This window comes from Lepidochelys olivacea (assembly GCF_965140295.1).
Source record: "Lepidochelys olivacea isolate rLepOli2 genome assembly, chromosome: 21".
Lineage (NCBI taxonomy): Eukaryota > Metazoa > Chordata > Testudines > Cheloniidae > Lepidochelys > Lepidochelys olivacea.
This window is the reverse complement of record NC_140431.1, coordinates 7988646-8272233: the sequence shown is the minus strand read 5'-3', so window position 1 is coordinate 8272233 and position 283588 is coordinate 7988646. Positions and strand designations below refer to the sequence as shown.

The following is a 283588-nucleotide window of genomic DNA, read 5'->3' as shown; positions in this document are numbered from 1 at the left end:
ATCAATAGCCTGGCAATGAGGGCCATGTAAGTAGCTAAGATAGAAAAGAGTCTCCCTGAACCTTCTTAAAGCCATGCTGTGAGATCTGCCAGAGGAACGGAGAAGGGCCACTAGCAAAGTAGAGAAAATAGAATAGAACCAGCTGGAGATCCAAGCATCTATGCTGCATTCGGGATTCCTGGAGCTGGGAGTGCTGTGAGCTGTGGTACAGAGAGTTCTTTTGGGGCTGGGGTTTTTTTATGCTTGCCAGGGAATAAAAACTTCCTGATTAAGTCCTGGCTTTCCCTCGTAAATCCTGGCGTGACAGTGTGGGAGGTGACTGGGCTGCCTGAGACTCAGGCAGGATTCCAGAGAAGGGTGCAGAAAGACAGCCCTTTAGGAGAGGACAGACAAGGAACTGCCAAGGATAAAATGAAGGCACTGCCGGGAAGAGGCTGTGCATCACACTGCCGTGGGGAATAGCCTGGCTCTGTTTCTTTGCAGGCTGAAGTGTCTATCGCAGGTGAGAAGGGAGTGGCTGGGAGCTTTTTACAGCTCCTAGCAATGTGCCCTCTGCAGATGCTGGCTGAGGTCTGCAGACTTACGTCTTAGCTACCCTGCAAGCAACTTCCCTCCGCCCCAAGAACTGTGGCTCTCTTGCAGGGTCCCCCGGAGCAAGGCATTCTGGGTGATGCTCCCTCGAGGCATTGCAACTCGCCTCCCCCGCTGCTCCGGCAGAGCTCAGGTTTGCCGAGCTTCAGGGCAGGTGCAGAACTCAGGCTCCTGCCTGAGACAGGAGCCCACGGAGAGAAGTGGGAGTTTCTTTGGCCAAGGAGAGTAGTGCAGTCCCCAGTCCTCTCTCTGACTGCTGAATTCAGGTCAGACTTAAGGAGACCCTGTGAGGTGACACCAGATAGCACAGACTGTTAGTCCAGGCAATGGAGAGACCAACGAGGGTCTGTTTTGTGACCAGCAACATCAATAAAAGAATCCCCTTTATACTTGTGACAACCCAGTCCTGTCTCTTCTCTACCACAAGGGAAATTACATGGAGGCTGGAGAGATCCTTAGAGCTCAAAGCGCTTTCCAAAGAACATCAGTACCATTATCCCCATTTTACAGCTAAGGAAATGGAGGCACCGAGTGGAGACATGGCTTGCTCAAGGGGAGCCAGCAGATCAGTGGTAGAGCTGTGATGAAAACCCAGACCTCCAGACTCCCACCACTAGACCATGCTGGTCAAAACCAGGACCTAAAACTCAGGTCTCCACAATCAGTCCCACACCCTGTCCACTGCACCACACTCCCCCCTATGGAATGGCTAAACTAAAGCAATTACTCCCAGGCATCCAGCAGCCATGGGACACTAGCCGATTAGATGTCCCAGGAACCATGGATAAGAGCATCAGTCCTAGCAAATCGTCTCCATTTCCTGGCCAACAGGGAATACTCTGGCCAAGTATCTCACATCTCTAAAGCCAACAGGGCACTTGGATCAATAGGGGATCCATTCCCTCCTTCCCCATGGGACAAATGCTGCTGTCCTTTACACAGCCGTAAATCTGCCGCAGCTCTAGTGATGCATGCAGAAGCTCCGTGGGCTCCATGCATGCCCTAGTCCCGTTCCTATTACTGGAAAGTTATACGCACTCACTGTCTGCAATTAATCATTTTGTTTTAATTGCAGCTTCTCTAGCTGGCAGAGTCTCATCAACATTTGATGCCTTTTGGCTGCTTCTTCCAGGTATGTTCCAGGACTGTTTGATTACAAAGAACTGAGCGGGAGGAGCGTTCCAGACACAAGCGCAGAGATTCAGGGGGTGGTGCACTCAGACGGCACTCAAGCCCATGCAGCAGCCATGCTAATCCAGCACCTCTAAAGGAGAACAACAATAGGATAATCCACCCTTTTCCCCAATGGCTCTTGTCCCAAAGGATTTCAGCAGCCATGGACCAAATCCTGGGAGATACCGAGTGCCTGCCTCCCATCCATAGTTCGGTTGGTTTCAGCAAAGGTTGCTGGTACTTAGCAAATGCTCAGCACTGCTGAGGATTTAGTTCTATGCAGACACAGGAATCGCTTCACCCCCTGCTGAAAGACGGGCAGAGCTGGGATGAAATGCGTTAGCTGTTTAAGATCACACAGCGGCATTGTGTTGTACAGTGGGAATGAAATGCCCAGGGCCATTTAAGTGGACAGTTAATAATCACCTGAGTTGGAATTGCCCCAGGACACTGGGGCTGATGCTGCTGGTTTTCCAAACAATGCAATGTTTGTGCATGAACTTTTAACTGAACATAAATGCCCAGGACTAGCTCCTCAGCCGGTGTAAATCAGCATCAATTCCTAGATGTCAGTGGAGCTACACTGATTTACACCAGCTGAGGACCACCAGCTGCGCCTCCAACATTGAATGCCAAAAGGTTTCCTTTATTAGCTGCTCAGTGTTGTCACTTCATGGCCAACCAAGTGTATCTTTCACAGGGCCCAGTTTTCAAACTCAGATTCCTAAAATGACACAACTAAACCAGCATTTAGGCCCCTAAATTCATCGTTTCGGGGGCTAATTATACCAAAGGGGGAGATGTTCAAAGGTATAAATAACAGTTAGGTACCTAACTCCCATTGGCTTTCAAAGGGCATGTTGAATGTACATCTAAGCTAAGTGCAACATGCGTGTAACTGCCATTGTGCCTTTGCCAAAATCTCATCCCTCGTTTGGGAAAATGGAATGGGCAAGGTGTTCCATCATCTCTGCCTGGCCAGCAGAAGGACCCCCTTTCTCACTGGCTTAATCCATTTACAAATACGCGGCCACAATCCTGCCACGGCCACACACCCAGAGCACAGACTCCACAGTGCCCTGTCCCCAGAAATGCTCTCCCAGGACCAAAGAGTAATGAGCGAGATTGCGTAGGAGAGTCCCTTGGGATCTTGCAGTTTTGCGGAGCTGACAGACAGATCCCCTGACTCCCAACAGACCACAGGGTAATGAATTTAGGAAGGGGTTTCTAGTTCCCTATCTACTAATGAAATTCAGGTGTGCTGGCCTTTCTTGGAGTGAGTCGAGCCAAGTACCTGCGATTGTCTGCACAGAGAACGTAACCTTCGGGAGCAGAGTTTTCTGTGCTCCTTACCAAGCTAAATAGAAATAGTTCTGCTCTGTGAAGCTGGAAATTGGCTGCAGATATCGTCATCCAGCCATTTGGTCTGAAGAATAGACTCTTCCTTCACTCATTAGCTATGGGCAACAATGCAAGGGGATGGGGGGGGGGGTGACACTGAGATAGGTGCAGAGCTCTACTAGTGCATGTCTGCAGAGGGGCTGCTTGGTAAAGAGACCCTGCTTCAGGTAATATCAGAGGGTACAACTACATGGCAGTTAAACACCCATGGCTGGCTCATGTCAGCTGACTTGGGTTCGCAGGCAGGGTGGGGGAGGATCTCCGAGCCCAGGCTCCAGCCTGACTCCGCAATTTTACAGCCCCACAGCCTGAACCCAAATCAGCCGATATGGGACAGCCGCAGGTGCTTAATTGCAATGTAGATCTATCCTGAGTTACATAATGGCCTGTCCCAATCATCCCAGAGAGCCGAACAAACTATAGAGGGAATCACTTCACCCGCGATGCAAATGCAACCACCTCTGGGGCGGAACGCGGCAGCAATTCACCAGGGCAAAAGGCCATCAACAACAGCATTGGCTGGGAAGCACAGAATATTCCATCAAAGGAGGAATGTAATGGGAGTAGCTCCAAGGTATGGCAGGTCAAGACTGGGGGTGTTCTGGCTGAGTAAGGTGGAGAGTCAGACCGATGTCTGCAGCACCACATCACTGGTCTCTTCCCTCATCCTTTCTTCTGTCCCCCTGTGCCTCAGTTCTTTTCCTCCTCTCCTCTCTCTCCGCTTCCCAACTCTTTACAAAGAGCAATAATGTGAGAAGAGGTGTCCTGCTTCTTTAAATCTGTAGCAAGATGACAGGCCAGGATGGGGACCGGAGAGGGTTGGAAGCCCAAGTTTCTACACTGTAGCAGAGAGAGACAGTTGCTTTAAAGGCCTGCCTCCCTTATAGTAAAAAATGTCCTTGTTCAGTGTTAGAGGAAATCATCTCCTTCTGCAGTTCTTCCCCATCAGGGCCTAACAATCAGCACAACTGCATTTGTTAACTGAGCCAGACGAAACACAGCCTCCGCTGAGTCCATAATTCAGACACTGCCTTTAAAGGAAAGCTGCTTTGATGAGCGTGGGTCATTCCCATGCAGCCGCCAGAGCTATCTGCCCAGGATGACTCACAAGCAGCGAGCTGCCGGGCAGGCCCTTTGTTTGCTGCAGCAGTAACCATTATCAGAAAGCAGAAGTCAGTTTCTTCCCCATCTGCCCCGGCCCCAGCTCAGATTTTCCAGTGCCCCGTATTTGTGCAAGCCAAACTTCCCAACTGCAGAGTTAGCGGAAACTTCCCTAATCCCCATTCCCTTGTACAGGTTCTCTCTCTCTTTCTCTTTTTTAAATGGCTGCCTTCTCAGCATCACCTCTTCAACACTGATTGCTCTCTGGGGGTCAGATTCCTCCCTGGTGTTATGCTGTTCATTCCGGTGGGGCTACACCTTGGATCAGTTTGGCCTGGGATGCTCTTCTCTGCTTCCCCAAACAAACCCGTAGGCTAGGACCCTCACACTGTGCTATTATGTATTGTTTGTATAGCAGCAGCACTTAGGAGCCGCAGTCATGAACCAGGGCCCCATTGTGCAAGGTGCTGTACAAAATACAGAACAAAACGAGTGTCCAATCCTCTTCTCACAATAGCCCCAGAGAAAACCTAAACTAAACAGAATACCGAGGACCGGGCTTAAAACCAAGGCTGTAGGAGGCTTTTTTGTCTGGTTTTGAAACCAGGCAAACACGAGTGAGCAAATCACTTCCCCTCTCTGAGATGGTTTCTCCTCCCACCATTTGTCTCTCTTGGCTATTTAGACTGCAAGCTCTTTGGGACAGGGATCATCTCTTACTATGTGTCTGTGCAGCCCCCAAGGTGAAGGCTGGGGCTGCTTGGTGCTACAATCCTATAAAGAAACCATAAATTAAAGTTTGACTCAGAGGTGATCTGGTGCATGTTCCACTGAGGAGAGACTATGAAGAAAGGAGCAGAGAGGGAAAACTATATTGGGCGACAAAGCACTGCAAGCCTGATTCACTGATTTCCACTGCTGTAAATCAGGAGTGAGTCCACTGTAGCCAATGTGGTACACTGGGGTAAAAATGGTGTAAGTGAGAGCAGGATCAGTCCCCATCTATATCATGGATATGGGTCCCTAAAGGCTGAACTCCCTTGCAAATCCGGTGGCTGGATTGGAGCTTTGGTTCAGGTATACCAACATGCACAGGGCACTCAGTGTTGCCGGTGTAGTTTTGGTGGGGTCCCTTCTGTTCCCTAATGCAGATGACAGGTTGCCCATTAGCTAGGAGTTCTATACTTTGACTCAAATCAAGCTTTCGGGTGGGAGAAATCTAAGCAACCAGAGTAAAAGGTTCCTGAATTCAAACGAGGTTTGGAAGCCTATAAAACCGCCTGGAGAAACTCACAGACTCTGGAGCTCCAGGATGCTTGTGAATTCTTATTTAAACCCAAGCAAAGCATCTCATCAAGTCACGTCACACAGAGAGCAGCTCATGCCTCCTCAATGAAACTTCACAGAATTATTTTTTGACAGCCACATGGCAATCAGCCCGTTTAACCAAGCAAACCTCCTTCTGCCCCTCATGGTCAGTCCTACTGAAACAACTGTGGTCTCATCTCTACAGATGTGAATCACTGTCATGCTAATCCTGACTCCTGCTATTTACCAGTTCATCATTAAATTAGTTACTCAATGATACATTAAAAAGACTATAATCCCCAGCACATATTCAACAGGAGACTACAACAGCAACTAATCGCTCATTATCGCTACTCATCTGTTCCCAATTACCAATACTCTTTACTCTGGTAATGAATTGCAGGAATTATTCATTAGTGATCAGAAACTGGAGATTATCTATTAAAAAAAAATCAGGCTAGCCATTGGCTAATTGATTAATAATGCATTAGTCGGTTGCAAAAATGATGGTTGATCTTACATCACCGGAATGGGGAAAGGCCTAGCTCTTTTAATGGCAATGAGGTCTAATGGTCAGAGCAGAAACCTGAGGCTTTCTGGGTTCTATCCCTTGTTCTAACTTATTATGTGGCCTTGGGCATGTCACTGACCACCTGATTTTTAGAGCTGTTGAGTACCCATAATTAATTATTATTATACTATTATTTGTACTGCAATAGCACCTAAGCACTCGAGCCATGGCCCAGGGCCCCACCATGCTAGGCACCGTACACACATGGAACAAAAAGATGACCCCGCCCCAAAAGACACTATAATCTAAGGGCTTGCCTACTTGGCAATTGACCAAAATAGCTCTCATTCTGCTATGAGAATGTCCGTGCTGGTGCTTCCACCAAAATAACTATTCCTGAATAATTATTCAGGAACAGTTATTTCAGTAAATTTCCAAGTGTCGAGAAGCCCTTAGCCGAAAGTGAATCTGGACAGACACACAGGGGAGCACAAGGAAACAATTCATGACACCCATTTATATCAGTCTGAAAAAAATCAGACAACAGGTCTCTTCATGCCTCAGTTTCCCCGCTTGTCAAAGACGTACTCCCCCACCTCCCAGGGCATCATAGGGACCTGCGTTTCCAAAGCACTTGAAGAGCCTTGGGCTGAAGTTGCCATTGTAAGCGTAAAGTGCTATTATTAGCATAGAAGGAAGTGAAAACCTTTGTGTGACTGCGCACTTGATTTTTCCTCTCAATAAACACAGTGTGAAGATGAATGAACCCCCAGGAAATAACCTGACTGCCGGTAGAAAGCCTGCGGCAATTCCAACATGCCACTCAAGCAGTGGGCTTAGCTGGGTTAAGGCCGTGCAAGAACTCTGGTGGCTTGTGTGGGACAGGAGGCTGAGGGGCGTTTGCTTACAGGTGCTGAGCCTGTCTCTTGGCAGGGGTCACTGGCACACAATCAGCACCTTGCTCGGAACTGCTGGTGAGACTTGCATCGCTTGGACCCACAAAAACAAACAAAAAACAACAAACAAGCAGGAGATTCAGAACAAGAGCTAAAGATGCAGGTGGCCACTGCGGGGTTAATTCATTTCCATGACTCAAGTTGGGCATCAAATTTATACGGCGTGTTTACAGCTCAGGCATGACTGGACAGAGAGAGGTGCTTGCTTCTAGGGTCTGTTTATTGTCTGATGTTAGTACAGGGGGGATGAGGCACAAAAGACGCCTGCCTGTCTCCGACATATGCACTGGGTTACAAGAGCAATACTCCACGTGCCTCTTGTCACTGACCGGTTGTGCTGTCACTCCTGGACTCAGCACATGTCTGACACTGAAGAACCAAGCAGAGCATGCAAAATGGGGACCTCCGCAGGGCTGCAGCTCCGCTTCTGAGCTGGACAACTTGGTCCCGATTAAGCTCTGGCATTGGATTTGTTCAGAGCCTGGGCCCACAGGTGTCCGCCCCTCGCTCTGCTTCTCTGCTTGCCCTTCCTAGAGTGTCCTCGGAGGCAGGCCGAGCTCCGGTCATTCTTGGCACTGTAATTCTTCACCCTTCGAGGCAGCCTGGCGGCAAAGGAACCAGGGACGTCTCCAAGCCTTCATGTTTTTATGGCATAATCCTGACTTTGTGGATTCTGGCCCACGCCATGGAAGAGGATGAGGCTAGTAACACCATGTTCGATAACCACGGGCATCACAGCTCGCCTCCAACACGTTCAGCCACCCAGTTACACAACTACCTCAGCTCAGCACATCCAAGGAGCGGCGCAACCTTGTTTCACCCACATCGGCACGCTCTCACCCTACCCCGCTGCCCGGCTGTGTGTGAGTGCATTCTGGGAAAACAAGGTCAGCTCTCCCCTCCTGCCTCAGCATGTGAGGCCAAAGGTTGAAGACTGTGGGTATTTTTAATGCTGATGGGTATAAGATTTAACTTTTGATTTACTGTGGGGAAGGGGGCTGTGGTTTTCAGACTATCTTCCATACACGTCTCCAGCTGGGCAGGCCCCAAAAACAAAGTTTAATTTTTAAAATAGGTCACATTTTGGACCTATCCATGCTGATTTGTATCCTTACATCTGACATATCCGGCAATTCCCACAATTAAGTCAAACCCATAATGTCATTTAAAATGGAGATTATTTTGGGTGCATGTACAAATGGATCCTGGGCCACCACATATCAACCAGCATCGAACAGAGCCTGGCTTGTTCAGAGACTCCAGCTTGCTCTGGGTTGCCTGCTACCAACTGACCCCAAACTCCTGTATAACAAATGAATCCAGTGTGTCTCGTAGAGAAGTGATTAACTAGTGAGGTATCCGAAGGTAGATCTTTGGCTCAGTAGTCACGGACAGTAGCCGGGAACCAGCTGGAGCTATAGCACAAGTCATTTAGACCTGCAGAGGAGGTGACTCACCACAGGAACTTCTCCTCATGGGTAGGTGGGGTTGCACCCCCTGCTGATGATTGCTCTGGCCCCATGGTGGTCTGCCTCTTCTCCTGTCTTGGCTGCTGCCTCCCTGGACTTCTTCCTCTCAGCAGGTCTTTTTCAGGTCTTCTCCCCACAACCTCTCTAGGTTCACCCTTCTCTCAGGGCCAGGACCCTCCGAGCTCGCCCTGGGAGTCCTGCTTCAGAATCCCAAATTAGAATGTAAACCCGCTTCTGCCCTCCTCAGGCATCCCTCTCTGTTCCTTAGCTGAATGCCTCCCACCTCCTCCTCTCCTTCTGGAAGTCCACATCCTGCCCGTCTATCAGGGCTCATCAATGGAGCCTGCCTCCCCAAGGTGGCTGTTCCGAATCTCTCCTGCCGCCCCCTCTCCGCCCCCCGCTTCTCTGCTCAGGAGAGAAACCCTTGGCCAACTGTTCCCTCTGGGCTTCCTCCTGGACCCACCTATTCTTTCCACTTGCTAATGCCAAGTGAGGGGCTTCAGAGTCCTTCCATCTACTCCCTGCAGCATCCTTCTAACTCCCTTTATAGTCACCACCAGCTCCCTCCCTAGCTGGGCTTCATCTTTAATTAAGTCTGTCTCAGACTCCAGGTGCAGCCAGGTAACATAAGTGTCCTCTCAGGCCCACCTTAACCCTTTCATTGCCTGTGCAGGATACCCACCAGGACAGATACGGCGATTTCATCCTTGAAAAACCTTATTGAATTAAGTTTCAGAATCTTTAGAGTCCATTGTATTAGAATGCAAAATTCATGTATTATTGTGGGATTGCACGTAACTTCTCTAGAGGGGAGACATGGCCAGTGTAAACCTTGGGAAGTGTTATGAGTGTCAAAAGACTCTGTTGAACAATGGGCTGGCCAAGAATGAACTTTTGGGTCAAACAGAGTTAAGTGGGACTCTCTAGGGGGAAGTGAATGCAAATTCACCCCCCTCCAGTTATGCCAAAACCCAGCTATTTGCTGTTACACCTGGGAAAGGACCATTGACCATTGTTCCCAGGCTCTGAAGAGGCCCAAGCTGTATAAAGGAAAGGTTAACTATCGATTGGTGGTGTGCTTGTATTGAGCTGAGGCTGTTACAAAATTGCAACCAGAGAAAAACCACTTGGTGGGGTTTGACGGACTGTCTCACACAATCACCCCTGCTGGAGTTGTGGGGTCCGGGGGGGTGGGGGCTGATCTCTGGTAAATTTATTGCCATGTGTGGTTTTCTTATTGATTGTAATATGCTTTATCTGTAATACTTTCCCCTTAAGCATAAATGTGCTTGCTTAAAAAGAGTTGTGGGGTAACTCATAACTGCTACAATTCTGCTATTTATAGCCTCTGAAGAGAAAGCAAAGAACAAGCGCTGGACTTTTAGGCAATCTGGCTGCCTGGCAATATCAGAGCGTAGGCAGGGAATGGCACAGCCTGGAAAAATCCCAGTCCATTCGGAGAGAGACGTCAGTCTCTGCCCAAGAGAGGTGATGGCTGAGGAGCCTGGAGCCTAGAGTGGGTGCCTTCAAGGGACCACAGAGTGGGAATACAGGTGTGGTTTCCCTGAACTGTGACACACATCCCATGCACACTGAGCTATCTTCTCTCCAGAAGCAATTCTTTCTTGCCCCAAAATAATCTCTTCATCATCTAGGTGATCCCTCTAGATCAGAGTTGAGGCCGATCAGGGGGTGGCTTCGGGAAAGCTTACATTGCTGTTGTAATAATATGTACTTACAGTATAATACCTGCCATCTGTCTCTGAATGCTGTGTAGAATTCCAGACAGGGTGTAATCCCTGGTAAACAAGGGTGACAAAGCTGGAATTCAAGGCTGTGTGGCGGAAGTCTGTGCTGTAGTCATAGCTTTAATTCTTTAATAAATACCTCCTGTTTAAGACCAGCTGTGATTTGGTATATCATGGCGGCCATTGCCCATGCTGCATCCGTTCTGTGGATAAATAGGTTTCGCTTTCAGCGATTCTCAATCCAGCATTCCGCATGAGAACTAAGAACCTCAAACAAAAAAACCTTAACAAAAGCCCCGAATTCTTTTTCAAGATTTGTCTGCGTGTAAGGAGCTCGTTTATTCTCTTCCTTGGTTTGGCCCACGTTCAGTTTTACAGCCTGGAAGAGACTAACTCATGTTTCATGAGATGACCAACATTTTTAAACTCTAAGGATGGTGGGCAGGTTACTGAATGAGACAGCCCAGGGGTCTGATACGGTGTGGCATTGCCTACATCGTATGACTGCTGACGCCAGCAGCTCACAGAAGCTGATGAGATCATTTGAGACAAGGAACCAAGGTTTCTATTTATTTCTTCTTTTACGGTGTGCGTTTTTTGCTGGCAGTCTCTCTTCATGTGAGGAACAAGCACTGAAATGTCAAAGAGTTTACAGGCCCAAATGCTGCAGTTCTCCACTCCCCCAGAATAACATCGATTTTTTTTTCTCCAGCCTGTATGTCTATATGCAGCATTGGATGTCCCAACAGCAGCCAGCCAGGAACAACGAGGCACAACTTCCTATGCTGCATGGTGCTGCCAGAAAGGCAGCAGAAATTAAACATCTGATGGGCTTAGTAAGAAGCCTCCCCTTGTTCCTGTAGGAGAGCTAATTACCACCTCAGAGTTGTTTAGACCAGAGCACAGAACAGTGTGGAACTTATAGCTCAGAACAGCCTGCTCTTGGTTCTTTGGTGTGAATTTAACACGACTGGAAAGTACCAGCCTGACCATCTTGGAGACAGAAATCTTCTCATGCCTTAAAATAAGCACCATTTTTATAACCAACCCTACTCGGGCTGCTAGCAGAATTTGAATCCATAGACCTTTATTGCTGCATGAATAAGTCTCAAACACCTGATCTAAAGGAGTAAGTCTATTAGCAGGAAGCAATAACAGACTTCTCAACCTCTTTGATGGACCAGCCACTATAGAGGGACAAAGAGGCACTCTCCTCTAGCGTTGGTTACACAAACTTCCCTCCATCAGCATGCGTTCTACAACTATAGCTAGCGGGAAAATTTTCATCCAGAGATTTCCAGCAGAAAATGCCTGTATGGCATGTTTAGAGTTCAAAGTTTGGATTTTTTCATTTCAAAATTTACTTTATTTTATATTAGAGTAGAAAAAGCCAGAAAGAATCAACATCCCAGTGATTAACCCAAAACCCTTTTTAAAGAAATGTTGTTTCACACAGACACAAAAATGGAAATTTTGGCGTTTTGTCCCAATTTGGGATGATTGATTATTATTGTTGTTACTTCTGAAATCGCTAAATTTGTCACAGGACAGAAAATAAATTTGTTGACCTGCTCTCTCTGCAATTGTCCGGGAGGGACCACTTAAACAGGGAGCAGTGGAAGGGGAGTGAATAAAGAATTCAGCTTCCCAATTCCACTTAGTCCATGGCTTCTCTGCTAAGGCAGCCAGTTATGATGTGGACGTGTCTCTCTTGTGAATTGGGCTGAGCCCCAACAAACTCATTTCACAAACAGCCAGATTTTCTGTCTACCCAAGCAAGGTTTTTTCTCCAGCATTATAACAGCCAAACACTTCTCGGTCACTGTGAGCCTGCTAGGATGGATCTGAGCAGGTTATCTAGAGGCAAAAGGGCTCCAAGATAGGCCACCCCCAACTTGCTGAGCCAGCCAATTCCCCTCAGGCACATTGAATTTTCTTCATCTGATACTGCAGCTGATGACTCATGGGGAAAGGCAGCACCCTGGAGAAGATTCCAAATGTCACTTAAACAAGGAAGCAATATTTCCTTCACACACATACCCAAGACAGACATCTAGATAAATGGATGAACAGAGAGTAAAATGGATAAATAGATACTGAGGAGCAAGTGATGAATAATGAGGACAGCCAAGCACATGACAGATAGAACTAGACTGACAGAGTGATGGATGCAGAGGGACAGAGCAACAAGCATATGGCCAGACGGACAGCTGCATGGTCAGCAAGATGGATGGGTAAATGCAAAGGTGAGGTCAATAATTGAAAGGGACAAGTGGGTGATGGACAGACAGGCTTACGGCTGGATATAGAAATGGACAGACGGCCGAGCACAGGCGCTCACTCTTAACAGGAAGTGGCGAGCAATCCACAACTTGTCAAAAGCAGGAAGCGTCCAGCTTGTGCCGGGGGAAGGTTCGTCTGCTTGGCCTCGGGCGGGGGATGTGAACAGAATCTTTTTCCCCTGGAGGTGCCGACTCTAGGAATCCTGCTGTCAAGGAAGGTGGCACTGGATGGAGCAGGGGGATAGAGAATGGCATCTCTAGCCACTAGGCGGCTGTTTGGAGCTAGCTCACAGCGGTAGCGAGGAAAGGGCAGCCAGTGTGAAATGAATTCGATGGGCCATCGAGCAGTTCCCAGCAAGAAGGGGGTTTCCGCGTTGTGTATCACAAGAACTCCCTTGTTAGCAGATACGGTAGAGAAGTCAAAGATTAAACAGGTCACGGAGACTGAACAAGCCTATCGCTCACAAGGGAGGCAGAGAGGAAGGATGGCCTTATGGTTAAGGCACTGGACTGGGACTCCTAAGGGCTAGTCCTGGTTCTGCCAACGACCAGCTGTGTGACCTTGGGCAGATCAGTGCCACTCAGGTCCCCTCTCCATAATCCCTTTCTCCCCCTCCTGGTCTGTCTAGTCTATTAGACAGTAAGTGCTTTGGGACCGTCTCTTACCGTACATATGTACAGTGCCTAGCACAATGGAGCTGGGTTAGGGCCTCTAGATGCTACTATAATCAGTAGAATCAGAACAAGATCGGTAGCGTGTCCAGACCAGTGCGGCGGAACCTTCCCCACTGCTCATCTGGTGGATATGAGGAGCCCTTTCCACTCTGCTGAGCTGTCAGTCGTCACCTTTCACCAGCTCTGAATTTACATGAAAAAAAAAAAAGCAAACAATTTGTTTTCCCAAGAGTCAGAGAGGAGAGGAGAAGCTGAGCTTTCCCCACAACTCACAGGCCAAAGGCCACCCTAGAAACAGAGATGAGGTTGGCTAGGGCAGGGTTTGGACGTCCCTGAAGCCAGGTGTTTGGGTCCAGAGCTTTGGTGCAAGGCCTTTTCTAACGCTGGCCGAACTAACCCCTAGCTGTGTGCTCTCTATGATATGATCATTTACTGACCCAGCACCTGGTGCCTTTTGCTTCTTAGCTCCATGACACCTCAGAGCCTTATTTGCTTTGGCATATTTAACCTAGTGCCACGAACACCCACAATGCTACATCAATAACTGCCCTACCAAGTGTCTCTGTCACACACACGGCCCAATCCCATTATCACTTCTGTATGAGAGAGCGGCCTTGAACATGTCTCCAGGTAACAGCTCAGAGCCAGCGAGCGACATGACATCAGGGGTACGTGAGCTGCTGCCTTTCCCCAGGCAGGAATTCTCTTTACAGTGACATAGGCATCCCCTTTCGTCAGCGAGAAGAGATCCCTGCACGCAAAAATCTCCCTTTGCCCTGGCCCTGCAGGTAGGTAGGTGGGCAGGTGGGCCACCGGTCGGCTGGCCTCCCACTACTCCTCGCACGTCCTTCCTGTGCTCTTTTCTACTCTTGCAGTTAATGGCTAATTAGCTCCTTAGCTTTCCTAAGCCCAGGCTGATCTACTAATTAGTCACTGCTTCCTTCTACCAGCCCTCTTTGGGGGGAACTGCTTGGATTTACAGTGACCAGGGTGCTGGTTCTGTTGCTGGTTCTCAGCACTCCATTCCAGGGCAGGGGCTTTGCTGTTCTGCCCAAAGGACAACAAGTCTGAAGCAGCAGGATGCACCAGCTGGTGGCTGCTGAGTCCGGGGGTGCCATCTGCATGTCTCTAGAGATCCAGCTGGATTTGGGGAGGTCAGGTTCCTGCATGTGGGCATGTGACCATGCTGGGGAACGTTCTTGGATATCTGAAGGTGGGAATCTGGCTGGTCAGTAGTGAGAAATCTGGGTTCCAAGGTAGAATGAAGCAAACGGCCCCTGGGAATTGCTTTCCTAGCAAATGTGGGATGGGTGAGGCTTGGGAGCCACCCACTGCAGCTCCTAGCAGATGAATCTGTGAAGCACCTTCCGAATGCTAAGTATCATAATTTCCACCACCAAAATGCAGCCACCTCTGAGGCAGAACTTGGCATCTGATTTACAGCACCCAGCAATGCCACAGGGCAATTTAGGACTAGAACGGAAAGGGAATACCATATCCAACAGGAGAGGAGTCCTCGTGTGCACACATACGCCGGCTGCTGGACAGGACTGCCTTTCCTTTCCAGTCCAGTTCCACAAACGGCTTTAGCATCATAGTGCCAGTTGCTCTGACTCGGTAACTCGCAAGGAGAGGGCTGCCTTCCACCTGTCCTCTCCTCCATCAGATTTTTTTAATCCCCCTTCCCCCATTATTTATTGAAGCTCGGCTTTGTGTTTTCATTACAGGGTTCCCAGTTACCGTAGCTGCCTTCCCCCATGGCCAAGGGACTGGGGGCGGAGGGCAGGGGTTGTGTGACGCAGGAGCCATGCTCAGACAGCCAAAACGCCAAGCCAATACATGACCAGCTCCATCAATGCAGCCGGCAGAGCTGGCTCAGGCTGCGTGCTTTAGAGACAGGGGAGACATGACTCTTCTCCAGGACTGTAGCCCTAGCCAACGGGGGAGGCCGCAATCCAATCTCTGCTGCTGGATGGGAAGGGCTCATGGCACCATCCCCTTCTCCGCATGGCAGGTCTGGTGGCCTGGATTGTGATGCTTCAGAGCAGGCCACGGGAAGTGGGGGGGAAACAATGGGCAACCCCCCTGAGTCGGTGCGTAAAACAGTTGGTGTAGTTGCACGGGTGCCACATAATCCCATCTCTAGGGCCTTTGATGTTAGCATGTTAATGACTCAACCCTCACAACTCCCTGTCCTTCACAGAACGAGAAACGGACACACAGAGGTGAAGTGACTTGCCCAAGGTCACCCAGCAGGCCAGTGGCAGAGCCGGGAACAGCGCCCGGGTCTCCTGAGTCCCAGCCCCCTGCTCTAATCACTAGAGAACTCTGCTTCCTCTGGCAGGGTAGGCAAGTCGCCTGATCTGAGGAGCTTTCTTCAGAGAGTGCAACATAGCAACGCTCCGTCCCTAAGGAAACCAGCCAACCTCTATCCAGCTGCAATGGGGCCGATATGTTATTTTTACATTTACATTTGTGTGCCAGCTAGTTTGGGTTCTCCTGGAAGCAAGGAGCTGAGAGCCGTGGACGGAGGCAGGTGTAATGGCAGGCTCTGCTCACGTGCTCCTGCCCCGACCTGTGGCAGACCTGCAGCCAGCCCTCCAGCGCCCGGGCTCTCCTACGAAAGCAAATTTCCTTCTAACCTAAGCCGGCTCCTCAGGCTGGTGTGATATTAACCTGAGGTGCCAGCTACCGTAGGTGACTTTTAATTAAGCTTTGGTACTTCGGAGCATTAACAGCAGCCTGTCTGGCCAGGCTAGGGCTGGGCTAAAGAGCAGCCTCAGGGTCATATGCATCTCTTTAATTGTGTGCCCTGCAAGTGCCTTTTTGCCCTGTAGCTGCACAGGGAGGACCATGCGAACTGTTGAATTAATAGTCTGTTATCAATGAACTTGCAGAACTGCACGGAGTCTCTTTATCTTGCCTTACCATTGCACCTGCCATGCAGGGGGAAAGCCATAGGTTAACACTGGAGTGTCAACTCAAGGGTCCCTCCCTGCCGGTAGGTGAAATGTTCAAACTCCAGAACTGCAGCAAGGAAAATATAGCCATCAGGGGTGTATCGTAGCGAGAGCAGATGGGGCCAACTTTTCAGAAGAGTTCAGCATGGGAGGTGATTGGCCGGGTTTCCTCTCCACGCTGTGACTGCGGGGCAGCGCTGCAGCCAATCGCGCACACGGTGGCAGAGTGCCCGACTCGACATCTGGAGGGAGGTTTGCAATGCCTGGCCTCCCTGGATACAGAGGTTATCCTCCAGTTACGAAAACTGGACGCTGAGCTCTGATGTCTGCGTATGAGAAGCAGCAGCGTGTAGGGTACTACTGGCTCTTTTGAGAAGCTCCGATTCTGGGTTTTAAGCAGCCAAAAATCCAGGCCTGAGCTCTTTGGAAAATATATCCATGAGCAAATTTTAAGAACAGGTTAAACAAACACCTGTCAGGAAATGTCTAAGTATAATTAATCCTGCTTCAGTCTGAGGGGACTGGACAAGATGACCTCTTGAGATCCATTCCAGTCCTACATTTCTGTGATTTCTAATTGACATCTTCAAAGCACTTTGCAAGCATTAACTAATCCTGCTGGATGACAGGGCAGAATCATCAATTCATCATCCCTCTTTTACAGATGGAGCAGTTGGTTCTCACAGTTTCTCGTGAGATCTGGAGCCCCGGCTTCTGGAGTCCTGTGATTTTCTGCAAATCGCAGCTTGCATTTTGCTTTTAAAGTAAGTTTCTAGCCCCCACCGTTGTGGAGTAAAGCTGGAAAATTTGAGCCTGAAGGGTTCCAAAACCAACAGGCAAGTAGAAAGAAGAGGAAATATAGTCTAAGTTTTCATGATGTTTAAGTCAGTCTCGTGATTTCTGAGGGTCTGAATTTTGAACGCTCAGCGTTGGCAGTGTTGGAGAGAAGAAGTGACTTGTTCAAGGTCAGCCAGCGAATTGGAGCTAGGATTAAAACTCGGGATCCCTGCCTCCTATTCCTGCCTTGAGCCCACTAGGATCTGTTGCCTCTCTAAGCATTTATATGCTCTTGCAAAGTTCCCAATGCACCTGACTTAGCTGGCATCTTTGGGGAGGAACAGGATGCTGCATTTGCCCGCAGTATTTGTTTTCTCCTTGAACCAATACATTCTGCCTCCTCTGTGTGATGGAAATGTGTAGTGAGCTCTCCCTCAACAGCCAGGGACTTCCTCCCTCCCGCTTATCTCCAGATTCCTGTGCAGGGCTTGGATTGTTCCAAAGAGCCTTGGCCCCAGAGACTCAATCCAGGTTTTACCCTGAGCCTGGTGCATGCTCAAAAAGGTCTTTGGACCAGAGTTTGGGCAGCGCAGTGCTGTGGGCCACTGTGGTCAACAGAGCTCAGAGGCACCCACCTTGATCTCAGTAACTAGGCACTCAGCATCCACCCCATCTAACTAATCCAAGGTCCCTGGCACCGGCCAGATCCTGACCGTAATCAACACATCTGCCACGCTTACTCTGAACATGCATTTCCATAAGGGGAGAAGAATCTGCAGGCATGATTGGTCCTGCTTTGAGCAGGGGGTTGGACTAGATGACTTCCTGAGGTCCCTTCCAACCCTGATATTCTATGATTCTCTGATTCTATGAAGTCCTGCAGTCCACAACTAACTCCTAACCCAACAGCTGGCTCTGTGTCCCGTGCGCCAGCTCATTTCCGGCCCAGCTCATTAGCAACGCGGAGCCCATGCCAGGGAAAGGACAGCCGCCCGGCCCAAGTCACCCGTGGTGCCTGAAAGAGTTAAGCCCTGGGCAGAAAGTGAAGTGTGAAAGACCTAGTGATCAATCTGCCTCATGTTTCTGCGTGAGAGTGATTGCTGGGAGCTGGGCCAGTCAGATGTCAGAACCCAGATGGGTTGTAATTGCCTGCAGACACCTCTCCATCCTCCCCCCATACAAGCAGGACAGTCATCAAACATCTAACTGTAAAACCAGTTTCTTCCTTTCCTCCTTCCCTTCCTCCTTCCCTCCTCTCTCTCTTTTGCTTTATTCTTCTCTCTCGAACTCTCTCTTCCCTTCTTTCCTTTTTTCTCTTTGCCTCCCTCTCCCCTTCTCTCTCCCCTTCCATCGGGAAAGCCTGGCACATGGGTTATTTCTTAGCAGCAGCCTGATCTGTTTGCTGGGCACCGGGGAGTATGGTTGAGAACTCCAGGGCATTGTCCCAAAGGCTGCCTGTTTTCCTACCGAGCACTGCAGATGCTGCAAAGGGGTTTCAGAGCCATCGCGACTGGGGACAGTTCTGAAAATCACACACAATAACTGGCCCCTTGTTCTCCCCCAGTGACTGACCGTGGCATCTGGAGCACTTGCCAGGCTGGTTATGCATGAGCTGGGACATGACGCTCGACCCCCAAGCCGGCTGTGAAACATCTCATCAGATGAGCCTCCCCAGCCCAGATCCCTTTGATGCAGAAATGGGCTCAATCTGGCAGACTGCAGTGACATGTTGAACGCTGCAGTTTGCAGGCCCATGGGCTGAGGATAATGAGGAGCGGCTTGAACAGCCTGATTTGGTCGGCTCAGGGAGGGATCTGATTAAAAGTGCTTTTATGAGCAAGGGGAGATGTGAAGGAATCCCCCTCCCAGTGTGGAGTAGGGGGAGGCTGGGGGTAAGGAGTCCAGAGACAGCCCCGCTCCCGGTGTGGGGCAGAGGATACTGCTACCAACCTTCCAAAGCCTTGGTCCTGATCTTCAAAGCCATCAGTGAGTTAGGACCCAGCTACATCAGTGGTTGTGTCTCCATTTGCAGCGTGCCAAGACAGCTGTGATGAGCAGGACACAAAGGTGAGGACACAGCTCACAAGAGCTGGACAGAAAGTGTTCCCAAGTGGGGGAATTTGGATGTGGAACAAGGTCCTATAGGAAACCAGACCGATCCAGAGACTGGCCACCTTCAGGATGTACTGCAAAACTCTCCACCATGACCAGAATGATTGCTAGATAGATGACGTCTATCCCAAATGCAGTCACCTGGACCAGGGAAGATAAATGAACAGAAAACTCCATGAAGTCCATGAGATCCCGTTTCCCTGGTAAGCACTTAGCTGTTGCAGTGATGGGTGCTACAGGAGACCGACAGACAGACCAGAATGTAATGGATTTGGAGCTGCTCTGAAATAATTTAGGAATACCGTAGGCTGGCCCCGATGACTGAGGTGATTTCTGTCTGACAATATTGGTTTAGCTCGACAGGCATCTGACTGGTAAAACAGGCAGGATACAAAAGAATGGCTCTTGGCAAACACTTAAGAGTTAAGGGACAATCCCAGAACTATTAGAGTCTGCCTCCTCTCCAGCCAACCTCCAAAACTGGCTCCCACCGGGCTAGGAGAAGGCCCACAAATATCGAAGGGCAAAAGAACTCTGGCAGGATAAAAACGGGACCCTATCTCGAGAGAGAGGCAGTAATTATTCAGGTTTCAGAGTGGTAGCCATGTTAGTCTGTATCAGCAAAAACAATGAGGAGTCCTTGTGGCACCTTAGAGACTAGCAAATTTATTTGGGCATAAGCTTTCGTGGGCTAGAGCCCACTTCATCAGATGCATCTGATGAAGTGGGCTCTAGCCCACGAAAGCTTATGCCCAGATAAATTTGTTAGTCTCTAAGATGCCACAAGTAATTGTTCAGGGGAACCAGACACACCCAGCATCCTGCTGGGATCTCTGAAGAATTGACCTGCCTACATCCCCATCACAGGATGGTAGGGCTTCAGATGAGGTTGACATGCATGGCAACTGTTTGTTGTTTTAAAACTCTTTTACTCTAAAAGCTTTGTTCCTGCTGCTAAAATAAACAATGCTTTGGTCTTGAAGAGGCTGTCTGATCATTGTATCCTGCTGCATTCAATGCTGCAAGGGAAGAACTGCGGGTACCTGAACTCTGCTGGACCTGCAAGATAAGAATGGTGGATACACAAAGTACTGTAGCCCAGGGGCAGGGCTGGCCTATGAGCAGGAGAACGGCAGAATTCTGTGCTAGGACAGGAAAGGTGCAAGGCTTGACACCTACAGGCATGCCCTCAGAGGAACCGAAATGGGACTGAGGAGCAGCTAGCTCTGTAACTGAGACACATATCACATTCGGAATGGGGAAGGCAGTGCCAAGCCTGCTTGCCCCGAGCAGTTTCCAAAGCTGAGCTGAGCGGCAATCCAAGGTCTCCCGTTTCCTAAACAGAACAGAGCATCTGTTCTTCCTTGTCCCCTAACTTCCTCATCCCAGAGTCTGATTCACCTGTGGGTGTCCTGTTTCTTCCAGTTTTAATTCCTTAATTAATCAGAAAGATGAGCAGGTTGGTTGCAGCCCTCTGTGAGTGGAACGCAAAGTGGCCATTATAAAAAATATCAATTTATGAGAATGGTAATTAGAGACGGAAAAATTCTGGGAGAGGGGGAGAAGAGAAAAGTTACTCATAACTGAAGAGAGACTGGTTTCAGAGTAGCAGCCGTGTTAGTCTGTAATCGCAAAAAGAAAAGGAGGACTTATGGCACCTTAGAGACTAACCAATTTATCTGAGCATAAGCTACAGCTCACTTCATCGGATGCATTCAGCTATCGCTCACAAAAGTTTATGCTCAAATAAATTTGTTAGTCTCTAAGGTGCCACAAGTCCTCCTGTTCTTTTTGAAGAGAGACTGTCAACATATAGGTTTGGTTAAATAAATAAGGGATGGAGATTGCCAAATCTAGCGTGAAAAGAAATGTTTTTCCATTTCAATTAAAACAAATTAAAATGAAAGTTTAAACACTGCTCTGTAGTATTGAAGACCCAAACACAACAATGAATGAGAATCAGGAAGTGAAACGGATTAGAAGCAGCTACAAAAGGATTAATCAAACAGCAGGAATGATGCAAAATATGTCTGATTACAAAACTTTGGTTTTATTCAGTTATAGCATTATTACGAATAACAGTAAGGGCATTTTTTTTCTTTGGTGCTAGATTGTCAGGCCAGAAGGGAGCACTGTGAGCATCTAGTCTGACCTCCTGATCTTTCGGTGACAGCACTGGATTGGGACATCCCAGATCTGCCACAGACTCCCTATGTGACCTTAGGCAAATCACTTCATCCCTCCCTGCCTCAGTTTCCCATCTGTAAAACAGAGACAAAAATCCTTCCTTTCTCTCACCCATTACCCATCTCACCTGTTTAGATTGCAAGCTCTCTGGGGCAGGGACTGCCATGGTGTGCGCATTTACACTGTGTTAGTATTCTCACAATGTTATGGTGACTCTCACAATAGTTTGCATTTTTTTCTTAAAACCCCAGCTCGGAGACATACGTGATTTGGGTGAGACTTTCAGCTGTCATTTAATAAAAACAAAATTTCTAGCCTTCATGTTTGTGGAGAAAAAGCTTGAACACATGAACCAAAATTGCACCATAAAGGCTCAGAAACCAGACAAATAAACAGAACAAAAAAATATTATTGATTTATAGAAACATCCAGTTGTTACAGGGTCCCTCCCCAGAGAGAGCCCCAGATGCACAGAAGCAGCTCACCAGCTGGCACCCCACTGCAGGGTGCAGGGTTGCTGGGCCTTCTTCTTTGTCATCTCTGGTCCTGCAATGGCCTGTCTCTGTCTGGGTTTTCCCTGGGCTAGCCCTCTAGTAGGGTGGCTTAAAAATTCAAGCCCCTTCTGGGTTATTCAAGTCCAGCTGTAACTGGTCTGGTCCCAAAGCTGGCTTCTTCTAGCTGACATCTTCCAAGTCCCTTTGCCTGACTCCCCTTGGGCCAGCAGCAAAGTCCTTCCAAATCAAACAGACTGTGCAGAATTGCACTCTTCTTTCACAGAATAGCTGGTCCCGGTGCTTCTCCTTGGGTCCCTCAATAGAATTCAAAACTACTAACAAAGTTAAACATTACCAGGGCATCTTCCACCCATCTCTGGGCTTGAGCGTCACTCCTCTTTGGGCAACTCTTCAGCTCACTGTTCCTCTTCCAGAGCACCAACCCCAGGACAGCTTCCCTGGAGCCTGGCCCTTTGCTCCAGGGGCCCACCACACTCCACTCCTGTGGCCTGGCCATCCAGCCACAGCCCCGCTTGACTGCTCCGGTCCACTGCTGGCCCCTGCATGCTGGGCTTCCTCCCATTTTAAGTCGTACACCCAGCAGAGGTGTGGCAGGGATGACTCTACTCACAGGGCCTCTAGCAGCTTGTTGTCTCCACTAAACTTCCCCCACTGGTCTTTATAGGGGCCAGCTATCTCTCAGAAGGCCTGGCAAGATGAGGGCTAATAAGCTGCAGATGGGCTGGACCACACACCCCATAAAGGGGCCAGGCCCGCCTGCGACAGGACCAAGCCTGCATGCCAAACCTTTTGACGTTCATCCATTGTTTTCTAAAAATCCTCAAACAAGCATGATGAGTTAAGCTACAGATCTCCAGAGACACCCTAACTCCCAGATAGCTCAAACCTCTGGGAGCTGAAGTGACCGCAAAACTGTGTTGTTCTACAAAGTACATTGGCTCTGTCTTGGACCTATTGGCTTTGTAAAATCCATATGCTTATTAGAATTCCCCTACCTTTTGGAAGTAAGTTTGAAGCCCCACCAACACCTACTACCTGAGTGTGAAACCAGCAGCTGTTAGGAAACAGTTATTTATTTGAACCTCTTCAAACAAACTCGACTTTCTCTCTCAATAATAGTGTTGCCCCTTTGGCCTGAGGTAGCTAATATTCGAAGAGTTGTTTCCAGTAGGAGGAGAAATCAATTATATGAGTCAGGTGTATTCTTGGTGTAATCGTGTTTATGCACCGGGAATGCTCACTAAGTCCTGTTTCCCTGAAAAGAGCAGAAACAAACAAGCAACAGGCAGTTTCCTGGCTCAGAAATCCCCAGGTATTCCGCTCCAAGGAGCTCCGTACCCAAGAACGTCTGTCTCTGCTTCCTCTTGGGGTTGCGCTCACAGCGGTGTCTCCTGGCTTTCTGCCCCCAATGTACGCAGGCTGCAAACCAATATTGTAGGCCTGTGTTTGCAACCAAGGAAACCACTCAGTTCTCACAGCTTAGCTCTGACCGGCCTTGCTGCCTATTACCTTGGGTGATCACCACCAATGTTGGCAGCCATTTTGGCCTGATAAAAGGGCTTCTGTTTATCCTGAAAGAGAAAGCTTGACAAACCCATTGGCTTGAACAGATCTGTGTGATTGTCTTTGGCTCCAAGATTCCTCCGAGGGAAACCCGTAGCTCCTTCCAGCACTGCATGTTAAAGGATGCATTCCAAGGGGATTATCTACGCCCTATCCTCTTTTGCTCTGGCTAAGCAGAGGGAAGGGAGAAAAGTTCCTCTGGATGAGAGCACAGAGCATTAGCTCCAGAGTCCACCAAGCTAGTCCCACTGCAATACACTTATGTATCTATCAGTGGGGACGCCCATGTGAAAAAATGCTTTGAATATCCCTCTGCTTTCCCATCCTGCCATGGAGACAAGCTCCTTACATAAGCCTTGGTAAGTAGGAGGGCCTTTTACGTCTCTTTCTCCCATCCGTCCCTGTGGTGGTGGAGTTACAGATCTCCAAGCCATGCTGGACCACTGCTTGCAAGCTGAGGACAAAAGCGATCAAAGTGCATCCAGGTTGCCTCTCGCGGCTGCGGCTGGCTGGGTCCTGCATCTCATTTCCATGAAGGGCGCCAGGGCTGGAACGGAAGGACCCGGCGGTGAAACAGTCCGAACTTCAGTTGACCGTGCCATGCAGGACAGCCAATTTCAAACAGCAGGCAGCGTGCAGCGGTCACCGTCTCAGTCCATTTACACTTGACGAGGCTTCGAATCGATGAGATCACGAGGACTGGGAGTGGCTTTGAACCAGACACCGAAGGTGTGACCAGTTCAGCGGTGGGACAGACAGAGTAAGCTGGTTGGTTGGGGCACGTCATCCCCCATAATCCATTTTAGCTCTGGGGAGCCTTTGAAAATGAATAAGCAAATATGAATCCCCGCTTGCTAGAGAGAGCCTTTCGTGCCTTCTCCATTGCCTCAGCGCTGCGGAGGCAGGAGATGTGAAATTAATTCCATGGCTCCAGAGGCCTCAAGCATCTGTACCAGTTCTTCCCTTTCTCGGTTAGAAACTTCTCCTCCATCGATCCTTCAGTGTATGGTGCGTAGGGAAACGAATGCTGGGTAGTGGCGGCCTGTTCTCCCTTCATTTGGGATTCCCTTTGATCCTCCCCATCCCAGCTCTGAACGTGCTCCGTCTGCTGGAACCCTGGTGCCAATCAGGTGAGCTGCCGTTAGGGAAGATTCCCACCCCCACCCCCCAAGGCGAGGGGTGACTTAATTCAAGAACCGTGAAAGTTATTCCTAAGCAGAGTTCCTTCTCCCCCCATGCAGCTAGCATCCCCCCTTCAGCTCTCCCTGGCTTCCTTTCCTTCTGTCTTCCAGACTTTTAAATTATTACTTTAACTAGCATAAATTTTTGATGAACAAGCTATTAAATATTTGTGGCTGTTGCATGTGCTTTCAATTATTCAGTGTGAATATGCAAGCAAGGCATACGCAGCCTCCGACCCAGCGCCTTGGATGGCAGCGGTAGCTCCTGAGGGCTCTACCCTGGTCGTGGGAGAAGGATGACTTGGCAGCTGTGTGGCCTTGGTGATCAAGGCATGATGACCTAGGAGGCCGGGTAACTCCTGTCCCTACACACACACACACACACACAGAGCCTTAGCAGTCCCCTCACAATGACCGCACTGAATCCTGCTCTTCACACAATCCCACCATACACACAAGCTTGCTGTAACGTACCATATCCATGACCCTTTGCTCCGCCTTCCCCCGCGTACACCCCCACCAGCTATTACAGGCTTCTTGCACAGGATCCCACTATACAACCAATCACACTATACACACACCCTGCCAGGGAGGCACACACATCAGGTACACCCCACCGTTCCAACACAGCTCAGGCCTACACGGACAAAGATGTCTACCACACCCAATACTGATCTTCCCCACATTAAGAAACACCCCTTCACACTCAACTCTGTCATTCCTTACTTGATCCCGCCTCATCAACTTACCATCACCCCACAAAAACCACAACCCCTCTCCTTTTCACACCTGCAAATGCACCCAGCCCTCCCACTCGTCTGCAATAAACACTCGCCCGTATGCACAAAGACACATCCCGGCACAGAAAGAGGCACTAAATCACCCTCACAGCCACATTCCCCCACCGGATGAATACAAAACCACCATCGTACCCAAACTGTGCGTACCGCTGCCCTGTGTGCACACCCTCCGTTTGATTTCCCTGCCCCTGCCAGCACATGGCAGACGGTCCTGGCCCCGGTCAGCATGCCCAGGTGCTGGTGCTTTCCACAGCAATGTGCAGACGCTGGGAGGTTCGCCTCTCCCTCTCCCGGCTCATTTCTGTCTCACTCAAGCTTTCATTTGGAAAGAGATGCTCTCAGGGGCTGAGGTTTCAATACCGCCAGCAGCACCCCACAGGTGCCCGTGTGTTTTTAAATCATGCCTGGGGGGACTCCGGTAAGCGACAATCGCAGAGGTTTGAAAGGGCAGTGCCTAGCTGACTCCTTTGGTATGTTCGTAACGTCCGGCCCACGCATAGCGAGATGAAGCCAGACTAGAAATAAAGCACAAAGGATAATTAACTACTGGAGCGAACCTCCCTAAGGCAGTGGTGGGCTCTCCATCACTTGACGTCTTCAATTCAAGACCTGCTGTCTTTCCGAGTCACCGTAAGAGAAGTTACGGGCTTGATGCAGGAACTGCAGTGCTGTGGGTCTGTGTTCTTCTGGCCTCTATTAAGCAGGAGGTTGGACTAGATGATCATAATGGTCCCTTTTTAGCCTCAAAATCTATCAAGCTATGAATCACTGTCTGAATTTTTTTCCTCTGAAATCAATGCTATGTTTTCCTAAAATAAACGATTCAATGAATTTTCATAGTTCATTACTCATGAGCCAGCCAACAATAACAAGCTAGTCCATACAACCCCGGGGCATGCTAGAGACTCCTGCTGCCCCCGCTTATTCTGCCCCCTTGGTTGGTAAGTCACAGGCTCTTACATTGACTAACTTACAGTGATAAGACCACTGATACCACCCTTTGAATTTGGCCCTCACAGAGTTTTGATTCCCCCTCTAGCAGCAGTTTTAAGTACAGTGCTTCTTTGTATTGGAAATTGCGGTCCAAGGGTACGACCTACAACCCTTAACAGGAAGCTGGGCATGCCTGTGTTTAGAGAGTGAGGATGCCTGTGGAACTCATTGCCACAGGATATCAACAAGGCTAAGAACTTTCAGGATCCAAATATGAGGCTTGTTTCATGGGAGAGTGTAGCGGGTCCCAAGCAAGGCACAGTTTCCAAGGATTGAAGGAGTCATTCTAACTACTCCAATTGCTTTGGGGGACACGGGACTAAACAGAATCCCTGACTAATGCCTCACCACCACCCCATTGATCCCTGCTGTTCCCTGATGGGCTTTCAATGCCAATCACTGCTCTGATGCTGCAGGGCTTTTAAAGGCACTCGAGCACTTAGCACTGCTTGGACCTGCCTCCCCTAAGGGTTCGCGACTGGATCACGGTGCGGGAATTGGATACAGGGAAGCTGAACTGAGCCGTCCTTGCCTGGAGCAGGGAGCCATAGGGATAGCCCCTGCTCCACCTGACTCTCCTCCAGTCCTTTAACAATCCCCCTTCGGTTTGGGGCCTGGTATTGACTGATGACAGCAATTTGTCATTCAGTTGTGCAAGGTAATAAGGCAGATGGTGAGGAGGGAAGAAAACCGCTAATGAAGCCATAGCCGCCTCCAGCCCGGAGAGGGTGTGGATAGAAAAAGACGTTTCTTGCAGCCACACGGGGATCTTCGCAGATGGCAGCCAAGGGGGAGCTCTCTCATCATGCTCCGTTGTGATGGCTCTCAGAACGAGGTAGGACGTTTCAAGGACTCCGCTTGCCTGTCTCTGCAGCTTCATTATCTCTGCTGCTGCCATAATTGCTCAGCGGCGGATTGTAAGCTGGAGCCCGGGACCCGTCTCCGCTCTTGGATTGGAGGTTTGCAGATGTGGCCGCTGAGCATGGTGGAGCAACTGCATGGAGCCTGCAGATGGGGACAGGCTGCCTGTGAGTGCGCTCAGGTGATTGTCCGGCTCTGCGCATCCTCAGGCCTGCCTCTGTGGTCCCGGGCTGTATCCCTGCTCTCCCGCTCCCGTTGCACAGCACCTGGTGAGATCACCCACCCACACGGGAGGTCGGAAAGGCCCCATCCTGAGAGATTTGAGCTAAGGAGCCATTTGGGGAGGAGCAGGAAGCCACGGAGAACTCACATACCAGTGTCCTGGGGGATGGGTCTGGTCGTTCTGTGTGGGTATAAGCAGAGGGCCTGACATCAGGGCCGGGGCTCGCCCCTCTTGCTTCCCGGAATCAGAGCATGGTTCGCTCACCCTCCTGTTATTAGATCAGGGACTCTCTTTCTCAGAATCGATGCTTAATGCCTGATCTTTCCATTGGCTTCAATGGACTTTGCTTTGGGCCCTTTGGGCCCCGTCGGTAGCCGGGGGCTGGTGAAGTGTGTCCCCTAGGTTGAATCTGACCATGGAGTTGCATAGCACAGTCCCTGGCAGCTCTAAGAGCAGTGTGAGAGCCTCTACCAGCCTGTGTAGCAGTAAGACACTAAGGGCTACGATTTCCAAGGGCTGCTGCCCCGCCAAACAAACAGTGCGTGCAACTGCAAGCCCTGGCCCCTCCGGCTCCCAGACTGGCATCTGGCCGGGAGCGCACAGCAGAGAAAGGGATGCTGTCCCTTTTCCCTTAGCATCCCCCTCTCCCCCCTTCTCATATTCCTCAGTGCAGGTATTTCTCAGCCTACGTGCAGCTCTGGCAGCCACTGAATGCTAGGTGTCTCCAGCACCAGGAAGAGCCTGGTGTGTCATTACCAGCAGGTGTGGTTACAGCAACCCACTCCCCACACCAGAGAGGCTATTGAAACTAGCTAAAGCAATGCAAGGCTATAGCAAGCCGGGGAGGAAAGAGGGAGCCCCCCAAGCGATAAGCCCAGAGTTCTGTTTTTATTTGCTCTTGTTTTAATAGCAAAGCTGTGTGTTTATCCAGCAATAGCAGGGGTTAACAGCTGGTATTTGCTCTGCTTGTTAGCTTCAGTGAATTTCATTGTGCACAATGTAAATAACTGGGTTGCTATCCTCCCGGCAGGCCCAAACTCTCCCTTAGCGGGATCTCACCCTTCTCCACCAGCTGCCAGCCAAGCTGAATGGAGCGGGTTTGGCGCTTGCCGTCAGCTCCCATGAAAAGCGTGAACTGGGTCAGGAGGTTGATTCTTTAATGACACGGCCTGGCATTTGCTAGCAGCTTGAGATAATAATACTGAGCACTGACCCCATCCAAAGTGCTCTCCAGACATAATTCATAAATTCTCATCCAGAGATGGGTGCAGGTACCCTCCTGGGATGGACCAGGAAGGAAGCCATGTGACAGGGAAATGAAGAGACTGGCATGGGGCTATAGGAACTAACAGGGACCTCAGGAGTTTCTAGACTGCAAGCCACTGCATTGTAAACCTCAGTGTTATCCACACCACAGGTCTTCACAGAGGCAAGGAGGAGCCTGAGGAGGGAACAGGGAGTGTGATCCAGAGGCTAAGGCTTTGGGTGGGATGCTGATGGCAAAAGCTTCTGTTCCTGGATCTGCTGTCACGTTGCCTGCTCCATGACTCAGTTTCCCCTCTGTACAGTGGTGCCAGTGATGCCGCCGCACCCTTAAAAAGTGCTTCAAGATGGCTAGTAAGAGCAAAGCATGATTAACATGAAGGAGCTTGTGTCTCTCTTGCAACTTCTGGTTGGCCTGACCCCACTGACATAAAAGCAGCACAAAACCACTGTGAAGACACAGCAAAGAGCCTTTAGACCCTTAAAATCTCAGCGGAAAGTGAATGTAGGAATCAGAATGGCTAATAATTAAGCGTATCTTCTGAGAAATGAGTCTGTTCTGCCAGTCATTAGAAACCTCGCCAGCCGTCATTTTCCTTGTGCTGCGATGACCATTATTCGTCTGAACCCCTGCGCTAGGGATTGCAGACAAAACCAGCAACAAATAAAGAGGTTTTCAGGGCACACAATGACAATATTGGGTGTGGGCTTGGAGCCCCAGCGCTCCCACCTCATCACGTCTGGCTTCTTCCTTCCCTGCCACTCTCCCCCCGCCTCCACATCCCCATAGTAACCATGCCTTCCCCATCCTCACTTCTTGGAAAAATAAAATGAAAATTCCCCAGCAAGCTGGTAAATGAGAATGACATTGCATGCACAGCACCAAAGCACTGTACAGGCAACAGGCTGTTCAGCTTCTCAGCCGCAGTGTGATGCAGCTTTCTCTGGGGTGGGAAGATGGCAGCCAGCACATCACACAGTAGCAGACAGAGAGCAGATTTTGGCCTGGACACTACATCTACACTTAAGAAAAATGCTCTGGGGTAATATCACACAGAGACACCTAAATACCTCATATATGTAAGCGCCTGAGCATAGAGAGCCGGCACAAGGCAGTATTGTCTACTGGTTAGAACAGTGTGGCCTGGAATCAGGACTCCTGGGTTCTATTCCCACCCCTGGGAGGAGAGTGGGGCCCAGTGGGTTACAGCAGCAGGGAATAGGAGTTAGAATTTCCTCAGCTCTATCCCTGTTCCAGGAGGAGAGGAAAGAAGAACCCCTGCAGTGATGGGTTAATGCACCAGCAAGAGAGAGATTTTTATGACTGATTATTTACAGTACAGCTGTACTGTGACATCACCCAGGGGACAATCTGGACCAATGAACAGCTGTGTCCCCCTTAGTTCTCCAACCTGGAGTGCCTTTAATACTGCTTTGCTGGGAGAGCCACCACTCCTGGTTTGCTCATACTCAGCCTCCAACATGTAAATTCCTCCCAGTTATACCGGATGAGTGCTACGGCCAGCCACCCTTGAATTACACAGCAGAGCAAAACCAGCAAATTCCCAGTCCCAGATTTCCTCCCCAGAAGAGTACATCTTGTACTACCCAGCTCTCTCCTGGAACACACAAGCTCATATAAGTCCGTCGTTTCATTAATGGAAAACGATATGCAACAAACTCTGTTGTCCCAAATGGAGCTTCCCAAACGCTTCAGCCCAAACACACTAGTCTAGATAAAACAATTAAAACAAGTTCGTTAACTACAGAAGGATAGTTTTTAAGTGACTACAATTAATGAGGCATAAAAGTCAGAATTGGTTACAAGTAAATAAAATGCAACTAATGCCTAACTTAACAAGCTAAGTGATTTCAAAGCAAAGGTCTCTCTCACCAGATGTTCTCGCAGTCCTACTGGCTGACTTCTTTCAGCCAGGATCCCTCCCCCAGCCCAAAGCTGTTTCCTTTGTTCTCCAGGTGTCATCAACACTATGGGTAGTAAGAAAAGGAGGAATACTTTAGGAGGAAAAGGAGGAATACTATCTCTTCTTACAGTCCTTTCTCTTCTTTGAGAATCATCTCCAGCTAAGGTTCAGAAAGTCTATGTGGATGGGAGCCCCCAGCTGTTTCTTTTGTCAAGATGTAGATTTTTGGCCACATCCTCTTTCCTGCCCAAGAATGACCACTTAACCAAGTGATGGTCCATTTGTTGACATCTGGCTGAGGTGCCGGATAACCTTTTGTCTCTGGAGAACTAGTTTCCAACTCTTCCCCAGACTCAGAACATGTCTTTAGTCATATCATACATTAGCATCCGATAACTTTACATACAATGTTGCCACCCATATTTTACCAGGACAATAATGATCAGTAAAGTATGAGGTTTCAAAAAGCACCTCACAGGGCATACTTTATATGACATTTATCATAGTCTTGTAAAAGGAGTGAACATAGGGCTAACAGGCTGTCACAAGTATCTAGACATCCCAACTGAGATCAGGGTCTGAGTGTGCTAGGCGCTGCACAGACATATCATGATAGGGAGTGCCTGCCCAAAGAAGCTTGCAATCGACAGATATGTCTGCACTGTAGTCAGGAGGTGTGACTGCAGCACGTATAGACAGAACTAGCTTTGATCTTTGCTGTGCTGAGGGACCCAGGCAGGCAGGGCTCCCCCATGCCACAGCTTGTTACTCAAGCTAGTTCACATATGTCTACACACACTGCCATCACACCTCCTGGTTGTAATGTAGACATACCCGAGTAGACAAGGCTGATAGAGGACATAGCAGGGTAGTGACTTGCCCAAGGTCATACAGGAGGTAAGTGGCAGAGCTAGGACTAGGACCCACATCCAGGCTCGTGCCCTAACCATTGGGCCACTCTGCTTACATCCCAGAACACATCTATCAGCACCGACTCCCATAGCAGCAGTTGGAAAGACTCTGCTCACGTGTGAGATTGCTCCACACAGGACGGGAGAGGTGGGTGGATGAGAAGCCACTTTGGCCGTTGTGTGTGTGAAAAGTAATGTGTTTTCTGCATTTGCATGATTAAGATCCCCATTTCTGCCCCTTTCCCCCACAATCACACTCATTTATGCAAATCTTCCCATTACTTCTCAGACATAAAACATTTATGATTCCCGACATTAGGGCTTTTTTTTTAATGTCTTCCACTCCGGCTCCCTCAGCTCTGCCAAGGCGTGCCACACGAGGAACCGTTTCATTTTAATATAACCAGTGAGCAGAGAGGCTATGAGGAATAATTTAGATTTTGCTCAGAGAATGTAATGCTTTTTTAATTGCAGTCAACTGTAGCTTCTTAGCAATGTATTATTGATAGGTATTATTCAAATAAAAGTCACTTTATTTTCCGTGTGTACAGGACTGGGACATTAATATTGTTCATCAGGCTCTGCCTCTCGCTTTATTTCTCTCTTCCTTCCCATTCTCTTTGCAAGGGTTTTCTCATTCCCCCTTTCTTCTTGTTCTTTCTCATTCAGTCTTCCCTACTTCTCCCTCTCACTTGTTTCCCAGTTGGGTTTTCTCTATCTCTCCAGTTTATGTAGCAAGCTTTCTTTTCTTTTCTTACATCTTTTTCTCCCATATCCTTCCCTCGCCTTATTTTTCCCCTCTTTCTCCCTGCCTTTCTGTTTCTCTCTTCCTATCTGCTGCCTCTTTTCCTGGCCAGTTCTCTCCCTCCCGTGTATTGCACATGAGGTGACACCTTGCAGGTAGATTCCAGGAGAACCTTACTGCCCTGCTGCAAGATAAACTGGGTCAAAATTGAGGCCCTGAGTCTCAGCACAAAAAGCAGGCTCGATTCATGCGGCCAGCTAACTTCAGGTCTATGCCAGGAGTACTTTACCAGTATAGCAATACCACTATACGATAGCAGCAAAGCACTCCTGGTGTGGATGCAGCTCATACCAGCAACAAACTTTTGCCCATGTAGCTTATTCCAGCCCTCTCCCACCTCAGTGAAAGAAGCCGTATCGGTAAAAGTGACTTTTGAACTGTATCGAGTCTAGAGGCTCTGGTGGTCAGAGATCACAGCTCTGGTGGTCAGAGATCACACACCTTTACCTCCCTGACCATCAGAGCTAGGTCAGCAAATGCCTCTCGTGTGGATGCCAGAGGGCGTCAGACAGTGATCTGTGCAAGGAAAGGGGAGATCAGGACTAACTCTCTGATGCTGTGGCTCGGGGGGAAGGCTTATATTTCTCAATGTTTCTTCATGCTGGACACTGATGGATCTCACTAAAGGCATGCTGTGGGCCATGTTCTCAGCAGGTGGGAATTAGTCTAACTCCACCAGCTGAGAATCTGGTTCTGTGTCTCTAAGACAAAATCTCGGGAATGTCAGTGGCTCCGCTCAACACTTCTGTGTAATGAGCGGAGAGGAATATTGCACCACCAGAAACACCGGGAAGCGACTGGCAGGGCCCACCCATCTCCTGCTTGGCTGACGGCTTCCTCTCGCCTTGCCCTCTCTCACTCCCTTCCCCAGGACACCTGGTGGCTTTGGCACTTGTATGGTTCAATCCTTTTTCATCTCACCCTCCCTGGGCTCCAAACACAACGGAGTGACTCGTAGCAGAGATGATGTGGGTCCATTACGCCGGGTGTTCTGCCATTGGCCAGTCAGCTGAGCCAGCTGCCCACACGGGGGAGCATATTCTTAGGGAGGAGGTCCTGATCCCCCTTCACTTCCCCCAGTTTCCATCGGCTGGAGGCAGCAGTACCAGCAAAGTACTAGAGACATCTTTAAATTATACTGTCCAGGGGTCTCAGAGCAGCCTGGGAGCCTTAATCAAGGCTTCGGATAGCCCCCAGCGCTTTGGTTAATAGTAACCCCCTAAAGTCGGCCTTCCTGCGGCAAGGCTGAAGAGGTGAGCACCTGCACTTGTTAATGATGCCTTTGGGATGTCATGCTAACCCAGCAGGGTACAGTGAAAGCCGGTGCCAACAGGATGGTTCTAACTTCTACCAGACCCACCGCTCTGTGCAGGGGTGATCGGTGACGGCAGATGTGCAGGGGATGGAATTGGCTGCTGTTGGTGCTGTGCTTTGATCACAGCTTTGGGTTGTGCGCCGGATAAGGTTTTCCCTGGCTGAGCTGCCAGGAAGAGATCCAGGACAGAGGAGATCCTTTGATGCTGCTTTTCTAGTGCTCCTGAAGACAACTTGTCCCTATTGTTTTTCCTCTGGCCATTCCTGACCCTGCTGTGATTAATGGATCTAAACACATGGTATGAACATTGGGGACTTCCTAGCATGCATTCCACTCTGCTTCTGACCTCAGCAGCAACCTCTCTCTCCAATTTGACTGCTTTCTCCTGTCTCCGGCTGATCTGGGAAGCAGTGGTGGTCGTGGCAAAGGGGAGGAGAGAAAGGAGAATGCAGCGGTTAATCTCCCTTGAAGGACATAAGATTAACCATACCAGCTGGGGCCAGTGACCTGTCAAGTCACCTGCTCTGATGGGCTTTTTTGGCCTGGGTATTTGCGTATAAAGCACGGTTGTGGAAAATGCAATACATTTCCAGACATGGCAGTGCAGGGATTCCCTAACTTATTAGCAGCAGGCTTACAGATCTGGATGAGGGAGTTTTAGGCACCAGCTTCTCTCTCATTTTCCTTATCTAAATGTAGTATCTTTCCAGCGACTAATATATGCTGGCTAGCATATAAATGTATACCATATTAATAATAGGTATTATCCACACCACAGATACCTGTTCGTATGCATTAAGTACCAATAACATTAAGCACAAATAGTGTAACAGTGATATAGCTTAAACTGGCCTACCCTATAATCCTGTTCACTTATGCTAAGTATCCCATAACTCCTTGCATTTGCTGAAGTAAGGATTTGGCAGAAGCGGATAAGAAACTTGTCAAAATCAAGATACAGTCATTCTATATCTTAGTACAAGCTGGCACAGAGCTGGGTTATATTTCCAGCGCCTATACTGACAGCTGGCTGTATGACCTTGGACCAGTCTCTTCCCCTCTCTGAGTTTCTCCTCTCACTCTCTGTCTACATTGTCCATGACATTTTTAAATTCACTGGGGCAGGAGTAGTCCCTTGCTAGGTGTGTGCACAGCACCCAGCACAATGGGACCCTGATCTCAGCTGGGTCCTGTAGATGCTACTGTCATACAAAGATTGATAACGAGCTCTTCCATCCTCTAGCCTCTTGCTCGGGCTGTATATGAAACACCCTAGAATTAAAAGAGAGGATGTGAAGGGACAATGCTCATTTGAGGTACAATGAAAGTCTTCCCACTGACTCATGGGAGGTGGAGTGTGCATTCTGACCGTGTCCATTAACACGGCGCCAGTCATGAAAAAGTCAACATTCTACTTACATCATCACCTTGGGATTTCAAGATACCAGAGCATTTTCCTGTACTTGGAACAGGAGACCATGGAAGACGTATCTCAGGTGTTCTTCTGCAGCAGCTGTTGGTAAATGTAGACATTGTAGGGATAGAGACTAATATATATAGGGTTTGATCCTGCGCTGGACAAAGCTAATGGCAGAATTGAAGGGTAGGATTCCACCCGTTCTCCATTATCCAGTCCCAATGGGGAAAAAAAAATACCATATCTCAGTTTTTATAAAAGTCTAATAAAGAACCGCTCGGTTTCGTGAATGGTTTTGACTCATCGTTACTTTCATAAAGCAAAAATTTGCCCAAATCCCTCTTGTACCTTATTGCCAGTTGTCCCCATAATAAAAGTAATTGCGTAATTAGAAATTAACAGGGCTTTTACAGTAATTGATAGCAGTGACAGTCTAGCAGATTAGTGCTTGACAGAGTAGTAGTGGGATGTTCTGTGATTCCTTTTGTGGGCTCAGAAGTGCTGTTGATTCACTAGCAGAGTTGCTTCTCTTGAAAGTTTCTGCTTGTGTTGCACTGAGTGAGAGAAAGAGAGGAGATCATGGAAGGCAAGCTAGTGAGTCAGTCTAAATAGATTAGGGAAACAAAAGGTGGGAGGGGTGATAACAGAGGCACAGAGAGGGGAAATGACTTGGGCACCCTGAGACACTTCCCCCTTTAAGGAGGTGATGCGAGCGTGCTGATGCTCCACCAGCATCCGAGTCACTTTCTGCAGTTGCGAAGCAGAGGCGAGTGATAATCTTTCTTTTCTGCCAACCTTCATTTGTGTAGACTGTAAGCGCGTTGGGGCAGCAACTACCTCTCACTAGGTGCACATACAGCACCTTGCACCTGATCTCAGCTGGGGCCTCTAGGGGCTTCTGAGGTACAAACAATAACCAAGAGCCAAAAGGCCCATCCAAATGCAACAATGAAGAAAGCATTGGAAATGTGTGACAAGGTGTATTATGCGGGCAGGTGAGACAGAAAGTGCAAATATAACAATAATACCAACTCACTCTTATACCCCACTTTTCATTATACCCATTTTACAGATGGGGAAACTGAGGCATGGAAAGGTGAAGTAATTTACCCCTGGTCACCCAGCAAAGCTGGGACTAGATCCCGCATCTCCTGAGTTCCAGTCCAGTGCTCTAGCCAGTAGACCACATTGCCTTATCCCACCAGAAACACTAGATGAGGGAGGACAGGTTTACGAAGTCCTGATCCCACCATTACCCTTGCTAGATTCAGATCAAGCCTCTGAGCCCTGCATGGCTTCATCAGTCACCCAGGAACATCTTCTCAGGGCTAGTCTACATGAGAAGTGCTGCAGTGGGGCAGCTGACAGATGCAGCTTTGTTGCTGTAGCGTGCCTGGCGAAGATGCTCTGGCGACAGGAGAGAGCTCTTCCGTCAGCATAATAAAACCTCTTCCGCGAGCAACAGTAGCCATGTCAGCGGGAGAAGCTCTCCACTGACGTAGCGCTGCCCACACCGGGGCTTAGGTCGGTGTAACTTACATCGCTCAGGGAGGTGGCTTTTCCACACCCCCGAGCAGGGCTGTAACCAGGGCGGGGCGAGTGGGGTGGCTGCCCAGGGTGCAAAGCCATCAAGGTGGCAAAATGAGGGGGAGAAATGAAGGGGGGAAAAGGCAGGGGGCGCAAATCTGCTTGCTCACCCCGGGCGCTAACATGCCCTAGTTACAGCTCTGCTCCGAGCAACATAGGTTATACCGACATAACCTGTAGTGTAGACAAGCCCTCAGAGAAGCCCTTCTTTCCGACGGCTGCATGGGCGTTACGATCGCAGGTGTTCTTTACTCCTTTCCCACATGGAAAGAGCTTGTAGAGGCTGGCAGACTCTTCCATAAACCCCCAGCATATTAAACAATCCCTCTTGCCACGCCAGCGTGTTCAAACATTTATGCATCTGCAGGCACATAACACGGAATTGCTCACACCCTCTCGCCTATATTTTGCCCAGACCGGAGAGAGATTTTACAGCCGCCCGGCGCTGTCTTAGGTTTAAGAGTAAGTCATTGTTTCCATTATAAACCCTGAGAGTCAATTCTGCTCTCTAGTGCAACGCTGGATTAACTCCGTTGTAGCCACTCTGGATTCACCTTGGTGTAGACGAGATCAGAATCTGGCCCTGGGTTTTGATGGGTTTATAACCTGGCTGTAGGGTGACCAGAGGTCCCATTTTTATAGCAACAGTCCCATTTTGGGGGACTTTTTCTTATATAGGCACCTACTATCCCCCACCCTCTGTCCCGTTTTTTCACAGTTGCTATCTGGTCACCCTACCTGGATAATTTAATTCACTTCGGGATAAAACTCTGCTTACAAGTTCCCAGCCTGGGAGACACTGAGAAAAACATCATTACAAACTTCCTTATTCTTTTTAAAGGTGGCATCACCAGCGAAACCCAAGGTTTTACAGATCAGCCCAAAGTTCTTTTCTACTTTGAACAAGTGTTTTTTTTTTGTTGCCTGTCTCTTTTTGTCTTGTCTTTTAGCTGGGAAGCTGTTCAGGGCAGGGAACGAGTTGTATTTTGCATTTACAGCCCCTAGCGCAGTGGGGTGCCGTTGGGGTCTTCAGGTGCTACCAGGTACAAATAATACAAAGAATCATCCCTGTTGCCTCAAAACTCCAAGGTATAGGCCAACAAACTTCTCACTAACGGGGCTTAGGAAAAATCTTTCCCAATGGGCAGGTTTTCCAGTCGTTGCCTACTGCGGCAGTTTTTGTGCCCGAAGCAGCCGGCGCTGGCCACTGGCAGAGACGGGATACCAGGCTGGGTGGATCCTGTTGTGATCCAGTCTGGCAATCCCTATGTTCCATATTCAGGTCAGGTTCCAGTGGGAGCTTTTCGTGGCTGGCACCAGCAATGTGCTGAACTAGGCAGTGTGGTAGGGGCATGGGTCCCAGGATATCAGAGGGACAAGGTGGGGGAGGTGATATATTTTATTGGACCAGCTTCTGTTGGTGAGAGAGACGAGCTTTTGAGCCGCACAGAGCTCTTCTGCAGGTCTCTCTAATGTTCCGAACTGTCCCTTTATAGGGAAGTTTCAGGCATCTCCTCCCCTGCCCCCCCGCCCCAACCCTTTCCTGATACTTTCTGATGAACTGCACCTGAGCTCAAAGCATCTGCAGCGACGTGGCAAACAAATCACGACCTTGCCCATTGCGTTCTGTTCCTCTGGGTGCCTGTCGGGCCTGATTCTCCCCGCACACTGGGCAGAGTTGCAGATGGTGCAAAGCAGGTGGGAAATACGGCCCTCCCCGTGCCCTGGTATAAACGACTGCACCTTATCCAGGGTGCAGGAGAATCAGGCCTCTCATCTTCCCATCCTGAGGCTGCTCTCCAAAGTAGTGCACGCGGCCAGAACCATAGCTCAGTCTCTGCTGAACAAAAGAGAACAAATTAAATATCCAGCCGCCATCCAAGAGAAGGAGGCCAAAGGTGCAGGCACAACGTGATGGAGCCGCTCCACCTAGATCCCCAAATCCCCATAATGGTCCCACCGCCACAGTCTTTGTTTCAGAAAGTGCCCGGGCCGACCTCCATTTCTCCAGCTCAGGACTGGCCTCAAGTGGGCCAAGTGGCTGCTTTGGGGATCCTTGCTAACTCACAGCTTGCTGCCCCCTTTCCAGCAGCAGGACCGCCGGAGAAACTCACAAGCCCCCCTGCCAGTAGCGGGACTGTAGGAGGCAACAAATCACGGGACCCACCATCAGTGGGAGCTGTGGGTGCTCTGTCCTTCTAGGCATCTATTGTCCGCCCATCACGGGGTGTCCTCTCCTTCCTGAAGCTGTGTGACTATGGGGATGTCTACACTGCAGCTGGGACCGTGCTTCCCAGCCGGCGCAGGTACACAGACACACGCTAACTCTGCTTGAACTTGCGTGTCAAAAAAAAGCAGCTGAGCTGCAGTGGGCAGGGGGCCGGCTCAGGCTAGCCACCTGAGTGTGTTTCCCGGGGGCTGGGCGCAGTTGTACTTGGGCACGCTGCCACGGCCGCGCTCCTGTTTTCAGTGCTCTGGCTCTGCTCCAACCAGAGCGCGTCTGTCTGCCTGTGCTGGGAAGCCCACACCCAGCAGCAGTGTCAGCATACCCTGGAAGGGAAGCTCAGAGGGGCCTGAACTGCAGTCGAGACAAGCCTGAAGCCAATGCAGTGCCTGGGCTGGAGGGCCTGCCCCATGGCGGCTGCACCCTTTCTTGGGGTTTTGGGGATTGGAGTGCAGCAGGCAGGGGTGACACAAGCTTTCCAGAGCACCCAAGGGGTGGAGCCTTTGCCCCTTGCGAGGGGACAGGGTAGCCCCAGGCAAGAGAACGGAAAGGAACAATGTGATACACTTGATGGAATGGGATGCTTGGCTACCTTTGATCATGCAAGCCCCTGGCTATCATTAGCTCACCCACAATGCGCCCTGAGAGGTCAGAAATGTTCTTTTCCTCCCAAGAGGAAACTGAGGCATGGAGCCAAAATAACTCGCTACAAGGTAAATGAGAGTGACTGCTGGGATCACTTGGGAGCTCAGGAATTCCCGGCTCCCAGGCCTGTGCTCAGACCACTCCCCTCTCTTGTATTTGGTGCCTGCTGTATGTCCCTGGCGGGTTATTGTCACTCACAAGGGGGTCGCATTAGGGCCTTAGTGTGTGAAGAGCTCCAAGTGGGGGAACCGTGATGTTTTTACCCGCTCTGGGCCAGCAACTGGAGAGGGGAAGATTGGGCCAGCCCATAAATTGCTGAGTCGGCGCATGGCCCCACGACTTTACTCCTCCCTAAAGCTCTCTTTGGAGTGTATGGCCAATAATAGTAGAAAAGAAAAGACCCGCTTGGGTCCAGTGGGGCTTGGCAGCTCCCTGGCAGCTGGCACTGAGTCACCAGGATTCATTCCTTGCCCCCGGGCTAGCGTGAGCAGAGGCTGCAGGTGCAGCTGGGAAATTTCTGCCTCAGAATCACTGCTGGGCTGGGAAATAGACTAGTCCCTTTCTACCTTCCCTGTGCATATGTGCAGCCTCATGAATTCCTCAGGAGACAGAGCAGCCTCTCTCTCCCCAGGCCTTGGCTTAGGAAACCGGCCACTTTAATAAGCAACATGGCTCTGGTATCTCCGTGGGGCAGGGCAGGCCTGGATTTTCCCAGCTGACTCTGTGTGGATCACAAGACGCCCCACCTAAGACACCGACTTCCTTATTGGAAAACTTGAATTTCTTGCTGGTGTGAAACACCCAGAAGAAGGGCCCGATCCTGCAGTCACAGCTGTGCTGGCTGAGCCATGCACCCATGAGTGCATGGGCCTGCCCATCCTGCTGCGGGAGGGGGGCCTTCTCGTCGTGGAGAGTCATGCCCGCTACAGAAGAGAGACCGTGGGCAGCAGCGGTGTAAGCAACTCCCCTGTTCCAGCCCCGCCACTCCGCCAGTTTTTTGCAGGCTCCTGTCCCCATCCGGGGGAAGGTTAGGCGGGATCCCTTAGCTGTATCATCTCCCACTGATCAGCCGCATCATGGAGATCCCCATTATTAACACCCCCCGTGGCACTGAATGGAAAATGGACCTCCCGTGCCACACCCCATCCCTAACGCTGGGACTGGCTGTCCTCTGACAAATGGAACTTAGGGGCTGTTGCAATCTCTGAGGTCACATGGGGTTGCATCACATGTTGTGCCCCTTACATTCTGCTCTGCTATGGGGAGTATTTATTTAGAGGGATCACAAGATAGTGAGAGTGGGTGGCTTTGTGACCTGTTACATAAAGCTGGCTGGGCAGCGAGACACAGCTCGCAGTATGTGGCTTCAGCCTGCATTGTGCTCCGGGGCGGGGCGGAGAAGGAAGCGGGAGGGTACTCACTGCTAGGGCTCTTTAGGGATTCAGCACATGTTCCCTTCCTTTGCCAGCCAGATCTACTTGCTGCAGAAGGAAAGGAGCAGAGCCAGAGTGCCATTTCCTCTCCATGCCTTTTTGGGTGGCTAGTAGCACCGTATGTAACTTGCAACTGTGCAGGCTCTGGGCCTCAGTTAAAACTAAGGCCCCTCGATGCCACTCGGGCAATGTAAAAGGATCTAAAAGTGGGAGCAAAGATCCCCTGAAAATCCTCCCAGGCCATCTCCTTAGGGGTGAATCAGGGACATATCTAGAGTGCCCTGCACTGTGGCTTTTCTCTGCTTCAGAGGACTCATCAGACTAGCCACCAGAGGCCGGGGCAGCGGAGGGAGAGGGAGGGTTATGATGCCTAATTAGTCCATTGGTAACGTTTGCAGAGCCAGAACCTTGAAACATCTGGAGTCATTTGATTGTGTTCAAAACATTACAGTGGAGCTAGTCCAGGTTTACGCTGGTGCAGCTGAAAGTAGAGTCTGGCCCTAGCTTTGCAAACAAATAATAAATAATAATATTAAGAGAGAGAATGGAAGTGAAATAATATATTTTATTGGACCAACTTCTATTGGTGGAAAAGACAAGCTTTTTCTTCCAAGACCACCAAATCACACAGGGACAGGATGACTGCCTCTATAAGCACCTAACCATAATGTGTATGGAAAAAAGTTGTGTGATCATGGGGGACTTCAGTGGATGCTGGAGGTCTCATCTGGCCAGGACTAAAACATCCTTGGAATTTCTAAACATTATAGGTGACAACTTTCTAATTGGAAAAGGATTGCAGCCAACAGGGGAATTCTATACTAGACCTTACCCGTAACAGATAAAGAGGATCTGATCATGGAACTAAAAGTGAATGGTAGCTTAGGACTTGATCCCATTCATAATGGGCAAGCAGAACAAAGTCCAAAGCAATCATATCTACATATGCTGCTTTAATAGGGGCAATTTCACAAAGACAAAAACAATTATGAGTCAAATCAGCTGGGAAGAACAATTTAATCAGAAAAATACAACTGATAATTGGGAATCAATTAAGAACACCTTAATAGATGCCCAAAAAAGTGAAGGCAGCTATAAATACAACATGCAAGTTTTAAAAGAGCTGGCTGAAGCATTTGCTGGACCATTCACACTGATTTTCAATAAGTCCTGGAGCACTGGGGAAGTTCCAGAAGACTGTAGTAAAGCTATTGTTGTGCCAATTTTTTAAAAAAGGGTAAATGGGATAACAAGGTTAATTATAGGCCTGTCAGCCTGACATCAATCCAGAGCAAGATAATGGAGCAGGTGATAAAGGACTCAATTAATAAAGAATTAAAGAATTCAGTAATGTAATGAATGCAAATCATCATAGATTTGTGGAAAATAGATCCTGTCAAACTAACTTGATTTGTCTGGTAATATTACAAGTTTGATTGATAAGGTAATGGAGTTGCAGTAGTATACTTAGACTACTTAGACTTCTGTAAAGCATTTGATTTGGTACCTCACAACATTTTGATTAAAAAAACTAGAACAACATAAAATTAACATGACACATGTTAAATGGATTAAAAACTGGCTAACTGATAGGTCTCAAAATGTAATTGTAAATGGGGAATTGTCATCGAGCAGGTGTGTTTCCAGTGGGATCCAGCAGGGATCGGTTCTTGGCCCTACAATAGTTAACATTTGTATCAATGATCAGGAAGAAAACATAAAATCATCACTGATAAAATTTGCAGATGGCACAAAAATAGGGGGCGTGGTAAATGATGAAGAGGACAGGTCACCGATTCAGAGCGATCTGGATCATTTGGTAAACTGGGAACATGCAAACAACATGCCTAAATGCAAACATATACATCTAAGAACAAAGCATATAGTATCCTATTCTGGGAAGCAGTAAGATTTGAAGGGCATGGTGGGTAATCAGCTGAACAGGAGCTCCCAATGTGATCCTGTGGCCAAAAGAGCTAATATGATGATGGGATGTGTAGACAGGGGAATCTCAAGTAGAAGTAGAGAAGTTATTTTACCTCTATATTAGGCACTGGTGTGACTGCTGCTGGAAGACTGTGTCTTGTTCTGGTGCGCACAATTCAAGAAGGATGCTGATAAATTGAAGAGGGTTCAGACAGGTCCTGAGAATGATGAAAGGATTAGAAAACCTGCCTTATAGTGAAAGACTCAAAGAGCTCAATCTCTTTAGCTTACCAAAGAGAAGGTTAAGAGGCAACTTGATTAGTCTAAAAGTATCTACATGGGGAACAAATATTTAACAATGGGCTCTTCAATCTAGCACAGAAAAGTACAACTTGATCCAATTGCTGGAAATTGAAGCTAGACAAATTCAGAGTGGAAATAAGGCATACATTTTTGACAGTGAGGGTAATTAACCATTGGAACAATTTACCAAGGATCATGGTGGATTTTCCATCACTGACCATTTTTAATCAAGATGGGATGTTTTTCAAAAGAGCTGCTCTACGAATTATTTTGGGGAAGTTCTGTGGGCTGATATACAGGAGGTAAGACTAGATGATCACAATGGTTGCTTCTGGCCTTGGAATCGATGAACGCTCACATGAAGCGATCAGGTGTGTAAGTGTTTGCAGGATCTGTCGTTTAGATGGTAAGCTATAGTAAGCAGAGACTGTTCTCTTGCTATGTGTGCTTATAGTGGTTAGCACAAGAGGGCCCTGATCTTGGCGGGAGCTCCTAGGTGCTATGGTAATCCAAATAATTAATAATAATAAAATTGAAATACAAAGAGAGATATGCAAACGTACTTTCAAGTCCTCTGTTGAGCACATCGTAACCTTTTCTTTTAAAAACATACACCCACAACTGCGAGCTGAAGTGATGTGTGAAGTGAAGTGATTTATCTGTGAAACACCTACATGGGGAGAGAAGCCATGCAATGGGCTTACGGTTGCTGGAGCAAGGTAAATAGTGAGTCATAATGCACTGGAATAGTAATACAAATCACAAGGAACAGAGGGGAGAGAGCCAGGAAGGATGGTCCGTTGGTTAAGGTGCTAGCCTGAGACCTGGGTTCAACTCCCTCCTCTGCCACTGATTTCTGCATGACCTTGGGCATGTCACTCTGTCTTTCTGTGCATCAGTTAATAATAGCACTGCCCTGCCTCACAGAGGTGTTGTGAGGATAAATAGAGATAGTGGACATGCTCAGATACTATAGCTAGGTAGATATATGGTGGGAGGAGACCAGAAAGTCATTGACTATTTAGAGGATGGGAGCAGCCAGTTTAGCCCAATCCCACAACTGACTATACAATCTGTCTTTGCTGGATCTGGGCTGTGAGAGAGGAAGAGTTTCATGACTCCCAATAAGTCACTGAAAAAGTAGATCCAATGCTAGATTCAAACATTTCTAACCATGCACCTTTAATTAGAGAAGCCATGGGTATGTGGAGACTTTCCCTATATAAAAGGACCATATATGAGGTAGACTTAAAGCTCTGCATTTAGGCCCTGATCCTGTAAACAATTCTGCTTGTGAGTAATCTTACCCATGCATGACAGTAACGTACTGCAGCTACTTATATCTGTAAAGTTACCCACATAACTTATACCCACCAGCATAAATATTTGCAGGATCAAGGACTTATGTTCTGTAAAACAAAGTGTTATAAAACCTAAGGGCTTGTATACACATGGAGGTTGCACTGGCTGAACTTTCATTGGTTTACAGGAACAGGTTAAACCAAACCAGGTTTAAACCAGTTTGAGTGTCCACACACAATAGTTGCACCAATTTAACTAAATAAGAACATAAGAATGCCTGGTCCATCTAGCCCAGTATCCTGGTTTCTGACTGTGGCCAGTGCCAGATGCTTCAGAGGGAATGAACAGAACAGGACAATTATTGAGCAATCTATCCCCTGGTTATCCAGTCCCAGCATATGGCAATGAGAGCTTTAGGGACATGGGGTTGCATCCCCTGACCATCTTGGATAACAGTCCTATCCTCCAGGAACTTAACTAATTCCTTTTTGAACCCAGGTTTCAGAGTAACAGCCGTGTTAGTCTGTATTCGCAAAAAGAAAAGGAGTACTTGTGGCACCTTAGAGACTAACCAATTTATTTGAGCATGAGCTTTCGTGAGCTACAGCTCACTTCCATCGGTAACTTCACTCCGATGAAGTGAGCTGTAGCTCACGAAAGCTCATGCTCAAATAAATTGGTTAGTCTCTAAGGTGCCACAAGTCCTCCTTTTCTTTTTTTGAACCCAGTTATACTTTTGGCCTTCACATCCCCTGGCAACAAGTTGCACAGGTTTTGCAAATAAGTACTTCCTTATGTTTGTGATGGGGTATCTGCCCCACACTGGCAGAGAAGGGGTTAAAAGCAGCCTAGGGAGGCTGTGCAGGGAGCAGCCAATCAGGGCCCAGCAGGCCCATATAAAAAGAGTTGCAGGGGCAGGTGCTTAGTTGCTGCAGGGAGTCCAAGGGAGAGGACAGGGTTCCTAGATGGCTGTAGTAGGGTAGTACCTCAGCTAGGGCAGCTGCTAGCGGGGACTGTGGGAGCTAGAGAGACCTGCTGGAATGTGCAGGCTTGAGGCCCTGAGAAGAGGGCAAAGAAGGTGCTGGGGCTGCAGAGAAGTGGCCCATGAAATTGAATCAGCAGTGGTGAGAACTTAAGGAGAGGTAGCAGGAAGCTGCCAGCTATAGGATCTGTGGACTGGGACCCACAGTTGTGGGTGGGTCTATTGCCCCCCCTGGGGAAGTGGCTGGACTACTGAGATGCTAAACCTCCCTTGGAAGGTGGCAGTACAGAATGTGACATGGCTGGGGGGCTGCATCACAAAGAGGATGCCATTGCCTTGGAGTGATGTGGGTCCAGGAGCAGATATGACAGTGGGTGAAGTACCGTTGGGAGAGGGTACACTGACCTGTGGAGCTAATCCCCAAGATTGCCAGCAGGAGGAGCCTGTGTGGTGAGTGAAGCCCCACCATACCTTCCAGTGTTTTTAATCTCTCCTCCTATGGAAGCTGTTCCATACCCCTAATAGCTTTTGTTGTCCTCTGTACCTTTTCTAATTATCCTTTCTGAGATGGGACAACTAGAATTGCGTACAGTAGTCAAGATATGGGCATACCATGGATTTATAGAGCGGCATTATATTTTATGTCTTATTGATCCCTTTCCTAATGGATCCTAACACTCTGGTTGCTTTTTTGACTGCTGCTGCACATTTAGTGGATGTTTTCAGAGAACAATCCTGGGCGACTCCAATGTCTGTCTTGAGTGGTAATCACTGATTTAGAACCTATCATTTTGTATGTTTAGTTGGAATTGTTTTCCAGTGTACATTATTTTGCTCTTACCAACATTACATTTAATCTGTTTTGTCACTCTTTTGTAAGATCCCTTTAGAAGTCTTGAATAATTTTGTATCCTCTCCAAACTTTGCTACCTTATTGTATGCTCCCTTTTCCAGATTAATTATGAAAGTGGAACAGCACTGGTCCTGGTACAGATCTATGGGGGGATCCTGCTATTACCCCTCTCCATTGTGAAAACTGACTATTCCTATTGTTTCTTATCTTTTAACTAATTACTTCTCTATGAGGAGCTTTCCTCTTATCCCATGACTGCTTAATTAGCTTAAGTACTATTGGTGTGGAATCTTGTTAAAGACTTTCTGAAAGTCCAAGTGCACTGTATCCACCGGATCATACTTGTCCACATGCTGCTTGACACACTCAAAGAATGGTAATAGATTGGTGAGGCATAACTTCCCTTTACAAAAGCCATGTTGACTCTTCCCCCAACATATTGTGTTCATCTGTCTGATTCTGTTCTGGACACTAGTTTCAACCAATTTGCCTAGTACTGAAGTTAGACTTTCCAGCCTGTAACTTCCAGGATTGCTTCTGGAGCCTTGGCATTACATCAGCTATTCTCTGGTATGAATTTATTATTTTGTGTGGAGCAGGCTTAAGATCAACAGAATCAGCTCCATAATTAGTTCTTGCTTTACAAGAAAGCAGGAGGATTTGGTATAAAAATTTTGGACTGACTTGTCTCCTCCTGCTTGCAACTCAAATTTTTGGCCAGGGCATGAAATCTCAAGTGTGAAACTGACTAGAAAAAAGTGAAACTGATCAGCCTACTTCTCACTGTCCAACCTGAGTGAAAACACACAAGCCAAAGCATCGCCAGTAATGAAAACTCTGCGCGCACCCCATCTCATATCTTGCGATGACCTCTACACAGGCAAAGCTCTCCTGCACTAACGTCACGGCAGGATCGGGACCCCAGATTCTTAGTTTCTTCCGGTGATCTCCCCACCGCTTTCATGCTCAGAAGCCCACCTGGATCTATGGAAGGGGGGCGGGGGGAACTCTCGGAGAAGGGGGAGCTGCCTTTTGCCACTTCCCCCTTAAAAAAGCAAAGCCGAGAGCCAGCAGCAGCGGGGCTGGGACTGTTGCATATGAAGCCACCTTAAGAGACTTCCTCCTCCTCCTCTCTGGGATGGGGTGAGGCTGGCTGGGCTAGGCAGTGGCGTTGCCATGACAAGCGTTTTCTTAAGCTAGCGCCGCTCGTGTAGGACTCGCTCCATTTGCAAAGGGCTGGCTCTGAAAACGGGGAGAAGGGAGGGAGAAGAGGCAAAAACAAACCCAAGCGCCCCCCCATCTGCTGATCAGCTTCAGTGCAGAGATCGGTGGGGGGTTGTTGGTTTTTCCTTGCAGACCTGCAGCGTGAAAGGACAGTGGTCTCTCTCCACCCTCCAAACTTTGGGAAGAGCAAAATCCAGCGAAGTGGAGGGGGGTGGAAAAGGAGGGGCAGGGGGGTGGAAAAGCGAATCCAGGCGCTTGGGATTTTTTTAACCCCTTCCCGTCCATGGAAATCCAGGGGGGTTTCCCTGCCAGCGGAAAACGGGATTACTGGAGGCGGAGGGAAAGCAGCCGCAGTCTATGAATTGATTCCGCCGTGCGAAAGCCATTGATCGCATGGCGCTTCCCCCGCCCGCAGCCTGAAGCGCCGGAGCAGCTGGGCGGGTTGTAAGCTCGGGCTGGAGGAACCTCGCCTCCCGAGCCAGGAGCGCGGTAAGTGGTTTGTCCTGTTGGGCTGGTGGCCTTTCGCCTCCCGCTTCCCCCGTGCATGGAGCTGCTGCTCCACGCGGGGTCAGGGGCTGGGATTTCTCCCGGGGGGGGGGGGGGGGCGGCTGCCTGGCTTCCTCTCTGGCCGAGGAACAGGCAGCGAATGGAAACCTGTTGCAAACCTGTATTCCGTGCCCCTCTCTCTCCCTGCTCCGGTGCTACTTGTCCGCAGAGCGAAAGGAGGCAGAAGAGAGGAGATCACCCGGGCCGGGGGGGGGACGACACAGGGAGGTGGTGAGGGCTGGAAACAGAGGGGGGCTGGAAAGCAGAGGGGTGGGCGTGTGCCCCCCCCTCTCTCTCTCTCAAATCGCTGGTTGCAGCAACACGAACAAGCTCTTTGGGGGGTGGGGGGGGGGTATTTTCTTTCTCCACGGAAATCCAAGCCGGTGACTCGCCCTGGCCATGCTGGCAAAAAAACAGCCCCTGGGAGCCCTTGGGAGTTTGCAAGCTATAATTAGCTGTGGAAAATTCAGGGAGTTCCCTTAAGTGGAGCTGGGTCAAAAACCGAGAGAAATGCACTGTTGTCTGGGGGGGAGGGGATGTTTCCTAGGAGAAAATACCCGTGGGGGGGGGGCGGCGGGGAAGGAATATTTGTAAAATGGAAATAAGTTTGGTGCTTGTATGTGTTTAATCAGGCGAGGAGCGTGACCGTGCTGCTTTCTGGCTGGGTTGGCTGACTTTGATCAGAGGCAGGGTTGCTGGAACAATTTGTATACTGTGTGTGTGGGGGGTGGCCCCGAGAGCCATTGAACCAAACTCTAAACCCTGGATATGATGGAAACCGCAAACCACTTCAAGCCGGGGGTGTGGTAGCACCTAGGATCAGGGGAACTTGCTTTTTTTTTTTTGCGGGGGGGAAGCAGAAGCCTATTCCTCACCCTTGTCTTCTAGGCTTATTGTTTCTTGTCCCAATTTTCTCTCCCTCTCCTTTGGTCCTGATGGCTTGGTTTTTTTTGACAGGTTGGGTGGGTGTGGGGGGGGACTTTTTCCCCTGGCTCCCTGGACTCAGATTTGATCGTCTGATGCAGCAGTGTTTTCTTGTGCATTTTTCCACCCTCAATGTTTCTCTACCTTTCCCTCCTTCCACCCGGCAGGGAGGTGGGTAGTGGTGCTGAATTCCTCTGCGAAGGAATCCATGCCAGTGTGGAAGATTTCTCAAAGGAGAACTGGGTAGTGGAAGAGTGGTGCCCACTATCAAGCCTGGCACCGGTTGTTTCACTGTCTAAGCAATCGGTTATTCCAGTGTGTAATTCTGCATATCTGCATGTGGGTGCCTGTCTGGCTGTAGCAGACTGCAAGTTCTCTGGGGCAGGGACTGTCTCTGGCTGTGGGCACTGGAAGTCTGAGCCTGGCTGGGGTCTCTGGGCACTATGGTCATATAAATAAGGGGTGGGGGTGTGTCCAGCATGCTAGACTCTAATACAGTGACCTGCTGCTTTATTGCTCTGGCATTCGGGTCTGTCACCCCTACCGTTGAGCCTGGCTTCATTTGAAAAGGGGAAGCTCATTTCCCCAGTCCTGCCTCTCCTAACCCCCACCCACTGGGAGGGCTGCCAGGTCTGCAGATGCAGAGGGTTGAGGGAAAGGCCAACTAATTGGGTGGGGCGCAGGGGGATGGGGTCAAACATTTTGCTCCCCTAAGGGAGCCACCAGTGTCTAGTCTATAGGGGGATTTGCCACGGGAGCAACAGGACACAGTGGTCTGGCTGGGATGCTGGGCTAGGAACATGTGCTCCCAGGGCGCTCTGGCTGCTAGGGAGGGTGTCAGCAGGTTCTGCCACTGCAGAGTTCATTCATCAGGGAGATGGCTGGGGGCACTGTGTGGGGGTGGGGGGGCTGCTTTCCCTCCCTGCTCACACATGATCCCTGCATGGCGCAGCCTGGCCTGCTGTGGTGCAGCGGGTGGGGTGGGGATGCTTTTAAGGAACAAACAGATCAGGGGAGGGGGGCCCAGCCAGGAGTGAGCAGGTTGCCCCACCTCTTCGCAAGAGAGGGGGTGCAATGAACAACAGGCATGAGGAGGCCAGGATGGAATGGGTGGAGGGAGAGGCTGCTGCCTTCAGCCCCCCAAAGCCAAAGAAGAATTGCATACTGTGGGGCACAGAGGAGGGGCATAATGGGCCAGCTCAGACCACCTAACTGGCCCAGCCTGATTTCCAACAGGTGCCAAGATCTGGCTTAGCTCTCCCTTCAGAGGGTTGGGGTGCTGTTTCTTTGCTCCTCTCGGATCTCCAGTGGGGGGCTGTGGGCAGGGTTCCATCCCAGGGGGACACCAGCAATCACTAAGGGGTGGGAGTGTGGGGCCCATGCTGGTAGCAGAGCTAAATTATTCTAGTGGGGGTGAGATACAGACAGATGTGGCTTCAAGGGGCACACCCCTCCTTTATTCCACTCAATGGAGAGGATCCCACCCTTGCAGCAGGGCACTCCAGGATCCCTGGGCTGGCTGGGTTCAAGCCCTGCAGTCTGACCCCACTGATCCATTGTGCTGGAGTGGGTGGATACCTACAGCAGATGGGCATGGAATTGAAGGAGCCTCCCCCTGGCCTGCACCCACAGGCAATCCTGATTGACTTCCCACCAACCTCGTGGCAGGTGGCTAGGAAGAAAACTCTAGCGGGGGAGACTCCTGTCTGTTACTACACCTCTCCTTGGGAGAGCTGCAGTCGTAAACCTCTCTGGCAGCTGCTGCTTGGTGTCTGGGTGGGTCTCCCTGACCTCGTTAGCCTGCTTTCGGGGTCACAGGGAGCATCACCCTCTGGATTCCCCCACGTCCCCTTGTTGCTCAGGAGGGGTCACCCATACGTCTTGTCTGGTGTGCTGGGGTGGCCGGCTGTATGCAGCTGCAGGATAGGATAAGTGCATTAGACTGGCATGGGATGGGCAGTGTGCATCTTTCCCCTCTGGAGTGCTAGGCCTGAGCAATCCAGCTTCAGGTGCCAGTGAGAAGAGGTTCTCACAATCTGGGCTGGGTGACGTTGACCCATGTGGAATAGAACCATCGGCGCTGTTGCTGGTCTCTGCTGGGGAAGGGTCAAAATAGCTGTGGGGTGCGGGCTGCAGGTTGGGATTGAGGCGCAGTGTCTGGCAGGGCTGTGTGGGAGTCCAGGACTGAAAGAGTGGGGGGAGTGCAGCATCAGGTGTGCTGCAGGGCAGCAAGCACTGAGGTGCCCTGGTAGGGCTGCGTGAGCACTCGGCTCCGGAACAGGCAGGGATGTCAAGTGTATTGGGAGAACAAAGCTGGAGCAGCACAGGGTAGAAATGCAGGCGGGTGGGTGGACGAGCCAGTCCTGGACTAGCAGGATGTTTCAGGGTGGGATTGTGGTGCTTTGGCAGCGCTTCATGGGGGCAGTTTGCGCCGTGCCATGCCTGGCGATATCGTTCCCTCCCTCCTGTCTATTCCCATCCATCAGATCAAATCAAAATAAAAAATAAGCAAATAAAGCAGAAGGAGAAGCTGGATTGCAGCCCACACGGCCGGCAGACAAATGACTGGGAATAAGTGCTCTTCCGGCTCTTATCTCTCTCCCCTCTCTGCTCCCAGCACCCTTTTTGCTGCTTGGTTCTGTGCTCTGTAGCTTTGGAGCATTCTTCTGTCACATTGAGCATCTGGTTTGAATCTGCATGCTTTGTGGAGTGATGCTGCTTGTTACACAGCTGGGAGGAATGTGCTGTCGGAGGGAGGGCCCCCCTGTGCTCAGTTCACAGGCTCACTAACCTGCCCCAACCCTCTTTCACTTGAGGGTGATGCTGAGGGTCTCCCTGCAGCTCAAAGGATTAGAGGGAGCTTCTGTGGGGGAGGCTGAAATCTGGGTGGCCCCTTCCTGCTTGGCAGAGACCAATTCAGGCCAGAATTGAAAGTAAAGGGGAAGGGCATGGGAGCTGGTCCAACAGGTTATTGTCCTGGTATCTCTGGGGCCCTGGGTTTGTATGGGGCTTGGATCACAAACAACATAGTTTGGTAAAGTTGATGGGATTTTTGTCTGCAATGCAACACACCACATTAGAGTACACCATGATGGTCAAGAGTCTGACGGAGGCATCCTTGTGGGTGAGTGGGGCTATGGGCTGGCAGTGAGGTGGATCACCAGAGCTTGGGACTGGAATAGTAGGGAGCTCTCAGTCAGAATTGAGGGGTGTGGGGAGCCTGGGGTTGGAACAGCAGTGGGGGAGGTCTAGGTCAGGCTCGAGATGCATCGACAGAGTATTGGGGGGGAGCCCAGGGCTGGAATGCAAATGGGGTGGAGGGTCAGGGTGGAGGCCCCTCAGCACAGGCAGGAGGACCAGGGCAGGAGTGGGGTGTTGGCAGAGGTGTCTGTGTTTGGAGCCAGGCAGAGCACAGGCAGCCTGCAAATCAGTGCCCTCAATCCTTCACTTCTCTGAGCACTGAAATGCGCCTGAATATTGACTAACGAGAGAGGCCGACAGCCCCGCAGCCCTCACATTCCAGTCGGAAGCAGTGGCACAACTCCCTTTCAGGGCCAGCGGCCGGTGAGGTGCTGCCGTGACCTCTGACTTGGCTGCTGGGTGACTCCCCCCAGGGAGTTGCAAGGTAAGATCCAGGAAAGGGATGATTTGGGTGTGGGAGGTGGCGGGGTCAGGACTGCACCATCTCTGGGCCTTGGCTTGGGAGGTGTGCGGTGATGGTGGGTTCCTTTCCTGGTCTGCTGCTGGCTTGTTGGAGGCCGTGCGTAGGGAATCCTCTCAGCTCCTGTAGAGAGTCCAACAACCCCAGAGCCTTTCCTGGGCCTCTGTTCAAAACGGAGTTCTTCATAGGGCACCTGTCCCAGGGTTTATGGGTGTTGGTTTGTGGCAGGTAGAAGAACCCTCCACTTGAGGGAAAACCAAGTGGAGGGAACAGCCCAGCTGTGCCGGTGCTGGCCTGAAAAGTGCCCAGTCTGTGTCTAGCAAGGAGGGGGCTTTTGCTGTCTCTGGACATGCTCTTGGCATGACTGTCCAGAACTGAGCAGGGAAATGCTGTGCCAGACTGCTGCACTCTGGGTGGAGTGGTGAGAGGCAGCAGACTGAGCACTTTGGAGATCAGGCCTCTGCATCCATGGAGCAGTGGCAGGGTGAGTGTCCCCTGGGCTCTGAGCTGGAGGCCCTGCCCCACTCCCCAGGGCAGTTCCACGTCCAGTCTGATCCAGGCAGTGATGCCCCTGCTGAGGCTGCAGTGTGATGTGGGCACCAGTCTGGCTAGATCTGCACTAATACCCCTGCTGGGAGCACTCCTGGGGGAAGGTGTGGGGATTGGAGGATGGCTTTGATGGCAGCAGGAAGGGACGAGGGTTACTTGGTGATGCCGAGAGCCAGCCAGACCTTCCCTTCCCATTCCATACTGAACATGGGTCCTTCTAAGTGGGAATTCCCTGCCCTCTATTAGCCTGTAAATCCATGGGTCTTGCTGCAGATCTGCCTGTTGTCAGCATGCCCAGGGACTTGTCTGTCCCAGGCAATCTAAAGGTCCCACCAGGGCTGCTATTGTAGCAGCATTGGGAGTCCTAGTGCAGACAGTTCGCGGGCACCCATTGGGTCCTCGAGACCCGCATCAAGCGGGTGACTGAAGCTCCAGGGCCTGTTCTACACTAGCCCTCCTGCTGACAAAGGCAGCGGGAGATTTGAGTGGAGAAAGGACTCCTGTAGCCGCAGCAGAGGCGAGCGAAGCCAGTGTGCAGGAGAAGGCAGGGAGGGGCTGCGCTATTGTCCTCTCGCTAGGAAGAAACTGGGTGGCACATCTGCTGTGACTAGAGCTCGCTCCTACTCTTCCTCCCCAGGAGTGCAGTTCCCAGAGGCCCTAGGCTGCCTGCACTAGATGAGCCTTCTCCATGTTTTGTGTTGGCCTAGCCCCATGCACAGGAGCAACTGTAGGCATCCTCATGGCTCTGGTCTAGTGACCAGATAGCAAATGCAAAAAATCTGGATGGGGTGGGGAGTAATAGGCACCTATATAAGAGCCCCAAATATCAGGACTGTCACCCTACTCTGTGCCTACCTTGTCCTCCCACCCACCTCTACCTGTTTTGGATAGCTTGACCCAGGGGGGCAGGGACTGTTGTCTGTCCCTTGTCTATAAAACACCTAGCCCCTTGGGGGCCTGATTCCAAAAGTGATACTCTTGTAGTGTGACTAACTCTGCCATCCAAGCCATGTGGGAGCAGCTGGCCAATGCACCCGCTACCATAACTGTGTACTCGTGTGTATGCACTACCATAACTGTGTACTCGCGTGGCCCCACCTGTGATGGCAGCAATGTGGTGGTGACAGTAATGGGGAAATGTAGCCTGGACTAGGCCTGTTTGGTTTCTCTAGTGTCTGCTTTTTCCTACTCCTCCCCCTGCTCACCTCACATCTGAATGAAGGGGGTGCTGTACATCTCTCTGGGGACCTGGGATGGGGACATCTTTGGAGAGGACATATGGGCTGGCTGCATCTAATCCTGCTGCCTCCTAGGTAGGGCCTTGCTGCACTCAGCAATATCCTCAACTCGGCCATCAGGGTAGCAGCACTGGTCTTGTGGGGGGCCTAAAGCACTGACCGAGATGTGCAGGGGTTTCCACTGATTGGACTAGTCAGAAATTGTTACTCAAGACCCCCTGAATGCCATCATCTGCACTAAGGGTCAGTACTGTTGCATGGACACCAGTTATTGGCTCAGGTCTATCCCTGAGCATAGACAAGACCTGTATCTGCTTGAGTAGGAGGCAGGTTTGGGGGAGCAAAGCTTCTTTGACCCCATTTTCCTTCTGCTCCACTGGGCTCCATAAGGCTCTTTCTCTTTGGGCCTGTCAACTGCAAAATAAGATTTGTACTGGGGCCTCCCAGACACCATGAGGTTTCTGGTTAACCTTGCCAATGTGAGCCTAACAGTGTTTCTCATCCGTGCTCCAGCCCCAGGCTCTCCATAGCTGGGATGCTATTAGGGGAGATGATTACATCCCATTTATTGAGCTGGATCTTGACAGCACTGGGGAGCTTCTGTTTTGTAACAGCGTCCCCTAGCAGGCTTGCCCAGTGATGACCTTCCACTCCCTGTTGCTCCATTTTGTGTGATTTCCTGTGCACCCATCTGTCCATGTTTTCTCTTCCTTCTATTCTCATGTCTCTTATACACAGCCCTGGGAAGGGCCAACCGAGACTGCAGTATGTCTGGACAAATGCTGCTCCTCCTAGCCGGGGAAGGCTGCCCTCCACTCTTCCATGTACCTATATAGCTCTAGGAATGTTAGTTGCTGAGGGTAGGTTCAGATAAAGGAAGCTGGGGCTAAATCTCCTTGCAGGTTGCGGAGGAGAACCAATACAGTGGCCCAACTTCACTGTTTCTCCGCCCTGGGTGGATCTAGGGGCTCTGGCTGAACTTGTTACATGCTGCATCAACAAAGCTGTTGAGGTTGTTTCTATGTTCTGGCACAAGAAGGCACGCGAGAGGGAGCAGGGTGGTGAGGGATTGGTACCTGCTTGGTGAGTTCCCCTGCTAAGGATTCTAAGGTAACTCCAAGTAATAGAACAGATTCCCAGGGCTAACCTCCCTGACCGGAAACTGCCATTTAAATACAATGAATGCACCCTCCTTTGGGAATTCCTGGGCCGGGGGAAGAATTTCCTTCCCCATAGACCTCGCCTCAGCCTGATTATAATACAGGAGTGCCTTGAGGCTCAATGGAGATTGCACAGCACCCAGTGCAATGGGCCCCAAACACATAAGGAAGATTAGTTTCTGGCCCAATGAAGATACGGTAGGTCAGGCTTCAATATGGGCTAGCTGCCTGAGTAATTGGCTTGTCCAGGATCCTGGACTGGCTTGTGCAGCCTACTCTGCTGCAGCTTTACTGCTCTTGTGCTACTAGATCAAAGCCGCTCGGGTAGGTCTACACCTGCTGCCATCACACTTCCAACTGCAGTGTAGACATGCCCAAGGTGGCTCAGGGAATCTGCCAGAGCTGGGAACTGAACCCAGTTCACTTCAGTCCCAGTCCAGTGCCTTGGGCACAAAACAGCCTTCCTCACCTCTGTTTTCTCTCCTTGCCGTTCGTGCTCCTGTACTTCCTAGCAGGGTATGCCACTGATGTTGTTGGTACCATACCTGAAGTGCTGAGATGCTCCTTCACAGAAGCTGTCCTTAATAGACCTAATGGATTCTGTCCCCTTGGAGGAGGTGGTGGTGTCTGATAGTTACACAGCATATCATTCTGAAGGTCCTGAATAGAGCTGGTCCAAAAACCAGAACAATTCCTGAAATTTCAAAGCTGCTTCAATTTGCAGGGCTCAAAGGGAACCATTCCCATGCCCAGATTTTCTTTAAATGTCTTTTTTTTAATCCAGTTTAGTTTCAATGCTTTCTAGATTGTGCATGGGAGGAGCTGGGGATGGCATGAGAAAGAAAGGGTGTAGACTGCACATGGTGGGGAAGAGGAGGTTCAAAGTGCACATGCTAGGGACCTGTGGGATGGGAGAAAGGGGTTCAGATGGCAGCTGGGGAGGGCAGGAATGTAGGGGATGGGAAAGAGGGGTACTTAGGCCAAGGATGGGGAGATCACTGAGTGGGTAACACTGTCTCCCAGCAGGAATGGGGCTGTCCTGTTGTGCTGGAGGTGGAGGGGGTCAATCAGAGAACATCTGAAGATGGCACATGGTGGTCCCAGGACGCTCTTAGCCTGCCCAAACACCCTTGGCCAGTCGCAGGCTATCTGCAGCAGCCTCTAGTGTTTACCCAGGTGGGGTGCTTGGATCAGGATGCAGCGTCCCAGTTGCAGGTCCTGTCTCCGTGTTCTCCCTCCGTTCCAACTGGCTGCAGCAGCTCTGTTCCCTGGCATCCCTTGCCAGAGCTTTCTGAGGCTGAACTCCTAAAACATCTGACATTGATGCTGTTTTAATTAGTTGCTTTTGGCTTTAATGTGTGGGGATAACCATTTCCATAGACTTATAAACCTGCCCCTCTATTTGTTTTTCTTTAATCAAGGCTTTTTTGCAGTGGGCAAAGGCTTGATGCACAATACATCAGCCGTTTGCTCTGTGTGGTATGACACTCACCCCTGGACAATGGCAGATTAAATACTGATGGTGATAATACTTTGCCTTCTGCAGCACCCTCTGTCTGAGAATTACATGTCTCTTCATAGGCAAGAATGAGTTAAGCCTCAGCCTTGTGCATAGGGAGTCAGTGCTCTGTTATACAAATGGGGAAACTGAGTGACAGAGCAGGGAAGTGACTTGCCCAGAGTCTCACAGCAGGTCAGTGGCAGAGCTGGGAAGAGAACCCAGGTCTCAGTACATCCTAATACCATCCTCCTGGCCAATTCTTCAGTCCTGCGCTAAGGAGTGAATGGAAAGGAGGTGTAGCAGTGGTCTTTGATGTGACTTTTCACCCCCTGTGCCTCAGTTTCCCCACCTGTAAGATAAGGAGGCTGCTGCTCCACCTCCATGCAGGTGGGATTGGGTTGCAGGGGTGGGTTGATAGTATTTGTAATGGACTTTGCAGATGGAAATGCTAAGGAGTGTTTATTCCATACACTAATGAATGTCAAAACTAATCATCTACCTGCTGATCCCTGGAATCCACTCCTGACCCACCCATAACTCAAGTGTCTTGCATGTGGATGAGATGCAAGCCTGGGGCCATGATAAGACTGCAGAGGTCAGATCAGGGCTTGCAGGCAATTCTGGCAGCTGCTCTGGGAGCCCTTCACCAGCTGAAGGGGTCCTAGGGCTGAGTGGGGACTCCCTTTGGGCCCTTTCTGTCTATCCTTTGATAGCAGCTGGCTGTGGGGAGTGGGCAGGGCTCCTCAGCCTGTGTGGAGAGCACAACACTGGGACTCTGGACACATGGCTCTTCTGCTGACTTTGGGTGAGTTGCTTCCTCCCTCTCTTTCCCTCACACCTTTGCCAGTCTGGTCTGTTTAGATTGTAAGCTATTTGGGGCAGGGATTGTCTCCTGCTATGTATATGCACAGTGCCAAGCACAGTGTGGCCCTGTTCTCTGCATAGGTGCTATTGTAAATCAAATCAAGCACCTTGTTTCCAGAATGAAAGCAAATCCAGTTACTCCAAGAACAAATCCCAGCTGACATCAGGAGAGGGTGGATGGCTTAGCACCTTCCTGTAATCAAATTACCTTACCATGTGGAAGATCCATTTAGAGAAGTTGAACTCCACCCCAAACTGGAATAATCACTAACTTGGCTACTTTGAGATGCTTTGGAAGCAGTGGGTTATTCCACCTGCACTTAAGCACAGTGCCTGGATAGGCCTGTCTGTACCAAATAGCCCAGGCTTGAAGGCAACTGTGCAGGCATCCTATCAACATCCCCTTCCTACCCCTGAAACTCACTGCTGTGATGGGTGCAAGTGGCTATAAGTTTTGTCCTCCCCATGTTGGTGCGTCAGCTGGGAGCCTGAGCAGGAACAGCTGTCAAAGCTCCTTACCATTTCTGAATTCTTAATTTGGGAGATGATTTCATGTTTCCCTGCGTCTCCTGCTTGGAGCACATGCTCAGAAGCGTGGAGTGTGGGTGGGTTTTTCAGGGAGATTGAGCTACACCTTCCAAGGGGCTATGCTGATTTACACCAGCTGAAATCAAGCTGAGGATTTGGTCCACTGACCCCATTCTGTGCTGATAGGGCAGGGGACCTCTGAGTGGTGAATGTCTATGGCAGGGATGAGTCTGTTCGTTCTTGGCAATCGGGATCTTTGGGGTATGTCTACACAGCTGACAGCACTTTAACGGGGCTGTGTAGTCATGGCTCCAGCACTGGGGGAGAGTTCTCCCAGCTCTAATAAAACCACCTCTGTGCGGGGAATAGCTCCCAGCCCTGGTGCACTGTCTACACAGCTGCTTTACAGCACTGAAATGTGCAGGGCTTGGGGGTGTTTTTTCACACCCCTGAGCAGAGAAAGTTTCAGTGCTGTAAAGTGGCCGTGTAGAAAAGGCCTTAGAAATGCAGGGCTGGAAGGGACCTTGAGAGGTCCTCTAGTCCAGCCCCCTGCGCTGAGACAAGACCAAGTAAACCTGGACGTCCCGGGCGTGTTTGTCCAGCCTGTTACTAAAATATCAAATGATGGGGATTCTACATCCTCCCTTGGAAGCTTATTCCACAGCTTGATTATCTCTATAGTAAGAATTTTTCATAATATCTAACCTAAATCTCTTGCTGCAGATTAAGCTCATTACTACTTGTCCTACCTTCAGCAGATATGGAGAACTGATCCCTGGGCTCTTTATTACAGCCCTTGAGACTAACTATGCCCAGTTGTCTAAACCTTTTCTCGCATAAAACCTGACCTAAACCCTTTGTCCATCTTTCCTGAAGTGTGACACCCAGAACTGGAGCCAGTATTCCAGCAGGCAAATAACACCCAACTGCATCTACAGCCAGCGTGGGACAGTGCTTCTCGAACTCCTCTTTGTAACTCTGCTCAGGCCTGTTCTGCCAGGGCTGTTCAAGGCTTTTGCAATTGTTTACTACAGCAGCTCCACTGGGCTGAACATTGTACAGGTACACAGGGGAATGTCTGCCTGGAAGAGCTTATGATCAGAACAGAAAAGACAGACCAGGTCAGAGGAAGGAAGGATTTTTACAGACAAGATCTAAACTTAAGTGAATTCCCAAGTTCGTCCAGGAAGCTTATGGCAGTGCTAGGAATCAAACCCAGATCTTGAGTCCCAGGCCAGTGCCTTAAACACAAGACCAGCCTTCACCCCTCTCAGAATGGGGGTCCTCTGCTTTCTCTGGGGAGTGGTGCATTTAGTCCCCAGGGCTGCCAATAATGTGTAGTGGAAGAATCTGAGTGGGACTAGAGATGCTGCTCCATACAGACTGGTTCCTAGGCCCACTCTGTGCCCTTGAGTTGGGGAAAATGGTAATAGGGAGCAGCATTTCTTAAACCTCCTTCCTTGTCCAGGAACAGAACAGAGATCTGCTCACTAGTGCTTTGATTCCCAAGTCTGAGAAGAAGCCTACAGGCCCTTGGAATGATGAGACTTTGTATCTGTTATGAGAGCCCCAGCCCTGGAGCTGAATGTGGGGGGTCTGGTAGAGAATCTGAAAAGGCAGGGAGGGGCTGGAGGAGGTGGGAACCCCAGTGTGTTGGGAAGGAAATCCAGGGTCCCTTGCCATCTCCTAGGCATTTGGGTCTGAACTAAAGTGTGTGTGCTTGCGGCTTAAAGGCCCAGCAGTGACTCCTGAGTGACCTTTGCTCTTTCTTTGAGCACAACTTGAATCTAGCGATCAGATTTTCAGGTCTGTCTCAGATTTCAGTCATAAGGTGCCTGACTTTGCAGAACAAGATTTCCTGGGAGACATGTTAAGGACCCCACTGTAACTGAGGCTTTACTGTCCCTGTGTCCCATGGGTATAAATGACAGGCCCCTTTCCTCTGCCTCTTCCCAATCACCCCCATGCTTCTCCGCACTGACTGCTATCTGTCCCATTAACCCCAGTTGTATCCATGTTCCCCACTCACCTGTCTCATTTGCCGATGCAGCTTGCTGACATCAAATGCAGAAATCTCAGTTTTGAGCTCTGGCAAACTTTTCACTCTTCCCCACAACACCTGTTTCCTCTTCTACCATCTCATCACTGCAAGAGACTTAAAATTGTTTAGTGTTTAACTATCCTGCCCCTTGTGTGTGCAGTGCACCTCAGCCTGTGCTGGTCTCTCATCCCTCCCCGGCACTAACTACTGAAAGCAATCCTTGGATTGACTTAACATTTAGCTGTTGTGGGCAAATCCAGGGCCTGCCAAGAAGATGCCATTAAACTTGGGTCAAGAAAAGTTACTCGCCTAGTGCCTGATCCCCCTCTTGTGCATGCTAGTGTAAATCAGCAGTAACTCCACTGTAGCCAATGGAACAAAACCACTGCAAGGGAGAGAAGAGATGGCCCCTGCTGTGTGCTTTCTTGCTGTCCTTTGCATTTAGCTTCCTGTAGAGAAGAACCAGAACCCCAGACCTGAAGTTTCTGATCTCCACTGTCTGACCACTTATGCTGGACTCCCCCCTGCTTAGACTCACTCCATCTTAACCACATAGCCACTGGGGTAACTAGTCAGAGTCCCAAATTGTAATTAACACCTCTCTTGTGGCCAGTAAGATCTCCAGGGCAGGGACTCTTGTTTTTCACACTGGAAAGGATGATGGGTGTTCATGGGCACTGTATAACTTTGGGTTGTAAGCTCCTCAGGGCAGGCTCTTGTACATGCTCCTTGCAAACCCCTGGCACTAGATATGGCAGTTTAATGTAGGATCTGCTCTTAAAATGTCTCTGCACTAGTCTAATCATCTCCATGATGCCAAATGCAATTTGCTCATAAGTTTAAAAAAAAAGCCTTGTTTGTCTTTCCGAATTGCCAGCCCTGCAAACTCACCCTGGGATCTGAGCATCAAGCTGGGTTCTTTTGTGCCTCATGGGCTCATAACCAGTAATTTTGCTAGTGGAACTTAGTTAATAATTCTCTGATTCCATGATAATCTTTGAATTCCATAGCCTATACAGCTATGACTCAGATTAGAATTGAGCTTGCACGCCTGCAGTTTTTTTAACCCTAGCACCTAGGAACTTCAGATCTGGATCAGAACCCATTATGCTAGGCACTACAAACCTGCAACAAGAAGACAGTCCCTGCCCCAGAGAGCTTGCAACTGAAGAGTAAGACATGACAGATATGGACAGATGGGGGTGTATTGGCCAGCATGGACTCAGTGCTCTACTGTTCTAATGGCTCTCAAGTTGTTAGAGGCACATTGGCAAAGGGGGATTTTTAAGGAGGCATCTGAAGAACAGTGAAGTAGTTTTGTGGATGTGAAGCGTTCCTCCCAGGTGTGAGGGGCAGCGTGAGCATGAAAGCTTGTTTGCAAACATAAGTGGGTAACTGCAGCTGGCATCATGGGCTGGTGGGAGTGGACATTTTGATAGTGAATGAGATGATGGGTAGGGTGGCAATAGTCCATGAAGGGCCTTGAAAGAGAAGCCCAGTTGCTTCTGTGGGATGAGCTAGAGAAGGGTAGCCAGTAGGGGGAAGCACAGCTGTTGGCTCTGCAGTGCAACAGGAATTAAAAGAATATTCATGCCACTAAAAAATGTCTTATAAGGCACTGAACTGGGATTTGGGAAACCTTGCTTCAACTCCTGCCTCTGCCACAGATTCCATGTATGGCCTTGGGCAAATCTCTTCCTCTCTATCTGTAAAATAGTGCTAATACAACTCTGTACCTCACAGGGTTGCTGTTCAGATAAACTGATATTTGTTCATACTGTACAGGGCCATAGAAGACCTTTAGAGTGCTGAGCAAGAAAAGACCTGTACAGTAAGAAAATATCTTTCTTAACATTTTTTCCATGACCACATAGTCATGTGACAGCCAAATGCTACAGACACTTTCCAAGAACTCTATAAAAATGGGGTCTCCTTTTAAACGAGCAAGCAAGGGCCAGCTTTTCAGAGACGTACATTTTGAGACACATGCTGTTTTTATTGCCTGTGTGCTTTTGAAACTTTGAACCTACAAATATAACTTGGCCAGATCTCCCTTCATAAGGGCTTTAGCCAAAGCGGTGACGCTGGCAGAAGTGATGAGGTGAAACGGAGCTCACTCAGGTTAGCGCCACAATTAGCCTGTGAAGAGGCGCATAACTCTGTGCCCACTCTTCTGAGGGGCTGGAATAACCATATCTGAAAAGCTGGTAGAATGGCTCCTGTAATCAGACCAGGTTTTGGGTCATGCCTTGGAAAATGTACACTTTGGAAGGGACGACTGATGTTTAAGTGCCCAGCTAGAGACTCCCTGAGAGGTTATTTTCAGGGTGAAGGGGTTAGTGCTTTCAGAAAAATCAAATTTCCTTTTAAATGTCTCCACTTGGGTATCCATTTTGGGTGCCTCCATTTTTGGACAATTCAGGCTGTACAAATCGATACATAACCCTTAGTGCATGTGTCTATATACGTGAGCATACACATGCATATTCTGATGGGTACCACATCTCCTGGTGAAGGAGAGGGCAAAATTTAAAGGAGGCATGTCAATGTTAGAAAACAGTGGGATCTGTTGGGACTGAAGAAGTTAGCCGAGAACATACTTAGAGGAGGAGTTGACAGTCACAGGCTTCTATACTCATGTGGAACTTTACTTACCCAGACATCTGCTGGGTGACAAATGCAGTTAAACATGGCTCATGGGTTGGGGATTCTTATGCCTGCCTCACCCCGCCACCAACCCAATTAACAGCATTGTTCGAGGGCAGAGGATGGAATGAGCCTTGGTGACTGGACTTTCTCCTTGCCCCTAGGACTGGTCCCTTCAAGTCAGGGCTGAGTCATGCTGGCCAGCTGTAGGGTGGAGGGGAAAAGTTAGCCCTGTCACTGTTCATGGTGGATCTGCTGCTCTGTGGGGAACCAAAGGTCTTCAGTCCCCGGGGGTCTCAGTACAGCACCTTCCACCAGTCCCCAAAGCTGCTCCAAAAACCTCCTTGAAAGGGAGTTGAATCTTTGTGGAAAGTGCCCTGGAGGATGCTATTTTGGGGGGATGTGAGCTTGCCAGCATGCCTTGAAACTGGCATGGACTATCAGTGGCATCTGGAGGGTAAGTCAGCCTCTGGCCTTCCCTTGGAAGAGCATGACTAATACTTAGTCTTGCCGTGAGTGCAGGGGACTGGACTAGATGACCTCTCGAGGTCCCTTCCAGTCCTACGATGCTATGGTGGTGATAGTGTCCCACTGGGCAGTGTTATGGGGGTTCAATGCCCACAACTGGTGCCAGATTTTTCTAAGAGCATGGCATCCAACATGCGGAGATCTCCTGATGATCTGCGCCTGTCTGGCTTGCCTGAGGAATCTGTGGCAAAGCCAGGAATTGAGCCATCGCTGCCCTGGGCCTTCACCACAAGACCCCACCCTTCCTCCTAGATTCAATGTGTGCTCAGCAGCTGCATCCTTCTGCTAGCACCCCTCCCCCAGCCCCACCAAGCCCGCCACTTTATGTGCTGGAGGGTGAATTCCTGTAGCGACTCAATGGGCTGCTTTAATTTTTGCAAAATCTGTGCTATCGGTGCTGTCTCACCAGCCACCTGATGAACCTCATTTCATTCCCTTCTTTCCCTCTTCTCGCCTTTATTTATCCTTGCCTCTTCTCTTCTCCCTGCTCTCCATCTGAGCCAGCCATCTGCAGTCAGTTGCACTGTCTGCTCCAGGCACGGGCATGCATCTCCAAGTGCCAGCTCCCCTGAGCACCAGCTCCCGGATCCTGTTGCTTGTTTATCTGGCCTTACATGGCACAGTATATGGTTCATATTTAGCAACAGTGGTTCCAGAAAAGAGACTGGGCGGAGGCAGGGGGAATCTCTCCACCTCCTTTCCTTCTGCCACTCTTCCTCTGCAGTACCTGCCTGTGTCGGCCAGGCAGCTGGCTGGGAAATCCTGCCGTCACTGCAGCGTCCTGCAGGCAAACGTGTAATGCATTAAGTCCCTGCAAGACGCTACAGATTACGCTAACTTTTTGCAGCACAAGGCAGTTTGTGCTGCAGTGCTCCACAGTAATCTGGACTGCAATGCATGGGCTCTCTGCAGTGCTGTCTCACCTTGGGGCAGATTGTGCAGTTGTCCCAGAAGTCTGGGCTGGAGGAAAGCTGGGGTATTGTCCTGTCTGTAGCACTCAAATGTATTGTCCCTCCTAAAGATAAAAGGAAACTGAAGGTCAGATTTCCCCTCTCTCCAAACACCGCTTCCTTCTTTCTCTCCCAGACAAACAAAGACAGAGCAGCTGTTTGCACAAGATAGTGAGAAGTCTGCTTTTATGGGGCATGTTGCAATACAGGGGTAGTTGGGTGTCCTTGGTGACTGCCTCCAGATCACCCCCTATTACTCCATCTGCTGCGGTGGGAACCCCGGTACAGTTCCTTCAGTGTCTGTTTTAAACCCTACCGCAGATCCATCCCTGGTGAGGCCTAATGATCTGGGAATGATGAACTCACCCAGGCTTTTCAGTTAGATGAAGTGAGCTGTAGCTCACGAAAGCTCATGCTCAAATAAATTGGTTAGTCTCTAAGGTGCCACAAGTACTCCTTTTCTTCTTGCGAATACAGACTAACACGGCTGTTACTCTGAAACCTGGCTTACAATGGTTTCTCCAGAAATCAGAGTTGGAGGGAGGAGAATTCACCCATCCATTATGTCAGAAATTACCTCTTATGTTGCATTCAGCTCTTCAGGTTATGCAAGGCTCAAGAGGCTGCTGGGTTCCCTCCCAATGGCCTTTTAAACTGGAGAGCTGGCATCTTTCTGGCATTAACATGCATTTCTTAAAGTGCATGGGATCTAGGACCTCTGTAACTATGCCCCTGGCTGACTTAACCTTTTGGATCTAAAAGCGTCCACCTCTACTGCTAGAGGTAAAGGACCTGGTCCCTTAGGCTGGCCCACGGTAACTAGACTCGTTTCCATGTTGGAGACGCACATGAGGACCTTTTAACCCAGCACTTGCAGCCTGGCTGTGTCAGTGTGAAACATTCATGTGCACGTGGGCTTCTAATTATGTTATGGAAATCTTACTATAGCCCTGGTCTTCTCAGGGTTGTAGCACGGCTCCCTTCACATCCATGACAACATGGCTTGGTCTGGTCTGTCCATGGAAAACCAAATCACACTGCTGACCCATCACACAAGCAACACTCCACTGACTTCTTTGGGACCATGTGTAGAACCAGGCTCCATATGGGCCTCATTGTAACAGGCTTGGTGAACTCCTGGACTGGAAGTCAGTGCCCTAGTGGCTGCAATTGCAGATTGCACCTGACTTGCAGAAGTAATTTAGGCTGAGACATGGGTCAGTGTGGGGAAGGTTTGAGTTCCCTGTTTAGAAGAGGACAAGGAAGGTGGCCAGACCTCTGCTGGAGTCACCGAGTGACTCAGCAAGCAAAGATCTGCCATTAATGCTAAGAATGGAAGTCAATGGGCAAGACTCTGCTGCTGGTCACATGGTGTAAGCTATTCTTCCAAACGCTCGCTGCAGTATTTGAGCATTTTCTGCCCTGTCTCCTTGCTCCCACTTGCTTCGCTCTGCCAAACCTCACTGCAGTTTCAAAACTGCTCTGAGGTCCTGCTTGTGCAGTGTGCGTGTTCTTTGAATTCTCCCCCTGGATTGGAGCCAAAGGGTAGTGTAAAGCAGTGACACAGAAGGGATTTGCAAAGGAGCATGCTACAGCTGGCTGTTCCAGTTTAGTGTGGGATGACACTGAAAAACCAAAGAAATAGAGGAGCTGTAGCATCAAAGGCGTGGGTGCCAGGTTACTCTCACCATCCCTGCTTTGCAGGGGTTGTCAGCGGTGGCAATCCTGCCAGGAGGGGGTGCAAGCCCCCGTTAGCTCCAGAAATCCTGCCCAAGCAGAACTCAATTAGCAATTAAATGGGGTTGTGCTAATGAGGAAGACCTCTCTCCCTAGTCCCCCTCACCCCCTCATAGTTAAGTGGAAGTGGAGAAAAATGGTCAGGTTTCAGAGCCAGGTGTGAGTAGGAATGTAGTCTGGGGCCTTGCTGTTAAGCCAGTAACACTGGCCACTTAGCATATTCAGTAAAGATCTTTCCTACAACTGCCTGCCTACCAAGTTGCTTATTGCTAATGATGCCCCCTGACGCTCAAATTGCTGCAGTAATCGCCTGCCCTATCCTGTCTAAAGCTGCCACTATCCCCAGATTAGCATTGGGGATTAGATTCTTTATAAAGGTTTGCAAAAGGCAGAAACCATTGCAAAGCTTCCCTTAAATGGTTAAAATGCCAAGGGGTCCAACCTGTGCACAGTTAAAATGTCCAGCAGTCATCCTGCATAACAGCAGTGCTGCACAGAGCTCTCAAGAGCACGTTCGCAGGGACACCATAGCTGTCTCTCCTCTTCCTCTGGCTTTTTTGCATTTTTTCCTCCCTATCACCTCCCCACACCAAGATTCCAAGCAGAGGCACTTTATTTTTTGGTATTGTGTTTGCACCTAGGAGCCACAGGTGTGAACCAAGACCCCGCTGCGCTAGGTGCTGTACAAACACTGAACAAACAGTCCCTGCTCCAAAAATCTTACCCTTGAAACATGAGAGGCGGCAGGTGGATACAGACAGGTCGGGGAGCACAAGGAAACAATGAGACCGCATTGCTCCACATTGGCCAGTCGTGGTCTCAGTACACCAGCAGCCTAAGTGTCAAGTGTTGTGGGTTTTTTGCAGGCCTCACTGTTCTGCTGAATGGATTTTGGGCCAATAGCCAACCGATTGGGACTGGTAGACGGGTTACTTATAACATCGGATTAGCTGGCTGTACTATCTCCCCAATAAGAGAACCGCTCAGGTGGCTCATTGCTTTTGATTCAAGGGCAGACAGATTGGGGAGGTCTAGCTTGCATCTGCCCTGAGCTGTGACGGAGGGCCCCAAACCCTGCTAATGACAGGAGGGTGCTGTGACTGATGCCCTCCAGACTGACTCTAGGATCTGCCCTGTCTGCAGCTTTTCCATCTTAAATGAAATGACCAAGCCTCAAGATATGTAACCCAACTCAGTCCAGCCTGCCCCTAAACGGCTGCTGAACAAAATCCCTTCCCGACAGTGGGACTGTGCAAAATCCATCTGGTTACTTATGTTCCCTCTGTCTACACCACCAAGCTCTTTTGGGTGGGGCATACATACAGGGCCTCTAGTTGCCACTGTCCCATCAGTGATGTGGTGATCAGTGCTGAGCTGTGGTGGTGGGGGAATTCAGAGGCCCTTCACTAAAAGGGGAAGCTGGAGATCGAAGAGGTGGAGTCACTGTACCAGGGCAGTCAACCCATCTGCTAAATGGAAGGGCATGAGATGGCTGATTGTGGCTCATGACTTCAGGTTGGTGCTTGGGAAAGGGGTGTTGGATTTTTTTTACTTCTATTTTGTCTTCATGCAGCCGGGAACCTGTGAGGCATTTCCCAAGACAAGAGCAAGAAACCATGCGATGGGGTTTGGGACGCTGCTGCAGTAAGTGGGAGGAGAATTATAGGTCAGAACCAAGCCTGCTGTAGGCACAAAACTGTGACTTCAGAGGCATGTTGAAAGTATAATTGGGGGGAGGGGGGAAGAGAAAGGAAATGCAAGTAGGCATTTAAATGTCAGTCTGTTCTCTGCTACCCTGCTTCAGTGGGAGTGGCCCCGGATTTATTCTGGGATAACTGAATCCAGCCCAGGGTATGGAAAGGGAACAGGAAAAATCCAAAAGCCTGGATGCACTGAAAGCGGAGACCGAGGCTGGACGGGACGACTTTAGCTCAGGCTTCCAAAAGCCTCAAGGTGGCCGTTCCATCCCAAGTGCAGGGTAAACCAGAGCCCACCACAGGGGTGGAACTCAAAACATGCAGGGAGCTTCCTTGGAGCCGGGGTGAGCTGCAGCAGCACCAGTCGCTCTACGTGTCGGCCTGGTCTTGGCTCAGGGAAAAGGGGGCTCTTAAATGTCCTAGCACTTAAAGCATGCTAGTGTTTAAAAACTGCATGCGAAGCGTGGGTAGGCAAGTCCTAATCTCTTCAGCAACGCGTGAGCTGGTTGCAGGGTTACGCTAGGAGGCCTGTGGTTGACATGGGGAATGAGCATTAATGGTCAACTGGCAGCATGTCTTACACCCATCCCCACTTCACCTGCCTGCCCCTGCTCTACGCAGGCTGTTGCACTCAGTGCTCTAGAAGTGACTACTGATATTTCTTTTATAAACCAGTGCACACGCCATTGTGGACACTAGTTGAAACCTGGCTCACGTGGGCTCAGCTGTGCTGGGAAACTTGCAGGCACAAGCCGAACAGCTATAAATAGTTTGCCACCGAGCAGGGCTTCTCCCCGGCTCTAAACTACACGCTGCCCTGTCCAATCTCTTTCCAGAGGTTTATTTGCTTAATAGAAGCAAGTCAACACACAGAAAAACAATCTTTTTTTTTAACTGTCCTCGCGTCCAGGCTCCAGCCCCATCTCTGACCAGCTCTGCCCCCTCTGGGACAGTAGCCTCAGGGCTATCTCCCTGGGTACCTAGCCCAAGCATGGGCGCTGCTACTCTCCACTGTGGCTTTCCCTCCCCGGGCACAGGCTGTCCCAAGCCATCACCTTCACTCCCTTCCACCTCCCATTTGCTGCCCTCTGGCAGCCCTGTGTAGGCCTAGGTGTGGCCCAGCCTCCGTGAACTGGCTGGCTTGGACATGGCTGTTCTGAACCTGGGGGGCTGGGCCGAGGCCACCCTGCCTCAAATGTGGCCACCAGGGGGTTTTCCCTGCAGCCACCACCACTTCCTGGGTGGGGATGTGGGGCGGGTGCAAAGCATCGGCCTCTCTCACTTCCTCCCTGTTGCTCCTGGATGCACGTCTCTGGAGACTGGTGGGGCACAACGCTGAAGGAGTAAGGTGAGCCCTCCCCCGGTGAGGGGGGACGGGCCTAGTGGGGCTCAGATTTCAGCCCCGGGTGGCTGTGCAGCGGGGACTTAAGGAGCCTGGCTGCAGACTAGGGCTCCAGGCATGGGGCTTCAGACTCCAACCCTTGGCTCCGAGCTCTGGCTCTGGCCATGTGTTGCCTGACCCGCAATCCCACTGGTGGCCACTGGCGAGGGATTAGAGCCCACCACCACGTGGCCAGGGGTTGGGAGTGCACGCCGACCCTGAGCTCCAGCAGCTGCTGGCCCTGGGTGTACATCTCCAGCACTGGCCTTGGGCTTTGGCAGGCGCGGGCTCTGGCCATGCAGCAGCAGGCAGACCCCAAGCGCCAGCCCCAAGCCCTGGCAGCAGCCAACCCCCAACGGTGTGCTCCAACCCCCCCCACCCTGGCCATTGACCTTGGGCAGCTGCTCCTGGGTGTTGATCTTGGGTTCTGGCAGGTGCTGGCCATGGGCACCGATCCCCAGCCCTGGTCATGCAGCAGCTGGGTCTGGCGGGTGCTGGCCCAGGACGTGGGCTCCAGGCTTGATCTCCAGCGCTGACCCTGGGTGCCCACTCCGGGCGTTGATCCCCTGGGCCTGGGCTCACCATCCCAGGGCACCAATGCCCAAGGCACCAGCCCACGCTTCTGACCGCACTGGCAGGGCCCTCCATCCATCACCCCAGCCTCTGCTCCCTCATCCCCCCCACCCCTCTATCCAGGTCTTAACTTGCCAGGACTTGCTGTGAAAAGTGATATTAACAAATCTTTTTCTCAGCAGTAGTTTTATTGTCTCTGCAAAAAACCCTACATTTACAGTGACCTGGATGTGGGCACATGCATATTTATACAATCAAGAGTTGGTGGCCGCACTCTGAGGCCACCAAATGTTTGTTGAGAACCCCTCACCTGGTCTATGCATGGGGACCAGCTATCCTGTGACAGTTAAAAGCTGATATAAGCGCATCCACACACAGATTTGCATTGGTTATAAAAGTGGTTTCAGTTAAACCAGTGCAACTTGGTAGGGGTGTGGGGGAGAGGCCTGTGAACCACATGTGACAGATGTTTGTCACATGGCTTAGCATACAGCTCTGGTCACTAGAGAACCTGAACAAGGACTTGCATGGAGCAGGACAGAAGGTTCCCTGGTTCTGCTTCCCCAGTGGCTGAAATCCTAGTCTAGACAAGGCCTTAGAGCAATGGCTCCTCTCTCTGGCTCCATCTCTCCCAGCTAAGCAGACCTGTTGCTGTGGTGGGATTGCAGTTGGCACAATGCAAGGCACTGAGATGACCTGTGACTCCTGGCTGGAGTGTCACTCCCTTGAGCTCAGTTCCACTGTACATTTGAAACCGATCCAGCTATTTAGGCAGCATTGGGCTGGCCGGTCATTCTTCAGCTACAGGCTGTGCTCGTTGAGGGGTTGGCTGGCTGGCTGGCTGATGGGCTTGCTCAGGACCCTGGGAATGTCTCCTTGTTTTACTACAATAGAAACAGTGCGGGGGTGTGTGTGTGTGTGAATGGTCCCCTGCTGTGTTGCACTAGCTTGAACAATTGGCTCCAATCAGCCCTGTTCTCCCCCCACTGCTCCCTTGGCCCACGTGACCCTGTTCTCATTTATTGGTGCCCTGATCGACTGTGCAAAGCCACCACTGCGCTGGGTCTGATCTCCTGATATCGCAGGTGCTGCTCTGCAAGGGTTGAATTTGGTGCCTGGTGTGCAGGCTTTCTTCGGTCTTACAAATATTGCCTTTTGGTCTTCTGTGTGTCTCCCTCCCTTTAATTGGACTTCTTACTGCATGGAACAGTTTGCAGTTATATATGGAAAACGGCCTACACTTCCCCAGGAGCAGGGCTTGCCAGGAAGCGAAGCTGGGCTAGCAGCAAGCTTGCTCTCCCTGGGAGAGCATGTGGTTTTCTTTCCCCTATCACAGCTACACTCTGCGGTCTTTGTATTTAACCATTTAGGGGGGCTCAGAGGAAGAGAGTGGGTGGAGATTGCGCATCTCTGCCAAAATACTTCAGGGAAGGAGGCAAAGTTCTAGTTTGAGTCCCATTTAAGGGAAGTTCCTACCCCAAGTAGATCACTGCTAAAGATAGGCTTGGAGCCACAAACACTTGAACTGGATTTTGATTACCTCCATTTTGTTGGGGGGGGTGACTGCATCTGAAGCTCTGGATGGCATGGTGAGATTTGGCTTTCAAGAATCCCCATGTTGGGGAATTTCTGATCTGGGGTGTTGATTTGTGCCCATTTCAACTAAGAGCTGGCACAGGGAGCTGTCCCTAGTCCTACATGGATGGCCCCATTCCTAGTTTGCCCACAATGGGGGATATCTGTAGGCTGCACCCTAACTCTCTCCCTGCCAGGACTACGGCCATGTCTCTTGGCTCCATTGCCCTAAGTTCCTGTTGACTTGCCAGAGCAAGACTGCTGGTAAGGAGATGCTATGCTGCGCTTGCTACCCAGAAGCTACTGCCTTCTTCTGTAGGGGAGCCTGGCAGTCCAGGGATGGGAGAGTCTGACCGGCCAAGCAGCGTTGCAGCCAGGAGAGGGACGTGTTCTTAATTCAACAGGAAGCAATGGTTCAGCACAGGGCTGGGGAGTCCAGACTCCCAAGTTCAATTCCCAGCGGTAGGAGGGAGTGGATTCTAGTGGTGGGTGGATGGAGAACAGTCAAGACTCCTGGCTTCTGTTTCTGCCACTGATTCACCATGTGACCTTGGACAAGCCCCTCCCCCTCTGCCTCAGTTTCCCCTTCTGAAGCGCAGATGATGATACTGAGTGGTACAGGCAGTCGGTCAGTAAAGTATGCTGCATCTGTGGAAGGGAGCAGTATTACCACAGCGACTAGCTTGCCCCAGGGAGATGCTTTCCAGTGTGTCAGCCATGCGCCCCCTCTTTGGAGGTGCAGCCAGACAGAGGACATGATGGGGGGGGGGACATAACAGAGTGAAAAGCTGTGGGTGGGGGGACTCAGCCCCCTCTCTTCCAGTGGTTGTATTGGTAGCTAAATAGCCAGTTTAGACATGGGAGCTGGTGCGTGCCATTGGGCAGACAGGGCCTCTGGGAAGAGCTCCATTGGCCTGTTCTCATCCAGCAATGCCCAAGAGATGCTACCATGCACATGCTGCCCGTCGCACATATTTGAGGCCCATAGCGTACAGCAGCCACCCTGCTAACTCCCAGAGCCTGACCTGCTGGCCCCCTCCTGATCCCAGCCCTGGAAGCTGCTTGCAGCTATGCTAGGAGGAAGTGACCGGGCCTATTTTAAGCTCCCTGGGGACCTTCAGGATAGGAATTCCCTGGGCCAGTGTAACTCATGCTGCCAAAAATAACCTAGCTGTGGCCATGTGTGCTGGCTGGTAATAGACACATCTCTCTCGCAGTGTCATGTCTCTATCCTTCTGTTAGGTCTCTTTTGCTCTCCTTCATGATCTCCGTGTCTGTCCCTTCTCCACTGGTCAGATTCAAGTGTCTCCATGCTGAGATCCCTCCTCTCCCAGCTGCCGAACGTGAAGTCAGGCCCCTCACAGAATGCCAGCCGTCGGTGGGGCTCCCAGCCCTTCCCTCTTCCAGTGAGAGGTGGGGGAAGGCTTATGCCTGGCTTCTGGCACAGAGAGGCAGCCTATTTGGATAGGGCGTAAGACTGAGGAGCCCCTGAGGTTAGGGTTGCCAACCCTTCAAGATTGTCCTGGCGTCAACAGAAATTAAAGATTAACCTTCAAAGAGTCTCATGCTGAAACCTCCAGACCAAAAGTGGTGACCCTACCCTCAGTTGTGTGTTGTCCTGCTGTGTGACCCTCAGGCAAGTGGCCTCTCTTGCTCCTTGCCTCGGTTTCCCCATTTTTTTTAAATGAAGGAACCATCGCAGCTTTGTGTGGACGTTGCAGGAAGGAGTTTGTTAGTGCCAGTAAACTTGCTCTGCATGTGGGGACGCCTTGAGGGCTGTTCCAAACCCAGCGTGTTTGCTCTTCCCCCTGCTGGGGCTTGCGTTTCCAAGTATGTGAGACGCTGTCTGAGTTCAGTATATCCCCAACATCTGTAGGGAAATCTGTCACTGGTTTGAGGGCTATCCTAAAGGCTTGGTGCTGACTGGCTCTGTGCAGTGGAAACAGGGAAGCAGCCAGGGCTGCAAGTGGGTATGGCAGAGCCTGTGTGTGTGAGGCAAGTGTAGGGGGTGCTGAGATGCAGGCATATGGCACTGAATGGCTGGGCATGATGCCAGCAGCTCCAGCTCTCACAATGAACTCTGCATGGGAGGGAGGGGGGCAGGGTGGAGCTGGATTCTTGAGCTTGGGTGCAGTGCTCTGAAGAGCAAAGCTCCTTCACAAGCACTCTGGTTCCCTGCCAGGGTGTGGCACATGGAGGGGGAGTGAATGCTGCAAGGCCTTGCTTGTGCATGCTGCCTCTTCCTCCCCTTGCCCCCAAAAAAATGCAACTGCCTTCTGAAGCTGCTGCATCTGCAGGCTGGGCCCCAGTAGAGACGGGGTTGGAGTGGGCCAAGAAGGCAAAAATGGCCAGAGTTGTGCTCAGCAGCAAGGCGCTGTTGTGACAGTGGTGGGGGCAGGAAGGAAGTGCAGAATGAGGCTGCTGCAGCTCTGTGGATGGAGACTTGAATGCGTGTGTGGGTGGGGTGGAGGGAGATTTGGGTATTTCATGAGCCTGGATCCTTAGCAGGTCTGCATGGGGAAGCTCTTGAACAGCCTGATGCTTGGAAGGAGCCTGGTTGCAGGCAGGGGGAGGGCAGTGGCATGGATGAGTTGATGTCTCCTGCAGCTCTGGGGAGGTACCAGGAATTGCTCTGCCTGCTTGGCCAAAGAAGCAGGGCTGAGCTTGGACACACCTCCCCATGCAGGGCTGGGGCATGCCAGAGAGACCTGCTCAGCACAGGTACAGAGCCATGCTTGGGGGGCTTGAGGCAGACTGTATGTGTGGCTCCTGACACTGGGACAGTGTTTGGGGAGAGGCTGTGGGTCAGGACTGAGGCACATCAGGAGAAGCAGGGAGTCCCAGGACTGGAATAGCAGAGGGTGCCATGGGTCAGGATTGAGATGCATGGGTAGTGCTGAGCATACAGAGCTGCCGGTTTGGCAGGCTACATTTCTGACCGCTAACTTCATATCGGCATGTCCCTTGTGACCTTTAGCTGCCTGGAGAAGTGCTAGCCTGGCCCAGCCAAACCTGCTGCAGGGATCAGGATGTGGGAGGCGGGGAGAGAGGGCTCTTAACTCCAAGCTGAGGAGACAGGAGTTTGTCTCCTGCCTGTCACTTCTCGCATGTATTTTTAATGCTGGCCTCACTCACGTCCTCTCCAAGTTGCTGGCTGACCTCACATCACAGAGAACTCTGTACAACAAGCTTCAAAGGGGGCAAGGGCTTCCTCTGGAAAACTCCCAGACTCTGCATCAGCCTGCCAGTGCCATTGCCGTGCTGTGCAAGCCAGGCAGAAACGCTGCTGGGAGCAGCCCATCTGCCTGGCTGGGGGAACTCCCAGCTCCCAGAACCTCCTGCAGTCTGCTGGGAGGGGAATCCTGCTGGGAGGAGGCGAGGAGCTTGGGAGCCTTTGTAGTTGGACAGGATTCAGTCTTCCCTCTCTCACTGTCAGATGAGAAATGCCCTGGGGACCTCTCTGCATGGCCCAAGCACAGGGCTGAGAGCCAGCAACTTAATAGTACTCTGCTCTTTTTCTAATACCTTCCATCTAAGGGTCTGCAAGCCCTGCACAAATCCCCATGAATTAAGCCTCCCTGGAAGGTAGGCAATGAACTGCACTGTGCAGATGGGGAAACTGAGGCACAGACAGGCCCAATTTGGGACACCTGAAGTCTGGAGCTGCTTTTTTCTTTTCCCAAGGGGAGCCAAGCAACTGTCATTCCATCTGAAGTCAATGGGAGCTGTACCTCTGAACAGCAGAGCCCACGTATTTCCTAAAAACCAGCAGCCTCCACAATAGGAATTTGTGACTTGCCCGTCGCTGCAGAGCCGGGGATAGAACCCAGGAGCCCTGGGCCTTAACTGCAAGGCCAGGTCTTTCCTCTTGCAGTGTAATTTCCGCTCTGCTGCTCAGACTGGGAGGCCTTGTTCTAGTCGTTCAAAGGGATGATAAATGTAGTTTATCTACTACTGATCCCTGGCACGTAGGGGGCGTAGTTAAGCTGAAGTAAGCGCTGGTGTAGACACCACTAGGTCAGTGGAAGAAGTCTTCTCTTGACCTAGCTACTGCTTCTCAAGGGGGTGGATTTACCACAGCGAAAGGGGGAAAAACTTCTGTTGCTGTACCTGCAGCATGGCATCTGTGCCACTCCGCTATTTGTGGAGGCATATCTGTAGGAATTGGACACAGGCTAAGCTGCATGTTCGTGTTGTGCTTCTCCCCTCTTGGACAGTGGGAGCCTGCTTCCCTCTTTGGCTCTCATGCACTAGCATGGTCTGATTGGGTGGTGAATGCTGCAGTTCACAATGGGGTTTTTGCAAGGCTGCCGGGATAAGGCTTTCTGCTTGGCGGTGGGTCTTCTTGCCTGGCTGGGCACCACCTAGTGTGTGGTGGGGAAAGAGACAACTTCGCTGCTTGGGTTTTGTTGGCTCTATCTGATCAGTGGAAGTCAAGCTCACCTGAGCCCTCCCCCACAAGCAGCTTTCAGCCTCCTGGGTTCCTTCTTTCTTCCCCTTCCCTTCATCACCAGCTTCTACATTTGCTACCCTTGGATCATGATCCTGTGCCCATGCATTAAGGGGTGGATTTGATATCCCAGGGCATCAGTGGGATTTGAACCTGGGTCCTTCAGGGTTGGCACCATTCTATTTCACCACTTTCGAAATGGGCTCCAACTGTTCTGTGGACCCAGCATGTACCACGCTCCTGCTGCTTCTCCACTCACCTTTGACACAACCGTCTCCTAGGCCTGCCCCAGACATGTCCCTATGTCCAAGGCTGCAGCATAGGGCCTGTTAAGGGGCTGTCCCAGGAGGGATCATGTTGGTGAAGGGTGAGCCTGCACCTAGATCTGAATACGCTGCAACTTGATGGGGGTAGTGGAATCTGAACATAGCCCCTTGGCTCATTTCCAGTGTTAATATTGGTGGCTGCTCCGTGACACTGGCCATCGATGTAACCACTCCCAGCCCAGAGGCATTGATGGTCACCAATGCCCTGTGAAATGGTGAGGGAAGATGGCTTCCTGGAGTAGGTGGGGGAGGATTATATGGACTGTTGGCCTGCTTGGCTTTTGACTTCAGGTTGTACCTAAGCAAATGCCCTGATGTGTCAGCTGTTTCTTTTCCCTTCACAGTGCAGAACTGTGGCATTCCATGATGGCGCTTCGCAAACAGAGGGGACAAACGTGTGTCAATCAGACATGCTGTGTTAGGGGCAGAGGTTGGTCAGCGGAGGCAAAAGTGACATCCTGTAGTGGCAAATGCCAGTCACTTGGACTTCTTGTGCAAGAGTCCATCCCCTTTGCGCTAGTCTCTTGGGTTTTCCTCACTATCTCATTCAAGAGGCTAATGTCGTTTGTCACAAGTTGTATGATGGTGGCACCTTGGGGCCCCGAGCAACACAAGATCCTCGCCAGTCAGCTGTGTGCAAACAGAGTCCTTGCCCCAAAGAGCTTACAATGCAAATAGATGTGTGTGTGTGTGGGGGGAAACTGAGGCACAGAAGGGGAAAGCGAGTTGCACAGCAAACCCGTGGAAACAGAATCCTGGTTTTGAGTCCGTCAGTTGGTTACCCACTAGCCCAGTGTTGCTCAACCTTGTTTGATATTAGGAGCCAGCTTTCTGCTTTCCTAAACTGTGACAGGTCTCGAAGACTGGCAACGGTCCACAGACCAGTCACTGACAGGCGCTGCACTAGGCCTTGCTGCCTCCCCAAAGCAGCAGACCTGAACCGAACCTATCGAACTCTTTGGGGGAGTTAGGGTAAAACGGAGCCTGGATCCCAACCGTCCCAGGTGTTGGGCTTTGCAAAGTCAACCCTGCACTCAGCCTCCCCTGCACATTCCTAGGGCTCTCCCCTAACCCCCTTTCCAGCTCCAGCGCTACCTTGTAAAGCACAAGAGTTGTGAGGGGAACTTGGGTGATTTACTGCAGGCGCCAGGAGAGAAATACCAAGGCCTTAGATGGAAACGTTTCTCTTGACAGCTCCTCTGGAGATTTCCCCTCCTCAGAGATTTTTCTGCCTCCTGGGTGGTGCGGCTTCCACAAGGAAAGCCCCTGAGGCTGGGGGTACTGGCAGTCTGACTGCTTCCCGCATTCCTGAGTCATGAGTGAGGATTCTTCCAAGTGGTTCTGCTTCTCGGCTGCCCTGTGGCTTCTGCCCATGTATGAGCCTCGCCAGGGCTCGGGCAGCAGGGTTAGTCAGAGGATGAAGTAGCTTAGATGAACAGGTTTAGCACTGCAATTGAGAAACCAGTTTTTCAGATAGCTGTTGGCAAGATTGTTTGAAATGGGGGGCGGCGGCATTTGAGGCACACTTCACACCAATCCTAGACACCAATCCTAGACGTTCAATCCACCAACCTCTTCACTCTAGAAGGGAAGAAGGTGCTTGCTTTCTTTGTTAGCTAACCTGTGGTCAGAGCCTAGTGAGGTCAAGGCAGCTCTAGCTGTCACAGGTTTGAGCAGGTCAAGGTAAATGTTACAAGGAAGCCTGTGTTCACCTCAAACTACACAGCTGCCTTGTTTTTGGCTAGGGTTTCACCGCATGTTAGTTATGTGTTAGCTAATGTGAGTAAGAGCACCTTTTCTCCCTAGTGCGGACACTCCCAAAGCCTGACTCTTGTGGCTCTCCCTACCCGTGAGTCTCACAACGGTGCTCTAAATACCATTAATGGCAGAAAAGTCTTCCAGTGCTCTCTTTAAATGTATCATGCAGGTTTTTAAGCTTGACTGGCAGCTCCTGGAATGGACTCAGAAATCTTCTGCTGTAGAAAATAGGAACTCCCAGGTGGCTGGCATTTCCTGCATTGCTGGAGGGTGCCTCTGGGCAGAAGTTTCCCACCTTCGCTGCCTGGCAAGACTGGATTTCAAGGGCTCCCTATACTGAGGGGTTCTGTTTTACCTTCCCATTATTTTGAGCTCTTCTCCTGAGTTCAAGAGCCTCAGTAACTGCCCTGAATTTGAGCCTTCAGCACTTCTGTGGTGACCTCCTGAGCACACTTGATATGTCTGGGCAGGCTTTTGTTTGGCTGCTGATTGTCCCGCTGCTTTGTTCCAATGTCCTCATCCCAGGGCCAGGTTCCTAGTCCATCTGCTTAATTCTCAGAAGGGGTTTTTACTTCTGCAGGAAGTCAACACTGGGCAGCTGGAGGGCAGAGGGGAGCTCATCACAGCCTCCAGTGCTCAGCCCGGGTGAGGACTGAGGTGCATTTGCTGGGCTGAGTGCCGGGGATGGTACAGCACCGGTCTCTAGCCTAGGCTCTGCTGCTGCCGAACAGCAGTGCAGGGATGGAGTAACAGGGTCCGGCCAGAGGAAGTACAGCGAGTTTTCATGCAGCTCTCACAATGAGTCTTACTGACCCATAATGGCCCTGTTCGGGGGTCCTTACACAGTTCTGCCAATACCACCATGTCCAGATCCACGGAAGTCCCTGCTATTCCAGTCTTGAGTCCCCTTACCTCTCCCCTGATGTGTGCAGTTCTGTCCATGCACTTCAGTCCTCACTTACAGCACTCAATGCTAATCCAGACAAGCTGTTACCCATAGTCCTGGTGCTCTCCTACATGCCTCCCCCACACAGTTGGGCCCAATGCTCCTCCATCCTAGCCTGCAGCCCCCCTGCTTCTCTTGCTTGCTGAGCCCTGGCTTCCTCTGGCAGAGTGCCACATGTGTCAAACTCTGCAATGGCTTTCCTCTAGGGCAAGTTTTTTTTCAGTGGGGATTAGGCAGACACACTCAGAGTTGTCACTTGAGCGCTACAGAGGGCACTGGACAGCTGGTGTCAAATGCCACAGTTTCACAGATGTGGGAGTGGAAGGCAGTTTTGCAGATCTGGACAGTCCAAAGGTAGCCTGAGATAAGTGGCCTCTAGGAAAATCTGAGACTGGCAAATCCCACCCTCCGAAATGAACCTGGGAGCAGCTTGGAAACTGCCCTCAAAGGAGGGCCAGGCTAGCAGATGTGGCTGGAGAGGCATGGAGGACAAGGGGCTTGGTGATGAACCAGGACAGGTACTGGAGTTGTGGGATGAGGTGGTGGGTTTATCTGCGGCTTAGTCCCTGCGCAGACTAGGGAGGGAGGCCAGGAAATGGGCGCCGCTCATTCCGCAGCGGGTCAGACTCTCCGACCCACCTGGCTGAACAAGTATGTGATGCTGGCACGCTCATGCCTGGGCAGCTGACCCCCTGACTGGCATGCAGACGGGCATGGCCATGTGCACCAACACACAGATGCAACTGACACAATGGATGCATAGATGCTGATGTGTACACACACAGCTGATGTTCACAAGCACCACACACATACACAGGGAAGGCTCTGACACACGATTCTCTTTCCCACCTCCAAGGGGCAGGAGAACTGTGAAGGGGGGGGGGGGGGGGACAGCTGGCTGGCGGTGGCAGATAAAGCTTGGGCAGAGCAGGGTGTGGCTGATCCCAGTTTTGCACCATTTGGAAGGTAGAGAGCAAGCACGCTTTCTGCACTGTTCCCAATAACTGCGTTCTCTTCACGTGCTTGCTCCTGAGTCCCAGCTCATCAGAGTGGGGGCTGGCTGGCAGCAAGGGGTGCCGGCGTCCGTGCGATGTGGGAGCTGGGGAATGCTAAGGAAATCGGTTTCCTAGTTGCTTTTGTTCCACTTTCCCAGGGCTCCGCTTCTTGTGGCAGGTGACGATGCGATGCCGTGTGTGAAGGGGACAAAGAGCAGATGCTATGTTTCCATTCAGGAAACGTCAGAAGCACGGAGGCCTGCACAGACACCAGCCCAGCTCGCAGCACCCTTTGCAGCTAACGCTGATAAGCTAACCAAGGGAAGGCACTTGGTGGGAGTCTAGAGTCTAGTGGCTAGAGCCAGGGCCTGGAGATTGTGTTCCTGCCCTGAGCACTGGAGCAAGTTGCCTTGCTACTCTGTGCCTCTATTTCTCTTTCTATAAAATAGGGCTGATGCTGACCTGCCTTTGGAGATCCCTGGTTACCTGGTGCTATGTAAATGGTGTTAAATTAATTGGCAGGGGGTGCACGGGAGCTGTTTTACCCCATTACAGTCTAAATGGCCAAGTGGCTTTAGGATAGCAGACGGGCTCACCATTCCAGAAGGATAGGAGCTGGGATGCTGGTCCCAAAATGGTCAATGCAAATAGGAGCTGGATTGGGGAGGCTCTTGCCCAGCCAGGGTATGAGGGGGAGCTCAGCAGGGAAAGGAGGTGCTGTTCTCTCCTGACTCCCCCTTATTTTAACCCTCCCATTTCCTATTCTCCTGGGATAGGAGCCTGTTCCCCTCAGAACCAGTGATGTGCATAGCTGCTGCCCTCCCCCGCCCCCACAGCGGGCACAGGGTGCTTTCCCAGGAAAGCCAGCAAAGCCAAGCCTGTCCTATGGGGGTGGGGGAGAGGTTCCCCACGAACTCACAGCTGTGTTGCACTGGGGCGATTTGCTTTCCTGGCAGCAGTGTTGGTTGAGGCACCTGTGACAGGGGATTGCCAAGTTCCTCCACGTCTTCCCCAGTGTCTGAGATGCTGCCACAAATGGGCTGCTCTGAAGCAGGGCTGCGGGGGAGGAAACACTCCAAGGGATGTCTGGCAGAGGGAGATGCCAGCTCTGGCGATGAGGGGTTGATGGGCTATTGGGGGGGGGGGGGGCTAAGCCAGCATGTGCTTGGGAAGAGGGGGCTCCCCCTCCTGCATCTCCATTTCCTGCTTCTTCCTGCTCTCTGCCACCTCCCCCTCTCCATCCCCTCTCAGTTTGGGGTTGCTGGTCTCCATCCCCAGTGCCAGGATCCCAAGTCTCTCTGCTGCCTGTGCCCTTTAGGTGTTGTTGTCGGCAGGTGCTGGCAGTGGGTGACTTTTTGCTGCGTTCTCTATGGGCTTCATTGAATGGCTTAGTCCCAAGCCAGGTGTCCCCTTCTTGGTTGGTTGTGAGCAAGGGTGAGGGAGAGATCCTGCCCCCAGCATTTGTAGACCGCTCCCTTCCTCACACCCCCATCTCCGCCACATACCCGAGCCAATCCAACCCACTTCTTAGCAACCCCAGTGCCCTGGGAGCCAGGCTCCGGATCAGCCCTCCCCTCCTTCCGCTAAATCTGTGGTTTGTAACCATGAGTCACCTTCTCTGCTCCTCTCATTAGTGACTCTGGATGGGTTATAAATAACCTGCTGAGCCTTCTTGGCCAGGCCCTGAAAGCTGTTGGCATTGCTGGCCCACCCTGGAGAGGTTAACCTCACCTTCCCCCTTCCCCCCCCCCCCCAACACACACGCAGGCTGGACCCATGTCGGGCTGCAGCCAGTTGGCGTGTCTCAGAGGCTGGGGTGTTTCTAGGAGTTTACAGTGTGTGTGCCCCACCATCCGGGCACTCAAATGTGAGGGGGAAGGAAGGGTGGGTGTGTTGCCATGTTTGGCTCCTCCCACACCCTCAAAATAAGATTTTTACAGTCTAGATGAACTAGGGGTGCTGATGCAAAGCAGGGATGGATCTGGCGTGTTACTCTCTTGCCACCTCCTTCCCCAAGTCTTGGCCAAGTTTGTGCTCTTCATCTGCTTATCTAACTCCCTGCTCGGTGTCTGGGGACTAAGCCTGGGGTGTGGTGGCTGAGGGGCAATGGGTCAGCTCTTGCCTGTATAGACTTCAGCTTATCTACGCCCTCTGGTGTCAAATTGCCCACTGTCTGCAGGACCAGACAGACTGAGGAATGTTGGGAGAGGAAGGCTGGTTTGGGGCTTAAGACACTGGCCTGCGTTCAGTTCCCAGCCCTGCCCAGACTCCCTGGGTGACCTTGGGCAAGTCGCTCTGTGCCTCAGTTTCCCCATGTGTACAATGGGGAGAATAGCCCAGCCCTGCCTCATGGGTGGAGGGAGAATACTTGGAAAGGTGAGTGATTTTGGGCCTAAACTGGAGTTTCCCTGTCCCCACTCCGTTGGTTAGAAGCAGGTCTCATTCTCCTCTCCTGCAATAACCCAAAACAGGCCCATCATTCCCCTGCCGCCTTCCCGGAAGGAGATGAGTGGGGCTTCTTCATCGCAGCCTGGGGTGGGAAGGCAGCTTGGCCACTTTTGAGTGGCTTATCCCTTTTGGCCAACTTTTTTCTTTTTATACATTAAAAAAAAAAAACAACCTCCATTATTCTGCCAAGATAAATTTCTTTCCAAAACTCTAATCTCCCCTACGCTGTTTTATAAACTAATTGAATCTGTCAGCACTCCGCTGGCCTCTTCACTGTCTGGGGAGTGGTCGGTGTGTATGTGAATTAGGGGACCAGCCCCATTTATTGTGTGACTCACTAAATGCAGGAGCAGCCAGCAGGGTTGCCTGCCATTGTAGGGAAGAGAGCACCGTGAGTGGAGGGAATGCAGTTTTGTCTCACTGCTAGCAGTGGTTCCCAGAGGCAGCTGGACTGCGTTGGAGCACAGATTTATGCAGGAAAATCTTGGCAGTATATAGGCCCAATTCCCTCTTATGCCAGGGCTCCTTTATGCCATCCTGGCAGCATAAAGGGGCCTTAAAGTGGGTGGAAATGCCCCCTTGTGCAGACCACCTCCCTGGCTGGTGAGAGCTTGCCCTGGCTCTGCTCCAAGCCATGATGTAGGAGGTGTTTTGGGGTATGGCCAGAGTTCTCTGCTTCCCCAGGCCCATAGGGGTCCATGAGAAACTGTATAAGTTAAAGCAGCCCTGAGGCTGCTCTGCTGTAGCACAGGGCCCCAAAATACAGGAAGTCCCACTTCAGCCTTGCCTCAGGCGCAATAGCAGAGGAGCTGGGAATCCAGCCCTGTGCTCTTACGTCTACGCCCGTCCGAACATGAAGTCAGAGCTGCTGCACCCACGTGGTGTGCTCTGATCTACAAATAACCCCCAGAGGTAGCACTTAGCACATCTGCTTTTCCTCTGTGGCATCACAAAGCCACTTTTGCTTTTTTGGGCGCTTTTTTGGTATTTATTCCTCTTCCTTTGCCGAATCACTTCTGCGGAGGTGAGTCAGCCCTGCAGCCGCACGCTCAGCCCCAGCCTGGTGGTGAGTGCTAATTAGAGGAGGTGTGAGTAGAACTTGTGCTGTATGAAGCAGCCCTGATTTCCCCCCCCCCGGGGTTCATTTACCCAGGGTGCTTTTGGGCACCAGATTGGGTTTGTTCTCTAAATTGACGGTGGCTTTTTTTTTTGGTCTTGTGCCCATCTGGGAGCATCTTTCCCTGCTTTGGATCGATCTTGCTCCTTCCTCCTCCTCCTTGGGGTCCTTCATTCTTGGCTCAGCCTGGCTGTGGGCCTGTAGCTATGTTAAGAGCTGGGCTTTTAAAGAAAATTTTTTTTTTTTTTTGAAAAAAATCTTAACCCCCAAACTGGGACACTTTTTTCCGTTTGGCATAAATAGTCTCCCTGTGACAAAGCTTTACATTGAGTTTGCCATAGCAACCTACAGCAAAGCCAGTGTTTATAACACCCTGTCACCAGGGCTGGAGAAAACAAGCAGCTGCTGCCGTAGCAGGCTGGGGTGACACTCTCCAGTAAAATGGGGAGGGCATCCACCACAAGGAGCTTCTGGTGCTGGAGCGGAGTTCCTCTGCAGGGCCCTGACATCAGGGCTATTGTGGGCTCCTGCAGCAATCCAGCTGTGGGCATGTGGAAACATGCCAGGCAGCTGCCTCGCTGCATGGAAGGGATGGGGCCAAATGCCACATGGGCCTGCTCTTTCTCTCTGACTCTGTTCCTTTAACTTCCTCTAGGAGTAAGGAGCATGGTTTCGTAGAAGGACTCGGGAGCCAGCCTGTTACTCCCAGGAGAAACTTGGGGAAGGTTGAAATTGGGCTCTGAAGGCAGCAGCCTGATTCGTTTTAAATGAGGCACGATCCTTCCTTGCTTCACCGGCCATTCTGTCCTCGAAGCAGCGAGCTCAGTCCTGGTCTCCCAGTAGCCCAACAAATGGGAGAAACTCCATTTGACACCAGGATTGGGCCCGTTCTTCCACTGTTGGATCCTGAATCACCGCTGTGATATCTGCCTGCAGACAGGTGGGGAAATACCCAGAGGGACTCCGCATCTGAGCTGAGGAGATGCTCTTTAACCTTGGAACCCAGAGTGGGGGAGGCCAGGGAGTGGAGGCTAGGGGAGAGGGGCAGATAGGGATGGAACTTCGAATTCCTATCCTCCTCCCCATTTGGGGAGTGAACAATGGAGATGACTGGGCAGTGAGCCTGTATGCTGCCTGCTACACCCCCCATGTCCAATGCTGAAACCAATCAACTGTGCTTGATCTCTAGACCCAGGATCTCTGCCTGGCTGGGTCTGCTTTAATTGCCTTGGTCTCTGGGAAAGATCATCCCTATCTATATAATCCGTCTAGAGCAGTGGTTCCCGAACTTTAGTGAAAGGGGTTGGCGAGCTGTTAAATTGTGAAATCTCATGAACCCCCTCCTGAAAATGAATGTTTCCAGGGATTTGAGCAGGGCTCCTGCTGCTGGACCCCGTTGATCGCCCTGGTCAACTGAGCTCCACTGAGCTCGGGCTGCAGGTCCCGCTGACCCCCGGGGCTCAGGCTGTCTGCCCTGCGCAGAGCTCTGGGGTTCGGGCGGCCGGCTCCCCGGCTGATTTAGGTGGGGGTAGGGCTCGGGCTGCCAGCCCCAACTGCCCTGCCCTGCTCTCCCTGGGGCTCAGGCTGTCTGCCCTGCAACTGGGTCCCACCTGCCTCCAATGCCCGGGGTCCTCTGGCTGCCATGAGTGAAATTTTTCTGACGAACCCCCTGTAACGTTCTGCGAACCCCACTTTGAGAACCACTGGTCTAGAGGCTTACGCTGCACTCAAGGCTGTAGCAGCTTCTGCTAGTTGCTGGGAACAGGGCACCTTCCTAGCATGGAGAGCCGGGATGATCAAGGCAATGTAACTTGGGGGAGAGAAGGGAAAAGCAAAGCCAAGGTAAGGGAGACCCTCTCCCAGCTTCCACTGGCTGTGGGTATGTTTGCACTGAGCCCTGCAGGCTGATCCCAGACCTTGTTGTCTCCATCCTGACACACAAGTTGTGGGCATCTTTCTCCTTAGTCGTGAAAGGGCAGTAGCTAGAGTGGTCAGAGCACAACAGCTTGTGCCTGACTCCTCCTCCTCCAACACTCCCCCCCCCCCCCCCCGAGCACCTTGCTACTGCAAGAGCAAAGGGAAACTGCCAACTCCAGGAGATGGCTGAGGGAATTACTAGGCCAGAGCTGGAATCCGTTTTGGACTTACAAGTACCTCTGAGGATCCCAGGTAAGCCATGTTGGCTGAAGCATTGGCTGTGACCAAGGGAGCCCTCTCCCCAAGTGACACTCTGCGGGAGATACAGGGAAATGCTGGCCCGGACCATTGTCTCTGGAGACGATGCTGCGTACAACCCTTTCCAAAGACCCCAGGGGAGGACAGAGTTGGGCTGGGATCTGCAGACCTGCAGCCCAGGACAGGGAGCCAACAACCTTTTTTTTTGTTTTTTGTTTGTTTTTTTTTAGACCTTCCTTTTCAAAAGGAGCCCGTGGCTTTTGGATGCCTCCATATATTTTTTTTTTAGGTGCCCACCTTTGGACCTCTCCAGCCTGAGCAGTTGTTGCTTCAGTCCAGCCCCAGGCCAATCATCCAGCCAGTGCAGGCCACTGATCTCTGCCATCCCAGATCTAGGAGTTAGGACCTTCTCCCCACCAACAGGGGACATAGGTCTGCAAGAGGAGTGAAGCCCCTAGTAGCGGCATGAGGAGCTACCCAAAGTCTCTGAGTTGTGGAGCGAGGCAAATACAACAGCGTACTGTGACTGCAGGCCCCAGAGAGCCCTGTCTAGAGGGAAGGGGGAAAATGCCCCCCTTGGCAGGTACTTACTGGATGTTAAGGCTGGGCCTGACTGTGTTAGAGAGGATAACCTCTCTGGCCGTCCCACAGCAGTCTCTCACCCTCCCCTGCTCCTGCCCAGGGGTAGCTTCCCTTTTTCTCGCATGGGGAATGCCCTGTGTTCCTAGGGGGAGGTCTGGGCCCCAGATCCCGCTGGCCATTCTGTGTCAGTCCCTGCACCCTGGAGTGGAGAGATGGCACTTAGGTGCCATCAGCTGCACCTCTGCCCGCTTGCCTTTTGGTTTTCCACCCCTGGGAGGGGTGCCCTGTCTCCCTAATGCCAGTAAGTGTCTTCTCCGTCTGCCATGGTGGAGGTGTAATGCAGCCGTTTATTATTCCGGGCAGGTTTGTCTGCAGCACTGCATCAGCTCCATCATTCCTCATCAGCTGCTCCCTCCTCCTGCTCCTGCCAGCTTCTCTCTCTGTTCCACCCTCCCTCCCTCCCTCTTTCCTTTCTCACTTGGCTAGCACCCATTGACTGTGAAGGGGGATGGGATGGGAGTGGTTGGGGTGCGGCTGGGGGCAGGAGTCTGCTGGGAAGGGGGTTTAGGGGGGATGGAGAGGGGGCTGTGTGTATATTTGGGGGGTACATGACAATGATTTTAGGGAGACCCAGTCCCCCCCGGATCCTGTTCCCCCCCAACCTAGGTGTAGAAAGGAAGGACCCTACTGGGCCACTCCTGTCAGCATCCTCTCTCTCCTGCCCCTCCTTTATTTTTTCCCCTCATTTGAAAGGATCCTTTTTGGTTTTAAATCTCCATCTCCCCCTTTTTTGATGCCCTCTGCAGACGGCCATATAAAACCCAGCCGTGCCAGCCCTGCGTTACATCCACTGGGTGCCTGCCCAGCCAGCACCCACCCTTCCCCTGCTTACCTGGCCTGTAAATGTTTCCGCTCTTCTCCCCTGTCCCTGCCCCTACACTTGCAGAATGTGGCTGGGCTGGGGTGTGATCCAGTGCGGAGATGGGTTCAAAGGCTGTTGTGTTCCTGCTCCAGCAAAGGGTATCAAAGCCAGTGTAATGCAGAGGTGTTTTAGCATAGGCCCCCTGGGGCTTATTCCCTAGTCTCCTCTTGACATAGAGGAAGCCTTTGCTTGCCATACCCCTCTGCTGCAGGATGTCTCCTCCAACCCTCTCTCCTTTCCTAGCCCCAGCCCAGGGCACTTAGCCCTGGAGACCTGGATTTAAAGCTTGCTTATGATGTGGGTGAATTCAAGGGAGTTGTTTACGTTCACTTGCCAGGATGACCGTTGCTCTGTGGCTCATCACAAGGCAGCACCGTTGGCTGTTTCTGCTCAGCAGATGCCCCAGGACCGGAATAGCAGGGAATTGGGGCCAAGAGGCACTGGCATGGCTGGACATGGTGGTGCAGGGGGATGACACACAAGAATGCAATAGCAGAGGGGAGCAGCAGGTTGGGAGTGAGGTGTGCTAGCAGAACTGTATGGATGAAGCCCAGGGCAGGAATAGCAGCAAGGAGGGGATTGCTGGTCATGGAGGCATGCTGGTGGAGCTGATGCAGAGGGCTGAGATGGATCCCTTTTCCCTAGAGCTCTCCACATGTGGCTATTGCAAAGTGGAGACTGTATTTATCAGAATCCAGACTCTGGGTCTGACCCAACCGCCAGAGCTGAATCCTAGGCTTGTCCTGTCCAGCTCAGAGGCCCACTGGTTGAAGAACCGCCTCTTGATGGATCCACCCCTAATCCTATATGAATCAGGGGACAAATGTGCTAGGAGCCATCTGATACCAATTAAGAAGACTCACCTGTTGGGGACTTTCTCCACTTCCTTTGGCCTATTGAGGGGTCAGTTGGGGAACAATCCCTGCCCCTCTGGTCCCACCCCCTGCTTCACATGACCAGTACTAGGTGGAAGGATGCAGCATTGTCCTAGCATCTCTGCACTTGGCTGCCAGCAGCTGAGTGTTTGGGCTGCTTGGAGCCTTCTTCTGGTCTTCCCCACTGCCTTTCTCTGCCTTACTCCCCCTTCAGAGGAAGGGACCCAGGGAAAGAACAGCTTCCCCCTTGGTGCCTAGAGGCTCTGGAAACTAATTAGAGAGTTAGGAAAAAGAAAAGGAGGACTTGTGGCACCTTAGAGACTAACCAATTTATTTGAGCATAAGCTTCTGTGAGTTACAGCCCGCTTCATCGGATGCATTCAGTGGAGGAGTTAGGGACAGTCAGCTGAATAATGTCATTAGATGCTTGTTAGAGTGCTGGCTGCTGGGGCTTTCCTCCTTCTCTCCCTGGCCTTGGTGGGGCCGGAAGGAGATTCCAGAGGATCACCCTGTCCCGTGGGGTTCTTTCTGTCCCTGGCAGGGCCTCTGGGACCATTTGTCTGGCTCCAAAGAGCACCCTGAGCACATCCGTTCAGTAGTTTCCAGCTATAATATTTAACGCCCAGGAGGGGACTGGCTGGACTGGGCCTTTGACATGTAAATTGCCTGGAATGACGTGGCTAGGTGGGTGTCACCTTAATGTATCCCCTGATTTGCAGTCTGCATGGTTGGGGCAAACCTACTGTGGTGGTCCAAAGTCCGCCCCCCCCCCCAATTAGGGTGACCCTGGTGTTTGTAAGAGTGTCAGTGGGGTCAGTGTGAAGCTGTAGACCTCATGGGTCAAAGTGTGGCCAGGCTGAGCTTGCACCCGGACTCCCAGGTGAGGGGATAGCCGTCTTTAAAGGAGACTGAAAGCTGCTTTTGATCCATCCCAGCTACACCTGGATGCATGGTGGGAGCGTATTTCCTGGACATGCCCCAGGTCTGTCTGTCCCAGCTAAGCCCAGGGCCCCAGTGTTGCAGGCACGGGACATACACCTGATCCTGCCCTGGAGAGCTTGCAGTCAAAGTAGAGCTGACAAAAAAGATGGGGAAACATGACTTGCCCAAGGTTACCCAGCAGGTCCGTGGCAGAGCCAGGTCTCCCAACTCCCAGTTCGGTGCCCTACCCTCTAGGACCACAGTTCCACTCCAATGGGCAGCAGTGCAGACTAGAGCTGTCTGAGTGTACGCAGACTTTCCTCCCCTGGGAATCTGTTATTTTTTGGTTCTTCTCTCCCCCGCCCCTCTCCACCTTGCAACCTGCCAAGAGGGATCCCTGGTGCTCCAGTTCTGAGGAGGAGAGGAATCTGGGGAGATAATGATAGGAGCCCTGCAGGCTCCTCCAGGGGTAATTATGGAGTCTGCAATTCCAGGATTAATTAGCTGCCTTTCTCTTAACCTCTTAGCTCTTTTCAGAAGATGTTATTTGTTATGAAAGGGGAAAAAATAGGAACCATAATCCCCTCCCCCATCCTCCAACACGCTATTAATCAGCAGGGGTCTGTTTAATTGGATCTGCCATCTTGTACCTCCTCCCGCAGGGAGCTTTAACGCCCTTAAATGATAGATGAGTAACGGCTCCACTAGAGAGGCTCCTGGGTGGGGTGGGGGAGGGCAAAGCAAGTAGATGGATGGACAGATGTGCTTTCTTCTATAGCACCAAGCCATGACCTAGAGTTGCCCCCCAGTCCCATACCAATGACCTACCGCAGGGCTTCCTTAAGGGATTTCTTGTTTTAAGGCTGGGAAGACACAGACTCTCTCTATCCCTGAGGTGGGCCTACTTCTTTAAGGGGAACCCTGAAAATTAATAATGGCCTATTTAGAGTTCCTTCCCTAAACAAGGAGTTTGTTGGTCATCCATGTGTGTCCAGGGCTCAGCACGGTGGGAGTGTGGTTCCTGATTCATATTAGCACCTAGAGGCCCCAGGCAGGGATCAGAGCCCTGTTCTGGGCATGGTTCAGGCAGGGATCACAAAGACCATCCCTGCCTCAAAGAATTTACAATCAAAAGCCTAGATTCTGCAAGCTGTTCTGCTTGACTGGATCCCCAGGGGCGCCGAGATCCACCTGCATGGGACAACTTGTGGGGTTGGGACCTTGGCTTATTAAAAGATTCAAAAGGAGGATGAACAAACAGACAGGGGGAGTTGTGGTAGCAGTGAAAGGAGCAGGGGTTTCCTGGAAAACAGGGGCTACAGCTCCCCACTTTCCTCATGTGCTGCTTGGGTCTGCTCTGGGTGTCTTGCTCTCCCTGGGTGGATGTGACAGTAACTTGGCTGGCTGGCTTCCCTTTCTATCTCCATTCCTGGTTCTCATGCACTAACATGATGCTGTGTTCCCAGGATTACCCTATTTTCACAAAGGCATCTCTTGAGGACACTTCTGCGCCTGTCATACCTGACATCTGTAGCAACTCTTAAAATTCCCTTCAGAGGCTAAATTTGGGGACACACAGACAGCATCTGTCAGGTTCTCTCTGCCCCAAGTGAGAAGAAAGATATGGAGAGAAACGGTCTCCCTCCAGCCCTATTGCATGCTGACTCCATATCTTTAGCCACCAGCATGGAGTCTTCTCTTATCCTGTCTCCTTATCTCTAATCTCCACAGCTCAGTCTGTTCCTGCCTTCCCTGCAAGTAGCTGAATTATGCTGGGGGATGGGTGGAGTCATAATACCCTAATCCCTGGCCTAGCGGGATGGTTTTTCTGAGAACGCAGCTTGGATCATGCGCATCTTTGCCTCTGCAGTTTGGTTCTGCGGGATCTCTGCTGTCCTATTGCTTATGGAAGGAGCTGGAGCATCAGAGGGACTGAGATTTTTCCATGTTGCATTCAGGGAGAAGGGAAGGGGATGGGGTGAAGGCTTCCTAGCAGCATACCCTGCCCTAGTCCCTCCTTCCCAATTTGCTCCTCTACGTTCTTGTGCTTCTGGTGACCCCTTAGGTAGAGTGTTTATCTAATTGTGTTGCATTCGTGCCCAAAGGCCCCATATAAACACGTAGGAAGAGCTTCTTTCTCTGCCCATCAGAGTTTAGTCTAAGAAACAGGGTGCTTCAAGGACTGTGGTAGCTAGGCTGCTGTGAACTTCCTGGTCTCCCCAGTCCCTCTTCAGGGCAGATGCAACCCTGAAGAAATCCCAAACTGCAGCATAGCTGCAACACCCCCAGTTGAGAGAAGCCCGCTTTGTGCATGCATTTTCAGGATCAGTGGCCTTGAGCAGACTGCAGTCGTGGACTGTTGGTGGAGAAAGCCCTCTCTAGCAATCTGGGGAGGGGGACATCCTCAAGCGTTCAATCCCCCGACTCCTTCCTTGCCAGCTGCTTCCGCTTTTGGAGAGGGCAGGGAAAGCATGGGGGCCCAAAATGTCTGGAATCCAACTGGGGTATGAAGTTCCATCCCAGCATTTCCCTACAACTGTCACAGGTGCCGAGGGGGACTCCCCTCTCCTCCTGGAGGAGGAGGAGAAGAAACTGACGTGGATTTCTCTGCCCATCTGGAATGGACTCTTGAATCCTCCCCAGTTTTAATATTTCAGGTTCTCTCCCTTCCTGCTTCAGGGAACCCACTGAGACTTGCTCTGGAATTCTCCCTTCCATGCAGGATATAGCTGGTGCTGATTCTAACTCAGCTGTGTCTGTCTGCACGTGGGGCTTCATTGCTGAATAAGTCATAGTATTTCTCTCCTCCTCATTGCCCCATTCTAAGTAATGGTAATAGCTAGTAATCATTGTACAGATGGGGAAACTCGGGCAAAGAAGCTAAAGGGATGTAGTATAAAAATCTCTGTATTTAAATGTTTGAGGGGTTTTACCCATGTTAACTGACAATCCACTCATGACTTAAACAAAAGGCCTTTTAAGCTCCAATTTATTTGTCCACATTTATGTTTGTTTACTTCTTTAGCTTTGTCTCTTCCAGACAGAGAAGAAATCAGTGGAGTCACTTTCACATTTTATATATAGTCAGTTTCAGAGCCAGATTCTCAGGGCGTCCCTGGCACGACAGAGGGGTGTGTAAGAGACAGCTGTTTTCCAGTGGAAGTCTTTGTTTTTAAAACAAATAAATGGAAATATTTCTCTTCCTCTCTGCTTTGGGCCAGACCGCTGTGGATGGAGCAGAGAGTCACCTGGGTCCTCTTCATGACTCAACTGGAAAGTCGTTTATCCGGGGGGCCCTCAGTCTTCCCTGCTGCGTAGTTAGACCAGTGATGCTGATGCACTTTGAAGTGCTTTGAGATTGAGATGAAGGACCAGATCCTCAGCTACCGTTTAGCAGCATAGTTTTGTTGAGGTCAGCAGAGCTTAGACTGTCTTGTTCTGTATTTGTACAGCACCTAGCGCCACGGGGTCCTGGGCCGTGACAGGCTCCTACACCTCACAGTAATGCAAATAATAGACCCATTTCTGCTAGCTAACCGTCCTGCTTGAAAAGGACTACGAGTGCTAAGCATTCTTGCTGTGAAGCAGCCTTTTCTTACACCATCTAGTTGTCCAGCTGGGCATGTCCCTTTAAGATCCTGCCCTAAAACAGGGTAGAGGTGGGATTAGAACTTGGGGGTTCCTGGCTCCAGTGCTCCATTCCTAGACCTTACTGCCTCCCAGTATTTCTTGTATAGGTGCAGCCCTAGCACTGTGGCTTTCGGTCCCCCGTTCCATGGCACGTGCATCTCGGGCCTCTTGTTAATGACGGTATTTTTGTTTTAAATCTGTCTTGCAGCTCCCGTTGCCGCTGGTATCCAGGGAACCCTCCTCCTTCTCCAAGAGAGACACTGGTTGTTGCTAAGGTCGCTTCCACGGTAACATGCACATCCTGTTTACACCTTTATCTGGAGAAGTTGGGCTCAGCTAGTCACGCTGCTTCACCTGGGAAGCTGTAGAAGGAAGCACCTGCTTCCCCTTCCCCACCTCCAGCACGTCCGCAGGGATTCTCTTCTCTGTCGAGGCTCCACCATCCAGTCCTCTACGGGACTGTGGAGCTAAGGTGGCTGCTGAGAGCTGCCAAGGACCGTCTGTCCCCCCTGCGGGACTGTCAAGGGAGGGAGGTGAACAAATAGGAGCCAGCGTTTTTCCACACACGTCTGTTGCGACTCCCGCTGTTTTGGCAACATGACGAACAACGCTGCCGACCACCATCCTGGGAATTCGGTCGCTGAGGGCAGCCATGAAGGGGATTTCGGCTGCTCCCTGGTCGACCTGCGGACCCTCATGGAGCTTCGGAGCAGTGAGGCCGTTGCAAGGATAAATGACACATACGGGGGTGTGCAGAACATCTGCAAGAGGCTGAAGACGTCGCCGGTGGAAGGTAAGGGGCTGGCCTGGCCCAGGCAGGTTAGCAGAGAGGGACTGAAACAGGAGCTGTTTCTCCCAAGCTCCCATGTGCTCTGGAGGATCTGAGGGGAACCGTTCCTGATCTTGCCTGTTGATCAGTGGTGGGTTAGAATTTGCCATCTTGTTAGGCCTAAACCTGCAAATTGGAGGCCGCAGGCCTACGTTCCCCATTCAGTTGCGTGGCTCAGTAGTTGTGAGGGTCCATCAGATTACGGTAAGTATTCAAGTGGCCCAATCCGAGATAGGGGCCCCGTTGTGTTGTGTGCTGGCCATACACCAAGTGAGAGACAGTCCCTACCCAAAGAGTTTACAGTCGAACTAGACAAAACAGCCCAAGGAAGGAGTAATATCCCCATTTTGCAGCTGGAGGGGGCTGAGGCACAGAGATCAAATGACTGACTTGAGGGGGCGCCCAGGTCTCAAGAGTCCCAGCCTTAACCACAAGGCTATCCATTCACATTCTCCCTGCAGCCTCCAGCTCCCTTCTCTTTGCCAGGCCCCCAGAGTGGGATGCAGACTCCAAACTGAGGGAACAGGCGAAGAGTTGAGTAGTTTAGGAAGCGTGAAAAGCTGTGGGATTCCTTTCCGCGGCTGGCCTGGTGCCCATGAGCTTTGCTCCAGCGTTTCTGCCATTAAATAATTGATAGCGCTAACAGCAGGATAGTGCTGGGGCAGCGTGGGCTGGTGGTGAAGGAGAGTTTAAAGGTAGATTAGGAACTCAGCAGCCACGTCCAGCTGCCATCCAGACACCTGTGACTCCAGCTGGGCTTGTCATATGTCCTTGCAAAGCTCTCATGCTAGTGTCCTGAACAACTGTGTATGTAACCAGCTGTTCCCCAGAGGCAGACACTTACAGGGGATGCTTCTAATATGGACTCACCAATTCTCTGGGCTCCTAAAAGGGTCTCATAAGGTCTACGTGTAAAACCAAGTAACCCTTGGGTGGGGATGCTCCCCCCTGGCAGCCATGCTAATCAGGTTTCTGCCTGAGCCCCTCCAGAGGACTTCCCAATAGAAATGTGGTCCTTGCCGTGTTAGAAAGTAATCCTGGGGGGCTGATGATGATTCTAGTCAGCCTCCCAGGCCAGGGTTACGTTCCCTGGAGTGTTGCACTCCATAATTTTTTATTTCCCTAGCCCCCAAACTCTTTTTGAGGACCCTCCAATCTAGGCTCTTGAGAGGCAGGATAGCATCAATGCATGCTGGGTAGCTAGTGGTCCTAGCAGAGAAAAGGAAGGAAAAGACAAGGAAAGCGATTTTTTTTAACACCAGTGAAGTGTGTTGGACAAGGATTCCTAGGAGGGGAGCTGATGTTAAGGTGGCAGGGACTAGGCTGGCTAATAGGCTTGGCCATTGCCTATGGAAGGCAGAGGGGATCTGCGTGGATGGCAGCTGCATTAGCAAGGCCAAGACTCCGAAATCAAGTGTTTTCTTGCTTCACTTTGAGAACTTATTGTTCGTAGCTCTTTCGCATTGTGATGTAAGTGCTGGATTAGCATATTTCACAGCCGTGCCTGGGAATGGGAAGGTGTGCTTGGGGAGAAGGGAAGACCACACAAGATCTAATCATGGGGGCAGAGATGGGGACATCCTGTTTGGAAATACCAAATTCAGATCACAAAGGAATGTGTTTCCCACGCCAAGCAGAGAGTGCACATGCATGGAGGGGTGGGGAGTTACACCCCAGATGCTGCTCTGTGCTCTTATTTCTGTTTGCAGAGAAGAGAGCTGAAAGGCAGCTGTCCTAATTCCCTCAGTCTTTTTGTCTGACTCTCTCCCTTGTTTCCAGACCTGCATATTCCTCCATCCCACACAGCCCCAGCATTGCTCTCACTTGGGTTTATTTCCGCCCAGCGCCGAGGTTACTGCAAACACTGAAGGCTGGAGCGCTGCATCCCGCCGTCTTTCCGAGTTCCCTGCTTTTTCCTGTCATCCTCCCACGTGTCCCCTTTTTCTGTTGTCTCACTTCTGGATCTTGACAGGTTGAGAAATTTTTTTCGTCGTCATTGCCTGTGACAAAACACTGACGTGATCGATGGCCCTGATGCAAGAGGCATGTCCTCGGGGCTGGGAAAGACACCATAGCCAGCAGCATGGTAGACTGTAATGATGCCATTCCCCTCAGGCCCGGGGCTTTCGCTCTGCATCCCAGTAAATCTCATGTGTGATTCCATGAGAGAGCCTGTGCACAGGTTGATTCATCCAGATAATGTCACCACAGTGACTGGCTAGGGAAACAACCAGCGGGTCAGAGAGCCTGCAGGCCCAGGGTAAATAGCCCAGCGTGATGTATTTAGTAGATGGCAATGCTATCTGCACAGAGACGTATAACCCTGGCGGAGGGAATGGACTCCCCTCACTGGCAGCTCAGTGAAGCCAGCATTTTCAAGAGTTGCTGCTGATTTGGGGGAACCTCAGTACTTGAGAGCACAGCCCTGAGACATTGATTCAGGAGGTGCTGAGCACCCACAGTGCCAGTTGAAGTTCATGGGAGCTGCAGGTGCTCAACACCTGTGAAAATCCAGCCCGAGGAGTGTCCTCTTGGCTCCTGAATGTAGGCTGAGATGGATTTCTGATTGGTCCTCCAGCATGGCTGAGGATCAGTGTCCATCTGTCTCTTAAAGTAAGTCCCTACCCCAAAAAGCTCTCTTCTGGGTTTGTACAGCACCTGGCACCATGGAGTCTGGTTCGTGACTAGGGTCTTAGGTGCTACTGCAGTATAAACCATTTTAATAATGGGGGAGCACGGAGTGTTTTGTTTTTTTTAAATCTCAGCTTATGGAGTGTCCTACTCCTCCCCCAAAGTTACTGGGGCTACTGCCTAGATCTAGCAGTTCCTCTTCACAAGCCCCAGTCACAACAGGCCCCATCGTGCTAACTCCTGCACAAACTGAGCGGAAGTTGGTCTGTAACTCAGTTGTCCTGGCCCCTGGTGGTTTGTATAAAATGGGTTCCTCTGACAGTCCATGTTCAGCCCTGTTCTGTGGAGTCCTGTGCCCCATGCCAGTGAAAGTCCCAGATTAGAGTTTGAGGGGGAGGCTTGAACTTGCTTCCCAGGAGCCAAGACCCTTTGCGCATTGGTCAAGTTCAGTTCCGTGCTCTGCAGCTGGTCCGTTTTGTCATGGGCTGAGCCAAAGCTTTGGTTCTAAACAGCCCACCCTTGAACCTTCTGCGGGAGTTTGGACTCCCACACAGCTTGGGCCCATCTCTAGTATCAGCCGGACGCAGGGATGAGGCCAGGTTCGACTGCAGTTAGACATGCTGGCCATTTCTGGACCAAATCTTCTCTGAACCTTTCTTCCGCCCATTGGTTTTTCATCTCTTGCGGCAGCCCCTGTGCTTCTGACTTTTGCTGGGATCAGAAGGGTGGAATGACTGAGAGTCTGTTCTTGGATCCTTCCAGTCCACAGGAAATCTGGCCTGGGAGCAGTGGATCAGGAATGAGCTGCAACCACAAGAGTGGGGGGTGGTCTCTCGACCAGAGAGCCGCAGCTCAGGATGGAGGTGCAGCGACAGAGCTGTTTGGATGCCCTAGGATTAACACGGAAACATCCTCTTAAGTTGAGAGGAAGTTACAGAATCTATTTTGCCGATACAACTTGTCCTCTGGGACTTCTGCCTTGACATATAAAATATAGGAGCCCTCTGCGGGCAACTTCTAGTACTGCTGAATTCCAGCTTGGCTCCCTGGGAATGTACACGTCCAGGGAGTCTCCCTCCCTGCATTGCAACAGAAGGCGCTTTTGGGCGGGGACAATGTCCCTGTGTGCTAAATCTTGTCCACAAATTGTTAGTGGCAGAGGCCGTGTTTGCATTTCAAGGCATCTACAGCTAAGTCCAGTCTCCCTAAACTTCAAATCTTGGGGTTCAGTAAGAGGCTGTTTACTAGTGACACTCTCCTAGGGCATCTAGATTGCCTGGGTCAATACAAGGTGCTTTATCCAGCACTAGAGTCCAGCTCCTGTCCCCACTCTATGAACCCCATCTCAGGGGGACAGCCGAGTGTTGAGGGTTCGTCACACACAGCCTACGCTGCTCTCTATTGGAATAGTTGCATTTTGAATCTTGAGCTTCATGACTCAGAATGACCCCTTCCCAAGAGCTCGCTGCTAGGTTTGTGTATCCCAAAGCATTGCCGTAGGGCCTTCGGCAGCCCCTTCCGTTACTGCTTGGGTCAGGCAGATATTTAGAAGCGCCCTGATGGGGACTCTGTGGTTGGGAGCTAGAGAACCAGAGGGTCTGTCTACCCAGCAGCCTCCATGAAAGATCTCCTGTACAGTCATTACAGCCCTTCTCTGCCACAAGGGACACTGGTGGGGAAAGCACTTTGTTCTGCGCTGTGGAGCATAGTTTGGCTGTGTCTGTGCCGTGTGGGGGCCCTTCCCATCCAGGCTTGTGGACCCCCCCAACCTCCTGCTAAGTCATCTCTGCAAACTGGCCTCTCTGTGTTTAAGCCAATCAGGGCTCTGGCCAGCTCACTCGTGGTGGGACTGGAGTCAACCACCCGGTGACTGTCAGAGGATGTAGAGGAGATGGCGCATTGGTGCCAGGAGGGGATGGTAAGGAGGTGCCTGCCGTCAGGTGATGAATGACCCTACGGCGAGGAGAGGATTCCTCCTGAGCTCCTAGTTGCTTTGGTCCTCTGCCCCTTTGAGTGTTACCTCGTAGGCATGTAGACCACTGTCCCTCTGTTCCTCAGCTGGCCAACTGCTGTGGAATTAACCCTCTGCTCTGTGAGTTTGGAGCCCAAGGCTGGTTTGTGGTGGTGAGGGAGGTGGGGTGGGAAAGGGAGCTGTACACAGCAGCTGTTGCCCTAAGCAAAGGCTTGTTCTGTGAATCAGTTTGACGGGAGTCTCTCTCTCATTTTTCTATCTCGCCTGGGGGATGAAAGTGTCAGCAAATACAGCCTTGGCTGTCTCGCTGGCAATAACCACACCAGAGTCCCCTTTTCCTCCTCTGGCCCACTCTCTCCCTCCTCCAGCCTGCAGAGCTAGCATGGAGAGCCCAGCCCGTAACTGGGGATCCCTGGGCCCGAGGTTGGCTTAGCCAGCCAGTGACCTTGTCCCAGCTTCCCTAGAAGAGGCAAATCTTCCTGCTGGCAATACAAAATAAAATAACCCAATGGGGCATGAGGAATAGCAGAGGCAAGCCATGAGACCCTTCCGGTGCCCAAGGACTGCAGTGGCAAGAGCACCGGGAGGGGTAAAGAGCCAGGGCTGGGCACCTGACCTGTTTTTCTGTGTGTATGCACGAACTAACCTGGAGAAGGAGACCCACATTCAGCCAGGAGAAGAGTGGCAATGGGATGCTGCATTCTGGGGGAGAGAGATTGCTGTTCAGGTTCCCCTCCCCGATAGGCTCAGTGCCCTTTTACTCCTGCCAGAGGCCATGTCTACACTAGAGTCCTTTACTGGTATAGGTACACCGCTATGCTATGTACACCGGCAAAGCACTCCTGATGTGCAGGCAGCTATCCCAGCGTAGCTGCTCTTTGTTTGTGTAGCAACCGCCCCTGTGAACAAAACAAGATACCCTGGTGAAAGCGCGGCTTTGCCAATCTAGCTGCATCTAGGCTAAGGGCTTCTGCCAGCACTGCTTTGCCAGTCGGGGGTCACACGTCTTCACACCACTGGCCAAGAGATCTATGCTGACTAGAGTCCATTGGCCTCTAACCCATTCCCCTGTCACACCCAACACCTATCAATGATTGGCTGCCCCTTGTCCTTGCCTTCCTCCCTGACTGTGAGAGGATGGCCACAGTTGATTTGATGCACAAAGTGGCAGGTGGGTTATTTTGGAACCTCTTCTCTTCCCTCTCTGTAGCTCCTCCCCCCCCCATTAACCCTTTCTTTCCTTTACTTCCTACTTTAACTGGCAAACATCCCGGGGATTGCAATGGCTTATAAATCTTTCACTTTTTTAATATATAGTGTTGTCGTGTCTAGAGGTCCCAGCTGAGATCAGGGCCTTGTTGTGCTTGGTGCTGTATGTACAGGGTAAGCAATTTGAAAATCAAAGGCAGTTGGATGCCTTACCCTTTTAGGGGCTTTTGAAAAATCAAACCCGAACAGATGTTCCCAAGGTCGCATGTGGCATCTGCAATAGTGCACGGAGCTGAATTCTGATCTTCTAAATCCCTGGCCAGTGCCTTAATCCCGAGACTAGCCTCCCTCCTCCACATCCCGGAGTCTTGCACAATTCCATCAATGGCACCATAATAAGCTTGGGAGCTCTCAGAGGGCTGCACCCCTGGAATGTCAGAGGGGGCTGTGGAAATCTCGGCTGGTTTGGCTAATTTCAGGACAGCAGGCAACCCTGTCACCGGCTCATCATGACACAGATGCTCCCACTTTCCTGTGGGTCCCCAACTCCAGTCACTCTGAAGCTCTGCTTTCCCCCAGGACTGTGGTGAATTGGCTCCCTTAGGAAGGTGAAAGGGTGTGACCGTGTTTTCCCCCCCCCACCCAACCCCCCCGACAGCTGGCAGGAGGACTAGCGGAATGAGGTTAGAGGGTGACCATGAAGAAAAGAACATTGAAAGTTGGGGAGAAGGAACAGGGCAGAGCAAGAGGGTGGGGATGGTTTGGGAGGAGACGGGCGGCTGGTGTGTATGTGTGAGCAGCAAGTTCCCTGCCAGACCAGGGGCTAAGCAGTTAAGGTGAATGTGGGGGAGTCTGCACTGACCGGCTTCTGGGCCGGCACCGCCCGTGTCGGTCACCTGCTGTGGCCCAAAGGGGGCTGCTCGAGGGTAGAGGGAGAGCAGATCCGCTGGCTTGGGCATAACTGGGGAGACAAACCTGATCCACGGTCCCTGTTTGTGCTAGAAGTTGAGGGGAACAGTTGTGGAGACTCTGGGGCAGGGGGCTCTCTGCCTCTGGCATGCAGCTGGGTCTGGGGAGGGGGCAGCAGACCTGGGCTGTGAGAGCAGACCTGGGCTTGCGCTCTCGCTCCCCCTGTGGCAGAGTGAGTGTCTGTGTTGAGGGGCAGGCAGCTTGCCCAGGTGGGGCAGCTGCAGGGCTGAGTTGTGGGGTGCGCTCTGTGGTGGAGCAGAATCTAGGGGGTGGGGGCCCAGACTGGGAGGCCATGTGCCTGGCATTCCTCCCTTCTCCCCCGTGCTGGGGAGCGTGCACTCATCCTCCCCTCCCAGTCCCTGGGCCATGACACCGCGTGAGTCAAACCACCGCATTATTTTCCATCCGGTCCAGAGACTTCGGGTGGGGCTCGTTCCCAGGCAGGCTTGTAGGGACACCCGGGCTGACTTCATCTGGCCAGCTTTCCTCTCCCTTCGGACTGTGCGGTGCCAGCCAACCTGTGATGGGACGGAGGAGGGCGCTCCCTCATCTGCTCTCCCCTCTCCACACCTCCAGCCCCCTGCCTCTGCTCCCTCCCTGGCCCCCCTGATCTCCTGCGGGTGGCTGCAGCTGGGTAGAAGGGGAGGATTTTGTTCTCCTCGGGGCTCAGCTGGCTGAAGGAGGGGAAAACCCCCTCAAACGACAGGGAAGTCAGCCTCTAGCTAGAGGGTCTGTCTGGGTTTCCAGGCTGGCCCAGCCCTGACCCACATGTGGAGGGGAGATGATCCAAGTGTCTACAGTTCAGAGCACAACTCTGAGTCTGACCTCCCCGCCTGGTGCATCTCGGGAGTTGGCAGGAACCTGGCTGGGGCACCCTTAAGGTGGAAAATGCAGGGCTCTGACCTTTTTAAGGTGGAGCTGGTGGGGAGGCGGGCAGTTATGGATAAATTTCATTTAAGTCCACCCTGACATAATGTTGGTTAAAGGGGCTGGGTTGACAGCCCCAAGGAGACAACTCTTCTGTGTCGCAACAGGGCGGAGATGGCTTTGTGGTGAAGGCTCAAGGGTTAACATGCCTCCCCCCCCTTTTTTTTCCCAGATGTGGAGACTGGGGCTTGAGGGCTGGGCTCAATGCCTAGTTATGCCCCAGACTTTTCTGTGTGACCTTGGGCAAGTCACATCCCCTCTCTGGGCCACAGTTCCACATCTGGAAAAGGCAGCGAGTGTGTGGGGGGGATTAACCCTTTCCTGCCTCACTGCCCAGCTGAGGGCACACGTGCTGCCGTGACGGGGGCCACGTGAACACCGTGATGTATAAGCAGTGGTCTTGACCATGGGCGTTTAGGGCAGCCTCAGGGATCTGACAGTTTCTCGTTAACCCTCCCTCCGCCCCCTTACTGTCAAAAAATCCACATGGCAAAGTGGGCGAGAGGAGGCGGTTTTGTTTTGATGGACCCGTGTAAGACTGATGGAAGCAGCAGCTGGATGCTCGAGGTCTGTCTCCAAGCCCATGTCTTCCCTACAGCATCAGCCCAGCAAACATCTCCCTGCAGATGGGGCTGAATCTACAGATCTAGCCCTGGCATGAATGGACGCCCCCATTACTCTCCCTATCTGTGCAGCTGTCTGCACGGACTCTCCTCCCCTTGGCTTCCCTCCCATGTCACAGCCCTATTCTGGAGCCCGGGGGCAGGGCCTGCAGGTGGAAGGGTTGGGGCGGGCCCCACAAACCCCTAATCTGCCTCTGCCAGCTTTCCATTGGAAAGATCTTAGTAGAGCTGGAAAAACCCTCGGACGTCCTGGAAGAACTGGGTACAGCTGATTTTGCAAGGCTGGGGAAATCCGGAGTGATGCCTTGGACTCAGTCACCTTGCCTGGGCACAGGACAAAGCACAGATCTGGTTGTCTGAGGCTTTGTGGGTGGTACCTGCTGCCCACATGCTAGGCAGAGAGTGCTCTGGCAGCCGCTGCCTTCCCTGTGAGCTGGAGAGAGATACTGAAGCAGGCAGCTCTGATTTCACACCTGTTATAAATGCCAGAGTCACAGCTAATTTGATGCAACATGTAAACAAGCCAGTGAGCACCAGCTGGCATTCATTGGCACGTGAGGGGTTTGCTAGGTGGTGGCTGTGTTGGAAAGGTGGCGAGAATCAAGAGCTCTCGCTACCTTTGGTTTGCTGATCAGAGCTAGTGTCCCTTGTTTCCTGTGTGTGGGGTACCTGGTCCAGCTGAATGTCTGAGGGTACGTCTACACTTGAAAGACAAACCCAAGGTACTGAGTCTCCAAGCCCAGGTCAGGTGATAGCCATGGAGACATTAGGGCCCAGGCTGTGAAACTCTCCCCCTCGCTAGGTTACAGAGCCCAGGCTCCAGCCCAATCCTGAATGTCTACGCTGATGTCTTTAGCACTGCAGCCCAGTCCCCGCGACCCTATCAATGGCCCCGAGCTCTGACACTCAGCACTGCTGGTGTTTCTCCACAGTGTAGACATACTTGTGGGGACACCCCAGCTCACTTGGTGTCAAACCTGCAACTCACTCAGTTTGCCTCATTCTCTCCCGTCCCTTTGCTGACCAGTCACACCTTCCCTAGCAGGCTGATTTAGGCTGGTGGGGGAACCCCAACAAGGAACTAGAGTAAAGCCACCCACTGTTCTCATGACCCACTCCACCCAGTGTTGGGGGTAACTGAGAGCGCAGGGGGGACTCCCAGGTTTCTGTCTTGCTGCATCATTCAAGGGAACTCAACCACCTGGCCCCAGCTGGGCTCGCTTGTCCCTGAGGGCACCTCTGGCATTTGTAACCTCAATGCAAATCGGTGCAGGTGGGGGAAGCTTGCCAGGATCTCCACTGGAGCCTAATCTCTCCAGGGTCTGGGCGCCCTCTGCTGTTTTCTGCTGTAGAGGCCCAGCCAGAAAAGCGCATGCATGGGAGAAACCGAGAATAAGAAGCCGTGCGGTCTAGTGGATGGGACATTAGGAGACCTGGGTGATTTTGGGCAAGGCACTTCCCTGCTCAGCGCCTCAGTTTCCCCTCCCACCATCTGTCTGTCTGTTTTATCTGTGTAGGTTGTGAGCTCTCTGGGACAGGGTCTGTCTGTACAGCCCCTGAAACAATGGGGCCCTGATCTCAGCTCTGCTGTGATCTAAATAACGCTGAAGGGAGTACTGGAGAAGGAAGGTACCCAGGGATGTCCAAGGATGATGTGTCAGCTGTTGGGATGGGGGTGGCAGGGTGACTTTCTTCTCCTCACCTCTCCTTCTTGCCTTCCTCTCCAGGCTTGTCTGGGAACCCAGCGGATCTGGAGAAGCGGAGGCAGGTTTTTGGCCAGAACTTCATCCCGCCCAAAAAGGCCAAGACCTTCCTGCAGTTAGTCTGGGAGGCGCTTCAGGACGTCACACTGATCATCTTGGAAATCGCAGCCATAATCTCCCTGGGTCTGTCGTTCTATCACCCCCCAGGTGGCGACAATGAATGTGAGTGCCCCACAGCTGCGGCGGGGAAGGGGCCGCGTCTCCAGGAACATTCACTGAGAACTGGCACGGAAGGGGTTGGTCTTGCCAGGAGCCGCACTATCCTATCCCCTGGGCTGTATCATTTGTGTTCTGGAAAAGGCGCTTTGATCGCTGCTTTAGGCTTCCTCTTTAGGATCAATCCTCAGCTGGTGTGACCCTGAAGCTGGAGGAACTATCTGGGTTTGCACAGGCTGGGGATTTGGCCCAGTGACTTCAGAAGAACTCTACCTCTGCCCCAGCTGGGGATCTGGGGCCTCATATTTCCCTTCCCCACTCCTGCCCCAACATACATGCTGCCTGATTGACTCTTAAGCAGATTTTCCCTAGCTGAGTTCCCTAACATACAGCTGACGTCGCTGAGTTTTCCTGCCAGTTTCCTTGCCAGCACACCTCTCCCACTGTACAGCTAGATGCTACAGTGCTGGGTGTGGCGGAAAATGCTAACATCTGTAAACTGATCCAAAGCCCATTGAAGCTAATGGAGAGATTCCCATTAACCTTGAATGGGCTTTGGGTCAGGCCAATAGACAAAAAGGGTTAATGCCTATGTTCTGGCCACATTCCATCTCTGTTAATTCTCTGCCCCTTGCCGTTTCAGGGAGATACAGGATTCGCTTACTGCAATACAGTTCAGAACAGGGGCTTGTTAAACACCTTCCAGGCTCCACCTCAGAAGCAGCTGCATCTGAGGGAGTCAGAACTCCTGTTAAGTCTGGAGAATGCTCTGGGATTATATGGGCTTAAAAGATGCTATACAGAAAGATATGAGCGCTGTCTTCCGAGTGCCTATAGTCCCTGCAAGGAGAAGTCAGTGGCACGATCCTGGCGCTAAAGGATGCTGTGGATTGGATGCGAGACCCTAGGCTGGGGGGGGGGGGGGTTTGCAGGGAAAGTACTGGCTTCCAAGCTAGACCATGGCGCTGAGTTTTCATCCTATGGAACAGTAGAGGAGAGGAAACTGCAGCATGTCTCGTATCCTGTGCGTCTCTGCATCAGCTTATGGATCAAAATGAATCTGAACTCTAAACACAAGGAAGGCCAGGCAGGTTTGGCAGGATGGGCTGAGAACGGGGGTGAAAAAATTCTGCTCTTGGCCAGAGATAGCAAAATAATCCCAATTGGAGACCCCAAGAGGAAAACAGCTCCCTGACCAGGGGCAATAGGCTGAAGAGAGGGGATGAAGAGCAGAGGAGCGGTTTGGCTGATATGCTGATCGGGGCCTGGTCTGCACACCTGCTGTGTGGGTGGGTAGCTAGATAAATGGAGGCAGGCCTTCACTGGTGTGATGGCAGCATGCAGGGCCCAGCTGGTCAAAGTCCAGCCTTTCCTATGGCCCCATCTGACTCCCATCCAGCTCAGTGGGAGTCCTTCCATTGACTCGGATAGGAGTTGGAGCAGGCCCCTTGCAGCCAATCCCTGATGCCTCGGGAAGATGAGTCCCCAACCTGTGATCCTGGCTGTGCAGAGCTATATGCCTAGAACAAGGGAGAGAGGTTCTCCAGACCTGTCATGTATCCATACTGGTGCACTTATATACATGTATGTTAAGGCTCTATCTGCCACCAAGATACCAAGCACCCACCTAGTAGGCTTGGAAATACCTGCGTGGTGGTCTGTATCTCCTAACCGTACCGATCCCGGTGCACGTGCATACACCATAGCTAAGATAAAAGCACCCTGTCCCCTGAACAACCACCTCCTAGTGCGTGACCATTATGTTTTGGGTTTGCATTGCTGGTCATCCTGCTGTGTGCTCAGCCCTGGGGATACCTACCATGAAGCAGGCTATACAGGGTCTATCGTAGCTCTCTCTCTCGAGAGACACATTCCCACAGGCTGATCTCATGCCAGCGTGTGTAATCTAGTACCTGTCATCCAAGGATCTGAGTCCTTTGCAAAGTCTGGATTATGCCTCTGGCAATGTCCGTATCAGGTGGGCTGATAAGTGTGGTCTGGCCACGTGACTTAATCCCAGCTCTGATGGGGTGCCCCTTTGTGGTTTTGGAGGTGGATGGGCAAGGCATGTCACCTCTTCGAGCCTGTGTAAATTGGGGCCTTAATCTGTAAGGGTTAATTGGTTAAGGGTTGCAAAGTTCTCTGCAAGGGCCCAGTAATGGTGTTTGCTTAGTTTTTATTGGTGGCTGTTTGAAGTATCAAATTGGGATAACAACTGAGGAAAGCAAGACACAGATGGTGACTCATTCCCAAGGTCACACCTAAGAGGGCATGTCAGACCTGTGAAAAGAACTCCGGTGTCCTGATTCCCAGGCCCCTGCCAAAATAACTTCTATGCAGAAATGGCTGGATGGGCAGTGTCTGTAGGAGAAGGGCGACCAGAGGGAGTGACTTGTGGGAGAAAGGGACAGGAGGCATCTGTGTGTATGTGGGCTTTTCAGGCCCTTTGCTGTGCAACATGCTGACAGATACAGAGAACTCCTTTACGTGACTGAATCTTCCTCTTCTCTGCACTTCCTGCCCCCCCCACCCCCACCCCGGCAGTGTGTGGCCAAGCAGTGGCGGGCGCGGAGGATGAGGGGGAGGCGCAGGCTGGCTGGATCGAGGGAGCAGCCATTCTCTTCTCGGTGATCATTGTGGTGCTGGTGACGGCCTTCAACGACTGGAGCAAGGAGAAGCAGTTCCGGGGTCTTCAGAGCCGGATCGAGCAGGAGCAGAAGTTCACGGTCATCCGTAAGGGGCAGGTGATCCAGATCCCTGTGGCTGAGATCGTGGTGGGGGACATTGCGCAGATCAAATACGGTGAGTGGTGGGAGGGGAGCCAGCCCACAGAGAGTTGACTTGGCCAGTTCAGGCACTCCTGTGCCTGTCTCACACCTTGCCCTTTCCCTCCTTGAGTTGGCTCAGTCATGGAGCTGCCAGCAGTGGAAACTGAGGCCCTGGCTGCCTTCTTCGCTGGATGTGGGCAGTACCTGTTCCCCACTTGTCCCAGCATGCCTTCATCCTGACCTTACAGGGGCTGCTGTCTGTGGAGGACAATGTCTGCCTGCGTGGGCTCCTCACGCACAGAGGCAACTGTTGGTGCTAAGCTGGACTCTGTGGAGTACCTCGTGCTGTAGCCATTTCCCCAGCAGGGACTCACCGAATTGCTTTTGCTCAGGGTCATGCTTTCATTGCACTGAAGAAAAATTTCTCCAGTCAGCAATCTTTTACGTCCCGCCCCACCACGTCCCTTTGCTGTCCGTCACCACTGGGAGCTTGTCTCTACAGCTTTGCTGTAAGGAGTAATTTGTTTTTTTTTTTTTTTTGTTCTCCCACCATTGTGCTAGCTCTTCTTCCCTAGACTTAGCCATGCCATGGGATTCTGGGTAATCTTCCTGGCATCAGGAATTCTTCAGGCCTTGCCTCCCCAGCCGCAGACTGAGAAAAGGGCAGGATGAGCTTTGTGTCAGGCACAGGCTGGCCTGTAATGTGTTCCCTCCTCTTTCAGGTGATCTGCTGCCCTCGGATGGGATCCTGATCCAGGGCAATGATCTGAAGATCGACGAGAGCTCTCTGACTGGGGAGTCGGACCATGTCAAGAAATCCCTGGATAAAGACCCCATGCTGCTTTCAGGTGAGGCCACCAGATGTGACCTGTGACCCAAGCCCTCCACGCTAGGGCTGGAAACCCCAGCCAGATACCCAGCCTCTGGATGCTTTGGGGTTTGGCAGGATTCATGTTCAGATGACCCAGTGCTGGTACCCTCCCAATGCTGGCACAAGTTAGACCGGGTTCTGCGTGCCCATCCCTGGAGCATGGGCAGCAGAAGATGGCTAGATCCCTTCTGGCCATTCGTGGTCCTAGCACAGCATAGAGTGGCCCCTCAGCTACTGATCAGACCAAGAATGGTCTTGGTGGATGACCAGCCTTGGAGGGTGAATCCCCTTCCAGAGCAGGGACAGCATGGGCAGCAGCAGAGCAAGTGTCTGTTGCCCATTGCTCCCTGCTGGTATGCTCCAACCCTGTCCTGGAGGGGTTTCTGTAGTGTGGCAGCATGCGTGGGTTGGGGCCAATATAAAAATCTCGCTAGACTGATAGGATCACTTCTAGCGGGGAGTTCCGTCTCAGTGGCCCGTTGTGATGGCGATGCCTGCCCCGGGGAACCTGGAATGAGATCCAGTTAACTTAAAACGAGGCTCTGAGCAGCCGTCATTCCAGCAATAACTTTGGGTCTCGGTTGACCTGGGCCAGGTTTGAACCGGTGACCCAGAAGCAACAGGCTCTGTACCCCATCCCCTGGAGTCCAACAGTCTCTTGTGTTAAAATAGTCAGGAAGTTGACTGTTAATGTCTCCTCTTCCTGGTTCGTGTTTTCCTTTCCCCTCGATGCTTCGTTCCCCTGGCCAGGTACCCATGTGATGGAGGGCTCCGGACGGATGTTAGTGACGGCTGTGGGCATCAACTCGCAAACTGGAATCATCTTCACTCTGCTGGGTGCAGGAGAAGGGGAGGAGGAGAAGAAGGTGAAGAAAGGTATGGCGATCTCTGGGAGCCCAGCTGTTTCTTTCTGGGATGTGGTGAGCTGTGTCCATGGCTGAGAGGGAACACGCAGCCCTGTTTAGTGTGAGTGACTGAGCTGGGCCTGTCAAGCCTTAGGAGACGAAGCTGGGAATCCCACTTCTAGCACCATCAGGTCATGATGCAGAGAGCACACCGCATGAGAAGGCCCCTTCCATGCTTGGGAGCCTGGGGGCACTGCCTGGGCTCCCTTTCCTGTGCCTTCTTTGACACACCATCCACCGCTCTCTCCATCCAGCCGCAGCTCGGGAGCATGTGGGAGCAGGCTTCAGAGGCAGAAAGGGAGTGGCTATCAGAGCTGGCTTTGGCAAGGAGGCTGTCAATGGAGTTACTATTGCTCCAGCCCCATGGCGGGAGGTGACTGATAGCTGAAATGATCCATGTCCTTCAGACAGTCCAGCACCCGAGGGCTTCACCAGCAGCTTTCTTTCTTTCTTTCTCTCTCCATTTGTTCTCTTTTCATCCAAAGACCGACTCCCCATCCCCCAGGGTTGACCTGGCAGTGTGGGGGTGGGGGAGGATGGCTAGGAGGACTTGCTTTGCTCTGCTGTCTGAGATCCTCAGCTGGTAGGACTTTGTGCAGGGAGAGGGTCACTCCTGGCTCCCTGACTTCAGTGGGTGGGGAAATGCGCCTTTGGACCCCCCCGCCCCGCATATACACCTTGCATTAAGCTATTGTGAACTTTGGACCCATTCCTATCCTGGTAGCCCACTTTTCCCAGGAAAGAGCTGTGGGGCCTTGCACTTAACAGGTTCAGCCCTTTGCTCCTTCCGTTCACTGGCTCCAGGCTACAAGAGGGGCAGGTCGCTCATAAGCCCCTTGCGGTGGGGTGAGCTATGGCGCCAGGCTGATCCCAGTGCTGCTGTCTGAACCCCTCGTGTTCTGAAAGCTGACGGCACTCTGCGGGGAGCCCCGGGGGGTGTGCGTGTGTGTCAGTCAGGGGGAAGAAGTGGCGTGTGCTCACAGGGTGGGAGGGGCACAGCTTGTCAGGCTGCGTTGCTCACCTATACAGCACCGACCATGCCAGGAGCCAAACACCACCCTGCACACCGCTCCGATGTCTTGCTGCTTATTCCACCCACTCCACCCCAATCCCTGCCGATCACAGATGGCTCAGAACCGTGCCGCCTCCTTTCTGGGGCTCCGAGACAATCCAGCAACTCCCCACTCGCTTTGGGGTTTACGGGGTGCTCGAAAGAGCCCAGAGCTCGTTCATAGACTAGAATATCAGGGTTGCAAAGGACCTCGTTGCGGGGGGCTTGCAATGCAGCGTCTTGGCATGATGGCCTTCACGGCAGCATGTCTCACTGCAGGCAATTCAGCATCCCTGCCAAGCTGATGGGGCCAAGACTGGGCTTTGGGCACATAGGCTACCCATCACTGTGCTTTGGGGGAGCCCCATTTTAGGAGCTGGGGTCAGAGGGGAGGGTGGCAGGGCTCCCACATACAGTCTAAAACTCCTCCCACTCCCCACCTTCTGATTATTTATTTTCCTGCCTCAGGACAAATGACTTTGCTCCCCTCCCACCCTAGGCGTGCTGGGTGTGATGCTCATGTCTGCCTTTGCACAGGGCTGGCCCTGACCGCACCGGCATTGTGGCATGATGGTTTTGCCCCTCAAGATGGATGCAGGGAGATGATGGGCCCTAGCGAAAGCTTTGGGGCAGAATTAAGACTAGGCCAATGGCTGGAGGAGGCTGGGCACAAAATGCGGTTGGAGGGTTGAGCTGGAAGAGCAGCCTGAGGGTGCATCGTGCCCTTGTACTTTCATCGCCTAGCAGATTGCGGTGTCGCTTGAGCTCCCTGGGCTTCGCTGCCAAACAGAAACCAGACAGGGAGTCAGACCCTCAGCTGGTGTAAATCAGTTTAGGTCTGTGGGAGTCCATGGATCAACACCAATGTACGCTTGCTGAGGATTCCAGCTTCTGAAAGCCTCTGGGGTGCTTCCTTGCTCCCTGGTAGAGGCCAGGGTGTAAGTGGCAGAAGGTATGTGGCTTATCAAAGCAGCCCAATGCTCCCTCGCTCCCAGTCCGCAGAACAGGCGTTGGTGCTGTTGATCCGCTTTGGCAAAGCATCCGGGGATTAGTAAAAGGGACCAGATGATGGGCTCTCTGCTGTCTCCCTACAGAACCGCTGCTCATGGACAGTGCTTGTCAGAAGGATTAAGGAGGATGAGGCAGAGTGAGTGGAGAGGCAGCTGTTCATCTCCTCTCCCGCTAGCCAGGCAATCCTGTGTCTCCCACCTCTGGGGAGTCGCTCCTCTTGCTCAGGGAGTAGCCTTTGGTCTCTCGTTTGAAGCGGTTCCCTCTGTCTCAGGAAGTGGTGCCCAACTTCTTATTTATTCTGCTTCGTAAATGTCACTTGGCATCTCCCCCCGTCCCCGGGCGGTAGCGTTTGCTGGGCAGTTAAGCCTGGCTTGACATCCTGTACTGGAGTCCTGCTCCAGTGCCGTCCCCAGATGTTGAAAGCAGGGGACGGGTGGGCTGAGGGTGCTGTGTCCCAGGGCCCATGCCTCTCCACATCACTGGGTGGAGGGTTGTCTGGATAAATAGTCCGACTTTAGACCCATCAGGCAAAGCCCCTCAGTCCTGCAATGCGGATTTGTTCCCAACAGCTCTTGGCGGCTGCTGCTTGTTTGTATCACAGTAGCGCCCAGGGGCCATAGTCCTAAATCGGGGCCCCATTGTGGTTGGTGCTGAGCATTCCCAGAACAAAGACTGTTCCTGCCCCCAAGAGCTTCCATGCTACGTCTAAGACATTGTGACTGCTATCGTGGTAATCTGGGTGGGTTGTCTGTCTAAAAACTGCTCCAGCTCAAACAGGAATTACAGGCTTGATGCAGAGATCAGCGTATGGAACTCTGGCCGGCATTCTGCAGGTCCAACTAGACGATCACGATGGTCCCTTTTGGGCTGGCCTGAAGTTCTGCCCCGGCCGAGATCGGGTTCCCTTTGCATTAGGTGCTGTACGAACGCACACAGCCCCACTCGTGACAAGCTCATACACTAAAGAGTTGAGACCACAGGGGGAAGAAGTGAAGTATTTTCTCCATTTCAGATTGGAAATTGAGGCACAGGGAGATGGAAGTGACTTGCCCAAGGTCACACACAGTCTGTGGCAGAGCAGGGAGCTGAGCCCAGAGCTCCTGAGTCCTACCCCAGTGCCTTACTCACAAGACCAGCCTTCCTCAGGCAGAGACTTCCCTTGCCCTGTGGCTAAATGCTCCTAGCAGCAGGGAGAGGAGGGCTGAGACCTGGCAGGAGAAATCCCCTTTGGCTTTTATGGGTGGGAGGCACCTTTGATCTCTTGAGTCCTGGCCAGTTACGTGGAGCCCAGCAGCTGTGTGGGATTCCTGCCATGCGAGTGCCAGCATAGAGAGCACCCAGGGTGTTTTCCTGCCCACAGGGACGTTAATGTCGAGAACCATGTGCTCAGCACTCCACCCTTTTTCTCTTTGTCTGAACAGGTAAAAAAGCAGGAGCCCCTGAAAATCGCAACAAAGGTAACCAGCCTCTCCATCCTTTGAACCAGCACCACACTAACTACCAAGCATTCCTCCTTCCTTCTTCCCATGAGTCTGTGCTCTTCGCCGCTGCAGCGAGAATCTCGCCTTGTTGTCCCGGAAGAGGGTGTAACTGACCCCACAGTGCTAACCTCCACACTTCCTTTACCCCTGATCCCCCGTGCCCCCTCCCCGAGCCATCCTGTCCAACTAGGGGCCAGCCTCAAACCCCAGGTCTGTGCTGCTGGAGTCGCAGCACCCTCTGCTGTCAGCCTAGGGTTCTGATCGAAGGATTTGGGTTTGTTTTTTTGTTTTTTGGGTTTTTTTTTTTTCCCACCATTGGTGCTGTGAGGGGGGGATGACGGTTCTTTGTGCCCCATGAGGCAGCCTGGCCTCTTCCGAAGGAAGGTCTGGGCTAGACAGACAGCAGCACATCAAGATCTGTGGGTCGAGGAAGGTGGGAGAGTGGAAGTGGGGAAAAGCCCCATTGTTCAGGGAGGTTTAACATCAGCCTAGAAATAGACCGTTGGGACCAAATCTGCCCCAGATAGTTCTGCCCTGTCTCTGATCTGGGCTGTCAGTTTCCACCGCTGCCTTGTACCAGCAGAAAATTGACCACCTGGGATTCTTCCACAGCGCAGCAGCTAGTGATTCCTCCCTCCGTCGGGCCAGGATGAATGGGGACATGGAATCGAGTGAGGAGAGCGCTCTGCAGCAAATGGGGTGGTGGGGATGGGGTTTTAAGTCCGAGCATGAAGTGTTGCCCCCCTCCCCCAAGTTTGGACCCGGATCAGTGGTGGGTTTGGCCTGTGAAACTGTTACACCCTGTTCTTCTCATGGCCTTTTTGAATCAAAGTGAGCGTCTACTCCTCCAGTATGTTTCTCACAGTGTTCTTTCCAGGCTGTGTAGAGGAAGCCCATTTCTGCACCTGTCTGTTTCTCCACCCTCTTTCTCTCTCTCTCTCAGCAGTTTACGTTTCTTTCCTTCCTTCCAATCTGACATGTCGCGTTGTTTTGGGTTTGTGGGTGTTTTGGATTTTTGTTTTTGTTGTCTCCTCACCCACCCCCATTTCTGTTCTGTCTGAAAGTCCTAATCAGGGAGGTCACCATTTTGGAGCAACTGCGAGTTCTTCTGAATCCATAACACTTTGGTGGTGGAGGCTAGAAAGGGGAATCTGCTCTGAAACAGCCAGATTTGGATCTGTATGTGAACCACTGCTTTTTTGATTGGGTTGTTTGGCTTTTTTTAAACCCAAGAACAAGAACTGAGATGAAGTAAATAACTTCCATTATTTTTGTGGGGTTTTCTACTCGTCTTCATGGTCCCCCACCCCGACTTCTTGTTTCGTTGGTGCTCTTTGGGTTCAAATACTCAAGTGTAGGCCAGCATAGCTCTATTGACATGGGGGGAGCTACATCTGGCTGCATGAGCTGAGGATCTGGCCTTTTTATGTCTTAAGGATCCTAAAGAAATTTTTGGGCTGGATCACAGAGGGCTGAAGGTAAAGAAGCCGGTTCACTCCTCCACCTTTAGTGAGTCAGTCAGTCTCCACCCCCAATCCTTAACCTTCCCTCCCCTCCATTCCACCCCCTCAAATGCTGTCTGCATAAAGCGACTCCCACTGAGCTTCCATGAAGGCATTAAAGAGCTCATCCATAGCACATGTGTAGAACAGGGGAGCTAAGGAAAGGAAATACCGTTACACGTAGTGGGAAGTTAGCTTGTGGAACTCATTGCCACTATCTCCTCAAGGCTAAGTGCTTAGCAGGATTCCAGAAAGTACAGGACATGCATATGGATAATTACCTGGAGTTATAAAATTTAGGATTAAAGATGACCGTTTTGGAAGGGATCTAAACAGTCATGCTTCAGGGCATAAAGCAGCCTCCAGTGGGGGTTAGGAGGAAACCTTAATGTATTGTAGGTGTTCCTGCACCTTCCTCTGAAGTAGCTTGTGCTGCTGGCCACTGTAGGTGAGAGGATCCTGGATTATCCTGTAATCCGATCCAGCCTGGCCATTCTGATGATCCTGTATTCAAAGGGCTTTACAAACACTTAGCGAATTAAGTCTCCTAACACAACCCTGTAAGGTAAGTATCACGAGCTGCATTTTACAGATGGATAAACTGAGGCACAAGGCAGTGAAGGGACTCTCGCCCAAGACCACACAATCAGGGCCACTGGCGGAGCTGGGAATAGAACCCGGGAGTCTTGGCCCCATACCCTAGTAAGGCTGTCCTGCCTCCTCCGGTGTAATCAAGTAGAGATGTTTTTCCCTTACCTGGGAAGTGGGGTTGGGGGCAGGGAGGCAAATGAGAGATGATCCCACGAGCTGTTCCAGGCACTTGCCCCCTGGGGCAGGCTCCCTGGGACTGTGTAGGCTTTAACCTTAGCATTTGCCTGTGTGGGCCAGGGGAGTCTTTTTTTTTTTTGCTCTAGGTTTTTTGTTTTTTTTCTCTCTCCACCATCTCTGTCCAATGGCGTCAAAAGCTTTACCTCATGGCCTCTCCCACTCACCCACTGTCTCTCTTTTGCCCCTGGGGTGTAGCTAAAACTCAGGATGGCGTGGCCCTGGAGATCCAGCCCCTGAAGAGCCAGGAAGGGGTGGAGAATGAGGAGAAGGAGAAGAAGAAGGTGAAGGTCCCGAAGAAGGAGAAATCGGTGCTGCAAGGGAAGCTCACCCGCCTGGCAGTGCAGATTGGGAAGGCAGGTGAGCATGGATGAGGTGTATCTCCACTCTCAGACAGCTTCACGCTGGTCTGCTCCCCAGTGAAGTTGTAGTGGCAGGATGTTCCACTAGATGTGTTGGCGGTGACCATGAGGGACAGATAGTGCGGGCTAGAGACTGGCATGGTGTGAGAAGGACCCTGTGCTGGTTCCCCTCAGTCCTAAGCTGCAGCACGTCCTGCTATTCCAGCCTTGGATCCCCCACACTCAGCTTTGCTGACGCCCCTTCATCCCAACGGTACCCCCAGGCCCATCTTTGCTAATGTACCTCGGTCCTGACCTCCAATCCCCTCTGGTACTCCATGCTCACAGATTTGCTCACGCCCCTCAATCCTGAACTCCAGCTCTCCCGTGCCAGTCCTAGGTCTCCACATAGCTCTGCTAATGAACCTCCGTCTTCACCAGCAGCCCCTCGGCTAGTCTGGCCCAGGGAGTCTATGGGATCAGAGACCCTGCTGTGAACACTTTGAAATGCTGGGGCAGGCTTAGGTGTGGATGGACGCCCAGGCAAAGAGCCCCCAGGGCTCAAGCCTGGGGGAGCAGAGCTCCAAGACACTCTTGTCAGAGCGGCTTTCCCATCTCGATCCCCAGCCTAGGGGTGTGGGCGTCGCTACAGGTCTCGCTGGCCTCTCACCTGTCTCCTTCCCTAGGACTGATCATGTCGGCCATCACGGTGGTCATCCTGGTGCTGTACTTCGTGATCGACACCTTTGGGGTGCAGCAGAGGCCCTGGCTGGCGGAGTGCACCCCCATCTACATCCAGTACTTCGTCAAGTTCTTCATCATTGGCGTCACCGTGCTGGTGGTGGCCGTGCCTGAGGGCCTGCCCCTGGCTGTCACCATCTCCCTGGCCTACTCGGTCAAGGTGAGGCCGCACCTGGGCGGGGAATGTTGGGGTGACTGTGTTCACCAGAAGGGGAGGGGTTGTTCCCCTCACCAGAAGGCTGGGGCGGGGGAAGTGTTGAGCAGAGGACAGTAATGGGTTCCCATCTTCACCAAGGCGCATAGAGGGAGCTGTGCATATTTGGAGGTGGGGGTGCTATGTTCACGATGCCTAGGGGGGCTTTGGAGGGGCAGAGTGCAGATGGAGGTGGCTCTCCTCCCCACGGGAAGGCCGGGAGCAGAGGGGGCAGAGGCCTGTTTTTCCCAGCTGTTGTGCAGGGAGGCCGGCGCTGGGCCGCGTTAGCCACCAGCTGGGGAAAGGGATTCTCATTTACTCCGCTGCTGCTCCCCTGCCCAGTGTCCTGCTCTCCCAGACAAACCCTCCCGTCCCCTTGTTCTAAGTAAGCCAGGAGCCTGGCCTGGCACTGCTGGGGACACACGTGGCAATAGCACTTCCTGCCAAGCCAGCGGAGCACCGCGGAGCAGAGCTGGGAGGGCGTGGGGGTGTCGGGCTGGCCCTACAGAAACTGCATCCCTCGCTGAGGTGATGCTGAGTGCAGAGGCCATGGCCTCCCCGTTCCTCTGTGTTCCCAGTGCCCTTGGCTCCAGGATCTGCCTTCCCAGGGGGGTGCGAAGCATGGCTGTGAGCTTCGGCTGTGTGCCGTGTGAAGACACAGGTGAGGAGAAGCCTACCTGCCTCTTAACCCTTTCACGGCCTGTCTTGCGCCCCGCTGCAGAAAATGATGAAGGACAACAACCTGGTGAGGCACCTGGATGCCTGTGAGACCATGGGCAACGCTACGGCCATCTGCTCGGACAAGACTGGCACGCTCACCATGAACCGCATGACCGTGGTGCAGGCCTACGTGGGCGACGCCCATTACCGGCAGATCCCCGACCCCGAAGCCATCCTGTCCAAGGTCTTGGACCTCATCGTCCATAGCGTCGCCATCAACTCCGCCTACACGTCAAAGATCCTGGTGAGTTGTCCTCCCCCTGCTACTCTGACAACGCTGCTTCTAGCCCCTCCCAGAGCTCAGGTGGCTGGCGACCCATGCAAAGGAACAGCACAGGGAAAAGCATGGGGCTGTGATAGGATATGGGGGAGGGGGTGTAAGATTTACTTCCCGATGAACAAGGGGTTAAGAGCAGCTTAGCACGCGTTGTGTCCTCCACACAGCTGGTCAGAGGATCTAGTTCAAAAAGGAATTAATGGCCCCTGTTATGCAGAAGGTCGGATTAGATGATCAGGGGTCCGTTTTTCCCCTTAAATCTGTGACTTTCCATCACTTTGCACGGGCCTTTACATAGATGTGGTGATGCAGAGAGTCTGAAACAATGGGCCAGGTCCTCAGCTGGGGTTTATGCCTCTTAGTTCTCCGGGGCTGGGGTTGACCTCAGTGGCGCTATCTTGATTTGCACTAGCTGAGGATCTGGCTCCAAGGCTCTAAGAAGTGGAATCTACTCCCATTTCATCTTGACTTGTTCGCTCTGGACCCTGCTGATCACAATCTTTGAAAAGTCAACATCCATTATATCCCTGCAGATCAGACTTCCAACTCCTCCCCTTCTTTCCCCCCACCTCAGTGGGCCTGGCCGGAAAGATTTGTATTGACTTTTATTTCCCCCCTTTCTCCCCACTTTGGGAACTTCTTAGCCACCAGAAAAGGAAGGGGGCCTCCCGCGGCAAGTGGGGAACAAGACAGAGTGCTCCCTGCTGGGCTTCGTCCTGGATTTGAAGCAAGACTACCAGGCAGTTCGGAACGAGGTGCCAGAGGAGAAACTCTACAAGGTCTACACCTTCAACTCAGTGCGCAAATCCATGAGCACGGTGTTGAAAAACCCGGACGGCAGCTTCCGCATGTACAGCAAAGGAGCCTCGGAGATCATCCTACGCAAGTAACTACCCTTCCCTCCTACGTTGCTGAGTAAGCCATTCCCCTGCTAGAGCCACTAGTGGTGCTTCTGAATGTAAATTCTCTGGCTATGCTCCACAGGCCACTGATGGTCTGGGGAGCCCTTCCCAGAATGAACCCAGAATTGTGGGAATTTCAGTGGGGAGGGGACATCTGTGAGATCTCTCTTGTGAAAAAAGACTCATGTACATTATCTGCAGAACAGAGAAGAATAATCCCTAGTTCCTGTATAGCACACTTTTTTCATCTGTAGATCTCAGAGCGCTTTACAAAGGAGATCAGTATCATTATCCCCATTTTACAGATTGGGAAACTGAGGCCCAGAGAGATGTAATTTGATGGGTTCTATTCCCAGTCTGCTTGGTAACCAGTCTCCCAAGTCCTGGTCCAGTGCACTATTCACTAGGCCACACTGCCTCTGGGAAAGCTTCAAATAGCACCTAGTGAAGTGAGCGGTTCTCTGCCATCTTTGAGCCTGCATGCGGTCATTATAAGAGCATTGTGCCATGCAGGACAGCCCCGTGGCTTCATCCTCAGTTGCTTGGCATAAAATACGATCTGCTAATTGGAGCTCAAGCGGAACCTGTCTGGAGGGCGCTTGGCACATTTGCTGAGTAATTGTTTTGTCACTTCTACTGCTGCCTTTGCGCTCCTGGCAGCCAAAATGCCATGCAGAAGCTGCGTTGGTGTCTGCAGCCAGGCAGTGCCATACATCTGGCAGGGAGTGTGTTCCAGAGAGATTCCACGCCCAGCTCTGCAGCCCTGAGAATCTAGGCTGTTTCAGGGAAGGAAGCATCCATCTCATGTATATATAATTTTTTTTTCCCTTCCTGTGGGCTCACCTGCAAACTCTTGGGGTTCATGCCTAACTGACAGATGAGGGGCTTGCTAAATCGGTGGCACCATCTCTTCTGATGTGTGGTTGGGGCTGGGAGTCTTGCCTCTCTAGTTCGTCGGCAGATGCCAAGCCATCTCTCCGTTAACTTCTGAAACCTCCCGCCGTGTGCAGGTGCACAAAGATTCTGGACAAGAACGGGGACTTGCGGGTGTTCAAGGTGAAGGACCGGGATGAGATGGTGAAGAAGGTGATTGAGCCGATGGCATGCCAAGGGCTGCGCACCATCTGTCTGGCCTTCCGCGACTTCCCTGCCGACGCCGAGCCTGACTGGGACAGCGAGAACGAGATTGTGTCTGACCTGGCCTGTATCACCGTGGTCGGCATAGAGGACCCTGTCCGGCCAGAGGTACCACAACGCCCTCTCACCACCTTAACCCGGGCAGTTCGGCTGCTTTGCTGGCTGCATGTCCCTTCCCCACCCTGCTGCGGCATGAGCTCTGTGCCCCTCGGTCTGCTGCTGCTGCGGGGTGATGAGTGCCCGTCTAGAGAGGTGGATGGGGCACGAGCACCCCACAGATGTCCTGCAGGGTGCCACGCATTGCCTCCCCCGGTCCCTGTGCCATGTGGGGGTGCTTGCTCCTGAGGTGCCCTCGCTCTGTGCCACTATGCGGAGCACGCCAAGTGCCTGGGGTGTGCGCTTCCCTCCCTTCCTCACCTGTATACCAGGCACATCCCCACAAAGGCATCTTGGTCTGAGCCAGGTGTCTGGGCACGAGCGCCCCTCCAGTGCCAATGTTCAAGGGAAGGGTGCGTTGCCAGAGGTTGCCCAGAAGTCGGGTGGAGTGTTCCACAGGTGAAAGATTAATGGGGGGGTGGGGGGAACTGATTTGCTGCCCCCCAGGGTGGGAGAGTACTGTTTACAGGAACCTATTTTCCCCAGCGATGCCCACCTGCTCCTTCCCCCTGTTCTTTCTCACAGCTTGCCCGGGGGTAACAGACAGACCGCTGGGCTAAAGCAATAAGCAGTCCCATGCCTGCCTCTTTATTACATTTTGGAGCCTGCCTTGCTCTCGTCTTTCCCTAATTAGACGTTGAAGTATCTGGGCTCGGGAATCGCATTACAGATGCCCGGTCTGCACCGGCTCTGGAGGCCGTGATTCAATTTGCTGATTTCTCAGTAATGTTTTTCCCCCACACACACACACACAGCCGAGGACGCCCTACCCCCTGCTCAGGCTCGTTCTGTATGAGATGAAACCTATTTAGCGCAGCGACGTGGTGCTGCTGCAGCCGGAGATGCCGGGCCGGGCCGCTGTCAACGTGCCATCCGGCAGAGCAGGAGAAATAAAACGTCCCACGTCTCGATTAGATTGCTCATCTGTACCGCGGCACCGGAGGTTCCTGAGCACCGCGGCATCGCGTGGAGGAGGCAATGAGGTTACGTGTCCCTGGGGGCAGTAGAGGAACGGCCCCGCAGTCAGTTCCAGGAACGGCTCTGAACAGACCTGCTGTCCTCTAGCACCATGGAGAGAACGAGCTCCTTGGTTTAGAACCGCTCAGCCAGTGCCTCCTACACCGAGCTTAGAAGTGAGCTGGCTCCTGTCAAACTCTCAGTAACTTGAGTCCCCTGTGCGCGACTCAGTACAATGGGGCTCCAGTGCCCAGCATCTGGGCTCCATAGACCCGACTTGCCATGCGCTGCTTCCCCGCTCCTGTGGAGCAAGATGGAGACTCTCTGCCTTGCCCTCGAGTTAGCCGCTGCCTGGTTCTTGATGCCAGGAGGCCAGTGTCAAATCAACCACCCCATGGGGTTGGAGAACAAGGCATAGAAGCAAGACTCTCTGCTCCTTCCTGCTCTCTGGTTCTTGGGGATTCCTCTGTCCGGGGCTTTCCTTCCAGGCTGCCCTGAGCCTTCCACCCTACGCAGCATCCCTCTGCATGATCCTGTTGTTGGTGGCCGGCCCGGCCCAGCCCAGCGGCGCATTGGGACTGAACGAGGCCTGAATTCACCAAAACTTGAACCAACCTCCTGCTCCAACCCCCTCAAGACATCTCAGCCCCACCCTGGGCTCCTTGATCTTCATCCCCCTGGACCTTCTCCCTGGATGGACTCTTTGCAGCCCCAGCTCCCTCGTGCACCCAACTTTCCCAGATGCTGCTCCTCCATTTGCCCTGGCTTGCTGCCATGCCTGAACCTCTCCTGACTGCTGGGCCAGGATTCCAGCAATCCTACCTTCATCTGCCACTCCTTCCCAGGGAGGCCTCCTGCTGCACCAAAGCTGCTAGCATGTCCCTTGTATGCCAGCTTTTCTGTGCCAGTTACCTCAGCCCTCCATTCACACTGTGCAGGTGGGGCTGCTTGAGTCTGTCTGACCCTACAGGTTTTTTTCCATAGCTTCTCTCTTTCCAGTCCGTCTCTCTTCCCCCATCTGTCTCTTTTCCACAGCAGGGCTGCCCAGAGGATTCAGGGAGCCTGGGGTCTTCGGCGGCAGGGGTCCTTCCGCTGCGGGTCTTCGGGACGCTTTGCCGAAGACGTGGAGCGGAAGGGCCCCCACCGCTGCACTGCCGCCAAAGACCCGGAGCGGCAGAAGTGGCAGCGGGTCCTTCACTCCGGGTGTGTTCAGCAGCGCTGAAGGACCCCCCCCCCGCTGCCAAATTGCCCCTGAAAACTCCCCTGGGGGTCCCTTCTGGGGCAAATTGCCCCACTTGCCCCCCCCCCGGGTGGCCCTGTTCCACAGTGTTTCTCTCTGACCTCGCCTGTAGGTGCCAGAGGCCATCATGAAGTGCCAGCGTGCTGGCATCACCGTCCGCATGGTGACAGGCGACAACATCAACACGGCCCGCGCCATCGCTACCAAGTGCGGCATCCTGCTGCCTGGGGAGGACTTCCTGTGCCTGGAGGGCAAGGAGTTCAACCGGCTCATCCGGAATGAGAAGGGAGAGGTAGGAATACAGATAAGGGACCCTGCCTCTGTATGAGTCACTCGGGGCCCTGGGCAATGGACTCCAGAGGCATCTTCGGAAGCATAGCCTGCTGACAAAGGGTGCGGTTAGCTCCGAACCATAGACCTGGAAGTGCAGCACAGGCAGGAGCAAGAGGCTACCTCCATAATACATGGCCTCTTGGACCAAAACTGAACTGGACCTCGCTGCTTATAATGCTTCGAATGCCTGTCATGGAGAGCTGCCTGCTCAGCTCGTATCAGCTGGAGCTTCTAGCCAGCTTGGCTAGGGGCCAGTGACCCCTGGTAGATGCCTGGGCTCCAGATTTGTCGTGGGAGAAACAGTAAAGTTGAGGTGAAGGGACCATCCAGTCCTCGCTCCCCGTCCTGCCCTACCTAATGATCCTTGGCTCTCAATAGGGCTGGACAAAATTTTTCAGTGACTGCATTTTTCAGTGAATAAACTAGTTTCAGGTTGAGAAACTGTTCATGAGTTTGGGTCCAATTCTGCCTATCACTTCAGCTGGGGGGGAAAACAAAGGGGAAAACTTTTTGGGGAAAGTTGAACTATTTTAATTGGATATTTTTGCTAAATGAACTGTTTTGACTTCTTGTTTTGAAATCGAGCTAGTAAAAACCCCCCGCACCTGAAAACTAAACTAAACCTTTTGGACCCACACTGAATAGTTTGTTCAGTTTTTTTTTTTTCTTTTCGGCCAGCGAACCGAATGATCAATGATTCGCTCGGCTCTAGTTTTCAAACGCCTGCCTGGCCAGGCCCACGGAGGCAGCTTCACGCTCCTTGACCGACTCAACGTCTCTCTCTTGGTTGGTCCTGCAGGTGGAGCAAGAGCAGCTGGATAAAGTCTGGCCCAAGCTGCGAGTTCTGGCCCGTTCCTCCCCCACGGATAAGCATACGCTTGTGAAAGGTAAGGGCTCCTGCACAAATTCCCACAGGGTAGGGAACCTGGACGCCTGTGTTCTTTTCCTAGCTCTGCCGTTGACTCACTGTGACCTAGAGCAAGACACTTTTTTTCCCCCCATCATTCCTTGTGCCTGACATGTTTTCCCCATCTGTATAACAAGGCTAATTGGTGCTGATCATCTTCCTAGCGGGGCAGTAAGGCTTAAGGACTGAGATCCTTGCAGGGAAGGTGATCTGGAAAGGCGAAGTATCAGCAGTGGTATGATCCTGCCATAGGTGCTGGAACTGGAGGTGCTGGGGTTAAGGCTGCACCCCCTGGCTTGAAGTGGTTTCCTCTACAGCATTGACAGTTTGGTTCACTGGTTCTCAGCACCCCTGCCAGAAGAGACACTGGATGAGAGTCTTAAAAACAGTGCCTGTCCCCAAGGAGAGACGCAGCCCTGCAATATTCAGTGGCTGACAAGTGTCCACATTAAGAGAAGACGTGCCACTGTTATATCGTTGCCACTTTGTGCCGATCTAGTGATTCCCAGGCCAACTGCTACCCAGTGCAGCTCCATCTGTGCAAGGAGCCCACGCTGGGGCCTGTTGCCTTTGAACCCTGTGTCTGTGTTTCAGGAATTATTGACAGCACTGTTGGAGAGCGGCGGCAGGTGGTGGCCGTGACTGGGGACGGGACCAATGATGGCCCAGCCTTGAAGAAAGCTGATGTCGGATTTGCTATGGTATGGAAGAACATGAGTCTTTCTCCGTGTGCTGCATTGTGTTAGAAACATCCTATGGCTTTGAAGAGGAGTGAAAACCTTTTGTGGTATAGGAATCGCACAAAGGCTTACAGGATGTAGTAGAAGAGGAGATCATTTTAATCATCCTATAGAATTTTATCCCTGCTATAAAATTCTCTATAGACTTCATAAGATGGTTCAAAAATTTTGCAGGGAGGTGATCACTTTGTATTAAGTGCTATAGGATTTTTGCAACAAGGGTCCTGGAAAATATCCCATACCAAGAAACAATCCTCTTATCCTGGCTTGAAGACGAACCCTCCCTCCTTTTACATCCTTAAAGGGACATTGTCAGATTAAGAATCCTAGCCTTAACGTTCAAACTTGGCTGCTGAAAGCTAATGTCCTAAACCCACACATAGGCACCTAAATAAACATAGCCTGGTTTTCATATAGGCTCAGGACAATGGTAGGTGCAGATGTTCAGCACCTCTGCAAATCAGCCACATGTATTTAGGAGCCTGGCTGAAAGGACCCAGGCCTGGAGTTACTGACCCAAACGGAAAATAAACAACCCCAAATCTTATCTTTCTGTTAATGCATTAGCTTATTTACCCAGAAAGAATCTGAAAATCTAGCTTGCGCTTTGCTGTTAACACTGTTTGCCTACTTTTCTGCATTTCTTTCAAATGGAACCAGGAAAATAAACTGGTCATTTTTCCCCTGGTTTCTAGTCCGTTTCATGGTCAGGTTCTGGTACTCTAGCATAAGGCTGCAGTGTTTGGGTTGCAGCCACTACAGGGGAATGTATGTATGTTTAAACAGATTCCTTTTGGAATTTTCTTTAAACAAAGATCTGTTGTAAGCTGTTTTGCAGGCCCATTTAATCCTCCCGAGCCCCTGCAACATAGTTTTCTGTCTTTCTCTCACTCATTGATTTAGTCCAAGCAATGGACTTGATTGCTGGCTAAAACTAAGGTCTTGAGTCTGCAGGCTGGACATAGGCGTTCTTCAGCCGGAGAGGTGACTGGATCGGGTGCTGAAATCCGATGACCAATCCTTTTTGGGGCTGAGTGTTGTGCTGAGAATTGAAAAGAATGGCTGCCCTGCTGCAGTCTGTGGGGATGGACTTTCCCAACAGGAAACTAAGGGCCCCTTACTGTTTATCTCTGACTATGGACTCCGGAGACTGGGAAACAAACAACGTGGTCAAAATTCAGTGTCACGTTTGCCCTCCTACCAAACCAGGAAATTGACAGCTAGGGACAGAATCTCCCAATACCCAGGCTCAACAGGACCCAGCAGGAGAGCATTAGGCAAAATCATGAAGCTGCTTCCACTTAACACATCTGCACGTAGCTGTGCCTTTGCTCCTGGCAATGGCAGCATCTGTGCAAACTGAGCACCTTCTAGTGCCCACGACTGATTACTGCAGCAAGCAGCCTGATCTCTTTTAAATGGCCATTGTGGAGTGCCTTAGATGTATGTGGCGCTTTGCAAAACACAGAGGGAGTCTTTGCCCCAGAGAGATTGCAGTGGGCACAGGGGTCCACCTGGTTTGGTGCTCATTGCAGGATTACAGTCTCAATTAAGACCAGAGGAGCGGGGTGGGGGTGTGTGCCAAACACGGGAGAGTAAATCCTCAGACACCTCTGCCAGCAAATGAACTATACTGGGTGCAATTTTGGGGGGAAGCCCATCTGTTTCTCTGGAGCTCCCTACCAGAGAGAGCGTGCTTCTGGATCCCAATGGTCCCTGTTTGTATGAACACTTAGCAAAAAGGATCAAGGGGAAATAGCTACTTTTAAGTATCAGGGGGTAGTCGTGTTAGTCTGTATCCACAAAAACAACACTGAGTACGATGGCACCTTAAAGACTGACTGACTATTGTTGCCTGCTCCATTTCAACACTCTGTGAGGTAAGAGGTGTTGGCAGGAGATCCCATACCAGAATTGACAGCCTGCTGTCCCCAGGTAGGAAGGAAGGTGCTTGGTGCATAGGATGTGGAAGCTGTTCCAAGCATAGAGGGCGTCCTGTAAAGATAGAAGCGGGCTCATTCTGGTCATAGGTCTGATCTGGATCCAAACTTCCAAGGCTTGTCAGCCTTGTCTGGGAAGAAGCAGAGCACTGGCATGGGGAGGTGGACAGTTTGCCCAGTGACCCCCAATTATACATATAAAATGATGGGGTCTAAATTAGCTGTTACCACTCAAAGAGATCTTGGAGTCATTGTGGAGAGTTCTCAGTGTGCAGCAGAAGTCAAAGCGAACAGAATGTTGGGAATCATTAAGAAAGGGACAGATAAGACCAAAAATATCACATTGTGTCTCTATATAAATCCATGGTACAGCCACATCTTGAATTCTGTGTGCAGATGTGGTCACCCCATCTCAAAAAAGAGGCATTGGAATTGGAAAAGGTTCAGAAAAGGGCAACAAAAATGATTCAGGGTATGGAACGGCTTCTGTATGAGGAGAGATTAATAAGACTGGGACTTTTCAGCTTGGAAAAGAGATGACTAAGGGGGGATATGATAGATGTCTATAAAATCATGACTGGCATGGAGAAAGTAAATAAGGAAGTGTTGTTTACTCCTCAACGCAAGAACTAGGGGGCCACCAAATGAAATTAATAGGCAGCAGGTTTAAAACAAAAGGAAGTATTTTTTTCACACTACGCACAGTCAACCTGTGGAACTCCTTGCCAGAGGATATTGTGAAGGCCAAGACTATAACAGGGTTCAAAAAAGAACTAGATAAATTCAGTGGAGGATAGGTCCATCAATGGCTATGAGCCAGGATGGGCAGGGATGGTGTCCCTCGCCTCTGTTTGTCAGAAGCTGGGAATGGGCAATGGGATGGATCACTTGATTACTTGTTCTGCTCATTCCCTCTGGGGCACCTGGCATTGGCCACTGTCGGAAGACAGGATATTGGGCTAGATGGGCCTGTGGTCTGACTCAGTATGGCTGTTCTTATGACTCATCGACACTCTGTTTCCCCCTCAAGGGCATCGCAGGCACAGATGTGGCCAAAGAAGCTTCGGACATCATCCTGACGGATGACAACTTCACCAGCATTGTGAAGGCGGTGATGTGGGGCCGCAACGTGTATGACAGTATCTCCAAGTTCCTGCAGTTCCAGCTGACCGTCAACGTGGTGGCCGTCATCGTCGCTTTCACAGGAGCCTGCATCACACAGGTAAGGAGGCCTGGGGAGCAACCTAGTGCTTAGAGCTGGATGGGACTTGAAGCCAGGAGTCCTTGGCTTAGCTGCTGATTTGCCAAGGGACCTTGGGGGTGGGGTGGGGGGAGATAAAATAATCATGACAAAGCATCCGGTGAGCGGCAGAGGTGGTGGTGGTGGTTTTATGTATTGAGCAAAGAGACCACGTTCTCCTCGGGGGATTCTTCTCCCTCTGCAGGACTCTCCGCTGAAGGCCGTCCAGATGCTGTGGGTGAACTTGATCATGGACACCTTTGCGTCCTTAGCCCTTGCCACAGAGCCCCCCTCGGAGTCCCTCCTGCTGCGCCGGCCGTACGGCCGCAACAAGCCCCTGATCTCCCGCACCATGATGAAGAACATCCTGGGGCACGCAGTGTACCAGCTCACCATCATCTTCACTCTGCTCTTTGCAGGTGAGTCTCTGAGGCCATAGGGAAGGGGGAACTTCCACACCAGCCACCCCCTCTGCCTCTAAACCAGTGAGAAGTAAATCCAGGTAGTCTATCTAATCCAGCTGGGCATGTGCCCACCTACAGTGACCCCAGTTCAGTGAATCCCATTGTCTGCACCAGAATCTAATCTACTGGGTGCAGAGAGCATGCTGTAGCCAAGAAAGTGGCTCCTTTTTTCAGCTCTCCACTAAGTAAAGGGTTAATGAATGAACCCTTCTATTTTTTTTTTTTTTTTTTAATTTTGCTGCTGGAGATGGATTGGCTCCTGGGATCCGTAATAAGCCTATAGGACCTTAAACGCTGAGATCAGTCATTCAGTTCTGGCCCTGCTCCGCAGCTACTGCAGGTGGCTGCTGCGTGGGCTGTGTGGAAATGACCTTGGTGGGACTCTGTCTAATTCCAAGTGAGTCAGCATCCACAACACAAACCATAGCTACCGCCCGTTCTGAACAGCTGCCTCATGTAGGCCGAGAACGCAGTGGGCGCTCTGCCATCCCCAACACGAAGCTTCCACCTCAGGGAGCTGAGGGCAGCGAGATGGGGGAGGGAGCTGCTGCTGATCCTCTTGGGATGAAGGAAGGACGTGGCCATCCATGGCTGCCTGTATGGCATTACATTCCCATCTGTTTAAAGACTTCCAGTGCCTCCTGTGGGGCCCAATGCAGGGACATCCAGGTGTCTGAATGGGCTCTGCCTGGCTTATCCATGATGCATTGCACTTTGCTGGTGCCCTCAGTCAAACTAACTGAGACAGGCATCTGTTTCCCCACATTCCCTTTGTCCACCCCCCATGCTTCCATAATCCAGCTTCTCCTGCAATTAGAAAGCCAAACTGGGGGAAGGTCCTATCTTTTACTGGACCAACTTCTGTTGCGGGGGAGAGACATGCTTTCGAGCTACACGGAGCTCTTCTTCAGGGCTGGGAAAGTGACTCTGGCTATGTCTACACGACATCATTTACAGCGCACTTCCGGTAAAGACTCTCTAAGCCAACGGGGGAGAGCCCTCCAGTCAGCTTAATGACTCCTGCCTCCACAGGAGGCGGTAGCTATGGGAGAAGTTCTCCTGCTGACGGCACTGTCTGCACCGGCGTGCATCACTCAGAGGTGTGTATTAGTCACACTCCGAGTGACATAACTTATACCGAAGTAATCTGTAGTGTACACACAGCCTCAGTGTCCCTGCTAAATTTGAGGTGGAACAGATTGTTTAGCATAAATAGTTAACGCCTTTCAAGGACCATTCAAGGTGAAGTGGCCTGTTTCCACCCCTCCAGTCACAGGGTGGAGAAGAAGGAGGGTGGGGTGAGAAGTAGCTGGGTGGAGCGGGGTGGACTGGAGTGGATTGCAGATTGTTGTAATTGGCCATAAATCCAGTATTTCTATTCTGTCCATGATTTTTAGTGTCTAGCAGAGTAGTGAACTTAAATGTCCAGTCTCTTCTTTTCAAGGTGTTGTGCAGGTTTCCTTTGAGAATGAGGACAGATCAAGTGACTGCTTTGTGAAAAGTGGTCACCCACAGGTGATGCAGTGTGTTTGTCTTATCGTTTTCCTGTGCGAGTTCATTCAAGAGCGTAGTGATGGTCTGGTGTCACCTACAGAGTTGCTATTGGGGCATTTAGTGCACTGGGTGAGGTCCACCGCATGGTGGTGTAATAGGCATGTGTAGGAACCATGGGCCGATAAGAGATTACCTCCCCCGCTTTGTCTCTCTCCAATCCTGGGACCAACACGGCGCCAACACCTCTCCTTCTGCAGTGTCCGTTCAAATCCCAGGTTATGCATGAAGGGGCAGGGAAAAGACCCACCAAGTTTCTCTTTCACCTCCTGTCTGATAGGTGAGAAGTTCTTTGATATTGACAGTGGCCGGAACACGCCACTGCACTCCCCGCCCTCCGAACACTACACCATTGTCTTCAACACCTTCGTCATGATGCAGCTGTTCAACGAGATCAACGCTCGCAAGATTCATGGCGAGAGGAACGTCTTTGATGCCATCTTCCGGAATCCCATCTTCTGCACGGTGGTGCTGGGAACCTTTGCTGCCCAGGTAACAGCCACGGGCGCTGAGAGCAGTGTGGGTGCGTGTGGACTAGAGATAGACAGTGCGTGCTGAAGAGAGGAAGGATGGGCCAGTGGTTAGGGCACTAGCCTGGGTCTCAGGAGAGCAGGGTTTGATTCTCTGCTCTGCCACAGACACCCTCTGTGACCTTGGGCAAGTTCCTTAGCCTCTCTGTGCCTCCGTTCCCCACCTTTAAAAGGAGATAATGGTCCTTCCTTACCTTGCAGGGTGTTGCAAAGATAAATGCATTAATGCTGATGAGCTGCTCAGATACTACGGTGATGGGTCTATATACCCCTAGATAGAGCTAGAAATGGCCTTGAAAACTGTGTTTTGCCTGACCAAGAAGTAGTTTGGATTCAGGGTCCATTTTATCCAGAGCCCTGCAGTCAAGGTGGGGCTAGATAAAAGGTTCTGGTTCTGGCCCGACTCCCAGCCAGATGCTGACATGGATGAGCATGCAGAGTTTCCATTCTGTTGCTCTGGGGTTTGAAGTTTTACAGCTCTGAATTGTACATCCTGTACAGGCCACTGCCTGGGCTGTTAATTTTGTCCATTTTTCAGTAAAAACACTTGGCGTGTGCCTAGTTGTTAAGCCTGCCACTCCCTTTTGAGACGAGGAAAATTTGAGAGTGGCTGGGTGTGTGGCGCAGAAGCCTCCTCTCACAGCATCTGGGGAGCTCGGCTGCAAAGAGCATTTATTGGAGAGTGGGTTTCCAGAGCTGTCCAGACGATGCCCTTTGCTCGGTGTTGCGACACTGGGCTATGAAAGAGGATAAAGCACAAGTTGTTGTGGTTTCTTTGACCCTTTTCTGGGTCTGGATGAAATACCTGCTCCAATATACTGGCCCGACCCAGGTGCAAACTGGAACAGGATTGGGAGAACTAGTCAAAATCTTCTTACAGTGGAAATTTCTTTTCCATGAGAAACCGCCTTTTCAGCTTTTTTTAGTTTTGAAATTTTCTGGTTTGTCAGTGAAAAACAGTTCGGAAATTTTTTTTTTTTTAAAATGGGGGTGATGTGGAATAAAAAAACTGAACATTTTCAAGGAGCAAATACTTAGTTTCCCTCCAAATGCATTTGGTGGGAAATCCTTAGCATTTTCCAGCCCCCCAAGTTGTAGCTTTGCTGTCCTGCACCCAGTGACACCACTGGCCTACACTGAAAGCATCCCGAACCGGCCGCTTGAGGAGGAAGAAACTCCCAAATGCCACGCAACCTCTCTGACTGCGTGTCCCCTCTAACAGCCCCCCGGCGTGTGCTCTTCTTTCCTGCACTGCAGATCCTCATCGTGGAGTTTGGTGGGAAGCCGTTCAGCTGCTCTGGGCTCACCCTGAGCCAGTGGCTCTGGTGCATCTTTATCGGTGTTGGAGAGCTGCTTTGGGGCCAGGTGAGGGCTGGGCTGATGACCCCACCCCCACGGTATATTTCCAAACCCACAGCCCCAATGGAAACATTGGATCACTATCCCTCTATCTACACACACACGTTTGTATAATACCTAGTCCTGCCATGAGTGCAAGGGACTGGACTAGATGACTTCTCAAGGTCCCTTCCAGTTCTATGATTCTATACAGGAGTTAGTGTCTCCCTACTTCCTCCTCTTCTCTCTTCTCTTTCCCCCCCCCCCCCCCCCCCCGCAAGTTTGCTTCCTTCTGCTAAAAACAGAGGGAGAGCTCTCGTCCTCTGGCTGGGGCTGTGAGATGAACACCCTCTTTCCCCACCCCATATATGCCCTGGGGGGTTGCCATAAAGCATTGGAGGGGAGTGCTGCTCTAGGCTGGCAGATGAGGGCTCTCCCTCTTTCTAACTACTGCCTTTTGAGCCACTCGGGGCTGCAGGTGAGCCAGCCTGAGCAATACTGCCGGGGGACTCTTGGGGGATGGGGAGCACAGATGTGTCATGCCCAGGTCGGTACAGGTGATGGCGAGGGATTAACCCATGGTTTCCTGTGTCTCTGTAGCTGATCTGCAGTGTTCCAACCAGTCAGCTGAAGTTCCTGAAGGAAGCTGGACATGGTACCACCAAGGAGGATATTCCAGAAGAGGACCTGCCGGAGGACATGGATGAGATTGACCATGCTGAAATGGAGCTCCGGCGGGGGCAGATTCTGTGGTTCAGGGGCCTCAACAGGATACAGACTCAGGTACCGTGTGGGGCACTGAGGTGCCGCTTCCTGCTTTCCCAGGGGCCCTGGCCGAAGAGATCGAGGGCCATCCTGTTCCCTGTGCAGCTCCTCGTGGCCACGGTGACACTTCAGCCCCTCCAGGGTCTAGAATTCCCACTGCCAGGGCCTTTCTGATCAGTGAGCCAGGCCTGTGGGCATGCACTGCTGCTTAGCCGTGTGTGCATAGCACGCCCGATTCCCAGTGGGGCCAGGGTTACAATGAGAGTTGGGGGGGTTGTAGCTACTGTGGGGAAGGATCTGTGCCTTGCACAGCTGTGGGGGGCAGGCTCAGAGCTGCATGGCCCTCTGTTAATGGGGCTTGGGCAGGTGACCTTGCAACCATGGATGGTGCAGCTGGATGGACATCAGTGGGCCTTTTTCTAAGCATCGTCTGCAGGATGGCTGCTCCCCTAGTGGGAAGTAGACGCTGGGCAGCCTTAGTCAAGCCCTGACAAAAGATCCTGCTCTAGGACGGCCTGTCTACCTGCAGTCTGGGATGGAGTTGAATATGCTGCGGGAGATGGGGCATTTAGCACCCAGGTGTTCTCCTTTTTTTCTGCATTGCAGGTGTGTAAGAACCCCGTTCTATAGGGATCAAAGCTCCACCCCTTTCCCTTCCCCACATGTCCTCTTCTCATTCACTTCAGCGGCCTTTGGATCAAGCTGTTTCAAACCCCAGACTCAAGATGAGGACAGCAGCCCGAGCTGGCTTAGTTTGGTGGAGTGGTAGAGCTGCTTGTTGGGACTTGCCACTCTTGAGTGCCCACTCTGTTCCTAGCAGGGAAGTTGGGGCTCTTCCGCATCAGCTGTTTTGCACAAGCATTATTGGCTTTCACCACTCTGCAGCCAACACGCTCTCTTGCTCTGGCCACCTTCGCAGTGTGGTGGTGACCCGTACCACGGTGACTTTTCACACTCCCTCCCCATTGGTTTTATTTATCTCTCCTCTTCCCTGCTGCTCCCCCAGTCTCCTGATAAGTCCCCTCTCATGGGCCTCTCCATCTACTGTCCCCCATGCTGTAGCTAGAAGGGGAGAATTGTACGAGGGAAAGAAGCCTAGTTTTGGTTTCTCTAATAGTTTTCTTTTCCGTTGCAGTTTTAAAAATCTCACTGACCATTTTTAATTGTTTTTGCCAAAGAGCATATTTGTCCTTGGGACCCTCCTCTGCTCTTTCCCCCTGAAAGGAAGCGTCTCATCCTGGAGAATACAGCTTGCACACGAGCTGCTCACGTTTCTCTACCAGCCATTCCCTTCTCGATGTTTCTCTTGTTAAGCACCCGCTCCCTGCCCCCAGGGCCCCCTCTGCTCCATGCTGGTAGAGGCTTTCTCTGTCCTGCTCACCTCCTGCCCCACATTGGGACGGTACAAGGCTGGGGATGAAGAGGTGGGAGGCAAAGACCAAAGTGAGGAATGCAATGCCCAGTGACCTGCAAGCTCCTGAAGCGTGCTCCCAGACGGCTAGCAGCGGGCTCTCCTCCTTGCTTTCCTGGGTCAAATGACGTGCTAGGAAGCTCATGTATTCAGCGTGGATGTGAGGAACAAAGAATTCACGCTCTTCTGCAAGTGGCACATTCATTTCCCCTCCTCATCTGCTCTGGGTATTTCCCTTGTGTTGGCCTGTCCGTTCTTCCCTTGCCCTCTGGCGTCCTGGCTGCAGATTGGGCAGTTGCCTAATAACATAAGCTGTCCGGCTGGGAATAGAAGGGGCTTTTCAGCCCCTTGGAGCGGGGCCTAGTATCTGTCGACCTGGAGCGTCGCCATTGCCCTGGCTCCAGCTAAACAAGTCTGAGGGGGGAATTGATAGCCAGAAAGCATCTTCCTCAAAGGCCTCTGGAAAACTTACCTGCCTGGAGGAGTCTGTCTGCTCCCTACCACTACAGCCTCATAGGCACAGCAAGGGCCAGTCCTTTCATTTCCCTTTGCTCTTTACCCAGCTCCCAGGAACCAGAGCCTAGTGATGAGACACGAGGGGGAAGGGAGTGGGATAACTGCTGAGCTGCCTTTGGTTATTGTCACGCATTTATTTTTCCTTCCCAACTCTCCTGCCTTTGACAAAACCACGCACTACCAGAGCGGGTTCTGAGGGGCTGGGGATGCTTCCCTCTGGCATCCGAGTCCGGTGGGAATTTCAGAGTGAAATTCCTCTGAGGAGAAGCGGGAGGAGGTGTCATTCGGGTGGGAGCTCAGGACAATATCTGTGAGTAAGTCCATGTGTGGCACATGGAAGCTATTATAAACCCAAGAAGAAATATCTCCTGAGACCCATATTGGCCAGGCTATATCCTCTTGGCTTTGTACAGTGGTTTCTTCTTCCCTGCCCAAGCAAGCAAACACCCACCCCACCCCATGTTCACCTTTTTTTTTCCACCACAAAGGCTACTAGAGGTTTCTGAATGTGAAGATACCAATCTGACCACCTCCACTTCTCCTGCCTAGGGACCCTGCCAGAGTTACCATCTGATTGTTAAACATACAAGGGATAAGAAGGGAGCAGTGTTTGTTTTGTGTGTTTCAGAATCATGTGATACACTTGGAATGAGAATTTTAGGGTGGCTGCATTTCAAAGAAACAAGGGGGGCTGGGGCCAGGGCCACTCCATGGAACAGAGGTGCCGAGATGAGGCCTCAGTATTCTCATGGACGTTGGATTCATGAAGCTTGGGCACTGTTCAAGTGTAGGTACCTGCTTCCAGAACAGTGGCCAACCAGCAAAAGGTTCCTTAAGCCCACTGGACTGGGAGATGTGCCCATGTGGGATTCGCATGCATGTCCTGTTTCATATGTGGAAATTGTGGTGCTCACAGCCTAAGTGTGACACTTTTTTTATTTTTGCAGCACACAGGAAATGCATGTGATCCACACCAAAGCCACGTGTATGTGGTTTAAAAAAATATATATTGGAGCATGGCCCACATTGAGGTCACTGTGAGTTGTGTGTTGAAAAACACAAGCCGGGGGGTACATATGACTGAAGCCAACATGTGACTTTTGTCGTCTGAGCTCCTATTCTTTTAAGCTTTGGTGCTGGCTTGTATCTGCCAGTCTGGGTTATTTTTGCAGTGGGATATGGGGAAAACCAATTGCCTTGGGGTCAGATGTTGCTGGTCATTGGGACACCGGCTGCGTTTGCTAATTTCTCAAGCTAGCCTGCCGCATGATAACGCCTTTGGGAATACCATCCCGTTACAAGAACGATCCAGACTTGCCGAAGTACGGTAGGTAGAAATTTCTGTAATGTAGTGCTGCAGAGGTGATGCAGGTCCTAGGCGTTGCCTCCAAACCAGTTGGAAGAATTGAGGTAGCGATACCAGTGGCCACCATGCAGTGCCCACGTGTCCGTACTGGAGCCCGTTTACTGACGAAGCTTTGCGTTCTTGCCTCATGAAAAATGCTACTTGCTTTTGCAACGCTATGCAAAGCCCTGGGCTCTTTCCAGCGTATGTCTGTCCTGCAAATCCCAGCACACCCGCCTGGAGATCAAAACCCTGGAGTTCTAGGCTTCCAGGGGAGTGTCCTAAACAAATGTGCCTTAAAGGAAAACTGCAGTGATTCTTTCACGATAGCCCTGGCTGGTCGCAGGAAAAACGTGCCTGCATCGCAGTATGAGAATGAAACCAGGAAATGGCAAAGCAGTGCATGGAATACCCACTAGGATGGACTGGGCAGCTGCGTGCCCTTCCTTGGGGTTACCGTTTTTAATAAGGATCACGTGACCAGGGCAGTGGCCAGAAACACAAGGAAGCTGCAGGGACACGTAGCCGCCTGGTTCTACCTGTATGGACCAAGAGAGAGCTAGGAGAGTCAAAATTCAGCGCCATGTAAATCCCCAGGTGTAACTGGCTACTGCTCTGAGCTTCCTTCCTTGGAATGTGTCCGCAGGCTGATGCTGCGGCTGCTTCCTTATTTCATAGCTGTTGTGGTTTGGTTTTGTTTTTCCTTTATATTTAGGGCATTTGCATAAATCACTGGGTGGTTCAGGGCCTGATCCTGAGAGGGGCTGAGCATCTGTGAGCCCTTTCAGCTTTAGTGGGAGTTGTGGACACTTGGCGTGTTTCCGGAGTCAGCCTCTTACTCAGTCCAATGAAAGACCTGACTGATTGGAAATGCTTTTCTATCCCATTGCCGTTTTCTAGAATACAGGCTGCACACTGTATCAGTTGCCAGCTCACACCTGCACCCATCCCCTCCCGCTCTCTGTCTCTCTTTCTGCACCTCCTGCAGGTTGCCTTTATATACTAGATCCTTTCCCCTCACTGCCCCGACTCCTTTGGGCCTGTAAAGATTGCACCTGATGCAAACTACAGAGAGAGGGAGGGAAAGGCTGAAAGCTAACGTCTAATCTTTGCTCCATGTCTCTGCTTTTGGATCACCTGCCAAAACTGTATTTATGGGAATGTAATCTGAAATGGGTTTTTCCGCTCTTCTCCCTACCCACCTCCATCCTCTCTTCCTTATTGTCTTGTCTTGTTTGTGTCTGTCCCTGTCTGCCCAGCCTCCCCTCCTCCCTCCCCCCTTCCTCTTGGTCTCTGACTGTGGGGCGAAGCTATCTCACTCTCTGATTCTTTACAGATGGACGTAGTTTACACATTCCAGACCGGCGCCTCCTCTTTACAGGGAGCCCTCAGGAGACAGCCTTCCATCGTGAGCCAGCACCACGATGTAAAACATGTTTCTAGCCCAACCCATGTAGCTCTTTCCTCCGTCAATTCCACTCCCACCACCTCTGCTGCTGCTGCTGCTGCATCTCCTACTGCGGGCAGTGAGTGATAGTCTCTATTACAATGCATGACTTCCTAATAACCACGAGAAAGCACTTGCATCGACCTAACCAAACCTGTTCTCTCTTCCTCCTCTTTTATCCTTGACTTGGCCCAATGATTCCTTGTCTCGATGCAGGGGCAGGGTGGAGAGGCCATTTGTTTCTTTTAAAGCTGTTGCATCTTTAACCATGTTTTAAAACCCTTTCCGGTTTGTTTCCTTCTCTCCTCCTTGTTGCTGCTTTTATCTTTTCTCCTCCTTGCAGGATTTTGATGGATGTTTTTTTTTTCCTTCTCATGGGTGCAAAATTTGAGGTTCTTTAAAAGAACCATGTGGGACGAAGGACCCCCCCCAATAAAATGGGGGAAGCCATTCTTTCCACAAGTCAGGATTTCTGACATGGCTCTCCTCAAATCCTCTGAGCTGGTGTTTTCCCTTGAGTCTTAGCTTGTTGGAGGTCAGCAGGACCACTTAGCTTTAGCGCTAACTTGTAGTTGAACAGCCCCCAGACTGGCCTTCACAAGAACTTGCATGTTGCGTGAGCCACAAGTCACTGGAATTGACAGAGCCCTGTGTAGAGGACTACTGCTTAAGTTCCCCCCACAAAGCAATGTTGCGAGGTCTTAGGGCCATAATCAGGTCCGCTCTTAAGCACGTGCTTAAATCACAGTCAGTGGGCCTTGAGGACGTTTTGAGAGTGAAGCATCATTTAATGCTATAGGGCCAATCGCACGTGTCCAGAATATTGAACGGTCCAGTAATTCTGGGCACAGTGTGGGCCTACCACCACCTGCATGGCACCAACCCCCTCCACATGACTTTGCATGTGAGGTCATGCCACACGGGAGGCTGCCATTTTGAAGAGCGTGCCGCCCCACCCCCACCAATGTGACCTTGCACGCACAGTCCGTACGAGGACATGCTGGGGGTGGGGGGACAGCATGCACTTAATTATGGCATCCCTGGTCCGATACAAGACAAAACCACATCCAGTTTTGTCTCAGACGGGGACAAACCACCTCAAAAAAGGACTGCCTGGTTTATAAGCAGACAAATGACCTCCCTATTTAATGCTGTCCTAAGTAGGAAGCACATGTGTAAGTGCTTTCCTGAATTGGGGGTTACATGGGATGCTACTGGCATGTAGGCCTGTTTCTGGGCCTTTGAATTTCACCCTGTATGTGCAAATTAGGTAGATCACCTAGACAGCTGATTTTAAAAATGTTTATAGAATCTCACTGTCCACTTACATGTGGAAACACCTGGCACTGAACGTGCCAAGGTTGCGAGTGCACAGTTAATCATGCCTAGCTCTTCTATGGTACTTTCCATCCATAGATCTTCAAGCGCTTTGCAAATTTAGATGCCAAGTTTGTGGGGGGGGAATCCTGGCCCTGTTGAAGTCAGTGGGAGTTTTGTCATTCAGTGGGGTCAGACTTGCATGTTGCGTGAGCCACAAGTCACTGGAATTGACAGAGCCCTGTGCAGAGGACTACTGCTTAATTCACCTAGTGAATTTATAGGGGTTTGCCTTTTTGTTTACTTGAGCCTCTATGCACCAGCGAATGGGCTTCTCAGAAGGGAATCTGCTCAGTTTGGGGGAGGATGATCAATATATTTAACCACACAATAGAGCTCCAGCAAAGGGAGGGAAACATAGTGGATGCCAATGTGTTCCACCAAAACACCATTTTTGCTCATTGATTAATGTTCTACTTGATTGCGGGAGGGAATTGATGAGCCCTACCAGATAACTTTCCCAAAAGCTAAACCAGGTTGCTAAGGGTTCCCTCCATTTTATCTAGACTTGGCTCTACTTCCTTTCTGCTGTTCTCTCTTCTTCTAAAAACTGTGTATCCCTGAATACAGATTAACTGAGCCGCTCTGTCTTTCCCCTTATTACTTCCTGGTGGAAAGTCCTACAGTGCCAGATCTCAGCAGTCCTGAATTGGGTGGTGATGTAACAAAGGGGAGACCTCATGAGTGAACCAAAGCTGGTGGCTTGTAGATTTAGGCTGTCTCTCCATTGGGAATTTTTGCCCTAATTGTAGCTATCGGTGTCCCAGCTCCACCAAGGCTGAATAGGGTAAAGCACTAGGGTAAAGGGCAAGCCACACCTTTGCATTGTTGATCTCTGTTTCAAAGAGCGGTGAGCTTGGCCAGTACAAGTGGTAGCTTGACCTAGGGGTTTGCCTGGGTTCACCTAGTCCAGGGGCTGGAATTGGGGCAAACTCCCAATGTAGCTGATGCTTGAAATGCTGTGGAAAAGTTGGAATCAAGAGGAAAAGCAGGTCCTTGTTCTGGGCATGGAAGATAGGGGGTGTTCATTTTCAGAGAAATTGAAACATGTCATTGACATCACCCTTTGTGTGTCTGCATAGACTCTAGCCACTCCTGTGGATTGCTGACATTTCTGCATGGGAAGTTCTTAAACTGTTCCGCTCCCCATGAAGTGGCCATAATTAATGCAGTGCTCTGAAAACTCGCTAGTCATGGACAAACGTCCTACGGCTTGGAATTGGGGGGTGGGGGGATCATCTGGATAAGTTCAGATGCTTGATCCGAACCTGAGGCAAAGGTGGGCTGGGTAGTCTTGCACCGAAAGGCTTTCTTGCAAGGAGCATCAGAAATCCTGCTTCTAGCTAGGCTGCAAATAACAAGAACAACATTTCTTGCAGTTTTTTCTGAACTTGCACCTGAACCCAGAAGTGCTGAGTAGATGCTTGAAAACCAAACACAATGAGAAAAAGCCAGTGAAATGTTTCACCCCTCAGTGATGTGGTTCCAGTTTGGAGCAAGGGTTTGGATGGACTTTTATTTTCTCCAGACTGGTGAACCCATCCCTAAACTGTTCCTCCTTTGCTTGTCTTCCTACTCAGAGATCCGTTAACAACAAAGTGGAATTTGCATTGGTTTTATGTTAGTTCTGCTGACAGCTTCTTACGATGATCAACCGCAGAAATAATGGGGCCTGCATGGGGGAAGGCAACAAAATATTTCCTTGATGAGCTGAGTGGGGAATTAACATGTTAGAGGAGCCAAAACCATACATGGACATCTGGACCAACCAGTTGTAATTATCCTCCTGGATAGGTCGCTGTCTGCACAGTTAAAGCCCAGAAACTTTGGATCTAAGAGCACGAGCCTCTTCTGTCTGAGCTAAAGGAGCAGCTGTGCTCGCTCTGCGGAAGAAGTGGACTGATAAACCTCTGCATGTGATCTAGCCAGAGGCCGGAGACAAAGTGCCATGCTGTTAGGGGAGGTTACCCACTTGTGTTAAAAGCTGAAAAGCAAGTGATGGCACTAGTTTTATTGCTGCACGTGGATTTTTCAGAGCAGTCTAGGGAGTTTAGCCACAAGTTTGGAATGTGTCTAAATCCCTTGGGCTGCTTGGAAAATCTCTAAGCGTTCATTGTTTTATGCAGACCTATCATTCTTGGTTGGCTTGCTTGTTTTTTGTTTCTTGCGCTTTGTAGCAGTGCAGTGCCTATTTCTCAGAGGTCTGTGTGTCGATCGTTGGTTTCTGGGGTTATCCAAGTGTGCACCGAACAGGGTTGGGGTTTTGTTTTCACTTTTGCGGGGGGGGGACGGGGGGGGGACTTCAGGCTTCAGAGAAGTGGGTTTTTCTGGCACTAATGCCAGCACAGCTAACTCCCTCAAGCAAGGGTACCTAAAAGTTAGGAGGAGGAGTAATGTTAAATATTCTGATGGCTTCATGCCATGGCTGATGAAGGGGTAATATACAGGCATAATCCTGTAATGGTTGGGAGATGGACTAATGTCCTGGTATGCAATAAGGCCAAAAACTTTTCCAGTAGAATCCACGAATATTCTGCCCCCTTGTATATAAATAAACTGGCCTCCATTGCCTTTTGGCCTAGGTCTTTTCCAGCTCTACATTACTCTTCCTCGGTAGCTTTGTGGTACGATTGGGGTTAAGAAAAGGAAATGGGAGTACCAGGTTGCTCAGCTTGGAAGGAACCCAAAGCATCTGGGTTTCTCTAGCTACTTCACCCAATCCATCGATCATAGACGTGCTCCGGTGAGAGAAGGCTTTGAATTCCAGCTGCTCCAATGTTGTCCACCTGGATATAACCTTCCCTTTTCACAGGTTAGGCTGTATGGCTCCCCACTGTGAAGGTGGACGCTCAAGTCTTCCCCCAGATCTGTGTGTTTTTGCCTGTCTTCCGGCCACTGCAAGCCTGTGTGTTTGTGTTCTTATCTGTCCATGTGTGACATGAGAATGGGCTTGTTTTACTTTTATAGATTAAAAGCTTTTGGCTTTCAAAGCCCTCCTCATGCTGGTGTCAATGAGGATGTTCCATCAAAATGTTCATGGGTCATTATCCTGAGGCTTGGGAGCACCATCATCTGTTCGAGTGGAGATGCCAGCCCAAAAGCATGTCTCTGTTAAAGTGGGGGACACGGGCATCCTATAGGCTGACTTGTGAACCTGTAAAGTTGGGGGGAGAAAGGGGGTCTCATTTCATGCTTCCCTTTGTGTAATGCCTTGTTTTTTATGCTTTGTGAATGTTGGCATGCTGTCATTGTGCTGACACCAAAGATCTTTGGGGAGTTTTTATCTTGGGTGTCTGGGAGGTGGTGATGGGAGGGATTCTGGCTGGTGTCTCCAGTTGAGTCTGCTGGTGAAATGGTAACCAATATTTAACCCAGTGAATTTCATGAGGGGTGGGTGGTGGTATCCCCTCCTGACTTACCAGGATCGATGGCCTTTTCTCCAAGGTACAGTGGAGAAAGTTTGCACACTTGCGAATGGAGGAATTGAGTTTCTCCTTCCTCCTTTGCTTTCTGTCCATTTAGCTGGGACGTAGGGCGGGTGTTGAGACACGCTGGAGGCTGCTGTAGTGGAGTGGTGCAGGCAGAAGCAAGGAGCTCTTGCAGGCATGTGCATCTTCACAGGTGTTGATGCTTTAATGAAGTGCTCCACGCTACCCCTTCTGGGCCAGTCTAGGTACCAGAGGACTAAGAGCACTGTGCTGATAACTTAACTCCACAGGCAGCATCTGAAAGCGGGTAGGCGAAACTGACTAGATGGTGAGTTCAGAGCAGTGGGCGAAGGTGACTCAGGGCTGGGTGAAGGCACAGATCTCTGCTGCTGGTGGGGGATGCTCAAAGCGATCTAAAGCAGTGACTTGAGAGTACACTGGAGTGCTAACAACTCCCTCCACTTCAGGAATCCCTGAGTGACCTTTTCATTGAGGAATTTATGCAGGAGGTGAAATTAGAGGATGATCCTTTTTGCCCTCAAAAAACAGAATCTGCTCCATTTCCGTCCAACGCAAATGGTTGATTGGAACTCCCCCTCCACTCACTGGGGGAAGGAGTGAACCCAGTGGGTTGCAGCAGGTCATGACTGTAATGGGATGATGATGAACATCTTTGGAATGTAACTTTCAATGAGGGCTGATGTCTAGGCTAAACCAGTGTCTGCAATTCCATGACCCCCAGCACTCTCCAGAGCCCGTTGGCGGGCTAAGGTTGGGAGCTGTGGACAGGAGTAATTCATGCAATGTGAGGCATAGCACTCTGACAGCATGGGAACTCAGGAATGTGGCCAGAGGTTAATTAGAAATACTTGGGGGTGAGGGGGAAACAAGTAAGTAGCATTTTATTTTGCAAAACCAGGGTGCAATTTGGATCTGGATAGCACTTTTCTCTGCCCTCTCAAGGTTGAGAGGGTTTGGAGTAGTGATTCTGGTTTGTCAGCTCTCTATAGAAGCCATTTAAATGTACGAGGATGCATTCATTGAACTGACCTTTAGAATGCATACACCCTGAGTGTTCCTTGCGTACAAGTCATTCAAGGGAACGGATGCAATCTTCCGCGCTCCATGTATGTGCATTGGCTGCAATGGAATGACCTACATCGCACGCACACGTGCGGTTTTGCAGGTTTGGGGTGAGTGTGACCATGGAAACCTGCCACATCCCGCAAGGCAGAGAAGTCACCGTCACCAAAAATGCAGCGTTAACCAGGTCATTGCCTACTTCACCTTAGTGTATTGAAAATGTGAATTGCACCTTAAACCTGTGACCGAATAAACTGACTTGACTGCACGGTGGGGCAAGAGAGCGTTAGGCTTTCAGGCTTGGATTTTCAAAGGAACCTGAGGAACTTGTGAATGGGATGCCTTAGGCTCCTTTATAAATTCTGCCCAACTTGAGATGCAGAGGGCCTGATTTGCAGAAGCACTCAGCCCCCATGACTGTTGTCGGAGCGAATGGGAGCTGTGGGCACCTCACGTCTCTGGAAAGCCAGGTCCGACATATGTCAAGCTGGGCACCTGAAAGCAGCGGCTGCTTTTGGAAACGCTGGCCTTAAACGTGTTGGCACAGGCAAGGATCAGAAGCTCGTGACCAGAATCTAGACTACAACGTGGAAACTCGCACCGCTTTGGTTTCCTCCTTGCATGCTCGGCTGGGTACGTTTGTTGTTAGTGCCATCTGCTTGGATCTGCCGCTCCACGCGGAGTTGATGAAGCCATGACACCTTTAAACTGATTCCTTTTTATAGGTTTAAAAAAATAAATAACTAAAAATGCATCACTTCCCACTTGCCTAGAAGCCAAATCACTGTGTGTCTAACCCACCTCTCTTTTGAGTTGTATTTTCACTTTTATTTTGTCTTTTTTGTTAAACACACGGAAGCGTGTGCGTGCACACACCAGAACTAATGCATTTTGATTTCCATTCATTTCAAAGTGATCTGTTTGGAAATGTTTGTCTTTTCTTACAGCTTCTGAAGTCGCCCCATAGTCGGTTGCCCCATCACACACCTACTCCTGAATTTGATCCATGTGGCCATCCTAGTTTCCCATAATTTCTCTTATTTTTATTTAGTTTTGTTGCATATTGTGGTGGTGGTGGTGGTCTTTGTTTTTTTTTTTTTTTTTTTTTTTTTAATTTTTCACCTAAAGTCCCTGAGATCTCCCTACGGCTGCCTCTCACCTCTTCTCTGTTTATCCCCCAACCTTCTGACAGATCAAAGTGGTGAATGCGTTCCGTAGCTCTTTATACGATGGCCTCAAGAAACCCGAATCCAGAAGCTCCATTCATAACTTCTCAACTCACCCTGAGTTCATCCTGGAGGAAGACGAGCCTCGAACCCCATTCCTCGACGACGCAGAAGAAGACTCCAAGACTGATGGACTCGAAAACAAAGGTGGGAGTAGCCCAGGTGAATCCTTCTCCCTCAACCAAAATAACAATGCGGTGGACAGCGATCTAGCCGAGAACACCGTCCCAGAGTTTGAAAGCCCCTTAGACGGCCTGGAATCATCGGTTTGACCTTTGAACTTTGATACTTCCTTCACCCTGAGTCCTGTGTGATATCAGCACCGATAACTGATATCGCAGAGCGGTCACTTCATGTTAACTGCTCATATGTATACAATTTTGTTTTCCTTTTATGATTTAGTGGCAGGAACCAGAGTCTCATGGAGTTGGGAGGGTGCTGTTTGCAGTGGGTACTCGCCCAGGTGGGAAACAAGTTGATATTTCTTCTCCTTGAGTCGGGTTCCATGTGTCCGTAGGGGTTTTTCATTTTGAAAAATGCATGTTAAAAGAAAAGGTTCAGATTGTCTTAAATAGTCTTACATGCACGCTCGCCATCTGAGGGTGCATTTGTGGGGTGACTTGGGGGTCTTTTAGCTTGTGGGATTTGACCCCTGGTAACATCACACTTGGGGGTGGGGGAGCAGCAGCATGAAGGTACAGATTTAAAAATTGAACAGGGGGAAGAAAATCTTGAATTGTGTTAAAGAGTAGGAAAGGGAAAAACCAAACCGGTATTCCCTGCGGGAGATTCTGATGGTTAGAGCATGTAAACCAGTCTTCCACCTTGAAAAAATGGTACCTAACCTTTACTACTTTTCTTTGTATCTCTCTCTCTCTCTGTTTCCAACATGCTAACTGTGATTAAAAACAAGGGAGGAGGGTGATTTAAGAGTCTTAAATATGTTGGCTAAGATGTGATTTGAAAAAGACCCTGCTTTGTTACAAAGTCCCATGGGAGATGCTGCCACCATTGCTGGGAATGTTCTCCAAGAACTGCAATGACTGGAAATAAGAAGTCTTACTTTCTGCGGAACTTTTTAAATGCATCGTTTTGCTCTTGAACTGTATGATGATGGTCAGCAAGAGTTGTGCGTAATTGAATAGCAAATCATTTCTGAACCACTTTGGGGAGCAGAGGTGTTTTTGCGTGTTTTTTTTTATACTGTCGGATTAAATATTCCTTTGGCCCTGGAGTGAGGCTAGCTGCGGCTAAGGTTCATCCCAAAGAACATACCATGTGCTGTACATCCTTTTCAAAGCGGTGGTGGGGTCTGGATGGGAATCGAGTGCCAGCTGCTGATGGAAGGCTGGGGCAGCTTAAGGCTGGGTTTTGCTGCTGGATTTTGCAGGTCCCTTAGGACAGAGAGAAGAGAGACTGCAGTAGGGAAGGCCATATTTGCATTGGCCATATCTGCATAATCCTATTCAGTGTACATACCCGCCTCATGATGGAATTGTCCTGTCTGTGTCTCTAGGGTTGGATGCAAATGGGGGCATTGTCCTGTAACATGGCTGTCTTACTCCTGGGAAGGGAAGGGCACCTCCTTCATCAGAACTTCAGAGGAGGCTTGATAGCTAGGCTTTGCCCCACTCTCCCTTGTCACAAAGGTCCCCTCTCCACCTTAAACCCAAATTTGCCTCTCCTGTTGCCTGGATCTTGTTGCATCTCAGTACTACAGACAGATGCAAGAAATGATGATCCGCGAAGCTAAGGTCATAGCCAATGTAACTTACTCTGGACAAATCCATTCCAGGATGTCTTGTGCTAATTGTTAATGTGGCTATCGGTTTTTTAGGTTTGTCCCCTGATATTTAGGTTGTGGCAGGGTGAGAGGCCTGGACTTGAGCTTTTGATCATCTGGGAAGCCACTCAGTGAAATAGTTTTGAGCAAACTCACTTGTGAAGACAAGGAAGGGCTAAATCATGAGTGATGGGAGATGTCTACAACTCCTGTTGACTTCACTGGGTGCTTTTGTACCTCTGAGTTTGGCCCTAGATTGGTGTCATTGAGAAATGCTGTAGAAGATTACCTACTTTACTCCCTTATCTAACACTTATTCAATTAAAAGCTGTACCTGGAAGGAAAAAGAGAACCCACTTGCAACTGCCTGTATTAAAGGGTTTGTGACAAAAAAGGGACAGGGGCCTTTGCCCAGTCTCCTTCCCAACAAGCAGATATATCTTACTGAGTGACGTGTTCTTTTTCTTTTTTTTCTTTTCTTTTTTTTTTTTTTTTAAAAGAACGCACAGCAAAAACTCCCGTGCCTTTTCCAAGCACTGCCCAAAGCACCGTCTGCCACTTGGGAGCCCGGTACTTTGCCAAGAAATAAGTGTTCCTTAAACAACCCAGTACGGACTCATGCCCTGGCGCTGTCACGCTTCATTCCACATCTGTTCAGGGTAGACCAATGAAAGGTCCTTCTCACAGGGTCTTCTGCTCCAAGGCTAGTAAAGAGGAGGGGATGCTAGGCTCCACAAACTGCCAATACCAAGAAGAAATAACCACCTGTGCATCTTAATTGCAAATCAAAGCCCATCCCTTTCATCCAGAAAAACCCACCTGCTTCCTTCATTCCTTTCATTCTTCATGTGAGCTATAATTGGGAGGGATTAAGGGGGAAGTTTAGCTGTTTCTTGGTCTCTTACATGACCTATCTGATGGGAAAGAGAAAAGGAGTTTCGTTTTTCTGTTCTCAAGCTTACATTGCTTAAAAGATCATTTTTCTATTTTAAGTACTTGCAAAAAAATACAACTGATGAAAATACGGTGTTCTTAGGCACGTAAATATTTATTAAATACTTTTGGGGGACACGGATTTTGTTTGTTTTTTTTATTACCTCAGACCTGTTTTTTTTTTTTTAAAAAGGGGGGGGACTTTGGAGTAAACGCTTAAAACGTCACTCCCAGAAGTCTCTGACTGGCAGGTTACCATGAGGGTCTGGTCTACCTTTAGTCAATTTATTTTTTGTTCTAGTTTCAATCGTTGGGGGGGGGAGGGAAATTATATATAAATATGCAAAAAATATAGTTTTCTTTAGATCAGAAACTGATATTTTTAAGTCAGCCATATGTATTTTGTTTAAAGGAAAACAAAGCTGTAAATCATGTGTCTGCAATGGAATGTGATCACATGACTGGCAGTTTAAAGTGACAGGTAACTTAAGGATTGGTCAGACGCCAATCGACTTCCTTTCTCTGAGCAGCCATCTTTGTACTAAAAGTTAGTTGGATTACACAGAACCGTTTTTATATAAATTATGTTGGTATGGCTGGTTGCTTAAAGTATAAGCATTTATTGTGCATTCTTTTTTATGTAATATTTTTTTCTATTTAGTTTCAGTGATAAACTGGCAGTAGCTAACTATGGCTTAAGTTATTGAGGAAACTTAAAATGGGGAGAGAAAGAGATGGTGCATTCAATTTAAAAGGCATGGTAGCCTAAACGAATTTCATGAAACATGCCTTGAAAGATGGAGAGAGGTTTGTTTTTTTTTTTTTTTTTACTGCCAACAGAACGAGTCGGGGGGAGGGAATTAGGTAGTGCCATATCAGACAGGAAATGAAGTAATCTCCTGTGATACGTGTTAACTTGCCTTGGAATGCTGTGTTGTTAAAACACTTTAAACTATTTTGCGTCCAATTCTTAAGGGTAGGGTCTGTTTTGTTTTGTTAAATCAAGTGGCGGATTGGTACCAAAGACATTACATCACTTCCTGTGTGCAATGGTGAATATCCATTTCTAGGAGCTTTCATCATGTGATTAGGTTCGAAAGGGGGATGTTTGTTTGCACAGGGATCTGACTTTAATTTTCAAAGGTTTTGTGCAATAAGTTTTTAAGGAAAAACATTTACAACAAAACAAGAAAAAAAAAATCTCCAGAAGGAAAAATACTAAACTGAATTTTAGCCATGGGTAGGCTGTAAAAAAATAAATGAGCTGGGGCAGAGGAACATGTTCAGTCTGTCCCTCATCTAGAAGCTTTCTCTGCGGGGAGCATGGATGATTTGTGGCGGGTTTAACTTTGGATCATGCTGGGGAAGAGGCAATTCAAAGCCCATGGCTGACTCCCACGGCCTTCAATGGGTTCTGGATCAGGCCTTCTGAGGAAGGGATCTTCGAGAAGATCGGTTGCTATAGTGACTTCTTCCAGCATTCCACCAAGCAGGGACCCTCTCCCCTCCCCCCCCGCCAAAAACAGTCACGGCCTTTGATTTTCATGTATCCCAAGGTTTTCTGCCTTCACATGTGTTTTTGGGGCAAATGGCTGTTGACTATTGTCTCTGGGAGCTACAGCCCCAAGAGGAGGGGAAGGGTGATGGTAGTTCTGTTTGTGCCGTGAGAAAGTCTTAGATGACTTCATCTTCTGCTTTCCCTACCTCCTTGTGAATTTACCAATTTTCTGAGCTATCCATAAGGATCTCCTGAAATGTGCTCTGAAAACTCAACTCCCCCACACACATATCCCAGCCGTAAATCTTGCTGAGAGAAGGACAAGTTAAGTGTAGTTGTGGTGAATATAACTTTGGCCTGATAGAACTGACCATAACTCCTTCAGGCTTACCTAGGATTTGTGGGTCAAAAACAATGCTGCTTTGTGGCTTGTGCTGTCCTATTCATGATGGTGTCTTTTCCCTTTCCTTGTCAGTAATTCTGCCCATCTCTTCCTCCTCGCTGTCTGACCTCTTGTGCTTTATGCCTCTGATGTCCCTGCTGACCCCCCCCCCCCCACAGAGGGGGCTGTGGTTGGGATGTTAAGTTAATTAGCCTTTCAGCAAAGTCCATGGCTAAAATGGCCTTTAGTTTATTTCCTAACCCTCAATAAATATATATACAAAAATATACTTTGTATGTATATATTTATGTGATTCTCTTTTAAAAAAAAAACAACAAAATAACCAAAATCTTTCTTTTGAAAAGAGCACGCAGGTTTGAATTTGAGTTTTTTTCAGTAACTAGTATAATAAGCACTGGTATTTTTGTATTTAAAAAAAAAAGAAGAAAAAAATGACACAATAAAAGACTGAATATTATGTGGTATGCATGACATTAAAAAAAATGGTGGTTTCAAAGCAATATGTACCCTGGTGTGTTTGCCATAACCTAGAATCCAGCTTAAAGTGCACCTGATCTGTATTTGCATTTTGATATTTAATCTCTCTGTATGATGTTTTGCATGTAATTTATATGGTTCTTGGGGAGGAAAAAATACTTTTTTGAATGAATTGTCAACTAGCTGCTTCTGGGAAAATTTGGAACTCAAAGCAGAGAACGCTGTGATTGGAAATGGAAGGGGCGGGGGGAAACTACGTAACGGAAGATAAAGCGGGGGAAACAAAGGGGTAACGTTTTGAATCAATAAAGCTTTTGCTGTTGAGCAGAAACAATGTGCGAGTGCATCAAGAGAATAAAATGTGCCCACACGTAATTGTGCTGTCCTTAGTGTATGTCTACTAGCTTGTGAAGTCACTGATCATCTACTGAAGCTGAGATGAAGGATTGCACTTAAAGGCTCACCTCAGAGCAAAGCTGTAGTGTGGAAACTGGTGGTGGCTGATTTTGTTTCAATCTCACACCATGAAAAAAAATTTATTTAAAAAGGTTTTCCAACCTCCCTCTTCAGATATGGATGACTGTACTGAACTGTTTGTTCCCATCGTTCTGACTTCTACCATCTGCGAGCAAGGTCCAGAAGCAGCTGTCAAATACTAGCCAAAGCTAATGCCTTCTCACAGATATGGCCATGTGGACATTTTCCCATTCCTCTGACGGTGTCCCTCCAAAAACTCTCCAAATGCAGTATGTGGCAATAGAGTTGAACTGCATCTTTCTAGTGTTGACCTCAATTCAGTAAAGCCCTTTAAATATCTAAGTCCATCCCTCTTTTAGTCACATACTTAAGTGTTTTGTTGAGCTGGAGTCTCAAAAGCAGTTAGCTATTGAAATTCATCCAAAGATGTAGCTGAAACAAGTCCTGATCCTTTGGCATTTATGCTCAGGAAGGGCTTTACTAATCGTAGTAGTCTTAGCAGCATCAGTGGGACTGTCCCACAAGTAAAACTATTCAGGGCTTTCACCATTTTTAGGAGCAATTTTGAAGACGTAATGGAGATTTTGACCACGTGGGGGGGCGGACATCCCACCTGTCACTACTGCACAGTCAGCTCAGGAGAGGAACTTGGGCTGAAGGCAGAGCTGGGACGGGAGAGGAGCTGGGCAGTGAAGTTGGTATAGGCGGTGCTCCCTCCTGTTGGGGCTGGCCTGGGTGCCCCGCGCACGCACCCCTCCACACACTTTCAGGGGTATGCCCCCATAGTTTGAGGACCGCTGTCCAGAGACCAGCAAATCAATTGATGTGAATTAAGCTTAGATCAGAGCTTACGTGACTGGGAGAAGTGGTTACAGGAATTGTAATACAAGGGCCTGGCAGGGTCACCGTTGTTCCCAGTGGAGTGCTGTCAAATAGTGAACCTCTTCTTTGGGATCACACACTAGCTAACCCCTAAGGCCTGTCTCTTTGGTTTTAAAAGATGCAGTCAGAAATGTAGTTTATTCTTAAAAGTAAAAGCTGGTTCTGATTGGATGCTATTCAGCAGAAATGCTCCAAATTTTCCCAATGGTTTCGGACCTAGTCCTTTTTTCTGAACAGCAGCTGCGATGCTAATTTACAGAGTTGTGTTGTTTTTTCCCATACCCAGTTATGCCAATAATTGTGGCTCACTGTCAGTCTCTCATTTTTGTGCATAATTGTATGTTCCTTTGTGATTGTGTTGGCCTGTTGCTCCTTTTGTGCGATAATTTGGTTGGTTGGGCATTGGCAGATACGAGCAAGATCATTATTCCCACGGCCACTGAGCTTGCATCTTTTGTTTCCATCCTGCCACTTTGATGGGAACTCAACTGCCGTTAATTCTACCAAGATATGTTGTTATGGGGCCAGGTTACCAGCAGCAGAGGCACTGGAATGGGGTCACTGGTGAACCACTTTGAGGTCCCACAGTAGCCAAACTTGTGTGTGACTGGGAAAGACTAAAATATTGGACTCCATGTGTCTCCATCAAAGTTGGGCCCAAACTGAGTGGAGAAGAGAGATCAGGATACAAGCCCAGCAGATTGGGCCCAGATCCTCAAAGGTATTTAGGCACCTAACTCCTTACACCTTTTGACAAGCTGGGCCTTCCTCCCTTAGGCTCTTGGGGTGGATAAATAGGGCAAAAGTTCTGTTTAACATAAATGCCTTTGCACAGAGCTGTAGCATGACCTGGATTTGGTGTGAAACAAGCAACTTCATGTCGCTGAAATTGGTAGGTCGGGGAGTCCAGCGTGCCCCTCATTACTCAAGTTTCTTTTGCTGGAAAGGCCATGCTCCCTAAGGCTGGGCCTGCATAGAGTTTGAACAAATATAATTTTTTTTCAGTGGGAGGGGTGATTTCCTACTACTGTAATTATACCAGTACAAGCCCTAGTCTAAATGTAGTTATACTGGCATAACTTATTCTGCCTTCACTTATTGGAATAAACTATCCTGGTATAAGCACCTTTATATTGGTATAACTGTATCCATGTAGTTACAGCAGCAGACAAGCCCGTGGTGGTGATCACTTTCATGGGTGGGCATAGCTAATCTTAGCGTTAAATTTCAGGTGAGATTCCTTAGGTTTAGTCTACATGAGGAAATTTACCAGCATAATTAATTATTTCTAGTTACATTGAGAAGTGTCTCTATATGAACGCTTACTCCAGATTAAAAGTGCCTTCTTTCTGATTTTTCCTGTAGTGCTTTTGAAGGGTTTAAATTAAATTAGAAAAAAGGCACAGTTATTCCAGCATAAGAGTGTCTAGGTGGGGAAATTTACCGGTATAACTAGCCGTATAATTATGCCAGTTTTTCCTGTATGGACAAATCCTTAAACCCATGGGTCAGATCCTCAGCCGCTATAAATCAGCGTCGCATCCTTGAAGCCAATGGTGCTCTGTTGACTGACACCTGTAATATTCAGGAGACTCACCGCTGCAGAAAAGTTCTGCTTTTCAGAAGTGCAAAGCACCTGTGATTCCATTTCCAGTCAAAGTCAGTGGGAGCTGGAAGGGGCTCAGCACCTCTGAAAAGTCAAGCCAGAATTAAAAATTACTACTTTTTTCAGAAAGGAATACAACTGATTTAAAAAGGCTCCCATCTGCGCACAAGTGTTTACTTCCCCCTGCATGTTACAGTGTAGGGCTAAGTATTTCCTGAGCTTTTACCTCCTCCTGAGCCAGACTTTTGGTACCTTGGCTAGTTTGCTAACTGCTTTTGGGTCTTGACTCAACTCCATTTCACAAGAGCCTCCTACCTCATTCTTCATTAACTGAATGGGGTGGTTGACTGAGAACTCCTGCAGCCTGCCTGGGGTCGCGATTTAATGTAAGTGACGAACTTTTGCTGCTTTAAACAGCCAAACAAAAAAAAAAAAAATGGACCCAGCGACTCACTGCCTTAGTCTGTGGTTTAATAAGAAAAAAAAGCAAAGCCTCATTAGATATCAGTGCTACATATTTACTGCTTCTGTCCTCCATGTCTGTCGGCGTCTATGGTCCTCCACTGTGCGTCTCTGACAAATGCAGACTGAATAGGGGAGGCCATCAGTCATTCATGGGCAAGCATTTTTTAATCCCGTTGTAAATAAAAAGAAACAAAATTGTCACCTATTTATTTCCTTCCTGGTGTGTTTTGGGCTTCATCAGCGTCAAACCAAAAATAATAAAAAGGGAAGTGTGGGGGTAGGGTAGCTGTTTGTGTGTGGCTGGTATTTGCTCTCATTTCATAGTCCTCTAAGCATGGGGAGATGCGGATGTTACGTCAAGGCGGGCTGGGGTCTAAGATGCACAGGACAGACATCTCTGCCTACTCCCCTGCAGGCCTTTTATTAACACCACGCTCGGTCTCTCTCTAACTTGCCCCATTGGGTTATTTCTTGGAATGAGCTGGGCCAGGGTGAAGCACTGTACTTGAAATCGCTAGCTCCACGGGGCTACAGTCAGGCCAATGGGACCTTGAGCGATCTAGCTGAGAGCTTGTCGGTACGCAGCTACCCTAACTCTGCCACTGGCTGCCATCCATTGCTCTAGGAGTGCTCCCTCTAAAGGCCTGCCGATGCTTGGAAAGAACATTGTGTTTGACATGTCAGTCACCATACCGTAAAATACGCTGAACATTCACATGGGCCCTAGGGTTAACCATACCCAGCTGAAACAATGCTAGACCCGCTCATTCTTTTCTGTGCTGAGTTTCACATTATATGAGCTAACATGTCAATTCCGTGTGTAGACACTGGCAAGTTGGAGTTTGCATCAGTTGAGCCTAATGGGGTTTAGCTTAGCTTGCCCTTGTCTAATCTGAGGGATCAGTACTGGTGAGTTAGGCAGTAGTGGCCAGCAATCAGGCTTAGCCTGAGTGTGCACAAAATCTAGGAAGCTTTTTCTGCCCGGTGATTGTTTGTCTTTTCCTGTCTCTTATCTCTGTCATCTCTTCCTGGTTATGTTTTATTTCCTAACCTTTTAATTCCCTCTTTTCTGCTGTGAACACCTAAATTTGGTCTCTCTCCATTTCTTTATCTTTCAGTCACACCTTTCCCTGCTGCTGACCTGGGGGCCTAACCGGTGGTGCTTTGTGTTGCCATGCGGAGGCCCAGCATTAGTTTTTCTGACACAGCTGCTTGATACCTCAGCTGGTAGCTGTAGCGTGGCTACACTTTGGTTTGAGGGAAGAAGAATCCTCGATAGCTCATTTAAAAAATAAGGCTGATGAGTATAAGGAAGGGAAACCTATCCCATATGGCTCATCTGTTTGCACTCACAGGGCTTCAGTAGTGGATGTTAAAATGGAGGAGCCCCTCCAATATATCCGCTGTAGAGAATAAAACAATCTTTCCCTCGGTTCCAGTGCTTCCTTTTGTATCGCAGAAAACAAGCTCTTGTTAGGACCAAGGCTTTCTCCTCTAGTGCAAGGCAACCAGTTTAAATGCATTGCTATTTTTGTCATGCCATGGGTGTGCATAAGCCGGGCTGGGTCTCAGAGCCAGGTAGGCTTGCAAGCCAAGTTAGAGGTCGTGCAGACATACAGGCACGGTTGGCATGCAGAAGGCTTATAGCATCACCCTAACTAAGGTGATTTTTTTTTTCCACATAATGAAAATGTGTGGTGGGGTAGGAGAAAGGAAGCACAATGGGAGGAGTGAATGACCCATTATGTAGGGGTATAGCCAAGAACTGTTCAACAGCAGGTGGGATGCTACACCCACCTGTGCAGGTTGAAAGGCTGGCTCCATGCTCTGCCACTTTGCTGCCTCGTCTGTCAGAGGAGACAGGAAACTAACGTGATGGGTTTTAAGGTTAGAAGGGGTCATTCTGATCATCCAGTCTGAGCTTGTGCAGAGACTCATTGGAAGGCAGGGCGGAAAAAGACTTCGAGAGGCCCTCTAGGCCAGCCCTGAGGCATAGTACCGATCTCTGCCAGTCCCGTTCTGATGCAGCAGCTGGGTTGCCTGGGGTGAATGAAATATCCCACAGCCCTCCAAGAAAAAGAGGAGATAACCCTCAGCATGTGGCTCAGGTTTCTGCTTACCAAGCAGGTTCCAAGAGCCAAAGCTGTCAATTAGGTGCTGTACGTGTGCTACAGTAATGTCCTGTGTTACCGTGAGCTCCTTGAATTGATGCCCTAAGATTCATGTATTTAGATTGCAGCTCACCATCCCCATAGGTAAGCCGCTTTCAAGACACTGAAAGGACAAAAATCAAAATATTAAGGAAACTGACAACGGTGTCAAGTCGCCAGTACTCCAACACTGATGAGTCATTAATGCAAGAGCACCAGATAATGGCCATAATATCCAGCTCCTATTTCCTGCCCATCTCCTCCCCAATCACTCATGAAAAGTTTCCTGCACCGTTGCAGTGTGTGCGCGCCCAAGAAGTTAACAAAGGCTCTGACAGGCCAGGGGCAAACGTACAGGGAGGTTGTGGAATCTCCATCATCGGAGATTTTTAAGAGTCCGCTAGACAAACACCTGTCAGGATGGTCTAGATAATATTTAGTCCTGCCAGGAGTGCAGGGGACGGGATTGGATGACTCTCGTAGTTCCCTCCAGTGCTCCGATTCTATGTTCCAAGTCCATCCCAGAGAAGGCCCTGCCAGCGCTGTTTAACGTGAAGTGGGTCCAGCTTAACTGCTCACAGTCACAGCAGTTTCACACAGAGAGGGAGGCAGGCAGGCAGGTCCCAAGCCATGGATACAGTTGTTAACTAACAGCTTTCTCCAACGGCATGGAGTTCATTGAAAGCTCCTGCTCTATTTGGTGGCATCCCTGCCTTGTGAATCTCTGTCACACACTTTAAAAGCCCCCTGTCGCTAATCCAAACTATGGCAGCTACAGAAATATTCCAGTACTTTGCTCATCTGTCACCACAGATGGAAAGCATCGACCAGGGTGTCAAGTCTAATGGCTCCCAAGCTAGGATCTGTTGACCACCATTGGCTTGCAGAGCATTCACTGATGGTCCATGGAAATCTGTCTGGTCAGTAGTGCTGGCGGCTCCTCGTTTCCTGCTGCTCCGATGCTTTAGAAGAAGCTAAAAAAACCCTAAACTTTCCCAAGGATACTTTCCCACACAAGCAGTTGTTCTGGTCACTGATGTTATTTGATCATCAGTGGGATGGGAAGTGGGCTGCGTGATTGTGAATGGGAGGGAATGTGTCCACAGGACACCCACCCTCTGTTAAGCTATGGTCTGTGCTACGCAAGTGTTTGAGAACTCCATGGCATAGTAGCTGACTCCAGCATTGTTCTCTGGACAGTATTTTTCTAAAGCTTTGTCCAGTCTAGATTTAAATGTCCCAAGCCCTGGGGCTCCTGTCCTTTGGAAGAAAGCACCTTCGCTATGAGCATCACAAAGCACTTTAACAAACAGTAATGAATATAGCCAAGTATCACCCCTCATTATACAGATGGGGAAACTGAGAGACGTGAGATATCTAAGGACACGCCAGCCCATGAGAACAGAGCCAGGAGTCCGGAATCCAAAGGCCTGATTCTCTACTGCCTTGCACCTTGTGGGATCCTTTTCACCTGCGCAAAGTGAGTGTGCAATGCTGCCACATCAGAATTGTCCACACTCATGTTCACTCGCCTCTTACTTTGCACAAGTGTAAATGACAACACAAGGTGCAAGGCAGTGGGGAGGGCTTCTAGGCCTGTGCCTTCACTATGAGACCATACTACCTGCCACAGTGGGAGGCTTTAGGGAGTTGGGGATGGTGGCTAACAGCAGGCAGGCAGCTGGACAGTCAACATCTCTTGGCAAAGTTCAGTGATGGCAACTGGACACCCAACAAGGTCTGAGCAAGATTGGGAGAGGGCGGGTGAGGAGTTAACTGGGGGTCAGGTAAGGTAGAGGTGGGGGAGCACAGTCACACTTGTGAACATGAGGGAAAGAAAGAGACAGGGAGCAAAATAAACCAACAGGTACCAGGAGCAAGTGAGAGGGGAGAGAAAAACAGAGTGGGGAAGCCAGCCAAGGAGAGGAGGGAGTTCCTGGCTATTCCCTCTGCTTGCTTGGGTTTGGAATTGGTGTCTGACAGTTTGGATTTGACCGTTAGAATAACCATATTTGCTCCCATTCTCCCCCCGCTCCTCTCCACACACAGAGTGAATGCTTATCAATTTCTTCCAGCAAGGGAGAAATGGATTGAAGGCTGGGGGATGTGGGAGTACCAAGGGGATGCACAGGCATGGACCCCACGAGAGGGGATGCTGTCTCAGCCAGGGGAGAGGGTGGCTGTTTTATCCAGCACCCCTGTCTCCTCTCCTCCCAGATCCCTTTCTCCTTCCTACATTTCAACCTCCCTTTTTCCTTTCCCTCCTTCATCCTTTGTTGCCTTTTCAGCCTCCTCCTTTGTCGTTTCCCCCTTTCATTCTCCTTCCCATTCCCTCTTTCCTTCTTCTTTTGCAATTTGGCTAATGATAGTTTGAATTAGCAAAAATATTTTTCCAGCTTAAATCCTGTTCTAGTAGTATCAGAACATCCATGTCTATTTGGATGTGCCTTTGCATCAAAGCTCTACAGGTGAAATCTGGGCCGAGTGAAGTCAACGTGGCGACATGCAAGAGTACTTTTATGGCTTTATAAATCTATACCAGTAAGGTACTGTAATTAAATTATTAACATATTGGGCAGTGCTTAGGAGCCCCAGTGATGGCCCAAGACTCCATTGTGCTAGGCACTGTACAAACACAGAACATAAAGATGGTCCCTGCCCCGAATATATGCTAGGAAATCACTCTTTTTCCACATACCATTATACAAGGCCCTGGTTTTCAGGAATGCTCCACATCCCCAACCCCATTTGCAGTCAGCAGGAACTTCGAGTGCTCAGCACCCGTGAAAGTCGGTCTATGACGTTTTTGTTGTTTGGGGGATCTTCTGGTGGGATGCCAGAGACGACACAAGACAATAATATTACTGCCAACCCCAAACATCTAAAAATCAGAGCTCAGCCTCCACTTCAGAATCATGAGATTTTTAAAATAATAATTGTTTGGGTCCCTGATATTTGTCTTCTCTTGTCTGAGCCTTTGGGGCTGAACATTTACAAGCTTTTCGCCACAAACACAAGGACTAGAAACTTATGTTAAAAATAATCACATGACCCCAAGGGCTGGGGCTTTACGGAGACTCACCATGCAACGGTGAGAGGCAGCAATGGTGCAGCAATCGTCGTTAATTAAGGGCCACACTATTTTCAGAATGGAGGCTCAGTGCCCATTTAAAATGCACGCCCATTTCTGGATGCTCTCCATTGCAATTGCCCAGGCAGCCTAAGTACAAACTGGGTCAGCGGCCTACTTTACAGAGCCCAGCATGCCATACTCCCAGGCAGCCTACAAGCCCCAGCATGCAATGCTCCAGCATCCCTGTCCCCGCTCCCCGACTGTGGGGCCTACCGATCCCAGCATGCACTGCGCCACGGTGTTCTGACCTAGCTCGTGGAGACTACATCCCCCAGCATGCATCGACGACGCCGTTTCGCCGGGGCCGCACTGCAGGCTGGGAGTCGCTTGGCGAGGGCAGGCGCAGCCGCAGCCGCGCCGGCCGCCATGTTAGTTGCGGGCGGGTCGAGTGCCCGTATGTTGGTGTTGGGTGCCATCTTTGAGGCTGGCAGCGGCAGCGACGGCGGCGGCGGGTGGCCCGAGCTTTGCCCCCGGTCCGGAGACAGAGGCGCCAGCGGAGCGGAGGCGACCGCTCCTTGGGATTCGGTAAAGTCCCCGCTCGCCGGTAACTAGAGCCCGTTAATCGAACCCGGGCCGGGGGCGGCCCCTCACCAGCCCCCGGGGCTGAGGCCGGGCCCCCCCCTGCTCCCCGGGGAGCCTCCCCTGGCCGCCCCCTCCGCGCCTTTTCCTTCCCGGGGCCTAGGCCCCGCGCCCTGGGCCTGCACGGGGAGGAGGGGTCCCCTCGCTAGCCAGCCCGCGGCGGGGGAGCAGGGCCCCCGAGAGAGCCGCTGGAGGGGGGAGCCGGCCTCCCGCCCCCACGGCCTGGGGCCAAGCGCCCTAGAGAGCCGCGGCGGGGGGGCCCCGACGCAGGGGTAAATCCACCCCCGCCCTGGAAAAGAGGGAGAGTCGGGGGAGACCGCCCCCACTTCCGGCTGAAATTGACGGATCCCTGGGTCCAGCTCCAGGGGCAGCCCTTAGGGAAAGCTGCAGAGGGAGTTTCCTCCTCTTCCCTCCTGTGCCAGGCCCCCTGGGACTGCCAGGGCTCTGTCCCTCTCCTGCCTTGGGCACGGTAGGTTTTGAGTGAAGAATATTCCCCCCCTCGCTTCCCATCCCCAAGCACCCTGTGGCCTCCTGGGGTAGGAGAGTCCCTGGGTCAGCCCCAGATGTCAAGTGGAGCAAAGAGAAGATTCCAGTGCAGGTGGCTCCCTTTAGAACAAAAAGGTCTTCAGAGTTGAAAGGCCGTGCTTCCCGTTTCTGGTGGGACTGACAAGGAGCCTGCCGTCAAGTCATAGTTTTGCGGGCTGCACACAGCAGTGCCCCCAAAGGGATTGAAATCAGGATCTAAACTAACTCTGGATGCACCCAGTAGCTGACTTAAATTCTTCTTTAGCTCGTTTAAAAACAAAACAAAACAAAAAACACAAAATCAGATTATTGGTGATATTGGCCTTGGCCGTCTAAAACCAACCAAACCACAAAGCCCTTCCCATCAGCTTTGATTTTTAATTGAGAATGAAAATACGAAAATAGTGCCTCATACCATACCGATCAGTATGTGGACTCGGAAAATCATTCCCAAAACTGGTGCTTTGGGGTGCACGAGTGCACATTGCACTCGGGGATTGAGCTGTGCACCTTATTTTCAGAATAGACTGCTGTGTTATTTGATTATAAAAATGAAATATCCTGGGAAGAGTTAATTTTGAAACAAGGGAACTTGGAACTACCGCTATGGCATGCAATTAAGTTGGATGTGTATACAACCAGTTAGGCTTAATAGATGGTACTAAATTTGGGGCTGGATACCTGAGCATTTCAGGAAAAAGTTGGTGTAGAGGTACTTCCTTCTGTCCCTTTTCCTCTTAAAATAGTACCCGTTCAAGCAACTGGTTCAAGAGGAAGTTGACTGCTACAGACACTCAAGAAAAGATCACTTAAGTGGGCGGCAAGATCAGTTGTCAATATTTCCATGGTAAAATTACTCTCAGTTCTGGCATAAATTTTGGAAATAGAGAATGAGTGCATATTCTTTCAGTGTGCCAGTCTCCCCTGTCTCCCCCAGCAGTAGATGCAGCAGTTTTAATAGTGCGGGCAGTCTGGAATTTATTCCCAGTGCCCATTCTGGCACTGACGACGATGATAAGGTGGTGGCAGAAGGGGTGGAGCAACCTGCCAAACATAAAGGAAAGAAGGGGTTGCGGACTAAGGGAAAGCCACGCCATAAAAAACTGGTGCTGTCTAAAAAGTTTGTTAAAGATCTGGGACCGGCAGGTGCTGCAGCTGCAGTAGTCATACCTGGTGCTTCTGAGCAAGATGGAGAGAGCTTCTTTATCGAGAGCAATACAGTAAGACGGGTTCTATTGCCTGGTACGAGAGCAAAGACTTCCATCGTGTGGAACTTCTTCCACGTTGATCCCCAGTACCCCTGTCGTGCCATCTGCAACCTCTGTAAAAAAAGCGTGAGCCGTGGCAAGCCAGGCACCCACCTTGGCACGTCGACGCTTCAGCGGCATCTCCAAGCAAAGCATTCTGTGTACTGGGCCATGGCTAATAAAATAAGTGCTACTGGTGGAAGCAGCGCAGGGGAGGAGGAATATACCTTTAATGTGCCTGTGTCCCCAATCTCCCCTGACAGCAGATTTAGCAGTTTGAGCAGCAATGGGAGTTTGGAATATATTCCCAGTGTTCACTTTCACAGCGACAGTGTGGAAGAGGCACTGAGCCAGTTTTCCAGCAAAAAAAGAAGAAAGAAAGGACTGCAGGTTCATGAGTTATACCCAGGAAAGCCAGAACTTTCCAAAAAATTTGCCAAAGATGTGGGTCCCACAGGTGCAACGACCGCAGCCAGTGCAGCCGCAGCAATAGTCGTTTCTGGTGCATCTGGAGAAGACAGAGAGAGTTTTCTCATTGAAAGCAATACGGTCAAACGCGTCCTGATGCCAGGAACCAGGACCAAGACGTCAGCCGTCTGGAACTTCTTCTACGTTGATCCTCAGTATACCTGCAGGGCGGTTTGTAATGTCTGTAAAAAGAGTGTCAGCCGAGGCAGGCCAGGCACTCACCTGGGCACATCCACGCTGCAACGGCATCTGCAGGCCATGCATCCTGTACACTGGGCCATGGCCAGCCAATGGAATGGCACTATTGGTAACGGTGTAGATGAGGAAACAGTAGAGGATTTTTCTGTTGGTCCTAGGGAGATGGACTTGTCACTTCTCTGTCCCAGAAGCTTTTCAAGCTATTTCTCGTCTCGGAGGGATAAACTTACAGCCAGTTACAGTTTAACATCTCAAGGCCTGGGTGTCCATGCGCCAACTTTATCTCCTAAGCCAGTGCTTGGTAAAAGAAAGGTCATAAGTCCCAACTTTGGGACTCCGCAAGACTCTCAAACATCTGCTACTGAGAAGAAAATTAAATACCACGAAATTCCAGTTGCACAGCAGATAAATAGGGCTATTACAGAATTGATTATTGAGGATATGCAACCCTACTCATTTTTTTCTACCCCTGCTTTTCAGAGATTCATGAAGATAGTGGCACCAGGCTATCAGCTGCCTTCTAGAACTTACTTTTCCACAAAGGCTGTGCCCCGGTTATACAATGTTGTGAGAGAAAAGGTTTTCATGGCTCTGGAGAAAGCTGAATGCAAAAAAGTTCACTTAACCATTGACATGTGGACCCATGAACCAACCACGGACTATCTGACAGTGATGGCACATTGGGTGTCTTTTGAAATGCTGTTGTCTTCCTCTCACAGTGCCAGCAAAACTCCCAGTTGTAGGAAGCAGGCAGCTCTTTGTGTAACTGGCTTTGCTAAAGATTATGCAGCAGCCAGTATTTTACAAGAACTAAATTACCAAATCGGTGTGTGGCTTTCCCCCAATTCCCTCACCCCTGGCTTCATAGTTTCTGACAACACTGCTAATGTTGTGCATGCAGTGAGAGATGGAGACTTTACCCAAGTGCCATGCTTTATTCATTGTTTAAGTTTAGTAATTCAGGACTTACTCTGTGAGCACAAAAGCACGAGGAGCATGTTAGTAGCTGCTCGAGAGATTTGCCATCATTTTAATCATTCTGTCAAGGCCCGTCAAATTTTGCAGGAGTTCCAGCATGCAAACCATCTTCCACAGCACAACTTGAAGCAGGAGGTAGCCACCCAGTGGACCTCCACCTTTTATATGCTGAGGCGACTTTTAGAGCAGCAGAAGGCAGTGCATGACTATTCCATGCAACACCATGTGGGGAGGGTGGATGGGGTCATCCTCACCTCATTTCAGTGGTGTCTGATGGCTCACGTGTGTGATATCCTTGAGCCGTTTGAAGAAGCCACTCAGGAAGTGAGCATGTGCACTGCAGGTCTTAGTCATGTACTGCCATTAGTTCGCCGCCTGCTTTTGACGCTGCAGAACATGCGAAAAGACTTTCAAATCAAAGGTGCCACTGTAGCTCTCGGGCTGGTGGATGACTTGTCTCTAAGGCTCGAAACTGACTCCCGACTGAGCGCTGTGCTCGGTTCTGAGCATTGTATCTTGGCCACTTTATTAGATCCCTGCTTTAAAGACAATTTAGAAGAATTCCTTCCTCAAGGTACTGACTTGATAAGCTATAAACAGATCCTTATTGAAGTAGTATCTGAGTATATGTGCACTTCGGTGGAGGGTTGCTCCTTGGAAGCTACGGAACTATCAGGCCATTCATCCCTTATAGGAACCGATCCTTGTGCTCTTCACCTTAAGGAAGATTACTCTGGTTCAAATCCCTTCAGTGGCTTCTCTTCGAGTGGTGCAGCTTTAATAGGCAAGAAGAGGCTGTTGTGCCCATCAGCTGCAGCAGTAGTAGAAGAGTACTTTCAAGATGAGTCTTCAGGGATAACAGTTAAAGATGACCCCCTGACTTACTGGCAGGGGAAGCTGAGAAGATGGCCTGCATTAACCCGAGTAGCTATTCAGTATCTCAGCTGCCCACCCTGTAGTCTGCACTCTGAATGTGTCTTCAGCACAGCCAGACACCTCGTTTCAGAACACTCTGCTAGTCCAGGTTTTGACAATATTGAACAGTTAATGTTCCTTAAAATGAACTTAAAAACTATTAATTATGACTATTCCACTCTGGCCTTGGGCTTTGACACAGAGGATGAGATCACTCAGAGTAGCGAGGATGAGATGTTTTAGCCAGTGTTGGCAGCTTCAGTTTGTTCCGCGCTCTGGACCATTTGAAGTGCTGGGACTTGTGCTGCTATATACTGTTCTTGTACGGTTGTTAATATCTAGCACTTCTTGTGCTTTCCATCTCAAGAGCATTTTACAACATCCTCCAAATGCCCCCATGAAGTAGGTAAATTAAGCATTATGTCCATTTTGTAGACCAGAAAACTGACACCTGACTTAGTGCGAAAAGTGGGATTAAAATTTGATCTTGTGTTCAGATTGTCCTAATCACATTGTCCTAATAAACACCACCTAGGTTTTTTAATATAAATATTAATGAAAATATTTTTTTAAATAAAAATAAATATACAAAACAGGTCAATAATAAAGAGAGAGCAAAATAGGATTCATGCTTTAAAATCATAAAGAGCACGAGGTAGGTGTTTGTAGTTGATAAGCATGGTGCTGGCAGCACTCACTGAATAATGCTCCTTAATGACACCTATTAAGGTATAAAGATGTTCCCTCTCTGGACTTCTCTCCCCCATAACCCCAGCATACTGTTGAAAGGCCATGGACTAATGCTGGCTGGCTAACTGAAAAGATGGATGAGTGACTTGCATAGTTTTTCAGTGTTGAGAAAGACAGGGCTCTAAAATGAACTGGGCAAATGTTCACTGTATTCTTGTCTTCCTTTAGTGAGGGTGAAGTGTGTGACCCCCGCCTTTTATTTCTTCTCGCTGGTCTCGAATGATTGTTTTGATATAACTAAGCTCCTGTACAAAATGAAATTACAATGCAAACCACAGCTCAATCTCAATGTGAACACCAGTGTTATTCTCGGGATTTGATTGGCTTTGAAGTTCTTAATCAATTTCTGATGCAAGCTTGCTGAGTGCGCCAGAGTTGTTCACTTATTTTAAGCTTTAAGGGGTTAGCTCAGTTGATTTTCTGTAATATTTAAATTGCTGTTCTGACTAAAGTTGTTTAAAACATTTTTTTTTTTTTATTTTTTTAAAGTCTAGGTTCTGTGTTAACATTTTTTCATTGTGGTGCTTGTATAGAACTGAGAGACCTGAGTTGCTTAGTAGTATAATTTCAGTGAGGCTAATTCAAACCCTGGACTGTGTGTAAAGTACTAAGTATGTGCCAAAGTATGGAAGGTAATATGCAAATGCATTGAAAGAAATAATCAAAAATAGCACGTTATCAGACAGACCAGGAGGCATTGTCCGTTACTTGCCAAGAAATAAGTTTTGGTTTATGTGGAGGCATTTCACACTTTGAAATTGCATTGAATTCTGGAGGATATTAGTGAAAGTGAATATGGCAAAACTTCCCTGTATCTAATGTATGTTAATTGCACACTGAGGGAACATTAGTGTAGTTAGATACAGGTAGACAAAAGTTACCAGGGATACAAAATCCAGTTGTAAAGGCAACAAAAGTCAAAAGTGAGTAATTATTTAGATACTAAGGGAAGGACAGAGATTGATTCTTACCTTTTTTTAATTCCCCTTGTTAAGAGTTTAAAACTGATAACTAATACAAGAACCCAACATTTCCTCTCATTATTTTAGATTTATGGAAACTCCCTCTCTTTTCTCCCCCTCTTCTCCCCCCCCCACCCAAAAAAAAAAATCCTGGAAAAATTCACTAGTGCGTGAGAATAAAAGGTCTGATCTTTTATTGTTAATTTGTAAGAACTATTTCATTCAATTTCTTCTAAGGTAGAATTGGAAGAGAATTACCAGAGAAATGTTTCAGTGTTTTTAATGTAGGCAGTGTTGTTGAAGTCGTGTCAGTCCCAGGATATTAGAGAGACAAAGTGGGTGAGGTCATATCTTTTATTGGACCAAATTCTCTCACCAACAGAAGCTGGTCCAAGAAAAGACATTACCTCACCCACCTTGTGTCTCTCAGCACTTTTAATGACACAGGAACTGGAATCTCTTACGTTTAGATCTAATGGTCAAAAAGGCAGGTTTTATGGCATTCAGTAAAAATAAGAAAACTGAAATGTCTCATTTCACAGTGAAATTAAACTGTTTGTGGTAACTGGAAACACCTTTAGGCTCCTTATGGTGTCAAAGTCATTGGCTGCTAAGAATTGGACCCAAGCCATCCTTTCAGACCTTTGCCATCTCACAGCGATGGATAATGGTGGATATATGTACCAGGGAACAGTATATGGTCACAAACCAGTAGTATTTGAAAAAATCAAATAAATTAAAATTGGTTTCCAAAAATCAAAATTAAAATATTTCCAAATTGTGTCTCATGCAGCTGTGCCTCTTCAAAACTGAGTGTTTCTCTGCTTCTTACAGCTTGCTGTATTCTAGAACTGCTGTGTTTCTGCACTTGATTGCAACTTTAAATATCTGATCAGAGCTACAAGTTGTTCTTTACAATATGGATATCAGACTATGCATACTTTGTATAAATATGGATATACTGTATGCATGTACATACATGTGTATATTTATGTGCCCAATCCAAACTTGCCCATATTATAAAGCATTGGCCTGAAAGTGTATTTGTGACACTTTTTATAACCCCTCAATTTTTGCTTTCCCCCCCAAATTGAGACACTTTATGATGCATTTATGATGTCACTTAAGTGACAAATAGCCCAAATATATCATTTTTATTACCACATTTGAATATATTGGTGTGTGTGTATAAACACATTTGTATATATGTATATACATATGTATGTTTATACATACAAGTATGTTTTTGCTATACAGGTAATAAAGATGGGGGAAGGTTTTTGTGTTTTCTTAATAGGTGAAGAAATCTTGAAGACCAGAAATTGGAACTTATTGAGTTTTAAATTAAAAAAAAAAAAATTTAAACTGTCCGGCTGTGGAAGATGGATCTTCATTTTTGCAGCCACTTTGACTCACAAGTTCATCTTTAAATGAACTGTTTTTTGAAGAGCTAACTAACCCTCGCTGTCTCCAGTCTGACAGAGAGTATTTGAATGGACTTGCTTCCTCCAGTAGTTGTAAGATGTTTAAAAGCACAGCCTGTGTCTGAATTGTGGATGAGATTTCCTTGGCAATGTGAGGAGAAAATTCTTTCTATCCCTTTATTATTAATTCACGGATTGAGTGTTGGTTCGGCCTACAGGAGAAATTAATTGGAAGTCTTTGAAGACCAACGTTCTTGCCGAGGTTATCCAGGTATGTTAAGCTATAGATGTCTAATTTCCCCTTGGTATAGCGTAGGGGTGGGGAGGGAGGGCTCATAACTGAAGCTGTATTTTTTTTTAAGAGAATATTACTTATAACAATAGTTAATCATCCAGAGATATTTCCCAGACACAATTCATTCCTTCAGAGGTAGGCCTCCCATCCTGCACTTACCTCTGTATGGAGCACAGTTTGTTCTATGTGAATAAAACTTTTTAATGTCAATAAGGACATAGAAAAATCATTATTTTATTTTAAACCACAGAGAAAACTCATGATTTGAAAGTACTTCAGAACTGGGGAGTTTTTTGTTTTGTTTTTTTGGAACTGATCGGTTTCAAGGTAGTCAAGTTAACACTGTCCCTTCAAACTCATTAAATGGCATTGGTGCAAGAAAGAGGGAAAGTTACTTGTCACTTGATGATGATCTGATTTTTTTATTTTAAAATTCCCCTCAAACCACCTTCTCCAAGGTTACTTTTTAAAGAAGATTTCACTGATCACGTCTGAAGAAGAACGGGTGAAGCCCATTTTCACTAAGAGAGGAAGAAGTCTGTGCGGAGCAATAACCCTGATAACTTAAGCTTGTTCTAACAATCTGTCCAGCATGTCTAAACAAGGAGATGATTGCTACTTCTATTTCTATTCCACGTGTACCAAGGTAAGACAACTGAGATGAACAGAGTTTCTCAGATAATTTAATACATGTCTCATAGTTAGATTTGAAAGTAGAATCTATCCTGAAATGTCCTAGCTGGTTTCATATCCTGTTTTCCAGTCTTGTTTTATTACACCTAGCCATCTGTTATGGAAAGCAATAAATTTCAAGGTAGAAAAATAATGCAAGGTCATCTGTGTAGAGAATTAATCTTTACCCCTCCTCCTGTTTTTATCAAGCAGTAATACTGATTAACACTTTTCAAACAGTTAGTTGCTAATCCCTACGAATTGCTTGTGATGTTGGCATTAACTCCTTGTAAAGATAGGTAAATCAAGACATGGAATTGAAGCAACTTGCCCAAGCTGTGGAGGAAGTCAATGTCAGTGATGGATTGGAACTCGAGCGCCTGACTCCTTCAGTCAGCTAAACCATTCTGCTTCTCTTTAGAGCTAACTATTGCTTATTGGGCCCAATGAACCAGCTATGAAAAAAAAATCCATATCCTATTGTGTCTACTCTGTATGCTGTTTCATTGTTAAATAAATAAGATCCAGAAGTTATAGACCTGACTAAGGCCAATGAACAGATGCAGAAACATTTGTGCCTTTTTTTGTGGCAGGAGGGGAGTTTCTATTTTTGCAATGGCATGCCGTTTTTCAAGAGCTGCAGGCATCGTGCTTGGCCCACCCCATGTTGATTGCTGCCTAATTTTTGAATTTCTTAATGTGGCACAAATAGCTCAATTTAAAATTTAACACTAATAACTATAGCTCTTAAGGATGATACAGTAAACAGAATTCTATCAAGTGTAAATGCAACAGTAAGATGGTTGAGGTTGGCTGTAGGGAATAGGGATGTAGATGTTAATCATTTTTGTGTGTTTTTTTTTTTTAATGAAGTGGTTATTGATTTATCTTGTTCTTGTATCGCATCCACAGTATATCCTGACTTGTTTCATCGTGGCCACCTCTAAAGTGTTTGTCTGATGTTAAGACAGTGGTTTAAAATAATGTCAGGAAGGACCTTTCAAAATGTTTCCATAGAATTAATTATTTCTGCCTTCCTGAGAATGCACATCTCATCCATTGCTCCGTTTCTTCTTCTTGATTCATCTGCCTTTCCATTCCCCCACACTAGGATCAGTTCAGTCACTGAGCCTTTTTCCTTCAGTCAGAAAGTCCCACTTTTACAGCTGTCTTTGTACCTGGGTTTTTCAGATTGCAACCTCTTATTTGCTTTTGTCCCATTTGCATAGGGGGATGGTTGTCCCTTTCGTCACTGTGAAGCTGCACTCGGAAACGAGACTGTCTGCACACTCTGGCAGGAAGGGCGCTGCTTCAGGAGTATCTGCAGGTTTAGGCATATGGAGATTGATGTAAGTGTTCATTTTGCAAGTACGTTTTCAGACCGTGCTTTTTATCTGGTGCTCGTAATTTGCTTTGAATTGGAGTGATAATTTACAGTAGCAAGCAAAGAGCATAGAGTGGGTTCGCTTTTATGTATCAGTTTTGCCTGCTCTAAGCAACACTGGCCTCCACTGATCAAAGTAAAGGGATGAATTTTAAGAAAATTTAAGCTTGTTAGAAAAACAACTCCTTGCTGTGATACCTACTAGACACTGGAATAGTCTCTTCAGTGGAAGTGGCAGTAGTCACATTGGTTGTATTACTTAAAATTGCGGTGGCCCTAGCACTCGGGAATAATCCTGCACTGGCCCTTTGGGAGATGAACTAGATGTGATTAATGTGTCTTTTCCATCTCTGACTTCTCCAGTTTTCTACACAGTTTTTGTCGGGGGCTAGGATAGGCTGGAAAGCGGAGAAAGGAAAGAGGAAGTGTAGTGACAAACAGATGCAAAATTGTCATTTTCATAGTTTTTGTAAAGATTGTATATGTGCCCAGAGCACTAGATCGGATTTTTGTTTCAGTTATGAGGTGATGTCCTAATGGTATATTGAAATATTTTATCTTTATGACATGTTTGACCTGTGAACTGAAGTCATAATATTGCATTGTGATTGTTCTGTGAGAGTTCTGTGCCACTTGGATGCCATCTGATAACTGCATGACTCTGTAGCTTTTCCAAGGTGACTTTAATGTGGGTCTTTGTTTTGTCTGTCTGAAGAAAAAACGCAGTGAGATCCCTTGCTATTGGGAGAACCAGCCAGTTGGCTGTAAGAAATTAAATTGCGCTTTCCATCACAACAAGGGACGCTACGTTGATGGACTCTTTCTACCTCCAAGCAAAAGTGAGTTGTTTCATTTTTCTCCTTTGGCAATTCTTCCCAAATCCCTGAAGGCTTGTAGAATTGACCTCTGGACTTTTACTTGCACAGATATTTCCGAGTGCTCCTGCTATTGGTAGTTGAAAAACAAAGGCAGCTCAATTGTTCATGATAGAAATTAAAATCTGTAATGGTTTCAAATGGAACACTGGTCTGACCTAAAATGTCAAAAATACTTATTTAAAAACCAATGTCGAGACCACTGCATCAAATATTACATTATTTGCTTTATTAAAAAACAAATACTGTCTCTTGAGGTCGATATTAAAACTTGTTGGCCCAATAGTCAAAGTATCCCCCACCTTGGTCAGTTTTTCTTTGTGAGACAAGAAGCCTTGATATTATCAAAATATGAAGTAAATTTGTTACTTATATAGCAGCATCGGTGCTGTACAACAGGTGACTTGTACCAGCCAGCTGCTGATCCTGAGCACAAGAAATGGGCCTCCAGCTATAGTCAAGGCTGAAATGAATAGCAGTGGAGATTTCACCCAATTTTTTTATGCTTAGCTGCTTCTCTCCCTTTTTTATTAATATTTTCCTTCTGTTTTAGGCTACCCTCATCTCACTCAACCTTTCAATCGGTGCGAAGAGATATAGCTTTGTGGGGCTGTAAAAATAATAGCCAAACATCCATGCGCTCTCACCTGGCATAGCCATACTGAGCGGAGTCTCTTCTCTCATAGTGAAGGAAAGTTCAGCATGGCTGGAAGTTTATATGCATTGAGGTTTTGAAGTGAATGAAGCGTTGGATTCAAGGTTTTAAATAGGCAATTTACAGGTGTTTCTACTGTTCTTCCAGCTGTGTTGCCAAGTATGACTGAGTGTGTAGAAGAGGAGGTGAAGGTGACCCAGATCTCGCTGCAGCAGAATAAACTGTCTGTCCAGTCCAACCCCTCCCCCCAGCTGCGGGGGGTGATGAAAGTGGAAAACTCTGAAAACGTCCCCAGCCCCACTCATCCTCCAGTCGTAATCAATGCTGCAGATGATGATGAAGATGATGATGGTGAGCAGATTTTAGCTCCTATATTTAAATAAATACATACAGCACTGATGCATTTGCTATGTCCTAGTAATCAACCTTCAGTTTACATGGTCAGTCCTGTGGTGTTTCTAGTCTAGCATTCTGCACTGGGCTATGGCCAATACCTGGAATATTGAAGGAAAGCTTTTCTAAACTCTTGTTGTACAAGGAAACAGGAAGGGAATTTCATCCTTAAGCACCATTCCCCTTATAGGCAATCTAGAAAGTAGCCTTGTCGAGCGATTAAGAGCTAGGAACTGAGTCACGAGACCTAGATCTTAGTTCTGACATGGCCATACTTGGGCAAGTCGCTTAGGCCAACTTTTTTTAAGTGGCCACTGTTTGAAGTCAGAGGGAGCTGTTGGGTGCTCAAGTTGAGTACCCAAAAACTCTGGCCATTTTGGCCTTAACCTTCCAATACCTCCACTTTTGCATAATGAAGAGAGTACTCACCCCTTAGATGAAATGTGCTGCGTAAGTGCATGGTCTGATATCTGAAAACACGAGATTTGGTTATTAGTTATTTGTATTACCATTGCACCTAGAAGCCCCAGTCATGAACCATGACTCCATTGTGCCAGCTGCTGTATGCAACCAGAACAAAAAGGTTCCTGGTTTCCCTGCCCCAAAGTGCACACAGTCTTGTCCAATTCCTGATGCTAATTGTGTGTGAACTAACATTTTGTCCCTTTCAGATCAGCTTTCTGAAGAAGGAGATGAAACTAAAACACCTGTTCAGCAGCCAGCTACAGAAACCCATAATGGATTGCGGATAATTTCTACTCGGAAATCCAGTGCTAATTCAAAACAAGGTATTTAATGTTTATATTGCAGGAGCTCCTGAAGGTCACAGCCAGGTTGGCTCTTGGACCCCATTGTGTTAGGCGTTGGTCAAATGTAATAAATGACCACCCCTGTGGTTTGCCTGGCAAAATCCTTAATTCTAGCTATTGGCTGAGCTCCTTAGTAAGGTGATCCTTGGGTATCAGCCACTCTTCTGCGGTCACAAACAGGATAGCTCAGTCAATGCTTAGCTCATTCTTTTTTCAAATGCTTTTGGTTTATGTTGAGCAATCCCAGAAGCCATTTAAACAGGCAATGATAGCGTGACTTTTCAGGTTACCTTTTTAAAAATTCATCTTGGTAATCAATGCTTACATTAAATCTTGCTAGCTTTAGGAGCATATGGAGTGGTCCATGAGTTAACATGTAGGTCATCAGGCTAGACCACCTTATGTTGACTGGGTAACTCCACTGATTTCAGTGGAGTTATTCCTGATTTACACCAGTGTAAGATGGCGGAAGATCACTCCCTAAATCTTTAAATTACCATGCAGGTGTAGTTTTGAGGTTCTTACTCCTTAAACAGACATCACCAAGGAAGTTCTGTAGGGAAAGGGGGTATTTGTATGGTTATGCGGTAGCATCTTCTGACAGCTGAAGAAGTATACTGCAGCTAGTTCAGAAAGCTGCATATTGTGGAAGAACAGTGAGGTGAGGGGTGGAAATGGGAACACAGAATGCCTCTGGAAGGTGAGCATCTCTGTGACTTAGCTGTCACAGGAGACCAAAGGGGAGTTCAAAGCCTGGATTTCCCCACACTGTTTAAAAAAACAAACAAACAAAACCCTCTTAAAAGTAAGCCAAGTGACTAATAGCGCAGATGTTGGTAATTCTTAAAAATGCAGCTTCTGCTCTTTTGTGAGACCAAGCAACCTACAAACTATCCCAAATTCTGTGGCCATGAACATAAGGCTGTTTTTTTTTTTTTCTTTCATGTCTGTTTTTTCGTGATTTTTTTTTTTTAATTTATTTTTTGGAAAAAGCAGTAAATGCTAAGAAGCTTGGTCTGTATTCATAGATATGCACCATTGCTTTTACGTTTTGGGTTCATTCACAATTCTGCGTTTTCAGATAACAACAGTTTGAATTTTGGAATAAAAACACTTGAAGAAATCAAGTCCAAAAAAATGAAGGAAAAATCACAAAAACAAGGTGGTGAGTTACTCTCCCTCCCTCCCAAATTCAGTGGCCCTCCTGTTTCAAGAGAGAGAACAGTTTTTCCTGCATGGGAAATGCACAAGTTGACTTGCAGGGTTTTTTGGTTGGGATAATCTGTTGGGATAATTTTTACTTTCAGAAAAAATAGCTTAAAAATAGTTCAGGTGTTAAAAGCAGAATCCAGATGGCACAAGCTCTCTCGTATTAGTCAGGCCCTCTAAAGCAGGGAGTAAAGTCCAAATGAGAAGGGTACAAGAATATACTCTCATGCTGTTGTGTATTATGTATCTCTCCCCCCTGAAGCATCTGGATAGCTGGCCAAGCGTAGGCTAGGACTATTCTGTGCAGTCTTTTGTATTTACTCTTCTCTTTTGGCCCAGATATGCAACTGATTTGAGTGTGAGGTCTGTTCATAAAGGTGTTTTTACACACCCTCAATTGCATGATCTGAGCCTTGATTTCAATTTGCATATAAAGTTTTTGTTGAAGTGATTTAAAATCAGTTTGCTGGGAATAAAGTAACTCTTGTCTGTTTTTCCTCATGTGGAAAGGGAGTGGCTTTTTATAAACTTTTTTCCCCGCTAACTTAATATATTTTTGTTTGCTCTGATCAGAAGGCCCCTCTGGAGTTTCCGTTTATCCACTCCAATCCCAGACCATTCCTGGTCCGGAAAAGGAAAACCTACGGACGGTGATCAGGACTGTAACCTTATCTGCAAAGCAAGGTGATGATAACTACTGCCTGCTTCCCTGGTTCCATTTTAGTGGTTCCTTAGACTGTAGTGTCGGTCCAGATGTCCTTGCTTTCTCTGGCCAACATGGTATTCATCTGCTACTGATGGTGCCGAAAGGTGTTTGAAGACTTTATTTAAAGCTTCAAAACTCATGGTTTTCTCCTGAGGGAAGAGTCCCTGGATATATCGAAAACCTCTGACAGTGCTGGTACTCAGTGAAGCATATAGATTTCTGATTTTTGCATCAGGACATTCAGCATCTGGGCATCACCATTAAAGGGTTACAGAGAAGTGCTCGAGCTAACCATAACAAGCCAGTGTTACCAAATGTGACCATGATGCTGCAAACACTTGAACATGTGCTTGACTTTACTCCCAACGGGTCTGCTGCTGTGAGTAGAGCTACATATGTGCTCAAGTATTTGCAGAATCAGGACAAGTGTTTGCACAACGATATAGCTGCAGAACAGAATAGCAAAAGGAGAGAGAAATGAATGGGTGCAAACAGGAGACAACTGGAGAACCAATGAAAGGAAGCAGCCACAGAGAAGCTCTGTGGCACTGGCGAGGGGGTCAGCACTAAACAAGCAGAGAAGGGCGTGGGTGGGAGGAGAGTGCGTTCATGAGGTAGTCTGGAGTAAGACAATGCGAGGTTCCATTTTTTTTCAGAGAGAGACTCGCTGCTGTTTGATAGTTGGTTATCCTAGTAAGGAATAAATCCTCAAAGTGTCTTGTAGACTAGAACCCGAATATGGAAGTTGTGCTCCCAAGAGGCATTTTGCTTGCTTCTAAGAGTAAAATTTAACTTTGTGAATACTTCTACTGTAGGAGAACCTCCCTAACCAGCACAGTATGTAACTTGCACACTTGTTATAAGAGCCTTAATAGCAGAAAGCTGAAGCAAGATCTCATTCTATGATTTTTACTAAGTATACTACAGTACACTTACTAGTAAGTTTCCAAATTGTAATTCTCAAAATGTTTTATGATGCAATATTATTGCATTTTTGTTTCCTCGCTAATAGGCAAAATCTCATGATTTACAATAGGAGTCTATCACTTGTGTAAACTGGCGAGATTATTTTGTATCTATATATGTCTAGTGCTTTTTCCAAATTAAAGATGCTTATGTTTCACTGTTCAAGGTGAGGAGCCTCTAATTCGATTGAGTCTCTCGGAGAGACTGGGAAAACGGAAACCCTCCATAGGTAAGAACTCATAGGCTAGAGAAATAATGCTGGCTAGAGTCAGCTTCCTCTGCATAGCTCTTGTAATGCACTTAAGTTGAAATCTGCAACACCCATCTGCCATTACAGCTGTAAGGCTCCATGCAGCTCTGCTAATGTGGTTCAAAAAAATATTTTATAGAACAAAATAAAGGTATAGGAATTTAGTTTCAGGAAAAAATGAATATGTATGAGACTCATTACCCGTTACCTGAATGCTAGTCTGTAACAGGGTGGCAGTTTCTACAGCCCTGCATAAGGTTGCAGACTAATTACTGCTGTGACTCATGCTGACAGGTGGGTCCTTAACTCCAACCAGGTTGGAAAGGGGATGGAGTGTCTCTCTGGAAAACGGAGAACAAGGGACTGGGACAGGTGAGGATTTGCAGGGAAACCCTAGGAACAGCCAAACTTGAAGAGAAAGCTTTTAGGATAAGGTTTATAGGTAGATATTTATCTGAGCAACCCTCAAGAAGGGGAATTTTTTGACACTATGCAATGTGTATACTCTGAAGCAGTGTGGGTACTCTAGCTGCTTACTTGCTTCTTTAACTTAAGTCAGAAGCCATCAAGTCATCTATTTGGTAATTCCTGAGCTTGTGGCTTCTTGTATGTTTTACCAGAGAGATACGGTGCCTCCAAAACACCAAAGCAGATATATCGCATTCACATATCCCCCAGGCTTGTGCAAATGTATTGTTCTAGTGCCCTTCTCCTTAAAGATGTCTGCGTTTCAGGTACTGTAGGACAGCGTTTCTCAAATGCAGCCCATGTGGCTACATGCAGCCACCAGGGGCTTTTCTTACGACCACAGCCTCCTGGGCAGTGACTGGCGATGGGGGTGGGGTGCAAAGCAGTGGTCCCTCCCCCAGGGCCATCAGCAGGGGTTTGGCACTATCCCCCCTGGAGCCACAAACGCCAGAGGAACAGGCAGCTGGTGTGAGTTCCCCACCTTCCGTGGGGCAGTGAAGCTTGGGGTTCAGCCCTGAGGTGGCGGGCGGCAGGCTCCAGTCATGGGGCTTTGGGTTCCAGCCCTGGACCCTGGCTGCAGGTGCCAGCCCTCGGCTCACCCCCCCCCTACATCACTCCTGGCCCCCACTGCCTCCCCTGCCCCCTACCATTGCCCCTGGTCCCCACTGTCTCCCTACCCACCTCTTATCCAGGGCTTACTGGCTGAGTAAGTCTGCTGTGAAAATTTATATTTGTGTGTTTGTTAATATCACTTTTCACAGACCCCCAGCTAGCTAGTAAGTCTGCTGTGGAAATTGATAGTAACAAATATACAGATATTACCTTTTTCAGCAGCAGACTTACTAGCTAACAAGTCTTTTTAAAAAAGCAAACAAAAAGCAAAAGAAACAACAACAACAAAAGACAAGAATGCGCAAAACACCTTATTTGTGTTTCTATTCTGTTTAGGTCCAATAAAGAATAGAGACAACTGTACATTGTTTTTAATTATTGAGTCTGCAAAAAACCTCTATATACATAAACTACAATGACTTGAACATGTATATGTTCATATTTATTGTTTTTTCCTAAAGTTAAGTATTTTAGGAAAAATTGTCAGAACGCCCCCCCAGCAAAATTGGTGGCCGAACTCTGAGGCCACCAAAAATGTATTATGAGAACCCCTATAAATTTGTGAAGTGCTTTAGAACTTTCTACCCTGAGAGTCCCCGTCTTGATTTGGCAGTTGCTTCATAAGGGAATTTCTCAGAGAGCCTCTTACCCTCCTGACATCCTTATCTTCTGCTGCTTGGGTTTCAAAATGGTTCTTCCACTGAGAACCATTGTGCTATTTGGGAGCTACAACTTCGAAGCAGAAATAGCAGATATTAGCAGCTGGAAGATAAAAACAGAAAAAATTAAACTCTGTGAAAGGTAAAGAGAGGAGAGCTTCTAGGCGACTCCCCTGTCTTCAAGTCCTCCGATGGACAAGCTCTTGTTATTATGTTCAGATATTAGCTGTTGACTTTATTTCCACCATGTTTGGCTTTACAGATGAAAGTGGCCCTCCATTGAAGCGTAGCCTTGCTGACAGGCTTGGAAAGAAGCTTGAATCTCTGGAGAAGACTGACAAAGCACCAAAGAGAGGTACTGCTGCTTAAAAAATCCTTGGGTTTGTTACATACAGACTTCCCTTTTGGTTCTTTGTATGTTAGAAAAAGCCTCTCAAGATAACTTTGAATTTCCTGGAACCATGTGAGAGACAAAGGAGCAGCCCACCTAACTGCTTTGTGTTTGTTCTTGCAGTTCAAGTCCCCAGATCTCTTAAGGAGAGGCTAGGATTGCCAGCTGAGCAGGCTAGCACGGAGACAGGTAACAGCTGTTTGCTAAAGCTGATGCTTCCCTTTTTCCTGGACCTGCCATTTCTCAGCAATCTACATTACCCTTCTCGTAGCCATTAGAACTCCTGTATCTGCCAGCGTGAGAGTTCTGGCTCTTGACAGCCAATTTGTTTCCACTTGTGCCTCAGCAAGCTTCTCTCACCTGTCTATAAGCAGAAGAGTTTGGAACGTGCTTGGAGACAAGTGAAATAGAAATTGGAAACCAAGAGATGGGATTGGAAATGCCAGTGGAGGTACAAAGTAGTGGTAGAATGGGGCAAATCTACCTTTGTGCTGCAGTCATCGCAGTAGTAATGGATTGTTTACAGAAAAGGGATCAGAGTGTGCCCTACAATTTGATATACATGCTTCCCTAAACCACGTTCACAAGTATAGGTTATGATTTGGTTTCCTTTCTCTTTGACACACTGAAAATCACAGTTTTTTGGGGGGCCCTAAATGGCTACTTAATTTTTTTTTCAATGCGCAGGTCAGTCTTCTCTTTAAATGTTTTGGGTTTTTCCTCTTTTGGTAACAACAGAGGGAGCTGCAAAACAAGCAGGTGAGATCCGTGTGAAAACACTAGAGGAAATCCGTCTTGAGAAAGCCAGCCAGAAACGGGGAGAACCTCAAACCAAACCCAAGACTGAAGAGTCTTGTAGAACAGAAGATTCTAATCCAAGGGTGAGACCCTCCCCAACAATTCGAATCAAAACGTTTTCTGAGGTCCTGGCTGAGAAAAAAAACAGGCAGTTGGGGGAGGAAGAGCAGCTAAAAATGGAGGAAAAACTAAAAGCGGAGGAAAGCCCTACCAAGCCGAAGACTGAGAGTGAGACCAAGAAGCAGGACACCACAGCTCCATCTATAGCCAGCAAAGGGCAGCTGGAGCAGTCCACAGGCAAAGCCATGTCAATAGGGGAAGTGCGCATTAAAACATTGGAGGAGATCAAGCAGGAGAAAGCCCTGAGGATGCAGCAGAGTGGAGAGAACACCCTAAATACGCCACCGCAACCTGAGCTTACTCCCATCGGCAGGAGATTACTGCGCATTACAAAGCTGACAGGTAACAAATGCTTTGGCTATTCCTATAGTACAGCAGGTTTCCCTGTCTTTGCTAGTATTTTCAGTTGACTCAGAATTCACTCACTCCACTACATATTACAGCTAGAAGACTGTCAAAGTCAAAAGTTAGGAAGTGCCAGAATCAGGATTGCCGATATCAACCTTACTTCTGCTTTGTACATATGTAATTAAAGACTGTCCTGCATATCACTTGTTATGTCTTCTATGGGGCTCCTGCCTCATTCAGTGAATGCGTAGTTATTTAACGTGGAGGACAAAATGCAATATTGAATGTGTGGCCTCAGGCCTCACACGCTGTACTGAATACAAAATTCATTCCCTCCTGGGAGTTTCTGTGATCCTCTCAAAATAATATTGGAGTCAGTGTTTCATGAACATTAATGTTCATGATCTTCACAACACCTTTGTGAGATAGGGAGGTGTGTTTGTGTGGTTTTTTGGGTTTTTTTTTTACAGCAGGGGAACTGAGGCACAGAAAGAGATTAAGGCGAAAATTGTCCACTAATTTTGGGTGCCCAACTTGAAATATCTAGGACTTGCTTTTTTTTTTTTTTTTTTTGGAACACAACCACTTTGCATGTTCAAAGCACAATTCCACTGATGTCTGAGTGTTCAGCATTTTTGTGTCTCAAACCACAGGTGTCTCATATTGGGCACGCAGAAAATGGGGAACACACAATTAGTAGCCAGCTGTTAACACTAGTTTGAGTGAGGTGCCCAGCATCACACAGGAACTCTGTGGCAGAGGCAGGCATAGAATCCAGTTAACTAGGCCAGCATTCAACCACCTAACCATGAGACCATTCCTTTTTCATCCTACAGTCCTCTGCCTCATTCACTATACACTTTCCAACCTCTGCAACAAATAAGGCAGGGGTCCTACAGACAACAGCCTCATTCATTCGTTCCCTGCGTACAATACATCATGTACACTGTACAAAGCGTCTTTCGGATGTAACATTAAATGGGGGTCTCTTTGGGTCATCTCAGTGCTTGGTCAGCTGGAAATAAAAGTTCTCTGGTGTGTAGCGCAACCCAAACCTCATGATTACAGTGTACAACTGAATGGAAGATTGCAGAGCTCAAGCTGCAGCCAAATTCTTCGTCTATTAAACTGGTGCGTTTGCCCCAAAAGGTTGGAAACCAATAGTGTGAAATGCTATTCAGGAGATCTGTGGTGTTTCAACTCTTGGAATTAACATGTGGGTTTGGGATGTTTTAAAGCACCTGGAAGAGAAGAAAAGAAGTTGGTGGAGTCAAGCGTTCCGCCCCTCAGTATTGGCCCAGCAGACAAGGCTGCAGAGGTGAGTCCCTGGAGAATATAGGAATCACTATGTGTCAAAAGTAATATTCACATTCTGTTTACCAGCACGACTTGGCACATACCTCAGATACAATGGGGGTGTCTATATATTTCTGCACCGAAGTGCTGGAGATTAATCCAGAGTCCTGTCTTCTGTGATAGCATTTCAAGACAACATTGCAATGATCAAATGGCTTTGAATTTCTTGCTATTTAAACTTAGCAATGAATAAGAAGCCAGGACTTTGTAATCAGAGGTAATCTGTCTGAGGGCAGCACTGGCAACTTGTGTTTCCCTTGGGCTCCTACTAAGAATGGAATAGATTTCAGCTAGAGTCTTTTGCTTTGATCAGGGGACAACCCATGCTGGGACTTTGTAGCCTCTGTGGGCTGCACTTGTGTAGTAAAGGTGAGGTTGTTTGTGAACCTTGATGTAGGTTGCCAAAAGGCAGCTGACTGATATTAGGGTGGTGCGGAGCTCAAGAGTCCTCTCCAGAGGAATTGCTGATTAGGTTTTTGTTATGAAGTCTCCCTAGATTTGTCTCATCTTGTTCCTCGCTTATTTTCTCTAGTTTTCAGATGAGAGTGCAAGCAACTCTATGGCTCAAATGAAGAGTTCTGAAGAAATCCTGAGGGAGAAGCGGCAGCTGAAGCCACGGCAGAAGGAGACGCTCCAGAAGGAAATACCTGCTGTGTCGTCCCCTAGAGAAGACACAATTGAAGAGAAGAGCCCAGTGGCTGGAAGTCCTGAATCCACAGTGACACCTGGGGCAACTCGTCGGCTGACAAAGAGACTGACTGTGAAAGCAGAGGAAGCCGTGATGGAAAGTCCAGGAACGGAGGGTTCAGTACTGCCAGTGAAACAAGCAGCTCAGTCTCTGGAGCGAAAGGCTAAAGGTGAATGTCATTTTGTGTGGTATTTTCTGTAGCAGGGATTTAACTTTAAGGACCGATCACTTAATCGGTTCCCAAAATCACTCAGTTATTTTGCTCAATATTGTCAGGGAAAGATGACCAGTGTCGTCGTCTTTAGACTTTTGTCATCGCCACAAGTGCAGCACAGTATGATGCATATTTCGTTCAGTTGGCAAAATGGCCAGCCATGAGTCAGAAGAATGGAGTAGTAAAAGGAAACGCTGCCAGTCTGGAGTTAGATGCATTGGCACAATAGTGTAACAAGTTGTGCAGATCCTTGCTGTGGGTGGGAGAGGAAGCCTACACAGAATGTGCCTGTTCTGTTTCCTCCCAGCTCCAGCCCGTGTTAACCCTTTCCTCTTCGAGAGCCCTAAATAACTAGAAAATGGCTTTCATTTGTAAACACTGAAATTTCAGGAAAGTTACCCTAGAAAAGTGGTGGTGTTGCTTAGGATCTCGATGCTGTCCAGATTTTCTCTCTATTCTCCCCTTCATTTCTGATTGGTTTACTAATTCATTCCTGACTGTTGGGTAGTGTTGCTCAACGGCTCCTACATTCCACCCCAAAGATGGCTGTGTTAATGGAGGTGAAGGAATTTCTCTGGAATGTGTTAGAGCTGATAAGATGAGACGCTGTAAGTCTATTAGCATTTTTACAGATTGCTGACTACATAAGAACATAACGGCCATACTGGATCAAACCAAAGGTCCATCTAGCCCAGTATCCTGTCTTCCGACAGTGGCCAATGCCAGGTGCCCCAGAGGGAATGAACAGTCTCTGGCAAACAGAGACTAGGGACAGCAGTCCTGCCCGTCCTGGCTAATAGCCATTGATGGACCTATCCTCCATGAATTTATCTAGTTCTTTTTTGAATACATGTATTTGAACTACCTGCCAAAGGGTTAATTGGGGGTTACCAGGTGCTGTGCCTTATACTCATTGCTGGCTTTACAGAGGAGGAAGGAAACTGCAACAATCCTAGGAACCAATCAGCTTCCGTTCTTTTCCTTTTATGTTCCAGCCAAACCCAAGGTGAATGTGAAGCCATCAGGCATAAAAACAATCTCCCCTGCAAAGCAGGCCCTGAAACGAAAGGTGGCTGAAAGTCATCCTTCTGCCATAGCAGCTGTGAAACCACTAAGCACCACCAGCAGTGACTTGAAGGAGCTCCCGGCTAAAAAAGCAGCTATGGTAAGGAAACTGGCTTACAAGCTGGACAGCCTATGGTGAAACCTGAACAGAAGTGTTTCACCCTGCCCCTAAGAGAGGATAGATATAGGGATGTCTTATCTCTCTTATGCAGTTCTGTCCAGATCTGAGTCCCTTACCATACCATGGGATGATTTCGATGTATCTTCCTCCATCTTTTATTAGATGAGTACCAGCACTTCTATAATGTTCTTAGTTAGATGCCTTCTCAGTGGACTGAACTACGTACCACTTACATGCATTCCAGAGTGGCTAGTCAACTACTGCTGAAGACTTCAGGCCCTTGATAGGCATCGAGTTTTATGCTTGCTTTGTCTGGGAAGGCCCAAATTTGTTTTGGCCTGGAGCTCAGGGATGATATGGCTGTGCAAGGATGGGACAGGCATTATGCTGAAGAAAGGAAAACTGCTGAGAAATATTTTACTTTTGTACCTTAACTTTCACCTTGCTTTTTCCCAGACTACTGTTCTAGCCCTGCCAGAGGATAGTCCGGCCACTGTACCAGAGAGAGCAAAATCCAGAGACAGGTAATGTCTGCAACTTACTCCTGTTAGAAAAGGTTTTTGTCACTGGGGTTTCAGGAAACTTCAGTACAGTGTCTGCCTGACATTTGGGAAGATGAGTTTGAGGTCATCAATGTTATAATATACCTGTTAAGCGGTGCAACGTACCCTTCTTTAATTTTCTAACTATTTAGCAAACTCTCCTTTGGATTATCTTTTAAAACATTTCAGTTGTTTTTGTTAATGTCAGTGAATTGGCATCACTTGCAATAGCATCTTTCTGGATTCCTGTGAGTCCTGAAAGAGGCAAGGGTGGCGTAGGAGTGGGATGAAGATAGGGGAAGACTTTCCTGCTGGCTCCTCCTCAAATACTAACTAGTGGCTGGCATTCTCTGTGACCAAATGCATGTCTCAGCAGAAGGCTCTGTAAGAGAAGAGGGATATTAGGTGAAGAAAATAACGCAAAGCTGGGTGAGACAAGTTTCTGCAGCACCTGGCCAAATCAGGGCTGACTAAAATCCACTGCTGTCAGCTTCTTAGTGTCAAGAGCACCAAATTCATCCAAACGTTTGATGGAAAAAGTAAATAGTTGATATCCATTTTAACAAACAGTTCACAAAATTTATCCATTCACATTTTTATAGTCAGTTTAGTAAATTAGTGTAAGTGTATTGTCTTTGGAGGCAGAGCATTTGGGGATCTAGCAAAAAGATTGGTTTAATTCTCATGGTTGTGTCTAGGTCCCTAAACTAAGCCTGGATTTGTGCTGGACATGGCCCACCTTGATTATCATGCACATTGTAGGGAGAGTGGTCACTTTGGATGAGCTATTACCAGCAGGATAGTGAGTTTGTGTGTGTGTTTTTTGGAGGGGGGTGAGGGGGTGAGAGAACCTGGATTTGTGCAGGAAATGGCCCACCTTGATTATCATGCACATTGTGTAGAGAGTTGTCACTTTGGATGGGCTATTACCAGCAGGAGAGTGAGTTTGTGTGTGGGGGGGGTGGAGGGTGAGAGAACCTGGATTTGTGTTGGAAATGGCCCAACTTGATGATCACTTTAGATAAGCTATTACCAGCAGGACAGTGGAGTGGGAGGAGGTATTGTTTTATGATCTCTGTGTGTATATAAAGTCTGCTGCAGTTTCCACGGTATGCATCCGATGAAGTGAGCTGTAGCTCACGAAAGCTCATGCTCAAATAAATTGGTTAGTCTCTAAGGTGCCACAAGTACTCCTTTTCTTTTTGCGAATACAGACTAACACGGCTGTTGCTCTGTAAACTGAGAATGTACCTGTAATATTATGTTGGACTCGGGGACAGCCACTGCTTAGTTACACAGCAATTCCAAAGGATTGGAGGTGTGTGGGGGGGGTAACACTGCAGTAAGATAGGGTGTTTGGCAAAATAGATACTTTCAATTAAGGAATGTCTAATTGCTCTCTCTCTCTCTTCTCCCAAGCCCTGAGCTCCACATAGGAAGCCAAGCAGCCTCTGTGGCTCAATCAGAGATGACAAGCCCAACCTCTTCACAGGCAGCAGTAAAGACCCGCAGGCTGAGTTCCAATGCAGCTGGGAAAGCACCCTTGTCCGTAGAAGATGACTTTGAGAAGCTGATTTGGGAAATCTCTGGAGGCAAACTGGAAGCAGAGATTGATCTGGATGCAGGAAAAGATGAGGATGACCTCCTGCTTGAACTATCTGAAATGATTGACAGCTGAACCAGACTTATACTTATCTTTTAAAACAAAAAACATTTTAAACTCTATTTTGTTGGATACCCAAGATAAACCTTTTTCTTCTATATGAGGCTTTGCCACAAGTCTTCAAGTACACTTGAACTGGTAGAAATTGGCAATATCTGCACTCAATTGTCGTTAATTTCCCTGCCGGTTAGAGTTAACCTGTATACCCATCCTGTTACCATACGTGGCTATTTTGAATATGTGAAGACAAAGCACTTCACAGTTTCAGGCCAGAATGATCCTGGAGCCCATCTATAAAGCCTGGGGGTATAAACTTCTTCCACTGATTCAAGGCTGTGAAGGCTTTTAAAAAAAAAAAAAAAAAAAAGTTTTTCTCAGCAAGGTGTGCAAAACTCAGTGAGTGTGTTTCAAAGCTTTCTTTTGCTTTGTTTTCTTGAATGGCCTCGAATTACTATGTCAACTCTTGAGTTGTATTTGTCCTTATCTTCTTGTTTTAAGATTCTAGGGAAAATTAATGAAAAGGATAATTACTACAGTAATGTGGGCCAAACGTACTGCCAAAGGTGCAGGATTGGGTTAGTCCATCCAGCCTTACTTCCTTTTACTTATCAGGGACAATACAATATCAGTATGGAAAGCAGCAGCATACAGTACATGAAGACTGCCTTTCTCCCTTTGAATCCTACTGTACTAAATCTTGGGGGGTTGGTACTTTTTGTTGACTGAATAAGGTCCTGGGGCAAGTGGTGTAAGCCCTCATGGTCTGCTGCACATCAGTAAATTGAAAATGGGTCTTAAAAGTGCCTCTCATTTCCAAGAATCTCTTCCTTCTTCTGCTGACTTTTCTTCTACTGGAAAGCAGTAGCTGCTGGCACTGATGGGAAAACACTTTCAGCTTTCTTTGAACCCCAATTCGCTGTATAGGCTTGTCTGATTTGATGTAGCACTATGCTGGAATTCAGCCAATAAGAAGCATTTGTCAAGTCAGGCAAGTCCTAGAAAAGTGTTCTACAGTGGTCAGAGCAAACTCTGTGTCCTCCCCTGTCCTGTGGATACCTTTCTTTCTTCTCACCCTTCATTTCTCTATAATTCCATCCTCCTCCTCCTCTGCCTGAACTAATCATTTAGGAAGTACATACCTGGGGTTGGGATGTTAGGAAAACTAGTCCTCTGTGCTTGACAGTCCATTTGCCTGAACTGTGTACATGGAATCTTGCTGTGACCCCGCAGTAAACGGTTGAGATTGGGGTGTATTGTGTTTCCCATCACCTATGTTCATTTTGACCATGAGTTTTTTTATTTTTTTTTTTTAATTTTCTTAAACTTTCAACAAGCTAGTCCCTTCTGACTTTGAGCTGTGAGGATATAGGTGTGGCAAGCTTCTGCTGCTGGCAGGCTTAAAAAAAAAAGTTTAATTGTATTGTAAATATTTTGTCTTTGGAAGAAAACACGTACATGATTTGGTAATCCACTGTGATGTCTTAGTTCTTATAGGGAAGATTTGAACCAAAACCAATTTTTAAATTAAAAAGCCCACTCCTGAAAAAACTGCTGTTATAGTTCTAGGAGGGACACCACGCAGGAAGCTTCATCCCAAAGAAGCTGAAAAGCAACAACCCTCCATCCTGCTGAAGGACTTTTCACAATGAGACTTCAGGTTGCTTGTGCACGAATGGAAGCAACTTTCAGAGAGAGAGAGAGAGAGAGAGATGTATGAGAGATTGTGATCTAAAAAAATTTTCCCTGCTGCTTGTTATCTCCCTGTGTTTAAGCAGAATATTCCGTTCCATTGTCAGCTTTGTTCACTTCCTTCTCTGGATGAGAAGTCCTGTCTACGAAGGCCGAATTTTATGTATGCCATTACTTCTGTAAATATTTTATTCTCTCATTTTCTATTTAGTTTGTATTTAAGGCATTGTCTTACATGTAATCTGAATCCTACATGTTCACCATGAGTTGGGCTGTTCATGAAAAACATTACTCTTGTTTTTAAATAAAGCTGATGTAGGAAGTCTTATTTCAGATGTTCTCTGTGTAGCTGGGTAAGATGCAGAGGTGGGCATTAGGCGCAAACAAAAGGATCTTTTGGTTTCTACAGCCAATAATTTCTTTAAAATGTTACCAGTAGGGGAAACAGTATGTCCCCGGGGTAGGGGGTGCAGAGAGGGTCAGCTTGCAAACAATGGAAGAGGCAGTGTGACTGTGTGGGGAATTCATAATACTTAACTCCTTTCATCTCAAAGCACTTCACAAAACTGGGAGACCTAGCTAGCGAAGAGACTCGCCTGAAGTAACAGCAGGTTGGGGCCAGAGCTGGGCCTCCACAGGGAGGGGGTGAAGCCACGTGGAAAGGGGGTAGCAGGCTCACCCCGGCCCCCGCCCGGCCCCACGCCTGTGTTGCATGCACCCTGCAGGCTCTGGGCCCGTGCTCTGGGCAGGGGCTCTGAACAGCCAGCGCTGACCTCCCAGGCTGGGCTGCTGCGGGGCTCGTGCCCCCAGCCCGAGGACAGCAGGCGCCTCGAACCCGGCTCTCTGAGAGGGGGGAGCAGGAGAGGCGGGACGGAGAGTCCTCCAGCGTGCCAGAGTGGCCGGGAAAGGGTTCCCGGCGTTCCGCGGGCAGGCCCCGGCGGCTTCCGGTCTGCACCGGAAGTCTTTGAGCTGGGGCGGCGCGCGCGTGCGGGCTGTTGGGGGTAACGGTTTCTTCCGTCTCTCTCTCTCTCTCTCTCTCCCTCCCTCCCGCCGGTTGGCTGAGGCTCGCTCGCGGCCATGGCGTATCGCGGGCAGGGCCAGAAGGTGCAGAAGGTGATGGTGCAGCCCATCGTATCCTGCCGCGGGGGAAATGGGGCTGGGGCTGGGCGGGGAGGGGGAAGTGGGGGGGGACTGGCGGGCGGGAGAGATTGAGAGGACGGAGATGGGGGCCGGGGAGGGGGGGAGAGGGAGGAGGGGCTGGGCGGGATAAGGAGGGGATGGGGGGCTGGCGGGAGGGAGAGGGGGAGGAGATGGGGGGCTGGCGGGAGGGAAAGGGGGGGCCAGGGAGGGGGAGGAGATGGGGGCTGGCGGGAGGGAGTGGGGGGGGCCAGGGAGGGGGAGGAGATGGGGGCTGGCGGGAGGGAGTGGGGGGGCAGGGAGGGGGAGGGGATGGGGGGCTGGCGGGAGGGCAGAGATCGAGTTTGCCATGCAGCCCCTCACACGGGCATTACATGCTGGGGGGTCTAGTGCCTGGGGTGGGGCCTGGGTGTACTGGGAAGGGGCCACTCTTTATCAGAGTCCCAAGGGGGAAGCGGTGTGTTCAATGCCAGCTGGACTTCTCCCCCTCCCCTCCAAGAAACAAACCATGACTTGCCTCAGAATAAGGTGCTCTTACAATGGGAACTTTGGTTATAACCAGATGAGTTGTTACAGTGACACATGTTGTGCTAGGAGCTGCTTCTGTGCTTTTCCTTAAGTGCTGTGTTACAGAACCTCATCTTCAGGTACCTGCAGAATGTAAGTAATGCTGTCTAACTATCAACTCCTTGTGTGATTGTAAATATGATCCAAACAAAAACAGGTGGTTTTAGCCATGGTCATGTTGCTGAGATTTACATCTGATACATCTTGTCTTTGGAGTGTGGAAGGATTCTTTCTTCCTTCCTTCTTCAGCAAGGAGCAGGGATTCATAAACTGATCAGTTTCTTCCATCTCTAACTAATAATAGTACTGATAATATTTGACGTATTAGCTCTTAAGGTTTTGGGGGGGTTTTTTGTACTGAATAGCTTCCTGCCACCAAACTGTATTGTGGGTCAAAGTTTAATATTTTGTTAGCATGCCAAGAAATAGTAATGCATACTAAAGGTTTGATCCTAAGGTAAAGTGTACAGTGATGTGCTTGTGTGTAATAACCCTGGCAGCCCGACAGGATCTGAATACAGGTGTCAGGTTCAGGTTAGGTTGGGTATTATTTGTGTAGCATACATTCAGGCGCAGCTCAGATCGGATAGGCTCTTTATCACTGATTGTGTTGACTGCCCTAGACCATTGCAACCTCACCTAAACCCAGTGGGACCTGACTACAAGTGTTGGGTTCAGGTATGAAAACAATGAAATACTCTCGGGGTTGGGTTAAAATTGACTGTGATCTAGTTGGATTTGGGTCAGGCTTTAAAATTAGTCCTGAGCAGACTTCTACTATTGTTTACATTCTAAAATTTATTCCTTTACATGTTCACAAATCCTCAATAATTGGAGAGAAAACATGCCTTTTTATTTATAAGATCTCTCAGGGCAACGTTAAGTTCTAATTTGGGTCTTCTTACAGAAACCGCAAAGAATATTTTTAATAATGACTTACAATGGGGCAAACAGATAATAATATCCTGTATACCAATGAGTAACTGTTGCTTGGAGTACCTGTGCTAATAATGTGCTTTCTTCTCTTTTCCTTCCCCCCTCCCCGATTTTGCAGAGGTCCAGGATTCAGGTGTGGCTCTATGAACAGGTGAACATGCGCATAGAAGGCTGTATCATTGTGAGTGTCATGTTATATGCACTTTGCATCATTCATTTGTTTTTCCAGTTCACAAGTCCCATTTTCAACTCCCCAGGAAAAAGTAGTACAGTGAAGGAATAACACGCCACCCTCCCATCCCCTGTTTTCCAAGCAGTCGTCTTACTTAGATCCATTTAATCATAGCATCATAGGACCAGAAGGGGCCTCGAGAGGTCATCTAGGTCAGTCCCTTGCACTCATGGCAGGACTAAGTATTATCTAGACCATTCCTGACAGGTGTTTTTCTGTGTCCCCTTAGTGAAAGCAGCTCCTACTGTTGAGGCTTGAGACCAGGCAATTTTGTTCACTAACCACTTTGTTGTTGGTTCTTAGGGTTTTGATGAATACATGAACCTGGTTCTGGATGATGCAGAGGAGATACACTCAAAAACAAAAGCAAGGAAACAGCTGGGTAAGTCTGCATGGGTTAAATGATTTATGGCACCAAGCTGCATATATGAACCATGTGTGTGGCAGCAATATAAAATGCAGAGCAAATGAATAGCTTTGACTGAAGGATAGTGAAACCCATTGGTGAATAGCAAATGAATAGCATTAGTTCTGCTGTAGGTTAACTGTGTTGGGATTAGAGAGCTGATGAATGTTCTATTCTGATTAGCTGTATGTCAGAATCCAGCACTTCTCAAAGAGTGAGTGAGTCCTAAAATGAATCTGAATCTTTAAAAAGGTGGTTTAATAAACAACAGCTCTCTGCCTTCTCTTGGGTGTCAGGGTGGCTGGAGGAGGCCAATCTAAACTCCAGACTCCCATATCTATTTCTGTACTGTTGTATTAACTGGAGGTGTAATTTACCCCTTCATGAAACACTGGAGCTAGGGGTGACCCAGTGAAATTAATAGGCAGCAGGTTTAAAACAAGTGAAAGGAAGTAGTTCTTCACACAATGCACAGTCAACCTGTGGAACTCATTGCCAAGGGATGTTGTGAAGGCCCAAAGTACAGCCGGGTTCAGAAAATAATTAGGTAAATTCATGGAGGATAGGTCCATCAATGGCTAGTAGCCCAGATGGTCAGGGACAAAATCCTATTTACTGGGTGTCCCTGAACCTCTGACTCCCAGAAGCTGAGACTGGACAGCTGGGGATGGATCACTCTATAATTGCCCTGTTCTGTTCATTCCCTCTGAAGCCTCTGGCATCAGCCACTGTCAGAAGGCTGGATATTGGGCTCCATGGACCATTGGTTTGACTTAGTATGGCCATTCTTATGTTTTTAATTCATTTAAATACAACAGTCCTAGTACCCTCCCCACACACTCAGTTGTGTCTACACAACAAATTAAAACCTGTGTCTGGCCCGTGCAAGCTGACTTAGGCTCACAACGGCTCAATGTGGGGCTGTTTCATTGCTGTGTAGGCTTCTGGGCCTGGGCTGGAGCCCAGGCTCTAAGACCCTGCGAGGTGGGAGGGTCCCAGGGCTCAAGCTGGAGCCTGAGCCTGGACGTCTACACTGCAGTGAAACAGCCCCAAAGCCCTAGCCCTCTGAGCCCAAGGTGGCTGGCATGGGCCAGCCACAGGCGTCTAGTTGCTGTGTAATGACAGGTTTCAGTATAACAGCCGTGTTAGTCTGTATTCGCAAAAAGAAAAGGAGTACTTGTGGCACCTTAGAGACTAACCAATTTATTTGAGCATAAGCTTTCGTGAGCTACAGCTCACTTCATCGGATGCATACTGTGGAAACTGCAGAAGACATTATATACACAGAGACCATGAAACAATACCTCCTCCCACCCCACTCTCCTGCTGGTAATAGCTTATCTAAAGTGATCACTCTCCTTACAATGTGTATGATAATCAAGTTGGGCCATTTCCAGCACAAATCCTGGTTTTCTCACCCTCCGCACCCCCCCCCCCCCCACACACACACACACAAACTCACTCTCCTGCTGGTAATAGCCCATCCAAAGTGACCACTCTCTTTACAATGTGCATGATAATCAGGGTGGGCCATTTCCAGCACAAATCCAGGTTTTCTCACCCCCCTGTCCCCCTTTTCCAAAAACCACACACACAAACTCACTCTCCTGATGGTAATAGTTCATCCCAAAGTGACCACTCTCCCTACAATGTGCATGATAATCAAGGTGGGCCGTTTCCAGCACAAATCCAGGTTTTCTCACCCCCCCCCCCACACACACACACAAACTCATTCTCCTGCTGGTAATAGCTCATCCAAACTGACCACTCTCCTTACAATGTGTATGATAATCAAGGTGGGCCATTTCCAGCATAAATCCAAGTTTAACCAGAACGTGGGGGGGGGGGGGGGGAACAAGGGGAAATAGGCTACCTTGCATAATGACTTAGCCACTCCCAGTCTCTATTTAAGCCTAAAGTAATAGTATCCAATTTGCAAATGAATTCCAATTCAGCAGTTTCTCGCTGGAGTCTGGATTTGAAGTTTTTTTGTTTTAAGATAGCGACCTTCATGTCTGTAATTGCGTGACCAGAGAGATTGAAGTGTTCTCCGACTGGTTTATGAATGTTATAATTCTTGACATCTGATTTGTGTCCATTTATTCTTTTACGTAGAGACTGTCCAGTTTGACCAATGTACATGGCAGAGGGGCATTGCTGGCACATGATGGCATATATCACATTGGTGGATGTGCAGGTGAACGAGCCTCTGATAGTGTGGCTAATGTGATTAGGCCCTGTGATGGTGCCCCCTGAATAGATATGTGGGCACAGTTGGCAACGGGCTTTGTTGCAAGGATAGATTCCTGGGTTAGTGGTTCTGTTGTGTGGTATGTGGTTGTGGGTGAGTATTTGCTTCAGGCTGGGGGGCTGTCTGTAGGCAAGGACTGGTCTGTCTCCCAAGAGTCTCTCACAGATCTCTGTGTATATATAAAGTCTGCTGCAGTTTCCACGGTATGCATCCGATGAAGTGAGCTGTAGCTCACGAAAGCTCATGCTCAAATAAATTGGTTAGTCTCTAAGGTGCCACAAGTACTCCTTTTCTTTTTGTACTGAAAGGAAACTTCTGATCTGTACTGCAGTCTTTCCCATGGTAAGTGTTAATAGAAAGAAGCACTATGTAGGCACCAGGCAGACTTCTTTTTGAAAGATTTTCTGCAACAAAATTTTCTGCAAGTTAGACATTGCATGACCTGAGGATAATCTCTCTAACTGCCATTTCCGTTCTCCTTTGTGTTGCAGGTCGGATCATGTTAAAGGGGGACAATATTACTCTTCTACAAAGTGTTTCTAACTAGAACTTGTCATTCAGAGGGTGGAATACACTAAAGAGTGTTCCGAACTAGAATTTTCACTCAATGTGCGGGGTGGACTAAACATTATTATAAACAAGAGTCACTGTGCTGGGAAAGTGGATGGTGTTTTGAAAATAAAAACTCCAAATGAGCTTGATTTGAAAAGAGTAAAAACAGAAACTTCACTGGTGTCTTGAGTGTGAGCCAGTCTGGCAATTCTTCTTTGATAGTAACATTTTTTACATTGGAGAACCAATTAATGTCGGGGGTAATTTTTATGTTAACTGTGAACTTAAATTTATTTGATCTCATGCCTACATCCCTCCCTCACAGTTTTTGTTGGGGGAAAATATGTAATCTAAAATAAACCTTTTTTTCTTAAAATGGATCTGTTCAATTTCTGATAGGAAAAAAAAATCTTTGTTCTGGAACAATACCCATGCACCATCTGAATTGTTCAATACAATACCAGAGCCACATGCTGTCTCCAGACTATAGAGATCCAGTAAAATTAGGATGGAATTTGTCTAGGAACTTAGCATTACTATTCTCTACCAACATATCTCAGTTGCGTGAAGAGAGCTTTTAACTGATAAAACAGTATAAAATTTCTTGAGAATCTATACAGAAGTACTTGTTGGTAAAGGATTATTTCTACAGTTAAGTATGTTAATATGCTGGGAAGGACTCCAGGAATTTAATCAAAGCATTTAGCAAACAATGCTCAATCCTCACACTTGCCAATGTAATTAAGTATTATCCTCGTATTTGAGTGGGGAAATTTAAGCAGAGAGGCTAAGTAGTTGACCCAAGATCACAGAGAGGGAGTCAGTGTCAGAGCCAGGATTAAAACTCGAGAGTTCCTGTGGTCAGGTCACTAAACAATTTGGAAATATCTGAGATGTTTGGGTTTTTAATATTTTCTTCAATTTTTAATTTGGGAGTAATGTGCTGTCTGTATGGGGATCTCCTGGATGGTTTGCTCGGGGATCTGTGAGATGGATGCATTTTCTTTTATTCCTATATGCTTCCTGGCTTAGATACCACTATTAGACCCCTTCTGCTCCTTTTTCAATTAAAACAAAAGAAATGTAGTTGCAGCCATATGTGTAGATTTGATACCGCTTTGATGGAGGATGTCTTGGTGCTTTGAAGACACACGTCTTGATTTGAGGGCTACAGTAACAATCGTTTAGACTGGAGTAATTTAGTCAGCATTCAGTTTTCAAAACATAGTTTTGCATATAGCTATTATCCTGCAAACCAGTGAATTCAGAGAAATTCAGAAGAAAAAAAATCTCCCCTGTTCATGGAAATCTAACACATGCAGTTCAACAGTGGACAGTTAAAATACCTGTAATCTATTTTGGTCCAGTCTACGGAAGGGACCATTGGGAAAAAATGTTCTCCCTTTCAAGTTTAAAAAAAATAAAATCCACATATTTTTTGTTGTTGCTGCTGCTGTCAGCTACTTCTCTCTCTCTCTCTCTCTCTCTCATTATTCATCCCAGACATGCAGAAATACAGCAGCTCGGGCTTTTCTGGATTGTGTACAATTATTTGTCTATCTTGTTTGCATCTGAAAGAATTTAGATGCAGTTCCAGCGTAGGTAACCCGGTGCACTTTCACCCATTTCACTGAGCTATTCTGCAGAGAAATTGTAACACCTCTTACCAGGCTTAAAGCTATGATGATCGAATGGGACATGTTATCACAATATTGTAGCTGAAACAAAATCAGGCATACTACCTGCTAACAAAATAATTGGTATTTCTGTATCCGTTTTCATGAGTTCCAAAGCGTTCTGCACAAACAGCAACAGAAAGGTACATGTCTTGTGCTGACACAAATGTTAGACCATCTGTGGATGAACGCAGTTAAACATTGCCAAGGACTACGTATGGAAGGCATAGAATAGTCACTGGGTTCCCCTGTGTCTGCTTTACGTGGATCCTCAAGATGCTCACTGAAGTTTTACAGAGCAGTAAATAACTACGGGATTCTCTCGATTAATAGTGATAGGGCTACAATTGCTGGGTATTTATGATACCTCACGGTGCCTACAAATTCCACCTGATTAACTAGATGCAGGTGCAAAGGCAAATCATGGCCTTGAGACTCATCCTTATGCCTAAAATATTTCAGCTCCGTGTTTCTGAAGCAATACTTTTTCTCTCCAAATATGTGAGGAAATTGTCATAGAAGGATAAAAGGGCAGTGAGAAATGTGGAGATCAGAAAAGGATATTTACTAGAGGGGGGAGAGAGTAAAGATGCATGCCATGAGTCCAATGAACATAAGGTCAATGAAATAAAAAATGTCTCCGTGCTCATAAGGGGGTCTGTCCCTTTCCAGTTGCTGTTGCACAGATGTAGACTGGTAGGAGAAATAGCTCTCTGTTACCAGCCGTGCTGCTTCCTGCTCCAAATCACACGTTTCAGGATGCTCTCAGCGCTGCATACAGCTCCTCCACTGCTTGATGCTATCAGACTGATCCTGTATGTTAAATTCATTTGCAGTCGTCCAATGATGAGTGGAAGGAAGTTTAGACTAACCATAAGGCATGTCATAGCTGATGTTAAACAGTCTACCAAAATAGACTGATTGTATTGTAAGTGAGCTGCAGGGGTAATTAGCAGCTTTCTCAGAGGGAAGCTGTGAAAGATGCAGAAACCCTGTATTGGAGCATAAGCTTGTCTGCACATAGGGCAGGGACTAGCACAATGGGGATCTGGTCCGTGAGTGGGGCTTCTAAAGCACTAGTGAAATACTCACCTGTCGCTATGAATAGAGCACTGACTTCTCCCCATCTGTGAGAATGGTACAAGTCTTCACAATTGTACCTTGTTTTTTTCATTGTATGTTAATTCCAAACCCCTCTTCTAATCTTTTAAACCAAGAGCTGTACACAGCAACAGGGTGGTGTCTGTGTCACAGAGTACTAGATTGCGTGTCTGGGGTTCTGTGATTTATTTTTGGGTCTGCTAGCTCACTTGCTGATGACTTTGGGCAAGTCACGTCTCCATGTTGTGCCTCAGTTTCCCCCTCTCTAAAATAGAAGTCCATAGTACTTCCCTTCCTCAAGGGGTGGAGTGAGGTATAATTGTAAAGTGCTTTGAGCTCTTGTAGAAATGAATTGGGAGAATATCTATCTCAAAGTGAGATTGAGCTCTTGAGGGGAAAACCTGCAGGTTGAAACGTGGCCACAGTCTTGGACTACAGAGGGCGCTGCTGCCCCTAGCAACACCATCCACCACGATTGCAAAGTGTCGTAAGCCTCTGCTGGAACATAGAGTTCTCCAGCATTCATACGCCTGTACTGGCTCCAAAACAACCTGGAAGAAAGATAAAGCTGGGCTGTAGAGTGGGGGACCGTTCTTATTCAGTACAATAGCCAACAAGCAGGCCTGCCTATTTCTCACCCCCGCACCTTCTACGATGCCTGTGTTCCCTGAGAACTGACATAGCCCTGCCTCAGAGTAGGAGGAAGAACGGAAGGGTCTGTTTCTGACTGAGCGAGTGGCAGGCAGAAGGAGTAAGGTAGAGTGAACTCTTACAATCGGGCTCTGTGTTTAGAGGGCTCCTTTTGCTTGGCTTTCCGCTCTCCTGAAACCTGTTGTGTTTGCTTTGCAAGCTGTGTTTTTCCGTAACGTGCAAATTCCTTTCCACCGAGCAGAGGTGGGTACAGACGCCTTCTGAGGAGGATGCACTGAGTGGTGGTAAGGTTCCTGAAATGTACAGTTAACCCTGAGTGTGGTGGGGTTGAGGGATTATTGCAGTTGAATGCCCCACTGCATGGAGCAATTGCGGTGCTACAGAGCACACAAATCTCTAGGTAGAAAAGTGCTGGGAGTGGAATTTGTCAGAGAAACTTTTCTTGCCCCAACCAGAGCTCACATGCTACACCAGGAGGTGTAGAAAAATCCAAGAGCCGACCTCAAACAGCCTGGTCCCTTTGTAGAAACAGCATTCCCAATCTTTATGTGTTGGAAGCAAATAGTTCAGCGCTAGGAATGTAGGTGGCCTGTTACAAGCTAATTGAGAGGTGGTCTCTGCTCCACGGAATTTAACATCTGAGACTACAGCATTGACTTTACAGAACAAATTACAGCCTGCTCCCGGCAACCTGGAGCCACATTTCCTGCCAAACACTCGGGCAGTGTGTTTTTATTAAAGATGAAGGTGGCACAGGTTCAGGTTAAATGTGAGTGCCCTTGTTTTATCCATGGCTATGGTCCTGTGTACTGAAGTAATGAAATCAAAAGCATTCCAACCCTTCCATTTCATGGTCTAAACTCGATTACCCTAACACGGACCGTTCCTTTAACAGGCTCTTGTTTGCAAGATCTTTGCTCCCTTCTGTGATTACAAGGGGCTTCGGTGGACAGACGGCATCTTCATTTGACAGACCTTCTTGTTCCCAATTTCTACTGCCCCCCTTAAATTTCTATTTAACCCCTTGACTCAGGGGAAGTTTGTTCCTTTTAGGAACATGGTTTCTGTGGAAAGCTCTGTGTTTTCATCTAGTATCTCTAGTGGCACTATACTTATGGTTCTTCCACTTTAAACGCTGCTTTTTTCCAAGAGACTCCACTGGGACAAACGTTTTCCTGCCCCATGTAAGTCAAAATTAAATCTGTCTGCCATGGGATGGGGGGGGGGCGGCGTTGTCATTTGTGTGAAGCATAAGCTTTATTTTCGCACAGACTCTCAGTGGGTCATTCTTTGCCTAGATGGTTGTTTAAAGTGAGTTTGACTGTGGCTCTTTGATATGATCCCTGGATTTGCACAGAGGCTTTCATATGTGGCTGAAAACAAACTCATGAGCCATTTGGATGCTAAAAATCTCATTAGCATCAGCGGAAAGACTCAGGGTTGTTTCCTAGAGTAATTGCTTGTTGTCCATATGCTCATATTTGAAGCCAGGAAATGAATGCCGGACCACCATGCCAGTGGGCTCTCTGGGTCAGAGTGCATGTGGTGGTGCTTGCAGTGGGCTCAACCCCAAGGTACAAAGGCAGAGGCTTTGTGTGGCTGGCTGGCTGCCTGCTGATCTTGGGTTAGCGCCACCATTTACACTGACAGCCGCCTTGGGAAGAAGAATCAATGGGTTTAGAAACTGGGTTGGCATCAGAAGGTCAGAAAGGATCCTGAAGAGTCTGGGCCAGTGCTCTGTGCAGCAGTCTGGCCTGTCCCAGCCATGATGCACGTTGCAATGATGATTCCTGAAAGCCCCATGTGTTGTGTCCTAGGGCCTGACTCATGCTGCTTTGCCTTGCTGCAAACCCAGAGGCCTGATTTCTGCTCCTAATATGGGCTCGTTGTCCCAAAGAAAGGGGCAGCGGAAGTCGTTAGTGACCCCACTCTGTGGCTGGATAGACCGGGGGACCTGGGTTAAAACAGTAGGGAGAATAGATCACTTTTCATCAAAACTATGGTAAATATCATGCCTGGGGAAGTTTATTGGGGCCTTTATGATGGCCTTGGCCACTGTTTCCCCCTTTCCTTCTGTCAAGCCCCCGACCCAAGCGCTCTGACTGCAGGATGCTAAAAGGCCAGATTCAGCAAAGTTTATTAGCACAGGCAACCTGCCCCGAAAGCTGGCCAGGATGGAAGGTGGACAGTGCAGTCTCCTTCCTGTGTCATGTACTTTGACATTCACACCCACCAGAGCAAAATTACCCTGGCTGCAGCATTTCTTGGGAAAAACAAGTCAAGGGCATGTTGCTTCCTCTCAGCCACACCGGCAAGAAGAACGGCCGTGCCCTGCTCCGACGCTTCACGTTCACATAAGCTCTTTGACGCACGGATCAAATGTTAGTTCACTGAGCCTCCCAAGACCCGGTGGGGAGGTGAACGTTAACTCTAGCTTCCAAAAGAACCATGGAGCTACTGTGGGACTTGGCCCAAGGAATGGTAGCAAGTCAGTGGCTGCACCTGACTCCCAGGCCTCTGCAAGGGTGGGACTCAAACTTGGGGGACCTCAGTCGCCTGCTCTAGCCAAGAAACCTCATTCCCTCCCGCAGCTTGGGCTTGAAGTCTGGAGTCCTAAGCGTCACCTGTACTGATCACTCTCCTGCACTACCGTGGGTGCTAACACCAGCTGATTCTTATAGCAGGGAGGCCATCTGGGCAGCAACAAAAATGGACTTCTGTGCCCACCGCAATTACCTTTCCACTCAACATTTCTGACTCCCATCTACCTGGATGCTGTGGGACAGAGATGTGGTGAACCAAAGCTAGAACAAGAGACTGCAGTGCACTGTCTTAGGCCAATCTAGCCTTTTGTACGTGTCCTTTATTGTGTTCATGGAGGAGCACTAACCAGAGTCTCAAAAGTACCTAGCAACAAGCAGATGCCATGGGGACAAGTCCAGGTTTTCCAAACGCACTGAAAAATTCTGCCCTTAACATCTGTTCTTCAGTTCCCCAAACCGTAAATATTTCTCTCTGCCCAGGGGCTTTCATAATGGTTGATAAAGAACTCGGAGGTCCTAGGCTAAAAAGTGCCGTGAGGAGCAGTGTATTCCTGTTACTCCAGCTTTGCTGCCGGTGGGTAACGCATTTGCTCTGTAAATAAATCAAAGCTTTCTAGGGCGGTCTACACTGCCCCCTCTGTGCTGCACAGACCTCTCCGTTATACCTGTGCCAGGCCCCGGAGCTGCACCAGTGTCAGTGAGAAGGGAACTTTGGCTTCTCTGTTGTGTTTGCCCACTGAGAGCAGTGGCTATTGAACAATACGAAGCTGGTGCTTTGGAACCGAGCTGAGCTGTGTCCTGCTCAGATGTCTCATGGGTAGTGGTAACTACAGAACTGCTACCGCTCTCTCCTTTCCTTCCAAATTTTGGGGCTTGTCCCCTGCAGCTGCTGCACCACGGAGCAGAGCTCTAGGCTACCCCTGCTTGCCCAGGTGCAGATGGCTGAGCGGGATTCATAAGGCATCATCGGCGGGTACCAGGCTCCTAGTGAAGATGGCCTTTTAAGTCAAGGTCGCAGCAGGCAGCAGCATCCGCTCGTCTTTCAAAGGCTTTATTCTTGATTGGGGCACATCACAGCATGTCTCAAAACACTCCCCCTGAACAGTGTCTCGGAGGCTTATCCCTTTATCATAAATCAGCAGCAGAGCTAATATTCATGTCTAGGAAGTGAGATCGTATCAGAGCCCCATGCTGGGCTTCGAACTGGGTGCGTGGTGAGGCATGCATGGGTTTGGAGTGTGAGGCAAAGGGGGGGACTGCGGCAGGAACTCTTTATCAGAGAGGAAACTGTACTGTACTTAAACAGGGGAGAGAGGGTTCTGTGTGCATGCAGCACCTTTGCCACGACCATTAAAGAACATCTGCTACAGGGCACGCTCTGCCATCTCATGTTAGTACCCTGGGCCGATCGATGCGTTGCATTCATGCAATAGTGTCAATCACATACCGGCCAGCAGACAATTAACTAATGGCTCAGATTATACTCAACATTCAGAGGACAGGGTAATTCAAGAAGACAAAATACCAGAGGTTCTGAAACATAAAGCTACCTGGCTGTGAACCGAAATTTTCCCTTAAAAATATTTTTTTAAGCTGACATGATGATTGACGCCTATCACGCTTTTCATTCATAGATCTTGATGTGCCTTACAAAAGTGATCAAGTATCACAAGCCCCATTTTAAAGAGGGGGAAACCGAGGCATGGAGCGAGAGGAAGGGATTTGCCCCAGGTCAACCAGTGAGTCAGTGGCAGGGTTAGAAGTCAGATGTCCTGACTCTGAGTGTCAGGTCTAGCCCCTTCCCCACACTGCATCCCTTAACTTCTGATCATACTAATTCTGAAGGAAATTCCTCCTTTGAAACTAGAGTTATAAGCAATTTTGAGGCAGATTCTGCCCTGATTTTCACCCCAAGGACAGTGGGATTGCTGTGAATAATGGCAGAATTAGGGGCTTACTAATTTTCTTAGCTGAAAGTGTGTTCCTTTCCTTTAAACAAACAAAACAATGTCTCTTTGTGTTTGTGGAGCACCTAGTGCAACAAGACCTGATCCGGATAGGCATTGCTATAATATAAATGCTTAATAATAATACATTAGTAGAGGTTCTGCCCAGATGCAATGGGCTGACCACGCAGAAGTTACAGATCCTCTGGGACATTTCCATAAAGGTAGGGGCTTATGCTTGCTACCTGCTTTCCCAGGGAGAGAGGCACAGATGCGTATGGCTGTATGTGAACAGCATGCATAGCACAGTGGACACCACTATAAACCGGGCATTTGTCTCCAGCGGACACTCCTAAACTGGCTACGCTGTTTGCAGCGGCCCCCATGCTAAGTACAGAGACCAGCCCGGCAAACAGAAGTACTATGGCTGGAATTTTCAGAAAGGTTCAGCCCCCTGGGAACGCACTGAAACAAGTTGTTAGGTGGTTTTTCGGAAGAGCTCATTCAGCACATTGGCAAATTCAGACCCAGCTGTGGGGGCTGAGCTTTTTGGAAAAATCTGGCCCCAGGAGATGGTAAACAGTGACATTTTAAGGACACCCACCGGAGCTGTTGTGTTTGCTTGCAGAGTTGGATCCAGTTCGTAGAGCCAGCCAGACGTGATCCCCCAAACTTTTTGCTTTCTACGCAACACTGAGAATGTGAGGAAACCATACGGACACCATTTGGTTCCCAAGACCTGTATTTACTGACGCTAGACAAAGCTACAAGGCCTAGCTAGGTAAGTACACTGCTGCCCTGTTAGCTTCTGATGGCTTTTGCAATAGGAGACAGAGGCCCACTAGAGAATCCCAAATTATCTAATGGAGGGATTCTGCCCCATTCCTATAGACTACACTAACCCCTAGGAGAAGCACATTCACATCTCTAAGGTTATTTTGGGGAACAAAGGTGGCAGGATCGGTCCCATGGGTCATAAACACGTCAGTTACAGCCTCCACCCTGCCAGATCAATCAGCAGGGCCTGGAAAGTCCAACTTCCCTCCAACACCAGAGTGACCCTAGGGGCTTATTGTGCATGGCCTTTATTGTTGTTTCCTTCACAGCGTCCTCCTGTCTGTGTCGCTAGGGGGCTTCACTCTGCCCGTGGAGCCAGCCCCAGACACCTTCTCTCCAGCAATAGGTGGGCCTAGGTGTGTGGTGGGTGGAGCAATGATGCTAGCCCTACCTCAGGTCACTATATAGATGGGGTTGCAGGCTGTGCCTGCTCCCTAAGGGGGGGCCTACCTAAGCACTCCCAAACACATGCCTTCCTGTCTCCAGGCTTTGTGGGAGCATCTGCTCCCCACCCAAGGTAAGCGCAGGGGAGAGGACTCCCTGTGTTCTCATCTGTATCGTGATCCCAGTGCGAAGGGGCTGGTGCTGCAAGGTGCAGGGCGCTGTCTGCACTCATGGAAGTTAGTGGGGATGGAAGGTGGATGACCAGGCACCTAGGCAAGGTCCAGGGAAGGAGTCCAGGACTGAGAATCTGAACGTGCAGTTCCACATCTCAGCTCATTAGTGGGCAGCGAGTCACCGAAGAGCTGCTGTTTTGGCAGTGTGTGCGGTGGTGGGGGCTGGTGGCTTTTGTTTATGGCTGTGTTACCCAGCTCCTCTAAAAGGGCCCCTTGGCTGCCGTGGGGGATGGAGTACCTCGGGGGGTCTGTATGTGTGTTACCTGGAATGCCATGTATGTTCCAATCCGATGGGGCCTATTGTTGCCCGGAGTCTGTCTCTGAAGTGTGTGGGAGGCTGGGGGTATATGTTACAAGGCAAGGCAATGAGGCCATCCCAAGTTGATCGAGTTTCATGAGACCTGATGTTCCCTCTTCCCCCTCAAGTTTATAGATTCGCTGCTCTGTCCCCTCCTCCTGCTTCTCACAGCCACGGCTGAGCGTCTCCCCTTCCCCTGCAGTTGTGACCAGGCTGATGGCAAAATGATGTCTGCGAGGAGGGCAGTTTTCTCTTACTGATTTGTAGGCCAGGAGGGATCCTGGTGATGATCAATCCAGGGCCATCCTGCTCGGGGGCTGCTGTACAGGATGAGAGGCAGTCCTCACTCTGTGATCGGCCCCCGCCTGTTCTGTTCTGTTCAGGTTTTTCTCCTCTGCTCATCACTGGAGTATCTTGAGTCCCTGGAGGGATTTTTGAGCCTTTCGGGGTGGAGACAGAAAATTGCTCCTGTGTTTATTTTCACCCCTTTGCATAGGGCTCAGGTTTTTACATAGGAGAGAGCAATGCAAATAGGCCCTCAGCTGGGGATGCTGTGCAAACAGGAGGCAAGCGACCAGGACCGTTTCCTCCTTTCCCCTCCTGGGTGAGGCTGGGGCTATAGATAGGGCAAAGGCCCCTTTCTGGGAGGTGCTCCAGGTGGGTTGGTCTTCAGCAGCTTTTGTACCAGATTAGAAGAGGCGCCGGGGAAAACACTGAAGCAGGTGTAAGGGGACATAGTTCCACCAGAATCAACGGAGCTGCGCTGCTTTACACCTGCTGTGCCACCAGGAAACTCCTTCTCTGGCAGAACTCCCTCTTTTCAGACCTTCCCGGACACAGGCTCCCCGGGGTAGCCCCAAGAGAGAGGCATCTGGTTTTCATGAGGGTCGCTGGGAGACCACAGTCAGACAGGCCTAGTCCAGCACCCTTCAGTGCAGCCAGTCCGATGCTGGGCACTTCCCTGAGACAGCTGATAGTGGCACTGAGCAAGCTCAGTCGCAGGTCACTGGGGGGAAAGGACAGCCTTGTGGTGAAGGCACTGGACTGAGACTCAGGAGATCTGGATGCAGCTTGCGGCTCTGCCACAGCCTGCATGTGTGGGCTTGGGCAAGTCACTCCATCTCTCTGGGCCTCAGTTCCCCATATGTAAAATGCGGATAATGATCTGTTCAGCCCTTCTTTGTCTTAGCTGTGTAGAGCGCAAGCTCGCCAGGGCAGGGGCTGTCTCGCACTGTGTGTGGTAGGTGCTACAGCAGGGCAAAAAGACTATTATTATTTGGAGGAGGAGGGATGGAGAAGCCGGTATCACCGTAATGTACCCCACAGGGCCAGATTCTGATCCCCTTAGTTCCATGGCATAGTGCCTTACTTCTCAACGGCACTGCTCGAGGCTAAGGTACTAAATGCCCCATGTGGTAGGAGATCAAGATCTGGCCCTGGGGGGTGTATTGGGGCAATCTGTGCTTCTCAAACTCTCTTCCTCCAAATAATAATCAGCCTTTGTTCTTGCGCCATTCATCCAGGGGGCCCGGTGTGCTGCCCGAATGTGCTTAAAAGCTTCCTGTTTTACAGTGAGTTGGCAAAATCTCACACTAGCTGGGAGTCCTGATTCCCAGCCCCATTGCTTTAGTCACTAGGCTCTGATACTTCGCAGTAAGCGTGAAAAATAACTGCTCTCTCTCCTCTTTTTCTTTCCACCTGCTGTTTCTGCTGGCTCCATCTTTGCATCCATTTGTTCTCTTCCCAGCTGGGAGCATGAAGATGCTCAGGGCAAGTGCGAGGAGTGACCTCAAGTGCAAGCCAGCCGGGGTTCCCCTGGATGTTCGCTTGCTCTGAGTTACTCCTTACTTCCTGGTGTCGATGGGCCTGGGCACTTCCTTCCAAGCTGTTACCCTGCTTCCTGGGGAGCAGAGCCCTGGCAGGAATCTATTCAGGGCAGGAAATGAGTCTTTTTCACACGTCTGTTCCTTTACAGCTCATGGCAGGAGGCTCTGTGATCTTTAGGGACTGGGTTTGGGTTGTACGCAGAGGACCAGATTCTGCTCCTGGTCACGCAGGGTGTCTCCACCCCGCCCTGAGATCAAAGGTGTAATGAAGTGCAGAGTGCAGCCTGGACCCTCTGTTCCTCAGCGTTTCTGAAAGGTGCCCAAATCCCTTTCACTTCCTGGTGGTCCCTTGGAAACTGCCAGCCCTGCTCCTGGAAGGGGTTAATCTCCTGCGGGCTGTGAGGGAACTGAAAGTGTCTCTATCACAGGGGTATCCAGTCCCCTCCTTTAACAGGCCTTCAATGCAAAGGGCACCATTTGCATGTCTGTGGGTGTTTGCTTTGGTGCCTGGCCAAACTCACTGCGGTGAGGGAGGTGGGGAGCGGACCCCCTGCCAGTCACCAAGGGTAAGGAACAAGCAGGAGCAATTTCAAAGGGGCTTCCGCCTTTCCTTTGGTCCCCACACTCATCGGCTGCAGTCTCCCCTGGTGGTAGAACCATTCCCTGGCTGGGGGTTAATTTGTGAGCAGCTTTTAGGGTGTCTCACCCTTGCTAGGAAGGAAGGATTTTGCAATGGGTGGGAGGGGACATAAAAATCTCACTCATTCACACTGCCATGGAATACCTGCCTTGGCACGCTTGCCCCTGCACTGTGGTGCTCTGGCACTCATACACATGTGCACACATACTCTGGAAAATGTGCCTGCCTCCTTATTCCGCATCCCCCTCACAGAGCCTGCCTGGCCCTCAGGAAACCTCCGTCTACCATGTGGCTGGGCTCTGCAGTGAAAGCAAACAATGGGATCCCCAGAGACGACAATGCCCCATTGTCCTTTGAAGCCATAACAATGAAACAATAGCCCACAGTCTGCTTCGTTCATTCCCGGGCCCACCCCCTGCAGCAACGCCCTGTATCCCTGCTGCTGTCTGTATTCGGGGGCTCATGCTGTCCCCATAGAACCTCCCAGGCTCTGATTTGTCCTGGATGCCCCGGCTGACACACGTGCACCCCAGTTGTAGCAAGATGTCCCTCAGAGGAGAAGGAAGCAGCCTCTAGCTGGTCTTTTATTGTGATGGTTTCATTACTAGGATGGAAAAGTCCTATTAAGTAATCCCGTCCCTCCCCACCCTGGAGGACAATGGGGCGTTGTTGTCTCTGGGGCTGGCCATTGTTTGCTTTCACTTTAGCTGTGGTCCCTCGAGGGTTGCTGATGCCTCATGTTCTTGATGACGAGGGAGAGGCTGTTATAACACGGACTCCTCCCACATGCCTGCCGCCCTCTGTGGAGGGGCAAGCAAAGCCGGTGCTGGTGACAGAGCCACGGGAGAGGGGCAAGGGGACTTGGTAGGCAAGGGAGAGCAGGGATGGGGCTTCAGGGGGCACTGCTACAGCGCCGTGCGTGCCGAGGGAGTTTCACCAGGTCAGGTAGCTGGAGCAAAAAGTGCCAGAGGGCTTTAGAGCAGAAATTGTAGGGGAAAGATGCTCGTGGACTGCAAAACCCCCGGAGTCCCCCATCCCAGCACCGCAGCCCCCTTACTCTGCGCTGCCAGGCCGTTCGTCCGGTTTGAAGCTGGACAGTCCTCTTTTCCCATGGTTTTGTCCCCTGTCCACTACTGAGACAACACCAGATGTGGTTTTGTCCGGGATGGCGGACGGGGGATGCCGTTTTGAAGAGCACGCCGTGCCACCCCGGCCGGTCTGACCTTGCACGCACCATGTGTGTGAGGTCACACTGGTGGGGTGGGAGGAGAGAGAGAGAGAGAGACAGTTCCTGGGAGTACCAGAACATCCAGTATTCTGGGGATGTGGCAGTGACCACCCTCCCCCTACAAAGTCCCCAGGAGCCAGAGATGCAGGGAATGCCATGCTGTGATTTTTGCTTCTTTCATCGCACAGGCGTGAATTCCCTTGAAACATGCCACCCGGGTTGCAGTTGCCCCATTGGCCCTGTCTGCAGGTCCCGCGCACCACAGCAGGAATTTGAATGTGCAAAGCACCAGGAGGAGCTGGTACTGTTTCAGGCCCTATGGAAATGCAGAAAGAAGACGGGGATGGAGGGCAAACAACAATGAAAATCTGCCACAAGGAAATTTAACTAGGTCCCTGATTTTTGCTGTTGTTAAAATCCCTTCCCCACTGGGTCCTGGCTTGCATACAGAAGACTGTGATGATTCGGACCAAGAATCCATTTTATCCAGAGATAAGCATGGCCTGAAATCTGAGGCATCCCTGGTATCCAAGGGTCCAGGTGTCCCTGGCTGGCATCAGGGCTCCGTGGCACCATTCAGATCCAATCTCTATAAAGGGTCAAATCAAAGTCCTGGACCCAGGTTGGCCCAGTGGACAGAGCACTGGGCTGAGAATCCGACCTGGGTTCTGCTTCTGCCATTGAGCCTGCTGTTTAAGCTTGGGCAGGTCTCGGTGCTCAGTTCTGCCCTCTGCAGAATGTGGGAAATGCTAGCTGTCCCCCTCTGGGGTTCTGTGCGATCAACGGATGAAAATGACCATCTGAGAATTTCTGTGCAGCTGAGTGACCCCTGATTGGCTAAGAACTGTGCGCACTCCAGCTTGTCCTATCTTGTTGATCGGTGCTTCCCAAACAGTTGTTCCCGACCCTCCAGAGGATTACGGGAAGGGTCTAGATGGGTCACTACTTCCAGGTGGATTAGTCCATCACTCACGGGGCCCTGGCTTAGGCAAACACACACTTCTTCCGACTCAGTGTAGGGGGGTTGGATAGTGAGCCAGCCCTGTTCTCCCCCAGCAGCAGCCGCTCCTGTCCCACAGGGCTGGGCCCGGCTCCCTGCTTTGGGCGTTGTGCCCTGATGCACAGTGTCGCAGCGCTACTCAGATTTGGCCGGGCCGCCCCTCCATGTCTGTACAGCACCTTGCACAATATACCACCCTATTGATTGGCCAGTGGACACTACCACATGATAAGTGTTTAAAACTTCTATGACTATTTATTCAATAACCTTCACCTTTAGGGAGGTTTGAATCCAGCTCCGTACATATAGGATTGCTGGATCTGGGACTCTGCTGATGGCTGGGCTGTGGTAGTCAGCTTCCCCACCATAGCTGACATCCAGGTGCCATGTTCCCCCAAAGTTTGGGAGGGTTCATATCTGCAGGAGGTGGGGCCAGGCCCCTCTCTTAGTACCTATCAGCAGCCAAACCCACCTGAATAGGTAATGAATGGAGGAGAGAAAAGAGCCCTGAGTACATTGTGTTTCCAATGGGCCGAGAACAATTGCTAAATACAAATCACACAGAGAATGGAGAGAGAGAGACAAAAGAGAGAACCCCAGCACAAAGGAGAGGAATGAAATGGCAAGTAAAGTCAAACAAAAAGGAGCCAGGCTGAGACAAAAGAAGGGAACAATATCCCCGAGGCAATCGGCTCCCGAACAATAGGGGCAGTGACAGCAGCACAAAGGCACCAGTGTTTGCAAGTAGACGTTATCTCACACAGCCACTGGCAGGCCTGGCCGCGGCGCTTCTATTTTCAGGGTTGCTTTTGTGCGGCGCTGAACAATATTCCTTGCATGGTTGCAGATATAAAGATGAGGGGGGTTTGGGTCGCTCTTCCCTGCCCAGTGCCAGCTCGGTTATAAAACCAGGTTCAGCCCTTCTGAGGACGGGGAAAGGGGGAGAATGTTTGGCTCGGCGTAGCTGGTTCCGTTTCTGTTCCGATGCCGTGGGGGGCCCAGTTTTGTCGGGTCAGGGGTGAGCATCTTTCAGTTCCTGGCCTGTTCTTTTCCTTTCGCCTGTCTGGACAGTGCTAGCGAGGTGGCTATAGAAACACAGCTACCCACAGTCTTAAGAGTTCCCTGGCGGGGATGGGGACTGGGCGAGCTGGCCTTGCCTGCATGGGAGATTTCAGCCAGGGGTAGCGAGCCGCTGTCATAACTATGCTGGTCGCACTCTGTTCTGGGTCAGTTCCAAACCGATGCCTCAGCCACTATCAAACCGATGCCGCGGGATAATGCCCTGTGCCCTCAGGGGTAGGAGACGCTCATCATAGTCAGCACTGAACCAAGGCTATGGCTAGTACCGGCCTCATGTTTCAGTAGGGTGCAGAAGCTTGTGGTGCCGTCAAGCTTCCCATCTGGAGGATGTTTAAAATGGAGGCCCTGACTCACTGTGGTCATTAAAGAGCCCGTGGCACTTTTTGCGAGTTGATGGGTGTTAACCCCAGTGTCCTGCCCAGATGCCAAGGAAGGGGATACTTTCTGCCTTCCGAAATTCCCTTCTCCTCACCTTGCCATTTCAGTTGGACATGGTATTATTTTTGACTTCCTGAGCTAAACCACTGTGTTCCTGTGCATTGCTACGCAGCTGCTGCATCCTTTCCCAGAGGTAGCTGTCGGGCAGCGATTGGTTTAAGCCAGTCAGTAGTTTCTGCTTTCTCCATCAGGCAGTTCGGAGACTCCTTTGGAATGAAAGGCGCTGCCCTTCTTGGCTCCGCTCCCCGAGCTGTACATTTGGCCGAGTGCAGCTTGTGGCCTGGAAAGCACACCTGGGCAAACCAGAATGGTGGCTTTCAAATGTTTACGTCTTCACTTGGTTGGCGCTGACGGGAGACGCCTCCCAAGTCCTGCTGGAGTCAGCCTTGCTACCGGCAGGCTTGGAAAAACTCCCTGCCTTTGTCCCTCAACTTGCCCCCTCGCCCCCCGCTGCTTCCTGGTCCGTTACATCTATGCTTTGCAGCCTTTCAGGCTAGGCAGGCAGCGAGCTGTACCCATGGTGCAAACGTCACTCTCTTTGCTGCTAGCGCCTCCTTCTCCTTCCCTCTCTGGGGATTTGTTTCATCCGCCTCTTGTGTTTTGTCACAGGGCACTAGACTGGGACTCAGGACACCTGGGTTCTGTTCCTTGATCTCCCACAAAATTGTTCTTCTGTGGATCCCATAATGCCTCCCACTTTCTGCTTCGTGGATGTGACCCAGTCTATCACTATTTGGCAACAGCCGGCCTGTTTTGCTGCATATTAGGTTACAGTAGTGAAGTTTTCTCTTCTTTTATTCAACAAACAAGTAGCCAAGTCTCCAGGACTGAATCTGTGACCGGGCCCAGCTATGAAATAACGTTCCTACGTACACTCCAAATCATCCACTCCCCTTCTTGGACCTCACACGGGACCTTCTTGTGTCACTTTCCCTCCCCTGGCCCTTTTCATGATCATCCCACACTTTGAAAACCACAAGCCTTACATTGCATGAAACTAGGCTGCCACAAACTGGTGAGGTTTCATCAAGCTACTGTAAGTCATGCAGAAAAAACGTCACCTTGTGGAAAGAGAAGTCAGGGTGTTGAGAAGAGAATGCTATAGAAGCCCCATATCAGTACTGATCTCCTAAGACACCCAGCTTTAGCAGATGGGTTTAGCTTTCACTTGAAAGGCCTTATTTCTGATATTGATCGTGTTATCTGAAGGATACATCCTGTTGCTAAATTTGGCTGTTTTCTTAGTTCAACAGCTGCTGTTGCAGTAAGCTAAATGGAGTTTCAGTGGAGGTGGGTTTTGCATACTACGAACTAATGATGAATCCCTGATTTCACATTGCACTGGAGAACAGGTTTCAGAGTAACAGCCGTGTTAGAGAACCAAGACTTTCTAGAGATGCTGAAGTAAGTGGTGTTGCACCATGCCACTTCCTGCCCCATTTGTACTCACAGCATGACCAGACTTCAGGACAAAATGCTTTCATGGGAAAATATTTGGGACTTTAAATCAAAACAAACTAGCAGCTGTTCTTAAAGTGGAAAGTGGTTCTCTAAAAAAGACAGTGAGACACGAACAGTGCTGTCCATGTAAGGGCCTGATTATGATTTGAGCTAAACCAGTGTAAATCAGGAGTCATTCTACAGAAGGCATTGGAATCAGATCAGTGTGAAACTAGGGCATGGGGGAGGAGAACCAGGCCTATAAAACAGTATCACTTTAAGAGTCAAAATATTTTTTTCTACCAGTCAGCACTGCGAATTCTCCACTGAGAAGCAAGCTGGGTTCTTTCTGTCCTGTGCATCTTCCAAGCTCTCATAAATAAGAACCCGTTCCCCCACTCCCCTTTTACAGTGGTTGTTTGGGATAAGGGAATATGCTTGTTGGAGATGATTGCTTAGTTCAGGTTTCAGAGTAGCAACCATGTTAGTCTATATCCGCAAAAAGAAAAGGAGTACTTGTGGCACCTTAGAGACTAACAAATTTATTGGAGCATAAGCTTTCGTAACAAGCATATTTCCTTGTCCCAGACAACCACTGTAAAGGAGGTGTGGGGGAATGGGTTCTTATTTATTTATTCCTCCTCTATGATGGATAGGGAAAACCACTTTCTTTCTGCTTGTTTTTTACATGAGACATTCAGGTCTTACCTACTCAACAGACACTATGGAGGTCTAGAGAACGAGTGACATTACAGGAGTGAAAGTTGAGCAACTGAGATGGGAAGGGATTTGTGGGGAGACTTGTTAAAACTTCTTGTTGGTTGTTTACTTCGGTTAATACCCATTTAACGCCTTGACCAAATAACCTTTTAGATAAAGGATGTCTTTGTTAAAGATTTAACAGTGAAGGTATGAGAGCTTGGAAGGTGCACAGGACAGAAAGAACCCAGCTTGCTTCTCAGTGGGGAATTCGCAGTGCTGACAGGTAGAAAAAAATATTTTGACTCTTAAAGAGATACTGTTTTTATAGGCCTGTAGCTCACAAAAGCTTATGCTCAGATAAATTGGTTAGTCTCTAAGGTGCCACAAGTCCTCCTTTTCGTTTTGCTTAGTTCAGGTTTCACTGGCTGTGTCAGTGTTCTGAATAGGTTTAATAAAAGAGATGACCTCACCCACCTTGTCTCACTAATATCCTGGGACCGACACGGCTACAATAACACTGCATGTATCTACATTTGCAAGTTAATTTGATCTTGTTCTACAAGCCACGGAGAGAGAGAATCTGGCTGTTTCTGATATTATTTTGCTAGGCAAGCACTCTGTGCTACAGTTAGCTGTATTTAAATCCTCCCTAAGCCGTAATATAATAATAACAATAATAATAATTAGCAATAATACTCTGCACTTCTCTAATGCCTTGCATCTAAACAGTACGCATGCTAATTAATTAAAGCCAGGCAATCCTCATCTACCTTCCACAGTGAGGGAAAATCATTGCTAAATAAATTCTTAAGAAAGACCACAAAGGCAGGGAAATCCAGGCACTGAAACAAGACAAATGCGGATTTAAAGACAATCAGGACCAAGACCATGTGACACGAGAAGTGGACAAGGCAGGAGAAAAGATAAAAACCCAGGCAAATGGCAGAGGCAGGAAACAACCAAAAGCTTTAAAAAAAAAAAAAAAAACGAAAGAAAGGAACCAAGATGAAGGGAGCAACAAAGGATCAAAGAGAGGAGTACCCAGAGGCTGAACAAAGACATCGGAACAAAGAGCGAGCTGGCACAAAGGACCAAAGAAGGGAGAACAAAGAATGGAGAACAAAGCAACTAAAAAGAAAACAAAGACGCTGGACAAGAAAAGCCCCTCTGTTAGAGCTGAGCTTTTGAAGGGGTCCCAGGACACGTGGGGCTGGGTGGGTGGGTTAGATGTGGGGGGATACACTGATTTATGTTGCGTTACTGAGTGAAAGGTGCTGTGGTGTCCAATGTGGGTGAGGAGAAGGGTTTGTTATGGGATGCATTGGGAGTGGGAGCAGAGGACCCAGGAGCATTTGATTTGCTTTTGAATCAATAGGCCCAAACCAGAGCCCATGTGAATTTAGGGGGAAAGGCAGATATATGTCCAGTCTCTATGGCTCTGCTTTTCTCTGGGCGCCTTTAGCTGCCTTCTAGACTGCTCTTGACGCCGAAGTGAATGACTCTGTGATCACATCCTTTGTCTGGCCCAAGCTGCTCACCGGATGTTTCCAACTATCCAAAGAGTAGGTTGGCTTGGATCTGAGCTCAGAATTGCCCCCTTCTCTAGAGTAACCGTTTCCGGCCAGTTCTCTCTCCCCATCTCTTCCACGAAGATCACACCACTCACAGATCCAAAATGGTGGTGTTTCAACCACGCCTGCCTTCCACCCTGCCGAGTTCCTCATGCAAAGTTAATGCAGCCAACCCACCTGCCCCATTATGTTGAAAGGGGACCCCAAGCCAAGGACTGGGGCTGAGCGTCCTGCTGATACAGCCCAACTAAGCCACGGGACGCATGAATGGCTCAGGTCCCCCTCTGGTCTGTTAGACTCTAGCAGGACCCATAGGATTTATGGACTTGCTGCAGGGACTGGCCTTGCCCTGCAGCAGAACAACTGGGGGGCAAATTTCTGCAAGGATTTCTTTCCATTTCACCCCTCCAAGGGTTTTCTTTGGGGAATTCAAGGCCCTCTAGTCAGGTGTATTATTACCAGATGAAAACCCATTCTTTCGCCTGGAGCTAAAGCACATTGTTATCTTTAACCAGGTGATAAGACAGTTTGGCCTCACCCATATGGGTCAGACCAAAACATTTTATCTTGTTTCAGCCAAAACAGATTTTTGACAATACTTAACTCATTTCTTTGGGCTGTCCAGAGAGGGGCAAAATGCCGTCACAATAAAAAGCATAAAGGAGCAGGGAAAGACCCCTTAGATCATCAAATCTACCTCTTTGCCATGGAGGGCTCTAGTCCCCTGATAGGGGACAGATCAGATATTCAAGATCTCGGTGGATCTTGTTTTAACCTGGGTTAATAATTTCATCTCTGGTTATTAAGACTAAGTCTACACTAGGAACTTCCGCAGGTATAATAACATTGGTAAAGATTGTGATAAAAATGACATTTTTTAATACTGGCAAAACCCCTAGTGTAGATGCAGTTGTACCAAAAAACATTGCTTTTGCCAGCATAGGTTATTTGCCTTCGAGAATCGGTATGAGCAACACCATCAAAAGCCCATCTGCGTCTACACTAGGAGGGTTTGCCAGGGTAGCTATACCAGCAGAACTCTTCTAGTGTAGCCCTGTCCTAAGGTCTGGACAGGCACATAACCCCAGTGAAATCCGTGTGGCCACAGTGTCTGATCCATCCAGAGCAGCTTTCAGAATCAGGGTCCAACAGACAGAATTCCTAAGACTCGCCTTCATTTCTCCCCATTGATGCTGTTGGTTTGCTTTACCTTGGTTTGCATTCTTGGGAGAGTGAAGCTAGCCTAATCAGTTTCACTTTGGGAGGGCCTTTGGGGGCTAGCATGAATCTAAGGATACAGCCACTGTCTGGTTCTCCTGCACTGGCTAGCGCTGATGTCTGGGTTCCTAACACTGTGGGAACATTTACATTTAAAAAAAAAACTGTTGTAATTGGAAATGACAAACTAACCAGGGAAACACTTCAGTTCGTAGTGGCCTAAATTTGTTCCCTATCAAGTCTAAATTTGGAACCAAATCTTCTTGACGGCATTAGTGTAACCCAGTGGTCAGTGTGTGTTATGTGTCCCTCTCTGTATCTCTTCGTAGCAGATGTGAGTCTGTTACAGCTCCTAGCCTACTACACAGCTTGGCCTATTAGCATAAGCTCTAGAGACTCATGCTTTTAGTTCTGGAGATCTTTCACTCACCTCTCCCTCGCTCCCCGTGCCAGACGAAATGATTGCTGACTCATTACCTTTAAGGAAAACTAACAGCAACGAGCTCTTCTGATGCCAATGGCACCAGGGCATATCTGAACCACTCCATGGAAGTAGGTGGCGTTACACTGGTGGCTGTGACCACAGAATCTGGCCCAGACACATTTTGGTTGCTAATGGCCAAGGTTTTCCAGAGCGCCTGGTGATTTTTAGATGCTTCTGTTTCTGTGGGGTGCCCAAGCTGAGACGCCGCAAAGGGTGTTTTCACAGGTCAGGACCTTGGCAGTTTCTGCAAACTGGGCTCCTTTAAAGTATCTCTAGTAGGGCCCCCAAAAGGGGAGGCACCCCTAATTCCTAGTCACTTTTGAAAATCCTGCCTACAAAGCATAGGTGATCCTCTGAGGTGCGTGACTTTGTCAAGAATTTGACTTTCTGTGGCAATCATTTGTATGTAATGCTAAGGAAGCCCTCCCTACCTCCAGGTGATGTATGGCTAAACAGTGTAGTGCTTGGTAGAAAAGGGATTATTATTTGATTGGTTCCTGCTGGTCTGCTAACCACATGTCGGGTGGGGGAGGGATAGCTCAGTGGTTTGAGCATTGGCCTGCTAAACCCAGGGTTGCGAGTTCAGTCCTTGAGGGGGGCTGTTTAGGGATCTGGGGTAAAAATTGGGGATTGGTCCTGCTTTGAGCAGGGGGTTGGACTAGATGACCTCCTGAGGTCCCTTCCAACCCTGTGATTCTGTGACTCGCTACAGGTTACCACCACTGGCAGCAAGGCGCTCACAGGTGACTGGAAATGACTCTTAAGTGGCATGTGTAAAATGCGTCAATGAGAGGGGAAGTACTTTGCAGTGGTACCTTGTTCAGGGTGGCTTCCCAGACCTCACCCATTTCACCGCCGCCTGAGAGTTACATGGTGAGACCGAAGCCTACTGACATGCAGTGTGGGGAATGAGATGCTCCCATCTGGACTGAATGTGTGAACTCACCTGATGCAGGGCCTTTGTAAATGGCCCTGGGCTGCCCACGTCACATGCTGAAACAGAGGGGATGGGCTGAGGGCGTGGGAGGGTTGGTCCCATGGCATGTGGCACTAAGGAATTCTTCGCTACCCCATGGCAGCTGTAAAATTAGACGACCTGCTTACATTTACCCCAAGGGCCATTTCTCAGCCCCCCAGGGCAGTCTGGAACTGAGACGGCCCAGAGGTGGCAGAAAGTCACTTTTCCGCCTCTTCCTCAAGCCGCACTTTCTAAACGGAGTCTCCAAAAGGTGCGGCACAGAATCGGACTTGTTACACCTCAGGAAGATGCTTCCAAGGAGATGATGCTGGCGATCTCAGGTTGAGTTCTTGTCGCGTAAAGGAACCCTTTACTCCCCCACCCAGCAGCAGATGTGTGTTACCGTTAACATGCACACAGAAAGTGCATATAAATCGCTGTTCAAATGATGGCAAAGATTAGATACAAACTAACATGAGCCAGAGAATTCTTCTTTATAGAATGCATCCGACGAAGTGAGCTGTCGCTCACAAAAGCTTATGCTCAAATAAATTAGTTAGTCTCTAAGGTGCCACAAGTCCTCCTTTTCTTCTTTATAGAGGTTACCCTGCTTTTAATTTAGTAGTTGTCTTAGGACTCTGAACGTGATGGGCCAAATGCATTCCTGGTGTAACTCTATTGCTTTCAGTTGGCTTGTACCAGGAATGAATGTGGGCTTGTGTGATCCTTCATACCATATGTGCTGCAAGATTTATATACAGTAGGGTGACACTGAATTTACAGACACTACAGTAGCGTTGTTTTACTATATTTAATATGTTACGTGTGTATGTGTATACATTTTACACACCATATACTGTAATCTATTATATGAATGTGTAAGTTTCCAAATGCATCACTAGAAATGTATTCATATGGCTTTGATACGGCTCTTCTATGAGACTCTCTAAACTCTTTACAGAGAGCCAGAACATCATAATCTCTTCCCCCCAATGAGAAAGAAGTATCCTGTTTTACAGATGGGGAAACTGAGGCAGGGCTACGTTAATGGTCATGCACTAGTTTGGGGGCATTTGAGTATTTGAGGACTCAGTCTGAGACAACCAGGGCCTGATTTTCAGAGATGCTGAGCACCACCGAACCTGGTCAAAGTCAATGGGAGCTGGGATTGCTCAGCATCTCTGCAAATCAGGCCAACAGTGTTTCCATTTGGACACCTAATAATTGAGACACCCAAAATGAGGGCCACTTTTGAACATTTTGTCCGTAGAGACCTGTCTAAGGTCACATATACAGTCAGTGGCCAAGCTGGGAAAAGAACCCAGGAGTCCTGAATCCCAGCCCCGAATTCTACCCAACAGAGCACACCCAATACAAACCTAAATTTGGTGCTGATTATTAATACTACTAGGCTAACTCCTGAAAATATTGCTAGCTTTTTTATCCATCACTGATTTGGGTAAAGCTGCTGCTGAAGTCAGTTGGAGTTCTATAATAATAATAGCTAGCTCTTTTCTAAGGAGGTCAATATCATTATCCCCATTTTACAGGTGGGGAAGCTGAGGCATAGAGAGGTGAAGTGAGCTGTCCAGAAGGCAAGTCGCAGAGCTTCAAATTGAACCCAGGTCTCCAGAGTCCTAGTCCACTGTCCTATCCATGCCACGCAGACTGCAGAATCTGGTCTATGTAGATTAGAAACCCATTAGATTATAAAGTCCCCAGGGGTCAGGGCAGGAGAAGCAATGGAAGGGGCAGGAGAAACAATGGCAGCGCTATCAGTTGCTCACTCCATCTCTTTGCACTCAGTTTTGTTTCCAGGATTATGTGTTGAAAGAAAGGGTAGCTAAAGCAATAAACAAAATCTGCGTGAGCTCCTCCTGGTCAGGGTATTCTGCTTCTGCAGCTTCCCCACAGTGGGTGAGGAACTAAGCCCATGCCCACTTCCAAACAATGGTTCACTTCCTCGCAGGAAGCAAGGTTTGAGTTCTTCTCGCCCTCTCAGACCAGTGACAAAAGGGCCAGGCCATTGTCTGAGCCATTCCCATGACTCAGTCAACTGTATCCTGAGATCTGGAGGCTGGAATATTGCAGCCGGCGCAAAGGGGAGATGCATTCATCAAGCTAGAAGGACGGTGCTAGGCTCCCTTGTGGGGGCTCGGGAAAAGGAAAGGAACTGGCTGTCTTTCCATCCATATCCCCTGCTCTGGAGACAGCAGAATCCTTGCCCCTGCTAAACCTCCTCATCCCTCCTGATTGTCCCTGGTTCCTTCTGCTGTGTAAAACAGAATACTGAAATGAACCGGACTCCAGCTCAAAGCAGGGGGTCCAGTCCTACCTCCTTGCTCAGGCTAGATGCTGCTGATCCAAGAGTCAAAGACTAAGCAGAAGCTGGGTGACAGCTTCAGGCCTAATGGTATTTGATTTAATGAAGGAAGAAAATGTTTGCTCCAATATGTCCTATCTTACTCATGCAGACAGGTCTGCTGATTTCTAAGTAAGTAGAGCAAGGTTTGTCCCTGGTTCGAGGGACTACTTTGAAACAGAAGGTGGAAAAACATTCCAACAGGGAGCAGTCCTTAGCAGGGGTGTCAGTTCCTTTGGGTCCGGGGGGGGTAGTTGCTCCCCCCCAGATCTTGGTGTGTCCCCCAACTTTTCATAGGTCTATATGCTCCACTTTTTGCCCCTGCCCCCAACTTTGCAGGATATGATATAACCATATATAAAGTTATTTATGCCCTCCCTCCTCTGGCCCCTGAATTTTTCTAATCATGACACCACTGGTCCTTAGTTTCGCCCATGTATCTGAATCAGAGGGCATAACAAAGACTGCAGTCTGCTATTGAGAATCAGAGCCAATAAGGAGAGATTTCAGAGTAACAGCCGTGTTAGTCTGTATTCGCAAAAAGAAAAGGAGGACTTGTGGCACCTTAGAGACTAACCAATTTATTTGAGCATAAGCTTTCGTGAGCTACAGCTCACTGCATCCGATGAAGTGAGCTGTAGCTCACGAAAGCTTATGCTCAAATAAATTGGTTAGTCTCTAAGGTGCCACAAGTCCTCCTTTTCTTTTTGCAATAAGGAGAGAGGCTCTTGCACAGAGAGGCTGCAACTACCTTGTAACATCAAGGACAGGAGCAAAACCTTAACCCAAGGCACAGTGAGTTGTGTACATCAATTCCCACATGGTGAGTGCCTGATCCAAAGCCTTTCCATTGACACAAAAGGGCTTTGGATGGGGCCCATGGTGTCCAGTGGGCTTTTGCCAAAATCTGAGGAAGGTGGAGGAGAAATGAACAGCGCTAAGAGCAGGAATGTGCTGCAAAATACCTGAAAATGCCATTAGGAGGGAATTTAGGGCCGGATTCTGATCTCACTCATGTTGGCTGGCAGTGCCACTTACTGGCTTCAATGGAGTTACTCCTGATTTACCCTGTAGTATGGGCGCCGGGAGTCAGGTCCCTAGTGCGGAACTGATCAGCTTCTGTTTCCTGGGGCAGGCAGGGCAGACAGAGTCAGTGCTGGCTACACAGAACATCACCAAAAACACAAATCCTGCTTTCATCTGGAGCTCCCTGGACTGTTCCCTGTTGTCTGTTCCTCGTTCTGAGGCCTTGGCTACACACACAGGTTGCATGGCTGTAATTGTAGCCGGATAGTTAATACAATTAGGCTGCTGGTGAAAATATCCTTTGTGGGCACTGAGTCTCCATCCCTGTGCCTGTGCGGGGGGAGCCCGCACTCTCGGGGTGGGGGGATGTAGCTCTGCGCCTGCTCCTTGCATACCCTGCAGCTGTGTTTTTTGTCCCTGCTGCTGGGCCCCGCGCCAGCCCATTGGTTCTTGCTGATTCAGAGGTGCCTGCCACAACATCACCCGACGATGCCCCACCCTGCCCCCTCCCTGGTGCCGCCAGATGTGGGGCTTTACCTGCCCAGCCTGGCATGCTTGCGGGCAGCAGGGTGGATGGCGGAGAGAGATTTGGAGGGGCTGATCCCTGTCCAGCTCTAGCCATGTGCCGCCTATGGGGTACAACTCTCTAGTGTGGATGTAGTTGTAGTGTATACCTGGCTAACTTATTCTGGTGCAGGAAGGGGAATAAACTATGTTGGTATAAGGCACCTTTTTACCCATATAACTGCATCCACACTAGGGGTTCCACTTATATAACGAGACTGGTGAGAAAAATCGCACCTCTCATTGGCATAGTTATACTGGCACACGATCTATGAACAGACCAGCTCTGACCCACGCAGGGAACGAGTCCGATCCTTGATAGCTCGTCCTTCTGTAAAGTGAGTGGGAGACACCATCAGCTCAGAACGGTAGCGCTTGACATTCCTCAGGCCTGAGTGTCGCCACCTCTCCATTTTTCCCAGGATCGGCTGTCTTGGGAAATCTGTAAGGATGCTCAATACACACTACCGGCTGTCTAGTCTGCTGGGCTCAGATCCTCCCAGATGTCCTGATGTTTTGTATCTCAGAGGAGGCATCCCTCCTTCTCCACACTCAAGGCACAGGGGCAGTGGAGGGCCAAGCCCTAGCATCCTTCCCTCTACCAACCCTTAGCCACTTCTTCAGTAAATCCAAGGGAGAGGGATTGAAGGGAAAGTGAAAGTATAGGGAGCAGACTTTGACTCCTCCCTTGGCCCTAGTTGTTGCTATGGAGACTGGAACAAAGCCTTTCTCAGCCCTCTTTTTGGATTGTCAATGGCTATTGTTCCTCCCTGGCCCCTTGGTTAATTGTTGTCTGTCCAATTTGTTCTTTTTGACTCTGGGTGGGTGTTTGGCCCCCCACCTCACCCGGCTTCCCCTTTCCCATCAAGGCAGGATCAAAGGAGTGATTGTTAAATGCTGGCAGGCTAAAGGCGATGGTGGAATTTGCAGGGCTGGCCCCCAAAAGGTGCAGGGGACTGTTAGAAACAAAAGCCAGAGGAATATTATGGGGGAGACACCCTTCAAAGAAAGGGTATTCCAGAACCAAACATTCCCAATGCCTTTACCTCTCGGGCCTTTTCTCCCAGCCTTGAACGCTTTTGGCTACAGCCAGCACTTGTTTGGTGACCCCCACTAGCACTGGGGTGGCCCCACTGATGGGACGTGGTGATTAAAAACTACAGCAGCGCCTGCTGGTGGAGCTGCCCAGTGGGACAAATACAGTCCCAGAGGGATGCAGTCAAAGTTACCTGCAAAGGATTTTGCAAAAGTTGCCTCCGTGCCCTTTTTTCTTCTTCATGATGGAACCAGAAGGCATGAAATATGTCTGATTTTTATGTGTTACCTGTCAGCTCTGTGTTCTTGGGGAACCAGGGCACAGTATCCAGCCTGTCTGACTCACGAAGGACACCCTCCACCCACCCACCCTCAGCCTCTGCTTGAGCCAAAACTGATCAGAAGAAAGACTTACAAAAAGCAATGAAAAGGTTGCGGGAGGCAACTAAACCCCTCTGGATTTTCAGGGTGACAGGATTAAGGAAACTCCCCTGGCCTCATTTGCATCAAAGATGGGACAGGGAGGCATCTCCATTAGCATACAGAATGGGAACAGAGATTCCAAGGCAAGAACTGCACTGAACTCTGGGACCAGAAAAGCAGGGAAGCACTGCATGATGGGGGATCTCTGCTCCAAATGTTAATAAACCCACGCCTGCACACATCCAGCTCAGTAGTTATCAGACCAATTCTAGTAATAAATCCTTTATTGGTATCCAAAATACTGAAGCTGCCTAACTGCATTGTGAGCTCCCTCGAAGGAACACTGCCTGTAGCCAGGAATGATCAGTTCCTATTGTCTAGCCTGAATAAAACAACTTTGGTATCCTCCCCTAAGCCATCAGTTTACACATAAACAAATCTAGTGTTCTCCCTTGAACCATTGTTGTTTCTCTACAAAAACCCCAACTCACGCTCAAGTAAGTGTTCTGATGCCTGGATCCAAAATCTGCATCAGTTCCACTGGGACTTCATCTTCTCCTGACTGATCGTGCTGGGGGCTCTGCCTGTTTCCAGCACTCTGGACACTCAGCTACCACCACCACCACCTGGGAACCCCGCCCGGTTCAAGCTTCACAGAGTGGTGAGAACCCAGCTCTCTCTCTCTCTCTCTTTTTCCCTACTCTAGGTATCGCTTTCTAACCCTGACTTGTGATCAGGTATAGTTTTCTAAACCTGACTTTTGTAATTAAATTTAAGCTAGATTTAATATTGTAACTGTTTGGTTTGTTTGGCTCTCCTTGTATGGTTATTACCTGGCAATAAATAACTTTTATGGATGAGCTAGTTGCTTCCCTCCCTCTCTCTCTCTTTTGTGTTTTTGGCTTCCCCATTTGCTCTGCAGCAATGCTCCTCTTACCTAAGCTAAAGATCCCTGCACCACCCAAAAATCCTGTGGGGTTTGCTCATCAAGTGGGTTACGACCAGAACAATTTTCACATGAAAGTGGGGAGAGGACGTGCTGAACCTGTGGCATAGGAGGGTGGCAGCTTGGAAGTGCTGTTCGACCCGGCCTGCTGAGTCCAGGGACATATAAAGGGTCAGCTTGGGAGTGCTGATTGACCCGGACCGCTCAGACGTGCTCTGTTAATGCGTGTGTGTGTGTGTTCATCTGATTCTGGGGCTGGAGGAACCCAGCCCTGGGGAACTTAGGTCCTGCCGGATAGCTCCATTGGAGGGAACTTGCAGGAGGGGGAAATAGAGTGCCGTATGAAACCACAAGTGATGCAAGCAGTACATTGATAGAATTACAGAACTCCCCACCCCCCCAGAAGAGTAACCCTAAGAAATGAGCATACCCCAAAGCAACAGGCAAATCTGGTAACAGATATGCCTGTGTTTTTTAACTTTTGAAATGTTAGGACAGTCAAGTCTGCTCATCCATGGCTTGGCTAGAGGACTTGTTGGAGGTCTTGCGGGATGCTCTTTAATTGAAGGAATATACTGAATCATTAACAAAGACTTCTTTTATCCCAAATGTTAATTAGGCATTGATGTGAGGTGTCAAGAGAAACAAACAAAACCAAAGTTAGAAACACCCTGACTACAGTGGAGTTATTAGACTGTAAACTCTCCATGGCAAGGAGTGTCTCTGTTTGTGCGGTGCCAAGCACAATGGGATTTTGATTCTGAGTGAGGCCCCTGAGTGCTACTATGATAGAAGTTATTATTATTAACAATATTAAAGGGGCTTCCCAGGGCCTGGTGGGAAGGTAGCACAGTTTGTTGTGGTTGGAATTTTCAAAAGGACCCACTGAAATGGGATTTAGTTCTCAAACTGCCCTTGGCTCATCCCAGCTTTTCAGGTTAGCATGTCTAGTGCTGGGGAATGGTATTTGTTTGAAAGCAACGCAAGGAAAATTCTGCATGTTCAATTCCCCCCTGCCCCATTCTGAATGAAATGAAAATTTTTGCAATTTCTGATAATCAGAAGTCCAGGGGGGAGGGGGGAATAGGTTTGGATCAATCAAAATGTTTTGTTTAGATAAAATGTTTCATTCCAATTTCAACATTTTCATTATATATATAAACAAAAATTCTCAGGGAAAAGTTCTGCTCTGAAAAGGTCGAAACAGAATATTTTTGACATTAACAAATGTTTTTTTCTTGATTTGCCCCCCTCCCCCCCATGAAATTTCATCAGCAACGACATGTTTCCGCACTTTGCATCCTTGTGGAAGTCGTGTTCGTTCCGCAGCGTGTTTTGTTTTGCACGAATTGGCATTTCCAGCACAAAAACGTTCAGTTGGAAAATTTCCAACCAGCTCTATTTGATAGCTCTGGAGATGGCAATCGAGCTAGAAAACAAGCAGCAGGAGTGTAGGCTTCCCCCACAGACAGGCCTCACCCCTGGCCTAGAGGGACCACCTCTGAGAGTCAGAAGGCAGTTCAGCCTGACCAATTTAATCCTTGGTGCCTTCGCTGAGCCTGAAAACAGTAAGAGCCATTTGTGGTGGTGTGTCCTGTGATGTGGATACCTGTGTGCTGCAAATGAGGCCCGTTTTGAACGGGCCACCCCACCGTCTTACAACGGTAACACAAGAGTGTTTTACTGGGTGCTGCTCTTTAGCCTGTTTTATCGACTCGGTGAGCAGAGTGATCTCTGCTGGCCTTGAAATCTATGTATCTGTGCACGCTTTACATCTGGCTAGGAGACAGAGTTGGAGATTCTATGTTTTGGTATCTTGCTCTAAATAGACACTGCCTTTTAGCAGCAAGGCAATCCGATGAAGTGAGCTGTAGCTCACGAAAGCTCATGCTCCAATAAATTTGTAAGTCTCTAAGGTGCCACAAGTCCTCCTTTTCTTTTTGCGAATACAGGCTAACACGGCTGCTACTCTGAAACCGGAGTGTTACTGTGGTTGCTAATAGACTGGACAAAGGAACTAATTAGTCACTGGGGCTCTCACATGACAGATTCAGAAAGATGGGCTGTTTCTATAACTTTAACTAGACCAGGCATGTTCCAAGGAAGTTGAGCTCTGCTTTTGGGACTTCCCAGCTACCAGAATTATAATCTCCTGGGGAAAGTGCTCCAGATTCAAAATAGCTTTTCAATCCATCTCTGGGAATGAAAACATCCTCCTTGATGCTGGTGCAGAGGGAAGGCAGATGTGATTGCTGCTTTTGAAAGTCAGCAGGACGACATATTTGTTGTCACAAGAAATTTAAAAATTGGGCATTAGGACATGGGCCTGTCAACACACGCATGCGGGAGCGTGGCCTGAACAGCAGCCCCCCAGCAGCAATGTGAACTGGAGATTCCCTCTGCGGCCTTACCCAGTGCATGAACAGGGCAAGACTTGGCTAAGTCCTAAATTTTAAATCTCTGATTGTCCCAAATTCTAATAGTAACTTTTGGGTGCCCAAGCAATAAATAACACCTAGTGTCTTTCAGCCATCTCAGACTCAGTAACACTGCTGCGTAACATCACCCCCATTTTACAGATGGGAAAACTGAGGCACAGAGAGGGGGGCCAGGACTTGTTCCAGATCATACAGCTGTCTGTTGAGAGGTTTTTACACCATGCCAACCCTCATGGGGCTTGAGAGCCTTTCCAGCAAGCCTGTGGCAGAATGGGGAATAGCACCCAGGGGCCTGATGCAGAAATTATTGGTTGAGATTTTCTGACCTGTGTTGTGCAGTCAGACTAGATGATCATATTTCATAACAGTCCTTTCTGGCCTTAAAAGCTAGGGATCTATGAACCTAGGTGTGCTGGTTTCCTGGCTGGTCTACGATCCACAGGCGCAAGCTGGTGTGCAGGATGGAGGGCCTCTTAAAGGCTCTTCCCCATCTGATTCTACCATGAAATCAAGATGGGAGGAGTGGGCAGGGATCCCCAGCTGTCTGCATGAGGGCAGCAGCCACACACGTCACATCTGGCCCAGGCCAGCTCCTGAAGCTTTACTCCATCGCAGTGTGACCCTGGAGTGCTTTGAGATGGTCCTTGCGACAGGGGTGGGACGTACCTATCAGCTGATGAACTTGGTGTGGTACTACGGGACTGCACAAGTCTAAACAGAGCGGCTTACTGCACTGCATCCTAGACAGCTGCCCGACCTGGGAGAGGGTCGTGACACCTTGAAGGACGATCACGGAGAAGCCATCAAGACTGTAATCTGGGCAAGCATGCCTCGTGGAGCACATGTTTCATGGACAGAGACCGGGGTTGTGCTCTGTGCAGGCGCCAGCCATTGCCACATATAAGCAGCTATAGGAGAGAGAAGCCAGGAGGGACTCTGCCCAGCCTGAAAGGCTGGCAACCCACAGCCAGGGTGAGCTCAGACTAGGGGAGGGGACACGTCAGGACTTTGAAAACAACAAAGACCTGTAAGTCTGGAGAGCTTTAAAAGTCTAGGGAGTATGGCTAAGCCTGTGTTGTGTTCCTTGCTTGCCGGCCACATTGTCTCTTCAGGGGTTAAACTAGAAGCCCAGCAGGACCACAGCCTAGGTGGGGCTCTGGGGAGCATGTGCAAGTGACCGGGCGACTGGGGGGGGGGGCGCAGGTGCTGGTTGCGGGGTCTGGGGAGACAGCACACGGGAGGACCCCCGACAAGAGGCCTGAGCCAGGCAAAGTGCGCCCTGGAGACCCAGAGCTAGCAGCAGCGACTCGATGCTACCCAGCCCCAGTCGGCTAAAGCAACGGGGGCGGGGGTCGCCTTGTGGCAGACGAGCGAGGGTAGGGAGGGGCGCTTTGGCCGCCGGTTGAAGTGGCTGGGAGTGGGGCCGGGGCAGGAGGAAGCCGGCTGGGGAGTTGCTAGCAGCCGGGCGCTGCCTGGAGAGGCAGAGGGCAGCCTGGCCCGGGACTGCTCCCGTTGCAAGCCCAGCCCAGCCCAGCCCCGGCGCGTGGGAGGGGGGATCCCTCGGCAGCTGGGGGCCGGCCGGGCTGTGCCTCCCCTTCTCCCTCCCTCCGCCGCGCTGGGGCAACTCCCCTCGCGGGGGCGGGGGCTGGCGCTGCACGGAGCCCGCAGCCGCCGCCGCGACTCGCACCGGCCGCCCGCAGCATCCCAGTCCGCCCGGCCCCGGGAGGGAGCCCGGCCCCAGCCGCCGCCGGCCCCGCAGGGGGGCAGCCGAGAGAGGCGCCCGGCGCGGCGCAGCGCCCAAGCCGCGGGCGGGGGCTGCCCGAGGACGCAGCCCGGCAGAGTAGTAAGTGCCGCCCGCGTCCCAGGGGGGACCTCGGGGACCCCCAGCCCCGCTTCCGATCCTTGCCCCACTTCCCCCCCCCGTGCACTGCCCCCCTTATCCCCCCAGCCCCGCTTCTGACCCCTGCCCCCCTCCTCTCATCCCCCCCTCAGCCCCGCTTCTGATCCCTGCCCCACTCCCCCCCCGGACCCGTGCAGTGCCCCCCTTATTCCCCCTCTGCTCCCCTCCTCTCATCCAGCCCCACTTCTGATCCCTGCCCCCCTTCCCCCCCATGCACTGCCCCCCTTATCCCCCCCAGCCCCGCTTCTGACCCCTGCCCCCTCCTCTCATCCCCCCCCAGCCCCGCTTCCGATGCTTGCCCCAGTTTCCCCCCCCCGTGCACTGCCCCCCTTATACCCCCCAGCCCCGCTTCTGACCCCTGTCCCCCTCCTGTCATCCCCCCCCTCAGCCCCGCTTCTGATCCCTGCCCCACTTCCCCCCCTGGACCCGTGCAGTGCCCCCCTGATCCCCCCTCTGCTCCCCTCCTCTCATCCAGCCCCACTTCTGATCCCTGCCCCACTTCCCCCCCCAGCCCCGTGCACTGCCCCCTTCCTTTCATCCACCTCCGCTTCTGACCCCTGCCCCCCTCCTCTCATCCCCCCCAGCCCCGATTCTGACCCCTGCCCCACTTCCCCCACCGCCCCATGCACTGCCCTTGTTATCCCCCCTCCTCTCATCCCGCCCCCCAGCCCCGCTTCTGACCCCTGCTCCCTTCAAATTCCCCCCCAGCCCCGTGCATTGCCCCCTTCACCCCGCTTCTCCCCCTCCTCTCTCATCCACCCCCAACCCCGCTTCTGACCCCTGCCCCACTTCTCCCCCCCACCCGTGCACTGCCCCCCTTATCCCTCTTCCGCCCCCCTCCTCTTATCCCGCCCCCCAGCCCCGCCTCTGAATCCTACTCCCTTCAAATTCCATGGCCCGTGCGCTGCCCCCTTCTGCCCCCTTCCTCTCATCCTCCCCCAGCCCCGCTTCTGACCCCTGCCCCACTTCTCCCCCCTGTGCACTGCCCCTCTTCTCCCCCTCCATTCCCCTCCTCTCACCCCCCCAGCCCCGCTTCTGATCCCTGCTCTCTTCAAATCCCCCCTCCTGCCCTGTGCACTTTCCCCTTCACCTACCTCCATCCCCCCCCATACCTTCCGTCTCACCCCCCCAGCCCTGCTTCTGACCCCTACTCCCTTTAAATCCCCTGCCAGCCCCGTGCACTGCCCCCTTCACCCCCTTCCATCCCCCCTTTACCTTCTCTCTCACATACCCACACCCCCCCATGCCCCCCCCCCGTCCGCTTTGGGATCCCCCCCGCTGAGCCCTGCCAGCCCGTGTAACTTGCAGGGAGTTGGGCAGCTCTCAGGTTCAATGCACTGAGCTCCCATGCCCTGCAGGCACAAGGAGGGAGGGATTTTGCGGTTCTGACCCCTGCCCCTTTGCTTGCGGGGCTTTTATTTCCTTGTGCAAATCTTAACTTGATTCCTCCCCTCTTCCCAAACCTGCCAAGTCTCCCCCGCCTTTATGGGGGAGGGGGAGATCCACTTGTTTTGAATTAAACCTAAAACAGTTTAACAACAAAACAAAACAAGTTTCTCCCTCCGGAAAGTCCACTGGTTGCAATAGTGTCCCCCAGTGTGCTTGGATCTTTAAGACACAAACAGATCCTAGGCTGGGGACTACATCAGAGCACTTGTAATAATCCTGGCAAGGAAGGCGTTAACCCCTGTATTCTCACTCTGCGCTCCCCCCTTTGCATAAAACCAGACTGTCAGGTTTTCTGTTGCTTCTCACATTTTTCTGTTTAGCCTGGCCTGGCCTTTCCTGTTCCGTAACTGGACATTATAAGGGCCTTGATTATTGCCAGGCGTCACTGGATTTAGTAGGTTACTGACTTAATGGTACAGGTCAGGTGTAAGGGATTCTGTGGGATGGGGTGAGAGCCCAGGGGAAGGGTTTGTGTGGGGCTCTACAATTGGGAAAAGAAGCAGACACTTTCTCCCCCTCTCCCCTCATGGCTTATTTATGACATTTCTCACTGAGCAGGGGCACCGTCTCGCCAGCCAGTCTGTGGGTCTCCGCAGTACAATGATTTCATAGTAAAATGGGCAATAGATTGGGTGACACTCTCCATAGACACAGGCACCAGCAGAGGTCACCACGCATGTGGTAAAATAAACAGGCAGACACATATTGGCTAAGATGGTAAGGTGCAAGATGAGCTGGTAGCTGGAATCTCCCCCTTGGATGGAGTGATTTATTTTTTGCAATTATTTTAAAATTCTAAACGCCGCTTATTTCTTCCCTCCACCCTTCCACAAAGAAATGTCATGGTACATTTATGCAGCTTTTATTTACTAACATGCTGCATCTTTGGGGACTGCATATACCAGAATCCCAGTCATTGCTCCTATAGAAAGTGTAGCAGAGAGAGAGTCATACACAACTTGTAAATATCCCACCTGGTCCTTTAACTTGTTGTTTGTTGCTGGCTTTTTCATGTGTTTTTTCTTCCCAGTGATCGCATCAACTCAAAGGATTCCACAAAGGAAATATTTATACTGTGTGTTTAGAAGCAAGGAAGAGTGTTATGAAATCCGTGCAACAAAACTTGATTGCTGTGTGATGCGCTCCGATGTTAGGCTTTGTAAATAGTTTTTTTTTTTTCTTTAATAACAAAATTACAATAATAGGGCTACCAACAGAAAGGATTTTTAGTGCAATAAATGCTGAGCTGTGTCACTTTTTCTGGTACCTAAACTAAAACAAACCTAGCAATTTTAATATTATGATCTTCCTTTAGTGTGAATTATCATTAAGCCAGCATTTATGACCAGCTTGAAAGTGAGTTTCAGTACTTTAGAGGCCCAAATTCATTCCAAACCAGAAGGCCCTGTGTATTGGACAGGGACTACAGATGAAATCCTGACCCTACTGCAGTCAGTGGGACCAGGAGTCCCCCCATGCACATCTGTCCCCTTTGTTGTTATTCCAGTCTCTATATAACATATAGAGCACAACTGTTGGTACTATACAAATAATACATAAATAGTGTCAGAGGTGAATTGCAATAGTGCACTGGGGTGAATTTCACGCACCTTTTGGAATAGTGGTTAGGTAGTAAATTTAAAAAGACAGTTACGACCATCAGTTTTGGAGGTTAAGTAGACCAATTTTCACCTTGGATAGTGTATTTCACCCATACAGGACCCTCAAAGTGCTTTAGAGTTAAATAATTCAATAAAAAAGTTAAAATAATAGCGGTAGGAGAGAGAAATGAAGAGATGTATGGCTCAGGGAGAGGTGAGTGATAGGTTTTCATGTGAAATGTGCAAACAATTAGAAAGCTGGCTTATTTCCACCTCAGGCTAATAGCTTCCAATATTTTATGCTAATCAGGGATGCCACCCAGGAAAAACTTGCTGACAATAGTCACTTGTTGTTTAAGTCTCAGCTACATCTTCTAAGATACTTTAAGTACAGAAAACGTGATTTTGGATTATAGATTTTAAGGCCAATTATATCATCTAGTCTGGCCTCTGTATAACACACCTGAGAATTTCATCCAGTTAACCATGTATTGTGCCCAGCTGCTTGTGTTTGTGACGCATGCAAATTCGTTGTAGTTCATTTTAACTTTTACACACTCCATCCTTTTGACCATCAACTTTTGTTTTAAAACATCAAAGCCTCTGAACCCATATTCCACTTCAAAAATACAGGTGAAGTCTGGAAAATGTAAGGGTAAGCAGGAGAGAGATGTTTCTAAGTGATCTTGCCCCTTTACAGAGATTTTTTTTTTACTGACCCTCCGTTTTCGATGTAGGTTTGTTTAATCTCTGTACTGAGAGTACATCTGCCGCGGGTTGAGATTCCAGAATCACTTTCTGTCATAGAAGAACTTCCCACTCCAGATCTGCCTTGGGAATCTGTTCTGTCCTTCTCAATGTTAGCTGGATACTCTTTGTAGATGGGTGGCAGTAGGGTTGGGGTGACCATGAAATTTCCTCCCTGTCAAACCAATTTCCTGAGGAGGAGGTGGTTTTTTGGACTGTTTTACTGAGTGAGTTCTGGCAATTTTAAAATCTCCCTCTCTGAAACAAATATCCCAACACAGTCTCTTAGCTTTATCCAGCCAAGTGTCTCTGTCTGCGATGCTTTCTCCTTCTATGCTTGCCAAACCAAAGCACCCAAACAACCCCCTACAGAAAGCAGTCTTGACCAGCAAAAATAGCTTGACTTTAAATCACTCTGACTGACTGTCTATTATAAATGGATTTACATGTGCAGCTCTGACCAGTCTGGCATTTGGTAGCTGGTTAAACTGGAGCTGGCTTTTAAAATTGTTCCTCACTTGAGAGGTTTAATTTGGTTCCTGGGGTACTGGAAAGGGCACTGCTGTGAGTGCAAAGTGTGTGGCGACGTAAGCACAGTAAATCTATTCTTTCAATGGGTTTATTTTTACATTTGCTATTTGTTCAAGAGGCCCCCAGAGCGCCTGCCTGAACTTGCCGTTTTCACACTCTGTCTGTGTGCTTCCTGGAATCAAGACTTATTAGGCCGAGCGACAGTCACTAATATTAAAAACAGCTTGTGGGGAGAGGGGTGACTCAGGGAAAACAGCTTGTGGGGACAGGGGTGACTCAGGGAATTGGAAATGAGCTTCAGGGATTTTTAAGGTCTTAGGTTCAAGTCCAACCTGCTGGCCGTCTCCTGGCTGTGAACTGAGATTGTGGGTCTCAGTTTAGTTCCCTGCAGAGGTGTCACCATCACAATTGGCTCCTTGGAGTTGGTACACAGCAGAGGCCAAGGGCCTAATGTGCCATGGTGACTGGACTCCTCTCAGTCCTACATCCCCGTACCGTGGTAGAGGCCCATTAGTGTGGCAGCATGAGCCCCAAATGAGCTGGTCTTCGGTTGGGGGTGCAGAGCCCTTCCTGCTAGATCACTGCTGTTTGTAGAACCGTACAGTGTAGACAGGTGTCTTGAGAGTCAGTCTGTAGAACCGAAGGGCTGGAGGGCCAGCGATCTGCAACACGGAACATAGACCGCTGACTCGGATATCCTGCGCTTGCCAGCGCAAAGCGGATTGAGACCTGCTTGGGCAGACTGCCGTGAGAGCACCTTCCTGTTGGCTTTAGGTCTTCAGGTTGTAAACACTAAATGTTGTTTTGGGGTTTGTGTGTATGGGTAACAGTGGATGTTGAAATAGCTGCTGTTACGCTGGAGACGGCATTTAACAAAAGGGTGCTGCTAGGAGCATGCACGCGTTGCTTGTAGAGCTCTGGTCTAGGTTTATGTCTTCCACTTCCGCGTCCACAAATGCTCAAATACATTGTTTTGGCAGGGGAGGTGTATTTGCTGCTGCATTTTCTACAAAAAAATGTATTTAAAAAAACATTCAGAGATGAGCCGCATGATTGCTAACCCATTCCTCCATACACCACTATAGAAATCAGTTTATGAAAAGCTGGCATTATTCTTTGGTCGAGTGTGGACAGTATGCCGAGTGCAGTGCAGAACATACAGGAGGGACATAAATTATTACCGCCCCAGCAATGCAGTAAATTGTCACAATGCAATAAGTTATAGCACCATTCGCCCTTGGCCCTTCCCTTTGGGAAATATCCCCTGTGAGCTCAATAGGCTCTCTACTGCACACTGTAAAGCTGCCCCTGACTTCATTGAGAGCCGTGTACAAGTATTTCAGGCCAAATTTTGCCCCGCACTCTAATGAGCTTCTAATCATTGGATCCCCCTCAGGCTTGACTGAGAATCTCTTGGGTTTGGAGCACTGCTGTCAGTTTAAACAGGAGGGAAGTTGGCAGAGCCAGAGGCAGCCACTTTTGGAAGATTTTCTGTTATTTGGAAGCCCTTCTTCCCACTCTGCACTGAATCCACCTGCTCTAAGGCCATGTGTCCGATCCTGGAACGGGTCCAGTCCTACACAATGGCCTTTGGTCTGAATGAGTTCCACCAGATCAGTGATAAAGACGGGATAAAAATGGGCCAGGATTTGGCAGACAGAATGCGGCTGCTGCATTTTGCTCTGGCTCATCACAAAAGTGTCCCAGCCATTTGGGTGGGTCAGTTTAAAAAAAAAAAAAAAAAGAGCAGGAAACCTTATTTAATCTTGTGACTGTTGAAGTCAAAGGGACTTAAACTTGCTTAGAGTTAAGCATGTGCTTAAACTGTGCTCAGGCAGAGCCTGAAGCCCTCCAAACATTGAAACTAATACCCCAGACTTTGCCCAGTGCTTTTGCAGTGGTCTTAAGTAAACATTGTTTTCAAGTTGAAAGCTACTTCTGTTCTTCATATGAACATTGGGTAACTGCATTCTTTTTCGCTCCCTTTCAGTTCCTGCCACGATTTGTAGCCATATAGCTGAAGAATGCACATTGGGAGAAGTATCTGAAATTCTACTTTTCCATAATGTAATGCTCCATTGCATCTATGCTGGCTTTAGGCATGTGGCCATTACAAAAGATGCAGTCTAGTGCCTTCGCAGTCCAGGGCACCTCCCCCCCCCCAGGTTTCTTATCATAGAAGTGAGTGAGGTAAAATGGCTTATAATTAAAGCAGCCTTGAAAATTTGATGTGAGAATTTACTAGTCCAGGCACAAAATCTACTGGCCTGGCCTTTCATGATGATTTAGTGATGGTGGAAAAAACCCTACTAATACTTTACTTGCCGGAAAAGGAGACAGCAGCTGAGTTGAATTTTGCACGAGTGAGTTAAAGGGATGGTGGGTAGTGCAGATTCTGAAAGTGGTTTCTGGGGGCTCTGATTCACTTCGCCCTTACCCAGGTGAAAATACTGAGTGATTCCATGGGGTTAATGGTATAAGTGAGAGGAGATTCGGGTCCTGTGGGGTTTTCTGTTTGTTTGTTTTTTAAAAGGACTGCCAAACCCTTGTGTTAATAGAAATGTTTCAAGAAATTAGCAAAAATAGCTTCCTCGCTTTTGTTGTTGCTGTCGCATGTTTGGGTCGCTGCCCTTCCCTGAGGTTTGCTACCCAAATGGTTGCAGCCCTGTGTTAACATGCAAAAGACAGAAATCGAAACTGACTAGTAACAAGCGTCAGTCTAGTTCAGTGTTTCTCAAACTTTTGTACTGGTGATCCCTTTCACACAGCAAGCCTCTGCGTGTGACCCCCTTTATAAGTCAAAACCACATTTTTTTCATATTTAATACTATTATAAATGCTGGAGGTGAAGTGGGGTTTTGGGGTGGAGGCTGACCGCTCGCGACCCGCCTCCCTCCCCCGTAATAACCTTGTGACCCCTGGAGGGGTCACAACCCCCAGTTTGAGAACCCTTGGTCTAGTTAGTTTGGAGGATGTGGTGGTTAAAATGCCAGTGGCCAGTCTACCCTAGCCCTCTCCCTCTGGTGGAGCTATTGTGGGGATGTCAGGTTTCAGAGTAACAGCTGGGTTAGTCTGTATTCGCAAAAAGAAAAGGAGGACTTGTGGCACCTTAGAGACTAACCAATTTATTTGAGCATCAGCTTTCGTGAGTTACAGCTCACTTCATTGGGTGATGGAATTTCATGACACAAAATCTAGTGTAGACAAGACTTCGCAAACCACCTTATTAACAGTGTTAGCACCGTTGTGGTCACATCTATTATTAACATTTATGTTGCAATAGTGCCTAGAGGCCAATGAGCATGAGACCCCTTGTGCTACGTGCTGTAAAGACAGAGAGTTAATAGCAGTCCCGACCTCAGTGAGCTTAAGCCTAGGCTTCTAGATGAGCAGACGTCAGCCCCTTTGCTTCTTGCTCCCTGCTTGTTCCAGATATCGGGGAGATGAATGGAGTCGCAGATTACAAATTTAGTGCTAAATAGCAAAAAAAAAAAAAAAAGAGAGCCAAACCCAACCAAAGCACGCTTGGCTTGTAAACAGTGCCCTGGGATTGGCCAATTGACTGATCCTGGCTCAGGATTTGGGGGTTTTAATGATTTGCCCCTAATTGGAATTGGTAGAACAGAGGCTATGTCTACACGGCAAGCCGGGGATGTGACGACCCTGCTCGTGTACACTTACTTGGGCTAGCTGTCCTCAAGCTAGCATGGGTATAAATAGCAGCGTAGCCACAGAAGCACAGGTAGAAGCCATGGAGGCACGGCTGAGCAGGGCCAAATGCACACCTGCCTGAAACTTGTGGGGTGGACTCGTCGTGGCTCAGCTGTGCCTCTGCTGACGGTATCCTGTGCTACCACATCTACACTGCTATTTATACTCAGCTGACCTGAGAACGTGTACGTGTGTAGGGGACTCGCATGCCTAGTCCGTAGTGTAGACATAGCCAGAAAAGTCTCCTTTGGAGTACTGCTTCTTCCCTGTGCTGCTCTTACCAGATCCTGCGCCCTTCAGGGCAGATGTTCTCCTTTTGCGATTTGTGTACGTACAGCTCCTAGCACAATGATTCCTGATCGGGGTTTTTTGGTGCTCCTGCAGTACAAAATAATGGTTAATAACACATTTGGAGTGGGCTTGGGGAGGCCTGGAATAATTTATTCTAATTCTGTGGGGTTTTGTGTGAAGTTCTCAGCGTTGCTGGTACATTAATCTTTGCTACATATACACTTTTGAACCCCCGTTTGCAGATTGTTGGGATGCAGAGAGAGGTAGCAGCCTACGGACTACAATATAAATCAGTGGTTCTCAACCAGAGGTATGCATATCCCTGGGGGTACATCAACTCCTTATCTAGACATTTACCTAGTTTTACAAGAGGCTACGTTATTAGTGAAGTCAGGACAAACTAACGTTTCATACAGACAATGACTTGTTTATACTGTTCTCTATACTATCCACTGAAATGTAAGTGTAATAGTTATATTCCAATTGCTAATTACATGGTAAAAATGAGAAAGGAAGCCATTTTTCAGTACGAGTGTGCTGGGACACTTCTGTGTGTGATTTTTGTAAGCAAGTAGTTTCTAAGTGAGGTGAAACTTGGGGGTCTGCAAGACAAATCAGACTCCTGGAAGGGTTACAGTCATCTGGAAAGGTTGAGAACCACTAATATAAATAACCAGTCAGACTTTGTCCTGGAGCTGTGTGGCAGACCAGGAAGTGGAACATCCTGGGCCCAGTTCTTGCACCCGTCCTGATCCACAGTATACAAATCGCTCCCACTGAAGTCTGTGGGGGTTGCTCGCATCCTGTTGTTGGCAGGGTGGGGGAGAATTGAGCCAGAAAGCCCCATCCATCCTTGGCTTTGGGCACCTATTAAGCATGACCTTGACAGCAGCCAGCCCTGCTCATCCAAAGAAGCTCTGGCACAGTGGCACATATTTGCTCGAAATAGGAGCTGGTAGGATGTCTGCCCCTGTCACAGGTTACCCTAGTGAGTGTCCAGTGGACCAGTCCCCCTCTCCCCCTCTCCAGGAGACAACAGAGCCATCAGTGCTAGGCAGAGATTCCATTTACTTAACAGAATGGGACCAGCAGGGAGCCACGGGATGAGCCAGGCCTAGGAAGGAAGAGAAACATTTGGGTATGGGGGGAGGGGAGATAGACGGAAGAGGCCAAGGTATGTGAGACTGAACAAAGAGCTTTGGGGTGATAAATGGCCATGGGAGCCCCCCTTGTTCTCTCTTTTTGAGGCCTGTTTGCCCTGCCAGAGTGCTATAAAGGGGCCTTAATGTCAGTGAGAATCAGGCCCCTGGAGACTTATGCTATGTTGCCAACTCGCATGATTTTATCGCCTGTCTGGTGATATGTGATGGTTTTTAAGTCCCCAGCTCCTGGAGTCATGTGATTTATGCGAGAGTCTCTGCTTTAATTTATGAAATGTCATTTTCTAGCCATTGTGGAGAAAGTCTGGAAAACATGATCCCTAGAGTCTCAAAAACAAGAGGACAAATAAATGAAACCAAGATGGGTTGATTTTTTAAGTCAAGCTCAAGATTCTTGAATGGCCCCACTCGTGATTTTTGAACGCTTGTGCTTGGCAGTGCGGGAATCCAGTGTTGTTCAATGGAATTCACCTTTCAGGGCATGAAATCTCCTGCAGGACAGGTGGAATTTGAAAGCTGCAGGGCTGTATTCATTGGAGGGAGGGAGCATTGGGAAGATTTTGGGAAACTTCCATGGTGCGTGAGGCCACAGGTTGCAGGCAGTTTCTGTGGGTGTGGAGCATTTATTATGGGCATGCTGGAATGGAATTCCAGAGTTTCTCTTTTGTTAGACTAATAGAGACCTCTGGTCTATTATTGTACCTTGCTCTGATGGCAGAAAAGAGAGATCTCTTGGGGCGAGAGGTTTGTACATGAGCGTGCCTTAAGGCCTTGTCTATCTACCAGCAGACATATGCCCATATAATTCTACTGCTGTAGTTACAGTGCTATTGTGCTGGGCTGTTGATGGAGGATAACAATTTGGACCTTTAACTAGAACCTTTCTGGTGTAGATCTCAAACTGCTTCATGGACAAGTTAGTCTCTCAGCCCCACTTGTAAATAACACGCTGATTTTACAGGGGTGAACTGAGGTGCACTGAAGGGAAGCAACTTGCCCATGGCTTCACTGGAAGCTTGTGACAGGACTGAGACTAGAATCCAGGTCTCCAGACTAGAATGCCAGTCCTGTGTCTTGAACCACAAGTCCATGCCCTTTCTTGCCTGTATATAAGCTCTGGAGGAGACACTGAAATGATTCTGATGGCTAGGACAGGCAGGAATGCAGTGTCTTGACTTTTAGAACGTATTACAAGAGCACTGTGGGCCCAGCGGGGTGGAGTGGGCAATAAACACAGACTGGTCTACAAAAATACAGCCATGTCTGCTGGTCACACTTAAAGCAGTGTGTGTGTCTGTCCGTCCATCCCTTGCGGGCATGCCGGTGCTTCTCCTCCCAGGCCAGAGAGGGGTGTGTTTTGGGGTAGGGGGAACCCCAGAGTGATTGATTGGTGGGGACAATATGGCATGCGATGGTGTGATGCCATTAAAGGTTTACAGCCTCCTTGACAACTGGTGCTAACTGTTTTTTTTTTGTTTAGAAATCCTTGAGCTAGGAGGGAGGGGAGAGCAGGCGGTTTTCTCCTCTGCTTTTGATCGGCAGTGCCCGGGTAGAGCGCTCCCCTCCCCAGTGCAAGAGAGCGCTCTGCGGCTACAGCAGCCTGGCTAAAGCAAAAGGGAGAGAAACCTGGACTCAGGCGTTGATTCTTCAGCCTATCGCTGACTCTCTGTGTGTAAATTAAATGGACGTGTAGCGTGAGGTTGGAGCAGGAGGCGATGGCTCTGAGCCTTGGGTTTTACATACCTCCCAGCCCTGGAAGGGCAGACCCCCATTCACTCCAATAGGCTTTGGATCAGGCCCTGGGGGCCAGCTGAAGAAGCGCTTAACACCCAGGGTTGGGGCCAGGTTTTCAGTAGAGCACTACACCCCATGTGCTGAGCTCTCCTGATTACCCAGCTCCGGGTGAGCTTGCCCTGGTCCTCATTTTCGGTGTGAAGCCTCGTGAAAGCCTGTGATGCCCTATCCCAAGCAGCAACGACCTAGTCAATGGGGCCGACCCCTCTTGTGGAGCTTTCAGAGTGCAGCTCTTGTGGTGCGGCCCCGATCCCTCGTGGGGGGTCCCAGCTCAGTCCGGGTCAACACCAGCAGTGTTCTGAGCCCCTCTCTCAGACTGGGTTATGCAGAGAACAGCAGGCAGCTTGGCAGTTGGCCGCATTATGACTCTTGCGGCCAAGTGTGAATTTGTCAGGCCAGTGTTAAATGCCTTCACTTGCTCTCATCCTCCCTGCTCCGCCCTCGTTCCCTGCCCTCCCCCAAATAAACAACTGGTGTAAACATAGCTCTGTGTGTGTGTGTGGGGGGGGCAACTGTGCCTGCCCTCGGACTCCGCTTAGCCGGTCCCGAGGCGGGCATGCCAGGCCGAGGCAGGTGTAGGCAGGGGCTGCCAAGGCTCTTGGCTCAGAAGAACATGCTGCGGAACACGGGGATAAGTAAGGACACACCGGGAGAATGGGGTGGCAGAGGGAACAGGTGCTTCAGGAGCTGGAGAGACACAAAGAGCCTCTTGTCCGTTGGCCAGAAGTGGAGAACAAAGCAAACGCTTCTCCCCGAGCTGGGGGACTGGCTGCTTGGAGCGGCTGCTTCCTCAGTTGAAAGTCTCTGCTTCTTTAGTGTTGCGCAGTAAATGAAATGAAACAGCCTGCTCCCCCCAACCTCCGAGGGCACTTTCCCAATTACCTCTGGCAAGAAGGGGCCCAGCCGGAGCAGAGACAGATAAGGATTAAAGGTCCTGTTCTCAGCCGGGGCACTTGCTGCAGCTCCATTGAAGTGGACAGAGCTATACGGATATGCACCAGCAGAAGAGCTGGCCTTGTTGAAATCAGTGGCAAAACTCCATACTAACTAGGTATTCTTTAGCTCCTCAGATGCAAGGGGAAAGGGGCTGTGTCTCAAGTGTGAGTCTGCAAGATCCATGCCTAGGACAATGCTAGCATCACTGCTCCTTAAAACACCAACACCTTTGGGTCTTTGTTAAGTGCTCAGATGCTTAAGTGACTCCTTGGGGCTAACAAAAGACGCTTCCTCCTCTTTCCCCCTCTTTCCCATGAGAGACAGTGTGAAAGTGAATGGATTCCTGCTGGGTCCAATGCTTGCAGGTGATGGACAGGAGGCAGGGGGCCTCAGTGGGAGTTTCTTTTGGAAACATGAAAGCAAATGCCAAGAATACATTTAGAAAATGAAGGCAGGAGGGGGTGAGCTCTAAAAGGGTGAGATGCAGTGTTGGTGTTATCTCGGGCTGGATCCTTGTCATGCTTCGGTGAAGAGGAACATTTCTGCAGTGGCTTTAGTAGGCCTAGAAGGGATGGTGGCATGTTCTCCCTTCCTGACGTGAGATGCTCTGTTTACAGCGTCCCTGGATGGATGCAGCTATGCCCCTGTCGCAGTCGAGCTGTGCTGTGTTCCTTCGCGAGGATGAACAGGGCACAAGGCTCCTTTGAAAAGAGGGTTAGGCTCCCAGCTCGCTCTGAAATTCAGTTCCTTAGCCCTCAGCCTGGCCACGCTGTCCATGTGGGATGGCTGCTCGGGTGTGGAATGCCGTGGTCCACTTGAATAATTCTCCAGAGCTGCCGTCCAGCTCCTTCATGTGACGGTGGCAGGGAAATATGGAGTGGTTCATAAAAACAGGGCTCTCCCACTAAGTATGGCTTAATTATTTGTAGAACAGCAGCAAGCACAACCTGCCAGGCACTGTACGCACCCCCGAGATAGCACAGTCCCTGTCTCAAAGAGCTTCCAATCTCGGAAGCTGGCAAGCAGAACTCTGCCCCGGCAGGTGTTGTGGATAGATCAGGTGGGGCGGGTTGAAGCTGGGGTGTCTCACTGACTGGTAGATGCCTGTCAAGTTGGTAGGCAATAGCACAGACTGAGTTTGGTTTTGTGACCATTTTAAAATAAGGTTTGAGTCTGAAGTGACTTCTTTAAGCTTTTGGGCATAGGAGTGGCGAAAGGGAGGTAGGGAGAGAGCACAGCTAGTGAGCATGGGCCGCTTCTGTGAAAGCCTCCCAAATACGGGGTTGGAGTCCACGTTTATTGTGGCTCACTTATATCCATTTCAGCTCACTTTACAAGTAAGAAGGTGTTTTTTTCCAAGTACAAACCCTGGAAGAGTAACTGGGGATCTGAGAGTTAAGCTGGGTTCTTTCATTCTCCTAAATCAGCAGCAGCAATAATGATTTTGTGGGCCAAATACTCCCCACAGTTAATCCTGCCCAACCTCGACATCCTCAGATTAGGCCCCCAGTGACACCTGTGTGACCCCCACCAGAGTCAGTTTGGGGGAATCAGGTGAAGCTAAAAGAAAAGGAGTACTTGTGGCACCTTAGAGACTAACATTTATTTGAGAATAAGCTTTCGTGAGCTACAGCTAATTGGAACTTAGGTAACTATCCTGTTAAGGCAAGAGAAGGAGCACTTTAGCTTGCCCTCTGCTAGCTGCTTTGGCTCTACAGGGCTAGCAGGAATAAAGCGTAGTGAAAAGGTGTTTATTTTTTGGATTGTCACTAGCTCTGGCTCTGATTATGCACAAGCAGACAGATCTGTTATGTAGGACGGTGCAATCTTTAAACATGTTTTTCTGAGTACAACTGCACTTGAAGCCAGTGGGTCTGGGAAGTCTTGCAATAAATGCCAGGGGATCTCTGATAGCTACAAGTGGTTAGAAGGGATGTTGGTTTTAAGTCTCAGTGGAAAGACGGCATATCCTTCTGTACAGTGACCCACTAACACAACCCTGGGGCATTGGTTCAATCCTGAATTGAAGGGAAGAGGGCCACCTACTGAGCCATCAGCACAAGGGGCCTGATTCTCCACTCTTACCCCGGGTATAAATCAGGAGTAACTCCACTGCAGTGAATGGATTTACATTCTTAAGTGAGAGAGAAGTCTGGCGTAGTGGGAAGCCTTTGGCAGGCTTTATTTCCTTGAGAAAAGTTAAAGATTTTAACAGCAAATTGCCAAGCTGCTCCTGTCACACCAGCTAAAATCTGTCATTAAAATGTCACAGACCCATAGCAGCTGGGACGCAGCATTATATCTTTCAAACTGAATTTGTGCACAGCCATCTCAGAACGGTGGCATTTTCTGCTTACGGCAACTGTCGAAGATGAGCTTGGCTTTCAGGGTCTCTGTCTTGCTGCTTGTGGGTAAGTTGCCTAACACTCTGCTTCTTGAATTGCAGTTTGGGAATGTTTCCAGAGCTCTTTAAACCTTCCAAGGGGCTTTGCAAACCTGGCTACTTCTGGGGACAGCAGTGGTCCGAGTGCCATAAGGTAGGAAAAGGTGGAAGAGCATGCAAACAAATTTTCAGACAAAGCCCCTGGTTTTAGATGCCCAACTTGTGAAACCAACTTGGGTCTGGTTTTCAGAGGGTGCTCAGCTCTTGGGTAAAATCCAGCTCAAGGTGTAGGAAGTTGGGTGCCCAACAAATGGAGGTGTCAAAAAACCAGTGGCTGCTTCTGAAAAGAGTGGTCTTCCTGTCACATGAAATGGAAGCCGTGAAGTGTTGTGAAAAGGCTATCAGGAGGTTGATGATGGAGGTCACAAACTGACTTAGTGTGGTCTCAGCTATTGTCTTGCTGGTTCATGTACCCACTACTGTATGCATCTAAATTGTCTGCCTTGCGGCTCAAGAGTTAGAGCCAGGCATGGAAGAGGAGGTGTGGTGCAGGGCTGGGAAGGTGCATTGGCAAGAAAGGGTGTGAGCTTGTGTTCGGGAAGCTTGCACAGAAGTTACCCATGTTCAGTGGCTGTACTTGCTCCATACCTCACTTTCACCAGTCCTATGCCCAAATGCTTAAACAAGGAAAGAACAACAGGACCTTCTCTGGAGGAGAGCACTCCCCTTGAATATGACTGATGGTTGTCAATTGGTCTTGTAAGTTATATATGGGGGGGCCTGGCACTGCGCTCTAGACACCAGTTTAACTCCAGAGAGGAGAATCAAACCCACTGTCTCCTGCAGTCGAACAAAGTTGACATGGGAGTGTTGACAGTCTTATAGTGCACATCTCAGCAGTGCCTACCCCACAAACCACAGCCGCACAAGCTGCCTTCATGCTGTGAGGAAAGTGTTCTGCCAGAGAGGTGGTGCCTGCTCTTTGTGGCTGCTGAAATGGCACTGGGTGTCAGGTGTTGCTCTACTGGGATCTCTCTCTGAGGTTCTCAGATGCCAGCAGCAGCAAGGAAGGGGCAGGGTTGTTTAAAGTGGTTTAAGAAGGGGATGTACAGTCTAACACGGGCTAACGGGAGGAAATTAAGCAAAAGAAAATTTGGGCTGCCTATCCTAATAGTGAAATCTGTTACATTGGTAGTAGATGTGTAGCACATTTCATCTCAGCCTCGTTAGGGCCAGATCCCAGCTGGTGGTGTTCAGTGTAGAGTACCACCAACTTCAATGGAGCTATGAAGCCTTAGAACAGTTATGGATCTGATCCCTGGAACTTCACAACATCCCAGTGAGGTAGGTGAATGATTTCCCCTTTGGGAAAATGAGTCACAGAAAGGGGAAGTGACTGGTCCAGGGTCATGCCACAGATTAGGGGCAGGGCCAGGAATGGAACCCAGAACTTCTGTCTCTGAGTTTGCTTCAACCACTGGCCCACGATGACTTTCAATGGAAAGTCTTCCAGTAGAAATGGTGGAAGGGTCATTGCTTGAGACACTTCAAAACTAGACAGGACCCGAATAGCTTTGGAAACACTCCTGCCTTGGCTTTATGGACTGAGTGATTTTCTTGGTCTCTTCCAGTGATAACTTCTGCAACAGATTCAGGTCATTTGAGAGCAGAACTGAAATAGCAACGGTGTTTGGTTTATAGCCGTGCTGCAAACTTCACCTGATGTGGTGTCCCACGCAGCTGATTACTTGCAAAAAAGCAAGTAGAAATAGCTACCCCTTTCTGTCCTTAAAGGTATGTGGGAAGAGATGACGATCTACCCAAGATTAGTCTCTTTCCTCCAGTGCCCAGGGGAGGAGAAGGGTCTGATGTCTCGGCCCCTTTTTCAGATAGAAAAGTATTGTTTATGTATTGCTTGAGTCAAACAAGAACCTCGGTTTGTCTGGAAATGCTGAGTGTGTAGAATTGCGCACACACAAAATAATCAAGATTGTGCTTTTAGATAAGTCTGAGGGCTGCTTTCGGGTGGGGGTACAGGAAACAGTTGATGAAAACAAGGGTGGGCAATAATTGCTTTCAATCTTCCATTCTGCGCCTTCGTCACAGCGTTTCATTGTCAGAAGCCATTCACCTTTCAGGACCTTGCCGCAACTGTTAGGTAAGTTGTTTTTGTTTGTTGTTTGTCTTTTTCCTTCCGGCGGCCCAGACCCACTTCAGTTCTGTGGGATGCATGCGGTATTGTTCTGAGATTTTTAAAATTTCTTTCTTATAGATGATCAGCCAACTGTAAATTGATTAAACTTTCTGAGCAATGATACCAGGTGAAAATGTCGGCAGAATTGCAGCTGGGGGAATATATAGGGAGGAAGAATTTTAAGTACATGTGAATTTTGGGGAAGCTCAAAGGCCAGATGATGATCCCCAGCTGGTGTAAGCTGCAATAGCTCCCCTGAAAGTTCTTTAAGGCGGGGAATGTCATTTACTGTGTGTATGTACAGTGCCTAGCACAGTGGGCTCTGCCTTGGCTGAGGTTCCAGGTGCTACTGCAATATAAATATTCCGCAATAATTAGAGCTAGGGAATTTCTTTTTCAATCTAACCATTTTTTGACCAAAAAAAGGATTTTTTTTTCAAAACCCCCCCCCCCCCCACTGTGTGGATTTTAAAAAAAGGCAAAAAACTTTGACAGAGAAAAAAGAAAGCTATGTCACTGGCTATGTATTTTCAGTTTTCCCCTCTCCTCTTCTTTTCCCTTGTAACTCCCCCGCACACACACACTTTCCTGTTTTGCACTGAGGCTGGGAACGGGGCCAGGAGAACACAGTAACATGGGTTTTAAACATTTAAAAATGCATTTTTTGTTTTTTTTTTCCATGAAAAACATTGGAAAATGTCAAAATTTTTCAAATAAACTTTCAATAACATGAACTCCCTCCCCCCAAAAAACCAAACCAAACCATTTTCCGACCAGGTCTAGTTATAATCATTGACGGTAAGGGAGCTACACCAGTTTACACAAGCTGAGCATCTGGCCCAAGGCGTTGGAAAGAACGAGGGGCTGAGAGAGAGAATTTTACAATTACACACACAGAATAGATTATTCATCTGTCCGTTCACATTTTAGAGTGTATAATTTACTTCAATTTTTAAATCTCTTCTCAGTTAGTAATTCCTCCCCCCCCACCCCAATTTTCCCCTCTCTACTTCCCAAGATTTTTCAGCTACATTTGATCATGACCCCCTTCCTTTCTGTAATTTTTTCACAATGGGGTGTGGAGAAAAAGACAGACTCTTTCTTCTATAGCCTAATGGCAGGAGAGTTACTACCCCAGTTAGCTCTTTAGCATAGGGTTTGGCAGTCCCTCTAGAACTCATCCATAGCTTTTTGGGGTTTTCAATTGACAATTCTTTTTGGAAGAGCATACCTAGCTTTGGTGCGCTCTTCCCCTTCCCCCTCAAAGATTGATGGTGTTTCCGCTAAATACAGCTAACACCATGTCCCTAAAAACTAATGCAATCTGCGCTAATTAGAGGTTAGCTTTACTATATGGCAAGGTCGCACTTATAGTAAAGGGTTAATAAACAATTAATAGGTGTTATAAGCATGTTACAGACATGGGTAGTAAGCCTTACAACTGGTTATATCAGTTATAATCCATAGCTATAAGCAAACCATTGATCTGTTGGACGCTAGCCACTGAATAACCATAAATTAAAACATCCTTATTCATGTACTAACTCTGCATAAATATACCCTTAATATAAAGAGTTATCTCTTGCCATTGTGTAAAAAGAAGTTGTAAATTTTTCACATAGCCTTCTCTTGGTAAAACATCTCTGGACATTTACTAAATCCAAAGTTGTCACTTGACCGATTTTGAGTGACGTCTTAAGTTCTTTTGGCCATGAAGCTGCCTTCGTAATGACAAGAAACAAGCTGCTTGTTTAATCGTAAAGCTAGGAGTTGGAAAAGACCAGTTAGGTCACCTCACTATATGTAGGTTTCAGAGTAGCTGCCATGTTAGTCTGTACATTTTCTTCCACAAAAAGAAAAGGAGGACTTGTGGCACCTTAGAGACTAAAATTTATTTGAGTATAAGCTTTCGTGAGCTACAGCTCACTTCATCCGATGCATTCAGTGGAAAATACAAGTGGGGAGATTTATATACACAGAGAACATGAAACAATGGGTGTTACCACGCACACTGTAACGAGAGTGATCAGGTAAGGTGAGCTATTACCAGCAGGAGAATGGGGGTTCGGGGGGGAGAGGGGGAGGGACCTTTTGTCCTGATAATCAAGGTGGGCCATTTCCAGCAGTTGACAAGAACGTCTGAGGAACAGTGGGGGGGAGAGGGGGGGAAATAAACATGGGGAAATAGTTTTACTTTGTGTGATGACCCATCCACTCCCAGTCTTTATTCAAGCCTAAGTTAATTGTATCCAGTTTGCAAATTAATTCCAATTCAGCAGTCTCCCGTTGGAGTCTGTTTTTAAAGTTTTTTTTGTTGAAGAATTGCCACTTTTAGGTCTGTAATCGAGTGACCAAAGAGATTGAAGTGTTCTCCGACTGGTTTTTGAACATTATAATTCGTGACGTCTGATTTGTGTCCATTTATTCTTTTACGTAGAGACTGTCCAGTTTGGCCAATGTACATGGCAGAGGGGCATTGCTGGCACATGATGGCATATATCACATTGGTAGATGTGCAGGTGAACGAGCCTCTGATAGTGTGGCTGATGTGATTAGGCCCTATGATGGTGTCCCCTGAATAGATATATGGACACAGTTGGCAACGGGCTTTGTTGCAAGGATAGGTTCCTGGGTTAGTGGTTCTGTTGTGTGGTGTGTGGTTGCTGGTGAGTATTTGCTTCAGGTTGGGGGGCAGTCTGTAAGCAAGGACTGGCCTGTCTCCCAAGATCTGTGAGAGTGATGGGTCGTCCTTCAGGATAGGTTGTAGATCCTTGATGATGCCATATAGGTTTTGCCTAGAGGGATTTTTTATGTTTTTGAATCTGATTACCCTGTAAGGTATTTACCATCCTGATTTTACAGAGGTGATTCTTTTACTTTTTCTTTAATTAAAATTCTTCTTTTAAGAACCTGATTGCTTTTCATTGTTCTTAAGATCCAAGGGTTTGGGTCTGTGTTCACCTATACAAATTGGTGAGGATTTTTATCAAGCCTTTCCCAGAAAAGGGGGTGTAGGGCTTGGGGGGATTTTTTGGGGGGGGAGAGAGGGAGAGACGTTTCCAAATGCGCACTTCCTCTGTTGTTATTGTTAGACGCTTTGGTGGTAGCAGTGTTGAACCTAAGCTGGTAAGAATAAGCTTAGGGGGTCTTTCATGCAGGTCCCCACATCCGTACACTAGAGTTCAGAGTGGGGAAGGAAACTCGGAGTCAGCACAGGGCTGTTTCTTGTGGCATATTCCTCAGGGCATTGTCCAGTTTTAAATGACTCCAATGTGGAGCTTCATCACTTCCCTTATGAGATCATTCCACAGTTGAATAAATCTTAGTGTCAGGGAGCTTTACCTGATGTGAAGCCTAAATTTTCCTAAAACCTGTCCATCACTCAGTCCCAGTAAAGGAAAGTCTGGGTCCCACCTCTTCAGTCAGTGGAGCTGCGCCAATTTATACCAGTTGAGAGATCTGGCCTGTATGTGGATTTGCTTGAATTCTTCATACAGATTTTATAAAAACATTGCACAAGTGTGACACCAAAAATAGCTTGCTTTTTGTTTCTTGTCTTATGGCTCTTCTGTACAGGGAAACCTCGTGCAGCGAAGTCATTCTTGGCTACACAGGGCAGTTGGTGCGAAATAGCTAGGGTGTGAATTTAAAGCACAATAGATATTCCTCACCACCCTCCATGTGGATGATTTTATTCTGCGCCGAGGGCTTGATTACACAGGTCGCTCAGGAAAATTAATCTGAATTAAACAGAGATGTGAATTTAAAGTGGATTCATTGAACTGTCTTAAACCCCTGTGTGGGTGCTCTTATTTGGCATTGAAGTGACCTTAATTCAGTTTAGCTTAATTCATTTTTTAAATGAATTAAACATTCCTGAGGTTCCCTGTGTAGACAAGCCCTTATTCTAAGCCGGGGCTTCCATCTTTAAATAGCATCGCAGTTTCTGTATTGCCAACCCCGAACGTTCAAAAATCATGAGATTTTTTAAAATAATAAATAATGGGCTCATTTTATTTGCCTTCTGTTTTTTTCAGCCTCTCGGTCACACTTGCTTCATGTTTTCTAGCTTTTCTCTGCCACTACAAGGGCTAGAAAGTTTAAAAAAAAAAAACAAAAAAAAAAACCGCTGAGATTCTTATGCAATGCCTTGATTCCAGCAGCTGGGGCTCTAAGGAAAAACACTGATAATCGCAAGACTTGCGATAAAATTGAAAGAGTTGGTGACGCTGCAGTCACTAGATCTGAGTTCTGTGTAACTGGATCCCAATGTACGTGAAATTCACATGCGTTACAATCCAGGATACGGATTGTAAAACAGTCACATGCGCTGTGTCAGGATCTGCTTCGCTGCAATGAAAATCTGCATGGGGATGTTGGCTTAGGAAAGAATCTTGGTGGTTACCACCACCTAGGACCACAGTTCCCTCTAAGCTGTGCGTGTGTGAGCGTGCGCACACAGATCCTAAACCTTGCGCACACGGCGAAACACTGCGCGCACAAAAATGCGCACAGAAGACATTTTTTGTGCATGTGGCCTGTCAAAAATTAGAGGGAACTAGGACCCCAATACGCCATCCTGCTGAATGCTGGTAAAGCGCACGTGGAGTGGAAAATGGATTGTGGTTTGCATGGGCCAGCAATCTCCTCATTTAGGGTCCAATCCTATAACATGCTGAGGGTGAAATCCCAGCCCCATTGAAATCAGTGACAAAACTCCCATTGACTTGAATGGGGCCACACATGCTGGGTGCCCTCCATTGCCACTGAAAGTAGATTCACTCTGCAGGAGGTGCTCCAAACTGGGACTGATTGAAAATGGCAGATACGTTCCTTGAAAAATGTGGAATGCAATGGGGAAAAATATGGTTTGTTCAAAATTTTTTTGAGAATTTTTTTGGGGGGAAATGACATTTTTTGCTTTGTTGTAACTTTCTATTTTGGGGGTGTTTTCTCCCCTTCTCCGGGGGGGGGGGGCGCGGAAAAAAGGAAAGAGGGAAAGCTGCAAAGAATGAAATGCAACACTACTTTTTCGAGTTGAAACGGAACAAAAATGTTCAAATTGAATCATTTGTTAAAATCGGGGGGGAAAATACGTTCACGAAAATGTTCATTTCCTTCAAAGTTTTACAACAAAGCAATGCTTTTTGCCAACAAATTCATTTCCTTTTCACTGAAAATTGTTTTGTCAATTTTTTTCCTACCCGATCTCAGCACCTTCGTGTAACCAGGCTTCTAAATTAGTAAATGGTGGCTTTCCAAAGGTGAAAGCAGGTAGATAGCATATGATGGAATAATGCCATTTATTCTAATTTTTCGTTGTTTAAACCCTAGTTTGTGGAATTTGTATCCTGAAAAAGAACCTTAAATGAGCTTGAACTTAATTGTGTGTGTCCACAGGTGACCGTCATTGGAGGTTTTAAAGAATAGGTTAGACAAATATCAGTCACGGATGGTCTAGGGTGTACTTAATCCTGTCTCAATGTGGGCGGATGGAGTAGATGACCTCTTGCGGTCCCTTCCAATTCTGCATTTCTGTGTTTCCCACCTTTCTCATTATTTACTATTCATTATTTAGTATTTTCTTTGTGTTTAAAAAAAAAAAAAAGGACCTGTCTTTTTACTGCAGAAGGAATAGATTCAGTGTCACATAGACAAGTGCACGGCGGATTGAAAAATGGTATTTCCTGCCAACCAAAAAAATCGCAGAATTTTTTGATGAAATGAGTGACCATGAAAATTGTGTTTCAAATTGAAAATTTCCCTGTAGACTCAAATTGGAAATGTGAGGGTTGCCCCGTCTGTTCTTTCCCTCTTCCCCCTCCTCCCTCCTCCCTCCGCCCCTGGCTTAGTGTAGTAAATGGAAAGGAAATTAAATGGATAAGGCGGGTTAGGTAATAACTTTTATTGGACCACCTTCTGTTGGTGAGAGAGACATGCTTATTCCATATTGCATCACAGAGTTGGGGAGGAAAGGTGGGTGCACACACTATTAATGTTTGAATTTGAGTAGGCAAGAGTGAGCTAAAATATTCCACACACCGGCTAGAAAAAAATGGCTTGCATATTCTAAGACATTATTTCTTCTCTTTAAGGGCCAGATTCTGCTGTATCACGATGGTGTGAGCCCAAGGGAAAAATCCTGAGCTGGTGTAAGTGATCTTAGCGCTGTGTAGCTATGACCATTTATACCATGGAACTGGGAGAATTTACAGCAGCTGAGGATCTGCCCAGGAGATTTCAGTGGAGTTAGTCTGGATTGACACTGGAGTAAGTGAGAGCAGTATTTGGCTCTAACTACCTAGTGATACTGATGATGGTGCAGAAGATGTCCCTGAGGGTATGTCTGCCCTGCAATACAAAATTGCTGTGTAAACGTTAGGGAGCGGTCTGGGTCCTGGGCTCTGAGACCCATCCCCCTTGTCAGAATCCGGACTCCAGCCCAAGTCCAAACATTGACGCTGCAATTTTTAGCCCTGCAAGCCCTAGTCAACTGACCCAGGTCAGCCAGGGCCATGCCAAGTGGATCTTTTATTGCAGTGCAGACAAACCCTAGGGCTTATTGGTCAGTCTTCTCACATCTTCTCCCAGCTCCTTTACCTCACATCTGTAGAAACCCCATAATTAATTTTTCTCCCTATACTGCAAACCCTTAATTTAATTTAGTGACTGACCTGGTTTTTTCTCCTCCCCAGGTCTGTGATATTGATTAGGTCCCACCTCTGAATTATTTAATTGTTTCAATGTTGGCGTTGGCCAAGGAGGCGTGTGTTGTCTTAGAAATACTAGGTAGATCTGAGGATTTTATACATAAAATCTGAACGTCACCGCTTTAGTTTATCCAGAGCGTTGACCAGTCTCCCAATGCTGTTTCGTAACAGAAACTCTCTGTTTCTTTTTTCTGGTGTTTCAGTCTTGGCCTCTGAATGGGTGGGGGAAACTGTGCTCTTTTCCAAAGTGCATTCGAACATGCCACTGACTAAGTGATGGAAACAACAACACCTCCCCCTTGAGAAGAGGCCAAGGGACTATTCCTTCCCATCAAAGTTTGTGACCCATGTCGTCCTCATCGGGAGGAAGTACGTGGGCAAGTAAGGGAAACAGATTGACCTTGGGTGAATAAAGGGGTACATTACAATGGATGAGAAATGCAGATTCCTCCCTAAGTGGTTCTTAGAAAGGCTTATTAGAGAGGGAGGACGCCCCAATGGGTAGGGTGCTCTCGGAAGACTTGAGAGACCGGGGTTGAGTTCTGACTATGAGGAAGTCGCTTAGTCTAGCTGTGCCTTAGTTCCCCATCTGTGAAAGGGGGATATTGGTAGTGCCCTTCCTTACAGCAGTGTTATGAGGCCAAATACACTGAAGACTGTAAACCACTCAGATACTGCAGTAATAGAGGCTATTGCAAGTACCTAGGACAAGTAGGCCATTCCATAGTAAGGCCACTTCTCGGGACAGGGCAGGAATGGCAGGGAGGTGTTGGGAGGAAGGTCCCCGAATACAGTCAGTGCATCTTCCTTAGTCCGTTTTCCCTTTAGTCTCTGTGACATTTGCACTGAAGCAAAGCATGGCTGTTTCCATCTGACCCTGTCGGAAAGTTTTAGCAGGTGCGTGGGGGTGGCTGAAAGGGGACTCGTTGCTCACACGTTTTGGTATGATTCTGTTTCACCGGAGAGGAGAAGGGAGCCTGTTGCATTCAGGGAGTGAGGCCAGGGGGATGGCTCAGGCTGGAAATATGCAGGCTCTCTGGAACCGTGGGTTCAGATTCTGGCAGAGTTTCCCCTTCTTGGGGAGATAACTGGCGCTCCGTGCAGGTTGTGGAGGTTTGGGAAAAGACCCGTCTGTTCTGTATGGTCCTTCCCAAGAGTCAGGTCCCAGCCAAAACTGCTCTTCCTTCCCTCGCTCAGGCTGCTGCACACAATACCATTCACACAGTTGCAAGGTACACTCTCCCATCCTGCTGGCTGCTGCCTCTCGTTGCTGTATCCACTGGTGCTGGGGCTCTGTCCTTCCACGGGCTGAAGTCCCCAGCATACTCACATGCTTGAAGCCAAGCATGCTGGATCGGGGCCCGAGTACTCAGCCCCTGGCAGGATCAGGCCTATATCTGTAAAGTGGTTTAGGATTTTTCAGGGTGGGAGGCTTTATGCAAAGAACAGCAGGTTTCCTAAGGCAGGTACAGGCAGAGAGCTCCCTAAAGTGCCAGCTGAGAAGAGACATGGATGCAGATCCCGAGCTGTAGGACCGCCCTGGGGGGGTCTTTTGAGCTAGGCAGCAGAACAACAGGTGGAGCTGGCAGTGAATTGCCATTGGCAGCACTTGCCATTTTGGGGGGGCCTGCCAAATTCTTATTTGCCCTGGGCACCATCTTGCCAAAGGCAGGGCCTAGCTGGCTGCGAAGACGCAGTTGCCAGCCTGCTGCCTGGTTCTCGCTGTACATGCTGAAACGCTACCATCGCTTCCCTACCTTCCTACTTCCCAGTGCTGAATTTGCAGCGTCTCCAGCAACCTCTTTACCTGGTGGCTTTTCATGAAAGCAAATGGGGTGGTTTTCCCTCCTGGATCACAGGTGCCAGTATAAGGTTTTAAATGCAAGGAGTCTGTGTGTGTTTTAAGGCTGAACGGTTCATTGCAGTGAAGGGTCCAGTTCCAGGTAAATAAATGCAAAAGGCTTCTATTGCTATAATACCTAGGGTTACAAAGATAATACATGAGCGTATGAGAGATTGCATCCGACACAGAGGATAAAAGCCCTACTCCTCCTACCGACAGTGGGTAGAGATTTTCCCTTCCAATGGTGAAGGCCTGTGCTCTTGGAGTTGTAGGTTGGTTCTGTTCCTGATGTGTGTGGATTAGCTGACATGTGTGGTCCGTGTGTCCACTGTTCTGTTACAGAATAGGTTTTAGCATCTCTTTGAAGGTGAATGGGGGACTTCCATCCTGGGCGTGCAGGAAGGATGGGACTGTATGCTTTCATAGACTCTCTCCTGCTGCTTTAATCAAATGTACGCATGGTACAATATGGGAGTCCTCCAACGGCCAAAGCCGTGTTTGTAAATTGCCGTGGATGCAAACCAAAGGCTGTAGCCAGTTGCCCGAAGTCCCTGTGTCTCATTGTCGGCGCTGTGGACTGGAGCAGGTCAAAAAAAAAAGAAAAGAAAATATCTTTTGTGGATTTTTTTTTTTTTTTGTGAAATGCGTCCCTTTTTTTCCATTTCAAAATTTCAACTTTTGCACTTCACTGGCTGGCCCTACTTTACTCACTTTTCTGAATGCAACCCTGCTTCAGCAACAAAGTCAGACTGGGTTGTGACTCGGGGGTAGCCTTGCACCACAGTCTGGCTAAGGAATTATGCTCCGCTTTGCTGAGGTTTGGCTTGTGGGAGAGGGGAAATGATTCCATGAGGTTGTTGCTACTTGGGCCAAAATCTTGCAAAACCAGCTGATGAGCTTGCTGGGCTGTTGATTCTCAGTCTAAAGCTATTCTGGATGGGGTAGCCCCATGTCATCTTCTCAGCCATCTCTGGTTACAGTTACCCATTTATGCAATGTTCCTGTTCCCTCCCCATCCAACTCCTGCCTTCCATCGCTGGATCACTGCAGTGACCCATGGAACGTGCTCTCCATTGTTTGAAGCTAACAAATGCTTCCCTAGATTCCAGCGACTGGCTGCAGACCAGTGCTGGAGGCAGCTAGCTTTGTCTGCGCTGTGTGTGTATGTGTGTTGTGAGAGACAGCAGCCTCTGCTCAGTCACAGATGGATGGCCACAACCTGCTCTCTGGACAGATCTGTAGTCTGCCATCTATGACTTTTCTCAGTACGGAGTCTCCTGTTGATTGAAAATTAACCCCTGAGCATACTTAGTAGTGGTTGGTGTATATTTCTGAATGGGCCTATCTATGTAATGTCCTACCAGGGTCCATAATTCAGTCTAGATCTCAGGTCTATAAAACACAGAACCCTGCTTGCTAAGTCTTCTTTGAAGTCTCTGCTGTTTTCGCCAAAGATTACAATTTACTCTAACCTTGCTAGAGATATAAGTACTGTACAGATAGATGGGTCTGTCCCAGGGAGTCTAAATTCAGAACTCAGAATTGCCAATCCCAAAAGTCAGGAGGTCACGTTCCCCAAAATCACAAGATTTATGTAAACATCATGAGATTTAATATATACATGAACTTTGGGTTCTTTTTATTTGCCTTCTGCTGTTGGAGCATTTCTCTACAACCACGTGGCTAGAAACTTCCTTTTCCTTTAAATGAATATAATCACATGACTCGGGCAGCTGAGGATCTAAGCAAAACATTGCAAGACTTTCAATAAAATGACGGGTACTTCTCCAGAGTCCAGGGATGTTATATCCTCTCTGTGGGTGTGAGGAATGGGTGTCAGAGGGAAGCTGTCTATTCTTTTGCTTATTAAGCCTCTCTGGGAGGAAACGATCGGAAAATGCCCCGAAAGGACATTCCAAGTCTAGCAGGAAAGCAATAGGTTTGCCTGGCAGGAATGTGCTATTGTCTCCCCTTGTGGCTGGCAGGGATTCCTTGAGCTGTGTCTGGAAGAAGAAATGTATATGTGTTCTTATTTTTTCCTCTCTCTCCCCTGTCTCGAGGGTGCATGGAGGCTGCAGCTTTTGCAGTGTGCAACGACCGCTGGTATTTTACAGCCACCCCGTGGCGCTTAGTGTTAACTGTGCGGTGTGCAGATGGGGAGATGGGTTTAATGCAACAGGGGAGGGTGAGGGAGATGGACACTCAGGTTTTCACTGCCTGTGGTGACTGTCGTCCCGGTCTTCCATGGTAGAAGTTGCTGCTGGAGGGAGGATCCTGCAGCTACTGCGTTTATAGCCTGGTTGTCAGGATTGGCGGTGGGCTCATGTGAGAAGCTCACCAGGTACCCTGGTCAAATGCAGGAATATATTTGTATTTCTCTCTGCCTTGACACGTGCTAGCAAAAGTACCTTGCAAAAAAGTCCCTCCTATGTGAGGGCCAAGGTGCTTTGGCTGCTGGGCTGTAGCAGGGACTGCAGGCAGGGTGTCCATGGTAGCAGTTCCCCAGCTGTGGAGCTTGCTCCTGGGGCTTTTTGATTTCCAAGGGCTCATCCTTGTGCCTGATGGTTTCCCCAGCAGGGCTCTCTCTAGAGCTGTGATTTTCCTCAGTGCTCTGCTACACCAAACCAGGATTTCAATTCGGGCCTGTCTCCAAGTGGGGGAGACTCTCAGTCTCTCAGGATGAACACTGCAGCTCTGGGAAGGATCTGATAGATGTATTTTCTATCAGGAACTGGCACTTCCAAGTTGTGGTGTCAGGAATCAGGGGTCATAGGGGTGTCTAATCATTCATCATTTTCAATGCAAACCTGGGCTGGATTTGACCTGTGTCCGGAGGTAAGAAGTGCCTTTTCCCAATGCCAATCCCCAGAGCCATCCGATTTCCCTACCTCCAGACGGTCGTTATGTATGGGGAACAGTTGCTATCACCTGGAAAGGGCTTGGTGTTGTGCTTTATCTAGGAATGACTGACTGCCCTTCTCCTGAAAGTGTTGATGCCTGGAGGAGCAACGGGCAAGACTAGGTAATTCTTCTGGTCCACTGGGTCTGGCGACTGTGGCCTTTCAGAGGAGAGTAAATACAGAACAAAGTAAAGTGAACGCATCCAGGGCCTGATGCATGAGCTTGTTGAATTCTCAAGGGCTGGTCTAAAACCCAGTGGAATCAAAGGCTATGTCTACATGGCCCCTCAGTTTGGACTTCGGGGGTTGAAAACAGGACTACATTAACATGAACTAGGTACCTTTAAGGTCACACCAGGAGCGTCCACCTGGGGCAGTCAAAGCCACAGCACGTCCACTCTCACTGTGGTTCACACCCCGTAGGCCGTGCAACGTCTACATGGCCCTGTCAGCCGTGTGGTGGAGCCATCTAGGCGTAGCCTTTGACCCCATTGGGTTTTGGATCAGGCTTTTAGACCATTTTAATAAATAACATGCTCTAAAGAGGATTTTCCCACTTGGCTCCACTTCGCCTAGCCAGCTCTTGCTTTGAACTTTTTTTTACCTTTTTTTCTTTTTCTTTTTTTTGCCTTTTTTCTTTTTCTTTTTTTTTTGTATAATATTTTGCACGGTTAACCCCTTCCATCCCAGTCTCTTGCAGTGTGAATGACCAGCTCCTTTGCAGCGATAGGTAAGTAGTATCCCTTTCATTTGACATCAGAACAACGTGGCTCCCTTTTGGGCACCTGAATAAGAAGACCTATGCACGCTGGATGCTGAACTCCTCTGAAAATGTGGCCCCAGTTGCGGGCGCTGAGTTGGCAAATTAGGCCCTGACCTCTTTTTAAAACCAGGCTCCACGTGATTTACCGAGAGGAGCCAGCATCAGAACAGAATCTGAGCATGCTGACTCCCGGACCTTCACTGTTCAGTCGGTCTCCACATCTTTGGCTGCTGCAAGAGCCCTTTCAAATCAAGTCCCCTTCGTGTCGGTTTAGCACCTAGCTGAGAGCACTACAGTTGCCAGAGAAGGGATTTATTTTTAACCTCAAACAATACTGGAACCAGTTGGCATAGCAGAGTATGTACTTGTCCTCTCTTTCTGAGACAAGGAGGGCTGGAATTGCCAGGGTAACAAATAGCTGTGATTGCCTCTAATTGGACCCTTTTTATTGCTCATCCTGTGCTTTGGCTGTTTGAGAGGGTTTGTTTGGATGTGGCTTTCTTCCCCCTCCCGACGCGCCCCCCCCCTTTTTTTTTTAAAGCTGGGTTTCAAAAGGCTCAATGAGCGTTGTGCATTCCCTTCTGAGTTAGCTGCAGAAACGCCGGTGCATCGTTGGGGAAGCTGAACGTTGCTGGAATGTATTGTCCTGTGTGTGCGTGAGCCACTCTCTCTATGCATGCTGCAGCCAGAACCATGTTCGCTGCAGTAGGACTCAGACAAGCACTTGGGAGCATATCCTCTCTACTGCAGGGAGCGGAAGGGACCAACTGCTCTTCGACGCCTTGCTAGACTCTGTCCTTCATTCCGTCCCACCCATAGCACTTGGTGCAGGTGCGTAGTTGCCTTGACTGACCCCTCCTTGAACACACGTGGTTTGGAAGTCCCTCAGATGTTTCTGCATGTGCTGCCAAAGCACACAGCTTCTCCACGGAACATCCTCTTGGCAAGACCGCGTCGGACCTACCGGAGCTGGACGCTCAGAGCCCCTGTTTCTTTCATTGCCAGTTGTTTTTCCTGTGGGATAAATAATGGGAAACATTTGACCCATTTTACGTGTTAGGAGCAGCATTTGTCCCCGGGGTTCAGGGCTGTTGTATTTCCACTGTGAGGCACTCCTTGGCCAGCACACGGGATCTGTTGCATTTGGAGACCCTCCAACGGAAAGGTGCAATAGACATGGAAGTATCCATTGAAGTTCTGTTATTACATTGTCCCACCCAACCGTGCTCTTCTTCCTCCTCAACAGGTTTTATTTTATGTCACTTAGGGAGGACGCAGCTTAACTCCCTGCAATCGCAGGAAACTGATTGCATGGGGGACAGTCTCCCTGGTCTTATCACATGCTTCAGCTGAAGCAAGGCTAGAAATCACCCTCCAGTCTCTGCCTAGGTGTCTGGGGCAGAAATCTGGCGATTTCTGTTCCTCACGCTGGTTTCATTATGTGCCTGTGAACAGGAACGAGAGAGTGTCTTGTAGCCAGCAGTAGGGTCAGCAGGACAATCAGCAAGAGTGAGTTTTACCCAGGGGATGAAGAAGGAGGGCAGCGATCGTGCACCACCCTGTTTTCCGTGCTGGAACAAGAACATCCTGGGCCTACTTCTAGCCAGGTCTGTATGAGGCCCCATCCTGTGTAGCTGAGCCAAGCCGGTCTTAATGCAAGCAAGTTAACATTTGCTGACCAGTAACTACAGAGAGAAACTCCATATACGGCCACAGAGTAGCTTTGGTAAGGGCCCTGGCCCTAGTGAAGTTGCTACTCCCTGAATGCAAGGCCTCCAAAAGTTCAGGTGGTGCCAGTCCAGGGGTGGATATTTTTAAAGAGTCTGCCCTGGCATTTTGAGCCATCCTGTTACAGAATAAACAGGAGAGATAGGATCAAGTTTTAGCCAGGAAGGGTGGCACAACCCAGGGGGAGAATTGCAGGATGTGCCATAAAGAAATAATAATTCAGAAAGAAAAGCCGCACAGCTACTGTTGGGAAATTTTGTCACCATCGCAAGATCTTTAAGTCCTTGGACTTATGGGGCCAGCTCCTTAGCCTAGCTCCACTGACGTCAACGAGCCAACAGCCTGAAGGGGAGAAATTCCCTAGGGAGTCAACACAGCAGGGCGATTTGAGACAGGCAGTTGCTGGGGGTCTCCCAAAGCTCTCCCACCACGGGGTTGCTCAGATCGTCTCTAGGAGGGTGTGGTGCTGCAGTGCAAGTGACGGCTGCATGAGCTGATGTGAAGCACCCGCTCTAGCCCTCTGCACTGAGCAGGAGTGAGTCACAAGGCCCAGCCGCATGTCTGAGCTGACATGGGCTTAAGCATGATCCTCACCGTGCTAAAGAGGGCTTTAGCCTCACACTCCCCACCTCATCTAATGAAGGCAGCCTGCTTATACCAGTGAAGGATCTGGTCCCATACATTGCTAGTGGATAAGTGTCCACATCACCCAAACAAACTCAGCCTTGGGACAGCTCTTCTTAGGATTCTCAGCAGGGTATCCAAGAACTACAAGCCATGTAGACCAAACTCTCCTCTACCCATCAGAGGTCATTCCTCCTAGGCCAAGCACCAAGCAAGCCATGGTTCGGGACATGCGTTAGGAGTGGAAGACTTCAGCCTTTCAGACTGGCATCTTTCCCTGATACTAAGTTCACTCAATTCTCCCTCCCCACCACAAAAAAGGAATCGTTAGGAGAAGATCTGTTACATGAAGACATTTTCCATGTGCCAAGCCAATTGTTCCTGTTCCCATTGTCTGCTGAACAGAAGAGCCTCTTGAGCAGAGTAGCTGAGACTGTTAGAAAAGGCCTGTTAGTGGAACAAGCCCTGTAACAAGATAACTGGGTTTCTTTTCTCTCTCTCTCTCTCTCTCTCTCTCTCTCTGTTCAGCAAACTGTATAATAAAAATACGAGGCCCTTTTCAAACAGACACTTATCAAAGTAACAAGCCTATTTTAAGAGTAAACTTCCAGTGGCTCAGAAAGGTTAAGTACAATGGAAATCTGACCTGCTGGCGGAATGGAACTTTCCTTTTGTGTGCTCTTTAAAAATGAATACATTTTCACTGCGCCACAAACCGATTGTTCCTGGTTTTCCCCATTGTCCAGGCGACAAGGCAGCCCTCTTACAGGGCTACATACCAGTGAGAAGGAGAGAGACCTATGACAAGAACAGGCTAGTCTTTATCTCCCCTCTCCCCTGCATAATGGTGTTGTGCATGGAACAGGTTTTTTTGCAGTAATAAGAGCTAGAATGAGACCCTGAATATTTTTTTCCCCTTGCTCAGTTAATTTCCATTCCTGATCTGCTGTGAATCCACAGGGCAGATCGCCTAGATGGTCCCATCCCAGTTCTCTCAGGCCAACCGTTTTAGGTTAGTTAAGGTCTTCTGAAAATGAATTGGGGTGTGTGTGTGCGTGTGTGTGTGTGCATGTTTTTACGCACAAGAGAATGTCATGGGGGTGGGGAGATCAATGCTGGATTGACCGCCCTGGGGGTGGAATTTCTCAGCTGGACTGTGGCATCATGGGCCCTGGCAAAGCGAGCATCCACTGCCAGTGCAGCTCCTTCCTCAGCCCAGGGGGCCCTCCTGGGAACTTCTCCGGGCGTGGGAAAGTTTATTCTCATCTCCCTCCCCCCCACCCCGGAGCTATTATACCCATCCATGCTACTGCTGGGGAACTGAGGCACAAAGAGACTACGTGCCTTGCCCAAAAGCACACAGGAAGCCCATTGCAGCACAAGGCATTGAACCCAGCTCTCCCGAATCCCAGCTTAGCCCTCTAACCAAAGACCCATCCATCCTCCCGTGCAATGGGTGGCTTGCGGTTTAGCTGCAAGTGAACCCAAGGACCACTACAGGAAACGGGATTGAGTCGCGGGCTTCCATCAGTGCTGAGTGTGCCCGTGCAGTGTAGATCTGCCAGAGACTCGGCGGGGGTTATTAGTCTCAAAGTATATCATTTTTGCTGTGAGGCCTTCAGGATGTTTTCATCCGAGTCTCTTTCTCTGGTGAAAGGATAAAGAACCAGGTCATGCACCGCACTAAATACCCTCTGACAGATGGTTGGGAGACCTCAAGTTCTCACTGAAACACTCACTTGCCCCATGCTAGGAGATACTGGCTTTGCACTTAGTGCCGATGTAAGGTAACCTGACTGGACCAGTGCATTGGCCATGCATGAGCAGAAAGCAAGGAAACCTCAGAGTTTGGATTCCTTTACCCATCCCTGGAATGCTCTCAGAGGCAGGGAGTGGTGTCTAGTGGTTAAAGTAGGGAAGGCAAGTTGGACTCCTGGCTTTTATTCCCTCACCCTTGCTGTGTGAACTTGGGCAAGTTGCTTAAATACCCACACTTCTCTGCCTTCGTTTTCCTATCTGTAAAACAGGAATAATAATAACAGCTGTGTGGGAGGTGGACAGAGGATTTGAGGCTTAATTGAGCTGCTCTCAGAGCCAAAGAAGAAAAGAGCTAACTAATAATGTGCATTTAAATTGTACCTTTCTCCTCAAGGTCTCCAGAGTGACAGCTCAGTTGGAATGAAGCCCCCTCTGGGGTAGAAACCAACAGATGCCCAGTGTGCTCCACAACTGGGAAGTAGGAAGAATTTTCACCTGGAACGCTATGGCCAACCCCTACTCTCTCAGAAAATGCCATGGGATATTTAATGGCCACCGATGAATGAGTCTAACCTGAGAGACCACAATCATAGTCAGTTGCAGGGAAGTCAACATCGCTAATTTGTGGAAGGCTAAGAGCAAAGAGATGGTTTGGTCATAAGGAGTCTAGAGATTACCCAACCTGTGCAAGCCAACACCTGTGAACATGATCCAAAGTGGCTCGGAGAGGTAGAGATCTTCCCTCGACAGTAATGGTCTAGATGGGGTTTACCAAAGGCTAAAATCCTCCTCCGTTGAGCTGTCCTCAGATGCATTCATTTTTGCCTTGGCTGAAGTCCATCAAATGTAATTGATGTGTTTTATCAGGGGCCCCTGTGTGGGGGCACTTGATCAGTCTCTCAGGACCTTCCTCTCCAACTCGCGGGGATGAGTCTGTTCAGTCTCTGGGGATGGGATGGGGTGGGAAAGCTGTGGGGCCAGAGAGAAGTAGGACTGTGCTAGGGATTAGAATTAAAAGATGTAGGTCTCCAACTGGAGTTACTGTACAAGCCAAAAGGAAACCCAATAGCCTGGAAAGCGCAATGATTTGTTCAGAGAAGGGCAGGGAACTGAGATAAAAAAGCCCTGCTAAGATCAGAAACTCTGGCGTGCACAGTGCCCCATTGTTGAGCTGTCACACTTCCCTTTACTTTATTGCTTTTGTCCAACACCCTATTGTTCCACTTCCTTTTGTCCCCTATTCAGAGCACTGGCTTTTCATTACCCAGCCGGCCTTGTTGTTTTCATTTCTTTTGTTTGAAGTTCCTGAGAGGAAGGTTTTATTTTCAGCGGTTTGATTAATTCACAGCTTGAGCTGGGCTTTGTTTCTTATGTAATTGCTGCCCTGCGCTTTTCCAGAGCCCCCAAAGCCTCGGCGCAGCCGCTGCTCTGGCCTCACTCCCCTCCTTCTCTGGCTTGAAATGGCCTGGAGCGTGCAGCATCGTTCCAGGTGCGTGTTCTTTCTATGGGGTCTTTGGGGGTCTCCATCAAGTCACGTTTTAGAACATAAGAATTGCCACTTCAGAGCATAACTAGCCCTCTGTCCAGCCCAGTGTCCCGCTACCTGCAGCACCAGAACAGACCCAACGGTTCATCTGGTCTGGTATCCCTCCGCCTTCCACACCACAACCGACCCAACGGTCCATCTGGTCTGGTATCCCTCCGCCTTCCACGCCACAACCGACCCAACGGTCCATCTGGTCTGGTATCCCTCCGCCTTCCACGCCACAACCGACCCAACGGTCCGTCTGGTCTGGTATCCCTCCGCCTGCCGCGCCACGACAGACCCAACGGTCCGTCTGGTCTGGTATCCCTCCGCCTGCCGCGCCACGACAGATCCAACGGTCCGTCTGGTCTGGTATCCCTCCACCTGCCGTGCCACGACAGACCCAACGGTCCATCTGGTCTGGTATCCCTCCACCTGCCGCGCCACGACAGACCCAACGGTCCATTTAGTCCAGTATTCCTCCTCCTGCCATGGCACAAGACCCAGTGATCTGTCTAGCCTGGGATCCTGTCTCCAACAGTGGCCAATGTCAGGGAGAGTGTAAATCCCCTCCTTAATGCCCCTATATTTTCATTATTTCCCTCTGGAGGGAGTGGTGAGGGAAGGGGTAATTTTTTTCCTGGTCCCCTACTGCTGACTAATTCATGCTCTGGGGCATCAGGGCTGGTGGCTCTTATTAGGCAAATCCCTGCTAGAGCAGTTGTAGATCATCTCTTTCCCCATAGACATGTCTAGTCCTTTCTGGGACTTTGCCTCGGTAGAACCAGTGAGCACGGGGCTTGTACCTGGCTCGTGAGACGAGCCGTGGTCTATATCCTGGATTGTCGTATATTCACCTGGAAGCCTTGACTCTGTGGCACCACAAGCAGCTGCTACAGTGCAAATGGGTTTGCAAATAACATGGATGCTTTTTTTATCTCCCTTTAAATTGCAGGCACTTCCCAGGCACGGGTTCCCCTTTTGCCTTGACTCACTTTGATTTTTTTTTTTTTTTTTTTTTAAATCCGTTGTAACGTTTAGTGGTTATTTCTGCTTCCTGGTCCCCTGAGCAGAGCCACCTGCACAGGGTTCTCCTGGCGTCCTGCTTGCCAAGTGTTCCTCTGGAGAATCTGACCTTTTATAGTAAACTTGGACGAAGGGGGGCGGGGGAGTTAGCCTGGCTCCAGCCAAACTTCAGCTGATGGAAGTTAGGAAGAAACTTTCTTATTGGGCGGGCTGCTCTTAAACCTTACTTTGAAGCAGCTGGCACTGGCTAGTGGCAAAGACAGGAGACTGGGTGGGTTCGAGGGACCCTGGTCTGGGGACTCCTCAGAGAGGGAGGGAGAGAGACTTTTGTGGTAAAAGAAGCTTCTTCTAATTAATCTGGTTGAAATCCTGGCCTTGTTGAAGTCAGTGAGAGCTTTGCGATTGACTTGAGTGGGACTGGTATTTTACCTTCCCTTTTCAACAGGAAACATGTCTGACTTTGGCGTTTTGGAGACTTTTCTTGGTGCTGCCGTCTAGGGTAGTTGGGAGCCCCTTCTGTAGATGTCTGGCTTGTCTGGCCACAATACCATGAGCAAGGAGTTCCTCAAGTCTCCTGCAGGTTCAACATATCCTTAGGCATGTCACCTTGGGCCCAGTTCTTCAAAGGAGCTGAGCCCCTGCAGCTCCCATTGACTTCCACTGGAGTTATGGGCACCCAGCATCTTTTGAAAAGTTGGGCCCTTGACCTGTCCAGGCCTCATCTGGAATGTGGGGGTAAGAACAATTGTCTTCTTCCTGGGGGTGTGCGTGTGGAAGGTAATGAGTTAATCTTCGTAGAGCATGTTGAAGCATTCTCAGGTACAGCTGGGGGGAAAGCGACTTTCTATATAACTGTGGGCAGCTCAGTGGCAGAGCTTGGGTGCAGAACCTGGGTCTCCTGACTCCTTGTATCCTGTCCTCTGACCAATACTGAATAGGAGCCAGAGCTCCCGGGCTCTGTTTCCAGCTTTGTCGATGACTTGTTGCACCTCAGATTGCTCATCTATGCAATGGGTACCGCTGTTCTTCTCACTTGTGCTCTGGAGGGTTGTGAGACTTCATAAAGTGGTGCAGGATCCTTTCCGGAAAGCGGCTAGGTAAATACAAAGTACAGTCGTTTCTTCAGGAGTTCACGCGCTTGTTTTGGCCCCAAATCCCATGCCTCTATGCGTTTTGGTTTTTACTAGACCAACATCACCGCATGGCATCACACGCAGGAGGGTGGTTGGGTTTGTTCTCCTGGGAGCTTCTGGTCTCTGGAGCCAGTATCCTCAGCAGGGAACATTAAGGAAACTACAAATAATGGGGTCTGCAAACGGCAGCAAAACTCAAGACCATTGTCCCACTCCTGGTGGCACAGCAAACCAGCCAGATGGAGTGAATCCAGTGGGTTCCCGTACTTGCTCCAGGGGGGTGACTGTGCTGCAGGGCTGTTGGAGGAATTGGGAGCAAAAGGGTGATGTAGTGCGGTCTGTTAGGAGCCAGAGGGAAGGAGTAATAGCTGTTACACCATTGCATAGATGTCCCTCTGTGGGGACAAGCTTCCTGCCAACAGTGCTGAATGTGCATTTAAACAGTGCAGAGACCTAAGCTCTTGGAATGTGCAGGCTGGGAGGAAGGAGGCACTGACTGGTTTATTCCTGGACTGTTCCCTCTTGAAACATGCTCCTAGCAGTTCTGTGTCCAGAACTTCGGTACCGTTGCTGAATGGCAAGCACAACCACTCTGGCCCTGTCACCATGCTGACCTCTCTCTCCTCCCCTAGGATGTCCATGAGGAACCCTGTTTCTCCCCACCTGGAACTCGATGGAGCTGGGAACATGGTGAACTGCACCATCAAGACGGAAGAGAAGACAGACAGCTGCCATGAGTCCCCCCAAGGAGGACCCACCAGCTCCGATCCCCACTCCAGCGATTTGCACGGAGTGCCGCTGTCACTGAGAGAGAGTGCTGAGCCCCGGACTCTTCCACAGGTTGGGCTAAGTCTCCTGGGTCCCTTCTTTCCTCATTGCCTACAGACGCGGGCTCTCCCCTTTCCCACCCAACTCACAGGGCCCAATCCCAACCTGTTGTAAGCAGGTACAGTTGCATAGAGGCAAATTTGGTGCTGATTTATGAAGTCAATAGGATTCCTTGTGGTATATGTCTGTGCCTTGAATGCAGTTGCACCTGCTGACCCCAGGTCTGGCTATTGAATTCATCTGTCTAACCCAGGAATCTCTAATGCACTTATCACTCTGGTAACCAAGCTCCTTTGGCCTACCAAGTCTTCAAGCATACTAAGGGTATGTCAGAGGTGTGACAGTCTCCTGAGTTCCTGGCTAGTACCCTAACCACTAAACCATCTTTCTTCCCGCCTTTCTGCGCTGTCTGGCACTATGAGGTTACCCTTTCCTGCCAGTAGTTGGAGACAGAAGCCAACTTGTCCTCCTAGACTTGAGAGAGTAATGCCACATTGCAACCTAGACCCCACAGCCGTGCAGCAATGTGGTCTGTAGGTAAGAGAAAATGGTTGTTACCCTGTCCACTGCCTGCATTTAATCCTTATCCATAGGAAATAAAGCTGAAGTTTGAGGCTCCCCCAGGCTTTCTTCCCATTCCTGATATTATCGAGTCAGTCTTGGGATTTGAACAACGGCCTTCAGAACAGAGCCAGCAGCCCCAGAACAGATGTGCTGCCTTAGAAGCTGCTCCGGGTCCGCTGGGGAAACCTGTGGCTATGCTTTAATTTTCCCTTTTTAATTGCTCTTGGGTGCTGAGCCACTCCCGCTTGCATAGCCTCAGACCCTGCTGCTTTCAATTCCTGCCTTCCCAGAGGCGGTCGCATTTGCAGCGAGGCATAGCAGTCTAAATAAATAATTGAAAACGATTGCAAACAAGTGTTTGCAGCGTGAAAAGAATAAGTCACCTTCAGTGCATTAGAGGCTCATGGGGCTGGTGTCGGTCAGGATTAAGGAGTCTCCAGTTGAGAAGTGCTGTCTAGTGGTCAGAGCTCAGAGGCAGGCTGGGCTTTTCAAAGGAGCCCAGAGAAGTTAGGCACCCAATACCCATTGACTTCTCCTTGGAGATGCCAGCCAGCACTCCTAGGCTCTGTTCCTACCCCTCCTACTCTCCCAGGACCTGTTCAATAGCCCATTAAGGACAATGGGAGTCCTTCCATGCCATTATGTCAGGCCCTTCCCTAGAGACTGTGGGTAAGTTGCTTAACCTCTCCCGTGGTTTCTCCATCTGTAAGCATCCTGCCTTTTTCGAAAGGTTGTGAAACTGCTTCTTTGTAAAGTGCTTTGAGAGCCTCTGAGAGGGTCTATGTCAGGAGTGCGCAGGGATATTTCTTGGAAAGCGGAGCTCAGGATGGTATTTTATACCCTTTAGTGTATTTTCTCTCCTCCCTGCTTCATCCCATCACAGGAGCTACTGAGTCTGGTGCTCTGGCCTGTGTTACATAGGAGATTAGATGTTTGCGGTGGTCCAGTCTGTCCTTAGAACCTATGAAACTTATCCCTTTGGAGGTTTGTGGTGATAGGTGGGAAATTGGGAGTCACTTTTTGTACATTGCAGGAATCCCGGTCTCCTGTGAGCAATGCGTTAGATTCCAGGAGGTCTGCATTTGAGCCTGCCGTCAGCAGCCAGGAAAAGTTAGATTTCAACAGAAACTTGAAAGAGGGTAAGAAGGGTTTCTGATCATCTGTCTCCATTGAAATCCCCCTGATCTACGGACAGCTTTATCCTGGTCCTATATTTTGGGGGTATCTTTTATTTTTCTAAAGTTTTGAAAGAGGCCTCCGGTATAAAAATAAACATACTTTGAACAAGATCCTGAACTGGTGATAAGCAGTGTAGCCTCATAGATAGGGCCCTGTCAAATTCACAGTCCATTTTGGTCAATGTTATGGTCATAGGATTTAAAAAATCTTAAATTTCATGATTTCAGAGATTTAAATCTGAAATTTCATGGTGGTGTAACTGTAGGGGTCCTGACCCAAAAGTGTGTGTGTGCGTGTGGGGGGGGGGCTGGTGTCACAGGTTTATTGTGGGGGGGTTATGGTATTGCCACCCTTACTTCTGTGCTGCTGCTGGCATGGCGCTCCCTTCAGATCTGGGCACCTAGCCAGCAGCTGCCGCTCTCTGGCCACCCAGCTCTGAAGGCAGCACAGAAGTAAGGATGGAAATACTATGCCCCCCCTTCCCCCAATAACCTTGCGACACCCCCCTCCTGCAGCCCCCTTTGGGTTGTGACTCCCAGTTTGAGAAATGCTGGTCTCCGCTGTGAAATCTGTATAGTAGGATAAAAATACATAAAAGATCAGATTTCACGGTCCTACTCATAGACAGTGATGACAATCAGTGGCCATGACTAAAATTTTCTCCTGCTTCTCCCTCTCTCTCTCCTCACCCTGTACACTCCTGTGGTGACAGTTATGCCAACCATTGAGAAGTTACTCTCCAGTGACTGGACAGAAAGGCTTCTGGGTAGAAACACCATGGAATCCAAAGAGGTGAAAGGTGAGCAGTACAGTAACTACCATGCCCTCCTGGGCCCTTAACTTCCCATCTGCCCCCTGCCCTTTTTCTCCTTTGTCTTGTGTGTATGAATGTTACAGCAGGTTGGAAAGGGGGTGTGAATGGGGGGCAAGTTTTGCCTACATCCTCCCTCCCCCACTTTTTGGTTTTGGTCAAAACTGGAAATATCAGTAACAATTTTCATCGGAATTTTGTTGAAAAGTTCTGACCAGTCCTAGTGAATATTCATCTGGTCTGAACTCGAATATGTGACTCACTGGAGTGCATGCTAAAGGGATGAAATACAATGCAACCCCTTCAATAAAGTATCTAGAGAATTTGTGGCCAAGTCCCAGCTAAGCTCTCTGCTGGCTCTAAGGCAAGGTTCTCAAACTTCATTGTACCGCAACCCCATTCTGACAACAAAAATTACATGACCGCAGGAGAGGGGGGGTCAAAGCCCAAGCCCGCCCTGACGGGGGGAGGGGGGGTGTGTGTGTGCGCACGCGCAAAGCCAAAACCCAAGCCCAAGGCTTCAGCCCCAGGCAGGGGGCCTGTAACCTGAGCCCCACAACCCAGAGCTGAAGCACTTGGGCTTCGGCCCCAGGTGGTGGGGCTCAGGCTTTGGCCCCGGGCTTTGGCCCTGGCCCCAGCAAGTCTAACGCCAGCCCTGGCGACCCCATTAAAATGGGGTCATGACCCACTTTGGGGTCCCGACCCACAGTTTGAGAGCGGCTGCTCTAAGGGTATGTCTGTGCCGCAGTTAGAGGTGTGACTGCAGCATGTATTGACCCCAGCGAGCTTTGATCTAGCTCGCTGGAATGACAGTCGTAGTGAAGCCGTGACAGCGTGGGCTAGCCACTCAAGTATCTACCCAGGGTCCTGGGTGGGGCTATACATCTGGTGCTCCCCAGGTACCCAAGGTAGCCAGCTCACAGCTAGCTCAAGTATGTCTACATGTGCTCACACCTCTGACACCAGTGTAGACGTACCCTAAACTGTGTAGAATAATTGGGGTATCGTCTGTTCAGCCAGCCAGCCCTTGTTTACCCACCCTCCTCTGTTTGGTTACTTGCTTGGCCCAGGAACCCAGGAGAGCTTAGCGGAGAAGGAGCTGCAGTTGCTTGTCATGATCAACCAGCTCTCCACCTTGCGGGACCAGCTGCTGACGGCCCATTCGGAGCAGAAGAACATGGCAGCCATGCTGTTTGAGAAGCAGCAGCAGCAGATGGAGCTGGCTCGGCAGCAACAGGAGCAGGTATTTGGCCAGTGCTCTGGGGTATCTATTTCCCATGCCCTGTCTCCCATCTCAAGGGGTTAGTTTCAGAACCAGGGCAGGTAGCCCACATTGGTAGGGCTTCCCACAGTCTTGGCTCCCCCTGAGCTGCACTTCAGAATTGGCTGGAGCACCAGGACCGAGCAGGGAATAAAATATAAAGCCAAGTGAACATCAGATTTTGGCAATTCCGGAGAGGGGGGCGGGGGGCCGGGGATTGCGTCGGGACACGCTACGTGTTTTGTTTCCATTGTGACCATTTTAAAGCTTTCAAAATGAAATTGTTTTTTTTTAATAAACTTAAAGAAATTCGGGAATGGAAAGTCGTTTCCAAACCGACAATTGAACTGTTTACAAAATGAGGAAACGTTTTGACTTTTTCCAAATTAAGGCTAAATGAAGCACCCAGGGGCTCGTGTAACAGTTAGTGTCAGGGCTGTGGCGCTTGATCCATTCCAGGGGATTAAGCTGCAGTGTTTCATGTTTTTTGAAATTAGATAAAAGCAAATTTCAGGTGGAAACTTGGGACATGTGCCAGGACGGACAGTTTTGTGGGCAAGTCACTGGGCTGGGACTCAGGAGATTTGGCTTCAATTCCTGGCTTTGCCACGGTCTCTTTGCATGACCTCACGTGGGTCACTGCATCTCTCTGTGCCTCGGTTTCCCCATCTGTAAATGGGGTGACTAATCCTTCCTTTATCCCAGCTGTTGTGTCTCTTTTATTTCCTCCAGAGGGAAGTTCAAATATAGCTTTTAAATGACTTAAGGCTCCTTTTTTTGTTTTCTCATGATTTAAAAAAAAACATTGTCATAATTCTGTCCTTTCAAGCTGGGATCATCTTGGCCCAGGGAGTCTTCCCGGGTGGAAGGTAGGGGACAATTTTTGAGGCTAACCCTAGGTACCAAACAGCTTGCTCCTGGATTTGGCTGATGGTTGCCTTGTTCAGGTGATACAGGGCTTCTGGGGTAGCGAGGCAGGCTGAATCTATCAGTCAGGACGGAGAGCTTGCTGGGGTGGCAGTGGGGATGTTTCTCTTTCACCATGGAAGGATCGTGACCACCATCTTGGTCATCAGTGGTTCCTTCAGATCTAGACCTGGGGTGCCTCAGCTTGAGCTAAAGGCCCAAGGCCTTGTCTACACACTGACGTACCCCAATTGAGTTAAACCAGTGGGAATACCTGTGCGGACCCTCTCAGTGCAGTTGAAGAGCAGTGCGGTTTAGCTTAGTTTAAACCTGCTTGACTTAAGCTACCCAAATGAGAGCATCCAGGCAGCCAGTTCAGCACCGTTACGCCTTGAGTTAAGAGGCCCCTCGCTGGCAGCTGTAGCTTTACCCCACCTCTGGGGATCACCACATGGGGATGGGGGACACATTCTAACCAGTGGGATGCTGGCAGTCCTGGGTGTATCCTCTCGTGAATCTGCCCGTCAGAGACGCCGAGCCCTCCATTGCCCTTATGTCCTTGGCATCTCCGCAGACCAGTTGTGTTTGTGGCTTGTTTTGCTAGGCCTCGGTGCGTTGCACCCCTCCCGTAGCCCCTCGGAGGCGAGCCCAGGCTAATGGCCCTTGGAAGGCTCGGTTAGCCGGCATTTTCCAGCTGCCGTATCATTGCTGTTTCCCCCCCCGACAGATTGCCAAGCAGCAGCAGCAGCTCATTCAGCAGCAGCACAAGATTAACCTGCTGCAGCAACAGATCCAGGTAAGGGGGAGCTTTCCCGCCCTGCCCCCCTTGCGCAGTCCGTACTCTGGTCCCCCTTCGAAGCGCTAATGCGCCCCCTCCTCTTCACCCCACGACCTCGGCTCCTGCCTGCACGGGAAACTCCTTTACCATTGCGAGTGGGGATTAGCCCCCCGCGGCCCAGCTGCCCTGTCCCGCAAAGGTGATTTGGTGTCTCTCTCTCCAGCAGGTCAATATGCCCTATGTGATGATTCCAGCCTTTCCTCCCAGCCACCAGCCTCTCCCTGTGACCTCAGACTCCCAGCTAGCACTTCCCATCCAGCCCATCCCTTGCAAGCCAGGTAAGGAAGGCAGAGGGGGTACAGTATTATGGGGATCAGGGCAGGGAAAGCGACTGCGGTGAGCAGAAAGGGGGAGAGGTGGCTTTCAAAGGGTGGGGGAAGAGGTCTGGGTGGGAGCGTGGACTCCCCTCAGAAATACCCTCTACATAATCAGGACACTCTCCCTTTCCTGCCATTCCTCGGGCTGCGAACTCGGGGTTTGGAAGCTCAGGGAGAGCCAGGGAAAGTTGTCTAAGAAGCTGAGATGGGGTGGGGTGGTGGGGGAGATAAACCGTGACTTTTTTTGGCTGGTGGTAGGGAGGCAAATTGCTTTCCCTGGCAGGTTTCTGGTGATCTGACTGAGGTCACCTTGGCCCATCTCTGGCTGGCCATCCGGGTGGGAGTGAAACCACTCCTGAAAGCCCAGGCGGTGCGAGCCGGCTTTCCTGTTGTCACTGAATCTGGCTGCAGCGTCCTTGGTGCTGTGCAAGCCGACAGCTGAGCGCGGACTGGCTGCTGGATTAGCTGGTCCGACCACCTCGCTGCTGGCGCTCTGTGGTGCCACTTGGGCAGGGTAGTGGCATGCAGAGTGTGGAACTCGCACTGCTGCTGCCTTTCCCCTCTCTAGGTCAGTTGGGACCTCTAGGTGCGACCGTAATAGAAATAATCGTAATATACTTGAATCCTTGCTATCCCGTGGGTCTGCACTTTGAACTAGCCCCGCTGGCAGGCTGGTTTCTAGCAGGGGTTAGCTCCCCCCATGCAAATCTCTCGTGCAGTGCCACGGTGCTGGGCTGGAAATCGGGGCCGGTTCCAGGCCCAGACAAGGCCTAAGTAGATCCCACCTGCCCTTTGCTTCTGGTAGCAGGCTGCGTGCGAAGTACCTGTTGTGACCTCATTGGCCAACTTCCCTCTCGCTGTCCTCTCTGCAGTGGAGTACCCCATGCAGTTGCTGCACAGCCCTCCCCCTCCGACACTGAAGAGACCCGCCGGCTCAGGCCACCTCCAGATGCAGGTACTGTCCTGAATCTGCCGTCCTCCTGGGGACCCAGCATGACCCAGGGACGTGCCTCACTCTTCCCTTCTCCCTGTCTCCTCCCCTCCACCCAGGAGTCTTCACAGCCACTGAACCTAACGGCCAAACCCAAAAGCTCTGAGCTCTCCAGTGCCTCCAGCTCACCCAGCTTGAAGATGAGCAGCTGCCGGTCCCTCACTCCTAACCACGGGGTCACGAGAGACCTTCAGTCCAGCCCTCCCAGTCTGCCTCTGGGTAGGTACCCTCAGACGTGCTCTCTGCTGGGCATCCCTTGCCTTCATCCCCAGCCTGCTCTGTCATGCGGGTGTGTTCCTTACAGAGGAAACACGCTCGCGGGATCCTAGTGGTTCTCCATCTCCCTCCTCCCCACGGGGAGAGAATCTCTCCCTAGACCAGGGGAGCTGGTCCATTGTTCAGGGACTTGCCTGCTCTGATGTTCAGGGCAGTTCTGGGGAAAGCAAGATGGGCGACTCTCTCTGGGAGAAACCGAGTTGTCTGTACTGATGCTGGGAGATGGAAGGGTCTCTAGGCAGCCTTCTCAAACCCCACCCACCCAAAGAGAGATCCAGGGTGGAAGAAGAAATGTGCTCCACGCCCAGAGGAAGAAGAAAACCACCTACTGGGAAGAAGCACCCAGGCTGGAGGGCTCCCTGGGTGGAGTAGCTGGAGTCCTGGGTGGTGCGGATGGAATAGTGGGAGACCAAGCTTTCTGATTTGAACCCTCTGCTTCCCTTGCTCGATGCTAATAGGGAATGTGTCGGCAATGAGAAACTAGAGGCTCTAGATGTCTCTTAGCTAGATTCATGGCTCCGATGGCTGGGAGTAACCCCATTCGTTCTTGGGTGTACGGGGCCTATGCAAGGACAAGGTGCTGGCTGTGACGTGTTCTGCGCTGGGTGTTCATCCTCAGGATTTCTGGGAGAGGGGGACGCCATCACTAAAGCACTCCAGGATGCACGGCAACTCCTGCACTGCCATAGCGGGGTGACTGAGAGCTCTCTGAATAACCCCTACCGGAAGGTGAGTGACATTGGGACTGGCAGTGCCAAGAGGCTGGTCCCTGGTAGAAGGGGGAGATCTGAGAGGAGACAGCTCAGCGCAGAGTGACCAGGGGGAGGGTGTGAATGGATATAAAGGAGGGGGGGCTTAGGGGAAGAGCCCTATAGGATGTAATAGAAAATCCCTTTTCTATAGGTTCCTTCATACTATCTTCAAGAATTGAATGGAGAATTGTCTCCAGGCTGTAGCATTCCGTAGGTTGGTTGAGAAACACCCTCTGGAGAAAGAACCTCATTCCTATGAAACCCTATTGAGGTTCCCAGGCATGTCTGCAGAGTGCTGTTGGTTGTCTCTCTTGTTATACCATATAGGCCCCCTTTTCCATAAGGGCACTGCGGGTTGGGAGTGGAGCATCCTCCCCAGGTAGACGATGCTGAGTGTGGTGTATGCCGGAGACCCAGGGAGTGGATCTCAGGGACTGTGTACCACACACTAGAACCCAGGCAATCCTGTCCGAAACTCATCCCTGTGTTGTGCACATGGCTGAAGTCCTTGCCTGACAGTTGCCCAGTCAAGAGCTGCTGGCTGGATTGCCTGCCCATGAGACAAGGAAGTGCTGGACATGCTCCCATGGGGGATGGTTCACTGCCGGTCAGTCTGCCACCAGTGACCTTACTTGTGTTGGTAACTGGCCATAACTTCTGCTCTCCACGGGCCTGCAGGACCAAATGGGCTTGGATTCCTCGTCCATGAAGGAGCGGATGGAGGAGACGTGCATGCACAGACTGGACGAGTCCATGTTAACCTGCGATGTGGATGGTAAGGACACATTCTCTGTGTGAGGCTTACTCTGGGCCTGATCATGAGAGGTTCTAAGCACTTTGGACACCCACTGCAGTGGGGATTCCCTGGGGCTGGGCTGAATGGGAGAAAATGCATCACTTTTCCTTCTCTTTTCTTCTGTTCTTCTCTTATTTTTTCCTTTTCCATTCTTCCCCCACCCCTTCTTCTTTCTTGACCTGGCTAGCTAGCCCCGTGTCTCTCTTCGGGTTGCGCTACATACGTTGAAATAAACAGCCAGAAGAGAATAGCAAAGACCTAATATAAGGGAAGTGCTTATTTGAGATGGGTAGGAGTTTCATTTGTGGTCACTTGGTTGATTTCCTGCAGCCCTGCTCTGCTGTTCTCCCCAGCTGATGGGGATGGTCAGTGTTACAGCTAAATTAGCACTTTTTGTATTGAAATGGCGCTGTTGATACAGAATGAACATGTGGTGCTCCAAGGCATAGGAAGCCATGAAGAGAGGTGGCAGGCAGCCAGGGAAGGCCACGCTAACCACTTGTGGCTGGGCCCATCCCCCAGAGGGCTCAGAAAGGGGAAGTAGAAACGTGGCATCTTGCACCATTGTGTAGTTCACTTAATTCCACTTTATTTTGCTTGGTTTCACCTTCATTTAAAAAAAAAAAGTCAATTTTTGATCCTTTTGCTCAAAGCCCGTTAGTTACTATGGAGACAATGATGTCATGGAAGTGGGTGGAGCTTCATGTCATCCACAAGGGTGGCATAAAGTCTTTGAGAAAAGGCTAGATTGAGGCGGGGACCATCAGGGAGTGGGTTATGGCTCCTTGATTCTGGGGGTGGTCTGCACCAAGGGATCTCTACGCCAACAGAGACTCAACGGACCACAGCTGCACCCTAGCGCCGCCAGCATGGCCCCTGTGCCCACTGGTGTGGGAGCTGCTCCTGGTGGGCTTATGATAGACAGGAGCCAGTCCCTGCCCTTCTCCTCAGCTGGCCAGGTACAGCCAAATCCTGGCTCTTGATTGGTCCAAAAGAGCCAGCGGGAGGGAAGGTGGCCTAAGGGATGGGCCATGGCTTGGGAAGGCGTTCAAGGGTCTCTGGCCCCACAGGTGGGGCGGCCAAGTGCCTGTGCGTGGACTGACTTTGACTAATGCCAGTGATGGACTAAAAGTCCTGGCACGAGACGTGCACAGTACAGACAGGCTGTTCACGTTGCTCTCACCTCCGCCTCTGCTGTTCTAGTCAGGGACCCCTCCCCCAGTGCGGCTGAGGCCCCTCGGGGTCGATGCTAAGCCTTTCCTAAAGGTTAAAGGGGCTAAATGTCAACTAGGGACTGAGCTAAGACCCAGCCAGTCCCCTTAGGCCAGACTTCCCCAAAGCGCCCGTTAGCTTTGCATGCCCCAGCATCTGAGTGCCTGACAGGAGACACCCAGGGCCTGCTTTTCAGAAGTGCTGACTCCAGTGAAAGTTCAGGGGAGCTGCAAGTGCTCAGCACCCCTGAAAAATCAGGCTCTTAAAGACAGGAGATTTATTTTTCCAGAGGATCTGAGAACTCACAACCCCAGGATTTGTCCAGTTGGGCTCCTAAAAATGGAGGCTCTCAAGGATTTGAGCCTCAGTCTCTGTGGTGAGAATCCAGTGCAGCATCAAGTGCCCCTTATTCTTATGTGTAAAACCCCCTTGCAGGGGAGACTCTTACCACCTTGGTCACCGTTTTGTATCTTGTGTTTGGTCCTCACTTTCCCTGTCTTTTAACTGGCTCTTCCTTGCTGTGCTCCTAACAGGCTCACGACACTTCCCCGAGTCCAGGAACAACAACCACATAAAGCGGCCCATGAATGCTTTCATGGTGTGGGCCAAGGACGAGAGGCGAAAGATTTTGCAGGCCTTCCCGGACATGCACAACTCCAGTATCAGCAAGATCCTGGGTAAATGTCCCGGGGGCAAGCGAGGGTGGGGTGGGCTTTCCGTGCTGGGCTACTCCCAATGATGTGGAATCTGCCGAGCTGTTTTGCTGACCCATGCAACCATCAGCCACTGCCTACTGCTAATGCCATGCAGCCTACAGCTGGCCAAAGGGCTCTGAGCTAGGATGAAATGACAGAAGCAGCCCCCTCCTCTCTCCCGGGACAGCTTGTTGCAAGAGTCTGGATCCTCCAAACCGATACATGGATGCACTGACCCAGCAAAGCAGCAGGGCCATAAAAACACACCATTCTGCACCAAGAGGAGGAAGGAAAGGCTGGTGCTGAATATCACTTCACTGGCCACAAGTGGCTAGGACCACTCTTTTGTGCGTCTCTCCCCAAAGTCAGCCTCTCCAGCAGCACGGTGCCCCTTGGCATCACATTGGGTCCTGGGGCTGTGCATTGTTTTTTGGGGGAAAGCATCAGATGTTGCCCCATTTTCTGCAGCACTTGGTGCTTTCCCTCGATGCCAACCATCAACCAGGCCTAAATGTGCTTAGCGTGTGAGCTCTGAGGATAAGAACCAGTGTGGTTCCTGGCTATGGAAAGAGGGGTTGGTAGTGAGGAGATAATCTTCAAAAGACAAGGCTATCTGTCCATCCTTATCTAATCTTTTCTGAGCTTGTCTAAGCATGTCTTAGCTGGGGTGAGAGGGAGATAAGACACCAGTGAGATGCACTGGTATCTGGTATGATTTGACTAGTGGAGACACATTAGAGCTGTGGGAATGAGCTAATCGTGCAGAGGAGAAAGCTTCCCTGGTGGAGAGGTCAGTGGTGGGACATGATGGAGAGCGGCAGGCTTTTGTTTCCCTGGTGTCCGAGCTGGAATCGGAATGGCAGGTGTTTGGGCAGCTAGGAGCTAACTCACTTTGACAATGATCCCCGGTAAAGGAAAGACCAGGATATTTCTTATAGCAGCTGGGCTTTCCCCGAGCCCCATTCATTGATGGATTGTAACCTCAGTTCCACAGCCCGAATGTTCCCTCCAGGATGGATTTGATTTAAGTCACTAGTCAGGAAGGCTCAATTTAATCATGGATTTCTACATAAAAGTGCATTCTTGTTGGTTGTTCTAACCTTAATACATATTCTTCACAACTCGGAGACAGATGTAGGTTTCATTTTTAGAAGGTACACACTGTACATTTTTAACGTGATTTATTTTGAAAACTTTTCAAATTAGTTTTACATCTATATCAGAAAATGAATGATTGTTTGTTTGTTTGTTTGTTTTTTCATTTACCAAAGGTAATTGAAGCAGATAGTTCACTTCCCAATGATTTCATAAATATCTCCAATTCACCAGGTTAACATTAATATTTGGAGGATTTTCTTGCCATGTGTATTAGGAGGAGAACATCATCAGACAGACATTTTAAATTGTTTTATTTAACTAAAACAACAACGTTATGTATTCTGGATTCTTTTCTTCAACAGCAAACATATAATACTTTAACAAAACAAGTATATGAATTTTTGAATTTAATTAAACATTCCAGTTTTTTAAAATCAGGTTTGTTTTTGTTAAAATTGTTTTTAACTAAAATAGTTACAAGAAATATTAAAAAAAAAAAAAATTAAATTGACCATGTCAGCCAGGTCAACATGAGAATCTTAAAATATTGGCTTTTACAGCTAACTCAGTTGTCTTCACCTTCATTTTCCTGTTTGTTCATAATTTGGAAAAGAAAAACAAGCTTTCCTGCTTTTTCAGGTCCCAAACGATTTCTCAATTTTGGAATGAATTAGTCCAAAGGAAGAAAATATTCTCTCTACACCAGCAAAAGAAGCTACTGCTGTTAAAAGTGAGATTATCACTTCAACAGTCTCTGAATCCAAGTGCTTAAGTGACTTCCACCAGTTCACTGGTGTGACTTTCTTTAAAACATCATCAGCAAACATATATTTCTTGAATGGGTCTTATTCCGAAACTAGGTCTCTCTTATGGCCTGCTGCCATTATAAGTTTTCCTTTCTAGTGAGAGAATGGTATGGTAGATCTCAAATCAATGAAGGCTACACTCAAAAAGACCTCAAGATTTCTGGAATATGCTGCTCAAACAGTTACACTTTTGTTTCTACTGCCTGTCCCTCTCTTCTCACATTTATCTCCAGACTCCTTCTCCTTGTCCAGATCTATTCCGCCCTCAAGAATCTTCTATTCATTGAATTTTTTGAAATTTTGCACTTGTAGAGAGAGGTAAGGGGTTGGCTCTGTGTACACAAATTTGCAGAGGGACAATAGGGTTGAGGTCTGTTATTTCTCACCTCTGTATATTATTTATTTAATTAATTAATTTAAAACCGTTTTGCTGTTAACACGCATGTTATCTCTGGAGACAAATCCAGTTTGAGAAGTGCAAAACTAAGCATCTCTGATGGTATCTTCTAGACTGAGCACTGAGTCCCATTGGGTAGATAGAAAGATTAACCTAAATACTCTGTACGGAAGACCCTGGAACCCCGTAAGATTGGGTCCCTAATCCATGAACTACTGGAACTCATTTACAAAACTTTTCTTACACATTACATGAATATACTGTCTCATACTATAGAATTAGAATTTATAATCCCTATTCCATGATGAGATATCTTTGAGCTATAATGTATCTTAATTAAAACTATCTTTAGATAGATTTTTTCCTCAAAAAGCATTTTATCAAAAAAATCCGATTTAAATTAAAAAAAAAAAAGATTTAAAAAAAAAATCATTGATTTTTATCAACCCTGGTTCCCTCCTTCCCCCACTCTTCTTTCAGATGATCCTCAGTGTCGCAGGCTAGAAACCAGAACCCAGATCAAATCCTGGCTCAAGTCAGATGGGAGGCCAGGGGTCAGAGAACTGGCCGTGCAAATGCAGCTGTAAAAGGAAGCTTCTTCCCTGGTGGTCTATGGCATGGGGCTCATGAAAGTAATGGACTAATAGTGCAAGCAAACTTCCCCCACCCAGCTCTGCCCGTGTACCTAATTCCCGATCTGCTCCAACCCCGTCAGTCCAGTCCTGAGTCCCCCGACCGCTCTGCCAGTGCATCTCCTTCCAGGCCAGCCAGACATCTGCTACCCTGCCAATGCACCTGAACCCTGGCCAGCCATTTCCCTGCTGTGAAGCTGCAGAATGTCCCCTGGACTGAGACAACAGGGACAATTTTTGTGACGTGCGTGTGGGAAATGTCCATGAGAGCGTAGTCTGATCCCACCAAATTCAGCACACTTGTGGCATAAGCATGGTGTGACCCTCCCCCTCCCCCGCCCCAAATAAATCCAGAGGTGAAGGGCAGGCGTGTTTACACCTGGCACTATGCGCTTCAGTTTTAATTCAAATAATATTCTGCAGTTACAGCACTTTTCATCGGAACATCTGAAAGCGCTTTTACATGCATTAAGCCTTACTCTGCCCTGTGAGACGTAAATTCTTCTAGCTCTGTTCCACAGAAGGGCAAAACTTCTCCAACCTGCAGAGGGGCTGGGTGCTGCTATCTGATCCCGCTGAAGACAATGGGATCTCACAGCATTTAGCCCCTAAGTGACCTCCCCAAGATCATAACACTGTCCGAGCTGGGAAATAGAACCCAGGAGTCCTGATGCACAGTGATCTGCTCTGAACCACACTCTCCTCCCAGAGCTGGGAACAGAACCCAGGAGTCCTGACTCCCAGAGCCCTGCACCAACCAAGAGGTGACAGTAATAAGATTTTACCTTTCTAGAATATTGTAATGACTCTCTCTACATGAGGGTTCAATCCTGAGCTTTTCCTGTCACTGTGTCTTGTTTTACAATTTTAAGTGTTGGGTGTAAATATTTCATATAGATTTTTATATCACAAGAGTGTCTGTCAGACCCTCACACCCTTTATTCTGCTCCGTGTATCAATGCCCCTGGACTATAGCATTCTGCAAAGGCCTCCAACACACCTCACCATGCACCCCGCGCCGTGGTCTCATGTCGAATTGCTTTGTCCCAGCTTCGGTAGGCTTGCTATTTTAAAGACTCTGGTGTGGTCTCTGAGGAGTCCATCCAGACTGCTAGTAACAAGTGCGCATTAGCACAATGCAGGGGTTTGTGGGTTACCCTCAGAGCATGCTTTTAATTTGGTCTCTTGCTCCTTTTAGCAGCTCTGCAATGAACAAAGCTTCTCCCTCTGAAGAATCACTATGTTAGGATCTGATCTGTTACTTATGGCAACCCACAGCGTTTGGAGGGTGTCAGGAACAGCCACGTTGTGGTGTGCTGGCTGCTAATGTAATTATGTAGCTTTAAATAACTGGTGAGGTTCTTGTTTTGGCAGTCTATATTCATTTCTGCACATTTAGCAGAGGTAGAGAACACTAGTGGTGGGTGTCTTTTTGTATCCAGAGGCATGGAGCTGGTACTTGCCCAATCTGTGGTTGTCCGTGTGTATCTTCCGGAGGCATGGCTGGTCCTGGCGATCTGTGCATAAGATACTTCTATGGGAGTGTCGCCCTGTTGGCTAGAACAGAGGAGTGGGAGTCCCGACTCCTGGGTTCTATTCCAGCTCATGCTCTGAATTGCTGTATGACCTGGGGCAAGTCCATTAACACCCCTGTGCCTCAATTCCACATTGGTATAATATTTCCCTACTGCACAGGGGTGTTGTCAGGTTTAAGTGCTTTGAGATCTTTGAGTAAAACATGCCATGCAGTTGGTCGGTAATCTGAACAAACATGACATGCGTTTGCAGGCATTTTACCCTAATATACAGCGTGACAGACCGTCAGTGCTATGCTGTGTGCACAGCTAGGGGCTACTCCCAAAACACTTATTCTCCTGCATATTTCATATCTGATCTATGCTGGATTCTCCCTTTCCCTATGCCATGTACAATATTTACATCGGTACAAAGGAATTGGATTGGAAAGCCCCCGGTTTGCATTTGTGTAAATAACTCTCCAGGCAACAGAGATCCGGACCCATCGTGTTTGAACCTTACTATTGCTTTTTGACGTGAAATGTAACAGCTGAGGCAGAGGTAGAGATGGTTTGAGTGTTTGCCAGCTGGTGGGTGCGTCGCTCCATCCACACATAACAAGTGGGACCGACTGGGATTGTGTGCCGTAGAACCTGGGTTCTGTCTCCTGTGAGTGGCTTAGCTCTCAGCTGGTTTTCGCTGCCTTGCAGCTGTGGATCGGTTAAACTGGACACACAGTAGTCTTCCAGGGCAGTGTGAGGTTCATATGGCTGTACTAGAAGGGAGAGTTTCCACTCCCCCAATCCCTGGCAGTTCTGGGAGTAGGGAGAGCTGGGTGTAATGTAAAAGGCAGGAGAGAAAGGATGAGTCTGAGACTGTACTTTGCCAGGAGCATGGGACCCCCTACGCTGACCGTATTCTTTAAACTTGGTCGCGGTGCAGCAGGTGAGATCTAAGCTCCTGTGCGGGCTAGCTGTGCATGTCTGTGTATTCACAGCATCCGTGGCACGATGGACATGAAAGCATCTGGGACAAAGGGGAGGGCGAGAGAAGGGCCATCAGATGTAAGGTTTGACTTTGTCTAGCTCTGAGCAGGGGTCTGTCTTGTATCTGAACTGACCTACTTTTACCCTGAGGCCTGATCCAAAGGCCCCCGTTATTTTCTGGGGAGCAGGCCCCGTTCCCGTGACAAAAGTAAGGTGTTTCTCTCCTGCCCCTTCCCCAGGCTTGCTGGTTGAGTGTGACCTTCCCTTTCTGTCCGGCCTGCATTCTGTGCACCGCTCCCCTGTTTTCCCCGCCTGCTCTGGACCTTGGCAGGGATGACAACAAAGGTCAGCGAGCCCGGGGAATTCGAGTCACATGGCAGGACTGTCTATTTTAGCTGCAGCACCTGCTTGCCATACCTTTTGTGAGGGAAAAAGAATGAAAAGTCCAGGACGAGAGGTGACGCAGAAAGGTCAGCGGCAGGGAAGGGCGGGGGGAGGCATTCTCTTTCACGACAGGTGGACTGGCTGTTAACAATGGCCTGGATAATCACATTTAAATGGGAGCAGGCTCCGTGGAATAGCCCTACATTCCTCTGTGCCCTTGATATCCTGTGTCCCCTGTGACTGCATTGTCTTGCTGCGGCTTGGCATACCTCTCAGCACCTGCCAATCAAAGACAATGTCCTGCACAAGTCACTTGAGTTGAGTGGCTCCTCTTTTTTTCAGATGTCGTTGTATGCAAATAACAGTTTCTTCCCCTGCCTCCATAACGTCTATTTGATTGTTAGCACAGTAGCTCCTAGACTGAGGCCTTGTCTACATGGGGAAATTGCATTGGTTTAATTTAAATTGGTTCAGTTACACCGGTGCAAAGTCCCGTGTGGACTCTCTTATTTTGGTTTAACTGAAGCTAGTTAGGAATGGGTTTAAGCTAAATGGAAAAACCCACTCTTAAGTGTCCACTTGGGAGTTAGACTGATATAACCACAGTATACTGGTATAACCAGCAAAACTTTCCCATGTAGACAAGACCTAAGTGATGTGCCCAAGGTCACAGGTGGAAGCTGTTGCAGAGCCAGGAATTGAACCCCCATCTCCTGAGTCTCCATACAGTGCCTTAACCCTAATGGCAGCCTTCTCCAAAGAAGGATTTATTTATTTAATTTGGTTGGTTATCTAAACTCGGAACTTCCCAGGCAAACAGAGATGCTTTATTATAGACTGTTAATTTTACAGAGCTAGCAGTGTGCTAGGCACCTCACAGATGGGAAGTGCTGTGTGCATCCATTTTACAGATGCAGAAACTGAGGCAGTGGAAAATTATGACTTGCCTAAGGCTCTAGAAGGATTTGGGAATAGAACCCTGGGCTGTCTTGCTCCCAGACTACTGTTTGGACCACTAGCCATGGTGTTTTGAAGGAAAGGACTGATACTGTGGCAGGCTAAAGCATTGTGGCTCCTGGATTCTTTTCCAAGCTCTGACACAGACTCACTGTGCAGCCTTGGGCAAATCGCTTTCCCGAAGCTCTGTGGCTCAGTTTCCCCATATGTAAAATTGGGAATATGGACCTACCTTTGAAGAGGATTGGGGGGCTTCATTAATGTTTGTGAAGCATTGGGAGCACTCCTGGAGAATCACTTATCTGGTGAGGCACTTTGTTGTTGCTCAGGCCCAGAGGTGGAAAGAAGAAAATATCCCCGCTGCTTCTGTTGCCACTCTGGGAGTTTGGGGAAGATTGTGAGAGTCCTTATCTAATGCCTTCCTCCCTCCATCCAGCCTGTTCAGCTTCAGGAGAGAGGGCTTTAAAGGTGTAACAGAATGTGCTGCAAAATCTGTGCTGCATCAAGTGGCAGGTAACTTGAGTGGATAACAGCCTACTACTGCTACCAGCTGACATGGTTATTCTTCCAGCTCAAATGTTAGAGGCATTGGAGGAGGACCTGGGTTTTGTCCCCAGTGATGGCCACGGATGGTGAGGAGTTTCAAAAGGCAAACATAACAGCTCAGTGAATCTCTCTACCTTGCATTCTCTCTTCCCAGGATCCCGGTGGAAATCGATGACGAACCAAGAGAAGCAGCCCTATTATGAGGAGCAGGCGCGGCTGAGCCGGCAGCACCTGGAGAAGTATCCCGACTACAAATACAAGCCGCGGCCAAAGCGCACCTGCATTGTGGAGGGGAAGCGGCTGCGCGTGGGCGAGTACAAGGCGCTGATGAGGAACAGACGGCAAGACACCAGGCAGGGCTACTTGATAGCGTGAGGCTCCATCTCTTTTGGTCCCCGTATACCTGCATTTCCCCTTCCCCCCCACTGCCCTGAAAAAGTGCCTTTGTCTGTAGCTGCCAGCTGCTGAATTGCAAACAATGCTGGGGTGGAACACAGGGCATAACAGTGCTGCACAGAAGTTTAGACAGGAAGTGAAGAGCAATACTGCATCCTGTTGAAATCGCAGTGCAGGTTAGATCAGCAGGACATGATTAGCAGTGTCAGTATATGTCCAGGGCAATGGGGAACCCTAGGATCTCCCAGTAGTCGTTGTGTTACATACCTTGGCCACTAAGAACTTATTTTGGGTGTAGTGAGGATGAAACCCCACATCCTGATGCCCTAGAAGCACCACTTCTGGTTGGAAAGGAGACTCTCCATTAGCTGTTAGCAGTTGCGGGTTCTATGACACACAGCTGAGCCCATCTAGTAAGGTGTAGTGGTGCACAGACATGCTAGCCAGTTTATTGCGCTGTATCTATCCATGTATACAGTAGCCGAGAGAAAGGTGGTTAATTCAATACTGCAAAGGGGCTGTGGGCCAGAAAGACCAGAAGGAAGAGAGAATCCCCAGTAAGGCTCGTCAATAATTTCCCCTCAAAACTGTTTTTAATGGAAAATAAGAGTTTTCAATTGCATGACATTTTTTATGAAAAGTTTCTGCTTTCCGAGGAAAATTTTGGATTTTTCGTCTTGAAAACTGACGCATTTTGGTTCAAAAATGCCACTGGGGTGCCTCATGGGAGATGTAGTTCAGTTTCCCCCATGAGCTGGGCTCCTCAGCTGGAATACATCTCCCATGATTCAACTGCCTCCTTTCACCATGAGGAGAGACCAGGGTGCATCATGGCAGGTGTTGTCCAAACAGGGAGCCGAACCTATAGAAGAAAATGGGGTCATGAGACCCCAGAACTACAACTCCCATGAGACACCACGGCAGCCTTTCCTAATTGAAATATTTGTGTTTGGCCAAAATATTTCTGGTTTGGGGTTTTCCACTGAAAACTCTAATTTTCAGGAGAAAATTTCAACATGCCTTTTTTTTTTTTCCCCCTCATTTTCATTGGAATTTTCCAAGGGAGGGTGGGAGCCCCTTTCCCAACCAGCTCTAATGCCCAGGGACGGTGACTGTGATCTCCTGCTTTGCAGGCCCCAGGGTAGTCAGATGCAAGCCTCTTCATCAGATGTCCTGTACCAGAGGCCGGTGAGCATGCAGCTGGTGCCACCGCTGGTGGAGCACTGCCTGCCCCGCAGCATGGACCCCAACATGCCGGTCATTGTCAACACACGCAGCCTCAAGTCGCAAGAGGGTGACGGCGGGGAGGACGGGCACTCGGTGGTGGATGGCGAGATGTACCGGTACAGCGAGGGCGAGGACTCCGAGGGCGAGGACAAGAGCGACGGGGAACTGGTGGTGCTCACAGACTGAGCAGAGAGCCGGGGCGGGGCGGGGTGCGCGTGTGTGAAGCGGGGAGCAGCAGCAGATTTTGCAGTGTTCCCCCGCCTGGGACTGGAACTGAAGACCTGACTGAGTGGGGAGGAGATGGGAATGGGGGCTTGGGGAGAACTGCCATCACAGCATGGCTCCCTGATCTAGGAAGTGACTAGATTCAGGGAGTCGCTTGCGAACCCCTCTGCGTGCAGAGCTCTTTGCAGCTGGGCCGCCCTTGCCCCCCGAATGGCCTGGCATGCAGGGCTGTGCTGGATGTATATAGTGGTGTGCGGGGGACAACGGGAAGTGTGCATGCCAACGCGCACAGCCTGGGGGGAGCCTTGGCTCATTCGCCCGCCCAGAAGGAAGAGGTTCCAGCTCTGCTGTATAATGCATTTACCCAAGCAGCAACGGGGAGGGTGCTTGGCATGAGCTGACATCTGGATATTTCCTTGTGGCACAGAGGAGGGAGGTGCCTGGCCCCTCAGCATGGGGGCAGAGCAATCCCAAGGCTGTGTAAAAGCTAGCTAAAGCGGGAGGGGATGCAGCTCTAGGATGGCGGAGCTGTGAACGTGGGGAGCTACTGCACAGCGGATCCAGAAACTGCCCCTGTGGAATCCAGCTTTCTCCCTCCGGAGGTTGCAGGGGCATGGGTTAATGGCTCCCTGCCGGGCAGGCCTCTCGCCAGCATGAGCAGCAGGAAGTTTAAAGACGGGCTTCCGGGTGAGGTGCTGCGGGGTTAGTTGGATGTGGAGGAGCCCAGCTCCCCTTGGCTGAGCCATGTTGTGCGCGGAGAGCCAGGCCTGTGGGGGAGAAATCCCCGCACAGAGGAGATGCAGGTAGGGGTGGGCTTCCCTCCACTCCCTCTTATCCTTAGGCACCAAGGTCCATCCGGAGTCCCCCACTGCATTGGGGACGGGTGCTACCTCCTCCTGGCTCCCTGCTGGCTAAGGAACAAACCCACTTCATGGGAGCCCTCTCTCTAGGGCTGCAGATCCAGGCCCGCTTGGAGCATGGGGCTCAGAGCAGTTGGTGGAGGGTCCCAAGTGAGCTACAAACAGCCCATAGGGGAAACGCCTCCCGAGACTCTCTTGCCGTTAAGCTAACAGGACGCGTGGGGATGGGGGAAGAGGGCTGGAAAACTTAACCTGCCCCCAGCGTTACAAATGCATTTGCCTCTGGGCAGCCCTGGCTCTGCGAGGGTTAAATAAGGAAAGACCCCAGCGGCTGGGAAGACCTTTGTCCATTGTCTTCCCCCCATCCCGGCCCTGTTGTGCAGCCAGCTGAGGAGAATCCTCACCTGTTCGGGGCCCTGCCAGCTGCAACAGGAACAACACAGTTGCCACCATTCAGCCAGGCTCTCTGGGGCCTTTTCATTTCTCCAAAGCAAATGTCTGGGTGGAACACTTGTTCCTCATTCAGTCTGTGTGCCAGCCCACCCCGCCCTCGCCCCCCGCTCCTTTGCTCGGGCCTTTCTTTCTCTCGTTCCCCCCCCCCCTTGCTCTCTGAACCCTGCCAGTAAATTCCCATGGAGCCATTTTTAGCTCTTGACTAGCATGAGTAAGAGCCGAGGTCTCCGAGGAGCCTTTTATCCTCCTGACAGCTCTGGCCCAGTTTGTAAATAAAGCTGCTGCCCGTTTCTTTGCAGTGGCATGGCAGGGCATTCTGCTGCAGAGGGCTCAGCTCCCGGCATGGGACAGGCACGGAGCCCCAGCCTGTCCCAGCGGCACGGCATTGGCTAACGGTGCTTGTAGCAGACTGGGACCCTCGGGTTGGGATTCCCCTGCGGCTCCCGCAGGTGAACCCCATTGGCTACCGGAGGGCCTGTGCCGCTCTTGCGGGTCTCCTACAGCTTTGCAAATCCGTCTGAGCCGACACACTTTGCCAGCCACTGTCGCAACGGAGCATGCCAGCTGTGTTCTCTTCACCTCCCCAAGCAAATCCTCCTGGCTGGAGGTATGATACAGGCTATGCCTCAGGGCTGGAAACCAGGTCCCAGCATGGGACCCTGGCTCTCCCTGGTGGCAGGAGCTGAAATGGCATCCAAAACAAGCCAGCAGCCCACAGGCAGGGAGTTAGTCCTGGCTGGCAGGAAGGCGAGGTCCATTCTGACAGCTGGGATCCTGTCACCTGCAGAGTCCCTTCCCTAGCATGGCCCAGGCTGCAGTGGGAGGGAAGAGCCCCAGCAGCTCAGGTGGCCACTAACAGCGAGAGCTGCTGGACGTCCCCCTGGCCTGTGCTGTGGATGGAGGCGAGGGGAGGTGGTCCTCTGCAGGTGCTTCTCTTCTCCGCCCCCTCCCTGATCTGGCTTTAATGCTGCTTGGCAAAGATTCCCCCTCAGGATCGTGTTATTGGAGGGGGGTTCTGCTTTACTTACACACCTCCGGACTCTGGCGCCCCACCTGGTGGCTGCTAGAGGCGTACGGCCTGGGGCCTTGATAGGGAACACGCGGCCCCTGGAGAAGAGCTGCCCGAGATCACTTTGCTGTAACTGGTTGCCTTTATGGAGGGAGGCAGGCCCAGGCAGGCCTGGGTTAAATGGGGTGAATCCCTAAATCTCCAGGGTAGACATGGCAACAACTGGCTGACCTGACTTGGCCGCTCGATCTTGTATCCAGCTTAAGAACTGTGCATCAGAGCCCCAGCTGGTCTAAATCAGCATAGCTGTATTGAAGCTGATGGACCTCTGCTGATTTACACAAGCTGAGGATCTGGCCCTCTTTCTTCTTCTTCTTCTTCTCTCACCTGCTGCTGTCCTTATTTCAACCGTTGTCACCTATACGCAGCACTCCCTTTCTGGCCTGGGGCGTGGGCCCCTTTCCTGGCCTGGGCTTGGTTCCTCGCAACCTCGAATTTCTTGTGGTTTGTTTTGCTTGTTCCTTTGTCAGTGCAGCAACTTCCAGACTGGGGGCATCCCCAGGCTGAGAAAAGTGTCTCCTTCCTAAACTGCTGCACAAGTCAGCCATGCTGGGAGAAGGAGAGCTTCTCTAGAGTTCTCTCATAACCCCCTGTAGTGATTTGGGGTCCCGTCACCCTGGTGTCCAGCCGAAGGTAGGCACAGCACAGGTTGCTCTGTCAGAAAGCGGCGCGTTTGTATGCGAGACAGAGAGCGTCTGAGTGAACAGTGGTCCCCAGATTCAGGGCAAAACTGAACTGAGGGGACGGGTGCGTGCGGGTAGGCTGAACCTCAGGATCCCCTCAAAGGCCCGGTGGCATATCTGCCCCAGCTGGTGCTGGCTTTTCCATGGTAGGGCTCAGCCCCTGTAAGGGTCCCTTTCTCCGTTATTTATTACACCTGCCCCTCCTGTGGTGTCCTTGACAAGCCCCTGGGGTCCAGGTTAGGGGGGCTAAGGGGGAAGGGAGGGGAGGAAGGGGACTGGACAGGCAGGAATGCATTGGAAATAGGAATCATCCCCCGTTCTGTAAATCGGCCCCAGATGTGCCCAAGGAACCAGCTGTTTTTTGTTTTTTTTTATGACTGTAAATATAGATAGAGCTTTATTTTGTTAATAAGACGACGAGTAACTTAACCTGTATATTTCACATACTTGTTTACAACGGTGGGGTTTTTGTTTTTGTTTTTCCCCTCTTGGCTCAATAAAGAGGATGTTTTGGAGCAGAGATCTGGGCTGTTCTGCTTTGGGGAACAGATCACGGAGGGAGAGGGGTGCGGTTTCTCTTCCTCCCTCCCCGCCCCTCCTCATTCTCCTTCACTTTCGTCCTTCCTGATGCTTTTTCTTTCCTGGTGTGGCCTCTCTTGTCTTACTATCAGCACTCTCTTCATTGTGCCCCTCCACCCCTTGTCTAGATTGATCGTCAGCACCAGGATCAACCCCATCACCTTTGGC

At 49.4% G+C, this 283588-nt stretch overlaps 4 protein-coding genes across 14 annotated transcripts; all 4 read left to right on the top strand.

Moving 5' to 3' along the window:
- Positions 1-45468: 45468 nt before the first annotated feature.
- On the top strand, positions 45469-148013 carry ATP2B4 (ATPase plasma membrane Ca2+ transporting 4). 4 transcript variants are annotated; one of them, XM_084611560.1, is made up of 22 exons: positions 47435-47991; positions 92955-93539; positions 103634-103831; positions 106370-106627; positions 107316-107441; positions 108215-108340; positions 111853-111888; positions 114438-114599; positions 115267-115481; positions 116236-116478; positions 117156-117397; positions 118424-118658; positions 121016-121195; positions 122036-122123; positions 122738-122844; positions 125854-126045; positions 126269-126482; positions 128359-128570; positions 129866-129973; positions 130547-130729; positions 135320-135509; positions 142511-142685. In XM_084611560.1, the coding sequence occupies exons 2-22, from the start codon at positions 93344-93346 to the stop codon at positions 142534-142536; spliced, it is 3537 nt and encodes a 1178-aa protein (XP_084467686.1). In that variant the 5' UTR covers positions 47435-47991; positions 92955-93343; the 3' UTR covers positions 142537-142685. The 4 variants fall into 4 exon arrangements, with proteins under 4 accessions (XP_084467685.1, XP_084467686.1, XP_084467687.1 ...); XM_084611561.1 differs by having other exon boundaries at positions 47437-47991; positions 135320-135409; positions 142511-148013; XM_084611559.1 differs by lacking the exons at positions 47435-47991; positions 135320-135509 and adding an exon at positions 45469-45875 and having other exon boundaries at positions 142511-148013.
- An 8771-nt stretch (positions 148014-156784) lies between these two features.
- Positions 156785-183673, top strand: ZC3H11A (zinc finger CCCH-type containing 11A). 4 transcript variants are annotated; one of them, XM_084611021.1, is made up of 18 exons: positions 156785-156876; positions 164616-164668; positions 165151-165338; positions 166594-166713; positions 167464-167587; positions 168426-168629; positions 169343-169459; positions 170562-170645; positions 171263-171373; positions 172528-172590; positions 174613-174705; positions 174865-174930; positions 175480-176001; positions 177246-177325; positions 177896-178220; positions 179261-179430; positions 179908-179975; positions 181413-183673. In XM_084611021.1, the coding sequence occupies exons 3-18, from the start codon at positions 165285-165287 to the stop codon at positions 181669-181671; spliced, it is 2460 nt and encodes an 819-aa protein (XP_084467147.1). In that variant the 5' UTR covers positions 156785-156876; positions 164616-164668; positions 165151-165284; the 3' UTR covers positions 181672-183673. The 4 variants fall into 4 exon arrangements, with proteins under 4 accessions (XP_084467147.1, XP_084467146.1, XP_084467148.1 ...); XM_084611020.1 differs by having other exon boundaries at positions 156785-156895; XM_084611022.1 differs by lacking the exon at positions 156785-156876 and having other exon boundaries at positions 164296-164668; positions 170562-170642.
- Positions 183674-184297: 624 nt separating this feature from the next.
- Positions 184298-189802, top strand: SNRPE (small nuclear ribonucleoprotein polypeptide E). The gene is made up of 5 exons (XM_084611366.1): positions 184298-184476; positions 185116-185142; positions 186104-186166; positions 186521-186599; positions 189366-189802. Exons 1-5 carry the CDS (start codon positions 184423-184425, stop codon positions 189419-189421), a joined length of 279 nt encoding a protein of 92 aa, XP_084467492.1. The 5' UTR covers positions 184298-184422; the 3' UTR covers positions 189422-189802.
- Positions 189803-192793: 2991 nt separating this feature from the next.
- Positions 192794-283356, top strand: SOX13 (SRY-box transcription factor 13). 5 transcript variants are annotated; one of them, XM_084611285.1, is made up of 15 exons: positions 192794-192959; positions 197972-198124; positions 259814-260021; positions 261607-261712; positions 262465-262551; positions 263634-263806; positions 265458-265526; positions 265732-265846; positions 266758-266840; positions 266936-267095; positions 267772-267881; positions 268583-268679; positions 270446-270589; positions 278083-278281; positions 279458-283356. In XM_084611285.1, the coding sequence occupies exons 3-15, from the start codon at positions 259815-259817 to the stop codon at positions 279735-279737; spliced, it is 1830 nt and encodes a 609-aa protein (XP_084467411.1). In that variant the 5' UTR covers positions 192794-192959; positions 197972-198124; position 259814; the 3' UTR covers positions 279738-283356. The 5 variants fall into 5 exon arrangements, with proteins under 5 accessions (XP_084467411.1, XP_084467407.1, XP_084467410.1 ...); XM_084611281.1 differs by having other exon boundaries at positions 265335-265526; positions 278083-278299; XM_084611284.1 differs by having other exon boundaries at positions 192795-192959; positions 265735-265846; positions 278083-278299.
- The last annotated feature ends 232 nt before the right edge of the window (positions 283357-283588 follow it).

Bases quoted from the DNA above. Each gene is read 5' to 3' on its own strand.
- ATP2B4 (XM_084611561.1), top strand. From the start codon at position 93,344: ATGACGAACAACGCTGCCGACCACCATCCTGGGAATTCGGTCGCTGAG. The intron at 93,540-103,633 runs GTAAGGGGCTGG...CTTCCTCTCCAG, and splicing joins GAAGACGTCGCCGGTGGAAG to GCTTGTCTGGGAACCCAGCG. The intron at 122,845-125,853 runs GTATGGAAGAAC...TTCCCCCTCAAG, and splicing joins CTGATGTCGGATTTGCTATG to GGCATCGCAGGCACAGATGT.
- ZC3H11A (XM_084611021.1), top strand. From the start codon at position 165,285: ATGTCTAAACAAGGAGATGATTGCTACTTCTATTTCTATTCCACGTGT. The intron at 165,339-166,593 runs GTAAGACAACTG...CCATTTGCATAG, and splicing joins TCTATTCCACGTGTACCAAG to GGGGATGGTTGTCCCTTTCG. The intron at 170,646-171,262 runs GTGAGTTACTCT...TGCTCTGATCAG, and splicing joins AAAATCACAAAAACAAGGTG to AAGGCCCCTCTGGAGTTTCC.
- SNRPE (XM_084611366.1), top strand. From the start codon at position 184,423: ATGGCGTATCGCGGGCAGGGCCAGAAGGTGCAGAAGGTGATGGTGCAG. The intron at 186,167-186,520 runs GTGAGTGTCATG...GTTGGTTCTTAG, and splicing joins GCATAGAAGGCTGTATCATT to GGTTTTGATGAATACATGAA. The intron at 186,600-189,365 runs GTAAGTCTGCAT...TTTGTGTTGCAG, and splicing joins AAAAGCAAGGAAACAGCTGG to GTCGGATCATGTTAAAGGGG.
- SOX13 (XM_084611281.1), top strand. From the start codon at position 259,815: ATGTCCATGAGGAACCCTGTTTCTCCCCACCTGGAACTCGATGGAGCT. The intron at 260,022-261,606 runs GTTGGGCTAAGT...TGTACATTGCAG, and splicing joins AGCCCCGGACTCTTCCACAG to GAATCCCGGTCTCCTGTGAG. The intron at 265,847-266,757 runs GTAAGGAAGGCA...TCCTCTCTGCAG, and splicing joins GCCCATCCCTTGCAAGCCAG to TGGAGTACCCCATGCAGTTG.